A 221,643-nucleotide genomic window follows, 5' to 3' on the forward strand; every position below is an offset into this window, starting at 1 on the left:
ATTTTAAATCTGGGAGTTGTTCTTTGACCATCTGAATGATAATCCATCACGTGCAAAAACTACATGAAAAAGCTAAGTGGGAGATTAGATGGTAGGTGCTTTTCTAAGCAGGCAAGGTGCTGAAAACAGATGGGGAAAGCAGACAAAGTGGAATACTTGCTAATTTAATATTAGAAATGGACCAGAACCAAAATTCCAGATCCCAACATGCAAACTGTACAGGAAGTTCCCGGGTTACATGGATCCGACTTACATCGGATCCCTACTTACAAACGGGGTGAGGCAACCCCACACTAGCTGCTTCCCCCCAGCAGACCAAGGAGACGCGAAGCTAGCTGGGGCTTCTCCCCCCCCCCCCCCCCAGCAGACCAGGGAGACGTGGAGCGGCTTTTCTCAGCAGACACCTCAGCTTGAGAATAAAGGACTGAGGGAAGTGAGGTGTGGGAGAATAAAACTGAGCTCTGGAGAAATGTTTGGCTAGAGTTTCCCCTATAATATGTACCAGTTCCGACTTACATACAAATTCAACTTAAGAACAAACCTACAGTCCCTATCTTGTACGTAACCCGGGGACTGCCTGTACACCGTATCTTTATTTTGAGAATGCAAACCAAATCCTGGGGTCCAAACATGCTTAAGTTTTGGTGGGGGACTTAAAGCCAATGCCAAATCCCTTTGCAGGTCAGATCCAACTGGGGCCAATGGCAGTACAGGTTGAACCTCTCCGGTCCAGGACTCTCTGGTCCAGCAACATACTGGTTTGGCAGGACCGTGAAAGTTACTGAACCAGAGAGCACCTGGATCAGAGAGCCCCGGCTTGGGGCAGCAGAGTCCTGGTACCCCAGCGAAGCCCTGGAGTAGCTGAGTCTGGCAGTGTTGGGGCAGCAGAATCCTAGCAGCCCTGGGGCTGGCTGAGGAGCTGGGAGCCCGGTGGCCCAGGGGTAAGAGAGCCTGGCAATTTGTTGACAGATCCCAGAAGAGGCCAGAGTCTGTCGGCAGAGGAGGTGACCTCCCTTAGTCCAACAACCTCTCCCCTTCCTGGACCTGTCGGGTCCCAAGGGTGCCGGACCAGGTTGGTCCAACCTGTAATTAGATCACTGAAGTCTTTGCTTGTAATTTAAAGATTTGTTTGTTTCATTCTTACACTATTACACATCTATAGAACTGACAGTTCCTTGTAATTTTCATTAGTTGTTAATGGACACACAATAAATCTGCTCTGTAAAGACTGGGGTGGGGGAGATAGCCTATTCCAGTTTGAAAGGGCAGTTTGTCATTGCTATGGCTGCAAGTTCTCCTTTCTGGTGTTTTAGTAGGAAACCAAGGCTTTCCTTCAAGTCAAATACAGTAATACCAAAAATTTGCTCAGAGTTTACAGCAGCTGCTCTATTTTGTATACAACTTGGTTTTCCCGTGTCCCTGAAAGTTGGTACATAAAGTAATGTGCCTAAATTCTTTAAGATAAACTTCCCGTGATAATCTTGAGTCAAGACTTCCCTCCTTGCCAAAGAATGACCTCCCCAGCTGTATGCTATTTTAATGTTGACTTTTGGCATTTACCAGCGCAGAGTAGCTAATACCTACACTGAACAATGTGTTTATATGAGTGAAAGGAAAAGAAAAGAAGTGCTAATGAGAATTTAGTTCATTGTTATCTGAGTTTTTCATGTATTCAATTATTTGTCTTTTGCTTATATTTTCTGATTGACAACATTCATGCCAGCTGCTAGCTGAATGAGAACTTTCCAGCTACACTTAAATAGACTGTTTGTCTTCATTAGATCTTTGTACAAATTTATTCTGGGAAGACTTACAGACTGTCAATAACCAGGCCCTGTCTTTCAGCTCTACTACCACAGACCCAAAAGGCTTAGCTATTTGCTCTAGATTGAAGACTTTTCCCATGTTTGTTCATTTAAAATAAAAGAAAGCTTTTTATCTACCTCAGGGTTTTATACTGCCATTCATTGTTTTAGTATCTAAGCACTTTTTCACCTACTTAAAAAAAGACTCAGGCTTTTCAATAATATTTTCTTTTTTTTTTCTTTTTTTTTTTACTTTTTATTTCTGGCTGTAGACAATACAAAAATGTATTTAATAACTATTTTATGTCATGCCATCTGAGACAGCATCAAAGAAAGAAAATCAGCTCTCCCCTCTCAAAATGAGTTTTATAAATGCATAAAAGAAATGGCAGCAAATGAACAGTAAACAACCTTGTGATGAAAATTAAGATGAAATTACTAAAAGTTATGTGCAAAACTTGTTGAAAGACCATACTCAACAAATAGTTGTCAATAATTTGCCATCAGATTTGGGTAATGTATCTCGCAGGATCCCACCAGGGTTTGTCCTGGGTCCGATACTATTTAATATTTTTAATGACTTGGACATAACTGGACTGTAAAATATGCTAATAAAATTTGTGGGTGACATCAAACTGGGAGATATTGATAACAATTTGGAGGACTAGATTGGAATTCAAAATGATTGACAAACTGGAGAACTGGTCTGAAATCAACAAGATGAAATTCATCAAAATGCTATCCTTGAGAAGAAAAAATATCAAATGCACAGCTACAGTGACAATAACTGACTAGCTGGTAGTACTGTTGAAAAGAATCTGGGGGTTATAGTGAATCACAAATGAGTCAACAATAGGTTGCAATTGTGACAAAGGCTAATATTTTGGGAGATACTGGTTGGACCTCCCAAAACTGGGACTCTCTGGTTCAGCAACATCCATGGTTTGATAAAACCACAAATGTTCCTAGAGCAGGGAAACCTGGCTCGGAGACCAGTGGCAGGAGGGCTGGCAGCAGTGGGGTCGGGGCTGGGGCCAGAGACACAGTACCACAGCTGGGGCCACAGCATTCCCAGTAGTGGAGCTGGGGATGCGGCAGCCATGGCAGCCCAAGTAGCAGGGCTGGAGCTGGGACATAGCAACATGGCAGCCTGGTGTGGGGGATGGGTGGGGCCAGCATTGGAGAGGGGTGGTGGGATGAGAGGCCGGTAGCAAGGGATCTCCCCTGGTCCAGCGAATTCCCTCGTTCGGGACTGGTCAGATTCCGAGGATGCCAGACCAGAGAGGTCCAACCTGTACTAACAAGACCATTGTATATAAGGCATGGGAGCTAATTCTCCCACTCAACTTAGCACTGAAGCCACAGCTGGAGGTTGTCCAGTTTTGGGTCTGACTCTTCAAGACCAATGTGGGTAAATTAGAGTCCAGAAGGTAGCAACAAAAGGAAAGGTTAAAAAATCATTAACATGTTTAGTCTTGAGAAAAGAAGACTGATGGGGACCTGAGAACAGTCTTCAGATATGTTTATTTAGAAGTCTGATCAATTGTTCTTGGTGTTGGCTGAAAGTAGGAGAAGAAGGCTATGTCTACAGAGCCACATTATTTCAGAATAACTGACGTTATTCCAAAATAACAAAGTCCACATCCCCAATACAAGCAATTATTTTGACATAATGTCAAAATAGTATCAAGCTGGAGAATTTCTTATTCTGATTCCTGTAGCCCTCATTTTACGAGGTGTAAGGGAAGTCAAAAGCCAAAATAAGCGATTTCGACTTAAGCTACACAATTGACGTAGCTCAAGTTATGTAGCTTATTTCAGCCTCACCTCTGCTGTGTAGACATGCCCAAAGTAATTGACTTAATCTGCAGCAAGGGGGATTTAGGTAGATGCATTTATAAGGGTAGTGAAACACTGGAATAGGCTTCTAAAGGGAAGTTGTAAAATCTCCCTCTCATGCTTAGGCCCAATTTGGGAAAGAAAGGGAAGGCAGAACTGGAAAGCTAGATCCCAAACACCACAAGGCTTGTGAATGTTCAAATCCATTTTCCTGGTTTTCAGTATACAGGCAGTCCCCGGGTTACGCAGATCCGACTTATGTCGGACCCTTACTTACGAACGGGGCTTTTCTCGCCCCGGAGGACGTGGGTGGCTGGACTGCCCAGACGCACCACGGTCCCACCGCCGACGTCCTTCGGGGCGAGAAAAGCAGCAGACCAGGGAGACGCGGAGCAAAGCCGCAGAGGAACTGGGCAGCGGGACCGCGGCGTGTCTGGGTGGTCCCGCTGCCCGGGTCCTCCGTGGCTTTGCTCCGCGTCTCCCTGGTCTGCTCCCCCCCGCCCCCCAGCAGACCAGGGAGACGTGAAGGGTCTGGACAGCGGGACTGTGGCGGGACCGCCCAGATGCACCACGGTCCCGCGTCCGGGTCCTCCTCAGCTTTGCTCTGCATCTCTCTGGTCTGCTGCGGGGGGCCCCAGCAGACCAGGGAGACGCGGAGGACCCAGGCAGAGGGACCGCGGCGCGTCTCGGTCCCACCGCCCGCGTCTCCCTGGTCTGCTGGGGGGGGCGCAGCTAGTGTGCCCCCCCCCCCAGCAGACCAGGTTTTTCTCGGGACACCTGTGGTAGAGCAGCTGGGGCGCTGCCAGTTGGTCCCGCAGCGCCGCTCTCGGCGCTACTGGACCAAACCGGCAGCACCCCAGCTGCTCTGCCCCAGGCGTCCCCAAGTCAGCCGCTGCTGAAACTGACCAGTGGCTGACTACAGGAAGTCCGAGGCAGAGTTGCTCTGCCCCGGGCTTCCTGGAATCAGCCGCTGATCAGTTTCAGCAGCAGCTGACTTGGGGACGCCTGGGGTTCTTAAGTTGAATTTCTATGTAAGTCAGAACTGGCGTCCAGATTCAGCCGCTGTTGAAACTGATCAGCGGCTGATTCCAGGAAGCCCAGGGCAGAGCAACTCTGCCTCGGGCTTCCTGTAGTCAGCCTCTGGTCAGTTTCAGCAGCGGCTGAATCTGGACGCCAGTTCCGACTTACATACAAATTCAACTTAAGAACAAACCTACAGTCCCTATCTTGTACGTAACCCGGGGACTGCCTGTAGTTCCAAAACACAGAAAATGTCAGTTTCAATCTCTGGCATTTAAAAGCATGAGACTTTGGTCCTGCTACTGTGCTTTTCCTCCTGCCACATACCCCATCTACTGTTCCCATCTTCTGGAAGGATGGCCTAGAGAGCTATAATTCACCATCTTCTTGGGCTCTTTAGAGAGGAGAGAGAAAAGGCTGGCCACTCCCCCTTATTGACTCTTCAGATCAGCCTGTCCCTGCCATAATTCCAATGCAGTTTTTCAATGGACAGGGTAGTCACTCTAATCCTATTCCCATTCCCATTCCTTCAGGGAAGTGGCAGTCCACTTCTTGCTACTAGGCCATGTGCTGAGCCTTTTCACACTTGCTAGGAAACCCACAGAGGCCCCAGTGCCACTGGAAGAATAACTAAAGATACGTCTTTGATACAGAAACTGTGTCCGCATAGCTATGACAGCATAGCCCAGGAGTGTAGATACAGTCTCTATGCTCATCGAAGGGGTTTTTCTAGTGCAGGCACACTCTGCAGTGACTGAACGGATCTTTGTAGCAAACTAGCTTCCCCGAGGAGCAGTAACTAGTCAAGAGAAGAATTCTTTAGTTGACACCTGGGCTTAGATCAGCTTAATTTTGTTTCTCGGGCAATGTCTACATTACCAGGTTATTTCAAAATAATAACTCCCAAAATAACTATTTCAAAATAAACTCATTCCTCTTTACAAGCAAGAGTTATTATTTCAAAATAACAAGCCCATAATTTCAAAATAACAGGCTTTTTTTGTAATTTCAAAATAACTCCCCAGTGTACATATGCCCTTAGTGTCTACGTGACATGGCTAAGCTAAATGATGTAATTAAGTCAATTTAAGTTTAGGTGAAGAACAGGTCTCTGTTTAGGAATACCACTTCACCAAGCTATGTTAGTTATGTCCACAGAAACACTGTTCCGTCAACACAGCTCTGTCTATGTAGACATAGATGTTTCAATCAGAGGTAAGAGTCTTTTCAGACCTTTGGCAGACATGCATATGCTGAGCATGTTCAAGTGTAGACCAAGAAAAAGTATTGCCAACTCATTATTGTTCTTAAAGCCCCAGCTGCTGGAGTCATGTGATTTTCTTCTCAACTTTTGTTTACATTAAAAAAATGTCCACCTCTCACCATTGTTGAGAAAAGCTTTGAAACAAGTATCAAAAGCAAAGGGAAAATGTAAAAGAATCTAGTGTTTTGGGTTGGTTTTTAGAATCTCATTACTTTTAATCCACTCACAGTCTGGAGACCTTTGTTTATGATTTTTGAATGATTGGGGTTGATAATATGCATAGACACCAGATTCCTTCAGGTTTGGATGGTGCTTAACCCCTGCCCTGCTTACCACTGTCATAGTTGGAAGAAATTGAGTGTGTGATTTTTCTTCTGCGAAACTGACAGTGAGATCACTAGCAGAGGACATTGGAAATTGGAGAAACAAATCTCAGTGTAAATTTTCCTGAGGGGAAAAAAATCACTCACAGATTTTTTTTTTTTTCCTGGAGAAGTAAAAAGCCTTTTCTGGGAGTTTGAGGAATGTGATGCATCTCTTTATTCTAAATGAAGCCAAGGTAATCAGTTTTTCAACAATAAACTCTTTTGACAAGTGAAAGACTCTTAGCAAGTTTAAACAGGAAAAGCTGGGTATGTCTTTATAAATAACAGCATCTGTATCCAAAAAACTAAGGCTGGTTATTTCCAATGCTGAGTATAATTACTGGTTTGCATTTTCTTTCGATTCATTTTGCTTCATGTCATCATTTTTCTACATTTTATTTACTGCAAATCAAATACATTGTTGCCTTGTGAAAGGCCAATTGTAACTTTCTGTCAGTAAGGGAAATAAGTTGCACGAGCATGAGATGGCATGGAGAGCTTTAGAAAACAATATCAGTGACGGGTTAACATATTTGAGGGTTAAAACTGTTGTTTTGATTTCTACATGATGTTGGACTGGTGAAAGGTGCTGGATTGAGAGCCATGCAAAATAACCACAAGACAAGTATGGGCTGTGGCAACCATTGAAACAACAAAGATTGTGGTGGATTCTCATCAGTAGAAAATTTTAAATCAAGATTGGGTTTTATTTCTAGAAGAGAGATTCTCTAATTCACAACCAGAAGGAATTCAGGGAAATCCAAGAGTTCAGACTAGATGATCACAATGGTCCTTTCTAGTTTTGTAATCTGTGAATCTATGAACATGAACTTCCCCACATTATGCTGTAGCCCAGTTCTGCAGCAGTAGGTCCAGTCCTCAGGCTCAGAAATTCATGTTTGCTTTTCTTTACATCTCTGCTAAACCAATATAAACAAGTCTATTTTCAGAACTAAGTGTCAGATTGGATCCAATAGGTTTGCATGTAATTGAAGATGCAAACAATGTCTCCAGCTCTATAAAAACGTAAGCACGAGCATAACTTTGGATATTAGTCCCATTTAAATTAGTGGGCGTGTTTGCATGGCTAATAGTATGCATGCATGTATGTCTTTGCATGAGTGGGGCCAATATCCATTTAGCTCCCAAAGAATATTATGGGGCTATACAGATGCAAATGTAAAACAGAACACAGCCCAGAGTCACAAACTCAGAAGTACAATTCTGATGGGGGAAGTATTATGGTGCTCTATTTACATGTTAAATTTTGTGTTGGTGTAAGGACCAAGCTAGACAGATTGCAGCTCTACTGTTAAATTTTAACTTGAATCATTTCCAAAAATTGTACTTGTTTTTCAACAAGTGCTAAATTGAGAAGGATGTAAGAGCTGGACTATGCCCTTTGACACTTCTTTTAAGGCTAATAAAAATATGCCCTCAGTCAGGACAGCATAAAAAAACAGGCAAACCTTTTAACAATACCACAATAATATATTTGGACAGGGGATGATTTTAAGTCATCCATCCACAAGAAATTATAGGTCTTTTGTTGCAGAAGAAGTCTCCAAAAATATCAGTTAAATTCTCAAAGACAATTTCCAGAGGCTAGACAGAAATGAGTGAACGATTTATCAACCAGTTTATCAGATTACACGTTCTTGTAGAGGCAAGATATCTGCATTTGTGCTCTGGGGACTCTTTAGAAGCAGAGATTAGTTATCAAATAGAGTTAGAAAATTCCAATGAAATACCATAAGATTACCAGTAGAATTTGGAAATTAAGAGAAAAATTGATAGGCCCCCAGAAGGTCAAAAGGATAAAAATATGTCAAGAAAAAACTGTTTCCTTTAGCACTGAGAAGTCTGACAGAAATGATCATGTCAAAAGTGAAAGAGGCTAAGCTTGCTCTCAATGTGGTAGAATATGGTTTATTCCTACACATATAGCTCTACACCTTCAGAATATTGGGCATGAATATATCTGCATATGGCTAAAATACCATGTGATACTCTTTCCCACCATGGGTTTTAGAGCAAACTTATGGAAAAGTGGTGGCAGTGTCTTCATGGAGACTTGCCTATGCTCTAAAGAAAAATAAAACAACAAAAAACATGCAATGGACTGGGTACGCATGTCTTGTATGAAGGACTAGGAGCTGAAAATCAAATCTTGGCATAGAGCAGCATTTCAGAAAGGGTTTTGTCATTAAAACATTAAAAAATAGCCACAAACAACCTGTGTACATATTATTGAAGACCTGTGTTCTGAAACATTGGGAGGGGATTAGATGTGTGCTTGTCTCAGAAGAGGTAGGGAGGTCTCTAGGTAAATCTACACTACAGAGGAAAATCGAAGCTGCCTCTATCAATCTTCTGGGTTTAAATTAGAGGTCTAGTTAAGACAGCTAATTTTAACTAAGAGGGGCATTTCGGTTGATGCCAGTAAACCTGCTTTCACAAGGAGTAAGGGAAGTCGAAGGAAGAGTGTTCTTCCTTTGACTTCCTGCAGTGTAGACAGCGCCAAAAACTGAGTTAAGCTACTTCGACTTCAGCTATGCAATTAATGTAGCTGAAGTTGCGTATCTTAATTTAACTTTGTCTTGTAGTGTAGACTTACCCTAAGGGTGTGTCTAGACTACTGAGATTTGTCGACAAAGGTGGACTTCTGTCGACAAAACTATACCAGCGTCTACACTACCGCTGAGTTCTGTCGACATAACATTGACAGAACTCAGCAGTTTTGTCGACGCTGGTATACCTCATTTTACGAGGCATAACCCCTTCTGTCGACAGAAGGTGTTATTGTATCTTGGGTTGCGTCTAGACTACAGGGTTCTGTCAACAAAGCAGCTTGCTTTGTCGACAGAACTCAATGTGTCTGGACGCTCTTTGTCGACAGATACTGTCGACAAAACTTCTGTCGACAAAACCCGGTAGTCTAGACGTACCCTAAATGTATTCTTCAAGACAGAGAGGCTGCGTCTAGACTGGCAAGTTTTTCCGCAAAAGCAGCTGCTTTTGCAGAAAAACTTGCCAGCTGTCTACACTGGCCGCTTGAATTTCCGCAAGAACACTGACAATCTCATGTAAGATTGTCAGTGTTCTTGCGGAAATACTGTGCTGCTCCCGTTCAGGCAAAAGCCCTCTTGCACAAATGCTTTTGCGCAAGAGGGCCAGTGTAGAAATCGGGGATTTCTTGCGTAAAACCCTGTCTAGATTGGCACGGACACTTTTCCTCAAAAAGTGCTTTTACGGAAAAGCGTCCGTGCCAATCTAGATGCTCTTTTCTGCAAATGCTTTTAACGGAAAAACTTTTCTGTTAAAAGCATTTGCGGAAAATCATGCCAGTCTAGACATAGCCAGAGTGTCTAACCCCGTTGTCTCAGCTTTACAAGCTATTTAGGCACCTAACTGACAGATTTAGATGCCTAAGTCCCATTTTTAGTCAACCCTGCAATCCATAAACCCTCTGACTTGGTTGCCACCTAACCTTGTTGATGCCCAAACTCACTTGACAGTTTTTTCAGTAAAAGTTCTGGCTGTACCTATGTAGTTGCCTTTGAGCATGCATGCTACTGCCTCCCTCTCTAGATCAGTGGTCCTCAAAGTGCGGTCCACAGACTATTAGTGGTCCACAACCATCTTGCAGGTGGGCCGAGGGCTCAGGGCTTGCCTTCCCCTGCCACAGCAGGGAACACAAGCTGGCACTCCAGCCCTGCATGCCCCTACCCTGCAAGTTTGGAGAACCAGTGGAAGGGCAGTCCCAAGCCTTGCAGGGTAAATCTGGCTTGCAGGGAAATGAAGCAACTCATGTGCTTCCTTTTCCCCTCTCCATACCCCTCCCCCCCACCAGCTGGGAGGAATGGCAACACAGGAAACCTCTCACTTGGGGCTTTTCCCACTGCTCCCATTGGCTGAGATCCTGGAAAATGGGAACAGTGGGGGTGGTGCCTGGAAGCGGCAGGGGTCTCAAAGCCAGATAAACACTCCCCTATCTTCTTCATGCCCAGACCCCTACCTCCATCCCCCTCACATATACCCCTTCTGCACAGATCTCCACTCCCATCCTTTTCTTGTACCCTCCCTCCCATCCAGACCTTGCACTCCCACACCACCCTGCACCCATTTTGTCATCATGTGCAGTTAGTTGGTGGTCCATGGAAAAGTTTTCACTGAGTGGGGTGGGCCGTGGGCTGAAAAGTTTGAGAACCACTGCTCTAGGTATTCAGACATGAACTTCCCACCCAGGGATGACAGAATGGGGCAGGAGAGTCAAAGGGCAGTGGCTTTCCCACTTTTGAACAGGCCTAGATTCTGCAATATTAGATTTTCAGCTCCGCTATTTACCATAGGCCCCACCCCTCCAACCAGACTGGAAGCTGGAGGAAGAACCAGGGAGCCTGGACAGCTATGGAGAGCTGCAGGCCCTAACCTCCTAAGATGTTCTAAACCCGTGTTCCTTAAACTTTTCAAGACTGAGGAACACCAAACAATTTTTTTTTTTTATGGGGAACACCAAGGATTTTTTTGTTGAAAAAAAAAAAAAAAAAAAAAGCCCACAGAGAAAAGCTGCTGAAAAGCAAAACAAAAAAAAGAGGGTGGGGGGACTTTTGTCCCTTTAAGGGCAGCCATTTTGAATTCTGTTCTCTCTTTGGTACATCTCCGACACAATGGTATGCCACAGAAAACACTTTAAGAAATGCTGTTCTAGACCTTTGTAAAATCTTGGGTTACATTCCAGATTTTCTGAGAACTACATTTTCTTACTTCAGTTTTGATCTGAGGAAGTGGGTCTGGCCCACGAAAGCTCATCATCTAATAAACCATCTTGTTAGTCTTTAAAGTGCTACATTGTCCTGCATTTTGCTTCTACATTTTCTTGGACTCTCCTAGAATGTTGCCAGGGATGCCTTCATAGGTACATCAGGGACAGGGCATCACCACCCATTCAGTGAGATGTAAGAACAAAGTGAGAGTGCAGCTGTGATATTGTAAGCCTTGTTTTATTGTGTAATTGTAAAAGTGAACTTGTGTTTTAAGACTTGAAGAGAGTGTAAGTAATAATTGGTAAAGAACATATTTAATGAGATGCCAAACATACGATCTAACCCATATCTATGCCACAGTATAAAATATATATTGTTACCCATTTTGCTATGCTTAACATGGCAAATGTTTGATGACTTTCTAAGACTGCAGAACATCAACATGTGCTCTCCCTAATATTGTCTGTTTTCCAATGTAGACAATAAAAAGGGCCTCCCAAAGAATCCTTTCGATGCTTAGTATAGTTTGTAGCAATCTAGTTTGTAGCAAGGGAAAATTTTGATAGGAAAATATCTGAAACAGAACAGCATAGACCAAGCTTTAGGCAGGAATGATCATCCCCATGCAGAAGAAATTGAAGAGTGAAGCATAAATGATAGAAGTCCTATTATTAAGGAATTGACAGATTCACCTGAAGATACAGAATAGAAATGTAAGGCAAGTGATAATCATTCTCTGTTCCTGGCAGCATAAAGGAGAGCAATGATAAAGAAGAAAGGGGTTCACCATGAAAAGGAGTGTAACGGCGAAGAAAAATCTGTTTTTACATGAAAAGGAGAGGAAACAATAAAGAATAATTACTCTTGCATGATGACAGAAACAGCAGTGAGAAAGACTGCACACCAAAAATCAATGTCAGATTCTGCTTTATAGATGGCAATCCTAAACGCCACCAGTACTGATTGTACAATTTTGAATGGGCCAGGCAAAGTTGAGACAATAATGTTTTCAGTAAATGAGCAGAAGTGATACTTCTCAAAGTCATATATGGCATGAATAAATACAAATTTACAGATATATGTGTGCAAATACATACACTTACATGACAAGGATAATTCATGCAGTCACATTTTGCATCCAAGTCATTAAATGGGCTACAAACACAATCAAAACTAAAGGGAGTCAACATTTTAACACAGGGAAAGGGTGGGTACTGAAGATGCTCCTTTCCTGGGGTGCCTGGTGGTCTAAGGCTGGCCCTGGTGGGAGACCTCTGGAATATACTCTGCATCACAACAACTAAGTGCCTGGTGCTTATAATTCCCATAGCAATCAGTGGGGGTGCTGCACGCTACCTGGCTAGGGGCCATAGCCAGGGGAAGTTGTAGCTGCTTGCTGAGAGTCAACAGAGCAGAATTCACACCCCTAAAAAGGTGAATCCTTTTCTAGCCCTACACTAGCCCAGGCTTAAAAAATAATCATGGGACTAACAAGATGGAAAACCTCCAGGAAGAATAAGAGGGAGAAAAAAATAACTCCTTTCTTTCTCTGGTCGTTGTGACAGGGTGCTGAGTGAACTGCACGTTTTCAGCCCTTGTCCCTCCCGTCCCAATCCAGAGAATCCTTGTGCCTTCCTGGTAATTGGCAGCCCCTGCCAGCACCATTAGCCAGGGGCAATAAAGGCTGGGAGGAAGCCAGACAGAAGGAAAGGGGGGCACAGAGGGAATGCAGGCCTCAGCCTCTGGTCTGTTACTGGCCAGGTCCATGCTTGGCAAAGTTGGCTGCAAGCTTTTGCATAAATGCAAAGTGGTGGTGGGAAAAACAACTAAATAAAGGGCCTTGGTGTTGCATTAGCTGGGTGTCCCTGAGTGATTGGTGAGGGCAACAGGGGCCAAAACCAGAGGGGCCCAGCATGTGCTTCACTGCAGTCATACATTACTTTGGTTACTTGTAAACAAATAAAAGAAGTCTGAGAACCTTCTAGTGTTGAAACAAAATACAGGACTATGTAGCACTTCAAAGACTAACAAGATGGTTTATTAGATTATCTTGTTAGTCTTTAAAGTGCTACATAGTCCTGTATTTTGTTTCAGCTACACCAGACTAACACGGCTACATTTCTATCACTATTCTTCTAGTGTTGTTATGTCATGCTCCCAGGGACAAAAGTATAACTAATACTGAGACTACACTTGGATGAGGTACCATGAATCAACTGAACCTCATAAGCTGGAAATGACAAAGAACTGGAAGAAACACTATTCCTTTGAAACAATAGAGTGATTAGGTCAATAGAAGCAGGGAGAAGATAAATGAGAAGGACTTTCCATTTATTTAATGTGTACCGTTCAATGTCTGCTTTGAAATTTTAGTTTCTTATAACAACAGAAATTTTTAAAAAACTACTTAGTTTCCCTTAACTAATTCATTTTGTTATTGTAGTTTCTAGGTATCTTAACAAACACTGGAGTCCCATTGTGAGAGGCACTGTTCAAATACACAGTGAAACACAATCTCTCTCCCAATCAGTTTACAAGCTAAAACACACATGGCAGACAAAGGAAGTATCATCACCTCCACTTTACAGAGGGGAAACTAAGATACAGAGATAAACTGATATTTTCAAAGTCCCACAAGATGTCTGTGGTGGAGCCAATAACTGAACACAATCCAGCACATAATACAAAAGAAAGCATGCTTCTTGTTAATTGGCACAGTTTAAAATCAGCATTGCACTAGTACAGAAATTAAAATACAAAAGGGCAGAGACAGGGTGCTTCCACTTCTTCCTGATTTTCTAGTGTCTGCTGCTAGTGAAAAGACTGGCTAAACATGCAGATTGTTTCTTGCTTTGAATATGCTAAGGTGGAATTCAGATGTTTTTCCAGTAGCTTAAAGTACAGCTTAAAGTACAGGTACTAAGGGATTGTCTATCAGACAAGTTAGTGCGTAGCTAGCTGGGGTGTAAATCTAGTGTTCCCATGTGCCACACACTGTCTGTGTAAGCCCTGTTTCTGAGCACTAACAGTTCCATACCATGCTGTAGCCTACTATTGTTTCAATGGAACTTTTAGAGTGTGTCTAGACTACAGGGTTTTTTCGAAAAAAGTAGCCTTTTTTCGAAAAAACTTCACCTGCATCTAGACTGCAGCCATGTTCTTTCGAAAGTAAATCAAAAGAATGCAGCAGTTTTTTCAATCATGGTAAACTTCATTTTACAAGGAATAACACCTTTTTTCAAAAGTACTCTTTTGAAAAAATGCGCTATTGAATGCAAACTGTGCTTTTTCGAAAGAGCGCGTCTAGACTCTTTCGAAAAATCTGCTTGTAGTCTAGATGCTGTCTTTTGAAAAAGCCTCTTTTGAAAGAGGCTTGTAGTCTAGACGTACCCTTAGTGTGCCACTGCGGGGTCTACACAGATGGTGAGGGTGAGTCACACTGGAGCACTATAGATTTATCCTCAAGGTTAGCAGGCACCCATTAGCCATATAAGTCATGTGTACCAAAGCTGTGATCCAGCTCCCGCAGGCTATATGACCAGCCAGAAAGTTCCTTCCAAATGTAATACTGGGGGCAGAGAAGTCATGTCGGAGACAGCTGCTGTCGAGATCATGACCAGCAACCATGGCAGCAGGTGACATGGGCCCCCTAGGAGGTTAGCCCCCCGCCTCTCCCTTTGTGCCCAAAGCCCTGCCCCTCCCTTTCTGGTCCCCCTCTCCTGCAGGAGCCCAGAGCATTCCCGCCACAGCACTGGGTGTCCAGGGGGCAAGGCCCCAGCCCCAGTGCATCAGGCAACCTGGAGGTTTAGCCTCAGCACTCCTAACCCTCTGCTCTAGGCAGCCAGCCCCAGAGCACCAGGCAGTGCAGTCTGAGCACTGAGTAGGCAGCATGGCCCCAGCACCGGTCACCCCAAGTCCTTCCCTCCTCTATCTGGGGTGCCATTTTGCCTCATGTGATTCCAGTCCCTGCTCCCCGCTAGAAGCAGCTGTACATGCTGCTCTAACCCCACCGCTAAAGGACAGCAGTTACCAATGCTGTGATATTGCTCTGTCCTAGCCATCTGCTGAATCCTATTTGCTACAAAACAGAAGCATCATCTTTAGAAAGCCCCAAGCTCCCGACAGCCTGTAGCATGAAGCGTTCTGATAAGTCTACAGTCTGAAATGTGATCTCCCGCCCCACAGCATGTTGTGCTACCAGCTGAGCCTTCAGGCAAGGTCTGTGCATCCATATTTTAATGTAATTAAGCCGCGCACTGTTATCTAATGTCCAACACATAATGAAAAGCCTAACGATTAGTGTGAAGAATTGATTCAATTAAAAACAAACAAGCAGTCAGAGGTGCCAGCAAAGATGTGGGGATGTGCTAGGAAATTGTCCTGTAGAGGAATCTCCTGAGGCAACCCCTGTCTTTACACATTAAATTCCCCAGTGAACATAGGAGTCATTTCTCAGGCCCGCTGCGTATTTCAGGGCATTGAGAGTGTTTCCCTGGCTTCTCTGCTTTATGTGAAATCCATCACGCCACTTAAGAGTGCAGCCAATGCGGCTGTCTGGCAGAAGCTCTGCACAAGGCGCTCCATCTGCCCTTTCTTTCAGTGTGCAAATCACTTCTATTCAGGCAGGCAGGACTATTTAGCTGTTCTGTGTAATAAGATGATTGAAAGGCTTGGAGACCTGCTTTTAGCAGGTCAGGCCCAGTGCTGCTAGGGGAACCCAGGGGGATTCACATGCAAATGGCTTTAGAATGGACTGAAGGGGAAGAAGGGTAGGGGGTGGAATTACTGTTGACACGGCAAGGTCCCACATGTCTGCATATCCGTGAGAATAAAAAGAGTAGGATTTACACCCAGTAGAGATATTAGCATTATTCATATCCATCACCTCTCACTATTGTACCGCGGCAAACCACAATCGGTGATTCAGCAGCATCAGAGCTCTTCAGGCACAGGCACTCCCGCCGAATGCAAATGCAACAAGCCATGAGTAATTTCACTTCAGCTTTGTGTTTGTTCTCTTGATGAGGGAGACTTGCTGCTTTGGTCCCAGCGCATAAATAGAATATGTGCAGCTCAAGCACTGAGCCCCAGCAAAACAACTACAGATTATTCAGCTCTACACACAGCCTATGATTCAGCGCTACTCCAGTGAGATGGGTGCTAAAGAAGCAGAGGATACAATTTAAGAAGACTCCAACATAAATAATGTCATTTCTGTCCATTCTTTCATTCTCAGTAGGCAGGGTAAGAAAACTATTCCATGGATTGCCAGCAAGTGTTAAGACCTTGAAACAATGGAAATCCTTCTGACAAAACCTGCCCCCAGGAGAATTCTAAGCCCGGGGCTTGATTTAACAAAAAGCCAACTGAGAGGGAAAAGATGCTTATTTCCATTTGTGGCTGGCCAGAAGATTGCACCCTTTCCTATCAGACAGACAATCTGACCACAGGGATCTATTCCCCCTTCCACTCATATTTAGGAAGAAGCCACACATTCCCACAAATACGTTACCCTGGTACCTTCCACTTTGTACAGATTTCCCCTGAATACAGAGTCCACCTCATGCCCTGGTGTTTAAGGTCTTCCATGGGATTGGCCCAAGATACCTGACTGACCACCTCTCCCTCTGCCACCATGATCTGCTACAACAGATGTGTTGCGGCGTCTGCTGTCAGTCAGTGAGGACTGGCTTGGGAGCAAAGAAGACAAAACTTTGACAGCAGCTGGTCCTAGACTATGGAATTAACTTTTCAGTGTGATGAAGATGACACAGTGAGGAGCACTAAAAGGTGAACATCACTTCATCTTCATTTTCTCTCATTACGTTCTTCAAACTCACACACAACAAACAAACCAAACCATTTCTCACACACAATGAGGGTATGTCTACACTACCCCGCTAGTTCGAACTAGCGGGGTAATGTAGGCATACCACACTTGCAAATGAAGCCCGGGATTTGAATTTCCCGGGCTTCATTTGCATAAGCGGGGAGCCGCCATTTTTAAATCCCCGCTGGTTCGAACCCCGTGCAGCGCGGCTACACGGGGCTCAAACTAGGTAGTTCGGACTAGGGTGCCTATTCCGAACTACTGGTACACCTCATTTCATGAGGAGTAATGGTAGTTCGGAATAGGAACCTAGTCCGAACTACCTAGTTCGAGCCCCGTATAGCCGCGCTGCACGGGGTTCGAACCAGCGGGGATTTAAAAATGGCGGCTCCCCACTTATGCAAATGAAGCCCGGGAAATTCAAATCCCGGGCTTCATTTGCAAGTGCGGTATGCATACATTACCCTCCTAGTTCGAACTAGGAGGGTAGTGTAGACATACCCTGAAGGAGTTCAAAGGGAGAGATACCCTTCTTTCTAGTACAGCTGGGTGATGCTCTTATGGGTCTTATAAATCCATAGACAAACAGACAATTGTGTGTGACCTTCTCTACACTACAAAATTAGGTTGGTTTAATTACACTGGGCAGTACTCTGAAAAAGTCCATACTCCTGAGCACCATAATTAAGCCAACACAAGATCCTACCTAGATAGTGTTAGGGTGACATAAGAATTCTTCTGTCTACTTAGCTACTGGCTGATGGAGAGGTGGGTTATCTATGCCTATAGGAGATTCCTTCCTGTTGGCATACGTAGTGTCTACACTGAAGAGCTGCCACTGTAGAATTTTAAGTATAAACAAACCCCATGAAACACAAAAACTGTTGGCCCAGTCAACCATTTAAATACTTCACTGTGAAATATATTCAAGGGCACTCCTGACGGTTTCCTCTCAATTTCTGTCAGCTTTCTGCCTCTAAGACACATAGGATGTGTCTAGACTACACCTCTCTGTCGACAGAGATATGTCGATTAGGCATGTCGAAATTGCTAATGAAGAGGGATTTAAATATCTCGTGCTTCATTAGCATAAACCTGGCTTCCACTTTTTTCCAAAATGGAGCTTTTTTGAGGGAATAACAGCAGTCTAGACATGGATCTTTCGAAAAATAAAGCCTTTTTCGAAAGATCCTGTAAACCTCATTTTATGAGGGATTAGCGATCTTTCAAAAAGGCTTTATTTTTCAACAGATCCATGTCTAGACTGCCGGGGGGGGGGGGGGGTTAAAAAAAGCTCCATTTTGAAAAAAAGTGGCAGCCATGTTTATGCTAATAAAGCGCAGGATATTTAAATCCCCACTTCATTAGCAATTTCGATGTGCCTAATCTACAGCTCTCTGTCGACAGAGAGGTGTAGTCTAGACACACATATAGCTGTAGCCACTCACTGCCATAACCTTTCTATTTGCAGTCAGTCCTCAGGGAACTGCCATCATCCTCCCCAGGCTGGACTAAGTCTTGGGCAATGGTGTCTATTGTTTCAGTTATCACTGCACACAGGAGCATTTAATTGCTCACTTGTTTAGCCTCCATGAAGGGCGCTTAGTATAACTATCAACTTCATCCAGGTTCTATCGTTGATAGCTGTCATTAAAACTCAGCTTAAGAATGCCTTATAGTGACGCTACAGTAGTGACTATGATGCTTAAAGACCTTGGGGGAATTCACTGGAGGATCTGTTAATATCAGATTCTATTGTCAATATTCCTTGAACACCAATATGTTCTGTTGCTATTTAAGAGTCTAGGAAGAGTTTTAGCAAATACAAAGTTATTTCTAGAGCTAAATATACCTCTGCTTTACATGTTCAACACTAGGCTGCTGATTTCTGTAGGTTTATAGCGTCTTGTTCTTAAGCAATACAGTTATTTCTTCTTTTACTCTCCATAACATTTTTGAAAGGGTGCTATACAATGTAGCTCTTTTGATCAACCAGTAACAAGGAAACAAGCAGGAAATTAGTTGCAAAGTGGAATCTGTTTGAATATACTGTCAGGGCATATAGTCCCACCGTTATTTTTACTCACAGAAATTGAGTTATTTATCCTCCTAGTATGTTAGGAGTGAGGTTATATGTTTGCACTAGGCCTCTCTCACTACAGCTAGACTCATTTTCTCTTCCTAAAATAGTTTGAGTCAAATCTTGAAGTCTCTTGCAAGGATTAGCTCTTACTCAAGCAAAATTCTCACTGAAGTCAGGTGGGAGTAGGTGGATCTTCATCCATGCCTCATTCATTCATAACATGCTGCAAAAGCTGAGTAAGGACTCCGGTAGGAGGTGCCACTTGAAGTGCAAAAAAAAGAGGGAGGGGTTAGTGATTAGCTCAAGCTTATATTTTCACGGAGGGTACGTCTAGACTGCAGAGGGATTCTGGGATACCAGAGGTATCCCGGAAAAACTCCACCATGTCCAGGGAATACAATTACTGTTTTGCTTTTTTTTTTGTGTAGCTTTTTCTGGAAAAAAGGCTACTGTGTAGACCCCAGCCAAAGACTCTACAATCAGTTTGCTTGGACACAAGGAGAAGGAGTTTGACCTCCCCTCTCCCTCCTTCCCTTCGCAATAATACCAGTTATAGTGACTGTATCCAATATTCAAGATGAGGAGCACAGGCAGGTGGCAGAAAGAACTACTTGAGCTGTGACAGACTGATAATATCCAGAATAAGCTTCATATAAAATGAGGTATAAAGCCTTTGGGAATTATTTATTTAAATGCAATTGTGATTGTGTTGTTGTAGAATTGTGTGTATGTAATGCCCGTACAAGACTGATTAATACAATCACTGGGAAATATTAAGAACTTCAAAAGGCTTTTGGGGAACAGAACACTTGAAGAGGATTTTCTAGAAGTACCTAGACATGAGGGGAATGCAAAGTCTCCCCTCCAAAGACAAATTTTTGAAGCTGCACTGAGGGGAGCTACTTCTAGTAACACCAGATCAAAGACTCCCCTGAGCTGTATAAAGGGTGGAGTAAATGTTTTATGACTGTTCTGAGCTGAAACAGTGATGAATTTTTCAGAGGGGTAGCCGGTTAGTCTGGATCTGCAAAAGCGACAAGGAGTCCTGTGGCTCCTTATAAACTAACAGATGTATTGGAGCATATGCTTTCGTGGGCAAAGACCCACTTTGTCAGATGCATGTAGTGGAAATTTCCAGAGGCAGGTATAAATATGCAGGCCAGAATAAGGCTAGAGATAACAAGGGTCAAGGAGGGTGATCCCACTTCTAGCAGCTGATGTGGAGGTGTGAACACCAAGAGAGAACTGGCTTTTCTACTTGGCTAACCATTCACATTTTGTTTAATCCTAAACTGATGGTGTCAAATTTGCAGATGAATTGTAGCTCAGCAGTTTCTCTTTGAAGTCTGGTCTTGAAGTTTTTTTGCTGCAGGATGGCTACCTTTAAATCTGCTACTGTGTGTCCAGGGAGATTGAAGTGTTCTGCTACAGGTTTTTGTATATTGCCACTCCTAATATCTGATTTGTATCCATTTATTCTTTTACGTAGGGACTGTCCAGTTTGGCCGATGTATATAGCAGAGGGGCATTGCTGGCACATGATGGCATAAATTATATTGGTAGATGTGCAGGTGAATGAACCAGTGATGGTGTGGCTGATCTGGTTAGGTCCTGTGATGGTGTCACTGGTAAAGATATGAGGGCAGAGTTGGCACTGAGGTTTGTGGCATGGATTGGTTCCTGAGTTAGAGTTATTGTGGTGCTGTGTTTAGTTGCTGGTGAGAATATGCTTCAGGTTGGCAGGTTGTCTGTGGGCAAGGACTGGCCTGCCTCCCAAGGCCTGTGAAAGTGAGGGATCATTGTCCAGGATGGGTTGTAGATCACTGATGATGCGTTGGAGAGGTTTTAGCTGAAGACTGTAGGTGATGGCCAGTGGTGTTCTGTTGGTTTCTTTCTTGGGCTTGTCTTGTAGTAGGAGGCTTCTGAGTACATGTCTGGCTCTGTTAATCTGTTTCCTCACTTCCTCGTGTGGGTATCGTAGTTTCAAGAATGCTTGGTGGAGATCTTGTAGGTGTTGGTCTCTGTCTGAGGGGTTGGAGCAGATGCGGTTGTACCTTAGTGCTTGGCTGTAGACAATGGTGTGTCCGGGATGGAAGCTGGAGGCATGAAGATAGGCATAGCGGTCGGTAGGTTTCTGGTACAGGGTGGTGTTTAGGTGATCGTCACTTATTTGCACCATGGTGTCCTGGAAGTGGATCTCTTATGCAGACTGGTCTAGGCTGAGGTTGATGGTGGGGTGGAAGTTGTTGAAATCATGGTGGAATTCTTCCAAAGTCTCCTTCCCAGAGTCCATATGATGAAGATGTCATCAATGTAGCGTAGGTAGAGAAGGGGTGTTAGTGAATTTGTGGTCATACAGGAAAACCCTACGGTGGTATCACCGCTGGCAAATTTATTGTCATGTGTGACAGTGTCAGTTCTTTTCATTGTTTTTTTTTTGTTTTGTTTTTCTGAAGTGATTTTTACATTAAGAATAAGCTTAGAAAGAGTTGTGTCTTAACTTCTAGCTGTTGACAATCAGTCTTGGAGAGAGAGCAAGCAGGTACACTTGGATGGTCTTCCTCTGCTAGGAATAAATACAGTGAAGGCAGGTATCTGTACAGACTAGAAATACTGAAGTTAGAAGGGAATGAAATGTCCAAAAAGGAAAAAGCGGGGGGACTGAAAGCTCAGCCAGTGATGGGAAATTCAGGTGCAGTTGCTTTCGACAGTGTGAGCTACCTACTATCCCCTTTGAATTAACTAACAGCAGGTATTTTTTCCCTAAAGTTCCCTCCTGTAGACAAATCCATAGTGAGGAGAATACTGTCAAAATCTCTCAGTTTAGAATTTCAAACAGGTTTGTTTCAGATGTTTCTATTTTCACATTCTACAAATAGGATCCATAGCCAGTGTGACAGTGGTTAAAGGGATCAAAAGGGAGTATTGTAGCCCAGCCTTGGAAAGCAACTTCTGAAAGGAGATACTTAGAATTACCCCTCTTTTGTTTCTCTATTCAAGGAATAGTGAACACAGCATGTGACTAGGGATGATTGGTCAGGAAAGGAAATATTCTTCCAAAAAAATTAAAAACTGAAATATTTTGATCAGCTTTATAAATAAGTTATCTGTTCCATACGGATTTGGGGCAAATCTGTCAGGCATGGTACTTGGTCCTGCCATGAGGGCAGGGGACTGGACTCAATGACCTCTCAAGGTCCCTTCCAGCTCAAATTGCAAATCTACTATATAGTTGACTTGTTCAAGAACTCCTCTTAAACGGTAAGAGACAGGAGCACCAAATTCAACATGCAGCTTCCTCTTATCAAAACTTAAAGCAACGTAAAGGTTTGGCTGTCCCAGGAAGAGAGGATGGGATTGTGTCTCATAAAAACCAAACAGAAATGAGACACACTCACTAAAGCAAGTACAGTCCTGAAAACTGACATAAATGAGCTAATGTTGATTGTGAACCAAGATGAGCTAGAAAAATAGGATGAACCTGGAATAGGATTGCTTCTCAATAAATCATATAGACAAGAGATAAAATGGAAAACCTTGAAGTAGTACTCTGATCACAGCCAATCAATGCTGAAGGTTTGAAAACTCATAATCAATGTTATTGGAAACCAAACTGACTACAGGCAGCCCGCGAGTTACGTCGGATCCGCAGTTATGAACAGGGTTTGCTGCCCGTCTCCCTGGTCTGCTGGAGACCAGCAGACCAGGGAGACGGGAAGCAAAGCCTCTGAGGACGCCGGCAGCGGGACAGCCGCGGCACGTCTGGGCTGTCAGCTGCCGGCGTGCTCCATGGCTTTGCTCTGCTTTGCTCCCCGTCTCCCTGGTCTGCTGGTCTCCAGCAGACCAGGGAGACGCTGAGCAAAGCCACGGAGGACCCGGGCGTCGGGACCGCGGTGCGTCTCGGTCCCCCGCCCACGTCTCCCTGGTCTGCTGGGGGGGGGGGGGCGCAGCTAGCACGCCCCCCCTCGGCAGTCCAGGCTTTTCTCCGGACGCCTGTGGTAGAGCAGCTGGGGCGCTGCCGGTTGGTCTCGCAGCGCCGCTCTGGGTGCTACTGGACCAACCTGGCAGCATCCCAGCTGCTCTGCCCCAGGCGTCCTGATTCAGCCGCTGCTGGTCAGTTTCAGCAGCGGCTGAATCAGGATGCCTGGGGCAGAGCAGCTGGGGTGCCGGTGGATTGGTCCAGTAGCGCCGAGGAGCGGCGCTACTGGAGCAACCCAGCAGCACCCCAGCTGCTCTGCCCCAGTCGTCCCCAAGTCAGCCGCTGCTGAAACTGACCAGCGCTGACTACAGGAAGCCCGAGGCAGAGTTGCTCTGCCCCGGGCTTCCTGGAATCAGCCGCTGATCAGTTTCAGCAGCAGCTGTCTTGGGGACGCCTGGGGTTCTTAAGTTGAATCTGTATGTAAGTCGGAACTGGCGTCCAGATTCAGCCTGTTGAAACTGATCAGAGGCTGATTCCAGGAAGCCCGGGGCAGAGCAACTCTGCCTCCGGCTTCCTGTAGTCAGCCACTGGTCAGTTTCAGCAGCGGCTGAATCTGGACGCCAGTTCCGACTTACATACAGATTCAACTTAAGAACAAACCTACAGTCCCTATCTTGTACGTAACCCGGGGACTGCCTGTATAGATCTTTTTGTTAAAACATAGAGAATGATAAGAATGTATATGGGTGAAGAAAAAAATACACTTGATGGAATTCCTATTTTTTTTAAATTACTAACAAATTAAATGGGAAAATTTTAACAACCCCTTTTTTTAAGAAATCCAAAATAAAAATTAACTTAATAAAGTAACGCTGTATTTTTGAAAAAACAAATACAATCACTTAAATAAAGCATATACATTTTCCTTTTATTTTCCCCCAGAATAACCCCAAAACATTAACTGAGTTAAGGACTCAAGCAACATTTGGTAAATCTGCTAGTAGTAAATGCTTGCCCATCCATCCTTGTGAAGAAGAGCAGGCCAAGATCTATACACAGAAATTAGTACTGAAAAAGTCTAATCAAATACCTCTGAGGAAAATGGCATTTGTTTGCAAATAAGTTGCTACACAGGGTTTTGGAATGATGAGACCATGTTCTCAAAATTTGTTTTTTGCTTATTATTATATTTATATGCTAGAAACATATTTAAAAACACTTAACTTGAGAAGGCATAGTTCCAGACTGGACCATAAGAAGTGCTGTTTTTTGTAGCTTATGACTGGAGACCCGCATGGCCATGTAGAGAAGTAGAGGTAGGTTATTCTCTACATTTGGAGCTAAAAATGTGATTTCCAGCTCACAGACATGCTCATATGTTCTCCCGTCTGCCTAGCATGCTAAAAATAGCAGTGCAGCTGTGATAGCACAGGCAGAAGCAAGTGGCAGCAAAGGTTTGCTACTCTAAGTATATAGCCACAGGATCCAGGTTGGTTTGTATTTATTCAAGGTGGCTAGCATGTACTGTGGCTGCACATGCTACAGAGGCTCTGCCATTAGGTTTAGCATTGTAGCAAGATGAGAGGTAGTATGAGTATGTTTATGAGAGTTGGGAGTCATGCTTCCAGCACCAAGGGTAGATAGAATAACATCTCTTGATGCCTTTTGCCCCTAAGTGCCTGTCTCAGTCTAATTGTAGGAAAGCTCTATTTGGCTTCCCCAGTAGATCTGAGATAGGTTAAGGCACTGACTATTAGGGCACTGTACAGAAGCTTGCATTGCCACTTCCTCCGCTGTACACAAACCACTTTGCAGACGAGCATTTTTCTCTAGCACTAAATTCATTACTAAGATATTGGCTCAAAACTGAATTCACTTTACCTTCTCCAAGGTTCTAAGAGGGGTCATTAATGTGATTGAGCAGGTTTGAAAGTAGCTCCCTGAATTTTAAACAGTTTATCAGCCAAATCCTGAGGGGCTCTCTCAGTCCTTCCTCAGACTAACTTCCCACTGACGTTGGCTATGTCAAGATTGAATAAGGCCCACAGGATCTGGCTCTGTGAATAGTTTTGGATAGGTTTTTTTTCCCCATATCAGTACATTAGTCAAATTCAAATGGAGCTTCTAAGGTAAGGGCTGTTCTGAGAAACTCACTTCTTTATCAGTGGGAAACAGTGTGCAGGCACACCCAGAGCAACTACCGCATTAAACAGAAAAATTATTAAAAAGTGAACCCAACTTTGCAGCAAGAGAAAGGGAACAGGTGTGTGAATAGTTATTACTTCCAAAATATCCACAGCTTCTAGAAATTGTAACTGGTTAAGAATATCATTTGGCCTCTCGAGCTTTCCCAGTTCTGGGAAACTGCTGAAGCTATGCAAAACACTTTAGAATTGCCCTAGGTATAAAGTTAGTCTTGTTATAATATTGCAACGCTCCCACTTCTAATTCCACTAACAACTCCCTACAGAGATTTTGACTCCTATTACAGATTCACCAAAGGGTACAAAGTATTCATCTTTGGCTGAAATTAATACGTACTGCCGCCTGTAGTTAGATGCAATAATGCATTGTGCTGAAGCTCTGCAATGAGCAGCCAGAAATATGAATGAGGAAGATGTAAAAGTAACTCTGCAGTTCTATGTTGCTGCCTGTTTAAGACATACACTGAAAGGCAATATATGTAATACAAACCCCTTTTGCAGATCACTCACAGATAGATCAATGGGAAGATAAAAATGAACTATCATTTTGGAAATTAGGTATACTTGTTCACTAGGGGCTACTGAATTTAAAAAAAAAATCCTAAATCTGATTTTTTCAGAGGTAACCAAAAAATCATTTTTCCATTTACAAATATACAAAACTGACATGTTGGTTCCGAAGCCCTCAATTTTGAAGAAATCAATATAATCCGAGATCGCTGTTTCTATTTATCACTGTTTCTAACATACTGTATCGCCTAAGGCTAAGTCTACACTGGTGCTTTACTGTGCTGTAACTTTCTGGCCCAGGAGTATGAAAAAACAGCAACCAAGTTACAGCACCCCTACCCCACCCCAGCGCAGAACGTTACAGTACTGTAAAGCACTCCTGTGAACCAGACTACAGCCCTGGGAGTACTCAACACTTTAGCTGCTCCCCTGGTAGAGGTGGTTTATGCCCTCCCACTGCTCCTGCCGTGGCCACACTTTTCATGTAAAGCCCTGCTGCAGCTGCACTTTAACCTTTTAAGAGTAGAAAAAGGCTAAGAACATTGACTCTGGTACTCAGACCCTAAAACATTTATATGCCATCCCAGATTCTCATTTTTTCATATCTCATTACAAACAATGCTATGTAAAAAAAATTGGTAAGGATGTCTACACTCAAATACTATTAATAGTACAGAAATCCAATTATTTCCACTTTTCCTTATTACCCCTTTGTAGCTGTGATCCCATTTAAGTAGATAGGATTAGGAAAGGGGCCAGTTTACAGAGACCCTTCCAGAACTAGATCAGAGGACAATGGCCAGCTAGAAACTTGCTCAATGGAATCCCATCTCATTAGCAAGGAGTTAACAAAACAAATACTGAAAGAGTTTAATGGCAACAATGGGCTGAAATATTTCTTTTGATCATCCAATATTGTCTTTAGCTTCAGGCAGGCAATATGGCACAAACCATTGTTTTTCCTTTTAAAAATTGCTTTTATTGAAAATTATCTCTAATCCTTTTCTGAAAGAAGAGGAAGATAAAACCACATGTAAATTAGGAGCAAAGTTTTCTGAATGGGGTAGTAAATTCTGAGTGCCCAGCATGAGATTCCTTAAAAAGCCTAATTTCCAAAGTGATGAGCATGCAGCTTTTGAAATATCAAGCTCTTTAAGCTCTTTAAAAATTGGACACTCAAAAAAATGCATCTCAAATCAGTGAAAAATTCTGGCCTACAGCATTACAGTTTTATATTACAAGAGCAAGTGATGTTGTAGCCATGTTAGTCCCAGGATATTAGAAAGACAAGATGGGTGAAGTAATAGCTTTTAAAGGATCAGCTTCTGTAGAAGAGAGACAAGCTTTAAGCTTACACAGAAGAGCTTGTCTCTCTCTCCAACAGAAGTTGATCCATTAAAAGATATTACCTCACACCGCCCATCCCCCCCTTGTTGTCGAAGAGTTAATGATGTAACCATAAAATATCAGTTCCTTTGGAGGTCATATATTCACCCTTCCCCAATAACTTTCTCCAGACACATGCAAACTTTAACACTGTGGGTAATATTTTGCTACTGTGGTCCCAGCCGATATTTGTAATCCATATCCACACACATTATTGTATTTTAATACCAACTTAATTCAAATACTTTTTTAAAGTTAACTTCTCCCATCAGTGCAAACAAGGGCAGTGAGAGTTTCATTGTTCAAAGTCATGTAAGTACAAAATTATTCACAAAGTAGCACTGATCATTAAACTCTCCATTTAGCTGGCAGCATTGATCAGCAACACTACATTAGGTAACACTGTTGCTGATTGTGTAATAATTGCTTTAGGCCAAGGGAAGTCCGTGGAAGTATACATGCACTACCTCTTGCTGTCTAAGGGAACCTTGTTCATGCTTTAGAGTGCAGGCACTGGCTCTTTATTTCTGTTAGTGCTAATCCATTCAGAGTTTTCCTGATGGACTTAAGGAAGAGTCTTTGAAGGTCGTTTTCACCTCAGTGATGGACAGCCCACCCCCAATCCAATTGAAAGATTATCTGCAAATACCCTCACAGAAGGCATCCCCAACTTCTGGAGTTTGACTATATGAAAGGCAGGATTGGCAGTCCTAAACATTCAAAAGTTATGAGTCAACCCACTGTGCCCACTCCCCAAAATTATATGATTTGTATTTTTTAAATTCACTAATTTACATTTTATATTGCTTTTAATTTGCCTTCAGGGTTCAGATCTTCAAGCTTTCATGAAGGGTTAGGAACTTTCATTAAAAAAAGAAGCAAAGGTAGATTCAGATTTATTCAAATGACTGCATAAGCAGACTCTTTCAGAGGAGAGTCATCAAATATGAGATGTGTGATAAAATCCAGAAAATTGGCAACATGACTAGGGTGACCAGATAGCAAGATTGAAAAGTTGGGACAGGGCTAAAAAGCTCCAAATATCAATTCTCTGGACATCTGGTCATCCTATTCACTGGATGAAACTCTAGAGAAGCGGTACAATACATTTCTTTCCTCAGTGGTGAATCTCCTCCTCTTGCTCATATCACTCCGCTTGTGATACAGTTGACCTTCTGCATGAAGGAAGGCAATGGCCCCTGCCCAAGGCTCAGGGCCATCCCAAACCCCACCCCCACCCAAGGCCCTGCCCTCACCTCTTCTCCTCTCCTCCCCCCTCCCGACCTATATTCCATTCCACACTTTCCTCCGAATCCCACCTCTGCTCCATCCCCTTTGCACCCTTCCCCAAAGCCTTCTCTCCCAAGCTACATGACTTGGGGAATTACATGCAGGGTGACAGCAGGAGAAGCTGTGGGAAGCAGTCTGTGCCATTCCACCGCTCATCTCCCAGCCAGATTGCTCTGTGTCACTCCACCACTTCTCCTGAGCCCATTCCTCCCATGCAGGTGCACACTGGGCATAACTCCCATTGAATTTATGGAGTCTTATACTGTTGTAAAATCAAGTTTTAAAACTGAAAATTGCAGAGGACAGCTTTAATTTACAAGCAGGGATCTAGAGATGCTTTCCAAACAGAGGCTGCTCAGGAGGAACTGAATCAGCGTACATTCTGCCCCTCCCCAGCTGTATGCTTTTCTTGGTCAACCCAAGTACTTTCTAGGCCATAGGGTGGGGGTGGGGGGATCATCAATTCTTTTTTTCAGGGTCCAAATTTCTTGGCCAAGGTATTGTCAAGTTTCAGTCTTCAGAGCAAAATAATACAAAGTAACAATACTGACCATAATAAATCCATGCAAAGATGCTGCGGTCCATTCAAAAAAGCACATGGCAGTCTGGATTTCACTCACCATATGCCTAATGACTATCCCAGTTCTAGGCTGCACTGGCCAGCTCTGCCCATCAATTCAGCTGATACAGAGCTTGGCTTGGGTTGTTTTTGAGCCATCTACTTGTTGCTGGACAAGATATTGTGTCACAATGTTGGAACGTCCCTCTGGATATTTTTTGTCTTCCAGGAGCCTGCAGCCCTTTGTCAGAGCATAGTCCTTTCCCAACATTGGTAGGGTTCAAATTTTACCCACTCTTCCACTTATTAGTTCATTCTTTGTAAGTAATTATTTTAAAAAAAGAAAAAGAAAAAAAAAAGAAAGAAGCACATAATTGTCAGCAGCTCAGACAACCCCACAACAAAAATACATACATCTTTAATTTAAAACTATATAACTAATTTCTACCTTCAGATACTCACTATCTGCCTGATTATCCCCTCCGTTGTCTCTCCACTCTTGCCAATTTGATAATGATGGTACAATTATTTTAGAAAGTAGGGTTGCCAGGTGTCCGGTATTGACCCGGACAGTCTGGTATTTTCTCCTCCTGTCCGGTAAAAAAATTCAGAAAATATCGGACACCCTCAATCCCCCGGGCTCGGACCCCATGCTTACCTGATTCCACAGGGAAGCTAAGTTCTGGCTTGAACAAGAACACAAAATGGCCACCAGCAAAAAGCCTAAAGACCAAGGGGAAGCAATACCTTCCTTGGGTCTTAGTGCTCAACCACTCCCCTGTTCCTATCCCTATCCTAACTCTGCATTCACTCTGAAAGGGGCCATGCTGTTTTATTATTTATTTATGTCTTCCCCCACCCCTTTTTTTCCCTCAACAGAATTTTTCCCCCCCCTTTTTTTTGTGGAGGGAGGGGTTCGGTATTTTTGGTTCAACCATCTGGCAACCCTATTTAGAAGGGATGGGGGGTCCAGTATTGTAGGATCTGAACTCCAAATCTTTCCTTTATTTCCTGTAGGTATTGATTTGGGACCCAGGGTAGAAGTTCCATGCACTTTAACAGTTTGCAGGACTGGGATCAACTGTGGCATAAATACATACCAAACCAGAAACTTGTAAGTATTCCTTTTCTCCATCCTGTGGTCCTTCTATCCCACCACATGCCAAACCTACCAATACTGATTGATATCAAAATGAAAGGAAGATACTGGTCAAATATTCACCTAATGGAAATTAATGTAGTTCAGAGAATCTAATGCTGATTCCTAATTGTCACTGTCGAGATAAAACCTATTTTGTTTTACTGAAACTACAGTAAGATTGGGGCCTGATTCACCTCCCATTAAAGTCAGAGAAAAGCTCTGTTTTTAAGGTACTAAGGAGATTAACTTATATACAATCAGTTTTAAATATATGATCTAAGTTCAACAGACCTTTGAACACAGATTTAAACTGGCTGTCATAGACATTTCAGATCAAACCAGCTGTAAAAGAATAGTCTGCTCAGATCTCCAGCTTCAAGATGTCAGTCTTGCCTTTGACCCCTGCAGCAGAGGAGACATCACAATGTGGACCCTCCAACAATAAACTCACAGCAAGGTTTTCCACGCCACTTAGCGCCCATTGTCTTGCATAACGTAATCCTGGAACAAAGCCAAGGCTGCAGCCTGACTTGGATTTTTATTAAACACATAAATCTCAGATGGGAAATGAGAATGAATCAGACACTGGCTTTATTTTCATTGCAAATTAGAAAACAGGAAAAGTGTGAGGAGATGAGGCTAGTTTTTGGTGATTGAAAAAAAAATCAAATCCTATACAGCAGGGGATTTGGGGGAGGGGGTTGGGAGGAAATGCCTTTGAACTCGAGATACTGATGGGCAAGGCAAAGAATTAAAAGGATCAGATTTAATACTGAAAATGAACAAAGGGAAAAGTGGCTTTTGAACTTGGAAATATTTTACTTTAGTTAGAGAAAGTAAATTTTTGCTTGGTACAGCAGAAGAATGTTTAGAAAGATTTGTATTTGACACACTGAAAGTTCAACATCTGTCTCTTCCCCACAATAAAACCATCACTGTAGAAACAAGTTTAAGATGTTTTATCTTAACTAGAGATGCCTCAAGCAGGAGGGCAGGCAGAACTGACTATGGTATTGTTTACAATAAGGTTTTTCAAACCCTCAGTTCCTAATAGCACCACCCCTTGTTAATGACAGTAGACGCTGCCATATAGACAAGTGTTATTTTCCTGTTTCAAAAGCTTTACCCCATTGTGTCTATACCAAAGATCACTATTGCTGCCACAGAAGGAGTTCCACCTGTTGGGAAACAGAACCCTCAGATGAAATGAAGTAGAACTGTGCAAAATACTTAGATTACTTAGCACTACTTTTTTATAATGGATCTCTCTAAAACTGGGTCATGTCAGTTGTCTCTTAAAATGAATTCCATTTTTTCACAGTTGCCTTAGCTCTGTTTCAAGGGAGGCATATATCTGGCTTCCAGACTACATTTCAAGCCTTGGCATGTACTGGAAGCCGACGAACACAGAGCAACTACGTAGTGCAGACTGGAGCACTAATGATGAGTTTGTATCACAGCTTAGACAGCCTGATTTCACTCCCTTTGCTGCTAGAACTAGCCTGGAAGCTGGGATTTGTGAAGGAACAGCAGAAATCGTGGGCCAAGTATTGCAACAATTCAGCTGCTCATGTAACTGTGTGACTGTACAAACCTGAACCTGCTCTAAACATCGTGCCAGTGTAGTTACTCACTGTCTTCTCCAACTGACTCAACATTAACTGCGGTTTAGGCTTCTCTAATCTTGTGGAACATGAAATGTGAGCTGGAAAGTAAGTGAAAGTGAAAGAAAGTGAAAGTCCTAAGAGCCCTGCAGGCTTGTTTGCAAAGGGTTTCACAACTCAGTCTTGCAGCTTAATTTGCTCAGGCTGGGAGATTTGCCCTCACATCTCTATGGGAAAACCCCTACATAGGCAGTTTGTTGTAACTTTCTCTAAACTACCCCTAGTTGTCCTGTTCCTTGCAACCAGCCCCCTAAATCCCTCCCTCGCCTTACTTTAGATATCCTCTAGAAAGCCCAGATGCCTGTTCATTCCTCCTGGAAGCAACAGGCCTCATTCCCTAACCTCCTTGTCAAACTCAAGGCAATACTTCTCTCACCTGGCTTTCAGGGGGCTAATTTTGGGTCACCGCTGTTTGCAAACTATTCATGTTTCACTTTAATCCACTATCTCCCTCTTCTGAAACACAACCAGATAGAAAAAAATGGGATCACTAACCACTGTGAACAGATGGAAAGGATAAACTCCTACACTTTATACAAATATAGTATGTTTCACCCAGAGATATCAAAGGTACCTTGCAAAACAAGTAAGCATTGGCCTCATTTTAGAACTACAGAAACTGAGGAGCAGAGTAGTCAAATAATGTGCCTAAAGGTCACACACTGGTTCTGGGGAAGAACCTGGTTTTCATCCTAAAATCACTAGTGGATTAAACTGAAATCAGTGGGAATATTTTATTAATATTGGTGATGCCTAGATTTCCCCTTAGATCTCCCCACTTTCAGACCCAGCTATTCAAAATCTATCTCCAAAGCCACAAGTAGAAGAGCCGTCCTTACCCATACACAGAATATGCAGCTGCATAGAGTACCTGAAAATTTGGAGCACCATTGGATCACAGTGTTTGCCCAATTATGCTGCTTCTTATCCCTGTTCTGTAGCTGCTGCAGCCTGAACTTAAGAATGGCTATACTGGGTCAGACCAAAGGTCCATCTAGCCCAGGATCCTGTCTGCCAACAGTGGCCAATGCCAGATGCTCTAGAGGAAGTGAACAGAGGCAAAAAGAAAAGGGGGGGGGGGGACAGGAGGTGGTACTGGGGGGAGCTGGCTTAAAAGCCAGTTCCCCCCAGCACTGGTTCTGCTGAGCCACCTTTTTCCCCACACCCACACCCATATCAGAGGCAGCAGGGGGTGGATAGGGGAGGCTGCTCAAGCAGCAGCCCTGGAACCTGGGCCCCCCCATGGACAGGGACTGCTGCCGCCAAGCAGCGGGCTTGCCATGCACAGGGGCTGGTGCTGGAGCAGCCCCATTTGTGGCAGACAGGGCTGGCAACCACAAACAGGGGTTGCTGGACTCAGCATGAGCTGGGACCAAGCAGTCCCGGCTCACACTGGTCTCGGATGCTATGCCTCTACATTTTAAATGTAATAAAAGCCTGGTGGCTCTCAGTACATTTAAAATGCAGAACCTCAGCACAGGTGGCTCCAGAGGCAGCAGGAGCCAGGACTGCTCAGTTATAGCTGAGCTGGCTGCTGGAGCTACCTCCACTGCAGCTCTGCAGAGCAGCCCTTTATCAACTACATGATTAGTCAGATAATTGCAATTTAACATCCCTACCTCGAGTGATCCCTCTTCTGTTACCCATTTCCAGCCTCTGACAAACAGAGGCTAGGGACACCATTCCTACCCAAGGGAATCTTCCTCCAGAGATGAGCTAGTTAACTTATAAGTGTTCCTCACAAGCCCATTAGCAGAACAGCGAAACCATGAAAGAGTCATTCAAGTGGTGATGAAACCGATTAACAGGTATACACTGTCAATTTCTGAATTTACTAAGTGAGTCTACAGGAACTCAGTATAACATTTGCTTCAAAATGTCAGTGTGTTGCTGAAGATGATAAAATCTTATCTTTAAAAATCATCCTTCCCCTGCTGTGCTGCCATTGGACATAAGGGCACCAATTCACTATTATTGCACAGGGCCCCATAAATGCCAGGGAAGGGCCTGACTAGTAGCTATATCAAAAGTCACTTTAGTTTCTCACTCCCCATATGACAAAGTTCTAAAATTATTTAACTGACTCATGCCAAAAATGTAAAACCCACTCAGAATTCTGAGCCCTGAACAAGCTGATTTGACTAAATATACTGAACTCCAAGGCAACAGCTTTCAAGACACACTACTAGATTATTATCATCAGGGGAGGTTACAGTGCTGCTAAGCAGAAATTCCACCACATTACCAAAAATAAAATAAAATAAAATTTATCGTGTTTTATAAAATACCAGTTTTCTAAAAATAAGGGATGAAGATCAGTTCTTGGGGAGTAATGACTATTTCTCCTGCTCTCTGGAATAAATGCCACTTCCTAACCACACAAACATGCCTACTTCCAGAAAAAGAGACACTCCCATGAATTGGTGAAGTTTCTATCCAGTACGATTGAAATTGAGAATATATTTCATTGTCCCCACCCTCTTCATGCTTTTATTTTAAATTTTCATTTAAAAAGTCCCTTAGAGTTTTGCTACTACTCTTTGTAGGAAATTAAAAAAACCCATTAACAGCACAACACCTGCCCATGAGTCCTCCTCCCTCCACTCCCCAGTTTTAGTGTCACATTTTTCTATTTTTACTATAACTTTCTCTGGTGCTTCCCCTCTCACTTGGGAGAAATTTCCCATAAACATCTGCAAAGTTACCTCAAGATCCTCCTTCAAATCTCTCCTTAGAGCTCTCCTTTGCTGTGATGCTACAGAAAGCTGAAAATGGTCAGGCTGCAGGTGACCCCTGTCTACCATGCTAAGCAATATTGTCTCCTTGTTCCCTTGAACACCTCTGTCTTGCTGTCTGTTTCCATCTGTTATCTTGTAACTTTGATTGTAAAGGCCTTGGGTATATAGGCCTTCCGGTTCTGTTTGTACAGTGTCTAGCACAACAAGCTCCCAGTCCGTGACTACGGCTTATAAAGTACGAAAATAATAATAATAAAATGTGCTTTCTTACCCGGTGCTGTGCAAAAGACCCATAAAAACTAAAAGTGAGATTAATTTCTTATACAGCTGAAAATTAAACATATCGAACTATCAAATCCCTAAGCAAACAAATTGAAAATAATTCCCTCTAATCTTTCCCATGCAATAACCTTAGCTACAAAGTCCAGTGATTAAATGGACTGTATCTCTTTAAGAGCCCAATCTTCTCCCCAAAAATCAAAAGTTTTATCAATCAGATCTATCGTGATAGAATGGCATGAATGTGTCTGTTACTGTGAAGACAGGAATCAGTCTGCAGCACCAGGAACTCGCTTGCCATATCTTTCATCCAGTGAGTCAGCTAGAGATTATAATCCATACTAGGGGACTGTATGACATGCTCACTATGCTCGCCAATCCCTTTCCCTGACTGCTTTCATGGCCAGAGTGCCTGTTAATCTTGCACTGATTATATAGAAAAGTGAACAAAGCTGTATAGAAAAAAAACCTGTTAATTGGTCTTTTGCTCACGTACTACGTTACAGATGGATCTATAGACAGATATCAGTTTTGCAGTTGGTTCTGGTTGAAGCACAAGTAAGTGAGATTCTGAGTCTCCATTTTCAAGTAGGCTGATGATGTTGTTCTGTCATGCATCAGGAAAAACTTTTAAATATATATAGAGAGAGAAAATGCAAAGACAGCACACATGACTACTGTCCTGGATCCTTGTCAATTACAGTAGACTTCCGATAATCCAGCACATTTGGGACCTAGGTGGTGCTGGATTATCGGATATGCTGGAGTATCAGGAAGTACTGCATACTCCCAACCCAATCCCCTCCCTCCCCAACCTTATGCATGGGTCCCCGGAACTGCCGGTAAGCCCCGCGTCTCCCTCCAGGCACTGGAGCACTTGCGCTGAGCGGCCGTCTTTTCAAGCAGCTGGCCGGGACGCCGTGCATAACCCAATCCCCTGCCCCTGCCCCTGCCCCTGCCCCTCCCCCTTCCCCTTCCCCTGAGCCAAACACCTCTCCTCCCTGCTGTAACCAATCCCCTTCCCCGCCCCCCCCCCTCCCACCTTATGCTCAGGTCCTGGAGCAGCCGCATGTCTCCTGCCAGGTGCTGGGACACATGTGCTGAGAGGCCGGATTTTCAATCAGCTGGCCTGGACACCGTGCATAACTCAATCCCCCTCACCCATCCCCTTTCCCAGAGCCAAATACCTCCCCTCCCTGCTGTAACCCACATGAGAGCAGCTGACCTGAACAGTGCTAGGTTCCATCCCAGTTCCGTCAGGAGTGCTTGTCATTTTGATGCCGGACTATTGGGAGTGCTGAACAATTGGGTGCTGGACTATTGGAGTTTTACTGTAGTATATTTGTGATTCAGGAATACCTTTACTGTAGAATATTTGTGATTCAGAGGGTGAATACTTTTGTATTTGAACACTGCATGAATCAGAAAATAATTTCAGAACACGTCAGAAATGTGATGGTGGGCCATGTCACCATGGGTTACCTTGACATTTTGCAGGATATGAATCACTGGAGGACAGCCTCGGGGCCATAAACTTTCTTTACGGGAAGTTATTTATGATAATGGCTTTTACATTCCCAGTGCATAGTCCTAACACCTCCTTCTCCTATATACTTACAAACCAAAATACTGTTGCTATTGTTTCAGTCAGTATATTAGACTGGGGAGCTACACACGTCCGACCCACAGGAAGTCATAGGTTGGGTCCCATGTCCAGTCCCTCACTTTGTAGGCCAGCAAAGGATGTGAACCCTGACCAGGCACTGATAACCATCATCATCTGATCATAAAGTTCTACTGATATATTAGTTATTTCCATTCAGTAGATTAAGGTTATGAGTTAGAGACATCAAGACTTTGGATGAGTTGTCACTTGCATTGATTAACCCTATGGTGAAGATAGCTACATTAACATTAGTCAGCTTCTGCGGGGTGAAAGCAGTCCTGGCTCTAGTTTCAATTTACAGCATCCAGCCAAACAAGGAGCAGTGTTAATAGAGCCTATACTAGGGGTGGGCAATAATTTTTGATGGGGGACCACTCTAAGATTTTGGAAAGTGGTCAAGGGCTACACTCTTCCAGTATATTAATGGAGGAGATGCAGAGTCTGGGATGGAGGTTGGGTGCAGAAGGGAGCTTGGGGTAAGGGACTGGGGTGCAGGAGGGAAAATGGGGTCTGGGAGGGCGTTTGGGTGAAGGAGGTGGTTGTGACCTACGGCAGGGGACTGGGATGCAGGGTTTTGGGATGTGACCTAGGATAGGTGGGGATTGTGATCTGGGACAGGAGATTGAGGTGCCATATCTGAGAAGCATGTGGGGGCAGAGGGTTTAGGTATGTGGAGGGGGGACAGAGGGTTGGGGAAGGGTGGGGTTGGGGTGCCAGAGGCAGGCTTTGGCTGGGAGGTGCTTACCAGCAGAAATCTGAGACAGACTGTCTACTGCGGGCTGCTCTCTGCTCCATGTGTCTCCGCCCCAGGCATGAGGGGGAGGAAGAAGGCTTCCCACAGTGCCCCTGCTCCCAGCAAAAATTCTCAGCTCCTATTAGCCAGAAACTGAGAGATTGGCCAATGGGAGCTAAGAGATTTTACTGGGGGGCAGGAACAGCATAAGAAATCTCCCTTCTCTCTCCCCAGCAGTCCAGAATGGAGAGCATCTGGCTTTTTAAAGAGTGCACTGTTCTCTGCCTAAGGGTTATAGCGAGGTGGCCACAGATCAGATGTTGTAGCTTCGCAGGCCAGATGTGGCCCGCTGGCAACCTCTTGTCCACCCCTGTAGCTGAACTGGTACAACTACACAGCAAGCAACAGTGCATGGTAGCAAGCCTCAGAACTCAGGTCTACAGGCTCTGGCTCTCATCATGGCACTAAAAAGAGCTGTGTAGACCCTGGGACTCTGGCTGGCAAGCCTTCCTTCCCCCAAGCTTCACAGCCCAAACCCAAATGTCTACACAGCTCTTTTTAGCACCATAGTGGAAGCATCTATCTGAGACTTTCTGCCACATAGATGCACACTGATGCCCCCTTCAGGACCACTGCAAGACCTGGACTGAGTGGACTCAACAGGAGAAATCCCACCAAAAAGAAAATCACCTATGTTTTGTTGAGGTTATCAAGCAACAAATGGGGCAGAAACTCTCAGCTCTAGAATTGTCGTATTCTTAGTGGCTACAGAAAATGCTCCCCCGTCTCTTTACTGTGTCATGAGCAACAATCCCTTCTTCACTCAAAATCCTTCAAGCATCTGTCTAAAGTGATCTGTGCCATCAGAATCTTTCCTAGATTTTAATCTCCTGAGCTATTGGCTGTGAGAATCCAGACCTCTGGACTCTTACACAGTTTGCATGTCAAAGGACTGAAATGACAAGAATAGTACCACTTTGAAAATGCTGCATCCTGGCCAAAGTACAGAATTCATAAGCAGACAAAGTGTTCTGTTTATTTTACGCCAGGGTGTGGCCTGTGTGTGTTATAAAGCTCCAGATACAAAGGCCGTTCACTTCCGTCAGAAACACTCCTGCACTGCACTGACTCAGCGGAAAGCGGTGGGAAAGGAAACGTGTTCTTAGATTTCAAAACCCCACCAAAGCAACACCCACCCTAGTCCATGTTGTCATAATGCAAGAGGAAAGGGGCTCCACCAGTTGAAAAAGAAAAGGTTAGGAAGAGATTAAAGAGAGGGAAATAAGTCCATGGGAAAAAAATAGACTGCAAGTGTTAAGAGTTTTCATTTTGACCTCTGGTTCCCACTTTAGCCGATTCTGTGTAGTTCCATTGACTAATGCTGTTCCACTGTCTTCTACTGAGTTAAGTGACAATCATCCTCAGGCCTTATCTCTATGGGAAAGTTTTCATTCCCCATACCACCATGGTAATAATACAGCTTTAACTAATCGGAGTGTCCACACACTACCCCCCCCCCCCCTGCATCCACCTCCTGTTCTGCAATGTGATTTGTCCTTTTCATATTTGTTCATTTTTTTTTAATTGTATCCTTTGGTATATATGGTTGTGACTACTTTCTTCCACTATTTTATCTGAGGAAGTGGGTCTGGCCCACGAAAGCTCATCATCTAATAAACCATCTTGTTAGTCTTTAAAGTGCTACATTGTCCTGCATTTTGCTTCAGCTACCCCAGACTAACACGGCTACATCTCTATCACACACTGCTTGTCTGAAAGAGCAATAGATGTTATTCTTGAGAATCATAGCATCCACACAAAACAGTGCTTTTAGAAAATAAGCATACAGCATTCTGGGCAGGTATCCCAGGATGCAATGTTTTACCACTAGGCTCAGTGTGTTGTAGACTATTTATCATCATGGATTTCAGAATACCTTCCAAAATTTTAGGACTTCTGGTCAAACTTCCCTGAGATCTTCCATGCTATCCCAGAATGTGTCTGCTTTTTTGCTAGCCAGTGCCATTTCACTCTGTTTAGCACAAATTTACAAACTACAGTCAGGCAGCATGGAGAAAGCACTGCTGGGCACCATTAGTAGTATGAGCAGGGTGCTCCAGCCATATTCCCTCTAAGCTCTGCAGCACAGCTTCACAGGTGATTAATCAGTCTCGCCCAGTCAGTCAGCTCCATGCATAGAGCCCTGAGCCTCTGACTCGGTGGGGCCGATTAGTCACCTGTGAAGTTTAGTGGGACGGCTGTGCTCCAGATGTATTGACAATTAGGCAAGAGAAGAGGTAAGACCACTGTCAATAGGCACCATGCAGATGCTTCTAGAAGAGAAGAATGAATCCAGACGGTGCATGATGTTTTCCTGGACCTGCTTCACTCTGTAGCCCCACTTATGGGTCTGGCCAATCAGTGTAGTCTGGTAGGACAGGTTGGTGCTGCTGACCTGAGGTGACTAGTAGTAGCTGTGGAACTTTATGCAGCCCTTCATCTAGGAAACAATAGCGAGCTTACCCCAACTGCACCTACGCCAAAGCACCAACATGAGAGCTCCCCTCAGAATATGCCTATCATTATCTGGAAGCACATCACTGTCCCTATGGCTGCTAGTCAGTAGCTAACCAGTTTGGTGTTGGTAGCTCTCAGGGCTGTTGTTAGGAGATGTGCCTGGCTCCTGAGAGCAAGTTGCTGACCCAGGTTGTACAAATTTGCAATGTGCATCAGGAGACCGACAGCTTTGAACTCCTGGGGTTCCCAAATTGTAGAGGGGCCATTGATGGGCCACAGGTTGATTTGTTCCTCTCTGTTGTCCCCTCCAGCCCCTAAGTTTAATCATCTAAAAGGGGCTTGTCTCCACAGTCATGCAAGGATCAGTTAATCGCTGTGGCATGTTAACTAACATTAGCGCAGCCTTAATCCTCAGATCTATAGGGACTTTTATGCAATGAAAAAATTGCACTTTTACTCTCAAAACCAGAGTGGACATGAATAGTGTTGCAATTCCAGCTGTTATTCTGGAAGATCCAGATTGCCCTCTGCTTCCCTAGTTCGTGAAACTTTTCACTGGACACTTGGATGAGACCGAGGAGCCATATAACTGAATGCCTGCGGAGTGCGTATTTGGCAGACCAGTCTCCTCTTTCACAAGCCTCTTGCCCTGTCGCATTTTTATTTTGTTACGGGTCATGGGTGTTTGCTGTGTCACGGGACAAAGTCTCACCGCTGGATGAGAGGCAGCAGAGAAGAGACTTTTGGAACAGCATGGAGTGTGGGTGAGTAACAAAATGTAAATACAGGCCTGAGAAGCCTTGTATTTATACCTTGGAAGAAGGGTGTATGGGAGGGAAACAAACCCAATTTTGGCTATGTGGAGGAATTTCCTCACAGAAAGATTCATTGTTGACTGTTTGGTTTCCCAATATATGGGGGGAAAAACCTCAGAGGGGTAACCCTGTTAGTCTGTAACTTTAAAAACAACTACTTGTCCTGTGGTACCTGAGAGACTAGCCAAAAAAAAAAAGGATCCTGTGTATATAGTTTGTTAGTCTCTAACGTGCCACAGGACTACTTGTTGCAGTATACGAAATTAACACACTAATGCATATGCTTTGTGAATGGTGCCCATTGAGAATGTGTATTATGTGGGACTGCTATAGCTTTTTTTCAAAACAATTGCAGCTAACAATAAAGTCACTTTATTGATGTGATAGATAATACAGTGAAAGCTAGAAAACAACTAAAACTATCCAGAGCTCAGAACACACTGTTTATGCAGATGGGGTCACAAGGATTTAAGGGGAGAGTAGCTGTCCTCTTCTGCAGGAGAGGGGAAATAATATGAGGATAGTCTGTCCCTTGTAGTTGGGGGAATAAAACTAAAAGGGGACCCCCAGCTTCCTGTGTTCTTAAAAGGCTTCCTGACTCTGTGTCATTCTCTTGCCAACTTCAGCACATTCCCTGTCCTCTTCCATTCTCATTCTTGTCCTGCAGCATGAATCTTTCCCTCTGTTCCTGTTAGGGCTTTTGTTAATCTTTCTTTGCCAGGCTTTCAGCTAATGAGAACACCCTTCTCCCTCCATGTGGGCTGTGCCGTGCCAGTTGGTAGGTGAATAGAAATAACCTACACAAGGAGTTACTGTACCAATATTAGAGCCATCACACCAAGGATGATATGTAGTTCAGCTCTCCAAAGTCTTGGTTTTGGAATTTCAGTCCTGTGTGATTTCCCTTCTAATGGGGTCCTTGTCCCATGGTACCCTTTCAGGCCTGTGCACAGGAATTTCTGTGGGGAGGTGCTTTTTTTTGTAAATGTGGACTGCAAGGGTACAAATGCACCCCCCCATGCTTCCCCAAGTAAGCGTGCTCCAGGTGGCATGGGGAACTCTGGGACTGATTCCCCCCCAGGAGCGAAGCCAAGCCCCATCCCTGCCTCACTCCTGGAGAAAGGGGGAGGGGGAATCAGCCCCAGCCTTCCCCCGGGCAGCTAGAGCATGGGGGAGAGAGGTTTGAGCAGTGCACTTCTCCTGCCTTCCCCTGGCTGGCCAGAGAATGCTTACTTGGGGGATCATAGCAAGGTGCATTCACACACACACACACACCCTCCCGCATACAGGCCTGCCTTTACAAGGACAAGATGTGGAGAGTCAAGGGACAGGCTACGACTTGCATGTTCCTCCAGCAGGTTGGGGGACATTATCCAGAGATCTGTCCAGCTGAGAAAGGTCCTGTTCAAAAAGACAAAGGGACAACCAGGAAGACATGCAGTGTATTGCTACTTGCCAGTTTAGCATCTCCCAGCCCCCAGAACACTAGCTGCATGGGCAGCCCTAGAACAGCAATCTAGCTTTGGATGTGTGCACTAAACTAGGCCACCTGCTTTGCTTACCATTCTTGTTTAACATACTGGCTGATGAGTGCAAAATGCACTGAAATAGAATTCTGCAGCTTTGATATATGGCTCGTAACAGGTTTAACAATGTGTGTACTACCACAAGTGAAGTCCTGGTGCAAAGCAAGATTCAAGGGTTGTAACAGCCATCAGAAAGGCCTTGCAGTGTCTCCACAATAATCACCTGGCTAAAAGGACCTTTGAAACCTCAAGTGGCCCACTACCTTTACATCTATGAAAATGTTTTAAGTCTAGTAAAGCTCAGGGCAATCAGTTCAAGTGTTGTGTAGATGTTCTATTGGTATAGTTTTTGCTTTTGTGGGGAGGGTCAGTATAGTGGATGTCTCCCACAGTCAGCATGGGGAAGGAGATGGGTGGGGAAAAAGCACAGATTGTGATGCATTTTAGTTTATTAGCATGGGATTCTATTTTGGGAATGGGAAGAAAGCCTCTCATTATTATAATTTTCTGGGTTGGGTGCCCTTTTGGACAGGGTGGAGAATATACAAGCAGGTGGAGGACGACTAAGGTCACTGCACAGGACTACACATCTTCCCTCTGCTGCAGCAATATCCAATAGGCTAGCATGTAGTCAGCATCTGGAGGAAAGATTCCTATAATCGTCTCCCTCCACCCCCGGCACTAACAGAGCAGAGCGTTCATTGTATTACAGCACTTAACACTTACTGGATGAAGGCCCATCTGCAGCATTGTTACTCTGGCTTTCAGAATATCTCTCCAACTAAGTTTCCATTGGCATCTTCAGCTGGCTGCAGAGTGTGCCAGAGAGATTTTGGCTGTGTGGAATTTCCTCACAGAAAGATGCATTGTTGACTCTTTGGTTTCTGAGGCACTGTTTGGTTTCATTGCAGGCTGTGGTCTTGTAACCATTCAAAGACAATTGGTGTGAGGTGGTGGCCATTAGATACAAATATGGTCTCAACTCCTCATAGTTTGCACACATAATGAGATCATGCCTGCAGGGCTTGTTTTTGTAATTTTGCCACAGCAGGTGTCTCCAGAATGCCCCTTTGCCTGCATGTGTTCCACCCTTACATCTTGGCTTGCCTATAATTAATGAAGGCTCTCTAAAGGCCAAGAGTCCAGATCCACAACATGCCTGGGCAGAAACACAAGGTGTGGTATCTGAAATAGACTCAGGGTCTGAGAACTCGCCATGAGCTTTGTACAACCAGATGTGCTAAGGGTATGTGACATTTAAATTTGGGGCAGGGAGGGTTATTTCTGGTGAAGAGGGGATCAGAAAGTGAACACACACCTAGCCCCTCCCTCACCAGCCACCCAACAACACTAACAGATCAGAGCTGGGCCAGAAGGAAGAGACTTAGTAGGGAGCAGAGGCAATAGCCCCAGCAGACCACAGGCTCTGCCCCTTGAAAGATCTTGTGACCAAATCTGCTGTCTCTACACCCCCTGCCTTAGACATACCCTGCTATTACTCCATCCACTCCTAGACTTTCTTCACCTCCATTGTCACTTCTCCCCATCATCTCAGCCCCCTCCACACAGTTATTTTGCTCCAAAGCCATCTCTTAACTCCACTGAATCTCACTGCACCCCAGCCTTCTATTCCCAGAAACCTCCTCAATCCCAGTGAATCCGCAGGCTCCATTCTTACACTCACAGGATCTATTTCAAAAACCTGCATGAGGCCTCTTGCTTCATTTTAAAAGTATTAACTGGCTTAATGAGCTAGCCGTTGGAGGGGGAATACATTCTGTAACAGGTGTATACAAATTGTGAGTTGTTTGTGTCCAATGCATGACAATGTAACCTAGGATTATGATAGCCCCCACCCACTTTTTTCAGGCCACTGTAAGCACTGGGTGAAGGACAAGAGCAGGAAGGTACTGATGGTGGTGGTAACTTCAAGTAGGATATGTCCACATGATCGGTATGACACTATAGCTTAGTCCAAAGCTGGAATCACTTTGCAAATGGATTAATTACCACAATATAAGACATAGGATAAAGCAAAAAAGATGTGAGTGCACGGCAGTTTGTCCCTGTGCCTCACGGGTTATTTTCATTAGTATTAGGTGTCAAAATACCTTTGTCAATCACATGCAAGCATCACATGCCATTCAAGTGTACCCCCAAAAAGCCCTGTGCAGACGAGAGGTCTCAGCTGAAGTGAATGGAGTTATGCCAGGTTACACCAAGGCTGTGTCTACATTGGCACCCCTTTCCGGAAAAGGGATGCTAATGAGACACTTCGGAATTGCAAATCCACGGGGGATTTAAATATCCCCCATGGCATTTGCATTTACATGGCTGCCTACTTTCAAGTAGGAATAAGGGATCTCCCGGAAAAGGGCTTATTTTCCGGAAAATCGCGTCTACACTGGCGCTTTTCTCCGGCAAAAACCCCGAGCCGGAAAAAAGCAGCAGCCATGTAAATGCAAACGCCGCGGGGGATATTTAAATCCCCGTGGATTTGCAATTCCGAAGTGTCTCATCAGCATCCCTTTTTCGGAAAGGGGTGCCAATGTAGACACAGCCCAACTGTCTGGCTCACTGCGTTTAGTTCAGGCCCATTTTAGAGCCAGACTAACACCCTTAATAGTAACCACATGTGCCATTGGCTCTGAAACAAGAAGCAAATTCTTCCATCCCTGGGTAGCTCCTTGGTACGATTGCCTTCATGAAACATTCATTGCAGGAGGGTATTTCAGAGACTATAAAACATATTGCAAGCAGAATATTTTCCACATTTCAGATGTTTGCAAAGCTGCCGTGGCATGGAAAGCTCAACAGAATATGTTCCTTCTGGCTTTAGCAGCCTTCAATTTAGATGCTACAGCAGCAGTCATACCTGTACTTGCATGCAAATTCTGCAATTACAAAGTAGCCTGCACCTCAACGTTAAATACAGCAAAAGATCAGATACAGAGGCTGAGCTCTTCTCACTCTCAATCATACCTTACAAAGGAGCTTCTAGCAGCGTGTGATCCTGGCCCTAGCTGGGAACTGTTTCTTACAACTATAGTCTCTTGTGGTGGACAGCACTTCCATTTAGCATTCAAGTTACTGCTTTTAAAACAAGCTCCGTGTAGATGGACTCACGAACCCCAAGAGCCCAAAATAAATGCCCCTCATGGTGATCCAGTGACAAGAAAGCATGGGTCTGGAGATTTTTAAGAACTGGAGTCTGATGAGACAGTATCATGCCTGACCCACTTGAGGCCTTGTCTAGAATACAGCTACATTGTATTAACTACATTGGTTCAGAGACCTAGTGTAGGCCTGCGGGACTGATGTAAATTGATTTGTTACCAGTGCAAGATCACAAGGAGAGGCCATGACTATTCTATGGGGACCAGGGGAGCTGACCGCCTCCACGGGCCCCTGGGCAAGGTGGGTGGGAGCCTGGCTCTGTGCTCCCAAAAGGGGAGGGGCCTCAGGCAGAAGGGGTGAGGCTGAGGTAACCAGCCTTCCATGCCTCATGGTGTGCACCATGTAGCTCCCCATCAGCCCTCATAGCCGCACTGAGTGTGCCACGCAGTGCTCCAGCGGCAATTTTAAGACCCCAGTGCTCTGGCTACCACAGCTGCCACAGTAACAGCAGCCAGGAGCCCCAAGGCCCTTTGAATTGACAGGCCCTGGGGCAACTACCTCTTTCCCTACTGGCAGCCCCATGGGGACTAAAGCTACATAGCTATGCCATCATTGTGATGCTAGCATTACCCTGTTTTGTGGGGATAGATGCAGCTTACAGTGATGGAAAGGGCTTTTCCCATGGCTATAGAAATACCACCGCCCTGAGCAATGGTAGCTAAGTCGACAGAAACATTCTTCTGTTGACCTAGCTGTGTCTATGCTGAAAGTTAGGTCAGCAAAGCTACGGTGTTCAGGATTTTTACTGAGTGCCATAGTTAATGTTGACCTAAGGTTTAAGGCAGCTAGGACAGAGATTCTATGCTGTGTCTCTTGTAGGGCAGTTAAAATGCGATTACTTTCCTAATCTCTGGAATTTTCTGTCCATTAGTTGACAAACTTTCTGTCGATTAGTCGATAAGGGTAGGCAGTCCCAGCACTCAGTCTGGCTAGCGCCAGTCCCAGCTGCCACTCTGCATAGCACAGTCTAGGGAAGCCATGTGCAAAGGCATTGAGTTGGTCCCTGCTCCATGATTTTCTTTTCATTCATCGCCCTCTCATCCCCCCCGTGGAGCAACGACCAACTCAGCGCCTTTGTGCGCCGGCTTCTCTCAGCTGTACAGTGCCGAGTGGCAGCTGGGAGTATGTGACTAATCCATACTGCTAATCGATAAGCTCCTGCTTATTGGTTAGTCGACTAGTAGATTAGTCACCAACATCCCTAGTCTCTTGTACACAGGAGTACTTTGTTACAGGTCATGCACACTTGTGGGTGGGCTTCTGCCACCTTTCTTCACGGTGAGTGGTACCTTTTGTATGAGAAGTTCCTTCAACTTCAGACTGCCTGGGAGGTAAGGCAAAATGCTGAGCAAAAGGGCCGGTAGGACAGGCTCTCACAGGGACTGGCAAAGAGCAGACCTCAGGCTGGACTCAGTTCACCAGGATTAACCTCTGGCGGGCAATGAGAAATTTATTTATCTGCATGTCCGCAGACATGGACTCTCACAGGTCCTGTTGGTCGCAGATCGCTGTTCCCAGCCACTGAGAGCTGCGGGAAGTGCTATCATGGTCCCTGTTGCTTCCTGCAGTTCACGTTGGCTGAGAACAGTGATCCGTGGCCAACTGGGGCTGCAAGCAGCTGTACTCGCAGATACACAGATAAATAAAGCGTCAGCCAACCCTGGCAAACTGTGCCCCACTTGCAGGCTGCTTTTTGCCCACCCCTGGGCTAAGAGAAAGAAAAGTTTACTACACTGAAAAAAGGACTTTCCTCCTGGCTAAACACTTCTCAGTTCTGTCAATGGCAGGTCCTAATGTGGCTGGGAGGGCACAAGGAGGAAGCTACTGCCATGTCTATCTGTCTCTACTTATCTAGACAGAAGACTTAAGCCTCCATCTCTGCAAGTCACCTGAACTGAGGCAGTACAAACAGGCTAGTTTAAGGTATGTCTACATTCGAGACTATCCCAGCAAAACTCATGTTGCTCTGGCGCAGGGGTCACCAACCTTTTTCAGCCTGAGAGAACTTTTTGAATATAAGTGCAATCCAGGATCTACCTCAAACCCAAACACCCTTGCCTCCTTCCCACCCCTTCTTCAAGACGCCACCCCTGCTCACTCCATCCTCCCTCCCTACAGGAGGGATTCAGGACTGAGGCTGCAGTTTAGAATGCAGGCTCCAGCTGGGCACCACTTACCACAGGTGGCTTCTGGGTGGTTGTGCAGAAGCAGGGAGCTAAGGCAAGCTCACCCCTACCCTGGCCCTGCACCACTCTCAAAAGAAGCCAGCAAATTCTCTATACCCCTACCCCCTCTGCTCTGTAGAAATGGGGTACAGGGTGGAGAGAGTGGCACCCTGACATCAGCAACCACCCCCCTTCTTCCATACACTGCACAGCAAGCAAGAGGCTCCCAGGGGTGAGGGTCACCTCCAAGATAGAGGGCAGGAGCCACATGACAGTGCTGAGAGGGGCAAATTAAGTGCCAGGACTTGATAGCCTCCCAGCAAAATCTGTCAGAATCACCTGTCAAAGGTTCCAAGATCTACCAGTAGATCCCGATCTACTGGTTGGTGACCACTGCTCTGGCAGATGAATATTCTACCAGAGTGACATAGTTAAACTGCCATAAGCACTTGTGTGCACAGTACTTTGTCACCATGAGAACCCTCTCCCATCAGTGTAGTGTGTATAGACCTGCACAAAAATTAACACTTTGCCTGAACAAAACCTCCCAGTTAGTCAGAGTTATGTCAGGGAACAATCCTGAACATGTTGGTGCATGAGCTCCTGAGGCATGCATCTTGCAGATCAGCCCAGGGAGAAAGCAGGCTATGGCCTCAACAGCTAACAATGGAAAATGTTTCTTTGCCTTGAGTGTAAGACTAAAGGTAGGGGAGTTTTATCTGGGGTTTTCAGAAGCACACAACTTCCTTCCACTCCTTGTCAAATCAAATATAATAAGTAAACAAGCAGATGAAAGATTAGGAGGGGGGTTTTTTTGTGTGTGTGCAGATTTTGTTTAGCATTTCTTTTAATGAGCAGATGAACTTTTTCTAGTCTTTTTGCATTACCAATTTAGTCCTGGCTATAAGGGAAGTGATTATCAACTTATTGACAAAGCTTTACAAAAAGCATGGACACAGCTAATCAAACAGTGAGCAGCAGGAAAGGTGTGAACTCCCTTTCCCCATTCTTAATAGGGCCACTTCAAAGCCTTCAAGGGATCTTTTAAATGCAAACAAGTCCATCAAGAAACACATACTTAAAAAACAATCCTCACTTGTTTTTATTCCCACCTTGTCCCCTGATTTTCCAGGGTGGTCCTCCCTTTGATCACCTGTTCTCTGAGTAGTCCTTTCCTGTTTAGGCCAGAAAGAGACTACACATCTCCCATTCTACTATCTCTTAGTTATAGCATCCATAACTCAGTAACTTTATTACCTCCAGCCTAGGCTAAGACAAGTGTCTACTCATTTAACCACTGCTCAGATCACCTCCCACGGGATATTGTGGAGCAATGACAGCTGCAGGCACCCTCCAAAGACTCCACACATGCCTTTGCAGAGCTCAGGTATTCTAGCATAAAGCTAACTGAGCTGAGAATGATTTCCCTAGTTTACTTCCAATATCTACTTAGTACATGTCCATGCCACTCCTCAGGAAGCTGTTTCAGCACATTGACAGTGCCCAGAGGGGTAGTAAGCTAGAGCTATGAGTAACCAGCTCAGCCAGGGTTGAGCAGGGGTTTGTAATGTGCTTCTAGCATGTGGCTTAACATTTGTACAACATGAGGAGGGAAATGAATTCCAGAGAACACCCTGCCTCCAGGCAGATTTATTTCCAACTCAACAGGCATACAACTGGTGTCTACACCTGTATCAACCATAATGTTGACAAGGACAGAGAAATTTTCAGTCATGTAGAGCTGGATAAAAGAAAGCCAACACCTAGGAAGCCTACTGACAGCCAATACTGATCCCTGAGTTCCCCTAGAACTATAATATGTTGCAAACATTAAGAGAAGTCTCACACAAGGCCACTCAGACAGCTCACTTGCCTCAAGTTACCTACATGCTACCTCACAGCCTGACCAATCATTTTTTTTGCCAGTGTAGAGGCAGTTGACTGGAGAAGTATGATCTGGTATCCTTCCCTTCCTTGTGCTTTCTGCTGGGGTAGGGGGTGTAACCCAGTTCCCACCGAAGTCAGTGGAAAGCCTCCTGCTGACTTTGGCCTGGGGGAAGGGTGTAGGGAGGTTGATTAATTCTGGTTTGGATCCAGCTGAATACAGGGCAGGTGTAGAGATTCACTTTGTTGCACTTGTCAAGTTTATACTCCAATAGGGTCCAACTTAGAGATTTTCACTTCTGTAGGTTTCCTCAGCTCATTGACAAAGAAACCAGTCAGTACAACATGGAGACAGAGGTCTCTATACTTCAGGCCTGCTCTCTAGCTCTTTTTTTTTTTAAATTCACTTCCTTGCCAGAGAATGACTTGTTTTAAATTAATTGCAAGAGAGAATCCTCTGATGTACTCTGAAAGACTACATTAAAAGAAAAACCTTTAGGCTGTTTCCTAAGGGAATTAATTAAGATGAAATCACCCAGGAAAAGAAATACAGGGCAAGGTAGTATATATCTTTACTAGGGTAATTAGAACATTTAATTATCGTGTAACTGCAGTGAAAGCATTATATAATATTTGTACAACATCATGGCTAAAGAAAAAGGAGCTGCTTGTCAGTTATGATCCAACACCAGTGTGCTTCCCCCTCTCCAAAAAAACAATGGCATATTAACAGATAGAGCAGAGAACAGGCATTGGATAATAAGGCTTTTAAAGATTTGCCATGGCTTTCATTAAGCAAAAAAGGACTGTTGATTCATGCAATGCAAACATCAGACTGCCTGCTGAGCATTTGCAGTACCTTTTCATTCTCTTGACTGTTTGATGAATGGGCCAGTCAGTGGGTCTGACTCTGAAAACAAATGCTGGACCCCTGTACAAACCCCCATACAATCATGGAGTCTCAAGCTGTAGGACTGATATATGGTTGGCAGGCTGAAGCCACACACACACACACACACACACACACACACACTGTGAATCTGAATGCTAGAAGACTGTTTCTAAGAGGCTCAGGTGGGAGCTGCAGTAGCAATGCATTGCATCAGGTGTCCAAATTTGCAAGACAGGAGGGTGACACAGCCCCTCATGTCAAAACCAACCCCCCTCCCCACCAGCTTGTACTCATCATGGTTAGACTTGGTGCTGTGATGGGACACCACTCCAAATCTGAAGTGTCAATAAGAATTTTGTAAGGGCATGTGTCGGAATAACGTTAGTGAGTTGAGACTGATTTCCATTGTACTGTGAGAGTGTGTCTAATGGTGGATCTGGATTTCTTCAGCAGCTTCTGCTGGTGTGGCCTTGTTGGATGATCCCTTCAAGACTGCTGAATGGCCCTACTGTAATCAGGAGATGAGAAAGTACTACAAAGCTCATTCTTCAAGGTTCTCTGAACCACAATTGCCTTGGACCACAAACAGAGGGCTTTAGAGGGATTTCAGAATGTGAACTGAGGTAGTTGCTCAGAGACATGCAGGAGGACACAATGAGTTTGCTCAGGCTAATACACCAGTGTAACCAAGCATGGTTGACTTAGAGGGACAAAGATTCCCAACTCAGAATGGTTGCTCCCCACACCCCACCACGTACTACTTGGTCACCAGTCAGGATGGGTAGGAACGGTGTCCTTCGCCACCGGTTGACAGAGGCTAGGAATGGGGGACTGGAGAGGGATCACTTGATGATTACCTGCTCTGTTCACTCCCTCTGGAGCATCTGGTATGGGCCACTGTTGAGCTAGATGGACCTTTTATCTGACTCAGTATGACCATTTTTATATAAAATGTACCCCCTCACTCCATACCAGGGAACAAGAAGAACCATAGTTATATGTAGTACAGGCTACATATACATTCATCCAACTACTGTTTACATACATGGACATGAGTTTATTTCACTTGGATTGTTGTACAAACTCCACCCACCCCCAAGATTTAAAATAACTGACCTTTATTATAGTTAAAATTGAAATTCTATTTTCAGAAAGCCAGAGTATTAGATCACACCAACCAATGCCAAATTCATACGAATAGATAAAATCTACACCAATATATAATGTAAAGTATCAAAGACAAATAACATGAAAACAGAACTCTAAAAGAGCATTTTACCAGTTTAGCAGCATTTTATCACAAGAAAGCCTCCCTTAGCCGCATAGCTCCAAAGTTGACTCTAATAATCCTGATCTGATGTTCAAACCTTGTACGCAGCCAGTCACCCTCACAGTAGCTTTTCCTACAATCCAGTAAGTAAATACTGCCAGAGTCTCTTCAATCTGCCATAAGTTGGTTGCATAGTCATTTGGATCAACTGATGGTTCTTACAACACTTTACGATCACCGCCATCTGCCTATATGATCAGGGTCAGCAAGGGTTCATAACATCAGTCCAGAAGGAAAAACTATAATAAATCCAGGTCTACATGATAGAAGATAGTTGATAGTCTAGCTATTATACTGATAAATCTTCCTAAAAGAAATACAGTTTATAATACCCCACAAACCATACATTTTTGCCAATATGCTGGTTCAGCAAGTGTTAGGAGCTATACCAACAGGAGACTGCTTTTGACAGGATAAGGGTCTTTCACTAGTGTAGAAATGTTGGGGGGGGGGAGGGAGGAGAAACGTCACATTCCCAACATCAAAGCTGTGCCAACAAGAACAGCTAGTGTCGAACTGACTTAGGTTCAGCTATGTGTATTGTCTACTCCTATTTGGTCTGGGTTACGTTTTTTTCTAAAGGATAGCAGTTGCAATCCAAGTCCAGAAGCTGCACTGGAGTGGGAGAATATTTCCAGGGGCAGACATAGTAATCCCTTAAAGCTGACCTTGCTCCCAGATTGTAATCTGCTTGTTGCCTTGTTTCGAGGAAGTTCTGCTTCAGTTAAATGAGTATAAATATTTATTCTCAGGACAGTTCTGCATGGGCATGGGAGGTCAATGTATATGTACATTGTTTAAGTACATAAAGCTTCACTGAAACACCTATTTATGCTCAGCTAAGCAATGTAACCATGCAAGCAGATAGCAACAACCTTTGATCTTTCTGCTGCCCATCCCTACCGCTCCTCATTGTATTTTAGACATGACACAAGGAAAGGAAAGGCAATCTATCTCTCTGGAGCAGAGGTCATCTTTCTTTGCCCCCAGTAAAGAACCAGCAGTTCTTTGGGCATTATAAAGTAATCATAATAAACTTGACAATAAGGCTGCTGGCAACTGACGTGTTTCCTGAAATACATAACTTTTAGATCAATCTTAGAGCGTCTGAGTAGTATTGAAACATTTTAAATGAGAAGATCCGAGTAAAATGGAGAAGATGGCTATAGAGGTTTCTCTATGAAGGGTTACAAAATTATTAACCATTTACTAACACGTTAAAATGTTCTGAGTTGTTACAGAGTTCAAAAGGAGCCATGACTATATGCACAACACTGGAAATCTAACTATAAGACATCTGTTTGTATCTAAAGTGCTTATAGCATCTATTAATCATTTATATTAGGGGTACACTTCTAATCTTAAAGTATGCCTGAGAAAACAGTTAGATAATACACTAGACTAAGAATACAACTCAAGTGAGTTGCAAGATATCTGCTAGCCACAGCACAGCATGAACCATTGGGATAATAGAAAAGAGCCTACAAATCTGGGTCATTTATTTTTCATCTAAGTCACAGGAAGTTTGTTTTCATTTGTTGCAGGATTTCTGTTCACTATCTAAAGAAAAAAAAGCAAAAAATAAAGACCCACAAAACAGGCTGAGTCAAAAGTAAATTACATTCCTCAAATGATAGTTTTTTTCTTCAAATTACATAATGTAATTGAATTTCATGCCCTATTGACTTCCATTATTATGCAACAGGCAGAATAGATTGAACAGAAAATCATATAAACTTTCATAACTTATTTAATATATCGAAATCCCAGTGTGCTTCAGATACAAGCTCAGCTTTCCGGGGGGAAAGATGCTGGTTTACAATAGAGAGCCCCATCAGTAAATTATTCCCATTTGTATTGTCACTAGAGTTTGAAAGCTGATTTCAGTGTTGTCAATGGATTCCAATGCACAGATTGTAATTAGCATTAGAGGTGACCTGCAAAATAAAGACAGCTGGGCTTGTGCATTTTGCTTCCTTATTATTCATGAAGAGGCCTGAAAGGGTTTGGGTTTTAAGTTGGCTTCTGCCTTGTGTATGTTTTTAATTTTAGAAATTCAAGTCCTGTCTAGCCTAAGAGTCCATAATGGTGGATAAGTAGTGATGTGACATCAACAAAACCAAGACTAAAAATTGAGTGGAAGGTGTTTTCAGTCAGAATTTAAAGCTTGATTTTGTTTGATAGGCAAGTTACAGAGTAGGATCTACAAATGTACTTGGGTGCCTTCTAAGTCACATTGAGGCACCTCTGTGATCCATAAAATTGCCCAGGCATTGCTTAATCTTGCAGGCCCCTGAAGTCACTCAGCACCTACATTTCTACAGTAAAAAGTTCCCTGGGCACCCATGCTTTTGCCTCTGGGCATGTACGCTGACACACACTCACTTCTAGGGTTTTGGCTGGACATGTTCTTGGAAGTTTAGTCTTAAATTAAAAACTAATCTTTAATTCCTAGAGACTCCAGGGCAATCCTGGAGGATTTTGCAACCCTACTTAGCTGACACCAAAGCCCCAAAGTGCTTTTCAAACCACAGGCAAAACAGGTGCAGTGCTGTCTAAATCAGGTGTTGGGCCCAATCTGGTAAGCAAGCTGAGAGTTCACCTGACTCCATCAAAAATGGCCACGTAAGTAGATTTCCCTTTTAACGGTTAGCACAATGCCTAGGGCACTCTCCTAGCATGGGGGAGAGCGCTAGTTCAAGGTTCGTCTCTGCCTGATGAGAAAGGAGTTGAATGAGGACTCCCTCCCCTTTGGTGAGTGCTTTGACTGCTAGGCTATGAAATACTCTGATGTCCATCTCCCTCAGACTGTCCAATTGAAGTGGTTCAGTTTTAATTAAATAAATGGTTAAATATTAATTGGGTCAGCAAGTATAAAAATGACTGTCGCCGACTGGCTAGAACAGTCGCTTAAGTGGTGGTGGATCCCTGTTCAAATCAAGGGTGCTAGAACCTTTTGGGGAAGGGGGAAAATCAAGGCCAAAGTGGCAGGAGAATTAAACTACTAGGCTGTGTCTACACTGGCATGAATTTCCGGAAATGCTTAAAACAGAATACTATTCCGTTTTCAGTTTTTCCGGAAAAGGAGCGTCTACATTGGCAGGCTGCTTTTCCGGAAAAGAGCCAATGTGGCCAATGTAGACGCGCTTTTCCGGAAAAGAGCCCCGATCGCCATTTTCGCGATCGGGGCTTTTTTCCGGAAAAGACTACTGGGCTGTCTACACTGGCCCTTTTCCGGAACAGTGTTCCGGAATAAGGACTTATGCCCGAGCGGGAATAGTTTTTCCAGAATAGCGGCTGATTTTGTACAGTAGAGCATCGTTGCTTTTCCGGAAATTCAAGGGCCAGTGTAGACAGCTCGCAGCTTATTCCGGAAAAGTGGCTTGTTTTCTGGAATAAGTGGCCCAGTGTAGACACAGCCCTACTTAATATCCTGTGGATGTAACTAACAAACCAGAATACAAAATATAGACATGTTATAAGGCATATAATTATAGTTTGAACAAAATAAGGCAATCTTAATTCTAAACAACTGAGACTGCCAATTATTTTTGCACTTCATGTATTGTATCTCGCTGTTATTTATCATTTGACTGTGTGTTCTTTACTATTAATAGTGCACTGTTATTTTTAAACAGCAACTTGCAGTTCTGTAACATTACAATCCAATCATCCTTGTTTATATACAATGCATATTTTTAAAATTGCAGCCCTAAATTGTAAATCTTTTTGGAAAAAGTCCTCAGCAAAACAAATAATAAGCAAGCAAGGAAGTAAACATGTCCCCATGTAAGATCTGCCGTGTACAATTATTTTTTCTAATGTTTTATAAAACAATTTGTTATAAAAACAATTTTTGTATTTATAGAAAACCAGACAAACACCATCACCAGGCTGTAGCAGGTAGGTGCAATATATCTATTAATTAAAAAAATATAAACAATGCAGTTTTTAAGCAAGTTATTGCTTAGGCTTGCAGTGGCTATCTAGGATGCATCCACTCTGATCTGGTAGTGGATCTTGACTGTTAGCAGTATGATCATGTTTTCCCTACAGCACATACCTTCCTTTTGTTAAAAAGTTGAGGACATTGCCTTATGCCAACCCTCCCCTGTTTGTGCCAGTGATTCAAACCCTTTTTCATTATGTATGAAGGGGGAGGGGTATTGAGGGACTTAAACCAGGGATCTCCCACATCTTGGGCAAGTGTTTTAAGCACTAGGCTAAAGGATTATAAGAGAATTGCTCATCCTCCTTTATGTTGTTAGGTGGTCCAAACTTGCCCATCAGATCAGTCCCAAACCACAGTTTTGTCAGCCAGCCACCTATCTTTCCTCAGCTCACAAATAAGATGAGATAGGTGCCTCTTGCAGCTCTAAATTTCAAGGTGGATGAATGCTTAGCACACCCTTCTGATCAGCATCTCCCATTGACTAGCTTGGGCAGCTCACCACCTCGCCTGCAGCTTTGTGGGTTGACTTCTGAGGCCCCTGTCTCTCCCCATTCATTGTATATGGAGTCTAAGCACTATGCTTTTTTAGGTGCCTAAACATTGGGTGTTATGACATTGAAGGAATCTGGGCCTTAATATTTAAATCAATGACTAATTCTTATTTGAAGCGAGGAAACAGAAAAATCTAAAAATATACATCTGAGATACTGCAAGCACTCCAGCAAATGCAAAAAAAACATTGACTTTCCTGATATGTCTAAGGTAAATAACTTGAAAACTTTGCCTCCCTTACAGGAGAGGCGAAAGGAGAGGAAGGGAAACAAAAATATCACATGCTTGCAGATCATAAATACTGTGGCATGAAGCTTCCCAGAATTTAGACATTCCTCCAGCTAAATCATCTCTGGAAAGGAAATGAAGCACTGGAACAAATTATCTAGGAAGGTTGTGGAATCTATCACTGGAAGTTCTCAAGAACAGGACAAATACTCGTCAGAGATGGTTTAGCTCAGAGGAGAGGAAACTAAAGCCCATGAGCTGCAACCGGCCCACCAGCTGTTTGATCTATTCCTCAGGTGCCAGTTGGGGAGTAGAATCAGGGGCTTACCCTGCTTCACACGGCTCCAAGATGTCACAGCACATACCCCTTTGAGCCAGCTCTTATGTGTAGGGATAAACAGAGGGTCCAAGCACCATCTGTGCAGTTCCTATTGGCTGGGAACCACAGTCAATGGGAACTGCAGGGGCATACCTGGACATACCACTTCATAGGAAGAAGCCAGTAGAGGTTACATGCCACTGCTTCTGAGAACTACTTGAGGAGGTAGAGCACAGCCTGGAACCTGCACCCAAGCACCTCCTGCACTCCTACTCCCCACCCAAGCCCAGAACCCCCTCCTGTCTTCTGAATCCCTCAGTCCCAGTGCAGAGCCCTCTCCCACATCCTGAGCTCCTTCCTTCTGGCCCCACCTCAGAGTCCACATCTCAACCCCAATTCTAAGAGCATTCATGGCCTTCCATGTCATTTCCATACTTTGAAGTCACCTTCAAACCAAAAAGTTTGCCTTCTCTGGTCTATATAATACCTAGTTCTGTCTCATCGCAGGGGGCTGGACTAGATCTATCAAGGTCCCATCCAGTCCTACATTTCTATTATTGCAAGATCATAGTAGGGAGAGTAATTTTCTGTTCTGTGGCTGGGCCAACAGCTCCTGTGTTCTCCATGGAAAAAATAATTAGTGGGTGCTCAGCACCCACCAGCAGCCTACTCCCTCCTTCTCACCTACCAGCAGTTCTACCAATCAACCCCTCTCCTTCCCTCCAAACTCCTCCAACCCATTGCAAATAGTTGTTCTGTGCCATGTAATAAGAAACTCCAGGAGGAAGGTGAAAGAGCACTAACAGTATGCACTCAGGGAAAGAGGTAGGAAAGAGGTGGCAGATGAGGCCTTTGGGGGGGGAAGGGGAGATCAGGAACCCCACTCCCAGCTACTGGGGAAATCAACACCTGTTCTTCTTTAGATTTCCCTACTAATCCTAGGGGAACTAGCCATGGTTACCTCCAGAGCTAAATCTGCAAAGATTCTCTGATGACCCCATGCTTGCAAAAAATGAAGGTTTTGCGAGAAGTGAAGTCCTCTACTTTCAAGCCAGAAAAATTTAATCAATACAGTCTGGCTCAGGGTTGATAGGAGCTTTGTTTTGTGGAATAAAGTATATTCCTCAACTTGATGTGAATTAAATATCCCTTTATAAGAATTAGGACTCTTTTTGGACCTTTCAGCCACTGAGAGGACAGAAGTCAAGTCATTGTTAAAATATTTTCCTGTGTGTTGCTTCTTTGGTTCCCTGTGGCTCCAGCAACCCTACAAGACTGACTGGCAAAGCCCTTACCCACACTAACTCACATCAGGTCTGGTACTCATTGCCCCAACATGCTTATCATAATAGGTTATGTGCTGGAAATGTGTCATTTTTTGTTGGAGACATCATGCTTGGCAGCCAATAAACCCTCAGCGTTGCAATACGCATTGAGTTGGTCCAATGACACTGAGGTCACTGGGCTGCATGCACATTAGGGTTGATGGTGATGACAGTGCTAGGATTCATTGAGCTAGTGCTCATGGAATTCAGCATGCTAGTGGGATCATTAGCTTCCCTGACTGCTGTCGGGTATGGGGGGGGCAGGGTGGTGGCAGAAAGAATGCAGCTCCATTGCCTCCCCCCTTTTTTTTGGAAGACAGAGCATAAAAGTCAGCCTCCCTTCTCGCCCTTTGACTGGTTCACCTACAGACAGAGGGCAATGAAAGTACATTTACATCTAAAGTAAACAAAGCCATCAAGCTAAACAAGCAGGGGTGATGACACCAGGGGACAGAATCAATGAAGCCTTCTCAGTTCTTGAGACAGAAGCCATGGACTTTGAGTAACATGGGGGGAGGGGAAGGAGGAAGTCTTTCGAATTACCCATCACTTAGGCTTCTCCCAACAATATAGCTTCTGCCACTGGCAGCGTGCTCTCCCTTTGGCATAGAGCAACATCACCAGAAGTATTCACACCAAACTGGTGGATACACAGGTCTGTGCCACCGTGCACATCGTCTCCACTCCCACAGCTCCCAGTTCTGAAGAACATTGCTCCTTCTCATATCAGATGAGAGGTTGCCACTGGCAAGCAACAGGAAAAAGTATGCACCAACCCCAGCCTACTGCTGCACAATGTCCTTTTTTAACCACCAGTTGCATGCTTCCCATCATATTGCCCATTATAATCTCATCTGCCATACCAGGATATTAGGGCAGAAATAATCTGGTGAGAGCAATGGATCTCTGTTAAAATTCCCAACCAGTCCCTTGTCGCCAACCCCACAAACTTCCTGTCTGGTTTTGACTTGCCTCGTTGTTAGTGGTCCCTGTTGAACAGGTTCTGGACTAGGCAAAGTCTTCATGCAGCCAACCAGTATCTCTGGGGTCCATGTGATAGCTAAACACAGAACATGATGCACACTGTTAATGAATACCTGCTGATTAGGTTCAGCGATAACCTAGGAGAACTGCATCATACCAATGAAGATGCCATTGCTTGGCTAGATGACTATGTCCACACTAAGTAAACAAACCAGAAGCCCTGCAATGGCACAGCTGCATCAGTATAGCTGCAGCACTGTTCATACAGGCATGACAGTCATCAGTGTCTAGCCAGAAGTTCAGGCTTTGCCTAGTCCTCACATTTCCAACCCTCATGGTGGAGGGAGGAAGTCACTTCCTATTGGCCCTGGGAAAATATGGAGGGTGAACAATTACTGAAAATTCTACCTGTCACATTACCGAATTGGAGGGAAGCAGCCAGATCACTGCTGCACCCCTAGGTGGGGGTGTTGGCCCCAGAAATTGGTATAAAGGGGAGCTATGTGGGGTATTGAATGGGAGCTTATTGTTTGCTGATCTTATGTACACTATTTATGTGAGTGTATAATGTATGTGTGTGTAGGTAGGAATCTGTAATCTGTGTGGAAGCTGAATATTTCTCTGAATGTGGTTAAGCATTGCTATGGACAGGCTGATTAGCCAGGCCCTGTGGGACAATGGCACTTGATGGGCCAAAGACACACCCAAAGAATGGGGGCTGTCACCTGAGAGCAGCCAGCAGGAAACACAGAGATTGGCCTCTGACCAGGTGACCTGCTGCATACAAGAAGAGGAGGCCAGGAAGGAGGTATAAAGAGGCCATGTGGTCTATGCCATCTTGTCTTCAGCTCAGCACTTCATCCCAGAGGCAGCATTGCAGGGATTGAAGGGCCCGAAAGACCTGTGGACCCATCCTGATCTTAGGATGTGCAATAAGAATTTTTAAACCAGCAGCTTCAACATCTGTGCTAGAGCCTGCATCGAGAACTGGGAGATTTGGTGCATATAACGTACTGTACTTTAATAACCTTACTCTCAAGCTTTTCTTTCTTATAATAATAAACCTTTAGATATAGATTCTAAAGGATTGGCCCAGCGTTATTTGTGGGTAAGATCCAGAGGGTAAATTGACCAGGGATCTGTGGCTGGTTTCTTGGAGCTGGACAGAACTTGTTCGGGGTAGGTGGGATTGGGTGCTAGGACCCCCCACCTGTGTATGAGGCCCGGGGCCATCTGGGGCATGGATATTGCTGGGGTGTCGGAGGGGTTTTGCTCATGAGGCTTCAGGCAGGCAGCTGAAGCGCTCTGTGGGACTGGTTTGTGGCCTGTTTGGAAAGGTCACCAGTCTGGGGGCTGTAAGGAGCCCCGGATTTGAGCAATTCGCCCTGAGCGGATGCCCTCAGCTGTGCCCAGACACGACCCGGTCTGTCACACTACCACAAGTCATATTGACTTCTCCAGTACAGAGGAGGTTGTGGGAATAAGTAGTATACAAGTTTCTCTGGAATTATAGAGGAATATTATGTTCAAATAGAGGACAATTTCCTTCACAGCAGTTGTTCAGATGCCCATTAATTTAACTGCCAAACTTTCCACCTCACTCACAATATTCATTGCATAACATTGACATAGACCTAAAGAGAAGCAGCATACTGAGCAAGAAAGTCAAGCATCAGCTTTTAGTATAAACAGCAGCGACCCTGCACTAGCTCATCAGTAGAAAGTGAAATCAATTTCCCTCCTCTCTGACCCCCACTGTCATGCAGCGGTCTATGTCCAAGGCACTTTAATCGTTTTCCCTGGGAATAGCAATTCTACAAACACAAAATGCTTCACATGCGAGTTCTCAGAGGTCAGACCTAGCCTGCAGCCAGTCAAAAGGAGGAAGATGATGAAGATGACATTTTGCCACAGGCAAATCCAGAGACAGCAACACTGATGATTTCTGAACCCCCCAGGACTTCACTATAGAGCTGCCTGATAACAGACCAATGAGACATAAATGACTCTTCAGACACCATTAACTGAGTATTTACTTGTTCTACTGTCAAGATATTTTAAACTTCCTTTTATGAGTTTCTTCCTAGTTTAGATTATCATTTAACATAATATTTCAAAATAGAAAAAAGCATATATGGTAGACATATTTACACACCTATCTCTTCTGTTCAAGATTCAGGTGAAACTGCATGGCAGAGTTCGAGTGTGAGAATGCTATAGAATCTGTAGCTTCAGGGAGGTAGCCAAGTTAGTTTGTAACAGGAAAAACTTAAACAACAAATAGTCTAGTAGCACCTTAAAGACAAAACAAAATCTGTAGATGATACATTATAGAATCTGTAGCTAGGGATAAGACAGGGAGTCTTAAAAGCCCCACCAGTGCCAATGCAGATTCAGTGGTGAAAGCCTTAACATAGAAAAGGTTCTGTCGGTTTCTGGTTTTTTGCCAGTGTACAGGTTGAACCTCTCTTCTCCAGCACCCTTGGGACCTGACTGGTGGTGAACCAGAGAATGTGCCAAGCCACAGGAGGTAAATACTGTCTAGCCACATTACCAACACTTCTACTGCTTACTGAGCTATTCAAAGACATTTAAGGGTAAATTAGAGGTAAACAGCATCACAGAATACTGAGAACCCAAACTCTATGGGAGCATGGGAAACTTAGCCATACTTATAAGTGAACATCCAGCTAACTAAAAATCATACTAGACCATGGATATTTCCAGATCAGAGAGATTCAACATGTATCGGATAAACATGGGCACCGGAGACAAGGCAGGGCAAACATTTTCTACACATATGCATGCTTTTGAGAGCTTAGATTCCTTGCTCTGGTCAGGGACCTAGGTGGTATAACAGCAGAGACCTTTCTATTGGCCTGGCCACCCCTCTATCAAATTAGCCCTACCTTCACCTCCATTATGATTAGTGTTGTTTTGACCTTGCAGACCAGGTCACAACCTCACTCACCCTGCCCTCAGTGACAGGAGAGAGGCTGGGCCATATTTGAACAGCATTTCAAATCCATAAACTTAGTCACAGCACCACTCACATCTTACTGCATTTGGGTCCCATCTGCCCCCTCATTGTGACAGAGGGGCAGCTGGGTCCTCTGTCACTTTTGCAGACTTCCTAACAGCACTGTAGCTAAATCAACTTAACAGTAAAAGTGACAGTAGTGGCCAGTACCTATTCACAGTAAGGTTCTCACCAATACATTTGAACCCACGGCATTACCAGTAGGAATTTTTTCCTAGTAAGCATGGCTTGCATGTGCCCAGTACCTTAAATAATCCCCTCTGTACTCACAACCAAGTTTCATCTCTTACTGCAGACCTAAGCATTGCTGGAAGGCACTAGATACAAGCAGCTTGTGCAGTAGCTAGTGTCAGATGCTAGAAGTTATTCCCCAACTGTGAAAAATAATGCAGCACTATTTCCTGCCTAATAGCTAAATGACCTTTGATTTTAACACTCTGGCTTATTTGACCTGAATTCCTAGGACAGAAGCAACTTGTTTAAGTACTTAGCTTATTTTAACTTGCCAGCTATCATTTTTAAAAATCAGTGTTCAAGAGCCATTTAAAAATGAAATGAGTTCATTTTCATTAGAATTATTTTTAGTCTCCACTATTATGACCGTAGTACACCAGATTCTGGAGTACTCTTTTAGAAGTGTGTTCACGCTATTCTGCAATATTTTAGTTTATAACTACCATAACATGTATAACATCATGGCAGAGAAATGTGATTTCCAACACAGCAAAAAGAGTTAGAACATTTTAATAGACTGATGCTTACAAGAAGCCTGTTAGAACAATTCTAATGCCCATAGCCTCTCTCAGATGAGAAGCAGATGAACAAATGGGCTAATCTTTGGGTCCAAAGCAAAGACATTTTTTCCCAAAGGCATGTGCCATACTGACATGTACCTATTTATTAAGCTGGGTGCTACACATACACCTAGCCTTAGTTTCCACAGTTAAAAGTTATGTACTTTTTTAAAAAAAATGTTCCTCTCCTGTGTATTATCTAACAGTTCCACACAAACACAAATAATACCTTCACCTAGGGTTCTTAACCAGGAACAAGTACAATCTTAGTTTCAATCCTACATCCATCCTTTACCCCCAATGCACTCTCAAACTAGAATCCTTCCTTGAAAGCAGGGCTTTTTACCCACTAAAGTTTTTCAGCAGAATACAGATCCTCACTAGCTAGGATTCCTACAGTTACCTGGAAGGTCCCTCCCTAAATACCCTTTACTATAAGCCTGCATTGCTCTCCCTAAAAGCACCCTCCTCCACAACCACCAGGTGCTTTTTATCAGGTCCAGGTGTTCATTAGTCAATTAGCTGTTATCAAGCCACCTAGAAGGTTAATTACATGCTAGTGTGGCCCAAGTCAGACTCACTCTCCTTAGAGAAACTAATTATAGATAGATAGGGCCCAGACTTCCCTTAAAGATCCCAGTGACATGTCTCTGTACCACCACTGCACTTCCCCAATCTCACAGGGTTGCAAAAGGCAGTTTAGCCTCTGGTGAATGTTTGAGCAGTCTTGGGATTGTTCTATGCTTCATTAATAATGCCTTGCATCAGAGGCTGTGGATCACCAATTGCTCACCAATGTCTAACATGTCCCTATGCTTAGGAAGGGAATGAGGCAAAATGATAGAGGTAACTGACAGCCAAGGTGTCTCTGCACCAACTATGAATTTCTTCAGTCCAAGCAATTAGTCAGTTACCCATCTGGGAGAGCTTAGGTGCACCTTTGTACCACTAGAGTGTCGCAAAGGGACTATAAAGTATGGCCCAGTCTGGTCCATGCAATAGATCCAGCTATTTTCACAGAATCAGATAGCATGCATTTTGTAGGAACCTGTTCTAAGCTGTATATAAAAATATTTCCTTACTAAAGCCAACTGACATCCCTTAACACACGGAAAATGATCTTCACCAAGCACCTCAGGCTAGTAAGTAAGGCTGTATTCTCAAACTTCATTGGCTTTAGCTGACTTAGTCACTACCCAGACCTGCAGAACTGTCCTTTTCTAGAGATAAGCAAAAGTGAACAGTCCCCCTTTCCCAAGACCCAACTGGTCATCATCCTGCCAATGCAGGATCTAAAGAGGCTTTCTTGATTGTCCACTATAAGCCCAGACATAGGCCCCTACAAACAATGAGCACCAAAACCAGGCTTACAGCCCTATATTGTGTAAGCAGCCTCCTCCTTCATCTCTAATCCTCCCCTCATCCTCTAAGTCCTGCCTTCTCTCAGACCACTTCTACAGACTCATTGGAATGTCTTCCATCTGCTTTTCACAAGTCTTTCTCTGTGTTAAGCTCATGCTGTTCTTATGTATCTCATCCACCATCACCTGTTCTTATGTATCTCATCCACCATCACCCTGTTGCTCACAAGATCTTTGGACTCTAAACCTATGGACTGGATGGGAAGAAAACCAGGCACAGATGTAGCTGGACCATCCAGCTGGACTCAATGAGGCTACGTCTACACTGGCACCCTTTTCCGGAAATGCTTAAAACGGAACAGTTTTCCGTTATAAGTATTTCCGGAAAAAGCGTGTCTACATTGGCAGGATGCTTTTCCGGAAAAGCACTTTTTCTGGAAAAGCGTCCGTGGCCAATGTAGACACGCTTTTCCGGAAAAAAGCCCCGATCGTCATTTTCACGATCGGGGCTTTTTTGCGGAAAAGACTACTGTGCTGTCTACACTGGCCCTTTTCCGGAATAGTTTTTCCAGAAAAGGACTTTTGCCCGAACGGAGCAGCATAGTTTTTCTGGAAAAACACTGACAATTTTACAGTAGATCATCATTGCTTTTCTGGAAAAGCAAGCGGCCAGTGTAGACAGCTGGCAAGTTATTCCGGAAAAGCGTCTGCTTTTCCGGAATAAGTGGCCCAGTGTAGACACAGCCTGACAGTATGCAAACAGGATTTAGATATTGATTTTTTTTTTCAAAGGGGAACAAACCCTATTAATTTCAGTGGAACCAGATCCATTTACACCAGCTGAGAGAACTTGTCCTATGGTCACTACCCTAGATTTCTTACACTCTAAATTGAGACACAGTGTGATAAATTAGGCTATTAGCAGTGAGGGAAGTATGGGATGACAAGGAATAATGCAATAACAGAGACTCAGTTTAGGCATCTTCGTGATTCAGTTGCTTTATAAAAATAATATAAAATGGTGGCTATTGATTTATTTCTTGTGGGCATTGAAGAGGTGATAGTTTTGATTAGGCACTGTGGTGTCCAACCAGTTCTGAAGCAGTAATCACTATAGAGACTACTGCTATGGCAAACTAGCCACACTCAACTGGCCAAATAGCTACATTGTTTAAGCCAACTAGTCACATATGGCTAGGGACTAATGTGTTGGACACCATGGGATTAGGGATTTCAAGAAATAAAGAATGATTTGGTAGAACAGAATTCAGAGTCAAGGTGGGGGAAGTAATATCTTTTCTGGACCAATTTATTGGTGAAAGAGACAAGCTTTGGAAATTACAAATAGTTCTGCAGGCAAGATCTGAGGAAAAGTGTAATGTCAGCTCAAAAGTTTGTCTCCTTCACCAACAGAAGATGGTCCCATGAGTAAGGACCCTTCCCAACCTTCTCTCTCTAATATCCTGGAACCATCATGGCTACAACAACATGGCAAACAGAACTCAGAGGCTATGTCTACATTGGTGGGTTCTTGCGCAAAAACGGCCGTTCTTGCGCAAGAATCCTCAGAGCGTCCACACTGCCCACCCTCTCTTGTGGAAGAAGATTTACAGTACGGTGTGGTAAGAGAGGGCTTCTTGCGCAAGAGCTATGCTCTTTTTAAAGAAGTGTAAGCCCTCTTGTGTAGGGTCTCTTGCGCAAGAGGGCAGTGTGGATGCTCAGTAGGGGTTTCTTGCGCAAGAAAGCCCTATGGCTAAAACGGCCATTGGAGCTTTCTTGCACAAGAGAGCATCCACACTGCCTTGGGCACTCCTGTGCAAAAGCACAGCTCGCACATGGCAGTGTGGACGTTTTCTTGCGCAAGACTTCTTGCACAAGAACCCTTGCACAAGATGTTCTTGCGCAAGAATCTGCCAGTGTAGACATAGCCAGAAAGTACTCTGGGCTGGATGGAAAGCCCAAAGAATTCAATGGGCATGTCGGTTGGCAAGGGATGGCATAGAAAATATAACTACACTAATCCCACAGGAAATGAGAGTAGGCTGTTTTAAGGTAGGAGAAAAGAGATAATGTGGAATGTTTGCTGTGTAGTCCACGTGCTAAGTATACAATGGGGTGGGTTATCTGAGTGTGGAAGAGAAGCCGTACACAACATATCCCTTCTTCTATAGTCTCCTCCCACACAAAAAATTACAATGGCTTCCTTGTATAGCTGTGTATGCATGGTTAAAGTGTGCAGAAATAGGGGTGAAATGCTAGCAATTCCATTAGGGGTGAAATGCTGGAGTTTCAATTCCCTGTGCACAGGTGTAAATGAGTACAAGGGGCAAGGCAGAATGAAATCAGGCGCATGATAGTAAATCATTCATGTAGATTTCCATGTCACATGCATCGTTAAAGAAAACTTTTTTTGTGCATGGGGAACACACATTAACTGCAAAATATTTTAATACAATCTCAAAGTTATGTTGAGCAAACCTCAAAAGGTTGTATGTTTCTACTTGTCTATGATTCTTCTTCAAATTTCTTAGGTTTAAAAATCAGACGGGGAATGGCAACAGCAGCAGTTTTCTCACACAGTAGACAAACCATTTACATTTGTTTTATCGGTATATTTTGCACGATTAGCTCTAGTAAAAAGCAAAACAAAACAATAGCAAGTTAGTGAGCAATAGTCCTGCTGAAATATATGAGGTATGTGTATAGTTACAATGCTACAACAGCATAGCTGCAGCTGCACCACTATAGCATTTCAGTGTAGACACTTACTACAGCAACAGGGTTCTCCCATGACTGCAGTTAACCCGCCTCCCCAAGAGGTAATAGCTGGGTAGAGAGAAGAATTTTTCCTTCAATCTAACACTGTTTTAACTGGTGATTAGGCCAGTATGGCTAAATCTCTCAGGAGTGTGAAAAATCCACACCCCTGAGCAATGGCAATTGCTGGGGAGGGATACACGGAGGCACCAATCACATGACTGCCCCCCCACGTGACTCCTCCCCACACCACCCCTCATCCAAGAAAGGGCCCTGCCTCGTCCCATTCTCACCTTGCCCTACCTCATCCCTACTCCACTCTTGCTGTGTCCCCATTCCAACCCTTCCCCGCAGCTCCCTCCCCTGAGTGATACAGCCTGGGGCACTAATGGTAGCCTGGCCACAGCAGCAAAGTACCCCTCCCCCCTGCACTCATCAGTGGAGGAGGCGGGAAGTTAAATGACTTAACCCCAACCTGCTCCACTCCCTTGGCTCCCAACCCTGCCACTCCTCTTCCCAATTGCCAGTGAGAGAGAGCAATTCCACCCCTTTCCCCAAGCCTCCTCCCCCAAGCTATGTGGCTGGGAGCCAGGGGAGCAGAGCACACTAGAGCTTGGTTGCTCCAATTCCTGGTGCTGCTGGTGAATGGGGGGAAGCAGGTTTGGAGGGGTACATGACCCTTGGGGCTCCCCCCGAACACCATGCATCACATGCACATATACATTTGCAGAGGAGATCTGCCCTGAAAGTACCTTCAGGAAATGCTTCAAGCTGACCCAACCTGAAAATGACTGATTTGAAAACATTAGCTGCTGCTATTTCAAATTTACGAAAACATTTCACAAGGGTTTCCACTAGGAACCGTGGTACATATGTTTTCATTTTAATAAACAAAGCTATCATTAAACTTTTAGGAGTATAAGTATTAAAGACCAGTTAGCTTCTTTTTTCTTTTATCTACATTCCTATCAAATGCATTTAATTAAAAGAAATTGTGGAAAAGCTCAAACTAACCCACAAGCACTGAACCTCTGTGCCAAGTGTGAAATTCTGTGGCTTATTAAGTTATTAAGCTTCTGGAACATACATTTGTATTTATAAGAGAAGTGCTGATACAACGCTAATTCTGAACAATGGCAACACCACCATCACAATTTAGAGTGAAACTAGAACTGCTTGGTTCACGTGTAGTGTGAACAAGGTAAATACCAAATCAGGATAAACTTTGTCCTATTCAGATTAAAGAGAAGATAATCTAAAACAAAACATGTTATTTAATTTTTGTTTGTTTGTTAGACATTTGCCATTCACATCTGGAATTAACTGGTTTAAAATATGAATATATTTTTAAATACATTAGCAACAATAAAATATACAAATAATATTTTAGTACAAGAACGATTCTTGAAGGAATCCTATTATGATATATATGTGGGCGTATGTCTCAGAGAGGTAGCTGTGTTAGTCTGTAACTTTAAAAACAATGAATTGTCCTGAGGCACCGTAGAGATTAATAAATATATATATATATGGTTTCATGAGCTTTCATGGGCAAAATCCACTTCTGTGGATGATCTGGAAACATATGTACACATATGATATGTTTACATGTATATAAATACAAATGTGTAAGGCTGCATGTGTCTGAATACAATACACTACTTGTGAATGTTTAGCAGTCACAAGTGCATTTATGGGGATTATCTGCCCTAGTTCCCACTCTTATTTTTGGAAAGCAATCAGCTCTTCTTGAGAATTTAGCACCATGCTGAGCCACCCTGGGGCTTTGCATGGCCCAGCCCTTCACTTTTCATTATCATCTGTTAACAGCCATATCCTGTGCAGCCTGTTTCATTATAGACAAAAGAGAGCGAACAGGGGACCTCTGAATCCTCAGGTTTGAAAGTACTGCACAACACTACACTCTCCCGTACTGTACGAAATGAGTCACCTATTTTAAACAGTGAATAACATTTGTCATTAGTTTCTTCAAATAAAAACTTGGAGTGTATGTTGTTCTAATACAAGAACTTTGCTGATTACTAGTACCCAGAAATATTCATGTTCTAGGGCTAGAAAATCTTATATTCATTCCAATTTGCTTTATATCCAAAACTATGCATAATGACAAGCATATTTTAAATGCTATCAATGAACATATGTGGCCTAATTCTAAATGGAATTAGCAACATTCTGAGTAGCTGATTATTATTCAGTGACAAAATTAAAATATATCAGTGCTGCCAACTCTCATGATATTTGGTGTATTTCTTAAAGCCCCAGTTCCTGGAGGCAGGTGATTATATGACAAATTCAGCTTTCATTTAAAAAATAAAACAGAATAAGTTACTAGTTTTCTTGATTGTGGAGAAAAACATGAGCATACGAGGCCTAAAAGATTTTTTAAAAAGAAGGCAAATAAAAAGAACCCAAAATGTACTATTTTAAAAATCTCTTGCTTTTTAAGCTAATCACATGATAGTGGGGGATTGACTCATGTGTTTTGATTTTGAATGTTTGCAGTTGGCAATATAGAAATAAACTAAAACTTCAAACCAGCTAGTAACTAGAATTATTACTAAATACTTTTTACTATTTTGGATTTCTATATAATCTTTCATGTAGGGCTCCCAAAGCATTTTTCAAACATGAGTTTAAGCTTAACAGTATGCTTTGAGTAAAGTATTGCAGTGAGATTCATTTCACAGGTGTGGCAAGTGTGGCAGGGAGATTGAATGGCTTGCCCAGGGTGATATAATAACAGGTCAGTGAGTCACAGAGGGTACGTCTACACTACAGCGCTAGTTCGAACTAACTTAGTTCGAATTAGTTAATTCGAACTAAGCTAGTTCGAACTAACGCATCTAGAACTAAAAACTAGTTCGAACTAGCGTTTTGCTAGTTCGAACTAGTAAGTCCACATTGAGTGGACTCTGAACAGGGCTTAAGGATGGCCGGAAGCAGTGCCGGCAGGGCATAAAAGGAGGACTTAGAGCATGGAGATACTGTCTCAGGCTAGCCGAGGGCTGCGCTTAAAGGGTCCCGACCCCCACCCCGGACACACAGTTCTAAGGGGTGCCCCGCTTGCAAAGAAGTTCTGGCTTGGAGTGCCCTGAGTGCCCACACTGGGCACATCACACCACTCGGCCATCAGCCCGGCTGCACTTGCCGCAGGCTGCCATCTGGGGAGAGGGGGTAATTGGGGGGCTGCAGGAGAGCTTCCACCCCCAGAAGCCCGCAGAGCCAGCCCAGTCCTCCCCATCGGGGGCTCGTACCCCATTCCTCCCTCACCTCCTTCCACTTGCCCTTCCCTAGCCCCCCTTCTTCTTGATGTACAAAATAAAGATAACGTTTCTTCCAACATTGACTCTGTCTTTATTGAAAAAAACTGGGGGAGACTGGGAAAAGGAGGTGGGAGAGGGGAAGAGAAAGGCTGGGAGAGGGGAGGGCAACTAACATGATCAGGGGTTGGGAACAGGTCCCATATGAAGAGAGGCTACAGAGACTGGGACTGTTCAGCTTAGAAAAGAGGAGACGGAGGGGGGACAGGATAGAGGTCTGTAAAAGCAGGGGTTGGGTGGAGAGGGTGCATTCAGAAAAGTTCTTCCTGAGTTCCCATAAAGAAGGACTAGAGGACACCAAAGGAAAGGAATGGGTAGCAGGCTTGAAACTAGTAAGAGAAAGTTGTTGTTCTTGACAAAGCAAATAGTTAACCTGTGGAACTCCTTGCTGCAGGAGGCTGTGAAGGCTAGAACTAGAACAGAGTTTAAAGGGAAGTGAGATCAAGTCATGGAGGTTGGGTCCATGGAGTCCTATTAGCCAGAGGGTAGGAGTGGTGTCCCTGCCCAAAGTTTGTGGAAGGCTGGAGAGGGATGGCACGAGACAAATGGCTTGGTCATTGTCTTCGGTCCATCCCCTCCAGGGTCCCTAGGGTTGGCCGCTGTCGGCAGACAGGCTACTGGGCTAGATGGACCTTTGGTCTGACCCAGTACGGCCATTGTAAGCTCAGGGCTCAGGGTCGGGGGTCTCAGTGGACCCCCTTGATTTTCATGCACACCTGGTCCTGGGTGGCCAGGCTGGCAGCTCTCCTGCCCTAGACGGCCACTTTCCTGTGCCTAGTGCGGAGATCGTGGACGAGGTCCACGATGTCCGCACTAGCCCAGGAAGGTGCCCGCCTCTTGCGGTCCAGGGCAAGCTCCCGGGAGCCGCCAGCCTGGTCCCGGCAAGAGGGGGTGGGCTGGGGGGCATCGGGTGGGTGGCTCTGTGCCGTGCCAGGTGCAGGGTCTGCTAGCTGGGTGCTGGCAGGCTTGCACCTGGCACGGGCACCGTAGCCAGCCCGTGCCCCTTTAAGGGGTCCGGGGCCGGGAGGGGGGCATAGAGTTTCCCTGGTGTTGGCCAGAGTGGCCACCAGGGAAACCTGGGGAGGGCTAGCCTCCCACTAGTTCGAACTAAAGGGCTACACAGCCCTTAGTTCGAACTAGCTAGTTCGAACTAGGCGTTAGTCCTCGTAAAATGAGGTTTACCTAGTTCGAACTAAGCGCTCCGCTAGTTCGATTCAAATTCGAACTAGCGGAGCGCTAGTGTAGCGCATAGGAAAGTTAGTTCGAACTAACGTCCGTTAGTTCGAACTAACTTTCTAGTGTAGACATACCCAGACAAAGAATAAAATTCAAGTCGACTTCTAGCTCTCTGCTCTGTGGAGAAGGAAGAGAAGATTGCTTTTTTGTTTGTTTGTTTGTTTGTTTAATTACTACAGCACAGTAGGAACCTGGTCTATACAGAGCCTTCTCTTCAAATCTCTTATCATTGCACTAGTAACAACGGAAGCTCTATTGTGCTTAAAAAGCCTAATGTGATTCTGAGGTGCATAAACAAGGGAACCTTTAGTAGAACTAAAGAGGTTATTTTACTCTATATTTAGCATTGGAATGACCACTGCTGGAATACCGGGCTCAGTTCTGGGATCCACAATTCAAGAAGGATGTGAAAAAACTGGAGTGGGTTGAAAGAAGAATCACAACAGTGACTAAAGGATTAGAATATCAGAGAGGTAGCCGTGTTAGTCTGGATCTGCAAAAGCGACAAGGAGTCCTGTGGCACCTTATAGACTAACAGATGTATGGGAGCATAAGCTTTCATGCATCTGACGAAGTGGGTCTTTGCCCACGAAAGCTTATGCTCCCGTACATCTGTTAGTCTATAAGGTGCCACCGGACTCCTTGTCGCTTTTAAAGGATTAGAGAATATGATTTCTAGTGATGAATTTAAGAAGCTCAATCCATTTATCTTAACAAAGAAAGGTTAAGTGTGACTTGATTATAGTCTTTAAATACTGGAGTAGATCAATTATAGAAAATAATGTATACCTTTTAAACATAACTAAATGTGCAAAGGACTATTACTACCCTGGAGGGCTTACAATTAACATAGACAAGACAACTGAGGGTGAGAGGAAAATTGGTAGTTATTTTATCTTAGGAGTGTGTGCAGTGAGGTAGATAGGAGCTCAGAGAAAAGCAAGAGGGGAGGAAGAGGTAGAGGTGTGGTGGGAAAGTAGGGGGAAGGGGCAATAGAGAGGGAATTTGGTGAAGAGTAGCATGGAGCCAAGGAAAGAAGATGAAGAGTCCCTCTTACAGATTTAGTTTTGTCTTATCTGTATCAAGTCCTGAAGTGTGCTTTTCTGTAGAGGTGTGTACACGCTTGTTTTGATTAAGTTCCTTGTAGGAACCTTTTATCTGTCACTGTAGTTCTACAGGACAGTGAAAACAGTGTTTGCACCAGGAGCAATTTATCCTGAAAAGCAAGTGGCCCAACGATTAACAATTTTAAAATCGAGGTTCTGTTAAACGTAGTACCCAGAATGCAAGCACAGATTGCACAAACCCCATTTCTGAGTCTCTCTGGAGCACACTAAGCCCAAAACTCTTGAGTTAGCGCCTTTTTCACCAGAAGTCTGACCTGGAGTGTCCACAGGCACAGTCGCCCAAAGTTCCAAGTGGTAACGTTTCACCATTCCAGGCCAAAGGGAGCTGCAGGAAGCAGCATCCAACACATCCTCATGGCTTGCACCACTTCTCACAGCTCCCATTGGCTGGGAACAACAAAATACAGACAATCAATGTAAACAAACTCTCACAGCCCACCAGGGGATTACCCTCATGGACCACATGTAGCCCATGGACTGCATATAATTGTAATGTCACTGGATTCAGCAGGCCGGTCAAAATGTATCAAGGAACCAGATGTGGCCCACAAGCCATAGTTTTAGGACCATGGAGTGAGAGTAATTAACCCGCAGAGCAATTTAGGAAGAACGGTCATGGATTCTCCATCACTGACTATTATTCATTCAAAATGGATGTTTTACTAAGAGGTCTGTTATAGGAATTATTATACAAAGGTATAAATGCTGGTGAGTGGGCTACATTACACCATTGCTACTAAACAAGGCGCTACACTGGTGCTGTGGTAATCAAGGGAGAATTTCACAGTTCTCTATAGGCCCAATGTAGTTTCGCGGATTTCAGTGAGGCTACATCAGATGATTTGGCCCAATAAATCTAAGTTCTATAACAATTAAAAGGTGAAGTAGGTCAATACTTCTACTGTGGGTAGATGCCAGCTCTTTCATAAAAATACAGTGTATTTAATATAGTGAGTGATATGATTTATAAGACAGTCACAATGCAGCTTTTGAGCAATATCATGTATTATGTAATATTATACAGCTGTGACTAAACTGGCCAATTTTTCCGGAAAATCAGCCACTTTTCCGGAAAAACTTGCCAGCTGTCTACACTGGCCGCTTGAATTTCCGCAAAAGCACTGACTTCCTACTGTAAGAAATCAGTGCTTCTTGCGGAAATACTATTCTGCTCCCATTCAGGCAAAAGTCCCTTTTGCGCAAAGCTTTTGTGCAAAAGGGCCAGTGTAGACAGCTCAGATTTGTTTTCTGCAAAAAAGCCCAGACCGCGAAAATGGTGATCGGGGCTTTTTTGTGGAAAAGTGCGTCTAGATTGGCATAAGTGCTTTTGCAGAAGAGCATCCGTGCCAATCTAGTTGCTCTGTTCCGAAAATGCTTTTAACGGAAAACTTTTCCATTAAAAGCATTTCTGGAAAATCATGCCAATCTAGACGCAATCTACATATTTACATGATTAGATATGAAATTCTTATAAAATAATCCTATTAATCTCCTGCTTTGAAACTATAACATTTCAGTACTTAATGTAGCAACAGAAGACTATTAACTTATGACAGTTTCATACTCCATGATGACCTTTATTAATTATACCTGGAATGTTGATTTCAAGTTTTAAAAATGTTTCCTGGAAATATGTCAATGTTTTACATTTCAAATCAGGAAAAGATTCAATATAAAATACTAAAAACAAAACAACTGGTTAAAATCTGTGCCTATTGGCATTTCATTCACAGGAGAGGAAACACTGTATTTGCTGAGACATTCATTATAGTCCCCAATGTTTTCTACAGAATCAAAGATTTCATTAAGTAACTGTCCTGCGTTAAAAACATTTCCCATCATTGTTAATACAAATTGACAGCGCTTAAAATGATCTCCAAAAAGCATGTGTATGTGGAGGATGTCTGTCTACCATAATCTAGCAGTGGCAGCTTTACAAAAATCTGTTTTTTTTTCCCCCAGCCATTTCTGTGATATCCCTCCACATTAAGAACAGCAAATTCGGTATGTCATTAACACATTGGGAGACCTCACAATCAATGTGCTATCAGCTGTTGCAGATATTTTAAACACCAATGTTATAAATGTCGGCAGCCTCTGTAGATTAGGGCTCCCCATGTTGTTACCACTGGTAGAGTTCAGCTGATGCTAGTAACAGTGGGATATTTTTAGAAAATGTCCCTATTGTAGACAAAGCAAAAGTGCTTGGGCTCTCCCCTTCTCTCATATTAAACCAGCTTTTCAAAAGACTGTCTCCAGCAAAATAGTAACAGCACTAAAGGTGGAAACTGTCCTCTGCCTAACCCTATTATTTTGTGAATTCACATCACCTCAGCTCCATTCACCAGTGTCAAAGCCTATGAAGTTTGGCAGCCAGAGGGGAAATGTGGGAAAAGAGATGAGAATGATATGGCACTACAAGAAAAAAGCTACCAGAGCACATGAATATGATTCAAAAAATAAGTGATCAAAATTAATTCTATTGTTACTATAACCTAAATTTAGCACTCTGATGGCAAATCATTTGACAAAAGCCACCACAGCTGGGCTGGCACATCCATTTTCTGTGTGTCAGGAATGTGTCAGCTACATTTTAGTAGGTAATCCAAAAGTTTAAAACACAGAACTCAGCAAAAGAGAGGGAGGCAAATGTTCTGTGGGTTCTAGAGGTCCCAAGAATTTGGGGCATCCTTATATCAGGCCCTTAAGACTGATCATATTAAGGCACTGGTTCCATAGGTCAGCAAAATGACGACAAATGCATGGCATCTGCACATGCTGCTTTCTCGTGCTTGAAAAATCACATTAACCAGACTGTTAAGCCACCATTTGCCCAGAACAAGGGAAGGTGTTGTAATGCTGTTGTCTACTTCATTGGCTGATGGTGAAGAGCTAGAAAATGCTCCTTTCTCAGTGGCTATTCTATGACAATGACAATGGATAAATCAGAAAACTACTGAGGGGCACAGTTGCATGGATTTCTTCCCTCCCATGCCAAAATGTTTGCTGCAGGACAGTAGCACATCAATAGTTCCAGCTATATATAGTTTCTATTCCTCTTTACTAGAACTCTGGGTGTAGAATGGCATCACAGGATTTAAATGGACAAAAGTTCAAACTGTATTGCTCCTAGAATTTTGAAAAGACAAGGAATGCCATTTTAGAACAGTTTTCTACACAACATGCTGTATTCTATTGTAAAGAATAGTCTATCTTGCCAATCCACACTCAATACAATATTTAAAGGTAAGATAAAATATTTATACCTGTTGCAGAGTAATTAACTGTGTTTTTGTTTAATCTCCGACATCTGGGTTCTTCCTGACTAAACCTGTCTTTAGCTAGTAAGGGCCCATTTTATTTTTTATGTATAAAATATGAATTTTTGTTTGATCAGAATGATGGGGTATTTTTATATGTGATGCATAGATTTTAAGGACTCTGCTTTCAGTATCTATATCTATATATATTTAGAGATTTGTGTATCTGTCTGTGAGTCCATTTGTTCAAGAACTCCTCCTAAACAGTAAGGCTACGTCTACACTGGCCCCTAATTCCGGAAAAGTCATGCAAAGAAGGTAAGTCAGAATAGGGAAATCCGCGGGGAATTTAAATATCCCCCGCGGATTTAAATAAACATGTCTGCCGCTTTTTTCCCGGCTTGGGGAAAAGCCGGAAAAAAGCGTCTAGACTGGCGTGATCCTCCGGAATAAAGCCCTTATCTTAAGGATCTCTTATCTCCGTTCACCCTACCTCCATTCTACCAAGTCCCTGCAATGCCTTTTCCCCTGCATGTGCCCCATCCCCATTCCTCCCCCAGTCTCCTGCAACATCCAGAATGCCCTGGAACAGCTGCTGTTTAGGAAACTCTGGAAGGGAGGGAAAGGAGTTGGTCAGCCGGCTCACTGGAGGGCATGAAGTGCTGGGGGAAGGGAGAACTTGGTTGCTAATGAATCTAAAACATGCTAATTTTTCCCTATGGGTGTTCCAGCCCCAGAGCTCCCATAGAGTCGGTACCTATGGTAGAGGAGATGCTTGCTACAGTGCCAAAAGGGATTTTTTCATCACTGTAGTTAATCCATCTGCTCTGCCACCATCTAATCTGTCTACATATGAATTATTAAGGCATGGAGAGGGTCCTATTTTCCTTATATTTTTACTTCCTCCCACACTCAGAGGTAAAGCTGAAGGACGGGATCCACCAAGGGACTGACCAACAGTGCCATGCTGAGAAGTATGGCACCTAACTGGTAGGTGATTAAAATATCACAGGAATAACACCAGTATCCACAAAACAGAATTAGGTGCTTAGGTTCCTGTACAATTAACCTGATCTACAAAAGCCAGGTAATGGGAGGAGCCACTTAAACTAGCCAATGGAAGATGCCGACCAGACGGGTGTGCAGTAAGTCTCACCTCCCCTTTCAAATATAGACACCTAAATCGGGGCTGCAGGGAGGTAGCAAATTCTGTTTAGCAATCCACAAGTAAGATCCCCTCTCCTGGAGTCAGGCAGCTTAAGTGTGTCAAACATTTGCCTTGCCCTGACCATATAAAATAGCCAGAGAAGGTATTGGTAATGACTCCACTGCCACCTTTTAACATTTAGCCCAGTGGTTAGTTAGAGTACTCATGGAGGATGTGGGAAACCAAGGTTCAATTCTCCCCTCTATATCAGTAGAAGCAAAAGAATTTGAACAAGAGTCTCCACCAAACTTTAACCACTGAGGAGCTCTAGCCACTGAAGTGTTGAATCTTCTGGTGAAGCTGTGCCATTTGTAATGAACAATGAGATGAACTGAAGCATGGGAACTGCGCTAGGGTCTCTTACCTCCCAGGTGGATACCTTAACCATTGCCCCACACAAACAACACTTACCTATCTTTCATAACTGTTGTGCTTCAAGATGTGTTGCTCATGTCCATTCCATTTAGATATGCACCTGCCACATGCACGATTGTCAGAAGGTTCTACCTTTAGAGGTACCTGTTGGGCCAGCAGGAGAGTCCCCTGGAGTGGCACCTCTATGGCAGCGCTTATATGCCCTTGCTGGCTCTCTGCCCCCTCAGTTCCTTCTTTCTGGAACACTCTTTTGAAGGGGAGATGGGAGGGATTTGGAATGGACATGAGCAGCACATCTCAAAGAACAACAGTTACTAAAGGCAGTTAACCATTTTTTTGTCTTCGAGTGATCACTCATGTCTATTCCATTTAGTTGAGTCCCAAGACAAATTTAAGGAGGTGGAGGTCAGAGACTAATCGGAAATGGACTGCAACACAGCTCTGCCTAAGGCTGCATCATCCCCACCCTATTGTGAGATGACATAATGGTTGGTAAATATGGAGGATCAGGTGGCCACCCTGCAAATATCCAGGATGGGCACATGTATCATGAAAGCCGCTGAAGAGACCTGGGCTCTAAAGGAATGAGATGTAAGTGCCACAGCCTGCACTTTAACCAAGTCATAACAGGTCCTAATGCAGGCCATGATCCACAATGATATATGCTGGGCAGACATGGGCAGACCCTTCACCTTTTCTGCTATGGCGATGAAGACCTGGGAAGTCCTGCAGAATGGTTTCAGTCCACCAAATAAAAGGCTAAAGCACATCTCACATCCAAAGAGTGTGGGGTGCTCGTTTTTTGTTATTGGCATGTGGCTTGGGAAAGGAAACCGGGAAGAAAATATCCTGGTTTACATGAAAACACGACACCACCTTAAGTAAAAATGCCAGATGTAGGCACCGTTTCACTTTGTCCTTAAAGAAAACCATGTAAGGGGGCTCTGAGGTAAATACTCAGAGCTCTGACACCCATCGAGCTGATGTGATGGCCACCAGGAAAGCCACTTTCCAGGACAGGCGCAACAAGAGAGCAAGTCACTCAAAAGGTGACCCCCATGAGCTGTGTGAGGATTAGGTTCAAGTCCCAGGCGGGAAAAGGCTGTCGCACATGTGGGTACAACCTATCCAGGCCCTTAAAGAAACAATGTACTATTGGGTTGGCAAAGACCCCCTTTCCTTGGTTTCCCAGATGGAAGGCCAAGATGGACCCTGCCAGGTGGACCCTGACTGATGATATGGCTAACCCTTGCCTTCATGGTTCTAGTATGAAGGGGCTGGAGCTATGCCCTGCTGAAGGGACCAAATTGAGAAATGCTTCCAGATAAGTGTCTCTGGTGGAAGGTTTCCTACTGTTCAATAGCATCGCCTGCATCAATTCTGAGCATAGTTGTTCGGTCCCTATTAACCATGGAGCTTCCAGGCCATTAGGTGGAGGGACTGTAGGTTGGGGTGATATAATTGGCCATGGTCCTGGCTAATGAGGTCTGGGAACATGGGAAAGGCTATAGGGTCTTACACTGAAAGCTCCAGGAGAGTAGTGAACCAATGCTGGCGGGGCCAGGCTGGTGCCACCAGGATCAGAGAAGCCCTGTATTGTTGCACCCTGAGGAGGACTCTGTGTCTGAGAAGGAAACGTGTATAGTAGGTGGGATGTCCAGGAAACCTGAAACACATTCCCTATGGAGCATGGGATGTGTTTTAGGAAGAAGCAAAACAGCTGACACTCCCTGTTGCTTTTCATTGTGAAGAGGTCTGTGGGGGGATACCTCCACTTGCAGAAAATACCTAGGGCTACATCTGCTCTGGAAGACCACTTGTGAGTTTGAAAGGAATGTCTGAACCAATACATTGAGTTCCTGGGAGTTTGTGGCTTCTAACTGGATGGAATATTGGACAAAAACCTCCCACAGTAGCAGGGCTTCCTGGTATAGAGGAGAGGAACAAGTATCACCTCTCTATTTTATTTAAAATATCTCTGCTGTGTTGTTTGTTAGAACTGAGACACACCTGCCTTGTATATTGGCTAGGAACATCTGGCATGCAAGACAGACTGCTCTTAGTTCCTTGACAGTGATGTGCAGTGATAACGCCTCCTCGGACAACATACCTTCTGTTCTCAAGTTGCCAATGTGTGCTCGCACCAAGGCATCCATTACCAGCTGAACCAATGTCTGCAGTTTCGTGAACGACACACCACTGCACCTGACCCCCTCTGGCAGTCATCAGGTCATGGAGTCCATACTGGGGGAGGAATGATGACCACCATGTGGGCTTGTGAGTATGAACAAGCCATGGCCTGAAGAGGGTGCTGCCTACGTCTGGCGTGTTGCATGATCTATGTGCATGCCACCATTGTGATAGGGCTAGGGTCAGCAACCTTTTCAAACCTAAGAGCCAAACTACACCAAATTCAGAACAAGTGGTCAACAACGAGCCAAATAAGAATGCTCGTTTGCATGATGGAAAAAATACAACTTAATATTATTGATAATTGACATGATGATTAATAATCAAATAAAAGAAACATTGTACTCATAGGGTGTGTCTAGACTACATGCCTCCGTCGACGGAGGCATGTAGATTAGCCAGATCGGCAGAGGGAAATGAAGCCGCGATTAAAATAATCGCGGCTTCATTTAAATTTAAATGGCTGCCCCGCTCTGCCGATCAGCTGTTTGTCGGCAGATCGGGGCAGTCTGGACGCGACGCGCCGACAAAGAAGCCTTTCTTGATCGGCCCAGGTATGCCTCGTGAAACCAGGTTTACCTGTGCCAATCAAGAAAGGCTTCTTTGTCGGAGCGGCGCGTCCAGACTGCCCCGATCTGCCGACAAACAGCTGATCGGCAGAGCGGGGCAGCCATTTAAATTTAAATGAAGCCGCGATTATTTTAATCGCAGCTTCATTTCCCTCTGCTGATCTGGCTAATCTACATGCCTCCGTCGACGGAGGCATGTAGTTTAGACGTACCCATAGACTTTATTTAATGGGACTTCTACTGCTGCATCTTTTTGCACATTTCTTTGAAGTTTACATCATAACTAGTCAAATCCAGCTTCATGCACACATTCAGGCTGCCCTGTCAAGCTTATGGCAAGGGGCTGGGGATGTGTGGGTTCAGGAGTCTGGGTTGAGATATATGAAGAGCTCAGTGCAGAGGATTTGGCTGTATAATGGACTCAGGGCACAAGGCTGGCGTGTGTGGGGGTGCAGGAGTGTTATGGCAGGAAACTGGGGATATGGAGGTATGAGGGGCTCAGGGCAGGGGGTTAAGGTGTATGAAGAGCTCAGGGCAGGAGGCTGGGGTTTGTGTGGGGGTGTAAGGGTGTTATGGTGGGGGGCTGTAATGTGGAAGTACAGGAGTCTAGGAATGTGGGGGTGCAGGAGTTTGGGGATATGGGGTAAGAGAGGCTGATGGCAGCAGTTCAGGTATATGATGGGCTCAGGGTTGGGTAAATGCAGGAGTGTTATGACAATGTGGCCAGATAGGGACTAAACCCCAACTGGGGGCTTGATGGCCAGGCTTCATTTTTAAATAAAGTAAAATATTATGTCCAGCAGAAAAGGTTTCAACATTGTCTTTATTTATGGCAAAGGTGAGGTGGAGAACCTTTTTGGGTTGGGGGCCACTGACCCACATAAAAATCAGTCAGGGATATGACCAGCAAAAAAACAAACAAAAACCCCCCCCCTCCAACCCTCACTCGTGTGGCCCCCAACTGAAACACCGCACTCCCCTGGTGCTCCAGCCCCATGGTGGGGGAGAGGCAGAGAGGACTGAGGTTCAAGGCTTTAGGCCAGATTTACTCTTCTGGTGGCTCCAGGGTTAGTGGATTTTGTGGGCCCTCCTAGGTTCTGGGGCAGGGCCAAAAATGAAGGGTTAAGTGTGCAGGAAAGGGCTGCCAGTGATGGGATAGGGATGGGGGTACAGGATCTGGGCAGGAGGTGAAGTGTAGGAGGGGGTAAGGAGGTGAGGTCTGGGTGGAAGGTAGGGTGCAGAAGCAGGCTGGGAGTATGGTGTCTGGCTAGGGGGAGGGGGCAGGAGTGGCCAGAGAGCAGGGTATCTAGCCAGGGGGCAGTGGGCAAGAGCAGGTTGGGGGCAGGGTGTCTAGCTAGAGTAGGAGTGTGCCAGAGTGTCAGGCTATCTGTATAAAGGGTAGGCTGTCTGGCCAGTGGGGAGGGGGCAGGAGTGGGCTGGGGACATGGCGTCTGGCCACAGAGGAATGAGCGGGAGGAGTGGATGTGGGTTCTGGGTACGGGGGCGGTGCACACTTGTTTTTGTGCCATGTGTAACACAGCCTTCCACAGCTCCCATTCGCCAGAAGGAAGCCTCCAGGAAGCATGTCCCAGGGGAAGGAAAATGACAGCATGCAGAGCTAAAAATGCTGGAGCTTCTTCCCCGCACACCAGATCTGGCGGGGAGGCTCAGGGCTTTCTCCCCCTGTTCCTCCTTCCACCCCTGCAGGAAGCTAGCGCTGGCTCCAATCTTGCAGGGGGCTGTAAGGCTGTAGCACCAGCGCTGGCTCCCTGTTGAGGGGGGAGCTAAGAGAGGCTGAGTCGGGGCTCCAGAAGAGCCATATCTGGCTTCCTAGTGAGCCATAGGTTACCGACCCCTGTGATAGGGGATAACCATAGCCGTTCTATAATGTCCCTTACTGCTAGGAATCTTTGCCTGGGGAGAGAGACCCTAGCTTGGGGCTATGTCCAACAAGGTACCTACAAACTCTATTTGCTGTGTGGGGAGGAGTGTGGGCTTGGCAGTCTTCAACATAAGCCCCAGTTGGAGGCATGTAGCTTGCATCAGCTCCTTGTGCTCTTACACCTGACTTTCTGATGGGCCCTTGATAAGCCAGTCTTGCAGGTATAGAAACACCTGGACCCAATGTTTTCTGAGAAAGGCAGTTACAACTGCTATGCATTTCATAAACACCCATGGGGCCAAGGAGAGGTCAAAGGAGAGCACCACCAACTGGTAGTGAGAGTGGCCAGCCATAAACCAGAGGAATCATCTGTGAGCAAGAATGATCAATATATGAAAATAAGTGTCTTTTAAACCAAGGTAGTATTCCAGTTCCTGGACCGAGGGAGGGAATAATGGAAGCCAAGGTTATCATTCTGAACCTTTGCCTTGCCCAAAGATCCAGTAAGGACCAAAACCCACCTTTGGCTTCTGAGATTAGGAAAGGAGTAAACCCCGTGCCCCAATCTCTGAAGGAACCTCCTTATATTGCTCCTAGTGCTCATGAGCATGCTCCCCGAAGAGGGATGGGGAAGGGGTGTGGGAGGGAGCAGAGTGGGGTAGAATACTTTGTGCCCAAGCACTGTGGAATCAAGACAGATAACTAACAAAGGGAAGACAATTCAAGGGGAGAACTCTAACCCCGTCCCCGGGCACACATCAATTTGGGGCCTTGGCCTTTATTGGAGGGGTCCGAACACTGATCAGAGGAGGATTATGAGAACCTCCTCCCATTACTATTGTTGCCATTCCTGCCCCTGCACCTAGTGAAATCCTGCCTGGGTCCAGGTTAATATGGCCAGGGGGATGGCTGGGCTTAAAAGGCCTACTCTATGGGGTCCTGAGGGTCACCTTGGAATCCTTCAGGCTATGTAACCTGGTGTTGGTCTGGTCTGAGAAAAGGCATGACCTCTCAAAGGGCAGATCTTGGATTATGTTCTGGACTTCTGGTGGAATCTCTAACACCTGTGGCCACAAGTTCCTATGCATGGCCATGGCTATGGGCATAGTAAGGGCTGCTGAATCAGCCAAATCCTTGCAGAGCTGTATAAGAAACCACCATGCCTTCCTCAGCTACTGCCCCAAACTCCTGTCAGGGATCAGAGGGGAGTTCTTTGAACTTGGGGCCAACCAAGAGTTAAAGGCATATCCTGGGGCTTAGGCCTTTTGGTGGAAAAGGTCTAAATCTTTTGGGGTTGGCCTAGGTTGACCCAGCCTCTTTATGTGGTTTACTGCTTGCACCGTGAGGGTACCTGGAACTGGGTTTGTAAACAAATGTTCATGGTCATGTTAAGGAACAAAATATGGACACTCTACTACCTTGGCTGTTGGGGGTTAAGGGACGGGGTTTACCACAGTACCCTGGTTATGTTGGCCACAGTCTTGATAAATGGAAGAGGCACTATATCTGGACCTTTGGGTGTGAGGATGTCCCCTATCAGATCAGACTTCTCTGATAACTCTTCTTGCACCCCCAGCTTTTGGGCCACTATTTTCAGCAAGTCCTGGTGGGCCATTCCATCTATGGTTGAGAGGAAGGGTAATGTCCCCATAACTACTTCGTCAGGCGGTAAGGACAATGACGCTTCAAGGGTAACTGGGTCCTCAGGTTCCTGTAGTGCCTCTCCTTAAGCCTCAAGTGGCTGCTAGGTGGCCTGGGGCTGCGAAGTCACAGAGGTTTCACCCTCAATTAGTGGCCAAGGACTGGCTCACTGGAGGCTGTACCTAGACTCCAATCGAGGACCCCCTGGAAGTGGCGTGGCAGACAGGGCACCATGAGGGGCCAAATATACTGAAGCCGCCAGAGATGGCAGTGGCCCCTGGACCAGATGATATGCCCACTATGTCCAAAAGGGCCACTGCATAAGAAGCTGCCATTGAGTTGGCCATGTTGTCGAGGGGCAGTGCTGCGGTGCTGAGAATGGTGCCGAGACTGGGATCGATTTCCTGTTGTCTTGGATGCACAGGACTCTGCTTCCAATTCCAAAGAATATTCCGGAGTGGATCAGGGTGATGTCAAAGAAGTCGGTGTGGGTGAACAGCATCAAAAGGAATGCTGCATCATACTGGCTGGCTTACCTCTATGTCTAACTGCTGGCAGACAAGGCATCAGCACCACTGCCAAAACCACAGATTGAGCCAGTGCTTCTCCCCTGGTGCTGTAGACTCTGGTGGTATCATCAGTGCAGAGGCACAAGCAGTGTGCTCAGTGTGCCATCTTCGGTGCCAGACCAGGAGAACTCAATGGGTTCTGACAGCCTCAAACATCTCTGGAATGGACTGATAGTCAATATCTTCTACAACAGTGTCATCCAACTCCACAGAGTCCACCTACACCAGGCTCAGTTGCCCTTTAGCAATGGTATAGGCTGGCATGGGGGCAGATGGCATGGCAGGGTAGTCTTGGAGTTTCCCGACTGTGGACACAGACAGGCTGCATGCTGGGAAGGAGAGCTGCTCCTCTCTGCTTTCTTCTTCTTATGCAGCACTGGGGATTGAGAGCAGTGCCCCACATTGGCACTATGTCTCTGCCAGAACTAGTCACCTTGGTGCCAATGGTTGATGCAGCAAAGTCTGTGCACTGTGCATGGAGGCCATCAGTGCTGATTCCAGGGCTGATTGTGGCTAAGTGCCACCTCCATGAGTTTTAAACATCTGCCTTGTGACCCTCTCCCAAGCAGTTGAGACTAGAGTTGTGTGGGTCACCACAGGGCATAGGCTTCAGGCACTTGTCACAGTTTGAAGCCCTAGGACTGAGGTATACCTCAGTCTGGGGAAAAACCCACTAATTCTAATAACTTACACTATACAACCAAAAACTAATATATTTTATGTAAATGATACACTAAGGAATGCACTTGCAGAAAAGCAAGGACTAGAGCACTCCAACAACTGTGATGGGCAATAAGAAGGAACTGAGGGGGTGGATGGGCAGCAGGGGTATATATGCGCTTCCATGGAAGCATAACTCCAGGGGGTTCCCTAGAGAGCCCAACAGGTATCACTAAGGGAAAATCCTTCCTGCAATCGCGCACACAGCACCCACTGAAATTGAATATGAGAAATCACAAAGAATTGCCCAAATCAGAATTGCTTAGCTCAGTGGCTAAAGTGCTGAGATGTGGGAGAATTAAACCTGAATTTCCTATATTCCAGGTGAGTTTAAGGTAGACAGTGACAATTTCTCCTCCTCTGGCCAGATTTTGAACAGGAGCTAAACTGGTAGGCAGACTCTGAACTCCATCCCCTGGTTTGTGAATTGCTTTGGAGATTAAACAGGAAGACAGGGGGTCAGATATTAGTATGAGGCACTCCATGTAGCCAGAGGCTAAAACACAGGCACCTCTAAAATATAGACAAGTTTATGCACCTAAAGGATCAGCAGCACTTTCGGGGATCACCACAGAGGGAAAAGAAGGAGGAAGGGGGAGATCTGAGACTCAAATAGGGGGTTATGCTCCTAAGTACATCTGTGGACAGCCCTGTGACTCAATTTTTACATCAGTACACATCTAAAACCTGTAAATACCTCAAACAAAAACACCAGCGATATAAGAAGTGTGTAGTCATTTAGTCTACACAGAAATAAAATACATATAGCTATTGTTCAGTTGATACAAAGATTTTATTTTAGTTGTGTGTGGGGGGGGGGGATGATTTAAGTTAGCAAACAGCAACCTCTCAAGTGTTGTTTTGCTGACATGTATAGCGGTTAAAAGTCAGAGTACTGAAAAACTGATTAGCCAATACACGTTCAATGCAATGCTCAGCTTAATGTAAGGCTAGGACCTGCACTGTATCACAGATTAATACTCTTTTCTAGCTAAAACAAATATAAATTCATATACTTCCATGAAAAATAAAGTATGTATGAAGTTATTGAACATATATAAATCAAAGGAAGTAACCCTATATTTTTAAAAGATAAAAGCTAAATAATTTCCTTGACTAGGTCTCAAGTGTTTGTTTTCTCACAGTAGTTGACTTAAGGATGACTATCCTTTCAGATTCAAATAGTGAAGGCAAAGTTATCTAATTCAACACAGCTGCATTAAGCAGTTTCACATTTCTAAGTATTCCCTAAAATGTTTGAATTGTTTTATATGAATATACTACCTTTATTAAACCAGCTTATAAAGTAACCTACATCAACAAGAGATATTTACCAATCCTTTAGTGTCCCTAACAGTGGAGTGACTTGAACACAAGAATTAAAAACCAAGTTTATTTAAAATAAACTAAAGTCAAAGATTTCCTTTCACATCCCAGCTTGTTCCCTGTAGAAACTATAGCTATGGGCTGAATTTTTCTTTTAAGAAGTGATAATGTTGACTGGGAGCCATGTTATGCAATACTATATTATAGCAAGGGAATAGTGAGTCACACATGAACAGAGCTACTTTATGAACTTGCCAGGATCTTTTGCAGAAGATACCTTGTGGACTCATAAGGCTCAAGACAGTTGCACATTCTATGATCACCATACACTGTCCTTGGTAAAAGGTTATCAGAGAGAGGTGAGCCAACAAGAAGTGCATTAATACAAACTGATGTACACTCAATTCTCATTGACAACATAACAGAGGAACCTTCAAACAATATTTATTCAGAACAACTTGCCGTAGGGAGGAAAGAGTATTTACATGGCTTGGATCAAGGAGCGTAATCGGTTCCCACAAAATGTATTTTACCCAACCATTAAGCTCCACAGTATGCAGCCCTCACTCATAAGCCATAAAAAGAGAGACTGGCTGACATTTTAATGCCTTCTTGTACAACTGTAGCATACAACTCACTAGTCAGGACAGAGAGGGGGAGGAGAATTGGAAGGTTGTTGTACAAGCTAAACTGGCCTCACCCCTTTAGGGACAAAAAAGTACTCAAAGATGTAGAATCAATTGTAATAGGTAACCATCCATTATACTTGAGGCATTTTCATCCAAGATAAGGGATTTTCTTTAAAAAAAAAGCTGGTATGTGATCCAATTGTACCAATCTAATTTTGAGGAAAAGGGAGGTAGGAATCCTAAATATTTCTGTGAAAACGGAGTGATCTTGAATCATTATAGTGTACAAGTGTTTGATAGCAATTAAGGGATACTTTGTAAAGATACTGCCATTGAGATCTCCAACTGATTGTAAGGGATTTACTCACATTCTCCATTAAAATCAAGAAGTAGGATGGCTGAATCCTCTGCATTTCTTTGAAGATTTAAGCCTGTTTCTGTTTATAATAAAGGAAGTATTCTTGCTAAGTATAAGAAAGGTAACATTACGTCAGATGGTTAAACTGTCTAGCATAAGTAAATATGTTAGTCTCAGCTGATTAAAGGGTTTAATACTACCATTGTACAGTCTGTTAATACTATATATTATTTCAGAACTTTGAAGATTGCACCAGCAAATGTACGTAACATTAAATCTGTTCATGAGAAGGGAAGGTTTACAATACACACTACCACTTCATGAGAGAAAAAGTGGCTACAGCTAGAAGCAAACAGTGTTTTGATACAAACATATGGAATATGATACAAGTATGTGCCATATATTAAGTCTTTAATGAGATACCTGTGATTATAACATTGTCACATTTATAAGCATTTTAGTTTCATGCACATAGTTCTACTGCTATTGAGAGCAAGATTTGCACATAAAGGCCAACAAGAACACTTCATTGCAACTCAAGGAAGTCAAACACCTTCTCCCTGCAGGCTTGTTTTGATTTGTGTTTATTGAGGTTTAAGTAGTTATCCACGTTTCTATAAATATAGACATTACTGAATAAGTGACTTTCAATGTCACTAGTGCAGATACATATATAACCAACATACAAAAAGCTCCACTAGAAGCTACTTCAATTCTCTCAAAAGGATCAAGGTGTCATTTAAAAAAAAAAAAACAGCTGTCACTTTCAATTATAGAAAACACTAAAGTGCATTTTTGGTTATCCTCTGGACAAACAGCTGCTGCCTATGAAGTGTGATTTCATACAGATGTCAATACCTTACATTGATTTTCAGATTTGTAGCTCTTCTTAATACATAGCAGTGGGAAAGAATGCATTAACTTGGCTGATTAAGAGAAAATGAATCTTCACATTGTTCTTTAAGTCTGACGTTTCCAGTGGAAGTTTCAAGACAAGTCTAACATTCTGTTTTACAGCACCACTAAAGTTCATCTTAAAATTCAGGCTCTAGTTTAGCCCTTTTCAATTGATAATCAAGATTTCTAGACAACTTTTGAAGTTCTGTACCAGTAAGAAAAACTCTTCTCCCTTCTCATTAGACTACTGTCCTGCCCATTTAATACTGTTTGCACACTTGTAAACAAGAACAGCTTAAAGCATAAATTAGAACAGACTACAGGCCATCTTTAAACTTATGTTTTCCCAGTGTCACGTGTTTCAAGTGTATAAAAACTTCTTTACATTCCTAATCACAAGCACTACAAAAACTGTAATAAAAAGGTTATGTTGAAAGTGACCGAGCAATGTAACTAACAAACCAGGACATTTTACAGATACAAAATGTGTGCTCTGTTGACTTTAGCTCTATTTCATTATGATCAAGTTTTATTGCCATCTTAAGAGCCCAGAACGCTAGATGGCTTGGGCAACCTAAAAATTGCTGTATGCATCTCCTTTACTGCAACAAATTTAATTATATTGATGTCACAGTACCTTATTTTTTGAATAGCAAACCAGATTTCTGAAAGACCTCTCCAAGTTACATGAATGTTCTAAATCCAATTAGCACTGCATAACAATGCACAGCTATTTCTAAGAAGACTACACACCAAATCATGCTACATGGGAAAACTGATCCATGCTCTTGCATATTGTGTACTCGTGTAACAAGTCTTACTTATATCAGTTGAAGAATCTATAGCACTGAAGTTTCAAGTGTTAGAACTAAAAGTGATTCAACTTCAAAAAGTGCCAAATTAAAAACATACCATATAGCCAAACTCTCTTGTGGAAATTATTAAACAAGATTAAAAAACCGCAAGGCTCACAGTCTCCTGAAATAATAGATTGCTAACTCCATAAACATTGTTGAAATTGATATTTTTAAAGCTGTATATATTCACCTAAAACACTCCACTTACGAGCATAGAAAGTTTAAAAACACTGAACACCTTCAATGCAAGTTTCTTGCAAAAATGCACCCTCAAATATATGAATACAAACACCAATCATAAAACTCTCATTTTATTTGGCTATTTAGACATCCAGCTCACATTAACCCACCCATCTGTTTCCTGATAACTTTATACTACTTTATAGGGCATCCAAAATAACAGTGCCAGAAACCTTGGGAAAAAACGATTTTCTGTTTTTGCTTTTCAAAAGGTTCTGTGTCTGCACAACTGCCACAGGGCAAGCTTGTGCAACTGATTGTTTAACATAACTAAGCTATAACAGCATCCAAGCAAGCAGGTCAGGCTTCGGAAGCTGTTACTTTGAATTCTGACCATGGAACTACTCTAAGATAGAAATGTAGAAACAAAACTCATCTCTTCTTTTTCTGCTGTCTCAACATTTTTCTTCGCTTAATTATCATATCGTGTAGTTTTTCAAGTCCCTCTTTGAGTCCATCCCCTATGATCGCACAGGTAGGCTGCAAATGCCAGGGAGTAGAAGAGCTCAACTCGCTCATTGCCAACATTTTCTCGATTTCTGAGAGAGAAAGGGAGTTCCTCAGGTCCTGTTTGTTAGCCACTATAAGGACAGGCACGCCTTGATTTTCAGATATCCTAGTAATTTTATGAAGTTCTGTCTTGGCTTCCTCCATCCTTTCGATGTCGACAGAGTCTACCACAAACACGATGCCATCCGTGCACCTGGTGTAGGACTTCCACAGGGGCCTCAGCTTCTCCTGGCCTCCCACGTCCCAGAAGTGGAAGGTGACTGTTTTCGAGCTGCCCAGCGTCACTTTGATTTTCTCCGTGTTAAAGCCCTTGGTGGGCACGGTGTTGACGAACTCGTTGAACTGCAGCCTGTAGAGCACGGTGGTCTTGCCCGCCGAGTCGAGCCCCAGGATGACGATGTGGAAGCACTGGAAGGAGGGCAGGCTGGAGAGGATCGGCGTCTGGTCCGAGAGCCCATTCCCCATCGCCGGCGGCGGGGGGACAGCGAGCCGCCGCCGACACAGGCACCGCCGGCTGCCCTCGGCCGTCAAGCCGCGCTCAGCCCCTGCAACGACAAGCGCCGCGTTAGCCCCGCTGCCTGAACGACCGCCGCGCCCCAGGCTGAGAAGCCGGGGACCCAGGTCCGCGCTCAGCCCCAGCAACCGCCCCCCGGGCCCACATGCACCCGGCTCGCGCAGCCCGCACCTCACGCCGCCGCTGGCGGCCCCATGCCTGCCCAAGCGCCCAGCACCGCAGCAGCCGCTCCCAACCCGTCGCACCGCCGCCGCCTCAGCGTCTGCCGGAGTCTGGGCAGTGCCGCCTCCTCCCAGCAAAGACCGAACCCCGCCCTCGGCCGCAGCACACCCCTCATTGGCCCATGGGAGCTGCGGGATAGGGTGTAACGCGACAGTCGCCTCCCATTGGCCCAGGTTTCCGCCACTCACGCGGGGCTCCGAGTTACCGTTGGGCGGGGGGGGAGGGAGGTTACACACGGGGATATCGGGCGGCGGTTGTACGATAAGCCCTGAAGGCGGTGAGCTCGGCGCACCCTACGCCCCCGCCCATCACGCGGGGCTCCAAGCATTAGCCACGCCCCCAAATTGGAGCGGGTCTTGGAGCAAGGCCGTTACCTGCTGCGTAGACGGCACCTGCCCCTAGGAGGAGCCCCCGCCCCTTCTGTGTCCGCGGCGCCGGCTCGTGACCCTCATCCCGGGCGAAGGCTGCACCTTTAAGCCGTGACGTTGTGCCCCGCCCCCACCATTTGACCCAGGGCGGGGGCAGAGGGTCAACCGCCTTCAAAGCCCCTCACGCGCCGTCTCCGCCACCCTGGCCCAGAAGGAGGGGCGCGGAGACCCACTCCTGCTCCGCCAACTGCCGGGGAGGGGGTGGTTTGAGGCTTCCCGCGCGCCCGCAGACCCGCTTCGTCATCGTTAGCGGTCTCCCCATTGGCCCCGCGCGCATCCGTTTCTTAGCAACGCGCTTCAAACGTGACTGGCGGGCCCGCCTCCACTCGCCGCGCGAGCGCGCGCTGGCCGGGACGCAGTGGTCTGTGGGGCTGGGCCGGGCTGGCTCAGAGGACGCGAGGGAGCCCGCACCGTTTGCAGCCCGCGGCCAGCTGCCGCATCCGCCATAGAAGGGGTAGCGCGCATGGCGGAGGTTGCTACCGGGAGGGGAACTGGCCGGCTGCAGTGGCGATCAGTCCCCAAGAGCAGCATGTGCTGCAACTCGTGGCTCCACCTGCCCCCTCCCCGGCGCAGGTGGGCTCTGCACCCCCCCCCCCCCCGTCCCTAGCAAACCTCTGTAGGTGTCGATCCCAGCCTAGGGTGCAGAGGCAGCTGCATCAAGCCCGGGGGGGGGGGCATGAAATACAGGGGTGGCCTGGGGTGCAGGGGGTATGGTCCAAGCTATGGACACAAGGTGGGCATGGAGGCAGGACACATGGGATTGACAAGGTGGGGTTTGGAATGGAGTGGGAGAAAAATAAGGTTGCTAATTTTGGTTGGATGTATTCCTGGGGATTTCATCTTTCATTACAGATTACTCTTTAATGCTTGGAGAGTCCAGGCTCAAGGTTGGTAACCCTAGAGAGAAATGGGATCCGGAGAATAAAACATAAGAATGGCCATACTGGGTCAGACAAAAGTTCCATCTAGCCCAATATCCTGTCTTGTGGCAGTGGCCAATGCCAGATGCCCCAGAGACCATGAATAGAACAGATAATCATCAAGTGATCCCCCATGCTCATTCCAAACTTTTGACAAACAGAAACTAGGGATGTCATTGCTGCTCTTTTTTGAACCTAGTTATGGTCTTGGCCTTCCTAGCCTCTGGCAGAGAATTCCACAGGTTGACTGTTGTGTGAAAAGTACTTCCTTTTGTTTGTTTTAAACTTGCTACCTATTAATTTCATTTGGTCATCCCTGGTCCTTGTGTTATGGGAAGCAGTAAATAAACTCTTCTATATTCACTTTTTCCATACTAGTCGTGATTTTATAGACCACTATCTCATTCCCCCACCTCCTCTTAGTTGTCTCTTTTCAAAGCTGAAAAGTCCTGGTTGTATTAATCTTCCTTATATGGCAGCCATTCCATATGCTAATCATTTATGTTGCCCTTTTCTGAACTTTCAATGCCAAGATATGTTTTTTGATATGAAGGTGACCACATCTACAGATAGTATTCAAGATGTGGGCATACCAGAGACTACACTCTACCGTTTTCATCTCTGAGGGGCTTGAGGCTCCTGCCAGTAGCACTCTCACGAGTCCAGTTTTGAGGCCATCTCTGGGAAGTCTCTTCCTAGAGGGGATGTTACATTTTGATTAATCAGTTAATCAAGTAGTGGATGGAATTTCCATCGACTACTCGATTAGTCGATAAGGGAGGCGTTCACGATCCCGCTGCGCCTCTCCTTTTGAAATGTATAAGTGCTGCCTGCGGTTCCTGTACATTTCAAAGGAAAAAACCCAGTGTGTTCCCGTTGCCTCTCTCCCTTTAAAATGTACAAGAGCCGCCCGTGGCTCCTGCACATTCCAAAGGGAGAGACCCAGCGGGAGCCTGCACCAACAATGACTTAAGCAGTCCCTGCTGGTGTGGGTTCCCCTCTGTGCTTCTTCCTTTGAAATGTACAAGAGCTGCAGGTGACTCTTGTACATTTCAAAATGGAGAAGAGCAGCAGTTGGGACTGGCACTAGTGGGACTGTTTCAATCCCTGCTCACACTGCTTCCCCACTGCCCTCTGCCCCCCATGGTGACGGTGCTGGGGGGAGCTGGCTTTTAAAGTGGCTCTCCCCAGCACCTGCTCCTGCCCCTTACTGCCTCTCTCTGACAGAGGCAGCAAGGGGGGGGGGGAGGAAGCAACTAGTCGAGTTCCTACTCGACTACCCGATAAGCATATGGTTATCAAGTAGTCAACTAGTTGCTTACATCGCTACTCCCTAGAAAAAAAATAAGGGTGGCATTGATGGAAATGTCTGTCCCAGGACTGGAATCCAGGCACGGGGGAAGCTCTCAGTCAGGCTATAAATCAGGGATCTAATTTCTTCTCCAACAGTCCTACGTGTCTGTTGTAACCTATCCTTTAAATCAGCTTCCATACCTAATGACTGGAAGATAGCTAACGTGACACCAATATTTAAAAGGGGCTCTAGAGGTGATCCTGGTAATTACAGACGGGTAAGTCTAACATCACTACTGGGCAAATTAGTTGAAATCATAGTAAAGAGTAAAATTGTCAGACACATAGATGAAAATAATTTGTTGGGGGAAAGTCAACATGGTTTCTATAAAGCGGAATCATGTTTTATTAATCGGCTAGAATTCTTTGAGGGGGGGTCAATAAACATGTGGACAAGGGGGATCCAGTGGATATAGTATACTTAGATTTCCAGAAGGCTTTTGACAAGGTCCCTCACCAAAGGCTCTTAAGCAATGTAAGTTATCATGGGATAAGAGGGAAGGTCCTTTCATGGATTGATAACTGGTTAAAAGACAGGAAACAAATGGTAGGAATAAATGGTAAGTTTTCCGAATGGAGAGAGGTAAGTACAGGCAGTCCCCGGGTTACGTACGAGATAGGGACTGTAGGTTTGTTCTTAAGTTGAATCTGTAAGTCGGAACTGGCGTCCAGATTCAGACACTGCTGAAACTGACCGCCAGTTCTGACTTACATACAGAATCAACTTAAGAACCCCAGGCGTCCCCAAGTCAGCTGCTGCTGAAACTGATCAGCAGCTGATTCCAGGAAGCCCGGGGCAGAGCAACTCTGCCTGGGGCTTCCTGTAGTCAGCGCTGGTCAGTTTCAGCAGAAGCTGACTTGGGGACGCCTGGGGCAGAGCAGCTGGGGTGCTGCTGGGTTGCTCCAGTAGCGCCGCTCCTCGGTGCTACTGGACCAACCCAGCAGCACCCCATCTGCTCTGCCCCAGGCGTCCTGATTCAGCCACTGCTGAAACTGACCAGCAGCGGCTGAATCAGGACCTGGGGCAGAGCAGCTGGGGTGCTGCCGGGTTGGTCCAGTAGTGCCCAGAGCGGGCGCTGCAGGACCAATCGGCAGCGCCCCAGCTGCTCTGCCCCAGAGTCCAGAACAGAAGCCTGGTCTGCTGGGGGGGGGGAGCACACTAGCTGCGCCCCCCCCCCCCCCAGCAGACCAGGGACACGGGGAGCAGAGCCGCAGCGGCAGCGGGGTGCCGCGCCTCTGAGGCTTTGCTCTGGCAAAGCCTCAGAGGCGAGGGACCCCCCCGCGGCTGCGGCTTCAGTCCGGGAGCCTGTGGTCTTCTGGGGACCGTCCCCAGCAGACCACAGGCATCCAGACTGAAGCGGCAGCAGCGGCGGTTCCCCGCGCCTCTGAGGCTTTGCTCTGGCAAAGCCTCAGAGGCGCGGGAACCCGCCCGGTGCCCCTGGTCTGCTGGAGACGGTCTCCAGCAGACCAGGGGCACCGGAGCAGCTTACGAACGGGGCTTTCTCGCCCCGACCTCCGGGGCGAGAAAGCCCCATTCGTAAGTGCGGATCCGACGTTAGTCAGATCCGCGTAAGTCGGGGACTGCCTGTAGTGGGGTCCCCCAAGGGTCTGTCCAGGGACCAATCCTATTCAACTTATTTATAAATGATCTAGTGAAAGGGGTAAACAGTGAAGTGGCAAAATTTGCAGATGATACCAAACTGCTCAAGATAGTTAAGACCAAAGCAGACTGTGAAGCACTTCAAAAAGACCTCACCAAACTAAATGAGTGGGCAACAAAATGACAAATGCAATTTAATGTTGAGAAATGTAAAGTAATGCACATTGGAAAAAATAATCCCAACTCTACATACAATATAATGGAGACTAATTTAGCTACAACTACTCAAGAGAGAGATCTTGAAGGCATTGTGAATAGTTCTCTGAAAATATCCACTCAGTGTGCAGCAGCAGTCAAAAAAGCAAATAGAATATTAGGAGTCATTAAAAAAGGGATAGAAAATAAGACAGAACATATCTTATTGCCTCTATATAAAACCATGGTACGCCCACATCTTGAATACTGCATACAGATGTGGTCCCCTCATCTCAAAAAAGGTATATTGGAAAGGGTTCAGAAAAAGGCAAAATTATTAGGGGTTTGGAATGTATTCCTAAAAAGACTTGGACTTTTCAGCTTAGAAAAGAGGAGACTAAGGTGGGGATATGATAGAGGTCTATAAAATCATGACGGGTGGAAAACGGGAATAAGGAGAAGTTATTTACATATCCCCACACTATAAGAGCTAGGGGTCACAAAACAAAATGAATAGGAAGTAGGTTTAAAACAAACAGAAGGAAGTTTTTCTTCAGCGCACACTCAAGCTGTGGAATTCCTTGTCAGAGGATGTGAAAGCTAGAACTTTAATAGGGTTAAAAAAAGAGCTAGATAGATTCATGGAGGTTAGGTCCATCAATGGCTATTAGGCAGGGTGGGTAGGAATGGTGTCCGTGGCCTCTTTCTCCAGAGGTGGGTGATAGCGGAGGGATCATGTGAGGATTACCTGTTGTGTCCTCTCCCTCTGGGGCATCTAGTATTGGCAACTGTCAGCAGACAGGATACTGGGGTGGATGGACCATTGGTCTGACCCTGTATGGCTGTTCTTATGTTCTCCCTGCCATTTCTTCACCTCACAGACTTTTTTTTGCTCTGCCAACCCCACTTTTATGTCAGTCCCTGAGGAAGCAGGGGCCAGAGTCCATGCACCTGGGGCAGAGATGGAAGCTGATGATCTTCCTGCACCTGGTGCAGAACAGCACTTGGGACATGGTTGTAGTTCTAGGTCCAGGGCTAGCTTCTGTTTGCTGGCAGGAGACTGTTCATTAGAGTTTGCAGGTTGGAAGATTAGATTGACACTGACATGGGCATGGAAGTTTGAGGAACACGGCAGAGGCAAGGAGAGCAGACACTCAGGAAGCAAGAGCAAAGGATCAAAGGCTTCTGAAGTGGGGAGGGGTCAAGATTATCTCCACTTCAGAGAGGGAGAAAGAGAGGCATGACATGGGAGCGGGCCCTGGCCAATTTGGCTGATGATCTGAATCAATGGTCCCCAACTTTTTGGGGCTGCCGGGCCGGGCAGGGGCGGGACCGTACATACGCCTTGTGCCCGGGGGCAGCACCACGCATGCGCCTGGGGCCCAGGGTGCAAGAATGGCTCGGGCCAGTCCACTAGGTGGGCACACATAAATGCCCCGGCGGGTGCCGTGGCACCCACAGGCACCGTGTTGGGGACCACTGGAAAATACTCACTGCAGTGAAACTAGAAAGGCTATGAAGTGTCAGAAGAACATTCCACAGGGAATTAATTCAGGGCTGGCCAGAAAATGCACAGTGTATGCACCAATATGCACTTTGGCCTTCACTGCCCTTGAAGACAGAGTACTCCTCCATTCTCGATGTCCCTGCACACCTGCAGACATTGCAGCTGGCACATGCAGAGGTGCTTGTGCTGTGACGTGAGCTAGATGAACCATAAAGTCTCCTCTGCATGAGTAATTTTTTGTTATTCATTTTGTCACATATCGTATATCCCACATAGCACCTCAGCAGGCTGAGGTCTGAACATAAGAGGTGCTAGCCATTCCAAAGAGCTAACTTCATTATATATGACCCAGACAGTATTTCACATTAGTGTGACATTCTGTAGTATATATAGAGAGCTACACTGCTGAGCTAATATTATCTTCTCACCAAGATAATATTAAAACTAAACTATACAAGGAAAGTCCTGACCATTTTAATTACAAACCCAGCTGACAATGCTTATTATGCATCTCTTAATTTGGTATGCAATAAAGTACAATAGCGAGGTTATTTATTAAGAGACAGTTACTTCCTTGAGCAAATTATGAGACTCAAAATATTTAATTCCTCTAAATGAAATTATCTTGGGATAATCATATAATTTTCTAGTCTATACAAGCACTCCCTAAAATATTGTAAAAGATGCACTACATATCATTACCCACATCTTTTAAATAATTTTCAATTTCATACAAAGAAATTGAAAAAGTGTCAAAGTCATTTAGAAATTTAAAAGGAAAGGTAAAAGTTATAACCAACTTTTTTTAAAGATTCCAATCTTCCTCTTCTCTTCTGAGAAGCTATAAATTAGCAATTTCTAAGCAAATAATTCTTCCTCGGGCCCCAGTTTAGCAAAGAACTGAAGTATATGTTTACATTTAAATGTGTGTGTCTAAGCTGATGCTTAAGGACACTACATTACTTTGCTGGGGAAAGAGGTGAGGTCCATAGGGAATGGCTAACGCAGTGGTCCCCAACCTTTCGGGGCTGCCTGGCGCCCGGGGGTGGGGCCACTCATGCGCCACATGCCCGGGGCTGCCCATGCGCCGCACGCCTGGGGCAGGGACTGCCAATCCACCGCGTTTCCAGGGCTTGCACCGCGTATGTGCCATGCGCCCGGAGGTGGGGCCGCCCATGCGCCACGTGCCCAGAGCCGACACCGCACGTGCACCGCACACTGGGATGGGGCCAGCCCAGATCATTCGGTGGGTGCACATAAATGCCCCGGCGGGCGCCATGGCGCCCGCAGGCACCACATTGGGGACCACTGGGCTACGGGAATATGCAAAAATTGATTATCTCAGATCACTGTATTTATTATTAAAATCAGCTGTTGTACCAGAAAAATTGAATGAGGGAAGCATTATTCCCAACTTTTAAAAAATATAATGTATATGAATTTAAAATTATATTTTAGTACTAGAAAGCTTAGTTGAAAAATCGCTAAAGATTTACTATAGGAGTCAAGAATCCAGGCTTGCAGAGATCCAGTCCCCAGGCAACCTATCATGTGCAGATAGCCTGTTTGGAGGCTCCCTGATTGGCATCTTGCCTGATTGGCTGGAAGAGTCAGTAGGTTGGCTCTTAAACCCAGCAGCAACATTCATTCAGGCTGTGTCTAGACTGCACTCCTTTTCCGGAAAAGGGATGCAGATTAGACACATTGCAATTGCAAATGAAGCGGGGATTTAAATCTTCCCCGCTTCATTTGCATAAACATGGCTGCCGCTTTTTTCCAGCTCAGGGCTTTGCCAGAGAAAAGCGCCAGTCTAGACGGGGATCTTTCGGAAAATAAAGCCTTTTCCGAAAGGTCCCTTATTCCTGATTTTAAGAGGAATAAGGGATCTTTCGGAAAAGGCTTTATTTTTTGCGGAAAACAAATCTGAGCTGCCTACACTGGCCCTTTTGTGCAAAAGTTTTGTGCAAAAGGGACTTTTGCCCGAATAGGAGCAGCATAGTATTTCCGCAAAAAGCACTGATTTCTTACAGTAGAAAGTCAGTGCTTTTGTGGAAATTCAAGCGGCCAGTATAGACAGCTGTCAAGTTTTTCCGGAAAAGCATCTGATTTTCCGGAAAAACTGGCCAGTCTAGACACAGCCATTGGGACTCAAGAAGTGAAGTAGAAGTTTGGGAATTGGTTTGATGAAAGGATCTCTCTTATGCTGTGGTCTACTGACAGGGAAAGGAAAAAGACTGTGCTTGTTAGATATACTGGTCATTCAGTATTAGATGTAAAAAAGGTGGAATTAATGTACTCTAGCTCAAGCACAGTGGTAATTTTTTTGAATATGCCAATTAATGGACTTATCTTCTTGAAGATCAAACCATAGTAAACACCATATCATATACATTAACTTGTTGCAAGAACAATGCATAGCTAGAAATGATGAAAGCTATCCTCTCTCCCTGCACAAACCTAAGTGATCAGACTTAGCACAGGAAGGCTACGTCTACACTGGCATGATTTTCCAGAAATGCCTTTAACGGAAAAGTTTTCCGTTAAAAGCATTTTCGGAAAAGAGCGTCTAGATTGGATCGGGGCTTTTTTGTGCAAAACAGCACTGTGCTGTCTACACTGGTCTTCTTGCGCAAATGATTTGCGCAAGAGGGCTTTTGCCCGAACGGGAGCAGCACAGTATTTCCGCAAGAACACTGACGATCTTACATGAGACTGTCAGTGTTCTTGCGGAAATTGAAGACAGCTGGCAAGTTTTTCCACAAAAGCAGATGATTTTGCGGAAAAACTTGCCAGTTTAGACACAGCTGAATTGGATAAATAGATTTTTTTCCTTAAGCCATACTCCAAAACTACAATAATGCCCCAAATGTGAATGTAGTAGATTCACACAGTTCCAGATCAACTATATACTTCCTGCCCAACACCTACTGCTCTCTTCACCAAAGCTCCCTATGATGGATTGTCCACCCCTCAGAAGGCAAAGCAAACTAAATTAAGTTTATTAACCTGATAGGCTACCATCTGGGGGAGAGCCAGGGATTGAAAGGTTGATGGATGATGGAGCCCAGATGAGAAGGAACAGGTGGACCTAGTGTAAAGCTAGAAAGATTTCAGGAGAAGAGAGCTGTAATGAGGGATCCTCTCTCCACTTGCTAGATACAGTATTAGGGAAGGAAGGAAAGCTATGGGAGAGTAGAAACTCCAGGGAATCTAGTCCCTGAGTGAAAGGTCAAACCAAAAGGGTGGAGGAGCAAAATCCTGAGAGGAAAAGGCTTGGGAAAATGACAGCAAGGTGGGATGCTGCAAGCCTGGGGCTGCAGATTAGAGGACTCCTGAGCTGGAACCCAGAATAGAGGGTGGGGCTGAGTTCCCTTACCACCTATAGGGGAAGTGGCACAGCAAGAGACTAGACTGCCATCTTGGATAGAGAGCTTTGATAAGCCCTGGAAAGGGGAATCACACACTGCTTTGGCCAGAGGACCAAGCAACAAAGAGAGTACACTGAATCACAGTGAGAGCGGTGGCAGGATGCAAGAACAAGTGACAGGAGGCTGCAGTGGACCTGGAAGGAGCTAATCCCTGGAGTATGCAGGAGGAGCTGATCTGGCAGTGAGTGAACCCCCTGTATTCTCATCCACTATTGTCTGATTTAGGAGCACAGGTCTGATGTACCAGAATGAGCACTCCAGGCCTATTGTCATCTGAAACACAACTGCATCTGTTCCATTGCCTTTTAGACCTTAGGTGCTTACAGAAAATGGGGAGCTTTATTTAGGCCTATGTAAATACACATTGTACTTATGCCAGAAGCTGAGTCTGGATGGCAGGGGATGGATCATTTGATAATTGTCCTGTTCTGTTCATTCTCTCTGGATAATCTGGCACTGTCTACTTTCAGCAGACAGGATCCCAAGCTAGAGGGACCACTGGCCTGACTCAGTATTGCTGTTATTGCCACAAAAATAACAGCAGTGTAAACTGAAACAGAATTACACCACAAAAGGCCCAATTAGTTTCTGTTGAGTCAATAGCAAAATTTCCATTAGCTTCAATGAGTGTAGTATTCAGGCAATTACAGTATGTTTTTTTTTCTTTGAACAGAAGGGTGTTAAGAGCCAACTTAAAAAAAATGCTCTCTTGTTTGATAGTATTAAAAATGCACATCAGTCACTATAAAACATACCCACGCTAATCAGTCTGGGTTGGATTTTCCTCAGGTTTGAACAGTCTTCAGTTACTGCACTGAAACAATGTAGTTCTTGACAGCAGGAGCCAAAGAAGTTTTTCTGTTACCATTGACAGCAGTCCATGAATTTGCTTCAGTTGCTGTGTGAGGAACTTAAGTTTCGTTCTTGGACGCATATGCTACTTGCATGCTCCCTTGACATTTGTCACAATTTCTAGGACTTTAGACAAAATAGATTTGGCATTGTTATGGTCATCATTATCTCTGGCTATGTCTAGACTACAGGTTTTTTTTTTTTAAAAAGTGATCTTTTTTCAAAAAAACTTCACCTGTCTCTAGACTGCCTCTGTGTTCTTTCGAAATTAAATTGAAAGAACGTGGCGTTTTTTTTCGACAGCAGTAAACCTCATTTTATGAGGAAGAATGCCTTTTTTTTTTGAAAGAGCTCTTTCAAAAAAAGGCATTCTTGACCTCAAACAGGGCTTTTTCGAAAGAGAGCATCTAGATTGCGTGGGTGATCTCTTTTGAAAAAGCGAATCGCTGAGTAATTAAGATGAATATCTCTGTGACAGAGCCTTTTAGAAGAAAAGGATTTTATAAACACAAAGCATTAGTAATTATTATTGTCCAGGAAATTAAACTGAGATGTCATGTTTTATCCAGTGTCACACAGTGGGTCAAGAGCTGAAGCTGGACTAGAAAGTAGGAGTCCTGATCCCAGTTTCTGAATTCTATATAGTGTGCCCTAAATAAATTCAGTATGCATCTTGAGATGACACATTACCAGCAAGAGCATGATTACAATATATCTCCTACTATTCCTTGTGTTCTACATATTAGAAACATAAATGTTCAGTTTAACGTTTCAAAAAAAAAAAACCCTCCAAAAAATCTAAATTCAAAATGGGGAGAAAGAGAATCTGTGAATTTCCAAATAGTGTCTTGACACTTTCTTAAAGGGGTACTTGAGAAAAGCATCACCGAGAATTTGCAATCTGAGGAGAGGAAAATTGCAATTTGACGTCCAAATAATGTGGGCAACGTTGTTAGAATATTAAATCTGTGGCTAGGCAAAACATTTTCAAAGATCCCATGCAAATTATTTCAGATTGTAAGTTAAACAGAAAATGAAAGTTAAACTGAATGTTAAAACACTATGTATATCCAATATCTTTATTGCACATAGCATTTTGAATAACAGCATGTAGGCAAGCCCTCTTTTTCATTTTTGATACAATCAGTGTACTACAGGCAGTCCCCGGGTTACGTACAAGATAGGGACTGTAGGTTTGTTCTTAAGTTGAATTTGTATGTAAGTCAGAACTGGCGTCCAGATTCAGCCGCTGTTGAAACTGACCAGCGGCTGACTACAGGAAGCCCAAGGCAGAGCTGCTCTGCCTCGGGCTTCCTAGAATCAGCCGCTGATCAGTTTCAACAGCGACTGAATCTGAACGCCTGGGACAGAGCAGCTGGGGCGCTGCCGGGTAGGTCTCTGCAGTGCCGCACTTCGGCGCTGCGGGGACCAACCCGGCAGCACCCCAGCTGCTCTACCCCAGGTGTTCCCAAGTCAGCCACTGCTGAAACTGATCAGCGGCTGATTCCAGGAAGCCCGAGGCAGAGCAGCTCTGCCTTGGGCTTCCTGTAGTCAGCTGCTGGTCAGTTTCAGCAGCGGCTGACTTGGGGACGCCTGGGGCAGAGCAGTTGGGGTGCTGCCGGGTTGGTCCAGTAGCGCCGAGGAGCAGCACTGCGGGACCAACCCGGCAGCGCCCCACTGCTCTACCCCAGGCGTCGGCGAGAAAAGCCTGGTCTGCTGGGGGGGGGGGCGCACTAGCTGCGTCCCTCCCCCCCCCCAGCAGACCAGGGAGACGCGGCGCAAAGCCGCGGAGGATGCAGGCGGTGAGACCGCGGCGCATCTTGGCGGTCCCGCCGCCTGCGTCCTCCGCGGCTTTGCTCCGCGTCTCCCTGGTCTGCTGGGGTGGCCCCCCCAGCAGACCAGGGAGACGCGGAGCGGCTTTTCTCGCCGCGGAGGATGCGGGCGGCAGGACCGCCTGAGTCCTCTGCGACGAGAAAAGCCTGGTCTGCTGGGTGGGGGGGAGCGCACTAGCTGCGCCCACCCAGCAGACCAGGGAGATGCGGGCGGCGGGACCGCCGAGACGCACCGTGGTCCCACCACTTCCCTGTCTCCCTGGTCTGCTGGGGGGCCCAGGGAGACGTGGAGAGGCTTTTCTCGCGGCGGAGGACGCTGGCAGTGGGACCGCCCGCATGCTCCGTGGCGAGAAAAGCCTGGTCTGCTGGGGGGGCGCACTAGCTGCGCCCTTCGCCCAGCAGACTAGGGAGACGCGGTGCAGCTTTTCTCGCCACGGAGGACATGGGCGGTGGGACCGCGGCACGGCTGGGCGGTCCCGCCGCCCGCGTCCTCCGGGGCGAGAAAAGCCCTGTTCGTATGTAGGGATCCGACTTAAGTCGGATCCATGTAACTCGGGGACTGTCTGTATTTAATAACAACCTTCCCTATTCCCATAGTTTTAATGATGTCACATCCATTATTTCAGCACTGAATTTAGTGTCTTGAACCTTAATGATATGTCTAATAATTCATGTAACATTAAATAATTTTGTTCAGACACAGAAATGTAATGGCTAAAGTATGTTTATCACTAGATTATCAAGCAGTAGTACAAATGCATTTTCCCATGGGTGATGGAAACAGACCTTACATCCCCTCTCCCCTCCCCCCCAACCTCACACCCACACCCACCCACCTCCTAGTCAATTATACCCAGCAGAGCTACATTTTAATAAGGAACTGATGCTGGTCATTCTTAGTCTTCAGCTGCTTTTGACGTCAGCATCAGTGAAAGCAGAGCACAATGTAAATTGCTTACTGAGAAGAAAAAATAGAAAGGCCTTTGATTTGCCTTTTACTGATTGCATTATAGAAGGAAATTGCTAATCAGTCCTTTCATTCTTGTCTTATAGCAAAATGTTAAAAAAGCATGTTAGTGTCTAAAAGGTGACCTCCAACACTTAAATTTTGCAAGCAATTTCCCTCCATGAGGAGGAAATGAGGCCTCCAAATCTGTTTGTTCTGCATATTTTGGGTGCAATTTGAAATATTCTACAACTTGTGCCATCCTGCAATCAAGTCATTGGATTCTAGGTGCTACCAGAATAAAATAGAAAACTAGCTAATCCTCCTGAGAATGATAGCTGGAAACAAGCCAACATGGAACTTAGGGCAGCCCTAATCAGGTAGTAGGACTGGTAGTTAAGAAATAGGCAAGGAGTGTAAAGAAATTAACCAGTGAGGTTGGGAGGAAGTTCACGGGGTTCGTAGAAAGGTACTTTACTTAGAGAGGAAAGCAAAACTGGCCGTGAGATTGACAAGAATACTAATCCTTCATCTTCTAAAAAGAGTTGAGCATGAACCAGGAAGATCAGATCCAGGTCTGGATTCCAGCAAAGTTCAAAGAGATTTAGATCCACTGATCTAATGCAAATCCCTCTTTTAGGCAATAGATCAAAGCTGAGGAGTTTGGATCTGCACTTCTCCAAAATGCAGAGTTCAAGGGATTTTGCAGTTGATGTTCCAATTCAGGTCCATCTCTAGTTCTTCGGATTAAAACTGTGCTTTGAACTGTAGAATCAGGGAGGGGGCTGACATTTTTTCAGTAAGTGAAGACGCAGGGGACGGTGTCTAAGTCAGGGTGACATTAAAATGGTGGTCATGGCGGTGCTGGTGTTAGATAAGGCCTCAAATTCCTGACTCATAGGAGCAGTGGTTTTAGTAGATAGAAATGGAAGAGAAGCCATTCATTGCACCTGCCCGGGGGGGAGAACTGTCAGAGAGTGCTGCTTACCCATGGTAGGCATAGAAAGCATGGAAGGGTGAGGAGGAACAGGTGATAGTTCCAAACTCCACTCAGCACCAAAACTTTGCCTACTAGTATTCTGAGCTAGTATGTTGATGAGCAGGTGCCCAGTATGATGAGCACCAGGTCTGCTTCCTGACTTGGGCAGATAGACATGTGCTAGCTGGAGCTAGTGTGCTAAAAGTAGAAGTGTAGCTAGTGGTAGCATAGGGGCCAACTTGGGTTAGCTGTCCAAGCAGAAATGAACCCAGACTCCAGAGTACGTACTTGTCAGCTAGCCTAAGCCACCTGCTTTGCTCCCCCTAGCTATGCTGCTATTTTTGGTGCACTAGTCCAAGCAGGTCTAGCATATCTGCCCACCTGAGCTGGGACTCACACTCTCAGCTTCAGTGTAAATGTCTCTGTAGACAGAACTGCATAGGTGTGAACTGCACCTATTACAGATTGGAGAAAGAACTAAAATTATCCCTCCTTCTGGGTAGTCCCAGATTCCCCTGTGCTGGGGTCCCTGGGTTCAAATGTTGGGGATGCTACATCATCTACCATAGGATGTGCAGGGGACTCTGTTGCCCTGTGCTGTGGTGTATACTCGTCTCCTTGACTGCTAACCATGCTGTGTTGACTCGGACCTGGAATCTCTCCTTCCCACATCACTCCACCTCCTAACGAGGCTGCAGAGCAAGTGCATTGCTGCTGAGGAGCCTGCAGACAGATGCTTCTCTTATGTCTACACTGCAACACTATTTCAAAATAACTAGCGCTATTCCGAAATAACTTAGTCTGCGTCTTCACAGCAGGCAGTTATTTCGAAATAGTGTCAAAATACTGTCAAGCTTGAGGACTTCTTACTCTGACTCCTGTAACCCTCACTGAAGTCAGAAGAAGAGTGCTCTATTTCAAAATAAGTGCTGTGTAGATGCTCCCTATTTCAAAATAAGCGATTTCAAAATAAGATACGCAATTTGCGTAGCTCAATTTGTGTTGCTTAATTCGAGTAAAACCCTGTAGTGTAGATGCACCCTCAGGGGTGCATCCTTTGGACTGCCTTAGCATTACTGGTCTCTGATCCCATGTTGTGAAGTGCGTTGGCTTCAGCAGGCTAGGAGATGCCGTACACAATATCTTTTTTAGTGCTTCTTAGCCTCTCATAACTGAAGATTTAAATAACAACAACAAAAATTCTAAGCAATTCTAGATTCTGTAGCTTCAGTCTTTTGCTGTTACAAAACAATGTGAAACAAAAAGAGCCACCAGAGCTATATTACACAAGGAAAAATCTGTACAAAGGCAAAAGCAAAAAACATCAAAAGGAATAGGAATCTTATCAATTACACTGTGCGTGAGCACAATACTCCCTTCGCCGCACACATTTCACAGGAAATAGGACCCCCATACTACTTTGGATCAATCTACTGAAACCACACAAACATATGTTTGCTAACCCATGAAATGGAAGAGGTGAGAGAGAGAGAGAGAAGCAAAATTAAAGTCCTGTCTAGATTAGAACCATGACAGCAACAGATACACTTAAACACAATCCTGGTCTACACAAGAAAATTCAGAGCTCATTTTCCAGGAATGGTGTGAGCTCTAGTGTAGAGAGGCAATATGAGAGGGAGGGTTGATGTCCTGAGAGTGAGTATACTGGATCCTTATGCAACCTTGAGACACTGTGACTAGTGAGAAAGGGAAAGAGATGTCTGCTCTACAGCCTTAGCTATAGGAAAACTGGCTTTGGTTCATGCAGTAGAGAGAGACTCGTAGCTTAAGTCCCAGGTTCAATCTCACTTGCAAACAAGCCAGGTCTGTGGGCTTTACACTAAATAGAGATGCGCCAGAAGGTTTTCAAGACTTGGTGGTGGTGTCTACCATGCTATCACAAGTGCAGCTGCTCTGCTGTTGAAGAGGGGAACACATCACTATCTAGCGCAGCTGCACCTATAGTTGTTGCTAGTGAGGTTTCCTAACAAAGTTACCCTGACTAGTATTACCAGGGATTTTTTCATTAGATCTGTCATGTCACTAAATTGTGCCTGAGTCTACCCAGCCAAGTTGGCATTAGCCTTCCCCCCCCCCCCCCCCCATAAAGTTTTCCACTGTTGCTGTCACGGTGAAACTGAACCAGTGTTAGCACAGAGTTGAAAGGGCTCCGTGCAGCTGCATGTGTATTTAAATCCCAAATTGTCTAGCCCCGCTGAGAACAGTTCTACTTGACATGCCGCTAGCAACCTGGCAGCTGTCTGGATAATGATCAGTATTTGTGTGATGGTAGTGCATAGAGGACCCGACTGAGATCAAGGCCTTTTTGTGCAACCACATTATAAGACTGTCCCTAGCTAGAGGAGCTTAGAATCTAAACAGCCAGGCAAAGGGTGGGAGCAATGAATTCTTATCCTCAATGTATAGATGGGGAAACTGAGGCATGGAGAGATCGTGATTTACCTAAGGTCACACAGAGGGACCAGGCAGATCAGCAGAGTCATCACCCACTACTTGAACCACAAGACTTCACCCTCCCCACACACACACCCCGTACGTTACCTGGAACCTTCCATCATTGTTCCTTGTCACGGCATCCATGAGGAGAAATGTTATGGAAGGATATAATTTGCATATAACCATAAACTTCATCTTACAGTTGACGGTGGTATGACATGGAGCTGCACACACCACGACACCCATGAGGCTGGGGCAGAGAAAAAAGGGGGTTGGTGGGAGGGGAGATGTTTAGGGCTTTTATGAGTGAATGATGGAGTGTCTGGGGGTGCTGGGATGTCTGGGTGTTAGGATGTCTGGGATAGGTGGGGGTGTTGGGTGCTATCTGGGGAGATGGGTGGGTACTGGGATGTCTGAGAGAGGTGGGCTACGTGTATGGGTGCTGAATGGGAGGGAAGCTGACATCAGGCTGGGGCTGCCTGGGGAAGTGGGGTCAGTCTGAGGCTCCACTTGTTAGTCGCTCAGCACTACAACTGCCTTCTCTTGATGCTATTGCTGCAATCCTTCCTCCAGCTCAGACATGGTGGGTGGGGAGACAAGGAACATGCCAGACAGGCAGACAAGCCTGCTGGATGCCTGAAGGGAGGCTCCCTAGTGACCTTTAGTATCAGGAAGAACTGCAGCTGGATGCGCCTGGATTGAGAGTTGCTGCAAGACAGGGCTGCCAAGCGTGTCACAAAATGCATGTCACTGGGCGGCTCTGTAAAAATCCATGCCCAGAGGGAAAGGCTGTTAGACACCAACTAGCAATGATCTTCTTTAAATCATCTGAAGAAGTGGGTAGTGCCCACAAAAGCTCATGATCCCACCTACATGTTTTATTAGTCTTTATAGGGTTACCAGATGGGTTTCAAAAAAATACCAGATACACATGATCTCAGAATGGGGGGGGGAGGGGTAGGAGACCAGCTGGGAGGGGGTCGAGGCTGACCGGGGGGGATGGGGGACTAGTTGGCAGGAAGCAGAGCTGGCTGGGAGGGGGTTGGGGGGAATGGGGCTGGCCGGGGGAGATCCAGGGGTGGGGGGAGGAACTGGCCGGCAGGGAGCAGGGCTGGCCAGGAGGGGGTCGGGGGAGATGGGGGAAGGAACAAGCCGGTGGCAAGCAGGGCTGGCCGAGAGGGGGTGGGGGGAGCAGGGCTGGCGGGGCTGTCTGGGGGGAAGAGTGGGGAGGAACTGGCCTGCGGGGAGCGGGGCTGACCTGGGTGCACGCAGATCCCGGGATGCTGCCCGTCCAGCACATGGTCCCGGCAGGGCGCATGAGCGAGTCTGGCCCCAGGGATTCCATCCCGCCGCCCTCCTCTCTACTGTGTAGCTGTGTTCTGCCTCACTGGTAGACACACTCACTCATGATAATAATAAAACTTACTTAATTAAAAAATACAGGAATTTATATGTCCAGTATTTTCTCAATTTGTTTCCCAAACAGAAAACTCAAATACCGGACTGTCCGGTTGAAAACCAGACACCTGGCAACCCTAAGTCTTTAAGGTGCTGCTAGACTATTTGTTGGTTTTTTAAAGTTTTTTCAGTTACAGATTAACTTGGTTACCTGTCTGAAGCTTGTTTAAACAGTTTCGGCTTATCTAGTTCTATTACTAGCATAGAGACGACCTAATAGCACAGACCTGTATTAGGCTGTTTGGTTAAATCAACTCAGTCAGCTGGCCAAATTCAGCCTTGGCATAAACAGCTGCAACTCCTGTGAAATCACGCCTGCTACTTGATAACATTAAGGTTTCACGGAGTAGCCTTCTGCCACTACCCAATAAGGAACTTCATTAGAATAAAGAAACAATATTAGCACTCAGGCTACCATCAGTCTTTCTGCTTCATTCTGCAGTGTCCTCTTCCCGCAGTCTCTTGGCTATCCTCACGGCATCAGTTTACATGGAACTGATCTGGTTCAACTTAAAAAACAACAAATAGTTTTGCAGCACCTTGGCAACTAACAAAACATGTAAATGGTATCATGAGCTTTCGTGGGCACAGCCCACTTCTTCAAATGACTGGAGTGTTGCATGTCCAGAACCAAAAGTAAATGATGGGGGGGGGGGGGGGGGGGAGGAGGGAAGGGAGAAGGGAAGAGAAGGAAAAAACGGGGGAGGAGGAGAGGAAAAAGAGGCAGGGGGTAGATAAAATTCAAAGGGAAAGCTGAGCCAGTATGTAACAGGCAAGTTTGTAATTATAGAAAAGCAATAAATCTGAGAAAAAAATTGGTTGAATGTTTCCTTGTTTTTTGTTTCTATGCCACACTTCACAGTTTATGTGGGACTCTACCCAAATCTGGAATTGGAGAAGAATGAGGACATCCACTTTTTTTTTGGTCCCACTGTCTCCATAGTGTCTTTTCATAGCTGTGATTGATTGATTTAATTGCCAAGTAGCTTTGCTTGGGATAATTCTGTAATCTCAGCTTCTTATCCTGTGAAGTATCACTAAGCTTCTAATTATTTCAGAGGGCGAAAACAATAAATTGGAGAAACGCTAGCCAGCACATTTGTAATGTAGTGCGTGTAGGACGGGGCGGAATACTTTGCTAAAGCAGGCCTGCATGCCTATAGCAGGAGGAATGTGAGGATTGGGAAAGGTTGTGCAAGGCCAAATCAGTCACCTGCTGATCCTGGGGCCTTGTAGCAATGCTACACTGGAAACAGCTTCAGGTGAGTGCAGTTATTTCACTGTCTATTGCAAGATAAACATGTTGATTGTCACAGGAGGGGCCAGCCCAGCACTCAGGAATCTAAAAGGAGTACAGAATGTGGCAGGGCATTTCCTCAGTGACACAGGGTTGTGTAAGCATATCACACCTGGCCACAATTTTAAATCAAGTTTAAAAAAGTCTCAGTCCTTAACCTCAAAGCACTGCATAGGCTTGGCTCAGGACAGCTAAAAATTGCCTAAGGCTCTGGGACAAATGCTGTGGTCAACAAGTCTGTTCCTTTTGGCAAAATGGTTCCTTACAAACCTCAGCTTCCAGAGTTCAGGACCCAGTTCTATGACCTTGTCTTTTCTAGCAAACTCACAGCACCCAGGTATTATTTAAAAGCAAAACAAAAAAAATCTTAATAAAGAAACTTCACTCTGCACACTCTTCTCTCCCTGGAGAGAGGATGAGAACAAATGTGACAGAGGTGCAGTCACTGTTCTTAATGTGCTAAGGTACTTTGGTGATAAGTGTGATTAATGAACTAATAGAGTACAAAATGGGGGGTATGCTGAGATGTTAGGTAATTGGGGAGGGCTAATGGGCTGATCTTGCTCCCACTGTCAGAACCGACACTGATTTTTCATGGCCTAGGGTTTACACCTAAGAATTTGTCTATACTCCCCATGTAACAGCATGGCTGTAGCAGTGCTGTAACATGGACAGTGTAGTCACGCTTTGTCACTGGGGAAAGTTCTCCTGGCAATAAAAAAAACTCACCTTGAATGAATGGTGGTAACTTTATCACCGGGAGCATGGCTCCCAGCAGTAAAGTGCTTCTTATACAGGTGCTTTTTAGCACTACAACTTTTGTGTTTCACACCTCTTGAATGACTAAAGTTTTACCACTGATAGTGGTAGTGTAGCCAGAGCCTAAGAAAGACCAAGGATCACTGAGGGGTTGCGGGGGAGAGAAATATTTTGGGGGAAATTTTCTGAGAGGTAGCTGTGTTAGTCTGTTTCAGCAAAAACAACGAGGCCAGTGGCACTTTAAAGACTAACATTTATTAGCATTTTAGAGAATCCACTTTCATGAGCTACAACTCCCTTCCTTAGATGCTGAAGTAAATTGTAGCTAATGAAAGTTTATGTTCTAATGCCTAGTCTATACTAGACTAGGCAGGTCAGTTTAAGGTACGCAACTCCAGCTACGCAAAGTCAGCGTAAGTCAAGCAGGGGTGGTGTCCCTGTGCTCCTTTCAGCAGTAGGAGTACTGGATGCCCGTTAGAGTGAATGCTGTAAGATTGACCACCAGAGTGTCTATCTTCTCGTAAGTATAGATGTGCTCTAATAAAGTTGTTAGTCTTTAAAGTGCCACTGGACTCCTTGTTATTTAGGGAGGAAGATTGTGGGTTTCAGTCTGAGGCACAATGTGTCAAATGGAGCCTGTTACAGAGCCCTGTAATAGGACTTTTGCAATGTGGTCTGCACAGAAGTGTGATTATTAACATGGTGATGTGTTTTTTCTAGGCTTCTAGTGATTCCCATCATGTATTTACTTACTTAGGTTCAAGCCTGCCTTAAAGACACAGCCCCACACGGTGCATGACAGGAAGCTGCACTGTCATGCAGACTCTCTCTCAGGAATGTAAGAAGAGTACGCCTGCTGCCACTAGCCACAGACTGCAAACCACTCCCCAGCAGGGCCACAATCACACCTCCGCTAGGCTCTTTGATTCTGCAGCTGCAACACTGACAAGTGTGTTGCTATGTGAGAGAGGAGAAGCTAGCTCCACCCAGAGCTGTTTTGGCTATTCAGGACTAAAATGTTTCTTGTCACCCCCACACAATTCTGAAACACCTCCCTTCACAAAGACAATTGTATTAAAACCCAACCCCTGTGGTAATCCTCTTTCAGAGCAGAACTGCAGCTAGATATCACAGAATGTCACAGGGCAACGTTTATATTAAAAATATGCTTGTCTGACAGCAGAGGCAGGCTCCTGGGCCCTATTTAATGTTTGCTGAGGTTCTGAAATTGGCCATGTTGTTAGAGATCTAAATTACTAATGCCATTTATAATCCTAAACTGGTCTGTAGCGTCTACAGATTTCAATTGTTCCCTTTCATTTAAAGTATATGCCGATGAGTCATGATACTATATTCACCACCAGCAGCACATATGATCACTATTTTGATTCACAAGTGATTTAGGTTCGGCTTCAGTAAAGGTAACATGACTAGCCTATTATAAATGGACAGAGTGCCCTCTGCTGTTTGGTAATAATGTGGCTCATCCAGTTTTTCTATACACCCATTTTTCCTTTCTATGCAAAACAGATGTATTTGCATATGGGACCTTCAAGCTAGGTACTTCAACCCAGAAATAAAAGTAGCCTTATTTTCAGAGGTGCTAAGCACTCAGCGCTCTTATTGATCCTACATACTTTGGTTACAGGATTTGCAACATTAGATGACTGTTGATCCATGCAGTCTAGAGACCTGCCTTAATCCACGTGCAATATACCTGATGCTGTAAGAAAACTGAAAAATCCTGCATATACAGCACCTCACCTATCGTGGGCATTATCAGAGACACACTGGCCTCAATTTTCAAATCTGGATACCTAGAGTTAGGCACCTAAATAGAATTGAGCACAGTTTCACTGACCAATGTAGTTAAAGATATTTAAAGGAATTTATAACATTTTTTTAAGCCCTCACCAGTCAGAGAAATGTTGTGGAGCCCTGCTAACAACCATACTGCCATATGGCAAAGATTGCTAAAATTGAGTGTGCGCAATAGGCTGCTGATTGTCACAGGCTGTATAGAACCCCATTAACTAAATGACTCATGGTGTAAGTTATTTCTTTTTAGTATTTCTTCTTTGTAGCCTAATTCCATGCACTTTGCCAGAAAAGTGCAGAGGACATCCTTTAAAAACATGGTTTCTTTTTTCATAAAATGATCCTTATACACATTACCTATAGTTGATCTTGTACAGGGTTGCAGAGGAAACTGATATTAACTTTCTTTAAAGATGAAATATGCTAATAAGCATGCACTTCTTGTTTGTTTTGTCTAACTTTGTAATGTCACTTGAGCTGCTAAGATGAGTCAACTCTGAGTGTGTTAATTTGCACAGCTCCAGTTTACACAAGCATTGGATTAATTACTGGCTGATTAACTTGTCTTAAAAAGGAAGTGAATGTTTGCCATTCTTTTACTATGATCTGTTAAATATCAATGGGAACATAAAATAAACAAGTATGTTTCAGGAGAAAAAAATCAATTTCCAACAAATAGTTACTATATTTTGTAATTTTTTTTTACATGAAATGAGACATCCAAATACAGCTAAGTTCCATTAATACATACTTAAACACTAAAAGCTAACCAACTCCCCAAATTAACCCTCGGCACCCTCCTAATCCTTTAAAAGTTAGACATAGATTCTTAGATTTTAACATTGTGCAGTATTCCCTGATCCATACACCGTCAGTTACACACCCATGCAACTTTGTACAATAATATTGACTATAAAGTTGAAACATTTTTACTTCTTTGGCTTTACTGAGGTTCAAATTAACCATGTAGAAAAAATATAAAAATCAAGTTTAAAATTTCAAACTAATTGAAAAGTACAATTAAAAATCACAATTATAATTCCTTATTTAAAAACCTGTGTTGGCAGAGTCCCTTTGATTTACCATTGTACACATTGACATTAAAACAAGCGATACAGAATAAATGTTCAAAGCATTGCTAAGGGTTGGCAGCTGAATAGCCCCTCCTAAACCACAAATACACACATAGGCTGTGTCTAGACTGGCCAGTTTTTCCAGAAAATCAGATGCTTTTCTGGAAAAACTTGCCAGCTGTCTACACTGGCCTCTTGAATTTCCGCAAAAGCACTGACTTCCTACTGTAAGAAATCAGTGCTTTTCACAGAAATGCTATGCTGCTCCCGTTCGGGCAAAAGTCCCTTTTGCGCAAAAGGGCCAGTGTAGACCACTGAGGTTTGTTTTCCGCAAAAAAGCCCCAATCGCGAAAATGGCAACGGGGGCTTTTTTTGCGGAAAAGCGCATCTAGATTGGCACGGATGCTTTTCTGCAAAGCACTTTTTGCGGAAAAGCATCCGTGCCAATCTAGACGCTCTTTTCTGAAAATGTTTTTAACGGAAAACTTTTCAGTTAAAAGCATTTCCGGAAAATCATGCCAGTCTAGACGTAGCCACAGGGTACATGTACATTGAAGAGATATTTCAGGATATCAGAGGTATCCCAGAAAAACTCTACCGTGTTCAGGGAACGTGTTTGCTCTTCTACTTTTTTTGCGGAAGAGCAAATGCGCTCTTTCGGGGAGCCCTGTATACCTCATTCTATAAGGAATAAGGCTCCTCTGAATGTGGAGGCTTTTCTGCCATTTGACCCCATCTAGACGGTGCCAAATGGTGGAAAAGTCTCTTCTGGAAAAGCATTTGGAAAAAAGCAAGTATCAACCTAACCATACTGTTTGAAAGAGTTTTTCTAAAGTCATCAGAATAAAAATAATCTGCATTCTTTACACCAGAATGACACTGGGGTTCTTTGCAATTTTTGTGAGGGACCCTGGGCCAAATTCTATCATGCCTACTCAGGGCTTCCTCTTCCCAGGTTATGCAATGGTGCTGAAAGAAAGTGGTGTACTCAAAGCATTGGCACAGCACATTTGAAGGTTGCTCAGCCCCTGAAAAATCCCAGTGTTCTGCACATTGAGGAAACAAATGTAACATGTTTGACCATATGAGAAAATCTCTACACCTGTCCAGAATGGAGCACTGATGAGAGAAGGGAGGAAAATGAGACTGGTACAGCCTGTGATTACTTTTGGCTGGGAAATGCAGCATGTGCTTGCAGTCTGGTAAATAAAATGTGTGCTCAGCCCTTTTCAAAGATGTCTGACTCCTGTTGCCATTCGGGAGCAATAGCTCATTTAAAAGCAGTAGTTAGAACAGGGGTGGGGAACCTTTTTTGGGTTGGGGGCAACTGACCAACAGAAAAATCTGTTGGAGTCCACATACCTCCCTGATGTGGCCCCTGACTGAGAAGGCGAAAGACACTCCCCACATTTCCCTCACACACCAGAACCTGGGGAGGGGCAGGCTAGTAGATTGTGTGTTCCAGCCCCACAGGTGGTGCAGCTGGGGGCTGGAGGGGAGACCTGAGCCTTTGAAGCCACATCCAGGCAAGCTGGGGGCTGCATCTGGCCCCTGGGCCTGAGGTTCACCACCCCTGAGTTACAGGAATCTGAACAGGGATAACATGAGGCCAGCAGTGACTGAGGGCTCTCTAGAAACACAACCAACTGTGCCTGGACTCATGATGAGCTATGTTCCTATTGCATTCATTCAAACCTATTGGCTGTGTCTAGACTGGCCAGTTTTTCCGGAAAATCAGCCGCTTTTCTGGAAAAACTTGCCAGCTGTCTACACTGGCCGCTTGAATTTCCGCAAAAGCACTGACGATCTCATGTAAGATTGTCAGTGTTTTTGCGGAAATACTATGCTGCTCCTGTTCAGGCAAAAGTCCTTTTGCGCAAAAGGGCCAGTGTAGACAGCCCAGATTTGTTTTCTGCAAAAAAGCCCTGATCACGAAAATGGCGATCGGGGCTTTTTTGTGGAAAAGCGTGTCTAGATTGGCACGGATGCTTTTCCACAAAAAGTGCTTTTGTGGAAAAGCGTCCGTGCCAATCTAGATGCTCTGTTCCAAAAATGCTTTTAACGGAAAACTTTTCCGTTAAAAGCATTTCCGGAAAATCATGCCAGTCTAGATGTAGCCACAGTGCCTTCTCTGCTCGGAAGCTACCCATTTCAAGGACCATGTGTAACAAAGTATAGTTTTTACGTTGGCCCTCAGCATTCTCATCCGCACTCTGCAGGACAGAGTTCTCCTTCCTCCCTGATTCAGACTGCAATGAAAGTTTTGTACTAGCAAGCAGGGGCAGATGATCATTTTGCGGGGCCCAAAGCAGTCCAATTTCGCAGGGCCCCCCTTTGACACGGCACATGTGTGGTAGTGCCACGGCGCATGCGCGGGGCTTCTTGAAGCGCGGGGCCCGGGGCAGCCGCCCTGCTCTCCCTGCCCTATATCCGCCCCTGCTAGCAAGCACTAGAGGACTGTCACTTTAGGTAAATTAGGGCCCAATCCTGCCACTGGTTCCATAACCAAGTTCAGCGGTTCCTTAGGGGCCAAAGTCTGCTCTCACTTATGCTGGTGTAAAAAAGCAGAATTTGGCCCACTGATATGTTTTAGCTTGAAGATTGTCTGTTAACGTGAAACTGATCTACAGTTTGTTTGAAGAAGGCATTTTTTGAACCAAACCAACTGATCACTTCACACAGTTGTTGTCTAACAACCCAACACGCCATCAAGAAGTTATGTTACTACATTCCCACCGCATTTAACCTTTCCAGTGCTAAGAAATGCTTTGTTACTCAGAAAACATACAAGTGCTGGGGAATGGGTGATGACAGCTGCTCAATATTGTATTACAATGTAATGCTTAAAAATGCTAGAGAATAGTTGTGCCCTGGTTGCTGTTCTGTTTGTAACAGAGGCTTCCACTGATAGATCAGTTTTTCCATTTGTTGGAATCCCAGCCGAGGAACCAGCCTGTGAACGTAGGGGGTTCGTGTCCTTGCTTCACAATAACAAGTGGAGTCCCCTTATCTCTTCCAGAAGGATCTGTCTCAATATAGCGTTTGGCTAAAGACATAATAAAACATGCAAAATATCATTCAATTCACATAGGGGAAAAATTTATCCTCAGCAAAATAAATCAAAATAAATAAAATTTTACACCGATCCAGCTTCATTATATAAAATGATCAAATAGCTGTTGCTTTCTCTCAGCTGCCAGCCAAGATTTTCAGAAATGTCATCTCAGATGTCAGTTGGAAAAACCCCAAGATACAGGCACAGTGGTCTTTGCCCTGGTCACTTGGGTCCTACCATATAATTGCTTTTTAGCTCCAGAATGGGTGAAGGCCTCAGGTAATACTTCTGGAATATAGATCCTTCACTAATGGTTTTCCCAAGGAAGAGTCTTACGGCTGAACCCAATAGTTTTCCTCTGTATCACTAAGACTATGTCTAGACTACAGGCTTCTTTCGGAAGAAGCTTTTCTGAAAGAGATCTTCTGAAAAAACTTCTTCCTAAAGAGAGCGTCTACACAGCAAAAGCGCGTCCACACTGTATGTAAGCTGTGATTACTATGCATGGAGTGGCCACCAGGGCACCTGTGCTCTTTCCTCTTCTTGCGAAAGAACTCCCTCTTCCCCGTCCACACACGCCTTTTTCTGAAAGAGCTCTTTCACAAATAGGCATCTTCCTCATAGAAAGAGGTTTACCAGTGTTGGAAAAACTCCTCTGTTCTTTTGATTTTTTTTTTGAAAGAACGTGATTGCAGTGTGGATGTAAGTGAAGTTTTTTTTTTGGAAAAATGGCTATTTTTCCAAAAAAAATCTCTGCAGTGTAGACATACCGTAGGTGATGATAGTAAAGGTCTGAAAACAAGCTAGGTAACTGTGGCTGCGATAGGTAAGGGTATGCCGGCATTTTCAGTATAAATCTTGGTATGAGAACTCAGATGGGTTAATTCACATCATAGTTGACACGTGTAAATTCTGGGTGCAGAATTTAGCTCATTTTGATACAATTAGAGAAGGGCAACAATGAGCAGACTTGAAAGCTTTTTCTTCTTCTTTTTTTTTCTTTATCTATACATGATTTAGGGCAGGGCAGGGAACCTCCAGCCCACAGGCTCCATGCGCTTCAGAAGGATTAGCCACTGGCATGCTGCAAGATGGTTTGTTTACCGAATGTCCACAGGTATGGAGCTCTGCAGCTCCTGGTGGTGTGATTCGACATTCCTATGGGATCTATGGGAAGTGGTGGTGGTGGCCTGGCCTGCAGGTTCCTCAGCCCTGGTTTAGGGTCACATATAGTAGCACCAGGACGATGAATTTCATTCTTTATAGAAAGTTACATTTGAGAAAATAGAGTTGAGTTTTCTGGTGACCATTGTACTGTTTAAAATGTCATACAAAGATATGGGAATTAGCTAATTATGGAACCTTCACAGTTAATTGCTACCCAAGCTCACTAACTCTCTTAAACACCATTCTTAGTATAATTAAATTGTTGACCATTTAACATCTCCCTTTTCATTCATTTAATCCCCACTCAACCCATTTCAAGCAGCATTTTGTCTAATGCAATTCTTACCAGATTTCACAGATTCATTTCGCTCAGTTTCATTAGCATCTTTACCAATCCAGACAAACACCTGTAAATAAAAGATTTAAAAGTTTATTGTTATGGGGATTGGCCCAGATTTTAATCTTATTTACACCACTGAAATCTGAAGTAATTCCATTGACTTCATTAGGAGAAAAAGCAGGCATTAATATAGTGACTCTGAGGTTACACAGGCATAAATGAGATCAGAATCTGGCCCATCACACTTAAAGATACAAGTTTTCTACAGACCCAGTTCTAGGTTTCAAAATCCCCCCACATCATGGACTATAGCAAATCCAGTGCCAAATCCTGTAATTCTAGGGACATTCATTAGTCTCTCTCTCTTCACAAATTTGTCCTAGTGGCTGGCACTTCAAATGCTGAAATCCCTCCTTGCAACTTGTAGAGATCAAAGGCAGGGCCATGTATTCTGCACGCATTACTAGTAAGCAGGTATTTTTTACTGTGTGATAAAAAATAAGAGAAACATCTTTACTTTTTGTGTTTATTGGGTCAAATTCAGCCATATTCGGCACTTCCTGCACACTGTGAAGCAGTGCTCCATAACAACTCTTTGTATAGGAGTGTGGATGGGGATTAGGGTGTAAGGGCATGATGGATCCAAAAGCCAAACCCATGTGTTTTGTTAGGCACAGCTGGTGTGGATACCACCCATTGGCTGCAGCAATAGCTGAGGAGGAACTGTGCTGGTTTTCCATAAATTGGGAGAAAGGAGCAAACTTCTTTTTCTAAGGAACTTCACAGGGATTGGAGAAAACAGATCAGTTTGCAAGGTGCTCAGCAGAAGCCTGTATTCCAGTCAGGTTTTTTTCTTCCACATTGACATGTTTTTCTGGAGGCGTCTATAGGTTTAGAAAGGTATTTTTTTACTATTATTTTGATGACATTAAGCAGAATTGAATAATAAAGCCCAAAACACTATTGAGCTAATTTGCAGTGCATTGTGGTGGCAGATAGTCAAAGTCAAACAGCTTCCATTAACATTAATGGGAAATACAACTGTAATCTTGCATGATGGCTTGAAAACATAGTGGATATTCATACTTGCATGTCAAGTGGCTGAAGAGAAAACATAGCTCTATTTTCTTCTTCAGTTATAACTTCAAAAAAGCAAAATCCCATCATGCCTCACAACATGATATGTTTTCATTTAATTAGTTTCACCTCTTTACTCTGTAAGATAATTCTCTTACTGTCTTCTCACGGGTTGTCTATCTGTACATTGTTAGTAGTAAATCCTTTTAGTCACCACATAAAGCATTGTAAAGTACATAGTTTACCTGCTCCCAAGTATCTAACAACATGACATCATCTTCAGCTAAATCATCCTGAGTGAATTCTCCTGGGACCTCCTCAATCTAAAATGGAGAATAAAATTGGTAATGTATGTCCATTCAAGATTTTCCATCATGCTTAAGTTTGGACAAATATGAGACTTTTAAAAGGGATGAATCTAAAAACAGTCATGCATTCCTTGTTCCTTTGCAGATGAAGGTTCAAAACTCATTTTGATCAATGAGTGAAATGCAGTAGACAGGTATGAACAAATCAGACCTCTGGCCATCTTTCCATTTCACACAGTTGGGAATTGTGCTCAAGAGAGGCGAAGATTTCAAATAGTAGCAGTGAGTATTGTAAATCGAGACTGAAATACACTGGCAGACAGGGAATTTTGCTTAGTGCCTCCCTGCACTAAATGCCTGCAGAGAGCAAACTTTCAGCTTATATGTTCATGGGCATTAACATTTACCAGGTACCACAAAACAGAGTAAGTGAATGAAGAGAATAGCTTTGATGTGTAGTCCATGGGCTCAGTCCTGAAAGTGGCAAAACACCCACTGACTTAAAAAATGGAATTTTTCACTTGACCAAAGAATTTGGGGTTGAGCCCCAACAGAATCAGGCTATGTCAACATGGTAGGGTTTTTGCACAAGTCGTTTTTTGTAGAAGAGTTCTTGCGTAAAAACTTCTTGCGCAAACGCACGTCCACACCTCAAAGTGCATGCGCTTTGCGCAAGAGGGTGTCCACAATGCATGGACACTCTTGCACAAGAAAGTTCTGATTGCCATTCATAGAATGGCCATCAGATCACGTGTGCTTTTTCTGATAGGCTTTTTTAGTGCAAGAAATCCCTGCAGAGCATCCACACCTGCCTTTTTGTGCAAGAGCTGTAGTGCAAAAAGGAGTTATGCCTCGTAGAAGGAAGTATACCTACACTGCAAAAAGCCCTCTGTTCTGTTGATTGACTGTAGATTTTCTTGTGCAAAAACACGCTTGATGTGTGGACGCTCCATGGGTTTTTGCGCAAAAAAGGCCTTTTTGGTGCAAAACCATTGTAGCGTAGACATAGCCTCAGAGGCTACTTCTTCAGAGACATTACAGGAAAGCTGTATTTCGGTTTGTATCAAGCAGGATAGGTAATAGTTCAGTTCAGCTAGTGGTCAGGCTGCCTTTATTTGATGTGATTGAAGGGCTCTGTCTGTGGTTGGCCCTGAGGTAATGCTGAAGGAAAGAGAAGGCAGAAGGTGCAAAGAACCTCTCCCTTCCCTCTCTTGGGAGCATGTTCAGGAGCTAGGAATGATCAGCTCCTTTTGATTGTGGAAGATGAGCACTGAAGTGAGGCCAGGTCCTATGGAATTTAATGGAAGATGGAAACCTTGGCTATAGTTTTTTTTTTTTTTTTTAAAACACAAGAACAACAAAAACAAACCCATCTTGTAGACCTGTACAGCAAATTCTATTCCTCTCTAGATTTCCATAGGAGAGTCTGAAAAGGCTACAGGAAGGACATACTACTTCACTACATTTCATAAGATTATAGTCCTTTCCCAAGAAACTGATCGGTTTCTTTTTTAAATTGAATGAGCCCTTTTTGCAAGAGGAGAAGCTCCACTGTCTCCCTGCTAGTCAGTAGAATTCACCCAAGAGAGTCATCCTAGCCCAGCGCAGTGCAGTGCTGGTACTCTCAAAACTCAATGTGTCAGTGTGTGTCAGTCACAAAACCGGTTCAGAAAACGCCCGCTGGGAAGGCGCATCTCCTTACCTCAGCATTCAGCACCTCAAAAGGCACAATTACAACCTCTCTAGGGGAAAATTCTGGCTGCCTCCAGCACTCTGGGTTAATTAAGGTTCCCTTTCCCTGCCACTTCTATCACACTTTTGAAAGATCCAGGTATAATACAGACCTCCTATTTGCTTGAAATGCTGTGGCCTAGAGGCTCAGCTAGCATATGTGGCAGTTCTGGGATCCATGAAAACATGGCAAGGGAGGTTTGATCAAACTCTTATTTGTCACTGTACCTTAGCTGCAGGTAGCAGATACCAGCAGGAGAACTGGCTACGTCCTTCAGAAGCAGGGCTCTCCCCAGAACTTCCTAAGGCATCCATGCCTGCGTCTGGCCCTATGTCTTCAAAGCACCACTCCTCCCCGTAGTTTTCCACTGCCACCACCTCTTCAGGGAGCAGCAGTGGAAGTCATGATTTTCAGTTTTTAAATAAACCTACTAGCATGCAAATCTGGTTTTGACACATTCATCTTTTCCGTCAACCATTTCTTGTCCCACCATGCTGAGCTGTATATCACAAAATGAGAAGGAAATAATCTTGAACTGTCACTGGCCTCCAGCTGTCACCGGTTTGTAATGCTACAGGGTTAGCCCAGACACTCTACACCATTTCATCTTGTGCTGCTTAATAAGCAATTGGGATAGTAGATTAGTAATACACAGAGATACCATCAATATCAATAGAAGCTTCAGCAGGTATTCCATTTAGTGTCTATTGCTGCCCAATGTGTCAGAGTAGAGAATGAACAGAGGGGACAGTATCCATCATATACTTACAACAAACCTGCCAGTCTTATTGGAACAGCCATAGAGACGAGGAGGGTGGTCTTCAGATTCAGTTAGCAGCTGTCCTGAAGTCTGGTATTTTTTCTGACCTCCAAGAACTCTCCAGAATTCCTCTGGAATATATAGGATATAATCTACTTGGCATCAAGGTTTATATTTTCTTCTTTAACTTGGTGGATATTGTTTCAAAACTCTCCAAACAATGTAATGTTGGCCCAGCCCATAATGTGTAAGTATTTTCTTTAACAGTACAGTTTTTCACATGGTTTATAAAAGCCCATACAGATATTCCTGTGATTTCACACCTTACTCTCTCTCTCTCTCTGTTTTAATCACTCAGTATATGGAAAGGACTACATTCTGTTGCTCCCACTGCAACTCAATTGACTTCTATTGGGTAGCATCGCTTATAAATCAGCTCAGATTCTGGACAAATACCCTTACTGCAAAATACAGAGCCAGCTTTTAAAGGAAAGAGGAGTGTGACTGCTTTGTCCACAACAGTGTGTATTTGGAAACCCCCCGTTTGTACGCATATTTAGAATCCAATCCTGTGTGGTACTGTGCACCCTCTGTTTCCTTTGAGCTGCCAAATGCCCCAGTATTTACCTGGCTCCTGGCCCTCTACAATCCTAGCTGTCTGACATTTCAGAATGCTGGCAACATACTGAGCTCCTTTTTCCTCTTCTTTGCTTGCTCCTTTTCCTACCCACGTGTAGCCAGAGTTTGTTGGCAGTTTCAAAACAAAAACATCATTGGAGTTCAATGAAGTTGCATCAACATCAACCTAGAGCAAGAGCGAGATTGTTTAATTCTTCTGATTTTTAAATAACCCACATATTCACCTTTCTGAACATTGATGTCAAGCTGTAGTACAGATTGGATCTTCCTGAATGGAATGAACAGGGAGTTTGCCCGACCAGGGGATTTCAGTGTTCCCCTGTTGACTGCTGCCCCACTCATGGGCTCCCCTCCCAGCTCTGGAGCTCCCAAGGCTGGACTCCACGCCCTGCTGCGCACCCCACTGCCACCAGGGGTTCTTTGATTGGGGCCAGCCTTGCTGCCGGGGCCAGGATTGCTGCTGCCAGAGGTTCCCTGGCTGGAGCCAGGGCCACCCAACCACTGCTTCTCATGCTGCCACCAGGAGGTTCTCCCGCCGTTGCTCGGCCCAGCCGCTGCTCACGCAGTCAAGGGTCCTCAGCCCCTGTGGGAACCCTACCTGGCTCCTGCTCCTGGTCTCCAGTGGCTCTTTGGTCCTGCAACATCCATAACCCTGCCAGGCCACATGTTACCGGACCAGAGAGTCCTGGATTTGGGAGCTTCAACCTGTACTGATGCAAACCAGCGTAATTGCACTACGTGCCGTGGTGTTTCTTTAGATTTACACTGCAATAGCTTAAGGTACATCTACACCAGAGCTGAAACTGTAACTTCCCTCACAGGTAGACATAAAAACTCCAGTTTTTATCCAGCCAGCGCACTAAAAATAGCAGTGTAGCCATGGTGGCACCCGACTATGATCCTCTCCAAGACCCTGGGTTTATACTGAGGCAGCTAGCATGCCCTGTTGCAGCAACACTAGTGTTTTCAGTGAAGTTGAATAAAAATTAACATGTATATATGACCCAAGCTGAAAATTACACCTCTACCTCCAGCATAGATGTACCCATAATATTTCATTTGACACTGGTAATTGGCCTGGGAGAGGAATTTTAACTAGCTGCCTAGGGTTAGGAAGTCAAGGTGGATTTGGTAATATTTTTTCCTGGACTGACTTGTATTGATGAGAAAGATGAGCTTTTAAGCTTACACAGAGCTCTTATTCAGGTCTGTGTTCTAGTAGGAAAGAAACTCTCCATATGCTCAGTTTATTCTTTAATTATCCACTATGGGATTTTTGCAACTTCCTCTAGTACTGGCCATTGTCAGAAATCTCATACAGGACTAGACCTGGTATGGCATCTGATCCGGTCCAGAATGGGAGCTCCTATGTTCCTACTCATACTTTAACTATCAAACAGAAATCATTTAAAATCACACTTGCCAGTCTGGTGCTCATTACAACTGTACTATGCAACATGGGAAATATTTTACTGAACAGGTGATTTTTACCTCCACAATCCTGGTGATCAATGCCAGGTTCCGGCGAATCTGAAAGAGACGAGTGGGGGGAGGGGGCTTCTGACCTCCTTTTTTGGATGTTCCATCTTTGTAGACAATGAGTGGTTTGTCTCTGAACAAGCTCAGCAAATGTGCAGGTTCTTTCCCTTGGGAGACCCGAATCTGTAAAGAATATTAGAATGCAGTAAAGGAAAAGAAATTAAAGGATTTCACATTATTTTGGGCATGACTGAAGACCAAGGTGATGATAGTTGAGAGGGAAAGTAAGTTAGGATAAATTACTAAAGGCAAGCTGTCTCAGCTGAGCTAAGCACACACAGTTTCAGAGACATTATGGCTGCAGCATTTGTAAGCAGTTTGTCACTCACGTTAACACTCCGACACACTCAGACTAATATTTCTAACAGAACACTAAGCTTGGGATTTGTACATTCAGTTTCTAAGCGATTAAAACTCTGACAGTTGCCATCTACTTTAATAAGAAAATATTGCTTTTTGAAAAACATCGCCACTTCACAGAGGTTTTACACAGGCATTTAATTCTCCTGGAAGTCTCTGGTTCTGAAGGTTAGGGGATTTGTATTTAAATGAAGTAGGAAAAATGGGTTTTTCTTCATGACCATTATTTCTAGGTCTGTACATCTGCATGAGGATGAAAAAGAGAGCATAAATACTCCAGGTGATGGATTACTAGGCTGTCAATATCAACTTGTGCAGTGTATATGGGAAAAGATGGTATTTAAAACTGCACTGGCAAATCTCTTTGATTTTCAGGGCAATTTAATATAACATTTATTGATTATAGTACAGTAGGATTCTCTGTTTCTTCTCTGTTTTTTCTTCAACAAAAAGATGACAACTAAAGGCTATGAACTCCCCACAGATTTTTTTTGCTGTTTTGCTTCTCTCTTGCAGGATACAAGAGCAGCATATCTTAAGCATGATTTGAAGTATGCCACACACATGCATCAGAGGAATGTATGATAGAGGACAGATGAGAAGGAAGGAGAAAAGAAAAGGGAGGGAAGATAATTGGCTAAAATGTTTCTTTAAACAAAGAACACTACAGAAGAGAAGAGAGTGAAAAAACAGCAAAGGACACCACTTGATACAGATGGGATGGGAAAGAAAAACTCATTATTTCAGATGCCAGAAACACATAGCGCTAGTTGGTGTCATAAATCTGCAGAGCAACCAGTTCAGCCAGCAGAGGGAGATTATATGTCCAGGAGCAGGCCTGATCCATTCTATCACAAACTGCACCATACATAGAATAGAGAACCCTAATCTCTGGTCCTGAGCCTTCTGCTTTGAGCCCTAGTACATCAGCTAACCAGGTGGGTTCTCTGCCTTTGGGGCCAGATGTCAGATGGTCTCCCTTCCCCCTGACAATAGCTTCCCCCCACCCAAGAAAAGGAATAGCGGGAGGTAAAGGAGGAGACCTGAGAAGTAAGTGTTTATCTGAGAGGGAGAGAAGGAAGGAGTCTCAATACCAGCCCAGCACAACACCCAGCACTTCCTCCAGTAGCAGCAAAGAAGCAAACCACCCAGCACTGCCTACTGGAGGAAAAGTGGATGAGGAATTGCTGACTGCTGCTGTGTGCGGCTGAGAATTCTCTAGTGGATAAGGTGTGTGGCTGCAAGTCAGGGCAAAGGAGCAAGAGGCCACCTTATTATCCTGTTTGGGTTAGCCACAGCACCCATACTTGAGCAGGGAAGAGCAGAGCCACTGTCCACCCGCTTCTCTGGTGCAGGTGAGTAGGGAGAGGACAGGCATGGCTGGGGAATGGGAAGAGCCTTGACATATTGGTGTGTGCATCGGCTCAAGTGCAGAGGGGGAAGTAATCAGTGCCAACAAAACAGCGAGCTGCTCAGGGAAGAAGAAACAGATTGTACTAAGTGGAGCAGGGCACCCCTTATTCCGGCTGGATTGGGGGGCTGCAGTCCAACACAAGACAGTCATTTTAAATTAGAAAAACACTGTGATCCCGCCAGAGGTAGGGTGCCAGTCTCAGCCTGCCTTTCCTTTGGCTTCTGTAGTGTTGCAAGTGGCAGAAATGGTGGGCCCTCTCCCACTTTGATGTCTCAGTGCTAGATAGGCAGGTGCAGTCAAGGAGTGAGACAACGGAATGAAATCAATTGCACCTGCTGCTATTTGTGGATTAAAAATCATGGCAATCATCTGCAGGTGCAAAAAGAGAGGCTACGCTTTAAAAATCTGCCCCCAAAGAATCTAACATGGCAAGTAAATACTATGAAATAGAATAATTTCTCATTTAACAATATAGATATGTTTCAGAAAATGATCGTGTTAAGTGAAAACGTGTTATGAGGGGTCAATTTTCCCATTGAAAATAATGGAAAAGGTGGGGGTTGCATTTCAAGTGGTGGTGTCTGTTGGGACGGGGACATAAGGTTGGGGGAGAAAGGGGACTGCGTGGGGAGATGTTTGACTCTGGGAAAGGGAAGGGGAAAAGAGGGGAGGTGGATTGGGTTGGGAGTATGCCCCTGTGACGGGTCTGCCGGGACCTGCATTGCATCCAGCGAGGGGGGGTTGCCAGGGAATGGTGCAGCGAGCGGCGAACCCTCCGCTGCTTTGCAGGGAAGTGGGGGAAGCCCCACGCAGCCGCCACCGACTGGACGGCTTGGGAAATTGTGTTATTCCGGGGACGGTTGTGTAATTAAAAAATGTTCCCTAAAAAAAAAAAATCGTGCTATCGCGAAAACATGTTAAGCGGGCACGTGTTAAATGAGGAATTACTGTACAGGGTTGTAACTGAAGTTTCAGAGTTTAAGTGTCATCTGGACTGTAGTGCCATCTAGTGTCTAAAAAGTTGGTTACACTGGAAAATACTACAAAATATGCTAAATATTTTACATAATCAGATTTGGCATATATATGTTGAAAGTAATTAGCATTTAAATATTACAGCTAATGCAATTATATGGATCTATTTGTGGTTAATTGAAGAAAGTTCAATTAACTATAGAATCACTGATTATTTAAAGTGCATTTAAGAGTGTTTCAACTAACTAATAAATTGACAGATTTTAACCCTCACTTAATATGATGTAAATAATCAATTGCTATTGATTTAACATCTAACACTATCCCCTTCAATCTAAATTAATTATAAACTTGAGAAAAATGAGGGACTTTAACACTTACGGAATGGGAGTCAAGCACGTTCCTTCTCTAATTCCTGATCTAGCAACCTCCATTCTCTCCCCAGTTCTCTTCCCCCTCCTTCATCTCTTTTCCCAAAGGATAGCCCACCCATCTCATAAGCTGCATAGTATTACTGACAAAGGGGAAGGCCTGTCCCAGTGGGCAGTCGTCTAACACTCTCGCCCGCTATGCAATATTCCCTCTAATTTCTTCCATCCATGTACAGAATACATTTTGTTACATGCACCAAGGCATGTTGTGTGTCCCACGGGTTGGTTCTGAGCCAGTTTTGTTCAACATCTTTATTAATGATCTGGATGAGGGAGGGGTTGCACTCTTAGCAAGTTTGCCGAAGACACTAAGCTGGGGGAGACGTAGATACGCTATAGGGTAGGGATAGGGTCCAGAGACCTAGACAAATTGGAGGATCGGGAGAAAAGAAATCTGATGAGGCTCAACAAGGGCAAACAAGTCCTGCACTTGGGATGCAAGAATCCCATGCACTGCTACAGGCTGGGGACTAGTTGGCTAAGCAACAGTTTTGCAGAAAAGGACCTGGGGATTACAGTGGATGAGAAGCTGGATATGAGTCAACAGTGTGCCCTTGTAGCCAAGAAGGCTAACATCATATAGGGGTGCATTTATAGGAGTATTGCCAGCAGATCTAGGGAAGTCATTATTCCCCTTTATTCAGCACTTATGAGGCCACATCTGGAGTATTGAGTGCAGTTCTGGGCCCCTCATTACAAAAAGGATGTGGATACATTTGGGCTGGAGTACTTAATTTATGAGGAGAAACTGAGGGATTTGGGCTTATTTAGTCTACAGAAAAGAAGTGAGGACAGATTTGATAGCAGCCTTCAACTACCTGAAGGGGGGTTCCAAAGAGGGTGGAGAGAGGCTGTTCTCAGTGCTGACAGATGACAGAACAAGGAGCAATGGTCTCAAGTTTCAGTGGGGGAGGTCTAGGTTAGATATTAGGAAAACCTATTTCATTAGGATGGTGGTGAAACATTGGAATGAGTTACCTAGGGAGGTGGTGGAATCTCCATCCCTAGAGGTTTTTAAGCCCTGGCTGTACAAAGCCATGGATGGAATGATTTAGTTGAGATTGGTTCTGCTTTTAACAGAGGGTTGGACTTGATGACCGCCTGAGGTCTCTTCCAACCCAAGGGTCCACGTTAGCCATAGGTATGTCATCTGCTCTGACAAAGACTAGCCCCAATGTGTTAGCTATTCTCCGCAAATTCAAAAATGGCATGAAAGTGGCTGGAGAAAACACTTGTATGCCCTTAGTAAACTGCGAGGGTCGAAGTAGGCAAGGAAAGGTCTAGTATAATGGCAGACGTGTGACAAAAAGGTTTAAAATGGCTCAAACAAATGGACTGGGATGGGCAGGAAGGAGGAATTCTTTGACTTTATGTTGGAAAATTCTGTTTCAAAAGTGATTTGTGCCATTGACAAAGCAGGTGTGAAAAAGAGAATAGAAAACAAGCCTTTTCATTAAGGACTGTGGAGAATCAGGAATCCTTTTTACTTGTGATCTGATCACAGGTTTCGGGAGGAAAAAAAGCCAGTATATGAACAGACTTCAAATGTGCTTCACAGCTTCCACGTGCATGGTAAGACAAATGATAGTGATGATTATGATGAGCAGAAACGAAGAGAAGAAATATATAAAATCGGCCAGTTAAAGTTGTAGATGGATATGGATATGGTGCTTTTTAAATGCAAGTTCCTTGCTTCCAAAGCTCACAGGCCCAATGAAGCCACGTCACAGCAGAAAGGGAGAGGATATGCAATTATTAAGGAAGTAGGGAGGATGCCTGGAAGGTGCCTGGATCAACCACTGTTATTTCTAATTAACTCAAATGACAAGAAATATAATTTCACCTCCAAAGTAAGCTACATAGGCAAGAAAATATGGTTGTGTGAGGACACATTTGTTTATGTTCACTTCACAATACAGATGTAGCTTCCACACACCTGACAAGCTGTCTGCGTGGCCTCGGGTGTTACTAAGGTTGGCTATCCCTTTTAAAGGAAAAGTAGGTCAGATTTATTCCTGAGAGAGACACAAACCTGGACAGCCTGTCCATTTAGTGACCGATCAAGCTGAACAGTCAGGAATGCAGATGCAGTCAGCTCGTCTTTTGTGGCATGTGTTCCTTGCCTGAGAGTGAAGAAGAAAAAAACAATCCAAAGCTGAAACCATTTCAGAATGGTCCAGGACACATGTTTCAAGCAAAGCACACAATTAGTAAGTCTGCTCTTATAGATTTTATGTAGGTGTGGGACTGGATAGAGCCACTTTCTCCCACCCTTCCTTTCTCTCTCTTTTCCCCTCACCAGTTCCCACAATGCTGTGCAGCCCTGTCAGGCTGTGGGCAGCCCCACTCCAAACCATGGACTAAAAATTAAGCTACGGACCACTGGGAGGGTTGGAGCCAGTGAGTGGATGGGGAGGGACCAGGATGGGGAACAAGCCTGGGAAGGTGAGGAGGGACAACAAAAGAAAAGGCAGAGGACAAGCAGTAGCAGGAAGCTGGGGCAGAGACAGACATCCACAGAGTGCAGGGTTGACACCAGGACCATCTTGGAGGGGAGACAGCTGCTTCCAAAAGGAGACTTTTATAGATACACAGCCCAGAGCCTACAGGACAGCTCAGACCATGCTGCAAGTCCCACCTGTCTGAACTCTCTATGTAGGTGCCAGTATCAGAGCACACAGACAGACTAGAGTGACGGGGGGGGGGGGGGGGGGGGGGGGAGGGGACAGGAAAGGGGAGAGGAGATTTTCATTGGCCCAGGCCAGAGTCGACATGTCTCTAGCCAGGCATGCTGTGGATGGGGTGCTGCTTTGCTGTGCCAGGGCAAGGGAGTCTCTCTAATCCTCACTTAGAGCTCCTGACCTGCATCTGCTTGGGGCTCTGCTTAGGTTAGATAAAAGTTAAGTGTGGTGCTTACTCCAGGGGTTAACTCTGACCCCTGGGAAGGAGGGTTGGTGTTTGTGCAGGGACATGTGGCCGGAAGCTGGAACCGCTTCTCCAGCCCTGGGACCGTTGGCCACATCCCCCATCCTCTGACATATGTGAGTCATCCCACTGCTTTCAGAGGGAACACTCACAAACAGTCAGAAGATCTACTAGATATTTGGGAGGGTCTGTCTGTCTGTGCATCCACCATCTGTTTATTCAAGAACTCCTCCTAAATGGTAAGAGCTAGGACCATCACATTTCATATGCAACTTCCTCTTATCACAACATATAGCAAGGTAAGGGTTTGATTGTGCCAGGAAAATGGCATGTGCCTGGAATGGGCTTGCTCCTCATAAAACCATACAGAAAATAAACAATTACCAGGCAGTTGAAAGGGTCTGGCGGGGGGCCCCCTCTCTTCCATCCGGGACTGCCCCACCCCTCAGCTAGGTACCCTTTAGGGAGAGCAAGGGATGGATCTTCATAGGGGGACGTTGCTGACTGCTCCCTTTCACCAGGAGTGAGGGTGAAATGTGCAGTTTGTGGCATTCCTCACTCTGGCTGGGGAGTACAGGAGGCACATGAACCTAGACCTGCCCCAAGCAGAGGACGTGCACCCCTTCCCTTGGCTGTGTCTTCTGGAGGTACAGCAGTCATGGACAGGCACTTCTCACCTGGTCCCAAGCTGCTGCAGTGACTCTTCCCAGAGCAATGATTTAAATGAAGCATGTACATTTTCATTTTATCCCCCCTGCCCTCCCCCAAAAGAATTAGTGAATTGAGTTAGGGACCCAAGCAATGCTGGGTAAATTTTCTAGTAATACAAAATTTATGAACTGAACCAAACATACCATGTGTAAATGATTTGCCCTTTATGATAAGTATAAAGTATAATGTAGCAGTCACCACCAAAAAATTCTCCATATGTCTCAGGCTCCACGGGGACTCTGCCATTACTTTCAACACGCCAGACCTAAGAAATCAAAGACATCACTAGAAAACACTGGAATTCATTAGCATTCAACTTGAAGCTGAATACCAGGGCAGTGGCTAAATGACTTCTAATGTTCCCTTCTTGAGCAACACATGTTTTCTGTTTCCAAATACTAGGTTAACTTTTATGCCATCAGAAAAGATCATGTGATCCTGAATGACAGAGACCGAACCGTTTTGCTGTGAAGTAGCCCCAGCTCTGCCAACTAAATGAATGGTAGTGAGAAGCCAATTAGAAAATATGGTGCTTCCATCTTGATATTTTGAAGTGACATCATGTAACATCACTTAACATTAATCCAGTCACATTCCTATCCTTTACCTCATAGGTTAATGGTACAACATTAATGAAATAGAATGATAAGTAGCAACAGCACTAAAACACCCCAAGGGAAAGGTACAGTGCACTTCACACAAGCATCCACTATCCTGCCCTTGATTCTGTATAGTTCAGTTCTAAGTTGCTGGAGGCTAAGAATACTATTCAACTAGGGCTAAGCCCAGAGAACTGAAACAGCAGGCAGTGTACAAAGTAGTCCAATAAGGAACAAGAGGAATACTCCCCACAAGTTGCAGAGCTGCCCTGTTTGTCCAATGACTAATATAGTTTTCTATTGTCCCCAGTGTATCCTTACCATGGAGGCAAGGACTTGAGGGTTTCCATGTTGCCCTTTCCTAGTCCTGTCCCCACGGTTAGACAATGGAGCCCACTGATACTGCTTCTGTGAGGGAGCTCTCTAGCCATTATTTGAAGACCGCCTTTAGAGAACAGACCTGGTGTCTGAAGGACTCACAGCTGTAGAGTTAATGGGTAAAATTCCAATTGATTTTTTACTTCTGAGATCTCACTCATACTCTTTAGCAAGCAGGCTTTCAAGTAGAGAGAAGGGAGAAGTGTCCCTTCAACCTAAGTGGCAAATTTAAAGTGTTTGTTTCAGACACATTATATATAGGCTTAGAAGGATTAGATTTTCATTGGTAAACGTGATAACCATCCATTCACTGTATATGCACACAATATCAAAAATATTTCTGTCAATAATACTTGATATTTAAAGATATGCAAACTAGAAAACATGCTGCTTGAGAACTTATCAGAGTTTAATTTAAAGCTATTTCTATTACACATTTTGCTATGTGACATTGACAATGTGTTTTATCATCTCAAATCCTCCTATCATTGTCTGACCTCTCACAGTAATTCCTAGCACTGAAAGTAGACAAAAATTGAAAGTGTTTAATACCCATAATTCTATGCAACAATAAAAATTAAATAGATAGAAAAGTTTAAAAATGCTTAAATAGAAGCAGTGATATCTATTACAATCATTAAAAAACAAAAATCAAATTCTTTCACGCCTAAGTGAGAGCAGTAGAGTGTTCTTCCTTTTGGTGCTGTCTACGCCGCAGGAAGTCAAACCCGAATTAAGCAATTTTGATTTCACTGACACAATTAATGTAGCTGAAGTTGTGTACCTTAATTCAACTTTAGCCCTGCTGTGTAGACGTACCCTAAGTAAGAGAGGTGGCAGTCCTACTTTTGTACAGAATGACTGATACAGAATTTTTCATGGGCATCAAAGCACTTGAGTGAAGAACACCTATACAGCACACAGATGACACAGGGATTCATTCCTTCTCCACCAAAAGGCTTTTGAGATGTGAAGCTATAGATTTTGCAACAAAACTACTCTATAATTTAAACCTGCAAAATAAGAATGCACCCAGTAAAAATAACAAGAGAATGTAGTTAGCTGAAATAGATATATTTTAAAATGACAAAATTACCTCCACTTTTCCTGAACCATCATCAACCATATTGTACTGGGCAGCCATTTGTGGAGATTCATGTAACTTGGTAGCGTCAAATTCAATCTGCTCAATTTTAGCCACTCTTTCCGTGACACAGACTTTCCCAAAGCCTTCACTTTGATATTTATCCTTCCAATCTCTGAAGAACTGTTTGAAGATTGGTGTTTCTCCTCCTTCTGGAAGCACTTGAATCTGCAGGTAAACAAGAGAGGGGAGGGGAAAGCCAGATGTTACTAGTAATACTGTCCCTTTTGTGAAGTAAAACAGCCTTGTACCCCCAAGGCTGGGAGGTCTGCAGCCACTACTGTGAGGAGGAAACGTAGAGTTATGGTGGTTGGAAACTCTCTTCTGAGGGGATGGAGGCACCCATCTGTCGCCCTGTCATCTTAAAAGGTATGCTGCCTGGCAGGGGCCCGTATCCGAGATGTTACGTGGGGAACGGTTGAGGATTATCCATCCCTCTGACTACTACCCATTCTACTCATCCATGTGGGCATTAATGATACTGCAAGGTGTGATTTTGAACAGATTAAGAGTGACTACAGGGCTCTGGGAGTACGAGTGAAGGAGTATGAAGCACAGGTGATAGTCTTTTCTGTCCTTCCTATCGAAGGTAGGGGCCCAAGAAGAGACAGGTGCATCCTGGAGTTGAATGCCTGGCTGTGAAGATGGTATCACCAGGAGGGCTTTGGCTTACTTGACCTCGGGATGCTGTTCCAAGAAGAACTGCTAAGTAGAGACGGGGGTTCACCTTTCGAGGAAGGAGAAGCAAGTATTTGGACACAGCCTGGCTAACCTAGTGAGGAGGGTTTTAAACTAGGTTTGACGGGGGCAGGTGACCAAAGTCCAGAGGTAAGCGAAAAACATGGAAACCTGGGACATGGGTCAGAAATGGGAGGGAGCATGGGCTATAATAGCAAAGATAAAGGAGGGACATGGCACAACTGGAAAGCAAAATCAAATCAGTATCTTAGATGCCTGTATACCAGAGGTTCTCAAACTTTGTAATACCACGACCCCCTAAAATGCTAAATGAATTTGTGTGACCCCACTGTCACTGCCATGGGTCGCTTCCTCCCCCCTTGTCACCAGACCCCTTGCCTTCCTTGGGTTTCTTCAAGGTGTTTGTGGTCCTCAAACCCCCTGGTGGTCGCCCTTCCCCCCTGCAGGCTCCTTCCCCCCGTCTCTTTCTCCTCTGTGCCTCTTTTCCACTCCGCATCCCTCCTTCTCCTCCTCTCCTCTCCCGTGTCTCTACTGCCTCCTCCTCTTACCCACACATTCCCATATTTACCTCCGGGTCCTCTGCCCTGACCCAATCCCCCAGCCTGCTGCCTGAGGGACCCCATCCTTTCCCAGCTGGGGAAGCATTTGGTCGCCTGGCAACCGCGCCTCACGCGCCGGCGCCAGTCTCCCGCTCCCGCTGCCTTGCCTTCTGCTGCAGCTGAGCCGCGCTCCTGGAGTCCCGCAGCCCCGGCCATGCTGTGCGGCTTGCCAGCGGCTGCCTTCCACCACCCTGTCGCTCTTTGCAGCCCAGAGGAGAGGGTTCACAAGTGAAAAACCAAATCCAGCTGCGACCCCCCTCTAAGTTGCTTGCGACCCCGACCCACAGTTTGAGAAATGCTGTTGTATACAAATGCAAGGAGTATGGGAAAGAAGCAGAAAGAACTTGAAGTGCTAATAAATAAACACAACTATGACATCGTTGGTATCACAGAGACTTGGTGGGATAATACTCATGATTGGAATATTGGTATAGAAGGGTACAGCTTGCTCTGGAAGGATAAGCAGGGGAAAAAGGGAGGAGCTGTTGCCTTATATATTAAAAATGTTTACACTCGGACTAAGATGGAGATGGACGTAGGAGAGTCTTGTTGAGAGTCTCTGGGTTAGGTTAAAAGGGGTAAAAAAAATAAGGGTGATGTCATGCTAGGGGGCCTAAACAGACCACCTACTCAGGCAGAAGAGGTGGATGAAGCTTTTTTAAACAACTAACCAAATCATCCAAAGCACAGGGTTTAGTAGTGATGGGAGATTTCAACTAGCCAGACATATGTTGGGAAACTAACACAGCAGGGCACAAATTACCCAATAAGTTCTTGGACTGCATTGGAGACCATTTTATTTCAGAAAGTTGAGAAAGTTACTAGAGAGGAAGCTGTTCTAGATTTGATTTTAACAAATAGAAAGGAACTAGTTAAAAATTTGAAAGTGAAAGGCAGCTTGGGTCAAAGTGATCATGAAATCATAGAGTTCATGATTCTAAGGAATGGTAGAAGGGAGAACAGCAAAATAGATACAATGGATTTCAGGAAGGCAGATTTTAGTAAACTCAGAGAGCTGGTAGGTAAGGTCACATGGGAAGCATGATTAAGAGGAAAAACAACTGAAAGAGTTGGCAGTTTTTCAAAGGAACATTATTAAGGGCCCAAAAGCAAACTATTCTATTGTGTAAGAAAAATAGAAAATATTATGAGAGACCATTTTGGCTTATCCAGGAAACCTTACAGGATCTAAAAATCAAAAAGGAGTCGTATAAAAAGTGGAAACTAGGTCAAATTACAAACGATGAATATAAGTAAACACCACAAGTATGCAGGGGCAAGATTAGAAAGGCGAAGGTACAAAAAGAGTTAAATTTAGCTAGCAACATAAAGGATAACAAGAAGATATTCTATAAATATATTAGAAGAATGAGGAAGACCAAGGATAGAGTAGACCCGCTGCTCAGTGAAGAGGGAAAAACAATAAGAGGAAACTTGGAAACGGCAAAAGTGCTTAACGACTTCTTTGGTTCAGTTTTTGTCAAGAAGATTGATGGTGACAGGATGCCTAACACAGTGAATGCTAGTGGAAATGGAGTAGGTTTAGAAGTTAAAATTAATAAAGAACAAGTTAAAAATTACTTAGAAAAGTTAGATGTCTGCAAGTCACCAGGACCTGATGAAATGCATCCTAGAATACTCAAGGAGCTGATAGAGAAGGTATCTGAGCCTTTAGCTATCATCTTTGAAAAGTCATGGAAGTTAGAGGAGATTCCAGAAAACTGAAAAAGGGCAAATATAGTGCCCATCTATAAAAGGGAAGTAACAACAACCTAGGAAACTACAGACCAGTCAGTTTAATTTCTGTGCTAGAGAAGATAATGGAACAAGTAATTAAGGAATCCATCTGCAAACACCTGGAAGATAAGGTGTTAGGTAACTGCCAGCATGGATTTGTAAAGAACAAATCATATCAAACCAATCTGATAGCTTTCTTTGATAGGATAACAAGCTTTGTGGATAAGGGAGAAGTGGTGGATGTGGTTGGTGTATCTAGACTTGATACGGTCACTCATGACCTTCTTATCAATAAACTAGGGAAATACAACCTAGATGGGGCTTCAATAAGGTGGGTGCATAACTGGATGGATAACTGTTCTGAGAGGCTTTGTCTACACTGCAGGGTTTTTGCGCAAGAAGCTTTTTGCAGAAGAAATCTTCTGCAAAAACTTCTTGCGCAAAAGCACGTCCACACCTCGAAAGCGACGTGCTTTTGCACAAGAGAGTATCCACACTGCATGGACGCTCTTGCACAAGAAAGCTCTGATGGCCATTCACAGAATGACCATCGGAGCACCTGTTCTTTTTTGGATGTGCTATTTTTGTACAAGAAACCCCTGCTGCGCATCCACACACCCCTTTGTGCAGTTATTCCATGTAGAAAGAGGTATACCTATACCGCAAAAAGCCCTCTGTTCTGCCATTTTACTGTAAATTTTCTTGTGCAAAAATGCGCTTGAGGTATAGACACTCCACGGGTTTTTGCGTAAAAATAGCTGTTTTTGCACAAAAACCCTGTAGTGTAGACATAGCCAGAGAGCAGTTGTTAACGGTTCACAGTCATGCTGGAAGGGCACAACAAGTGGGGTTCTGCAAGGGTCTGTTTTGGGACCACTTCTGCTCAATAGCTTCTTCAATGATTTAGATCAGTGGTTCTCAAACGTTTTGGGCTCTAGAGCCCTTTTCATGTGTAAAAATGTATGCAGAGCCCCAGTGGTCCACTGATTGTATGTGTTGTACCTATCGACGTTTCCAGTTTGTCAACCTCACAGAGCCCCTGGAGATGTCTCATGGAGCCCCAGCGGCTCCGCGGAGCACAGTTTGAGAAACACTGATTTAGATGATGACAGAGTACATTCATTAAATTTACAGATGACACCAAGCTGGGAGGGGTTGCAAGTGCTTTGGAGGATAGGGTCAGAGGTACACAGGATGAAGTTTAATAAGGACAAATGCAAAGTACTCCCCTTAGGAAGGAACAATCCATTTCACACACACACAGAATGAGGAGCAAGTGTCTAGAAAGGAGTACTACAGAAAGGGATTTAGGGGTCATAGTGGACCACAAGCTAAATATGATTCAACAGTGTGACACTGTTGCAAAAAAAGTAAACATGATTCTGGGATGCATTAACAGGAGTGTTGTGAGCAAGACATGAGAAGTCATTCTTCCGCTCTACTCTGCACTGATTAGGTCTCAGTTGGAGTATTGTGTCCAGTTCTGGGTACCACATTTCAAGAAAGATGTGGAGAAACTGGAGAAAGTCCAGAGAAGAGCAACAAAAATGATTAAAGGTCTATAAAAGATGAGCTATGAGGGATGACTGAAAACTTAAAAGGGTGTTACAAGGAGGGGGGAGAAAAATTGTTCTCTTTGGCCTCTGATGTTAGGACAAGAAGCAATGGGCTGAAATTGCAGCACAGAAGGTTTGGGTTGGACATTAGGAAAAGCTTCCGGTCAGGGTAGTTAAAAACTGGAATAAATTGCCTAGAGAGGTTGTGGAATCACCATCACTGGAGATATTTAAGAGCAGGTTGGATAGACATATCTGTCAGGGATGAATTAGACAGTGCTTGGTCCTGCCATGAGGGCAGGGGACTGGATTTGATGATCTCTTGAGTTCCCTTCCAGTTCTAGTATTCTATGCTTTTGGGTGGCTGATGGTCCATTGACTGCAAATTGAGGGGGGTGGGAAGAGAGGGACTGGTCGGCAGGTTTGAGACCCTTTCAAATAACATGTGGCCATTGTGGTCTATGCCTCTCACCTCCAGTATAGGATCGCTGGTAATGTTATCTATCTGCAGGTATCCAAGGAGACTATCAAGAAATTAAACCTAGTATTTGATGGAGTAATATGCCTGCTAATCATGTCACAGCATTTTGGGAACATATCACACCAGCTGTTTGCACTAAATATTGACTGGCTATCCACTTCCACACCCAATTCAAAGAGCTGCTCCTAATTTACAAAATCATGTATGGACCGAGCCTTGTTGCACAATAACCAATTGGGCACAATGTCTGACCAAACCTAGGGTCCACTTTGCCAGATCTAGGGACAGAGCTTCCTTGGGAGAAATCACACAGCTATGGAGCAAGTTCCTGGTGCAGAATAGGCTGACTTGAATCTGACTGCTTTTAACACACTATGTTCACCTTTTCTTCACAGAGGAGTTTTCTGTAAGTAGGGATAAAGATGTCTGACTCCACTTGTGATCCGATCCTTTAGGCAACAAGTTGAGAAGGGAGAGAGTGTGTGGAGCAAGGATCCCATTATGGGGCAGTCCACCTATGAGATACAATTTCTTGCAGTTGTTGTAGGTAATCTAAAAAATGAGGTGTGGAACTGAAGCCAAACACTGAATGAGTAAGGTGTGTACGAACTACCTTACTTCAAATGAATGAATGAGAAGTTTTCTACATTAGTGATCCCTTTCACTAACTCTCCAGACTTTTGGATACCTGTGTGTGCCAAACATTTGGGTATTTACCCATAACTACTTGTAGGCAATGTTAAGAGATTTATTTTAATCAATTAACACTCCCCCCCAAGCCTTAAAAACATGGTTGGCTACACTGATTAATAGCACCATCTGCAATTTCAACAACTGACCAAATTTTGTCTTGTATTGTTTATCTCACAAACATACTGCACCTGGGTGTTAGCAGGGTAGTTCATTTGCTGTATGAATTCTTCAGCGGTCTTCATGGCTGCCTTTCTCTCATTTGGGTTAGCATCTTTGCCTGATTAAAACAAACAGGACAAGATTACAGCAGGGGAAAGGGAAGACGCTTTCAGAAGGTGTAAAAGAAAACTCACTGGGAGGAGTTGCAGCTGAATGAGATATCCTTTAGCATCATTCATTCTTACACTTTGATCACCTCAAGGCTGTAGAATTACATAACTAATCTGAGGTTGGCAAAAAGATTCCCACTACATCAAACTACAAAAAATTGGATTCTTATGGATTTTGAAAGTGAATACAAATAATTTGTTCACTTTTAAAAAATGTATTTGATTGCATCAATGGCCCAGGGCCAAATGATTAATTATCATGATGTGGGCTGTGTTTAGAAAGGCTCATCCTGTGAAATCTCTGGTTACCAGCATTGTTGGAAGGATGCAGTGGTCAACAAGGCTGCTTTCCACACCTGCCAAAGCCCATTATCTCTGTTCCATTATTTGGTTAAATGAAACATGTTATTGGCCAGATCTGGGATGTCACAAGCCAACACTGTTCCTCACACACTGTTATTTCCTGGCTCCAAAGGTTTTCAACTTACCTGGAACTGTGCTGAATCCTGGCTCTGTTCCCCAAAGTGCCATCAGTAACAATAACTGCATGTTCAGGACCATATCTGAGCCCATGGAGCTGTTCTTTGGAGCCTCAGTATATTTGATTTTGAACTAGACAGTTGCTGAAGCAGCCTGTAGAGAGCATTGCTTTAAAGCGGTCTCCTCTGAATGTGGCTTTTGCAAGAAGGAAGGTGAGAAAAAGAGCATGGGGAAAAGCTTCAGAGGGGTAGCCGATTTAGTCTGTAACTGGAAAAACGTAAAAAACAATAAATAGTCTTGCAGTATCTTGGAGACTAACAAAACATGTAGATGGTATCATGAGCTTTCGTGGGCACAACCCACTTCTTCAGATGAAAGAAGTGGGTTGCGCTCACAAAAGCTCATGATACTATCTACATGTTTTGTTAGTCTCTAAGGGTATGTCTACACTAGCCCCCTAGTTCGAACTAGGGAGGCTAATGTAGGCATTCGAAGTTGCAAATGAAGCCCAGGATTTAAATATCCCAGGCTTCATTTGCATCTTCCCGGGTGCCGCCATTTTTAAATGTCCCTTAGTCCGAACTCCGTGCCCATGGCTACACGCGGCACGGAGTAAGTAGTTCGAATTAGGATCTCCTCGGAGTTCCACGAGGAGTAATGGTAGTTCGAATTAGAGATCCTAATTCGAACTACCTACTCCATGCCGCTTGTAGCCGCGGGCACAGAGTTCAGACTAAGGGACATTTAAAAATGGCGGCGCCCGGGAAGATGCAAATGAAGCCTGGGATATTTAAATCCCAGGCTTCATTTACAACTTCGAATGCCTACATTAGCCTCCCTAGTTCGAACTAGGGGGCTAGTGTAGACATACCCTAAGGTGCTGCAGGACCATTAGTTGGTTTTTAAGTTTTTCGATGGGGAAAAGGGCTCTATCCCTTTAAAGACCAGGCTGGAGCCTATATAAAGGGAGGAATAGAAGCCAGGCAGGCTGCAATGGGTGGCAGTTTCTCCCTGAGGCACCTGAAGACAAGCCTAACCTGATTGAGAGACTTGGGTGTGGACTGTAAGTTTGTGATCTGATAAGATTATTGTAATGATTCGCAGACCGAGAAACTGTTGAAAAGATGCCTGACCTGACAAACTGTTTGCTTGAATGATCCCTGGGTTGAAGCCTTAGTAAAAGGGACACAATTTATATGTATTGACTTCCCTTGCCCCTGGTCTGTTAAAACAGAATCTATTGCTGCTCCACTTTGGGAAATTACAGATGGGACTAAGTGCTAAAACAAGACTGCAAGGGATTGACTGCATCTTCACAGAAGGTGATTGCTGCCCCAGTACAGGAGTGGGGACTGAGACAATTAGACTTGCTGGCTAATAAGGTTTATAACTGATTGTGTTGCTAACATAACTCAACAAAGAGAGGCTGCCCAGGGCAGCACCAGTGCCCCCCAACCATTCTCTATTTAAAACATGCCCAATATCTCCAGGTGAGATTGTATTTGGGTGAAGTGTTTGCAGTACCTTTTGAATTGGCTGCTGCGATGTATTATTATTTCTAATTCAAGTGCAACACATCAATGTTATTAAGAACTGTGGCCAGAGACCAGAACATCAGAACGGGATCTAATGGGAGCTCTAAAATCTGCCCCACTCCAGGCAGTTCATCTATTCTTGATTTTCCAGTAATGTTCTAATACAAGGAAATGTGCTGTTGTAAGCACCTATGTTGGCACAGAGAAATGTGTAAAACAAAGAAGCACAAAGGTAATGATAAACGTGCCTTTAATGATGTGTGACATGCTGCAATTCTGTCCAATGCTGGCCTTACAACCTCCCATTCATATCCACAAATACCGTGTGCCTGAGAGCAAGGTACACCTCTACACTCATTATCAAGCATACAACTTCTGGATTTTGTCCCTGATCATGATGATTTGCTGCCCACAACCAAGGCTCTACATGATTCTTTATGCTTTCTTCATAACCACTGTTCAGATCTTCTGTGCCAACCTAATAAAAGCACAAAATACACAGACTGGGTCTCATCCTTGTAAACCTCCTCACAGTCAGGTGAGAAGTCTTTACCCACTGGCCCAACTGAGAAAGGACTGCGTAGGCAAGAAAGGATTTGTAGGATGCTGAGTTCAAGCCGTATGTAGCCCATATATGTACTCACATGTGCGCCCCCAGGTTTGGCAGCTTATGATCACTGAGAAGCAGTGTGGGTCATCTCTTACCTTTCCACACAAAGATCTTCCTTGCAGCACCATAGTCCAAAATGAAACACTCTTCAGATAAAAGCATAGCCCTCAAGAAGGGATTTTCCTCTGCTACCACCGATACCTTCATGGACCCACTTGCATCTGATACCTGATGAAGTTATAATTTCAGATTTAAATCAAACCAAGCTTTTATAGTCAGATCACTTTGCCCTCCTCAAACTACATTAGTTATTGCTTTACTAACAATCCTGTATAATGATTTCATAGAATCCATATGTTGCTAGAAAGTTGTGACAGTTGTGAGAACTTTAAAAAAAATGGTTTCATTTCACTTTATGTCCAACAGAGGGAGCTATGCTATTAGCTTTGTGATCTCTATCAGCAGCCTTTTCTTACAATCTTATTCATAAGTCACTTTCTACCCCACCCCTGCTCAAATACATATTTTATGATTACCTTATATAATTTAAAAATATGTTGATCCTTCACAATTGATAATTGTGGCTAAAACACCTACACTCATGAGATACTCTTATGCAATGGGAATTAGTCATTTAAAGCTTGATTTAGCTACTGATTCATACACGCACAGCATGCACACGCAATTAAAGACAGGTACAATCACATGCAGGTGCAAAAGGGGAGGCTGGTGTAAAGCCCCTCCTTGGATCAGGGCCAGTTTTGAACAGCATAGTTAAAAACATTCCCTAGACCAAATCCTTGGCTAATGTAAATCATTGAATATAACTGAGCTTAGCTGATTTACAACGACTGCAAACTGCTGGAAATAATAGGTGTCTACAGCCTAAAAACAGAGGTTAGCATCTCAGGGACTTTGCATGTACAAATGTCACTGCTTCTGTTTATCTAGCCACTTAAGAACTAGAAAGATTTGGTGCTTACCATATACAGTTTAGCAATTCTCCTGTTTGTGACATCAGCTGCTTCATCGTCATTATCATCACCCTCACGAAGTGGTGGCTTAGCTCCTAAAACCTGTACACCAGAAGAAAAACAACTTCATTGAAAAGGCAATATGGATATCTCAGTAAAAGCACTCACATGTTTTGAATTAAACTGGATTATCTCTCTCCATTATTATTCACAGATTATAAATCCCATCTGTTGGCTGGCTTGTTTGCAAACATACAGGCATGTGTGAACCACTGTGTCAGATCTGCAGCTGTACGATATGTTGCTATGTGCTGTCTTTCCCACATGCCAGCTCCTTGATTTTGGGCACATTGGGAAAGGGATTCATTATGAGGGTCAGGCAACTAGATTATGTAGAACCAATTTAATGTTTCACCTTCTTGCTTCTTTCTGTTTATTTCCCTACATTCCAGTTTTGGTCATTCATATTTTGGAATCACCAGACACTCAGGATACCATGATGTTTGGATACTAAAGAACAGATATCCACTTATTATTCAAACAAATTCACAACACTTCATTAATAGTCCAGGTACTCAAAGAAAAAAAAGGCAGGTGACATAATGACTTTTATTGTACCAACACTTCCCTTGGCGGAAGAAGCAAGTTTTCAAGCTTCCCAGAACTCTTCTTTGGGTCTGAGATTATTGTAGCCATGCTGGGCTCAAGATATGAGAGAAACGAAGTTGTGAAGTAATATTTTTTACTGGACCAACTTATGTTGGTGGAAGGTACACGCTTTGGAAGGTTCAACAGTCCTCTTGAAGAGTCCTGTGAAGTTCAAAAGCTCGTACCTTCCACCAACATAAGTTGGTCCAGTAAAAGATATTACTTCACCGACTTTGTTTCTCTCATATCCCGAGCCCAGCATGGCTACACTACAGGTTTTAACTGGCTTTTTGACTATTAGGCTCTCTTCCTAATAACTCTCATTTTAATAAGATTTTTCTCTTTTTGATTCACACATGACCACATCCAGTAAGCTTTACTTAGGCAAATAATTGCAATGGGATCCTTGTATGAGTAAGGGCACCAGGATCTGGCTCAATATGTGATAATAAACTATTAAAATCAGATATAAGGTCAGTAAAAACATTTCTGTTGACAGTAGATTTGCATTGAGCCATGCTAAAACATTGTAAATATTTGATTACAGGGATGCAGCACAAAGCGCACAGTTGCAAAGAGTTTGGAGGAAAAATACCATAAATATGTAATAAATATCATGAGCCATCTGTTTGGTTTTCTAGCTCGGCAATATTATGCAAGCTGGACGTGACTGTCCCAGGTTTACCTCTACTTCAATCAAACTGGTTAAACCCCAAGAAATCAAAGTTCTCAGCCTTTGAGAGATGTGTATCCATTAGCATTTCAACAGGTAACAACAGTGTTTACTCTACAAATTTACTACTGCAGATTTAATATTTCAGGTAAACTGGAGTAAATTTTGGTGTACAGGTCACGTAGCTGAACGATACATTATAATCAATGAGAATATACGACAACAACCAGAAGAAATGCTTTGAAAATGCTCCTCATTGTGCACTTTCACTTAAAGTTAGAACCATCCAAAGCCCTATTGGCTTTTTTACAGAAAAGTCAGACAACAACCTGGCAGCAGGCACATTTCTTTTTATAAGTAGATATGGGATATATCACCAGCTATGCAATAGCCTCCTGATATACTAAGAGTTTGCAACAAACACAACCAAGGGGCTGACAGAATTGCCAGGTCCCATGGCAAGGTGTGGGAGGGCAGCTTTGTGCTCCCAGGAAGGGCAGGGCCTTGAGCAGAAGGGGTAGAACTGGGGTAGCCAGCCCTCAGCACTGCCCAGACCGCACCCCTCTGCCCAGTCAGTCCTTCAGTGCTGCCCAGTGTTCTGTCACTGATTTAAAGGGCCCATGACTTATGCCTTCTTGGTCTCTACCTCCACCCTGGTTGGTGGGCCTGAACACAACGATGGTTCGATTAAGATACAAACCCAACTGTACTGAGAGACGTGGCTGCAATGTGGTTGCCTGTAGTATGGTTAAAGCAGATTTTCATCTGGTCACAAAGATGGGAACTATCTGTAGCAGCAGGGGTGGGTAATAAAAAAATGGCAGCCTGCCAGCGTTAAGTTCTTGACAGGCTACCACCACTATGTTTACCTGCACCTCTGCAGGTATCAGATGATCGCAGCTCTCATTGGCTACAGATCACCATTTGCAGCCAATGTGGGCGGTGGGAAGCGACAGGGTGGATAGGGACCCCACATCGTTGCTGCTCACATTGGCCATGAATGGTGATTCATGGCCAATGAGAGCTGCGATCATTCGATACCTGCTGAAGCAAAGATAAACAGAGGTAGGAGCCCACCAGGGGCTAATCCTATGGACTGGATCTAGCCTGTGAGCTGGAATTTGCCCACCCCCATGCTAGCTTTATAACTGTTAGTGACTTAGGAGCTAAAATGGCACCAAGCAGCTGCCCTTAATCTACAGACTGTGCAAAGCGTGTCAGCACCATTGCAAACATCCAATTCAAAGAGGAGCTGTGCATAACAAGTGCTAACCAGGGCCTAACAGCATGTGAGCAGAGTCAGATGAGCTCTCCTCCTACATTAAATAATGAGCTGGGGGGAAAGGCTTTAGGAACCAAATGTGTTTGCATAAATACATGTGTGCAGCATGATGGGAGCTTCTTTCCCAAAATGATGCCTTTTGACTGGCTGGTACAAGTTTGTTTGTTTGTTTTTTTCCAGTTTTTTTCTGTGAAATTATAGAACAACACGAATCATTCTTCAACTGAAACCTTTGAACTTCCTGCAATTTTAACATAAAGAAAAGACAACCACGGTTGTTCAATATGAGAACAGTCTGGAGTTGCATCAATAATAATTGAAAAGTACTTTACATGTCATATCTCTTCAGGAATTGTTGCTTGCACAAATGTCCCACACAGCTCAATAAACTTGTTTTGTATTCTGATAGACAGAAAATAGACTTACATGCATTTTCTGCTTTCTTGTGATTCACAAACATGCTTAACCTGGCCTAATAAAAGTGGGTCATACTTGCCAAGAAGCTCAAGTATACCAAGAAAGTTTCCATTTGTAAGATCACCGATAGTTTGACTGGAACCAAAGAAAGCCAACCCCATTCAGAAAGAAAAAGAATGACATTCAATATGTGCTCAAGGATTTTTTTCCAGTTATCAGTTTTTGTGTTTATTTCACTCAGGAGTATGTTTTCAATTGAACTGTCAGCTAGTGCTGCTCTGTTAGCTTACAGCTGAGCCGGATGTGGTTATTGTACACGAAGACATACAAGAAAAATCAGGAATACAAAAATCTCCTCTGCGTGAGATAACTAATTTAAAGGTCAAACTCACCCTCAGACCAAGCAAAATCACTTTACAGTAACAGAATCAATTATGACTTTCAAAACCTTTAAAGTATGCCAAGGCTGTAAACAGTGTTTCATAATGTAGAATCACTAATCACAGAAGCTACTCCAGTCATGCAGATGAAAACTCAGATGTAACTGAAAAATTGGCAAAGGTCCAAAGTCCCATGATGATTTAAATACTTTTTTTGAAGGTATATATAGCTTCTTTTGTTGTCTTGGTTATAACTGCAAGGTGTATAATAAATGGGAATGACGTGGTAGAAAATGTCAACATTTGAGGCCCCTTGGTCTCCTGAGGCCTGGGCCAAATGGCCTTCCTGGACCCCCTCTGATAGGGCCTGCAGAATAGAAGCCTTTTTTCTCCCAACTACCTCCCCCCCTGTCAGGCAGCATCCCCAAATGCAGCCACTAGTGCTGCTGCCATCCCTTACTGCCCAAAGGATGACTGGATTGAGTGGCTGTAGGGCTGTGCTGCTGCAGTGACTTACAGTGCACAGTCACTCTCACTGTCTGGTTCTCAGGCACTAGCACAAACCCAGCAGGGGAATGGTCAGATACCAGCAAACACCTCTTTTGACACTGGATGGTCAATTCACCAATAGCAGAATAAATATTTGATTGGTTACCCCCTGAGAAATCTACAATGCTCAGGACCGCAAACAGATTCACGCCCTTGGAGAAATAGAGGCAGGTTCAAGGTAAGGAAGCTTAGGATCCCAAGTCCCACTTCAGAGGTGACTTAGCAAAAGATTTTTAAAGGTATTTATATGCTTAAACAGGCATGAAGACACTTGAAAATAGGCAGCTGTGCATCTTGGCACATCTAAAAACCCCAGTGTCTTTAAGCACCTAAATATACCTTTTTAAAAACTGGCCTTGAGACACATTCAAAAAAGCGAAATTACTCACCTTGGTGCAGTAACTGTTGTTCTTCAAGATGGTGTCCCCGCAGGTGCTCCACTGTGGGTGCTGGGCTTGCCCCAGCGCCGCAGAACAGAGACTTGTTGTAAGCAGTCTTCGACCGGGCTATGCATGCGCCCCTGTGCTTGCAGTGTTCGCGCTATTTTCCTGTGCACGGTCCATCCAACCGCTAGTTCCTCGAGACCGACTCAGAGTCTGTAAGACACAAAGAAAAGCGGACTCCGAAGCGGGGAGGAGGGCGGCTAGTAGAGCACCTGCGGGGACACCATCTCGAAGAACGACAGTTACTGCACCAAGGTGAGTAACTTCGCTTTCTTCTTCAAGGATGTCCCCGCGGGTGCTCCATTGTGGATGACTGCGTAGCAGTAGCCGTCAGAATGGAAGGAGGGAAGCATGGAGTCCCTAATTATCTGCTGTGGAGAACACCGCATTCGCCACTTCACTGTCCGAGCGAGTGCCCAGTGATAAAGAATAGTGTCTAGCAAAAGTGTCGTGGGAGGACCACATCCAGGTTCCATGATGGTGGGATTGGGTCTCATGGTGGGCTTAAATTAGTGAGGCCCTTGAGGAATTTCTTTGTGGTGGGATGAGCGAAGATGGAAGCTCCCTCCACCAATGCCATTTGGAGGGATGTTCTTGCTGATGTGTAGCCCTCCTGGATGACCGATTTCAGTATAGACTTTGAGTCAGGTAAGTGGTCTATCAGTGAAGTCAAACGTGAGAAGGTGTAAAAGGTGTAATTGGAGCGGTGCGCCGTATAGTTAGCAATTCTGAGTAATAGGGTTGCAGATGTGTAGACTTTCCTGCCCAAAAGACCCAGTCTCTTCATCTCTTCATCGGAGGTTTGGTGTTTGAATTGCGGAATCTTAGCCCTCTGTTGGGCTGCATCCACAAAAAGGGAGTTAAGTTGAGAATGGGTGAAAAGGAACTCCATCCTCTTCATGGGAACGAAATATTTTCTATCGTCCCTCTTGTTAGTCGGGAGTGCCAATGCCGGGGCATGCCATATTTCGTCAGCAATCTCTAAAATACCCTCGTTCAAAGGAATGGGGAGGCGCGATCTGTGCTGCGGCTGAAGGTTTCTAAAAAGTTTGTGCTGCTTGTCCTTGAGTTCCTGCAGCAGTATCTCCTGAATGATGGCTACTCACTCAAAGGTCATCAGGCATAGAGACCTCGCCAGGGATGACCGCTTCATCCGGTGGAGAGGAGACTGCTGGGGAGACCTCGATCGGCTGTTCAGAGAAAGGCACATGGTCGGGTTCCGACGGAAGTTGACAAGGCGAGGTCACATGTTCCGGAGGAATGGAGGGGGCAGGAGCTGGGGAAGGTCTGGAAGAGGCGTAGTCATACGCAGAACGTGAGCAGTAAGAGTACCTGCTGCGGGAGTAACAGGTGTAATAGTTATTGCGAGGGTATAGCCTGTCCAGCGGTGAGCGTCTCTCTGGACATTAAGAGTGTGAGCGATGCGCATGATGACGTGGAGAATACGCTGAGTGAGAACGGCCGTATGACGCTCTGGAGGAGGCAGGAGAAATAGATGACCCGCGGTAATGATGTCTTTGAGAATGAGGCTGAGCTGCCAGGAATGGTAATGGCAGTCTGGCAGGAGAGCGTGGAGACCTGCGGCAGCTACCATAATAAAATGGAGAGTGTGGTGCCGGAGGAGAGGGTGCCAGTACCAGGGAGAAGACAAGGGAACGAGACCGGCTATGGAGCTGAGGAGTCAAGGGGGCTGGGCTGCCCACTTCTGATCTGGAAGCGCGAGCTATAGATCTGGCGGGAGCCTCATTCCCCGGTGCCGATGACTCAGGCACTGTAACAGTCAGTGCCGAGATGGTATGCTGCACTCGTGCCAGCGCCGCTTGCTCCGGCACTGTGTGTTGCTCTGGAAACGGTGCCACTGCTGGTGTCATTGTGTTCGGCTCTGAGGAGGCTCTCATTGGCAGCTCGGTGGTTGGTGCCGATGCTACCCTCAGTGCTGCGGTGCGTGCTGGCTGTTCCAGCTGCCTGGGCTTCAGTGAAGCTGTTGGTTTGGGACGCAGCTTAGTGGTGCTGGAGGTCCCAGGTCTGTCTCCCTGGCTCACCCTGCCCTGGATGGCAGCAGGCAGGGATCCTGTGGGGGAGAGCCTGTGTCTTTTTGACGCGGCCATGGTGGGAGATGAAGCCCGCCGTTTGGGGGGCTGTTCCTCTGTGGCAGATAACTGACGCTGCGGCTGGAGGGCTTTGTCGAAGAGGAGCATTCTCAGGAGTCCCTCCCTATCTTTTTGAGTCCTAGCCATGAGCTTAGTGCTGTAGGAGCACTTCTGGGGAACGTGGGACTTCAAGACATTTTATGCAGTCCGCATGTCCATCGGAGGCTGGCATTGCCTCCCAGCAAGTGTCACATTTCTTAAAACCCGGGGATGATGGCATGCCGGCGTTTTTACTGGGGTGTCAATAGGGAGCAAGAGTCATTCCATTTCCCTTTCTCTTTGTTTATTTCTTTTCTCTCTTTTTTTTTTTTTTTTTAAGGGGGAATGAATGAACGAAGGAGGAAGGGAAACCAAGTTAGGGCAATTTACAAAGTGATTCGAGGACATATAGTCTCACAAAAGAGGTTGAGGCGAAGAGCACGGTTTCTATCCATCTGCAGCCTGAGGCGGTCTGGAGAAACTGGCGGTTGGCTGGACCGCGTGCAGGAAAAGAGCACGAACGCTGCAAGCACAGTGGTTCATGCGCAGCCCGGCCGAAGACTGCTAACAACAGGTCTCCGTTCTGCAGCGCCGGGGCAAGCCCGGCACCCACAGTGGCGAACCCTCAGGGACATCCTCAAAGAAAAATGGAATATAGGTACTTTTGAAAAAATTTCCTCTAGCCACTTAAAAATAGCTTGATCTTGCACAGATAATAAACCAAAAGCCCTTGTGCAGGGGAGGAGGGGAAACACCTCTGACATTTTCGTATGTGTATCTAGTTTCCTTTGTTTCTCTCTGCTATGCAAATAGCCATACCTAGGAACTCCTTTGGCATGCCTGAATTCTATTTAAATTCTCACGGAAGAAAGTTTTCTTCTGGCACTCAGATTTTACAGCATACACTGTCCCAGCTAATCTACACTGCAAAAGCAAATATTTATGTTCAGCATTAATGTCAACATGAGATGCTACAGTGGGCAATAGCTCATAGTCGGGGTGGTACATTAGAGTTGCTAAGAGGAGAAAGCTGAACAGCACAAGAAATAAATGAAGGTTTCAGATTGTAAAACATTTTCCCCACCCTCTTTGTGATTATTTGCTCAGAACTGCAAGGAAAGTTCAAAAAATTGTATACAAGAGAACAGAGCTCATGGTAATTTTCAGTGGAGCAGGAAATTGCCCTTCCCCACCAATGGTCACAGCACTATCTTCCAGACCTCCACAGGCTATGATCTCACTGTACTGGTTACTAACAGGCTCACATCAAACCTTCTAAACCTCCCTTTGCAGTATCCAGCCCATTATCCATTCCCTGACATGAGTATGAAGATCACCTTCTGGTGACCTGCCTTAACTCACAGACCTGAATATTATACTTTTCAGTACATGTGTATATAAAACACTCCTTCCTTATTGTATATACACATCTCACAATGATTATAATGACCTCTGTGACACAGGCTTCCATTAAAGACCTTACATGACACTCTGGTGAACAGATCAAGGGAATCCCAGTAACCCTTGTAGAATAGTGATAGAGATGTAGCCGTGTTAGTCTGGGGTAGCTGAAGCAAAATGCAGGACAATGTAGCACTTTAGAGACTAACAAGATGGTTTATTAGATGATGAGCTTTCGTGGGCCAGACCCACTTCCTCGTCTGGCCAACGAAAGCTCATCATCTAATAAACCATCTTGTTAGTCTCTAAAGTGCTACATTGTCCTGCATTTTGCTCCAGTAACCCTTATGCATCTTTGTGACCTCTGTTACTGGTCCCAAGAGGTCTCTGACTTACAAGAAGCAAGCCACACTATACGAAATGCAGCCTTCTCTCAACCCCTTTAGTGTGGTTACTATCTCATTGTTGTGTATTTTCTATGCATTTTAGCACCGTGGCTCTTCCAGCATTACATCAGTAAGACAAAATACCTTAGTCCATAGATGAGCATGAGGCATGATAGACTCCTGCCAACTTCTTTTACAACCTTTCTTAGACTGCATCTGTTATGGTGTTATGGGAAGTATTGCTGTAGCTATATCGGTCCTGGAATATTAGGGACCTAGTGGGTTATGGATGCAGTTTTGCTCCTCATACACTAGAGCACAAGCGTGGATCATTGCAGCTGAACAGCCCACTGAGGGTACTTCTAGACAGAGGGGCTATTTCGGGATGCCTCTGGTATCCCGAAATAGCTACCCCTCACATCTTTTAAACGCGCCTGTTATTTCAAAATAACAGGCGCAGTATTTTGGCATCCCTGTAACCCTCATTCCACAAGGGTTAAGGGATGTGTCGCAATAGCACATTATTTTAAAATTTGGCACTGTGTAGACATGCCAAATTCTGAAATAAGCTATTCTGAAATATAATCAAAATAAGATATGTAATTTGCATAGCGCAAATTGTGTATCTTATTTCGAATTTAGGGTGCTGTGTAGATGCACGCTGAGTCCCTAGTTTAGTGATACTCAGACCTCAATGATTCAGGAGCAAAATTAGCAATTAACATTACCTAAAAGTAGAGCTGCATGCGCCTCCCCTTTGAAACGCTGAAATGCAGTGTTGCCCCTTGGAAGCACCATCGCAGCATTTCGGAGGGGCAGCGCATCAGGAGCCTGGGATCAGCTAGTCACTCCAGCTGATCCCCAGCTCCATGTTGCAAACTCCCTTTGAAGTGCCACTCTGGTGCTTCAAAGGGACTTTGGAACAGTGGAGCCAGGGACTTCAGCTGATCCCTGGCTCCACTAGCACTGCCCCTTTGAAGCACCGGAGCGGCACTTCAAAGGAGCAACGCAGCATTAACGCCTGCGATTAACTTGTTAAAAAATAATGCGTTAATCCTGTCCTGCATTAATCACAGGCATTAACACAGGTCAATTGACAGCCCTACCCAAAAGAGCTACAGCAGTGTGAATTCATGGTTTCATTTACTATAGTGCTACATGTCCCGGCTCTTTCAGTTGTCCTGGCAAAACCAAATCCCGACCTTGCTTTAAATTAGGAGAAGAGGAAGCTGCATACCAAATTTAGTAGTCCTAGCTCTTTCCATTTAGGAAGAGTTCTTGAACAAATGGACTTGCAGACAGACAGACAGATGCACACATCTCTGAAATGACAGACCAAGTATTGTTATTTGATTACTATAATAATTATTTTCCCATTACTATTGATTTAGAACAGAATAAAAGCATCCTGGTTGATTAATAATTAAATTGCATAGTGTTATAAAATCATGTGCTACAAAGAGCTGCAGGAGACACATTAAAGAGCAATTTGGAGCTCATGCACCTCAGTCTAAATATTCATCTGAAGAAGTGGGCTGTGCCCACGAAAGCTCATGATACCATCTACATGTTTTGTTAGTCTTTAAGGTGCTATTAGCCTATTGTTTTTTTTTTTTTTTTAAATTCCTGTTACAGACTAACTCAGCTATGCCTCTGAAGTCTAAATATTGCTGACCTAGCTAAAATTCCTGGTGCAGTTCTCTGAAGCAGTGGCTTCTGGAAGATTTTGAATGTCCTTCTAATAGTTTTTTTTTTTCTTTTAAAAAAAAAGCCTCTGGAGGCCACCTACCTCTTGCAACCTTTTCAGCTTCTTTATGGAGCATGAAAGAGGTCAGAAAGGGATTTTTTAAAAAGATTTTTTGGAAGTAGGGTCTCCTTTTTATATTGAAATTCATGCTGTATCTCGCATGAAAGACATGCATTTGCTCCTAAGAAGCTCTGTATGTCTTTATGGTGGTCAAGGCTTATGCTTCTAACAATACAGTCAAGTCTAGCAGAGGTGGGGAATCTTTTTTGGGCCAGGGGCCACTAACCCACAGAAAAAAAATCAGTCGGGGGCTGCAAACACAAAAAACCCCAATCCTGACTGACTTGGCCCCCAACTGAGAAGGACAAAGACACTCCCAGCATTTCCCCGCACACCAGAGCCTAGTGGAGACCCAGCAAGTAAATTTTGTGTACTCCAGCCCCATGAAGGCAGTGGGGAGGGGGGGGGAAGGGAGAGGGGGAAGAGGAGGCTGCAGCACCAGTGCAGGCTCCCTAGTATGGGATGGGGGAGCCCTGAATCTCAGGGGCTGGATCCAGCTCCTGGGCATTAGGTTCCCCACCCTTGATTCAAAAATGGCTGCGTATTTCAGAATGGTTTGTTAAATCCTTCAAAGCAAGACCCTGGGGCCTGGTCATGTGATTCTTCTTCATAGCATATGCACAACATGCCCCAGGAGGCACATGGTTGGGATTCATCACCAGATTTCATCTGTGGTTTGGATCGTTAGCTTCCTTGGCCTGAGGACTACAATATGAACCTGATTCATGTGCAGATTAAAGGCAACAGTTTTGCCATTGATGTCAATGGGACCAGAACTAGGCCTCAAAACAGTGAAACATTACACAATATAGGGGAAATTCCCAGCTCTATAAGCATTTACAAACTGTATTTTACAACAGCAATACAGGTAGGATTTTTCCAAGGCTTTGTGTTAGCCACTGTCGATGGCGCGTAGCCCGGGGAAGGCTGCGCCTGGCCGTGCAGGGCCCTGCAGCCGTGGGGGGAAGGGTGCTGCTGGCCGGTGCTGCAGGGGTTAACACAGCCCCCGCCCCGAGTGGTCACTACAGCCCAGTGGGAGCTGGGCGCCTCCCACAGGTTGGTGCCCTGGACAGCTGCCCAGCTAGCCCACCCTTTAGTCCGGCCCTGATACTCAGGCTAGCTCTCATCAGGCTACTGAACTAAAAATAGTAGTTGAGCTGCAGTAGCACAAGGAGCAGTGGGTGATAGTATGGAATAGCTGCTCTAAGCACAGAGTTCAAGTGGGTGTATACTCAGGATAGCTAGCCTGTGCCACTTCTTGCTGCTGTCTGTCTAGCATGTGTATGTCTATTTGAACACCCCCAGCACCATATGTAGTTGTAGTACGTATCTTTATTACCATAACTCCTAGCCTTCACCCCGCCCTACTCTCATTGTTACCTTTTTCTTTTATGCCATGCTTGAATGTAGGGCTGGATCATGCATAGACTCACAAAAGCTGCTTACCTGTATGTACAGAGTAGCCCCACTGCCTTCAGGGGATCTATTTCCAGTGTGTGAAGTTAGGCACATGTATAAGTATCTGCAGGACTGGGGCTTAAGTTTGAAAGGTTAGCAGGGTGAAGTCCTGGCATTTAGGGCTACAGATATTAAAGTCGATTGAGTTATACAGCAGGGAATCTGCTCCTTGATGTTCTGCTGGTTTACAATGATTGTATTTACATATTTCTGTACCTTTATGGGTTCATGAGTCAGGCTCCTGATAAATTATATGAGAGCATATGAAGAGGCCTTTATACTGATCTCCTTTTCCATTTCTGCAGAAGTGAAAGGTTATATGTCACCATGGAACTGACACCCTTCTGAGGATCTCACGGAGGACTCTTTTGTGGGGACACAGGTTGGGTTGTTAGGATTTGGGCAATGTACGAGCGGGGAGAGAGCGGAAGTGGGGAAGGCAGTGGTATGGACTACTTGAGCATGGACAATATGGAGATAGGACGACTACTAGGGAAAGTTAATACAGCTGCAGGATAAATAAGCTTTTCCAGTGACCCCTCTATAGCAGAGTACGTCCATGTAAGGGGGGGTCCTCAAAGCAGTATTGGTCAGGGGAAGCCCCAATGGTATGGCTCCAATTGGAAGCATGTCATCAGGAGATTAGAGGGAAAGCTGGGGGGTCTGGGCTAGCGCAAAAAATGAAAGGTCTCCATGTGAGGCATTGCATGGATCTTCGGGATTCTTTGGGTTCTGGTGGGGGTAGGCTGAACTGCATGAGGGAGGAAACCGCATCCATTCCTCTCCTAGGTTCCCCCCCATGAAAATATCAACAGGATGAGATACCCAAGGAAATGACAGCAAACAGCACTATTTCTGTAGCCCTTCCTTATTTATCTGTGAATTATAATAGCTTTTCTTAATCAACAGAGCTGTAATATTGTAGAGGAAAAACATTACCATTTCCATTAGTTTTCTAATCTGTAATTATACGGTTTGGGGAAGTACTTATAACTAACAGGACAGCCTTGTGAGCATTCTGGTTGCTGCCTAGGAAACCTCATAGCAAAGATGAGTGGTTTTCTTACCTGCATGAATGTGAGCAAGGCACACTCTAAGAAGTACTTCCAGAAATGTATAATTACTTCAGAAAGCAGCTACCTTAGCTCTTCTGGCATATGCAATTACAGGTTTTGCAACCATGTATCTTAGGGTGCACCCTACACAGCACAGTTATCTCAAAATAACTGATGTTATTTTGAAATAACACTGTGAGCCTCTTCACAGCAATTTGGATGTGTAAACAGTTTATCTTGAAATCTATAAACCTCATTCCATGAGGAATAATGCTTATTCCGAAATAGCTATTTCAGAATAGCAGTAGTGTGGATGCTCCACTGCTGCTATTTTGAAATAGCTCCTCCTCAGGACCATTCAAAGTAATTACTTTCCAGTGCCTCTTGGGGCTCTAAATCAAGGTAGTACGTCCACATTAGGGGAGCCTGCCTTGACCTAATTTTGTGGCTTGCCTGTGGTGTAGACGTGCTATTTTGAAATAAGTTATTCTTGAAGAAATACTCTGAAATAGCTTATTTCAAAATAAGCATGCAGTGTAGATGTACTCTTAGAGCTCTTCATAAAGTACAGCATGAATATCACGTACTGTAATGATATCCTGTGCCTAAAGATTTTCAGAGGGAATGCCTAAAGTTAAGCACCCAAATTCATATGCAGGCACTAGCATTAAGAGCTTTGGGCTATTTTTCAGATGTAATCGGCACCCACAGCTCCCACTGAGTTCACTTATGTTTACGTGTGTAACCTTATGGACCCAAGTGTGAATAATCTGGCCTAACGTTATGCATAATAATACATCATTACAAAAGACATTGTACTTGTCATCTAATCTAATCTTCCCTACTCAGGCAAATCTCCCCCTGACTTTGTATATCAGTATAGCTCCATTGGTTTCAATGGAGCAATGTTAATTTATACCACCTGGTCAATGTGTTTGGTTTGAATGAGGACTTCAGAGGAGAGATTTTTAAGCAGAAAATTTTCAACTTTGACATATAGGAGACTTTAGTCATGATTTCTTTTAGTGAATGAATCTAAGTGGTTAGAATAAGAGTCTGAGAGACCTTGGGCAAATCATTTGATCAATGTAGGTATCTGTTTACACATTAGTAAAGTGCAGCTAGGGCCTTGGACAGAAACATGTTATGTTACTGGAAAAATAAAAGGGTGTATTATTGTAAGTGTACTTCCCCAGGGCATGGAGAGACTTTAGCAGTTCATGTTTGGAGAATGCCCTGACTCACTGACATTTGCAGCCAACATGTTCATATTTTAGCTGGCTAACTTTAGGGTTCTAATCAGAGTGGCCTAATGCTCCCCATTACGCCAAACAAGACATGGGCACCTCACACCTCTGAAAACCAAGCTATGTCTGTAGGCCCCTAGCTTTAGGCTCTACCTTTTGAAACCCTGGGCTTGTGCTAGGCTTCACACTTCATAAACTATGAGACATCTTTGGAGCAGGGACTCTTTTTTCCCCCTCTCCATTTGAACAGCACCCAGCACAATGGGATCAATGTCCATGACTGGGGCCCTAAATGTTACCACAATAAAAATAACAATCATGCTGCCAGCAAAGCTCCTGGATTGGGGCAGGAAAGCTATGGCCCATAGGCTACGTCTAGCCATCAGACCTTTATCTGACCCTCCAGCTCTGACCGTGGAAGGGAGTTGGAGGTCTGCCCCACTTCACGCATGCCATGGTTCTGTGTGGCTCCTGGAAGCAGCGCTGGTTCTGCAGCTCCAACTGGCTGGGAACTGCAGCCAACGTGCTGTGCGGGGGTGACATCTGCAGATGGGGCAGTGCACAGGAGCTGGACAGAGGAGGTGCTGCTGCTTCTGGGAGCTGCTTGAGATAAAGCTTCACCCAGAGCCTGCACCCCGGTCCTCCCTGAATCCTTACACCACTAGAACACTAGAACTGGAAGGGACCTCGAGAGGGCATTGAGTCCAGTCCCCTGCCCTCATGGCAGCACCAAGCACTGTCTAAATCACCCCGGATAGGTGCCTAACCTGCTCTTAAATATCTCCAGTGATGGAGATCTACAACTTCCCTAGGCATGCCCCAGTCCTTATCCTGCTCCCTCCTCTGAACCCAGCCCAGAGCACCCTCCTGCACCCTAAACTCTTCATCCCAGCCCAATCCCAGAGCCCACATCTCCATCTAGAGCTCTCCCCCCACCCTCATATTCAAACCCTTTTGCCCCAGCCTGATCCCAATCACACCCACTGAGCTCTTTGATTCCAGCCTGGAGCATCCTCCCACATCCCAATCCCGTATTCTGTGAGCATTCATGGCCTGCCATACAATTTCCTTAACAAAGTGTAGCCCTTAGGCCAAAAAGTTTGCCCAATCCAGGTATGGACATTTGCCTGCCACTACTGTTGTGAGGAAGAGTTCCCAGGAGCAACCTTCTCCATGAGAAAGGGGAAGCACAATAAACAGAGGATGGAGATGGCTGAATCAGTAGATTGACTGAAGGATTTGGCAAGGAAGCACTAGAGCATTCTACCCAGGAATGTCACTTGTATCCTCAACTGAGGAGAAAACTGCTTGAGGGACCTATCATTAAAGTGTTTGCAGCACAGCACCAGTAAGACACAGACAGTTTTTAAAGCTGTGCATCACAGACCACCAGCACCCACATACTAAGCTCAACAAGCAACAATCGGCATTAGATCAAATTATAACAGGATTACACACCTCAGGAAGACTCAACTATTGTGTGCCACAGGCACAGAACAGGAGGGACTGAGGTACACCAGTGTCCAAGGCTCATGCAGTACCAGGGAAATTATTAAGTGAGATATATGTAAATGATCTCAGCACACCCTTCACTGCAGAGGAAAGTAAGCCCTCCATCAAGGACAAGGCTTATCTGACCTGGAGGAAAAATCCTTCCTAATTTCCCTCATGAGGCACAATCCCTCCCAGAAGTTCAGCTCTGCACAGCCCACAATGCTAAAAACCAGTCTGATTCATATTGGACAATATTCCTGAAAGATTACTGTTGGGCTGAAGGCAATACACTCTACATAAGCACCCTATCAATTATTTTTTTAAAGTACATGGATTCCCACTATGAATGTTACTTTGGCCTGAGGCCTCTGCTAGTATGTACCCTAAAGTCCCTGTTTTCCAGAAAGTTAATTTGGGCAACCAAGGATATAATGCAACAACCTTTTCTACTTCCTTATTTATCAATCATTCAGGCATCCAAAGCTGTGTTCAGTTAGCATTACAGATCTGCCTTTAAACACACAGAATACAGGAAAATTCTGAGTAACCAGCGGTTGAAATGTTGGGCCAGGTTCTCAGCATGTGTAAACAGACAATTTTCCAGTGAAACCAAAGGGGCTGTGCCTATTTGCATCAAACAAGGAATTGCCCTGGTATTTTTTTCATCTCATCAGTGTTTAAGAAAAACTTGATACCTCAATGGTATATTACATTGCTACAGGTATCTGAAAATCTGAGGTGATTTTTCACATTCAGAATTTCCTGGTTCTTTTAAACTGAAATTCATTCTACAATATTGGTTGAATGCATTTTAAGGATTTCATTTTCATTTGATTTTTGTTGTTTTTAATCATAACTTTTTAACAAGACAGCATTCATCTAATTCACCATAACCTTCCTATGGATTATTTTATTTTCCAAGGTCGTTTCATTACATTTAGGGTGCATCTAAACTACAGGGTTTTTTTGGAAAAATTGTCATTTTTCCAAAAAAACTTCAACTTTGTCCACACTGCAATCACGTTCTTTCGAAAGAAAATCGAAAGAACGCAGGAGATTTTCCGACATTGGTAAACCTCATTCTATGAGGAAGAACACCTTTTCTGAAAGAGCTCTTTTGGAAAAAGGCATGTGTGGATTCAGAAGAGTGAGTTCTTTCGAAAGAGGCGACCTCCACCCACAGTAATCACAACTTACATGTGAGAGAGAGTCCAATGAATGTGGATGCTCTCTTTCGAAAAAAGCAGATTGCTTTTTCGATGCACTTCTGAAAAAACTTCTTCCCAAAAGAAAGCATCCACACTTCAAAAGACATCTTCCGGAAAAGCTTCTTTTGAAAGAAGCCTGCAGTCTAGATGTACCCTTGGATCTTTTGGATCACTTAAATTTCTGCATGTAAGACATTTACAAAACTGTACTGATGGCTAATAAACACAGCATCTATGTGACATCATTCTGGGGCTCTATTCCTATGACACGCTATACCAGGGATGGAGAACCTATGGCCTGCAGGCCAGCCCACGGGGCTTGGGCTCCCCCACTCTGAAGCAAGGCAAGCCAGCGCTGGCACTCCAGCCAAGACTTTGGCTTTCATGCATGCTAAGGTGACTTATCCTTTAAAGTCTTTATATTCCTGTGAAAGTTTAAGTTCCCTTTCATCCCTGTTTGTTTACATTTGGGTGCACACGAGTGGTCTCAAAAGGAACTGGTGTGATTTCCATTGTTTTCATAGGTCCTATCTCTTGGTTGCTTAATGAGATCTCAACTAAGTTGTTTCCCACAGTTACGTAATCCTAGGTCATAATTTAATTGGATCAAATGATTTCTCTCAAGTATCTGTATAGCAAGATTGGCTCCTGGCTAACAGGAGCGGTGGAGCCAGTGCTCAGAGCCCCGCTGGCTGCCCCTTCATCTAGGAACCAGAGATAAAAGCAGGTTCCTGGGAGCTGCGCAGAGCCAGGTAGGGAGCCTGCCAGTCCTGTGCCATATGATCTTCTAACAGCCTGATCAGTGGTGCTGACTGGAGCTGCCAGGGTCCCTTTTCAACCAAGTGTCTGGTTGAAAACGGGACACCTGGCAAACCTAGCACTATCGTGTTCTTAGATTCTGAATGGGATCGAATCCAGTGCTTTCGAGCAACCTATCCGATCAGGCCCTGTATATGAGGAAGGAGTTCATTCACCCGTCTTCACTTGGTTAGTGGACTACACTGAGGCGTAGCCAGGCGATAGGCACTGGGTCGCCTACGGTGAGGCAGCAGTGCACATGCCCTAAGGCAAGACATTTTACTGCAAAACATAGGTGCTGAAGGAGTAGAAACACCTACAGGTTTAGGCGGTAGTCGAGCAGTTTTGAGAGTCACAGTGGTCCCCAAGAGAGTACAGTCCATGCTCGTGCAGCAGGTGTTCATGCCAACTATTTGTAATATTGCTACACTTGTCCACAGGCTGCCATTACTCTGGCTGACCTATCCCTGCTGACTGTTCGCAGGCAAGCCTGGGCTCAGCTTCTGGATGCAAGCAGGGGGGCTCCCCACTCCTTTTGCAGCCAAACTCTGTGCCATTTGGTTCTGGCAGCATAGTCTGAGGAATGGTTTGGGAGAGCGTCATACCATGGTGGCAGGGAAATGGCAGCCCTGCCATGGAATCTCCATGAGAAAATTAATAAGCTCATCAGGAAAAGCTTCAACGCCATCTCCCAGCAAGATTCTATCGATAGCTCTGTGTACATCAATGCTCTGTTTGGACATAATGCAGATCTAGGCAGGGCTTAGCCAGCCTGCTCACAGAATACAGCCTCCAGTCACCCCGCGCTGCTATCCCCCATCCCGGCTGCAAGAGCTACTTCCTGCTCCACCGCCTGCCCCACCCCACTTCACCCCAATATACAGCAATGTACTTCATTGCATCCCCATGGCTTCCCCCGCTCTCCCCAGCTGCACCAGAACAACTTACCACCCCACATGGCTGCCACCCACAGTGCTCCCCTCTGTTCCGGCACAGCAACATCTCTTCCTTTCCTTCATGTTCCACGTACAACTGCTGAAAGTCCTTACAAACACTGGGACTTGGAAACAATTCCTCTCTGCCTGGCGTACATGTTAGCACTGGAATGAGCCCCACATTGTTGTCTACTTCCATCTGTTCATCAGTAACTTCTCTCTCTGGGTCAACTCCTGTTTCTGACTCTGTGCTCTGGGAAGTATCCACATTCTCTTTGGATATGGACATGCAGCAACATAGCGAGGGGGGTTATACTCCCGGCGCGGGGGGGAGGAGGGCAATGGCAAAACCGTGCCGAACTGTGGAGCTGGGGCAGCAGCAGCTCCTGAGCCAGGGGTGCTGGGCTCCCAGGCAGGCCTTTGAAGTGCCCGCTCTTGCCACCTGGCCCTGCCTCAGTGGCTTGTCTGCAGGGAGCAAGTGGCCCAGCAGCTAAATTGGCGCCCCCGTAGCGTGGCACCCAGGGGCAACTGTCTCCCATGCCCCTCTCGCTATTCCACTGTGGACATCGGGTCCCCAACCAGCATCGCATCATTTTTTATAAAAATGGCATGTTTTGGATGCAGCACCAGACCGGCTGTTTGCCTCCTTCACCTTCTGGTATGGCTGCTGGAGGTCCTTTATCTCAGCTCTGCATTGTTGGGTGTCTCGCTCATACCCCTTCTCACACAGGACTCAAGAAATGGGACCTAACGTGACCCAGTTCCTATGGGACACTGACAGCTGCGACTGCATCAATTCTTCATTCCATGCACTTATAAGATCCAAAAGCTCTGCATTGCTCCAAGCAGGCGAGCATCTTGAGTGACAGCCACCCCTGTTTCCCTAAGAAGACACCATAAAGACAACTACACAATGAGCCAGGCAGCAGAAAATGGAATTTAAAGTTCTGGGAGTTTGCAGGTGGGAGAGGCACATCTGTCACCTGCTTATGTGGCTGCAGAGCAACAGAGGTCAAAGTGCTGGCCAGGATGGCTAATCAGGCATTGTAGGAAACATGCTGAGGTCAATAAACTCAACAAAAAAATTATTATATTACACACTACATGACTGTCAACAGTAAAGGGAGGGAGAGACACAAGTCCCTTGCGGAGATGGAAGTTTTTTGTCACCAAAACTAGGCGTTTGTCACTACTTTTGTCGAGTCACAATGTGAATGTTCTCTGGGTTTTGTCGTCAAAAAGGGGTTTTTGGCAACAAAACTTGCCAGCGTAGACAAAGCCCCAGTGTGGCTTTTACTTGGCAAGTACCTTGAGCTGCATCACAACACTAGTATCTCTCCAGTTAAAAAGGTTCAGCTATATATGGCTGTGGAGAATAATCCAAGCATTCCACACTTTTATTTCTAGTATTTATTCACAGGTCAGACTTTCCTAAGGTTAACGATACACAATGACGCTTCATAAACAAAGCTTATTTTAGAAAGTCTGGAAAAAAGGGAAAAAACACCATTAACCCTTATGGGCAAGGGATTAACAAAAATGTTGCCCATGTTCCTTTTCTGAAAGCAGCAAAAAAAGCTACTTGCTAAATAATTTACATATGCCCTTTCACAGTAATTGTATTCATACACATTGGAAAACGGAATGTCAGTGCCAGAGTTTGCTGGGATGTTACTGTACTAACTTTCTAATGAAACAAATAATACTGACACCAATCACTCAAACCCTGAGTAGGGCCTCTAAAGATTGTGAGATTAGCCTATTAAAACAATAATACATTTGGGCTCTTTTTATTTGCCTTCTGGGTTTTGAGCCTCACTCAGAAATAACAAAAGTTGTCATGCATTTAGATGTGGATGGTTTGCATCCTTCCCCACAGAGCTCTGCTGAGACATGACTTAGCCTATATGCATATTACCTACACTACAGTGAATAATTTCAGCCACTCTACTGAGTAGAGACTGCATGAAAAACAGGTCAACTAGATGACTAATTTATCTACATTTGCAGTTTACAGTGTAGCCAGAATGCTATGAAGAGATAAAGTGACAACATATACTTTCCGCTGCCATAAATTGAGCAATAAAATAACTTCAGTGAAGGCAGAAACTATTGCACTTCAACCAGTCAATATCTCATATGCTCATCAGTTAGACAGTTTGAATAGACAAAAGATCAAAATACCTCTGAATAGAAACAGATAATTGTGCAATTTCTAACAATGTATTTATTTTGCCAGATATTCCCATACTTTTTCCTTGAGAAATTACACGTGATACTCAACCCATGATTTTCAGAAAATGCTGTATCTTAAGTATCTGACAGTGGCTAATAAGCAGGTCCAATGTGATGCAATATATATCACAAATGGATGGAATTAATGTATAGGACTATAGTAGCATCATTTTAAAGATCATAACTAAGATCAGTGGCCTGTAATGTGAAGTGTCATGTAAATACAACATGCAAGAAGCTGTTTCTGCCCTGAAACCTTAACAATCTAAGGCTAAGTCTACACTGGTACTTTTTAGTGCTGTAACTTTCTGGCTCACGGGTGTGAAAAACAACACACACACACATCCACGTGCAGCAAGATACAGCATTGTAAAATGCCAGTGTGAACCAGGCTACAGTGCTGGGAGCTAGGGATGTGAAGTTTTAACCACTTACCCAGTGGGGACTGGAGCAGCTCCCCACCAGCTGCAGGCAGCCATGGAAAGCCAATTAAATGGGATTTTACATCCTTACTGGGAACCATGCTCCCAGCACTTCTAGTTACTCCCCTGGTGGACATGGTTTACACAGAGAGCTGCAAGAGCTCTCTCCCTGCATTCATGCCATGGCTACAAACTGTTAAGCGTAGATAAAGCCTGAGTCACTAAAGGGTAGGAGTTCTAGCCAGTCAAAGTTGTTGAATACTTTGCACAAAGTCTCACAGCAAGACAGCAGCAGTGCTGTGAATTAAATGCAGATCTCTTAAGCTCTAGTCCCCTAGTCCAGTCCCCTAGTCTAACCCCTAGTCCAGTTTAACCCCTTCTGCCAACCACCTGACTAGCCCTATTGTGACTGCATAGGAGCAAAGTTTGACCCTTAATAAGAAGTTTTTTGTAATTTTCTTTGGAGTTCAGCTAAAGATTCCTGCAAATATTCCAAACCCTGCAAATACAGGGGCCCTGGAATTTAGCCCAGTAAAGAAGGTCAGGAAGAATCCTATTCATATGCAAGTGCTCAAGTACATTGCTAATCAGTGTCTCTCTCTAAGGCAGGGGTGTCCAAACTTTTTTCAAAGAGGGCCAGCTTTGATGAAGTGAACATGCGTGAGGGCCGACCATTTTGCCTGACATTCTTTGAACCATTAAAATTAAATGCAAATTAACTATTTTATGCAAAGTTTATTGCAAACAGCATACTTTTCATTTCGTCACATGGATGACAAATCTAAACAGGTGTTAAATCACTCTGCCTTTCATATCTGAAGGCCAGATGAAAAAAAAAAATCCAAGAAGCTGAAATATATGTCAGGAACATTGTAAAGTACATTACATATTATTGGTAATAAAGGTTGTCTGTCAACTTTTAAGTTCAAAAAATATGAACAGGAACATAACACCAAGTATACATGTTGTGTCCAAATATATTTATAACTGATTTAGACCAACTGACATTAACTGAGATTTTACAATGTATTCATCTCAATACATATGGATTCGTTGGGGGCCATAAAAGATAGATATTGCCAAATTACCTGTGGGGCCGTATTAAACCGGAACACGGGCCGCAATTGGCCCGCGGGCCGGACTTTCGACATGCCTGCTCTAAGGGCATGTATACACTTGCCATTTCAAGTGGAAAAGGTCCCTTTTTTTTGCCCAGAATCTATAAGGGCATCTACCCTTGTCAATGACTTTGTGGTGAAATTCTGCAAGTGTAGACATAGTCTCAAAAATGCTTAACAGGCTCAAAGAAGAGTCAATACAGTTATTTAGGCATGATCAACCCACCTAACACTTAGGCTGACCTAGCTACATTGCTCAGGGATGTAAAAAATTCACTCCCATGAAGGACATGGTTAAGCTGGCCTAAGCCCCTGGGTAGACACTCCTAGGTCCATGACTCTATTAACCTATCTGCTATCTCTTAGAGGGGTGAATTTACTACAATAGATAAATCCATCCCATCATTGTAGCAAGCATCTAATACAGCAGGGTAGTTGCAGCTCTTATACTGTAGGCACACTTTAATCTGTTTTACAAGAAACCTTAGGCCTTGTCTACACAGGGACATTTTTCAGGACAATTGTAGTGAAGTGGAAATTCTATTCCAGAATAAAATCACTATTATTACAGAGTAGTGTGTCCACATACCAGAACAGCCATAGCAATGCCAGAAAATTTTCCCCAGGTAGATAACATTTCCAGGCATGTCTACACTGGGGAGTTATTTCCAAATAACAAGGCGAGCGTCCACACTACCAAGCCTGTTATTTCAAAATGATGGGCTTGTTATTTCAAAATAATAACGCCTGCTTGTGAAGAGGAATAAGTTTACTTTGAAATAATTATTTTGGGAGTTTCTATTTTGAAATAGTTATATTGACAGAAACTGATATAAGTCATGAACATTTAAAGCTTTAACTGAAACGCTGTACTCTGAAGTATAAAAATGGATGACAGTAAAAGCGATCAAGTGAGTGTCTAGGGATACTCGACCCTGCCCAGATGTCTGTAATAGATGGCTCAAGTTATAGCTATACACTACAATTAGACACTGCACCTTGCCTGTGCCAGCTGACTTTGGCTGAAGGGGCTCAGGGTAAGAGACTGTTTAACTGCAATGCAGCCATTTGGGACCAGGCTGTAGCCCAGGCCCTGGGACCCTCCCACCTTGGAGGTATCTAAAGCCCAGGTGCTAGCTGGAGAACAAGTATCTACATCACAATTAAACAGCTTTAGCCCTGTGTCACTAGGCAGAGGAGCTGAAGGTTTTAAGTACAGTGTAGATATACCCTCATGGTCCCTTTTCCAGCCATACATTTCTATAATTCTATGAATTGTGTTACACGAATCAAGGGAGCATATTCTCCAATTCCCCACAGAGCCAAAATCATCAAAGCTCAAAAACGGTGTGAGCTTTTTTAAACACTAGGGTAAAGCAGAGAAACACTACCAGGTAATGGCTAAAGTTTCTCTCTTGATATTTCCTAATGGGATAGGAAAAGATATTGAAGGTGCATGGGACCATAAAAGAACATCTGTTGTAACTGCTCTCCATTTGAGCTATGGCTTGTAACTGCAGGGAACTGCACTATCACCACACTGGTGAACAACAGATGGGATCAGTATCAGCCTACAGTATTTACTACAGATATTTACACATGAATTTTCTAACACTAACGACTTGTTCAGCAAATTAACTGACCAGGCAATCAATTTTCCTGACATTTACAGCTGGATGGAATCTACAGGGATGTTCCGCTGACTTGGAAAAGATGCCAACCAGCAAAATAAAGCTGTTCATTTGAAAAACAAAACTCTCCTTCCAAAGGTGGAAGAGTGAGGAAATAACCCATATCTATGGAAGTTTGGCTGTCTAAATCAGATTCACATTATTGCCAGCCCAAAGTTACTAAGAGGCTGCGTCCCCTGCTCACTACACTCACCAACTCCCCCCCCCCCCCATGTCATCGCTTTCACAGCCAGAGAGCCTGTTAATCTTGCACTGATTATACAGAAAAGAGAACAAATGAAATTGTATAGAAAAAAAACCTGTTAACTGGTCTGCTGCTCAAGTACTACTATTAACAGTACTTCCTTAAACACTATGTTTGTGATTTCTCAACTGCCATTAGTGAACATTTTGATGGCCTGTCGGCTTGTACACCGAGACAGAACTATGTGGAACAACCATGGTGAACTATTAGAAAAAAGTGCAGTGTAGACTACCCATCTCTTTCTCCATGTAGTCATCCACACACACACACACACACACACACACACACACACACACACACACACACACACAATGATATGATCATCATGCAGCAAGGCAAACTGTAATTATGTGCCAAACAAGCAACTGAAAGAAAAACAGATTGACTTTAGCAGGCAGAAAATTATTTAGAAAATGTTAAAACTTAAATGATTATTAAAGTCTCTCTTCTTTCTAAGTAATTCTTTCAGGTCTCAGGCACTGCCCATAAATTACATAACTGTTGTTTGGGAGGAGGAAATTTTCAAGGTTCACACTCATCTTTGCAACAGAGCATAACACTGAATATCTCTCTCTCTCTCCCCCCCAAGCTTTTGAAGTTGAGGAGAAGTTTCCCTGACCCACGACTGAAACTTAGATTGAAGATATTTCTGCAAAGTAAAAAAAATTACTCTTGTGCATTAAGTCAAAATATATACGACAGCATGCAGGGCAGGGCTTTCCCCAAGAGGCAAACAAGTAATTCCTACAACCCAGATAGTATTTCTGTTGTAAATTCATCATCTATATTTGCACTGCAAACATGTCCATAGATAGCAGAAACCTGGCATCTCATCAGCAAGAAATCTGCCTACCTGAACAGGATCTATTTGTGAGTGTTCATCAGCAACAGGAAGAGTCATGTGCCCACCTCCAAGCAGGGCTGGATTAAAACTTGCTGAGGCCCTAATCTATGTCAAGTTTAAGAGACACACAGCATTACCCCCCAAAAAGTGTATTATTCTAACAAAAGGACAATTATAATAGAAATAATAATGTTTTATATTTGAATATATGATGGTTCATAGGAAAGGATGAAAGTAAAAAACAAGCATTTTTTTTGTATTTAGAGGCCCCTCATAATCAGAGACCCTAATATGTAGCTTACTTAGTTTGTGCATAAATCTGGCACTGCCTCCAAGGGAGAAAACACCATCAGGAGTTTCATTCTGGTAAGGGGTCAGGAGGAAAAAAGTGGTAACTTACCTTCCTAACTGTTGTTCCTCAAGATGTGTTGCTCATATCCATTCCATGTAGGCGTGCATGCGTCATCAGAAGTTTTCCTCTTACCAGTACCTGTTGGGTCAGCAGGGGAGCCCGCTGGAGTGGCACCGCTATTTTGGCCAGTACATACCCCTGCTTGCTCTCCACCTCTCACCGGGAGAAATCCGGCTGTGCGCCCTATTGGGCACATGTAGGAACAGTCCTACAGAAGAGGGAGCACCTCTGGAGAGCTGGGGTATGGATCCTGGAGCTCAGGTAGCCCAGGAGTCTTTCAGGCCATGCAGACTTTGGCCAGTCTGCTCAGAGAAGAGGGACAGCCCCTCGAACGGGAGGTCCTGGATAGTGGCCTGGGCTTAGGAGGCACTCCAGACATCTGCAGCCAAGAGCTGCAGCACAAGACAAACCCCGTGGCCCTGGTGTGGGTCACCACATCAGTGGCATCAAAGGCAACCTGGAGGGAATCTCGGGAAACCACTCTGCCCTCTTCAGAGAGACCGGAACTCGGGCCAAGATTTTCTAGGAACCAGCGCTGCAAATTTGTCCATAGCAGCCCATGTGTTATATGCACAGTGACTCAGCAGGACCTGCTAGTTTTCTACACGGAGCAGTAGGCCCCCAGAGGCCTACTTTCTGCCCAGGAGGTCCATCTTTTTAGCGCCCCGCTCTTTGGTGTGGCACCCGGTTGACCATGCCTCTCTCTCTGGTTCACCGCCTAGACGCCCAGGGACCCCAGAGGCTAGTGGGAGAATAGATGCTTGTTCCTCTCCTGCAGTACGAAGTACCTCTGCTTGACCTTTTTAATCAGTCGGTGGGATGGAAGCCGGGGTTTGCAGGAGGGCCTTCATGATCTTTGTTAAGTTCTTGTTAATAGGCAAGGCCACTCTGGTGGGGTTGTCTGACTGCAGGATGTCAACCTTGAGGTCCGAGCCTTCCAACACTCTCTGCCTGTACCCTCTGCCTGTACTCTCCAGGCCAGGTGACGGAGGTCCTGATGGGACCTCGAGTCCATGGAGGGTCCAGAGGGGAGGGCCCCACCAAGGGTCTCGTCAGGTGAAGAGGAGGTCAACCTTTTCATACCTACCACCTCCAGGTTGTGGACCTGTGAGGGTACCTGGGAGGCCACAGAGGAGGCCACTGTAGAGGGCCGAGCAATGGATGGCGCTCTCTGCAGCAGATCTTGGCTAGGCCTGCCCTGGGGGTGCGCCTGCCCTGACATTGGGGAACAAGTCAATGGGGTTGCCGAAGTGGGAGCCCTGGGTCCTGAATAGGCCAACTCCGCCTAGAGGAGCCCACACACTGGCTCTGGTGGTAGGCTGAGGGGGTCTAAAATGGCCACTGAGCCAGGGCCTGCATTTGTAGCAGCCAGGACTGCTGCACTGCTGGTACCGGGGTAGGCTGAGGCCAGGGCTGTTGTTCCTGGTGTGGCTGTGGCTGCGCCAATGTACTGTAGTGCCGGGACGGTGGCGGGAATAAGAGCGGGGTTGCTACTTTGACCTGGCGCCCTGTGATAACCAGGCAGATTCCACCTCTGAATCGGTCAAATACTCAGAAGTCGACCACAGCAGTGCGGTAGCAGTGGCGGCTGGTGACCTTGGACTCGGGGCATGCCAGGCCATGGACTCCGGTTCCCTCAGTGCCCAGGGGGAGGAGGCGGCATGGCGGTGTTGGTCTGCTTGATGTTGAGGAGCCAGTGGCTGGAGGACCAGCCAACCGTGTCGGTGCCACACAGGGCCCCTGCGTCGGTGCCGGTGCATGGGGCGGGGTGGGAGCTGAGGCTGGCTCATCGGGTACTGTTAAGGGAAAAAACTTCCGATGACATATGCACACAGCACATGCACACCTACATGCAATGGACATGAGCAATCACTCAAAGAAGAATCTTACTTTCTCCCATCCATTCATTTTATAATTTATCTTTTAGGGAAATGGATGTCACCTTCCTCTGCCATAGGGAAAGATGCTTAAAGAAGGAAAGAGGAGTGATGGCCCAGTGGCTATATAGTAGAGTTCCCTAAAGCTTGCAATGCCTGGGAATACAATGGAGGCCCTGCAGCCCCATATTTCTTTAGAGACACAACACCTCCAGCCCTGGCACCTGAAGTACTCCCCATGCAACTTCCCTGTTATTACGGATCACAGGAGAAAACTCACCACTGTGGTGAGCAATCAGAGCCATAATCACTGTTCACTGGACTGACCAATGGTCTCCTCCCCCCCGCCCTTTATATTTATCTTAATAAGAAAGAAAAACTGAAATTTCCCCTCCATTGTTGCTGGGCAAATAATAAAAATCATTATTACTAATATATTCCAAGACAAGGAAATCAAAATATAATGTTGGCATTTTCCCTGTCCTTTTAATTCAAGAACTTTACATGAGTTAAAAGCACTGCACAGCTGAACAAGGGCCTTGTGAAGAGAGCCAGGTCCTAGCCTGTAACATCTCTGCCACCCACACAACCTGTGGGTTTCATCTGCTTCCTTTTGGAGTCGAGATTTAAAACAAAACCAAAACATGCCCCTAAAATAATTCACTTTGATATCAGATGTGGGATATCGCTTAGGAATGGAACACCGGTGGCTACTTAGGGCAGGTCTATGTTTAAAATGCTGCATCAGCACAGCTGCACGGATGCAGCTCCACTGGTATAGCTCTTTAGTGAAGATGCTCTATGCCAATGGAAGACAGCTAGCCCCTCAGGATAGTTAATCCACATTTGCAAGTGGGGCTACATCTAGACAGAGGAGCTATTTTGGGATACCGGAAGTATCCCAAAATATCTATACTGTGTCTTTAAACACGCCAATTATTTCAAAATATATTCCAAAATAACAGGTGCACTATTCCGGCATCCCTGTGGCGCACGTTCTGCAAGGGTTAAGGGACTTGTCGGAATAGCGCTTTATTTAGAAATTTGGCACTGTGTAGACAGCGCCAAATTTCAAAATTACCTTGAAATAAGCTACGCAATTTGAGTAGCTTATTTCGAGGTAAAGGTACAGGGTAGATGAACTCTGGGAGAAGCTTTCCCACCAAGATAGCACTTCTCTACCCCAGCACTCAGGCTGGTATAACTATGTTGCTGTCCACAACCCTGAAAGACATTGTTATACCAAAGTGATTCTGTAGCGAAAAGCTGGCCTTAAATACAAAAGGCTTTCACTTTGTAAAAAGTGCAGAGGCAAACAAACACAGAGTTAATCAAGGATAAGAATTTTACTACAGCACTAATGAATCATGCAAAGGAGTCAGTATGCCTAATTTGCCTCAGGGGTGAAAGGCATAGAACCTGTCTGCACTGTGGCAGCTGTTACTTACAATAAGAATGACAAAACAGTGATGCAACAAAAACAGTGTCTTCAGGCACACTCTATTAGTATTGCTTCATGCAGATGACCCTGGGGAGAACACAATCTGAACCAGAAATTAAATGTGCCGGTTCCAGTTTGCTGAAGAATTATTTTATGTTAAACTTTTTGCTCCTTTCCCATTAAAAAAAAAAAAAGACCAAATGGGAAAATTGGTTTAGAAACATTAATAAATATGAAGTACGTTAGGTTAGGATATGAACTGTAACCAGATCACATTTTTTAACTACTAATGATTCAGAATACAGAGAGACACAAGGGGGTGGGGGACTACTTTTCAGAAGGAAAAATTACAAGTCTATTTTCACCCTATTTTTAAATCTACTTTAGACATCGTTGAAATTGACTACATTTATTTTAAAGGGTTCCCACCTTCTAAGCAGTTCCCTCACTCCCCACCCTAATCACACACCCCATTTTCAGCTACCTTAGGTCTCAATACGTAGTTTGTATTATAAATGAAAAATTACATTCATTCATCATTAAGGCTTTGGAGGACCCTGATGAAGTGCCACATACCCATCCTGTTGTGATGCTCAGGAATGCATAATTCTGTGAAAACTCTGCTGGAATATGGATCCAGCCTATAATGGCAAGCACTTTCGGTGCTTAAATGGAAAAGACTTAGGAGCAATGTAGTTAATCCAACCTACCTCCCCCGTCTCCCAGTATAGACCATGCTAGATCAAGTTCTTCCATTGACTGCGCTACCATCTACACTAATTAGAGAGCCCCTTCCACTGACAACAGTATTCCCTGTAAGCTGAGCACTTGGGCAGCTGCCCAGGAGAGATTCAGGTGCTGCCCAGCTGATTAGCAGAGTACCCAGAGTGCCCACAGCCAGCAGCATGTTTCCCCACTGGTGGTACACATCTGCACATGCCTCAGTGCATGTAATACAATGTATTCCATATTGAGGCCTGAGGCCTGGCTTATACTTAAAAAATTAAGAAGTATGAAAAATCTAAACTCCAGAGTCCCATAACTATGCTGACCTAATTCTCAGTGTAAACCCAGCTTGGTCAACAAAATAATGCATCCATTAAGCAAGCTAGTGTCATTCAGGGAGGTGTTCCTACACTGACAGGCCAACCACTGGTGTATTCTTCATTTATTATGGTCCATGCTAGAATGGCATACTGTAGCTATGCCAGTACAGTTCACATAATGTAGACAAGGCCTGATTCAGCTGACATTCTTTGTTCATATGACGGTATCCAAAGTCTGTGTTATTTTAAATATCTCTGTATAGGAAGAAAAATGTTGCCATATATAATAGAAGTGAATGTGCTCAAATCCCCATGGGCTAGCTCTATAGTACAAAGCTGTTTCTAGTAGCTGTAATGTCCCAAAACAATGACCAAGGACCTTTGTCTTCCTCCCAGCTCCTTCAATTTGTTACGTTGCCTTCACAAGCTCACTCCCCAGTTTTCAGGGCACTTCCATCATCCACCTCTCCCCTCCATCCACTTCCTCACAACTCTACGTAGCTCTGATCCAGCATCATTGAGGGAGACTTCTATTGACTTGAAAGAACAAAGGACCAATACCTGTAGAATTATTGTTTATTTAGGAGAGGAAACGAACAGGCTTGCTAGGAAAACTGCTGGGTGAATTTGTGCTTGTAGAATGTAATTGCTCACCTGGGATTTGTTCAGGGCACAAGCGCCAACATTCTCACTTTGCCCAAAAGGCCCATGAAAGACAGCGCTTAAAAGAAGTAATCATCTCACAGCACTGTACAGGAGCACTAGCTCAGTCCTGACTCAGGGGGAAGAGCAGCTAGCAGCTGTTGTGTATACAGCACTCTTACGGCAGAACAATGAAGTCGCTCTATGTAAAGACTGGGTCCGGAACTACTTAGATTATTAGGAGAGCTGATGACATATCCTGCGCCATAGTAGCATGGTGGCAGGACATGCCCAGGAGTCTGGCGAACAGTATATTTGAACAAGCAATGCATTTACCATACCTTTGTAAGTTGTCTTGGTTCACTTCCTTCATCTATAACAAATAGCTGAGATCTTCCATTCCTCTCATTGTCTCGAATGCCAATAGCAACCTGAGTAGCCTTGAGACGCTCATATTTATTGCATGTTGAGCCACACCACTGGTAAATTTCCTAGAATAAACAAGAATGGAAGCTTCAGCCATCAAAATCAACATAGGGAAGAATCATGAAATACTTGAGAGCTGCTACTAAAACACAAAGCGCTGGACTGACAGGTTGTGTAAATCAGCACAGCACTATTGAATTTAATCGAGTCACCACAAATTCCACCAGCTGAGGATCTGGATCAACAACTGTTTGCATGTCATATAGACTAGCATTGTAGCTGAAGAATTCATATAACCTCACTCACTACAGTCTATGTCAGTGGTCTCCAACCTTTTTACACCCAAGATCACTTTTTAAGTCTCAGAACAGGCGAAGATCTACCGCCCCGCCCCTTCCTTGAAGCCCCGCCCCCCCATTCTCCTATCCATCACTTGCTATCCCCAGCCCTTATACACTCTATTAAACAGTTTATTTTTAAATTATGCATTATATAAAATTAACATCACATGTTTATAGTTATGAAATAAATGGTCTGTTTTTAATTCATGCTATTTAAATGTCAAATGAAGCATTTACAATTATACATTTTGTTCTCTGCTACTTTGTAAATCTAATATCAGGTATTGATAATTATATATTTTTTCTTCCAATAACAAAGTCTCGGGGTGTGTCTAGACTACAGAGTTTTGTCGACAAAAGTGGACTTTTGTCGACAAAACTATACCTGCGTCTACACTACCTCTGAGTTCTGTCGACATAACATCGACAGAACTCAGCAGTTTTGTCGACGCTGGTAAACCTCATTTTACGAGGCATAACACCTTTTGTCGACAGAGTTCTGTCGACCGAAGGTGTTATTGCATGTAGGGTTGTGTCTAGACTACAGGGTTTTGTCAACAAAGCAGCTTGCTTTGTCGACAGAACTGAATGTAGTCTAGATGCTCTTTGTTGACAGAAGTTTTGTTGACAGATACTGTCGACAAAACTTCTGTCGACAAAAGCCTGTAGTCTAGACGTACCCTCAGTGTGACAAAATACAGGACTATGTAGCACTTTAAAGACTAACAAGATGGTTTATTAGATGATGAGCTTTCGTGGGCCAGCCCCACTTCCTCAGATCAAATAGTGGAAGAAAATAGTCACAACCATATATACCAAAGGATACAATTAAAAAAAAAAAAAAAAGAGAGAACACATATGAAAAGGACAAATCAAATTTCAGAACAGAAGGGGGATGGGGGGGGGGGAAGGTAAATGTCTGTGAGCTAATGGTATTAGAGGTGATAATTAGGGAAGCTATCTTTGTAATGGGTAAGATAACAGGGGTCTTTCAGGGATAACACGGCATTTCTATCACTATTCTTCAGTGTGACAACTGTGACTGAACAGTATCTGCCAGCGTCTTGAAGTCTGGGTTGTAGTCTGAGATTGCTAGTTGTATACAGTCCATCAGATGGGCATCTGTGATCCTGCGCTCAGCCTGGGAAGCTTGCTCCAGCACAGCTGGAGCTAGACACAGCCTCCCTGGGCTGAGCGCAGGGCAGCCGGGCTGGAGGGAAGAGAAGTGGCTGCCCAGCCAGTTGGCCATGGCGCTCAGCCAGGGTGCACCAAGCTCCACGTGGGCAGGCGCAGAGGAGAATCCGCCGATCAGCTGGAGCATGGGGCAGCCTCTTTCAGCTGAAAGCCACAGTCAACTTGCTGAGGTGTTTCAGCCCTCCCGACCTCTCAGCTCCCACCATTCCTCGCAGCTACTCACCTGTGTTGTTGCTCGGTGAGTAGCTGCTCCTCAAATGAGGAAATCTAATGTAAATGTACTGCGCAGGCGCGCAGTTCAGAGAGGGCTCAAGAGCTACTCTTAGAGCCTCTGAGATCTACCGGTAGATCGCGATCTACTGGTTGGTGACCACGGCTCTATGTGCTACAGCTTGGGGTTTAGTTTAGAAGTGCTGTTTATCTGAAGCTTTATCTAAACAAGCTGTATCTCTTGAGGTTTTTTCCATGAGAAATTTCTTGCTCAATATCAGTAATGAAATTTCTTGTGCTTCCTCTTCTAATGAGGAACACTCAGCACCCGGCCCCTCTTATGGGATTTTGACAGTTCCAGTTCTGATTCCAGCCAGAAACCAGAGCCAAAGAAATCTAACGCAAACATTTCAGAATTGTGAATCTGGTTCTCAAAAACATACAAAGGTCCTTCAAATTGGTCTTCTAATTCCTATTTTGGGGTCCCTTCATTTTAGATTGCTATTTTCATGTAGGCCCACTCCCGCTTTATCACTAAAATCAGGGTCACTCAAAGGTACTTTCAAGACCACAAATACGTATTCACTTTCAATGCAGCTCTTCTAAACTGAAGAGTTTGCTCACAAAGAGTCTGATCCAAACTGAGACAAAGTGGATGCAAAGACTCTCACTGAGTCTGGGTCAGGCCTTTCCAAGCTCTAATCATCACCATGGGCATCCTTCAGTTGACCACATCACAATGACTAGTTGGTCAAATAATCCATCCTTAGAGGCACACTATGTGTTGAGGTAAAGACGACAGAGTTCAGTCTTTGCAGTATTTGCTGAAAACATAGAGGGTACATCTACACAGCAGAGCTAAAGTCAAATTAAGCTACACAACTTTAACTACAGCAGTTGCGTAGCTGAAGTCCAAATAACTTAGTCTTTTGGCACTGTCTACACAGCAGGAAGTCAAAGAACACTCTTCCTCCAACTTCCCTTAATCCTCATGAAATGAGGGTTACCATAAGTCAGAGTAAGAAGTCCTCCACCTCGACATTATTTCAAAATAAAGGCTTTTAGCGTCGACATGCATTTTGTTTTTTCAGAATAACGACAGGTATTCCGAAATAACACTGCTGTGTAGAAGTATCCAGACAGAATAGAAGAGGGTGAAGAAATTCTGGAGAGTTAACTGGAAGAAGATAGTCAAAAGGGAATTAGTCAGCTAGTATTTCTAATTACTTTTTTCATTTCTTTTTGGAAAGTATTAATTTTATTTATGTATATTTAAATTGTATAATTCTGCAGGAATAAATACGGTACCAATGGAAAAAGCAACATAATATACACATCATCCTTGTTATTAAAAATGTGATAACTAAATAAATGTATTGGCTGAGCAGGCTGGTGTGTCTGGATATGGTACAAATAGTAGAAGATGCACTATTTGTCAGTATTTTCAATGGTAAATAATGGATGTGTAAAGTTTAGGTCAATATAATAAAAATAACATGACCCTAATTTATCATCACAATTTTAAACTCTTCCTTGCAGACTGTCTCCATAACTCCTGTGCAAGAGTTTTATTCACAAAGGTGGCAGTTTCAGGCAAGTGGATTATGAAATATTGCTTCTTTGTGCAAGTTAGTACAAGTACCTTCATGTAAATGCCAACTTGTGCATAGAACAGGCAGTATATAACCTAGTCACAGCTTATTCCAAACGTCTGATTTCAACTGACTAAAGGGGAATAAAACATATGGGTACATCTACATTGAATGCTTATTTCCGAAAAAGCCATTTCCGAAAAAAAACCTCCCAAATAGCTTATTTCAAAATAGCACATACACAGCAAATGCCAATCAAAGTAGCGCTATTTCAAAATAGTGTGTCTACACAGATTGGCGCCTCAATCGCATTTAAAGCCACCTGAAATCACTTTGGGCAGGACATGAGGACAGCGGTCACTTCCTGTAGCTGCTTCCTGAGGCTAGCTAAGACTGGTGCTTAAAGGGGTCCCCCCACTACAGCCATGTCTCAGGCTCCTATCTTTTGCCTATCTCCTTGAGGGATAGAAAACCTATTCTACTGCCTGCTCTGGTTGCCCTTGCGGACACCACAGCACTTCTGCCATGGAGCTGGACTTGCTGCAAAGTAGTCGCCAGCTCCTGGACCTCATACTGCACCTCCTACTGCAGTTTTTGCAAGCTGCTCTCATGGCTCTTCAGAATCTGGACCCACAGCTCTCTGCGGGGCACATCCCTCACCTCTCTCCATGTGCTGCTCATGCAGCACAGCCCCTTCTGCCCTCCCCTGCACACTGTACACCGCCACTTCTGGCAACTGGACACCAGTTCCAACTGGTGAGTATTATCATAGAGTGGTGGAATGACCAGCAGTAGCTCCAGAACTTCTGCATGCAAAAGGACATCTTTATGGAGCTATGTGAGTGGCTCGCCCCTGCCCTCAGGCAACGGGACACCCACATGCAACCCGCCATCCCCCTCCAGAAGTGGGTCACCATTGCCCTGTGAAAGCTCACCACGCTGGACAGCTACCTCTGTCGGGAACCAATTCGGCATGGGGAGATTGACTGTTGGGGTTGTGGTCATGCAGGTATGGCTCTCTTACTATGTTCTTGGGAGGGAGATTAACTGCTGGAATGGGGTTCCCTGGGGAAGGAGGGAAGGTGGTGGAAGCCCCCTTCCTGGGAGGTTTTTCAGTCCCACCTTCACAAAGCCCTGGTGGGAGATGAGGCAAGCTGGGGGTTGGTACTGGTGTAAAGGGGGGGGGGGGGGGGCTGGGAATAATATGGTAAATTTCAGTAAGTGTCAATATCACTATACACAAAGAAACCAATATAAAGACAATATGGACAAAAAGAAAAAAAATGTGGAAAAAAGTTATTAAAATTTAATGATATTTACTTCTTATATTTTGATACATGACATTTACAGTTTGTGCTTGAGCAATTATAAAGCTTTAACTTTTTGAAATCAATATCTACTGTCATTAAACATTGACCCATTTTGTTGCTTGACCATCATATTTTCCTGCTACTGCGCATAATTTTAAAAAAATGATAAAAAAGGAAAAATGCTTAAACAAAACATTGATATCACCTATCAAAATTAATCAAAAATTGAATTCTGCCAAACCTTAGTGTGTGTGTAAAAATTATTAATTAATAGTAAAAATTATTGCAAATCCAGCCTCGCTTGTATTTTTTTTTTAATTTAGAAAACAATCAAGTATGTCCACAAGACTAAAGGTGAGGCTAGGAAATCAGGGATGTCTTACAAAGACCATGTGATCACCTTAATTAACCCACTAAATAGGCAGGCAAAACATTTACCAAAGCCAAGAATATTAGAAGGATATAATGAAAACAAATACTGAACAAATGAAGTATACATAATGAATTATAGAGAAAAGCCATTGAGACTTAATAAAGCATAAGGTAATAAACCAATACTGAGAAACAAATATTTTTCCTTGGTAATCATACTGCATAAAATTAACACTCATTGTAAACAAATATGACAATCCAGATCAAGACAGCAGGAGATCTACATGGAGTGTTTAGTGCTGTTTTAATGGTCATTTGTTGAGAGAGAGAAAGAGAGAGGCAAAACCAAGAAGTCTCTTCTCAGAAATCCTTCTCACACTAATAACTCCATTCATCTTTTTATTTTCTTCCTAAAATCTCATTTATTTTAGGTCATGCCTACACAGAGGAAACTGAACAGCACAGCTATTCCTGTTAGTTGTTTCATGTGTAAATAATTGTTATCTAGTGGGAAGTAACCACAGTGCAGCTCTCTCATTGATAAAGAGGGCTGACCTTATGAACTTTCCCCGATGTAAAATTTTCACTCAGAGAAAGATGGATTTGCAGGTTTGATCCCCTTGGGGGATTGGTTTCCTGGTTGCTGAGCCCTCTTGGAGCTGAACTGGTTCAGTATCTGTGCTGCTCTGCAGGAGGGAGGGCAGCAACCCTAACTCTGTGCCTTATCTGGAGGAGACCAGAGGATCTGGCCCAGCAAGACAATGTGATGGGGAGGCCCAGAGAGCAGGAAGGTGGGGGTCAGTGGCATGATCAGCACATCAGGGGGATAACCCAAGGGGACTTCTGTGATCGCACCCCATCACTTATACACATTTAAATTTTTTTTTGCAAAGGCTTCCTAACTTCTCGAAGACTTTGTGTGCATATTTATATTTTGTTCATACACGTCTACAGAAATGAAACATTCAAACACCTGTTTTCTTTTCACTTTCCTCTTGGCTCTTTTCTTTGTTGCCCCCAGTTTAGCAGATTTCAAACATCAATAACACATGCTGGGACAACCACTGAAGGTGGATCAGCAATAAACAAGTGTGTTATTTCTCATGAGCTATAGAAGCAATAATGATAAGCAAAACAGGTTTCTACAAAATTAACTGGAGAGATTAAGGAAATCTCACCTTATCACTGTGTGCTTTGCAGGTTGAAAGAATCTCTCTTTCTAGCACTTTCATTAAGGTTAAAAGTTCAGCCAGGGTTTCTACTACAGCACACATGAGTAATATTTTTGCACCTTGACTTTCTCTTCCTTAAATAAATATTACCCAGCTGTGTGAAGTCTAGTCTCAGAGGATGACTGCAGCTCTATAAATTTATACTGACACTGAGCTCTCATTTGTATATAAAAAATAAGGCCAAGACTATCAAAAGTGAATAATGATTTGGGGTACCATTTTAATTCATCTTAAGGGGGTCTGATATTCAGCATTTTCTGAAAACCAAGCCCCTTTAAAGCTCAAATTAGACACCCAAAAATTGAGGTACCTTAAAACACTCTTGAAAAAAATCTTGGTGCCAGTTTCCTTCACTTGGATTAACATGCCTAAATACAGGATGAACTTCTCTTGTCCAAGATTACCTTAGCGGAGAACCAGGAGACTTTTAGCCCATGCAGTTGAGCAGGAGTGGGCAATCATTTTTGACTGGGGGCCACTTCAGAAATTTCTGATGTGGCCCCAGGCTGCCCACAGAATGGGACAGGGCTCCTAGACAAGGTCTCCTTCTTACGGCCTGGAAGGCCTTAGTCCAGCCCTTCTGAATGCATTAAGGTTGGATGCCTCTGAGGCGAGTGAGGGCTTCTTTACAGAGTTTTGCCAGGACATCATGGGCCTAGGCTCGCTGCTCCAGGGGCAGCCGGAGGGAGTGAGGGGAGGGAGAGAAAGAGAGATTATTATTTTCCACAAGAGGGGAATGGAGGATGGATGACCCAGGACTACTGCTGAAGTGGTTCATCCATAAGGGGGGAGATGTACAAGGGTGCCCCACAACATTAATTTAAATTGAGTCAGTTACAATATCTTTTCAGACGTATACAAAAACATGTAAGTGGGTTTTACAACAGTCCAGTTTTACAAAAAATAAAGATTCAATTTGAAATTTGTGGAAGAAAACAATAGCACCATTAAAAAAAAAAAGTTCTCTAGATTATTAATGTTCAAGTTTTAAAATGTTCTTCGTCAAGTGGGACCCCAGGAAGAGATTTCTACAGGAAATGGTTGCATTAGGGACTAACCAGACTATATAGCTAATGCAGTATATAGTCAGGGTTCCTGGTCTTATTTTTGGCCATTCAGTGGTTAGCTATGCAACCTCAAGAAAGTTTGAAAAAACAGATGACTAATAAATAGTCACATAAGTACAGTATCATCCATTTGATAGTGACTATTTATCACCCAGAAATGTTGTGAAAATTAAATGTGCGTGTCAGCCATTGAGGCACTTGGTTCTCAGTGCTTTATAGTCAAAGTATTATTCTTTACTGTCATCATTTGAGCAGCAGAATTACAATATATATTTAATATTCATGAAAAATTAAGTATTGTTCATAGGAAAAATGTTACATGCTGAACTTTAGGTACAGGATTTATAATTCAATAGAAGGCAGACATGACAAGGCCTTCCCACATCAGTTTGAGTGTGAACAGCCTAACAGTGAAAATGTCACAGTAAAGAAGAAAATGTTTTATTACATTCGACACAAGGCTTTTAATAAAAGAGCAAAGTAATGGATGCCATAAGCTTTCAGAAGCCTTGCCAAAATCATTTTATTCTAGATTTAAAAAAATCTGAACATATTAAAAAATAAAATGTCATTAATTTTAAATATACATAAAGAGATTGCCAGGTAAAAAAGCTTTGGGGGAAATTTACCTCTATAAATTCTACACTGTCTAATGTAATTGACCCAATCTCTATTCAGCTATTGGTTTTTAAAAGTTTAAAAAGGGAGAAACATACATATAATTTAAAAATCTTTTCTGGTCACTTTGTCCTACCTAGCATAAATACCAAGATGCAGAAAGATATTAAGCATGTGCTTTAACTTTTGAGTGTTTAAGCACATGAATAAAGCCATTCATATTTAAAGTATCTTGCTAAACAGGGGGTTGAAATACATCACATTTAACTTGAATTCACTTAGTTCTGTCACAATTTTATAACTGCACTATATTTTACTTTAATTTTAAGTTTAAAATAGTTTTTCTGAACTGGAAGACTGACAAATCTATTACTGAAAATAGCCTTCAAATGCTCACTCTTCTCACAACAGCAGCTTCATTGATGAAGCATTCCTGTGCTACACTCTGTTTATTTTTCCCCTCACTGAAATTATATTAACAGTCAGCTTGAGAGGATACGAGGTGTCTACAAACGGTACAACGCTGTGTTTTGTTACGGTATGTATGGTGCTTTATATCCATATAATTTTAGACTTTCAAAGTCACTGTAGGACAAATTATCTCCTTCCTCACATTGGTAAGCAGCTATTCTTGGTCTGGAAAGCATTGTTCACCCATGCAATAAGCCTTTGTTTATCTGATAGTCGACTAGTCGCTTACATCCCTAGTCCTGATCAGTACTCCTCACCATATCAGAAGGGAGATTCCTCTTCCTAGTAGGATCTGGACGTGGCTCAGCATCACTTGCCAGTTGCACCAGCAACTACCAGTCTCATAAGGGCCTCCATGCTGAAGCAGGCCTCATTACCTGCTTTGGAAGGTGCTATTTCAGCTGTAAGTCTCTTACCTGTGTCTTCTTGAACATAAATATGGGGCACTGTTCCTTATGTGCCACTCACTGAGACACAACAAGCACCTCTTGTGGGGATCACTGTTGGGAATGGCTCCTCCACATAATGAACTATGCTTGAACTCTTGTGAGCACAGACAAGACAGCCACCTTACTTCAACCCTATACTAGTGTAACCACCACCAGGCACATTTGAACCTGGCACCTCTGAAGCTTAAGTATAGGAACCTCCACTCTCTGAGCTAAAAGCCAGCTGGCTCCCCGCCCCTGCTGTAGAGGTCTCTTGGTCTTAACTGTTGCTGTGGTCTAGGTGCCACTGCATGGGACAGTGAACCACACTAGGGCTATGTCTACACTCGCGGCTTCTTGCATGAGTAATATGCAAATGAGGCTAAGCGTGGAATATCGCCGAGCCTCATTTGCATACCTAATGGGCCACCATTTTTTTCAGAAGAGGCTCTTGTGCAAGAAGGAGCGTCTATACTGCTCCTTCTTGCGCAAGAAAAACCCTCGTGTGCAATGCCATTCTTCCTGAAAAGTAATAGGTGTAACGGCATTGCGCAAGAGGGTTTTTCTTGTGCAAGAAGGGGCAGTGTAGACGCTCCTTCTTGCACAAGAGCCTCTTCTGAAAAAAAAATGGTGGCTCATTAGATATGCAAATGAGGCTTGGCGATATTCCACGCTTAGCCTCATTTGCATATTACTTGCACAAGAAGCCGCGAGTGTAGACATAGCCCGAATGTGTGGGTTACACTAGCACTAACCTAGACCTCAGGTTCTAATCACCATTGTCTAGAGGGGAAAAACATTGAGGAAAAAAAGACTGAAAACTTGAGGTGAACACAGCACACCAAGCTTGGACTCTAGCCATGGGCAGTGAGAACTAAGTGAGGCAGGGACTGGGGCAGCACTGCTGTTATATAGTCAAAGAAGGGCAAGGCCACATGGCATGATCATGCCAAGAGTATGCTAGGCAAAGATCCCTAACTTTGGTGAGCTGGGTGCATGTACATTACACACACTGTTACATCAACTCAAAGAAGAAGTCTCCCTTTTCAACATATTAGTGCAGAAAGATCATATAGTTTGGGCAATTAGGAAGCAGTAGTCCTGGACTCTTCAGACTGCTTGCAGTACACAGTGAAGTAAGCTCTGCGCCATTTTGAAAGAATACTATAGCACCAATACATGCCTGCTAACCAAGTGTTCAGAGACTTGAAGACTTACTGTTTGCAAAGAACTCTGCTCGTAAAATGAACAGTGCAAGGAACTGTTAGCGAGATTATGAAAAAACATCCCAATTCATTCATTTCTGACATTGAACTGGATGTGGAGCTATTAATAGCTGTGCAGGCAAAAAACACTTGCTCCATTCAGAGGAGGTTTGGTATGAAGAGTCTTCCCTCCCTCCACCACATATAGTGCTCCCTGTATTCAACTGGCATCCTGTCTTAAAGGAAATGAAAATATTTGCCCTTTCCATAGACCAGTGATTCTCAAAGTGGTCTGTGAAACCACTCTGTGAAACCCACTAACTGGCTGCTCTGGTGTGTTTATTTACCAGCTCTACAGCCAGTAAATAAACACTGACAGACTATAAACCAGGGCCAGGCTAGAGAGAAAAGCCACAAAAACGAGTACCATAAAAATTCTAAAAACTAATAATTTCACAGTAAGGGCACCTATGGGCTGGTGCACAATGATTTTGTTCCATAATCAGTTTCTCCAAGTTTCTAGAATCTATTGATCTTCTATTTCCCCCTCAATATCATGCTGATCCCATGCAAGTTCACAAATCAGTACTTCTCCCGTATAAATGACAGGCCGCTGAGCGTACTATACTCCACAGTTCAGTAGTTTCAGCTGCTGCATGACAATTTGTAGCAAAAACAAACACTATACTGTATAGAAAAAAGCCACACTGGGCAGTATCTTTCATGACTTTTGTCATGAAAATGGGTGACAGGGGAGGAGTCACTTGAGGAGTACCTGTTATGTTCCCTCCCTCTAGGGCAGTGGTCCCCGCCATGGTGCCCGCCAGGGCATTTGTGCGCACCCGCCGACAACCTGGGCCGGCCCCGCCCCCGGCGCACGGGAGGTGCCGGCCCCAGGCGCGCAACATGCACCGGTGCTGGGTGTGCGGCGCTCGGGCGGCCCCAGCCCCGGGGCACATGCGGGCGCGTGGCGCTCGAGCGGCGCCGGCCCCAGGTGCGCGGCTCGGGCAGCGCCGGCCCACGGCACAAGGCGCTTGGACGGCCCCAGCCCCGGCCCTGAGGCACATGCCGACACCGGCACCGGGTGCAAGGGCATCCCCGTCCCCTGGCGTGCCCCCGGACGCGCGGCCCTGCCCCCCGGGCGCCCGGGAGCCTTTAAAGGTTGGGGACCACTGCTCTAGGGTATCTGGTATTGGCCATTGTCAGCAGAGAGTATACTACGTTAGATGGACTGTTGGTCTGACCCAGTATGGCTGTTCTTATTAGGATGACTTCTTTAAAATGCACCTTTTTAAAGACTTTGAAATTAGAGTTTAAATAACAAAAGCTGTGAAGAATATGGAATAAAAAACTGATCATGAAGCGAACAGAATTAAATACTGTGAGAAGTTGGTAAGGAAGAACTGAATACATTGAACAGTTTTCCCTAGCTACCTTTCCATGTATACTACACTTGTGGTAAGTACTATTACCAGAATTACTTGTTCCTTAAAACTATATGTTGTTCAATGACCATATATTCTAACTCAGAATTCACATGTTCTGAGCATTTAAACAGGAAACAGAACATTACTGTCTGGTCCCTCCTCTTTGAAGTCAGATACAGTAGTAGAAACAGGCCTAAACCAAAGCCTCAGATACAGTAATCCTCTGACTTTGGGGAAGTTTGAATCCAGATACCAACTTAGCCTCTCTGTACGCGCACACACACACACACACACACACAATTTGTTTTAAATTTTGTTTTGTTGCACAAGTGAAATCTCCATTGACTTTAAAGCCCAGGTAATAAAACAAATCACATAAGATTAAGCTAAGTGTTAGTGTAAGGGGATATTAATTGCAGTGTATACATTACTCTCAATTACATGAAGGTTACTGAGGTAGAATATGTTGCCTTTAGTTTGGGCAAAAGTGAAAGCAAATACATAGATGCAGCTTCAGCCTATGTATTTTAAAAACAAGGTTGAAGGAAAATGCAGTACCTGGATTAGATTATACTGGTATGCAGGCAAGAATAACTACAATGAGTTCTGTAATTGAAGCTCACATAAAAGCGGACGTTTACACTATGGCTACGTCTACACTGGCCCCTTTTCCGGAAGGGGCATGTAAATTTCATGAGTCGTAGTAGGGAAATGCGCAGGGGATTTAAATATCCCCGGCGGCATTTAAATAAAAATGTCCGCCGCTTTTTTCCGGCTTTTAAAAAAGCCGGAAAAGAGCATCTACACTGGCCCTGATCCTCCGGAAAAAGCGCCCTTTTCCGGAGGCTCTTATTCCTACTTCAAAGTATCTGAGGCTTTGGTTTAGGCCTGTTTCTACTACTGTATTCCTACTTCAAAGTAGGAATAAGAGCCTCCGGAAAAGGGCGCTTTTTCCGGAGGATCGGGGCCAGTGTAGACGCTCTTTTCCGGCTTTTTTAAAAGCCGGAAAAAAGCGGCGGACATTTTTATTTAAATGCCGCGGGGGATATTTAAATCCCCCGCGCATTTCCCTACTACGACTCATGAAATTTACATGCCCCTTCCGGAAAAGGGGCCAGTGTAGACGAGCCCTATCTGATTTTTGATTATCAAATACAATGACACACAGTAGCTCATCTGCTGCCTGACAAAGCAAGGTGACAAATACTGGACAGTTTCAAATATTTACATTACTGTCTCATTAATTTTGTAATGTGTTCCACTCCTTCCACCTCATCTCACTGCTTTTCAATAGGAAAAGCGCCTACATGTTCCCACCACGTGTTGGCTAGTTCCAGTTAACTAACATGAGGTAAAATTCCAGTGAAGAGAGAAGTTTACAGTCCTCATTTGGGAGATCAAGGCTATGGGCGGCAGGTATGCTAGGCAGGGGAAGACATTGCCTTCCCAATCCGCCAGCCTGGCCCCTCTCATCCTCTACTCTCAGAACACCGAGTGGGGGTGGAGAGGCTGGGGCCGTGTACCACCCACCCTTGCTATACTCCAGGGTCAAGGCGGCTAGGGATGCATGCTGGCACACCTCTCCATGATGCTGGGGGTGAGGCCTTGACAGAATGGGTAGAGCTGGGGGCTCGCCTCTTCCAGCCATACCTTCACCCACTGCCCATGGTTAAGGTAAACCCCAGACTCTTCCATGGTAACTTGTGTGAAGTCTACAAACTGCCTTGTCTTTACTATGATTTTACCTCATGTTAACTGCAACTAACATGGACATGAGGTTTTGTTCCCCCTCCCCCCCCCCCCAAGTAAAACATACCCTTTTAGTGTGCCTCGCTTTCCTCTATTTTCTCCTGTGTTGTTCCCATTTTCTGGGACTGAGGCAGACCTCCCCTTCAAGCTGTTTTACCTAAAGCTACTGGTTTAGTTCCCCAATCCCTTCTCTTCTCCTCTTAGTATTTTCTACATTGTTAAATTTAAATAGGTCAAAATCCAGGGACAAGATAGCCACATGCAAGGTTGTTGACAGGGAATGGGCAAAAGGGGGCAGTTGCCCCAGGGCCTAGTGATTTAAAAGGACTTGGGGTTGCAGGTGGCAACAGCAGCTGGAGACCCAGGCCCTTTAAAATCACCACTGTAGCCCTGTAGGATATGGTCCAGGCAGCACTGAGGACAGCTAGCCTCTAGCCCTGCCTCCTCTGCTTGAGTCCCTGCTTCTTCTGGGTGCCCAGAGCCAAGATTCTGTGCACATGACCAGGTCCCTTAGAAGTCTATCAATAGCCCTGACCATATCCTAAAAAATATATCTTTGCAATGAAGGGGGTGGGGGAAGAGACTGTATAGGCATGAAACAGGGAGCTGGCAGGGGGCCTGTAGACAACCAAACTTATCATCAAGAAGGTCAGACAGAAGTCAAAGACCCCCTGGAGTGAAATCCTGACCCTTAAACAATGGGAACTGTGCCATTAACTTCACTGGGTTCAAATTACACTATGAGAGGACTGGAAAGAACTATTGATGTTATAGCCATTTGGAGTTACATGAAGGCTCTGCAGATCTCCATGCAGGACTCACTATCTGATAAAACACATCCCCCTACTTGGGACTCCTTATATTCTCTTCTTGTTCATGTAGGCTATGATTTATTTTAAAAAAGCGGAGAGTTCCTTTTGTGTGAAAAAGATTCCTGATTTTTAAAGTTTATTCTTTTAAAGGCAATGGGAAAGGAAAGTATAGAGTTAAGGGAATGTCAATACAAACTGGCAGTAGGTTTTATAAAAGCTTGTTTTTAAAAACAGCAGAGTTCAATAGAAACGTCCCCCCCCCCTTTTTTAAAAAAAAGTTAAGTTTCAATAGAACTAGTTTTAAAACAAAATCCATTACCTCACTAAGCATCCAGTCCAAGCACTGTGACCTCTGGCAGTGGAAAATGAAGAGGAATAAATACAAAAGCATGAATAATTGCACTGTTTTTCATTGTCCCAAAGGAGAAAGTACAAAACCAACCAAAAAAGAAGCATAAGCAGTGAAGAGTAATTTGGACTTCACCATTTAGTTATGTCATATGTTGACCCCATGTTTCCACTAGCTCATCTACATTCTGCTTAGCAATGGTTACTGTACATAAGGATATTGATACAGCAGAATGCTGATTCAGCATGCCTAATGTGGATTGTTTAGTAAAATGCTTTTACTCATTTAAATTACTTAATTATTCAGTTAATCAATGCTTATTTGTCTAAATAGTTTGATTCTGGGCACTGAGAATGAGAGAAAAATCCTGTCACAAAATATTTAATCTACCTTTAGCTACTTTAAGTCTATCTTACAATGAACCTTTGATTTATCAAAACTCTGCAAGTTTCAAAGAAAACTCTGTATTCAGTCAGAATGATGTCTGACCACTTGAAAATTGCCCTGTTCTGTTCATTCCCTCAGAAGCATCTGGCCCTGGACATTGTTGGAAGACAGGATATTGGGCTAGACAGACCATAGTTATTACAAGAATGACCATACTGGCCCTCAGAGTGGCCCCAGCAACACGAGAAGCAAGGCATTCTGGGATGTCTGACTGCATACAGCATGGCAGAATAGGACAACCTAACTGTGGATTCTAGCACAGCTAGCAACACTACCCAGTCATCAGCTCTGACTATTTTATTGCAATTCTCACAATATTTGATTTATTTTCTTAAATTTCTACCTCCAGGAATCAGGCATGTACATAAGAATCACAGTTTTCATTTTAAACAACAACAACCAGCAGGATTCTAGATCTCCTGGTATGGAGAGAAGCTTGAAAGCTGGAGTCCCAAAGTGTCAAAAAACTGGAATGCAAATAAAACACTAAAAATGTATTAGTTTTAATCTAATGATTTTGTAAACCTGACTCAATTTGTGAATGTTGCAGTACGGATATTGCTAGTCCCAAACAACGAAGTTCAAGGAAACTCAGCCTAGGGGACTGACAAGGGCAAAAGACTATTTGCTGTCACACTTGCTTATCAAGTAGATGTTATCTATCATATGCAGCTACCAACCACATCTATGTCAGTTGGTTAAAATTACATCGAACCCAATTTCTTCCACTTGCAAACTCATAAGAGCTTGTTTGACAACTCACTACTAAAACTTGATCAAACATGCATGTGTTTTTTCGTTGATGGCTTGGATAGCTACGTGTGAATTTTTAACACAAGCATTGCTCTAGCAATATCATCTGGATAAATAGAGTTGGTGACAAATTGTGGTGAAAAAGGCATGTGATGAAGGAAAGGAGGAGGCAGAGCAGGCTTACATTTGTTGATTAAGGTATGGTAAAGAACAGAATCAGGGAAGCTCATGCCATTTCCCTCTGCCTCTCCCTCCCCTACCCTCCACAGAGGAGGGAGGGAGGGAAACCTGTAGTTTGTTTAGTGTACTTTCACGGTTCCAGGAGCCTCCTGCACAAGGCATCCTATAGTCAGCCAGTAGTTGGCTGGCAATAGAGCTCCTCCCCCAGCTCCAGAGGATGTAGCCCACTCTTAGGAAAACTTCTGCAAACCCTACACAAACATTTTCCAACAGTTCTGAGCCAGATGTACATATTTTTTAAATATTCCAAAGGTCAACATATTTTGTTTTCTCATCTCCTATCCTCACCTCCCAAAAAGTAAGTTTCGCAAAAGCAACAGAAAACAAGCTAGGAAGCCATCATTGGGGATTTTTGAGGGGAAAGGGGGGAATAAATGGGCTGCTGGAAATAGTTTTTCTAGCCCTATAATGTTCCTGAAGCATCTGTAGGCCAGATGTCATTAGGAGTTGAAATGGGCAAGTGCCTCATGGAGAATCAGACTGAGAGGATACAGCTATAGATACAGCATTTTTTAATTGAGGTTTATTTGCTCCAGTATTCTAATTTGTTAATGGATTATTTTTTGAGGGGAGATTTAGCTCCTCCTCGTGTCTTTTGTTCAATTTCAAGTTTGTCTTTACCGAAAATAGCACGGGCACTTAACTCTTTTTCTTCCATGATTTGGAGGCACTATCTATATCTATGGAAGCTATGGAGGCCCTGGACACTTTCAAATACAAGGCATGTTGTGGGCATGTTGCCCTCTTTATATCTTCCCTCAATAAGAAATGGAGGAAACCATTCAAAGAATAAACCAAACCAAACACCCCAGATCAGGGCCTTTGCTAGTCTTCCCAAATGGGACAGGTCTATATTGCATAACCCAAGTTGCATGCTAGGCAGAGGTATAGGATTTTTTCAGAGCAAAGAAGTCAAGTGTATAAAGTGAGTTTATAGTGGATCTTTTTCACGTGCTTAAAGAACTCTTATCTCTCAAACTTTGTTTCAGTTGCTGGCCACTTCCCTTTAAGATGTTAACATTAGGACTCTAGATCAGCTGCAAAGAGGAGACTTCAATTATTTTCTTTCATGTGTTCTCCAACTTTAACTGTCAGCATCAGCTATGCAAATTAAATTTAGGCTGATGCAGTGTTTATATCCCAATAATTTGTTTTAATATAAAAAGCATGTTACAATTCAGACTTTAATTCCATTAAGACAACGCTGTACTAGTGTTTCCATATCTCATCTGTACCAGCAGACTTGTATACGGTTATGCAATTAAAGAGGAAAACATCTGCTACAAATCAGTCTATGTATTTTCACTTGCAAGTCTCACAGTAGAGGACTGCTTTTCATAACCCCCTCTGTCTCTTCGAAGGACCCTGTTTAAAAGTTTAAATATTCTCAACCTTTAATGAGAATTGTTTATTCATCTGATGAAGTGGCTCCCATGAAAGCTTATGCACAAATAAATCGGTTAGTCTTCAAGGTGTCACAGGACTCCTCCTTGTTCTTGTTCACATAGCATCTTCTGAATTATAATTGGTCTCTAACAATTAGAGCGTAAGCCTATCATTGTTTAATATATACTGTAAACTTATTATGACAACAATTAATTTCAGTTATTTTTCCAGTGCATTGTTTGTAGAGAATAAAAGTAAGAGATGATAAATATTAAGAATTACATTTAAAGTGAAATTTTACCATCCCACAGTAGATTTCAACCCCCAAATCTCTCCCATGATATCAACAGGCAACTTGAACACATGAAGAGCACAACACTGGAGAACAAATCCAAAACAGTGTGGAGCAGAGATGGACAGTTTTTGATGTGGACTACTCCAAGAATTTGATAGGTGGTCAAGCACCACATTCTTGCATGATATGAATGGAGGAGATGTAGGTCTGGGATGGAGGTGAAGTACAGAAGGGAGCTTAGGGTGTAGGAGGGAGTGTAGGATCTGAGAGGGAGTTTGGATAAAGGAGGGAATGTCTACACTGCCTCCCTAGTTCGAACTAGGGTGGCTAATGTAGGCATTCGAAGTTACAAATGAAGCCCGGGATTTAAATATCCCAGGCTTCATTTGCATCTTGCCGGGCGCCGCCATTTTTAAATCCCCCTTAGTGCGGACTCTGTGCCCGCATCTACACGTGGCACGGAGTATGTAGTTTGTATTAGGCTCTCCAATTCAAACTACCAGTACACCTCGTTCCGCGAGGAGTAACGGTAGGCTCTCTAATTTGAACTACCATTACTCCTTGTGGAACGAGGTGTACCGGTAGTTCGAATTGGAGAGCCTAATTCGAAATACCTACTCCGTGCCGTGTGTAGCCATGGGCATGGAGTCCGCACTAAGGGGGATTTTAAAATGGCGGTGCCAGGCAAGATGCAAATGAAGCCTGGGATATTTAAATCCCGGACTTCATTTGCAACTTCGAATGCCTACATTAGCCACCCTAGTTTGAACTAGGGTGGCAGTGTAGACATACCAGGAGGGGGTTGTGACCTGGGGCAGGTGACTGGTGTGCATGAGGGGGTAGGAGTGTTAGATATTATGTAATTGAATAATTGTGTAACCACATAGAATATGATTGGTTACACAACTATTTGATAGTCCCTGGGGCAGGGCTGGCAGCCAGTGTGTTCTAGCCCCATTCCCACAGGGCCACCTGCTACCTCACGCTGTTGCCTCTATCAGAAGCAGCAGTGTGGGGTGGCAGGAAGGAGTGGTGTGAGGGGAGCCAGTTTAAAAGCTGCCTGCCACTCTGTGCTGCTGCCTCTGATACAGAGGCAGCAGTGCAGGGTGGAAGCAGCCCCTGTCCATGGCAAGCTTGGGTCCCGCCCCATGGACAGAGGAAGTTTCACAGCAGCTTCTCCTGCCCCTCTCCGCGTGCGGTGGGGGGAGGGATCGCAGGCAGCATCACAGAGCTAGTGTTGCAGGTAACCAACTTGTAAGCCAGATCCCCCAGCACCAGCTCCTACCTGCCCCCCCTCACTGCCTCTATAGGAAGCAGCATAGGGAGGAGGGGGAAGAGGAGAGAGAGGGTGAGGAAGGCCCGCAGGAGCAGATACGCACAAAGAGCTGGCTGCCCCCTTCACTCTCCTCGCTGCTCTGAAGCAGCAATGCAGGGTTGGGGGGGGGGGGGGGAGGGAAGAGAGAGGGAGAAACAGGTGGATCCAGTGCTTGTGGGTATCCTGCTTAAAGCCAGTTCCTCACAAGCACCAGTTCCCACTCTCCCCACTTGCTGCCTCTGATACAGAGGCAGCAAGGGCAGGGAGAAAGTGTGTAGTCAATAGGATTAATCAATAAGCCCAGGCTTATCGTTTACTCGACTATACACTAACATCCCTAGAAGGGGTTCAGGGCCCAGGAGGGGGTTTGGGGACAGGAGATGATCGTGACCTGCAGGAGGGAGTGAAGTGTATGAAAAGGGGATGTGATCTGGACAAGCATGCAGGAGGGAGTTCAGGGATTTAGGCTGTGACTAGGGGTAGGGGATTGGGCTGCAAGGCTTGGGATGGGGTTGTGACGTAGAGGAGGAATATAGAAGTGCAGGGGCTTTGTGTGATGTAGGGATGCAAGAGGGGAGGCAGAGGGTTGGGAGAGAGAAGGGCTGAGATGCCAGAGGCAGGCTCTGTCCAGGAGGCACTCATATAGATGGATCCTGGCCAGCAGCCCAACAGGTTCTTGAGCCAAGTTCCCTGCCTGCCCTGTCCCTGCACTTGCTCAGAGCAGCCCACTGCCATGAGCTGCTCTGAATACCGCGAGCCCAGGGGAAAGGAGGGAGGGGTAATTCACATGTGGCCTGTCCTGCAAATAGGCAGCTTCCATTGGCTGGTTGTGCAGGGGCCAGGAGTAGTATGAGACACCTCTATCTCCTTTACCTTGGGCTCGCAGTGTTCACTTTAAGTAAAAACCTGCTCAGATAGACTACTTTCCCATAATTCAGTATGTAGGAAGACTGAATCCTTAAATCGGAATTTGCTTATTGCAAGACTGATATTGGTAAAGAAAATAAAAATGTTCTAAAGTTAGCCTTTGTGAGTAATTTATCATAGGACCTTCAAATCCTCATGTGATATGATGTCAGCTTGGGTCTTTGATTTTGTCACTGTACCATGGACTGATTAAGTTATACATAGGGCCCTACCAAATTCATGGTCATGAAGAGTATATCATGGACTGTGTCATCTTGTTTGCCCCATCCCCTCCCCTACCTCCCCCCCCCCCCATGAAATCTGGACTTGTGTGCCCTACAGATTTCACAGGAGAGACTAGTGTTTCTCAGATTGGGGGTCTTGACCCAAGAAGGAGTCACAGGATGTTACAAGGTTCCTTTCTGGGGTGGGCGGAGAAGGGAGGAACACAGTATTGCTACACTCTCAGGGTATGTCTACACTAGCCCCCTAGTTCGAACTAGGGAGGCTAATGTAGGCCTTTGAAGTTGCAAATGAAGCCCGGGATTTAAATATCCTGGGCTTTATTTGCATGTTCCCGTCCGGTCGCCATTTTTAAATTCCACTAGTCCAAAGTAACTGCCCGCGGCTACACGCGGCAGTGAAACGGTAATTCGAACTAAGTCCTTCGGATATTTAAAACCCGGGCTTCATTTGCAACTTCGAAGGCCTACATTAGTCTCCCTAGTTCGAACTAGGGGGCTAGTGTAGACATACCCTCTGGCTGCCCAGCTCTGAAGACCATACAGAAGTGAGTCACAGCTGTTGGCCAGGCACCCAGCTCTGAAGGCAGGGCCCTGCCAGCAGCAGGACAGAAGTAATGGTGACAGCACCATGCCATTACACCCTTTGCTGCCTTCAGGCCTGGGTGGCCAGGGATTCATGGTTGCTGACTGAAGACCCAGCTCTGCAGGCAGCTGCAAAGTAGTAAGGGTGGCAATATTATACCAGGCCATGCTTACTTCTGTGTTGCTGCTGGTAGTGGCTCTTGCCAGCTCTGACTCTGAAGGCAGCACCACTGCCAGCAGCAAGGTAGGACCGCAAAGCTCCCCCGCCGTTGACAATAACCTTGTGACTCCCTCCACAACCACTTTTTGGGACAGGACCTCAACAATTACAAGAATGAAATTTCACATTTTACTATCTTAAATCATAAAATGTACTCATTTTAAAATCCTCTCTTTGTGAAACTGACTAAATTGGACTGTGAATTTGGAAGGGCCCTCATTATACAGGCTGTTGCCTCATTCACACCTTAGCAGGGATGTTACTGTTTTTTGAAATCTTAGTTCTATAAAGACTTACAGTTCCGAGGTCCACAATGAAACAGTCTCCTGTGTTGAAACTGTCCCAGCTAAGAGGAACTTCTGTAGCTCTCACTACCCTCCGGCCCTTAATATGCAGAAGTCTCTGCGCACTCATGTCATTTGTGACTACATGTTTAAATCCAGACGCAACACCTCCTGTCTGAACAAACAAAAACAAATATAGAAACTTTGGTTAAGTTTGGTTTCCTTTCAAAAGAGGCATTGACGAACCCACCCTCAGACACGTACAAGATGAGAGATATGTGGTATCCACATTCTGACCACAGTACAGAACAGAAACAATGGGATCAGATCAACCCTTGTACACTTTTGCAAACAGAGAGGATGCAGTTGTAATTCAGATACACCAGCTGGGCCCTACCATTGAAGGGATGGGTGTCAGGAACAGGGGGAAAGGATGCAATGATACTATGGGGAACATTTGAGTGAGGGAAGGACAGAATGGAACTAGATGCTCCCTTCATCACCATTCCCCACAACTACATGAAGAAACCCAGCATAAGGTAATGCCACTTCAGACGGTTTGGGCAGACCCCAGTAGAGAAGCCAATAGGAGTAGAAGGGGGTTTTCTGGGATTTTTTTTTTTTTTTTTTTGCAGAAGAGCAAACACACTTTTGGGGAACCCTGTATTCCTCGTTCCATGAGGGATAAGACCTCTGCCGAAAGAGGAGATTTTTCCACCATTTGGCCCGGTCTAGACTAATCTTCTGTGATTAGAGTCATGGTTATAATCCTATGTAGTTATTACATCAGAAAAAGAAACCAAACTTTTTTTTAATACCAGTAAAAGTGTGTTTGATTTTTCAAAAATTCTAGTAATCAACTATGTTAATATGATTACTTTGTATGAAAGTTGGGTAGAAAGCAGAACATTTTTCAGAATCAAAAGATATATTTCAACATTTGGGGGGGGGGGGAAATATTTTTGTTTTGGAGAAACATTTTCATAGCTGACTTTACCTTGTATTTAATCCCGCCTTTGAAATAACCAACAAAGTCAGTAGACTCATATCCTTGAATTTCTCTACTCTGAACAGGCTTCCCACCTAGATAGTCATCCATCTGAACAGTGAAGATTGCCGCAGCTGTGCTTTCATCCTGACTGCATTCTTTTCCTAAAAGAAGATAAAATATTACACTTACTGAGCAAGTTATGGGTAGTTCGGATTTTTGTTTTGCAAATAGGATTACTGGGTCATGGAAAATTGAGAGAGATATCTTGAAGTTATGTTCAGCAGAGTAACAGTGTTTTGAGAACATGAAAAGTTCCCAGCCTAGCCTCCTTTTGATATATTCAGCAAACACATGGACTTACTTCAGGACTATTTCAAGCCACTTGAAATACTGGCTTTCTACACAAAGGGAGTCAGAAGTATCTGAACAGAACCTCTCATTCTTCGAGAAACATTCTAGTTATTGAGAAACGGAAGCCTGAAAAATGGCTCTGAAAGTTACTGCTGGATTTCCAAAACGACTTGTTTTAACATGAGCATGCAAAACTCTAGGAACTTACCCAGGCAAAATTTGAGAGGGGAAGCAGTTTGCTAAGCATGCTGATTCAATTTACACGGAGTTTGGTCTGTTATCTTTCCAGAGAATCACACACAATTCTTACCAGAGATGTGTGATCACTCTGGGTGTGCCTACACCACACAGATATTTTGAAATAACGGACATTTCAAAATAAGAATGCAAGCATCCACACAGCAATTCCATTATTTCAAAACAGACAACTTAGTCCGACTTCTGTAAACCTCATTCCACGAGAAATAATGCTTATTCCAAAAGCGCTATTTCAGAATAGCTGTAGTGTGGATGCGCCACTGCTGCCACTTTGAAATAGCTCCTCCTCAGGCACATTCAAACTAATTATTCCCAGTGCCTCCTGGGGCTCTAAATCGAGGTAGCACGTCCACATTAGGGAAACCTGCCTCAGACTAATTTTGAGGCTTCTCTGTAGTGTAGACGTGCTATTTCAAAATAAGCTATTTCGGATATTTTTCTGGAATAGCTTATTTTGAAATAAGTGTACAGTGCAGACATACCCTTTAGGATCAAGGTTCATCTTAGTCTACTATAGCATGCTTTGTAAAAGCAAACAAAACCAAAAACCTTCTTTCTAACATGTTTAGACTCTCTCCATCAATTCCAGGAAACCCACGTTGCATATGTTTAGTAAAAGATATATTTAAGTTTCTCTCTGGAAGGACTCCAGTAGTTCCTGGTCTCAGAGAGTTCTCTTATTCCATCATCTGCAGTGCCTGTCTGGTTTCTGGCACTGAGGTGAAGCAGTGTTAAGAAATTCTGAAGCAACCTTGTAAGAGGCAAGTTTGTTGTTGTTTTAAACGGGAAAAGAATGGTGTGCTTTCAGCAGAGTCACCAATAGGAGAGAACCACTGAACTGGGCGGTCATTGTGCTGCTAAATGATGGAGGAAAGCACAGTTGAAAAGGGACAGCTGGCTCTGATCAGAACTGCGGATTGGGCTGCTAAAAGTCCAGTTGGCCTCAGCAGTCAGCTCCACACAGCTCCTGGAACTGGCCTGCACATCCTACCAACTCCTAAATGGAGCCAGGAGGGCTCCACATGCTTCCCCTGCCCATAGTGCAGATGCCACACCAGGCACCGGCTCCTGAGTTCCTACTAGCTGGGTACTACAGTCAGAGGGAGCTTCAGGGGCAGCACCTGCAAATAGGAGCAGAACATGCAGAGCCCCTGGCCAAAACAGACATGTAACTGCTTCTCAGGAGCCACTGAAAGTCAGCATCATCAGGAGCATCCTTCACCCTCTCTCCCTTAGCCCCGTCTGTACTCTAAACCCCTTGGCCTAATCCCAGAACCCGTTCCTGAAATCCAAATCTCTCATCACTGGCGCCACCCCAGAGTCTGCCCCTCCAACCTGGTGAAAACAAGCAAGTGAGCAAGGGTGGAGGACAGCAAGCAATGGAAAGAAGGGTGATGGGGGTGAGCGGGGCAAAGCCTTGGAAAAGGGATGAGGTAGGGTAAGGATGTTCAGTTTCCTGCAGTCAGAAAGTTGTCAGTCTTAAGTGTTCCCTGTAAGGTTTGTGCTTGTGTGGCCACTCAGGGGAAATACAAATGCCACCCAGCTGATTAGCAGAGCACCCACAGCTAGTTTTGTGTTTCTATTGGTGGTGTACATTTACACATACAATTATTCCACACAGATGGAAAAAAATCCACACATGGGTGGAAAAGTTTAGAAGGAATACCAGTCTTCGGTATGTGAGGCGTGACAAAACTAAAAAATCGTTTCCGGTATCAGGTTCCAGGCAGTCTATGCCAAGACACCTTTCATGGGTTGCAGAGAGGGAAAAAGGATGAAGGAAGAGATGAAGCTCAGCCAAGTATCATATCATAGGAAGCAAGAAATTGTCCTCCCAAATTGCATGTACTGCAAGAGGGTAAGGAGAGGAGTACATTCACCACTTAAACTGGCCCCTCACATTAATACGCACCTGTGTTGTTTTGAAGAGTTAAAGAATTCTTGTACAACTCAAGTGGGAGAGAAGAATTACTGGAGTGGCTTTTAAAATGGAGGAAACCCTGGGTCTCTGGGAAACAAAGGGAGGAGTAATAATATATCCAGAATCCTTCAGCGAGTGGAATCACACAGGTGCCAGAGGTTATAGAAGCAGCTTTAGTCCAGCGAAAGCTAGTAATCAGACAGCTAAAAACCTTGAAGGAACTATGCCAGTCCAGAGGAAGGAGATAATTCTTCAGTGGGGTGAACTTGCTTTTGGACAGTAGAACAGACCACTAGAAATCTAGAATCCTGACAGCTGGATCCCAAAGAGCAGAGCTCCATTAATTTTAGGTACTAGATCAGCAAGTGTAACGTTGTAATCTGGGTATCCCAGCACAAGAGCCAAGGCCAGGACTGTTAACTCCATAAGCAATAAAGAAAGTCCCCAATTCACAAATGGGTTGTGCTCCAAAAGATAGCTTGTAAGTCAGCTGGTGGGAACTTGGAACACATTTTTCCATAGAAACAATGTTATAAATAGTAGTTAGGCTCCCAGGCTAGCCCAAAAAAGCCTATTTAATCCATAATGCAGCTGAAATACTCTATATTAGCAATGAAAAATAATAGTTTTTTATTTAACCTTAATGTTGGTGCTTGAGGAGAGGTGGGTTTAAATAGAGAAGAATGAGGAATTAGGAGACTCTGAAAGGGGACTTCTGGGCATCCCCCAGCTACCCTCCCATCCCTACTGGCTCCTGCAGACATCCCCATTCCCCACTTACCTCCCCCATAGGCTGCACCCAGCCCCAGCTCACCAGGAGGCAGCAAGCAGCACAAATGCAGGCCAGAGGACTCTGGAGGACAGGGGGTGGCCAAGGAGCAGCCAGGGAGCTGCTGGCTGGGAGACCACCTCCTGCTCCTCTGGAGTTCTCTGGCCAGCACTTGCACCACCCACCACCGCCTGTGCCTTTTGTCTGCTCCCTCAACGGCAGGTGAGCTTTTGTTTGTACATGCAGATGTTGGTAAGTCAGATGTTTAACCTGAGGAGTGCCTGTTCAGGCTCGGACTGGCTGGTGGTGAAATACTTTCACAGAAGTCACTGAGCACCTGTTTAAAATTGCTTTCAAAGATTTATTTATGGGTGTTCATTTTCATAAGGAACACACTTTAAGTTTATAGCATGTAATACCATCATAGGGTCCAGGCTCCAACTACAGAAGTCCTGAAATATTGTTATAGATAAGAACCCATTTCAATACCAACTCTCACAATACATTTGTTATAGTGAATGTAAGATATCAGATAAAATCAGCCTGGTGTACATAGTTCAAACTCCATTGAAGCTAATGGGCCTGATTCTATACACATATGTGCATTAGGGGTGCCAACTTTCTAATAGCACAGAATCAAACACTAGCCCCACCCCTTCTTTACACAAGAACAGCAATACAGTATTATGTCTGCCAACAGTGGCCAATGCCAGATGCCCCAGAGGGAGTGAACAGAACAGATAAACAAGGGCACAGCTACACTGCATGGCAAAAGTCAAATTAAGATACACAACATGAGCTATGTCAATTGCAAAGATGAAGTCAAAATACAGTAAACTTCCGATAATCCGGCACCTTTAGGACTCAGGGGGTGCCGGATTATCAAATATGACGGACTATCAGAAGGGGGGGGCTATGAGGGGTCTGGGGTGGGGTGGGGGGAAGCTACCCCAGACCCCCTCATAGCCCTCCCTTCTGATAGTCCGGCTCTGCCCCAGGAATCCCCGATTCAGCCGCTGCTGGTCAGTTTCAGCAGCAGCTGAATCAGGGATGCCTGCAGCAGAGCAGCTGGGGTGCTGCTGGGTTGGTCTGGTAGAGCCGACCCTTGGCGCCGCGAGACCAACCCGTCAGCACCCCAGCTGCTCTTGGGGACACCTGGGGCAGAGCAGCTGTGGTGCTGACGCGTTGGTCCCGCAGTGCCGCTCCTCGGCGCTACTGGACCAACCCAGCAGCACCCCAGCTGCTCTGTCCCAGGTGTACCCAAGTCAGCTGCTGCTGAAACTGACCAGGGCTGACTCCAGGAAGCTGGGGCAGAGCAGCTCTGTCTCGGGCTTCCTGTAGTCAGCCGCTGGTCAATTTCAGCAGCGGCTGAATCTGAGACAGCTAGGGTGCTGCTGGGTTGGTCCTGCAGCCCCGAGGGGCAGCGCTACTGGACCTACCCGGCAGCACTCCAGCTGTTCTGCCCCCTGCTTCCTGGATTCAGCGCTGGTCAGTTTTAGCAGCGGCTGAATCGGGGAAGCTGGGGGCAGAGCAGCTCCAATGGTCCGGCTGCCCGGAGCACTTCCGGGTTCCTGATGGTGCCGGACCATCAGGCGTGCCGGACCGTCAGAGTTTTACTCTACCTTAATTCAGCTTTTGGCGCTGTCTATACAACAGGAAGTCGAAGGAAGAACATTCTTCCTTTGACTTCCCTTACTCCTCCTGAAATGCGGGTTACAGGAGTCAGTGTAAGCAGTCCTCCATTTTGACATTACTTCAAAATAACTGCTTTCTGTGTAGACACGCACAAGACGGGTAAGGAATGGTGTCCCTAGCCTCTGTTTGTCAGAGGGTAGAGATGGATGGCAGGAGAGAGATCGCTTGATCATTACCTGTTTGGTTCACTCTCTTTGGGCACCTAGCATTGGCCATTGTCAGCAGTCAGGATATTGGGCTGGATAGACCTTTGGTCTGACCCAGTATGGCCATTCTTATGTTCTTTAGAAATAGTGTCAGTTAATCCAAAATAACAGTGCTGGGTAGACATAAACCAAGTGATCCCTCTCTTCTTATTCATTTCCAACCTCTGATAAACAGAGGCTAGGGACAGGGACATCATTCCTACCTATTCTGGCTAATAGCCATCAATGGCTCTCACCTCCATTAATGTATCTAGTTCTTTTTTTAACCCCGTTAAAGTACTGGTTATCCCAACCACCTCTGGCAAGGAGTTCCACAGACAGAGAGCTGTGTGAAGAACTTCCTTTTGTTTGTTTTAATCTGCTACCTATTAATTTCATTTGGTGACCCCTAGTTCTTATGTTAATGAAAACAAGTAAATAACTTACACATGCATCTGACGAAGTGGGTCTTTGCCCACGAAAGCTTATGCTCCTACACTTCAGTTAGTCTATAAGGTGCCACAGGACTCCTCGCCGCTCTAACTTTTCCTTATTCACTTTTTCCACACTAGTCATGATTTTATAGACCTCTATCATAATCCCCCTTAGTCCTCTCTTTTCTAAGCTGAAAAGTCCAAGCCTTTTTAATCTCTCCATTTTTGTTGCCCTTTTCTGACCCTTTTCCAATGCCAATATATCTTTTTTTGAGATGAGGCAACCTCATGTTTACGCAGTATTCAAGATGTGGGCCTACCATGGTTATATACAGAGGCAATAAGATATTTTCACTCTTATCCTCTATCTTTTTTTTTTAATGGATTCCTAACATTGTTTGCTTTTTTGACTACTACTCTATACTGAGTGGATATTTTCAGAGAACCATCCACTCTGGCTACATCTAGACTGCAAGCCTCTTTCGAAAGAGGCTTTTTCGAAAGATACTTTAGAAAAAGCCTCTTTCAAAAAAAGACCGTCTAGACTACAATCAGTACTTCTGAAAAAGCAAGCCGCTTTTTCAAAAGAGCACCCAGGAAGTCTAGATGCTCTTTCGAAAAAGCAGTTTGCATTACATAGCACCTTTTTTCGAAAGTGCTCTTTCGAAAAAAGGCATTATTCCTCGTAAAATGAGGTTTTCCGCAGTTGAAAAAAAAGGATTTACTTTTGAAAGAACGCAGCAGCAGTCTAGACGCAGGGAAAAAATTTTTAGAAAAAAAGGCCGAGTTTTTCGAAAAAACACTGTAGTCTAGACACACCCTATGACTCCAAGATCTCTCTCTTGAGTAGTTGTAGCTAAATTAGCCCCCATCATAATGTATGTATAGTTGGGATTATTTCTTCCAATGTGCATTACTTCATAGTTATCCACATTAAATTTCATTTGCCATTTTGTTGCTCAATCATTTAGTTTGAGATTTTTTTGAAGCTCTTCAAAGTCTGCTTTTGTCTTTACTATCTTGAGCAGTTTATATAATCTACAAGTTTTGCCACCTCACTGTTTACCCCTTTCTCCAGATCATTTATAAATAGGGTGAATAGGATGGGTCCCAGTATGGACTCTTGAGGGACACCACTAGTTATCTCTCTCCATTCTGAAAACTTACCATTTATTCCTATCCTTTGTTTACTGCCTTTTAACCAGTTCTCAATCCACGAGAGGATCTTCACTCTTATCCCATGACAGTTTACTTTACTTAAGAGCCTTTGGTGAGGGACCTGTCAAAGGCTTTCTGGAAATCTAAGTACACTATATCCACTGGATTCCCCCTGTCAACATGTTTGTTGATCCTCCTCAAAAAACTGTGGTAGATTAGTAAGGCATGATTTCTCTTTACAGAAACCATGTTGACTTTCCTCAAACAAGTTATATTCATCTATGTGCCTGACAATTTTATTCTTTACTAAAGTTTCAACTAATTTGCCTTGTACTAACGTTAGATTTACAGGATCACCTCTAGAGCCCTTTAAGTATTGGCATCACATTAGCTATCTTTCAGTCATTAGGTACAAAAGCTGATTTAAAGGATAGGTTACAAACCACAGTTAATAGTTCTGCAATTTCACATTTAAGTTCTTTCAGAATTCTTGGGTGAATGCCATCTGGTCCAAGTGACTTGTTATTATTAAGTTCATCAATTTGTTCCAAAACCTCCCCTAATGACACCTCAATCTGGGACAATTCCTCAGATTTCTCACCTAAAAAGAATGGCTCCGGTTTGGGAATCTTTCTAACATCCTCAGCCATGAAGACCAAAGCAAAGGTTTAATTTAGTTTCTCCTCAATTACCTTATCTTGGAGTGCTCCTTTAGCATCTCGATCACCCAAGAGCCCCACTAGTTGTTTAGCAGGCTTCCTGCTTCTGATGTACTTAAACATTTTGCTATTACTTTCGAGTTTTTGGCTAGTTGTTCTTCAAACTCCTTTTAGCTTTTTATTATATTTTTACACTTAGTTTATGTTGCTTTCTATTTTCCTCATTAGGATTTAACTTCCACTTTTTAAATGATTCCTCTCGATCTCTCACCGCTTTTAGTTAGTTAAGCCATGGTTGCACTTTCTGACTCTGTTTTTTAATTTGGGGTATACATTTAAAATGGGCCTCTATGATGATGTTTTTGAAAAGTTTCCATGCAGCTTGCAAAGATTTTACTTTTGTCACCGTGCCTTTTTAATTTCTGTTTAAATAACTTCCTCATTTTTGTATAGTTCTCCTTTCTGAAATTAAATGCCACAGTGTTGGGCTGCTGAGGGGTTTTTCCCCACCATATGGATATTAAAAATTTATTACATGATGGTCACTATTTCCAAGCAGTCCTGTTATATTTACCTCTTGGACCAGATCCTGCACACCGCTTAGTACTAAATCAAGAATTGCCTCTACTCTTGTAGCCTCCAGAACCAGCTGCTCCGAGAAGCAGTCATTTAAGGAATCAATAAATTTTATCTCTGCATCCCATCCTGAGCTGATGTGTTCCCAGTTAATATGGGGATAGCTGAAATCCCCTACGATTATTTAGTTTATTTAAATAACATCTCTAATCTCCCTTCACTTTTCATAGTCACTATCACGATCCTGGTCAGGTTGCTAAGTATATAGCAGTAGGGATATATCATCATGAGAATCTCTATGGGTAGTAATTCCATGCTCTATGGAACATTTTGGTTCATAAGATTTTTTACTTCATTTGATTCTACATTTTTTCACATATAGTGCCACTCCCCCACCAGCATGACCTGTTCTGTCCTTCCAACATATTTTGTACCCTGGTATGACTGTCCCATTGATTGTCCTCATTCCACCAAGTTTCTGTGATGCCTATTATATCAATATCCTCCTTCAATGAGGCACTCTAGATCACCTATCTTATTATGTAGATTTCTAGTGTTTGTGTACAAGCACTTTAAATATTTGCCACTATTTATCTCTGCCATTTTTGGCATGTTAGACTTTTTCATTTAATTGTTTCTCATCTGATCTTACCCATACTTTATCATCATTTTCCATCCTTTCCTCTTTACTAAAGTAGATAATCTCTATTTATAGACCCTCCCCTAAGAAATGTCTTGGTCAGATCCAGGCAATCCTCCACACCCATCGGTTTTCCTTCAGGTTTTAGTTTTAAAACTGTTCTACAACCTTTTTAATATTTCGACAACCTTTTTAATATTAAGTGCCAGCAATCTGGTTCCATTTCAGTGTAGATGGAGCTCATCCTTTCTATATATGCCCTCCCTTCCCCCAAAAGTTTCCCCAGTTCCTAATAAATCTAACCCCCCCCTCTACACCATTGTCTCATCCATGCATTGAGATTCTGAAGCTCAGCCTGCCTACCTAGCCCTGCATGTGGAACTAGAAGCATTTCAAAGAATGCTACCAGAGAGGCCCTGGATTTTAATCTCTTTCCTAGCAGCCTAGATTTGGCCTCCAGACCTCTCTCTTAACCTTCCCTATGTCATTGGTACCTAAATGTACCACAACCACCAGCTCCTCCCCAGATATCTAAGTTCCAGATAACTAAGAACCAGAATATTAAAAAGATAATTCATTAAATCCAACAGGGGAAAGAATTTAATGAAGGTCACAAAAACCACTTGCTAGTGGCAAGACACATGACGTCAGCAACTGGTAGAGATTTTCAATAAGATAAATGGGTAAACTAATAGTATGCCTGGCTAGCTCGCAAGGGCTTTAACTATGTCTTAATAGGACATGGCTTGGTTTGATGGCTAATCCCTAACATAGGACACTGCCTACACTGCCCACAATAGGAAGAACAAGCTGTAAGTAATTATGACTGCAAGCCAACTGGTACAGGCAGTCCCCGGGTTACGTACAAGATAGGGACTGTAGGTTTGTTCTTAAGTTGAATCTGTATGTAAGTCGGAACTGGCGTCCAGATTCAGCCGCTGCTGAAACTGACCGCCAGTTCTGACTTACATACAGAATCAACTTAAGAACCCCAAGCGTCCCCAAGTCAGCTGCTGCTGAAACTGATCAGCAGCTGATTCCAGGAAGCCCGGGGCAGAGCAACTCTGCCTCGGGCTTCCTGTAATCAGCGCTGGTCAGTTTCAGCAGCGGCTAAATCAGGACGCCTGGGGCAGAGCAGCTGGGGTGCTCCAGTAGCGCCCAGAGTGGCGCTGCGGGACCAACCGGCAGCACCACAGCTGCTCTGCCACAGGCGTTCGGAGAAAAGCCTAGTCTGCTGGGGGGGAGGGGTACTAGCTGCACCCCCCTCCCACCCCAGCAGACCAGGAAGACGCGGGCGGCGGACCGAGATGCACCGCGGTCCCGCCGCCTGGGTCCTCCGCGGCTTTGCTCCCCGTCTCCCTGGTCCGCTGGAGACCAGCAGACCAGGGAGACGAGGAGCAAAGCCTCTGAGGACGCCGGCAGCGGGACAGCCGCGGCACGCCTGGGCTGCCTCGCTGCCCGAGCCCCCCCGTGGCTTTGCAAAGCCTTTGCAAAGCCTCGGGGAACCCGGCAGCGAGGCAGCCCAGGCGCGCCCCCCCGCGGCTTTGCAAGGTTCCCCGAGGCTTTGCAAAGCCGCGGGGGGGCTCGGGCAGCGGGGCAGCCCAGGCCCCTCCGCGGCTTTGCTCCGCGTCTTCCTGGTCTGCAGACCAGGGAGACGTGGAGCAGCTTTTCTTGCCCGGAGTATACGGGCGGCGGGACCGCGAGGTCCCGCAGTTCGTGTACTCCTGGGCAGCCCCGTTTGTAACTGCAGATCCGACGTAAGTCGGATCCGCGTAAGTCGGGGACTGCCTGTACTTGCTGAAAGCAGCAGTGAGCTGGGCAACAGTGACATCCTACCCAGAGCCCCAAATATGGACACACTGTCAGGCATCTTTGCTCCATTTTTCCATTGCTTTGCAGGCTATTGGATGAACAGACTGGAATTGATCTTTTACTGCTACTGTGGCTTGAAACCTTCACAATGGCAGAGCAAAGACAGCTAGGAAAAAAGTGAGGAAAAAAATGCTAAAAGCAAAACTAGAAGTTCATGGTGTTCTGTAGCAATGTAAAGAGTTAACTGATAGGCATCACCCTTGTTGAGTGATAGGTAGGCATCACCATTGTTAACTGGTGGCCTGTCCAAGCTTGAGGCAAAACCCTGGCTGGCCAGAGCAGCCCTGCCACCCGTGAAGGATTGACTGGGCTGGAAGAGCCCCCCACCCAGTCTGTGGGCTATCCGGACCCCCAGTTAACTAGTTTATTTATTAAAATTATATCATTTAACATTGAAGGGGTATTTACATCCCTTATGGTCAGTTAAGACTTACAGGGAACCAAGAATAAACACGTTAACATGATCTGCAAATAGTCATATTTTTAGAATGCACACGGGCTTAAGTCTGTCCAAGGCAAAAGTGTAAGGTAAGGTCAGGTTCGTTACATAATGCTGGAAGTCTCCTCTCCTAGAATTATGTACTGACAGCAATTTCACATGTTTCTAAATTGGATTACACAGTGTTCAGGTGGAGTATCTGAATGGTGGAAAGAAGATCCTTTCAGAACATCCTAGTCAAACCAAAACCTAACTGATGCTAGAATTAGGATTGATCTTGTGGATTCCAAGATATCAAATCCTAAGGGGGACCTCTGTGGCCAGAGACATTCATCATGTTCACTGAGTAGAGCCTATATGCTAGAAAAGCTTTAGTAGAAACCACAAAGTGACTGTTTAGTTCCTTATTACTGAAAGCCCACTCTTGTGTAAGAGTAGATGGGACACTGATGCAGAGAGAACAAAGCATGATCTTGTTGTTAGCCTGAGGGATGGAAAAGTTATGAACAAAACGCCATGCTTCATCATAAAAACCCCCCAAACCACCAAACAACTTGGCTTATTTGTATTAAAGTAGGAACTAGAGCCTCCAGCTGAGATTAAGACACTTTGTGAATTGTGCAAAGAGACAGTTCCTGCCCTAACACATTTATCATCTTGAGACAGACAAAATAGACAAAAGAAGCATTCCCCCATTTTACAGATAGGGAAATGAGCTGCAGCAATAAAAACTGTCATCCTGTGAACATCTCACCTGTGTGCTTAACTTTAAGCATGTAAGTAGTCTCATTAACTAGTATTTGATGGCTTAGGACTGGGGCTATGTGGCAGAGGGCCTCTCAGCCTGAGCAAGACTCAGCTGAAGCTGTAAGTAACGGTGTAGATATTGTAGCTTGGGCTGGAACTGCAGCTCTGAAACCTAGGGCGGAAGGTATGCTCAAGAACTGTGGCTCCAGCCTGAGCTCCTGCCCTCCCTTCCCCATAAAAGCACTCTGTATGCAAGTATTTTCTGTGAAGTAGCATGAGACAGAGTTGGTCAACTCAAGTTGGGATGCTCACTGCCTTAGTTATGCTCTAAGGCTGTGTCTAGACTGCAAGCCTCTTTCGAAAGAGGCGCTTTCGAAAGATACTTTTGAAAGAGCCTCTTTCGAAAGAGCGTCTAGACTGCACGTTGAACTTTCGAAAAAGCGGCTTGCTTTTTCGAAAGAAAGCATCCAGTGAGTCTGGATGCTCTCTTTTGAAGAAGCCCTATTTACATTGAAGAACGCCTTCTTTCGAAAGAGGAACTTTCGAAAGAAGGCGTTCTTCCTCGTGAAATGAGGTTTACCGGCATCGAAAGAAAAGCCGCGTTCTTTCGATTTAATTTCGAAAGAACGCGGCTTGAGTCTGGACGCAGGGGAAGTTTTTTCGGAAAAAGGCTACTTTTCCCGAAAAAACCCCTGAGTCTGGACACAGCCTTAGTGACTTGATCGTGGTCACACAGAAAGTCTGTGACACAGCCAGGAATGGAACCAAAATCTCTTGAGGAATCCCAGTCCAATATCTCCCACATAAAACCATCCTTCAGTTGCTACTATATTTTCTCATTCAGAGCTTTAAACACAGGGGTACGTTCCAATATATTTGGCCAGGACATTATCACAGCTGTAATCCTACCAATAAGCCCCAGTGTTCCATGTTACATCAACACTAAAAAGGAAGAACATTTCTGTAAATGAAAAAAGTTTGCCTATAGGTCAGGTCTACGAGCTCATAATATGATGGTGCATTTAGCTGAAACCCACAACCCTCCATTGGTTGGCAGATATAGATTTGCCTTCTGTTAGTCCTTAAACCACTATCATTTTGTTGAGACACAACATTGTGATTATGAAAAAGTTACCAGAAACAGTAGTATTAAAACTAGAGACAGGTTTAGGGTTGCCAGATGATTTCAACAAAAATACCAGACACACTTGACAATCATATTTAGAAAATACCGGATATTTATATTTTCTCAATTTGTTCCCAAACAGAAAACCTCAAATACTGGACTGTCTGGTTCAAAACTGGACACCTGTCAATCCTAGACAGGTTTATTAATTTCTTCATTAATTAACCCATCTAGCTGTAATCAAAGCCAAGTGGCTGCACATATAGATCTCAATTTGAGCACATTGATATTTGATCAGATAAGATTACATTTAGAATAAATCCTGAAATACACCAGGTTAAGAAATAATCAAGCCCTGTTACTCAAGCATATGAAGCTAATACAGCTCAAACTTTCAGTAAGTGAAATGAGGAAAATATTTTGCCTTGGAGCTTTGAAAACTGTATTATGTTGTAGTCAGAAGATAAAACAAAGAAAATATTCTGGAACGACAAAGTACCTGGGATCTGAGTTTTCATGGACAGCCAAAATGCAAAAGTGCAATAAAAAAACCCAAGCTCATTTAAATCCTTATGGAAAGAAGCATTTAACCATTTCAGAGATTTATGGTTAGGAAAAGTTTAAAAAATTCCCCAAAGAAAGTTAATGAACATCAGATCTATCTGCATCACAGTTATGTAACTAAAGACAAACCCTGAAACAAAGATGGGTATGGCTTAAGAAAAAAAAATTTTTTTAAAGGAGTTAGGCACCTACATAAGTTTGAGGAACTGTGTCTTTGTGACTAAGGGTGGGATACATAAGAGTGCCTATGTAACTGAGACTAGTAAGTCTTATTTTCTTTAAGCACTTTTCAAAAATCTCCTCCCCTCTCCCAAGTTAAAGACAAGCTGGTACTTCATTCTGATTAATCAAAAATGTCAATTTGGGGACTATAATGATTACAGGACTAAGCCAACATTGGCTGCAAGATTTAGCAATTCTTTGCTTTCTGTGCATATAGTGACATTCATTGACCAGATGTAATGAACACAATAGTGCAGGAATCCAATGCACCATAATTACGACCAACACATTGATCATGTTTGGCTGGAAGGATGAAAATATCCAGTTATTTCTGGGTTTGGAGGGCCTGGAGGAGAGGGAGTTTTCATTTTTTTCCATCATTTGGGAATGTATTCTAAATCCTTAATTATCTGGGCCTCTTATAATATAACCAGGTTGGCTTTTAATCAAACTACAGATCAAGGGAGCCAATTTGCTCACTATGTGAGACCACAATTTTAAGATAAGTTAGTGTCAGCTTAGTCAGGTTATTTTTATTGCGCTATTCCATTCACAGATAAATTCTATTAGATCTAACAGATAAGTCTCTTGTGCATATGTACTACCCGGGCAGCATATTATTTAAAGAGGGAATATGAATCTAATCAGTGATATCTTACTGAACACCACCATCCCTACCAACACAAATTGAAAGATGCAGCTCAAGTTACTCAGATATAGTTATTTATGCCCTCTTCCTCCATACGCACCCATTCTTTTGTACACCAGTAGCCTTTTCTACTTGTAATATTCCATTAATGTGCTTATAATAAGGGAGGATTCTCAAAGGCAAACATGGCATTAAGTGCCAAACTCCCATTGAAAGTCAAGGAATTTAAGCACATAACTACTGTTTGGGCCTTTGAAGATCTCCCCAAGGTCTTCTGTTGCTATTAACATGGATTCTGTTTAGCTATACCTCAAGAGAACATTTCCTGTTGTCAAGAAACTCAAAAAGATTGGGGGGGGAGGGTAGGGAGGCTGCTAAAACCTAACTACACAATGCTGTCCAACGTTCAAATAGCATAGGTCTAGCTCATGGGTTCCCAAACGGGGGTGTGTGGGGGGGTTTGAAGAAATTCCAGGGGGGGCATGAGGCGACCCAGGCCTTCCCCCATCAATTGCACCCCCAAGTTTTGCTACTATTTTTGTTTTTGGGCCCGATCAGTTCCTTCCTTTTTTTTTTTTTTTTTGCTCAACAAGTTTTGCTGCTATTTTTTTGGGAGGGGGGGATGAGGGTTTCTCAAAAATCAAAAAGGGGACGTGATGCCGAAAAGTTTGGGAATCACTGGTCTAGCTCCTTTTTTGCAAATGAGGTTGTCTTGAGCATATGGGTGTCAGCACATTTGTCAGTAGGGTGACAAGCTTTTACAAGAAAAGCTGAAAAAGGATTTACACGTTCATCTGTTTTCCATTTTAATAGAAAATAATTTCTCTACTCTTCCACAGCATCATCTCAATGCAAACAGTACTGATTTCCTACACTTGTTGATGTGTGACATTCAGAACACAAATGGTTAGTTGTGAATTAGTTCTAAACAGAATTTAGAATGTCAATTCTTATTGAAATTTTAAGCCATAAAGATGCAGAAAAAGTTTTCTACCTTTAACAGTAAAGGTCTCAGAGGTGGAGCCTTATAAGTTATTGTTGCTGAAACAGTCAAGGAGTCCGGTTACACTGTAAAGACTAACAAATTAATTAGGGCACAAGCTTTAAGGGGTCACCTTGTTGTTTTTGCTTTGACAGGGAAGTGTCTACTACACTTTGGCCACCCTATCACACCTATCTCATCTGAAGTGAGGTTTACCCACAAAAGCTCATGATTTTATATACATCTATTAGTTGGTTTCTAAGGTGCCATGGGACTATTGTTGTTTTTAAAGATAAAGATTAGCACAGCTACCCCTGAGACTTTTAATGATAGATGAAGTAATACAAAAACAGAGTTAGCTGTTAAAGGTGTTAATTCCATACTTACAACATCTGGACTTGAAGCATAGAGGAATATCTGCCAAAATGCCCTCCCATCTAACTAGAGTAGGGCAAAAACTGTGGCAAATAGTATGTTTGCCAAAAATGCATTTGGGGGGACACCAAAACTACTTGTAAATTTGGATTAAATTCAGAAAATAATTACATCCCCAAAAATGGATTTTTTATTTGATATGTTGAAACTTCTTGTTTGACCCAAATAACTTAAATAAGTTTTTCATCTTGGTGTGAAACAATATAAACAAACATGGCATGCTTGGTTCAGAACACGCCAGGTTTTTTACTTCAAAAGTCAATTATTCATTGAGCTCTTAGGATACTTCTAGTACAGATTTCTGTGGTCCAATGCCTTATGCAGACACCACATCTCATTTTCGATTGGATAACATTTAACCTGCGTGGGTCCAATATGATTTCCACAAACATCTGAATGTGGAACAGAAACTCCACTCCTTTGCTCTGGAATTTCCTCCAAAAGGAGTCAGAGATCCAGCATATCCCCCAAACCAGGTGGATAATGGTATTTTTAAATGATGATGATGAAGTTATGGTATTTTTGCCTTATATGCAGTCATTGCAAATGAAGCTGCAAAAACATCAACTTTCTATTAATTCTGGGGAACAGTATTAAAACTGATTTTATCAGTCTATGTTTAGCTGTGTCTGAATTTGAGATTGTGGAAAACACAGCAAATGTGTTCATACCGATGCACAAATAAATGGAAAACACAAATGACCCTGTGGTGGCCAAAATGGAAAAGTTTCAATACACTAGACATACATGGACACATACATGCCAGGTTTCATTCCAGCCTAGTCATGTTAGGCTCCTATTTTCCTTCTAAACACTTTGCTGGAAGTCAATGGAAATGGAGTTGACAGACATGAATCCCAGCAGTTCCAGTTGCTGGAAGAAGAAATGGTGCTTGAATTGCAGACTTGCTAACATGGAGAGGGGAGAATCTGGGTAAGAGACATCTAGCTACATCCCGTTCCTTCTAAATGTTTTCCAGCCATGTGCAGAATAAATTTTTATGTGCACCACCCATAGAAACACATGCTGCCTGCTGTGGGCACTGTGGATGCTCTGCTACTCAGATAGGTGGCATTTGAATCTCTGGTAGGTGGCCACCAAGCACTCAGTTTACAGAAACACTCTCCACATCCTGTTGAGTTTTGCACCCAAGCTCCTCCAAATTGTACCATTAAAATAGAAACCAACTCTACAGACTATTCCAGTCCTTCACACATCCCAGTGCAGCAGCTTTGCAAATCTCACCTTCACCTCCCACCCATAGAGTCCAACATGCTAGCCACATGTGGCTATTTGGCTGGTTGAGTGTGCCTAGACCACTACAGAACTAACCACTATAGTGGCTACTGCTTCAGCACCGACTAGACCCCACAGCCCTATATCCTGCATTTTGGATGAAAGCCTGCCCACACTGACATCAGGGGCGTAGCAAGAGAGTGGATGGGGGGCAGTTGCCCCCGAGCGCCAAGTTAGGGAGGGTGCCAGGCTGGGGTGGGACCGGAGCACATGCCACACAGGCTTACATGACACACAGAGCAGCAAGCCAAGAGCTGGATCACATGTTGCCTCCCTGTACATACTGGGAGCTGAGGCAGCTGGGCCAGGAGACAGGAGTGGCCACTTTAAAGGCAGGATTACCTTACCCGGCCCACACCTCCAGTGCCTGGCTCTGCAGGAGGGGGATTTGGTTGTGGGGGGGCACTGGGGTTGCCTGCTCTGGGGGAGAGGTGGTTGCACTGGGATTGGGGGGGCGGGGGTTGGGTGCTTGGCTCTGGAGGAGAGGTGGAAGCATTGGGATGGGGGGGGTGGGGTGCCTGGCTCTGGGGGAGGGGTGGGAGCATTGTGGTACTTTTTTTTTAAAATGGTACTTTTTAAACAAAAAGGAAAAAACTTAAAAACCAATAGTCTAGTAGCACTTTAAAGACTAACAAAATACAATTGGTCCCCAACTTACAAATGAGTTACGTTCCAAACACTTGGTTGTAACTCGATCTGTTCGTAAGTCGGACCCCATTCATTTAAATGTGACCACGCTGTTCGTAAGTGCAGATCATGTTCATAACTCGGGGACTGGCTGTAATGCGCTTAATGGGAGGTTGTTCATAAGGACGAACGGTTATAAGTCAATGCGTTTGTAACTTGGGAACCACATGTATGTAGACTGTATCAATGTTTTGTGGGCAAAACCCACTTCCACCCACAAAAGCTCATTAACACAACATATACATGGTATCATCTTTAAAGTGCTACCAGACTATTTGTTGTTTTTTAAGTTTATCCTGTTACAGACTAACTCAGCAACCCCTCTGAAGCTAAAAAAAAAAAAAAGGTTGAGAAACACTGCTCTGTACCATTCCTTTTGGCCTCTCTGTTTCCTTTCTCCTTTGGCCAGTTGGGCAGGCAGGAGTTTTGGTAAATATATATCAGACGTGCACACAGTGCCCACTCTACCTCAGCTGGTGCTTGATAATCAGGGACTTAATTCTAAAGGAGTTGACATTACTGAGGTGACAGATTCCATTCCCCTCCCCCCACGTTTTGTTGTGGATTTTCCAAAGAAAATGCTGGTGTTTCTATAGGTCACCTACATCTTCCAGTCCTAGCAGAGACTTGGGATTAACATGGCTTTCTCAATTAAAAGTCTTATACATGTTTGAATGTTTTGTTTGTGAACACCTGGCAAGGCAGTCTGCTCAAGGCAAGGCTGGCCTTGAATCTTGACATCTATGGCTTCAGTTGAGTGGCTTGTGTGAAATTTGGACGAGCAGCTCAGAGAGACACCTTTCTCCTTTACTTAAGGATAGGATATCATAGCAGCCTGAAGGAAAAAGTCCTCATGGCAGACAGAAAGCCACACTTGGTGTAACTTCAGCATTAGGCTACTTATTGCTTCAAGTGCCTTCAAGAAAGTCAGCGTAATTCTCATGTTGTGTGTTAGTTTTATTTAAAAGTTTATCTGAGTGTTATTTTAACAGGTAAATTAACCTCTCACATTCATAACACAAGGGCTGTGTCTACACTGCACCCCTTTTCCGAAAAAGGGATGCAGATTAGACACATCGTTATTGCAAATGAAGCGGGGATTTAAATATCCCCTGCTTCATTTGTATAAACATGGCTGCCGCTTTTTTCCGGCTCGGGGCTTTGCCGGAAAAAAGCGCCAGTCTAGACGGGGATCTTTCGGAAAATAAAGACTTTTCCGAAAGATCCCTTATTCCCAGGAATCTTTTGGAAAAGTCTTTATTTTCCGAAGATCCCCGTCTAGACTGGCGCTTTTTTCCGGCAAAGCCCCAAGCCGGAAAAAAGTGGCAGCAATGTTTATACAAATGAAGTGGGGGATATTTAAATCCCCGCTTCATTTGCAATAACGATGTGTCTAATCTGCATCCCTTTTCTGGAAAAGGGGTTCAGTGTATACACAGCCAAGTAGTTTATCGCTGTGTGATAATATGAAAAACAATTAGGTTAACTAGGTAAGTAACTAGGCAGTTAGGAAGCATTACAGATTGCTTACAATAAATTTGATATGCTCAAAATCTTTTTTACCTTTTATTCATTAAGCAATGAGTTACTCATTTGCTATAACAGTGGTTTTAAATGTTTGATTGAAACAGTGATGAAATTCAAGCTTAGGCTATATAACATTTATTTATCTTGTGTTTTATAAAACACATTTTTAAAATGACTTTTTTTATATAAAAGACATGAACCTAATGATAACAGGATAGGGAACAAATTAAAGAGAAAAATGATTTAACAATGTAAACCACAACAACTTTATAATTTATATTTGTTTGTTGTTAGTCAAATAAGTAATTCATTAAACAATAAATATCCTAAGAGGTAGATTATTTACAGTGGTGTAGTCAGGAGAACACAAGGGGGAGGGGGAAGTTGCCCCCAGGGTGCTATGCTAGTGGGGCACCAATTTAATTCCCCTCCACTCCCCCTGTCATCCCTCTGCTCGCCTGCCCCTCTCCTGCCTGCCACCGCCGGCTGGAGCTGCCTCTTCCCGGAATCTGAGCCCCCAGCCTGAACCTCCTCCACTTCTGCCAGAGGGTTAGTGCAGGCGGGGCCCAACCCCAAACTGGAGGGGGTGGAGTAAGATGCAGCACAAGTTTCCCCCTCCTCCAGGGTTGGGCTCAGCCATGTACCAGATTCGGGGCCCTTCCACATGCAAGCAGTGGCGTGGGGGGGGGGCACAAATTTTGCATTCACCCCCGGGGTGCATAACACCCTCACTATGTCTCCGATTGACATTGAGGGCAAAACTCTGGTTGACTTCCAGGAAGCCAAGATTTCACTTTTAGATTCTGCTAGATCCAACCAACCTTTCATCTTTCCCCCTCTCCCACTTCCCAGGTTATACTCCAGAAATAGCAAATTCAAAGCAATCTGGGTCCCAAGATATGCTAGCCCAACTGCATCACAACCAGCCAGACCTGGCACAAGCTGGATCCTGCTTGGTGTTTGTCCAGGTCCCATTACTTAAGAAGAACATATGTTTAGCTTCTCCAGCTCCACCTTATTTACACTTTGTTGCGCCCCAAACACAACAACCTTAGATCAGCTGGCATATGGCGACTGCCAAGTTCTGGTCACAAATCTAGAAAGTATATTATCGAACTAGCCAGCAACAAGTGTTACTTTTGCTGCTTCCCCAAAGCCAGATCTGCATCCCGATTAGCCGGGCACAAGCCAGCTGCCCAGCCCGTTCTCTGGCACCTGGCTGCTGCTGGAGCCAGTTAGCGCTGGGCAGCACACACCTGAGTTCCAGCATCTATGCCACGCACAAATGCCCCTTCCCCTCATCCAATTCTCGCAAGCGTCTGCTAGGAGACTTCACAGCTGAGCGCGCGCGGGGCATTTAAGTGCCCTGCAGCTGAGAGCCAGGGCGAGGCTGATCGAAAGGGCGATCTCTGTCACAAGGAAGAGTCCGCTCCACACCCGCTTACCTAGCCAGTAGTGCAGCTTGTAGAAGGTGCCACTGCGCAGCTTCAGGGTGTGGAGCACCAGGTAGGCATCCCCCACGTAGAAATTGCCGTGCAAGTTCTCGGGCACCGGCACCAGGTCCAGCTGCTCGATCCTCCAGATCTGCAGGCCACTCTTCTGGCCGGCGCTGGCGAACTCCTTGTGGTACAGCTCGGGGGCCATGCTGCGGCAGGCGGCGCCACGCGGGGAGAGAGGCAGCAGGGGCCACGGCGCGCGGGACTCCGAGGGCCACAGAAGTTTCGCTCCCACTCAGCGCCGGAGCCACAGCTGGCGGGCAGGTAGCGCCCCAGCCTTTATAACGCGAAGCCGATTGGCTCACAGCCTCTCAAGGGGCGGGGCCTGGAGCTGCGGGTGCAGCGCTTCACAGCGCGCCTGGGCCAGGGGGCGGTCAAAGGCTGCTTGTGCTGGAGAACGGGCGGGACTCTGAGGAGCGAGCGAGTTTCCAAGGGCTGACCCTGCTCTGCGCGCAGCCTGCCTCAGAGCCTGGCCCGGGCTAGGCTGGGAACCGAGGGGCTTGCGCTTCCTGGGGGTTTTAGGGAGGGGCTGTTGCTACATTTGGTAGGAGAACCAGAAGTCCTGTGGCACCTTAGACTAACACAGTGTTTCTCAACCAGTGGTACCAGTACCCTCAGGCTGTGTCTAGACTGGCCAGTTTTTCCAGAAAATCAGCTGCTTTTCTGGAAAAACTTGCCAGCTATCTACACTGGTGGCTTCAATTTCCGCAAAAGCACTGACTTCCTACTGTAAGAAATCAGTGCTTCTTGCGGAAATACTATGCTGCTCCGGTTCAGCCAAAAGTCCCTTTTGCGCAAAACTTTTGCACAAAAGGACCAGTGTAGACAGCTGAGATTTGTTTTCCGCAACAAAGCCCCGATCGCAAAAATGACGATCCGGGCTTTTTTGCGGAAAAGCGCGTCTAGATTGGCACGGACGCTTTTCCGCAAAAAGTGCTTTTGCCGAAAAGCGTCCATGTCAAGCTAGACGCTCTTTTCCGAAAATGCTTTTAACAGAAAACTTTTCTGTTAAAAGCATTTCTGGAAAATCATGCCAGTCTAGATATAGCCTCAGAGTACCTGGGAGGCACTCAACACAACTGAAATCTGGAGAAAACTGAATTTTTGTTTTAAGTTTTACAGCACTTTATTATTTTTGTACTTTTTACACCCAAAAATGTCATCACCTGCCTTGCTATGATTAAGTTGTTTAAACAAAGTGTGTTGCAAAGGTAGAAAAAAATGTGTGTGTCTGAAAGCTATAGGTACTGGGAGTACTTATAATTTTTTTTAAATGGGTACTTTATAAAAAAAAAGGTTGAAAAACGCTGGACTAACAGATTTATGGGAGCATAAGCTTTCATGGGCAAAGATCCATTTCATCAGATGCATCTGCCCACGAAAGCTTATGCTCCAATAAATCTGTTAGTCCATATGGAGTCATGGGACTTCTCGTTGTTTTTGCGGATTCAGACTAACACGGCTACTCCTCTGATACTTGGTAGGATGTTACTTTGGGGGAGAGGGGAAGTCTGCCCCCTAATCAGCACATACAGAGCCCTTCTGTGACACTGAGCATGCTTTCAGGCCTGCGCTCAATGAGTAATTTTGAGAGACCCGTGAGGGATGCAAAATTTGCATCTGCATCCACAAAAATGAACTGCAGTTATCTGCACCCGTATCCAAGGATGCAGATACCTGTGGCTATGCAGATACCTGTGGCTTTGCAGGGCTCTCATAATTTTACACCTGGTATCTCTGCCAATCCAAATAATGAGCATGAAAAACATTGCGGGTGTCAAATTGCTAAAGAGTCCAGAGAGGAATCTGTCAGGCCTTTTGCTACTGTTACACAGAGCAGTGATTAATTGGTTTAAGAAAATAAAGAAAGATGCCAGGACAGCAAAATACAACTGAGTCATGAATCATGCCTCTGTTTGTGTCTATAATTCTATCATATCGGGTCTGATTTTGTGAGCAACTCTCATCTGGGTTGATAGAATTCTTGTAGCTTTATCTTGTGGCAGGGTTGGTCACCCCTGGAAGGCAGCTCACATCTCTCTTCCCTGCTATTCCATAATTGTATTTTGGTTGTTCTGGGGCAAAGGGTTCTCAAAGAAACGCAAGAAAAAAATAGACTGCTCCCCATCCTGGACAGTTCCTATACTCAACCTCTTCCTCCTTGAAAGGTTTAAGAGTGTTGTATTTGTGTGATGAAGAACACACATAATCACACTAGTCAGTGTTAACAATTCTTTTCCTGTTTGGGGAGGGAGTGAGGAGAGAACAGGAAAACATGGATGAGGAGCCACAGAAAGTAACTGGAGTGAATGTTTTTTTCTCCAGAAAACAGGTACTAATAGCAGCATTCGTGGTGAGCACAGACACCCACATGAAAATCTACAGCACTCCATAACACTGCTCCCTCCTCAAGCAACATAATCACTCAGGATATGGCTACACTGTCTTTTTTTTTTTCCAGCAGAAGTATGCAAATAGCACTCGCATTTGCATACCTTCTTCCGTTTTTTTCCCCCCGAAAGAGGCTTTTCCACCATTTGGCCTCTTCTACACAGGGCCAAATGTAAGAAAACCCCACTTCTGAAAGCCCCCTGTAAACCTTGCTTTACGAGGAAGAAGGGGGCTTTTGAAAGAGGGTTTTTTCCCCCAACATTTGGCCTCATGTAGATGGGGCTAAATGGCAGAAAAGCCTCTTCCAGAGAGGGATAAGGATCTTGCGCTAAAAGGGGTTTTTGCGCAGAAAAGAAACGTCCACACTGCTTGTTTTTATGCAAAAACGGCTAAGAATGGATTATGCAAATGAAGTGTGACAATATGCTAATCAGCGCTTCATTTGCATTGCCTCTTCTGGCAAAAACTGATAGTGTAAACATAGCCCAAATGAGGCCTAAACAGAGCAGAGTGGAAGAATGACTTCTCGGCTGTGTCTACACTGGCCACTTGCTTTTCCAGAAAAGCAATGACGATCTACTGTAAAATTGTCAGTGTTTTTCCGGAAAAACTATGCTGCTCCCGTTCGGGCAAATGTCCTTTTCTGGAAACACTATTCCGGAAAAGGGCCAGTGTAGACAGCACAGTAGTCTTTTCTGCAAAAAAGCCCCGATCGCGAAAATGACAATCGGGGCTTTTTTCCGGAAAAGCGCGTCTACATTGGCCACGGACGCTTTTCCGGAAAAAGTGCTTTTCCGGAAAAGCATCCTGCCCATGTAGACGCGCTTTTTCCGGAAATACTTATAACGGAAAACTGTTCTGTTTTAAGCATCTTCGGAAAAGGGTGCCAGTGTAGACGTAGCCCTCATGTCTTGCTCATAACACTCTTGTTAAGGCATCCCAGATTCATGTTTGCTTTTTTTGGAAGTGTCACACTGTTGACTCATATTTAGCTTGTGGTCCATACTCCTTCCTAGACAGTCACTTCCCATTCTGTATTTGTGAAACTGATTGTTCCTTACAAAGTGGAATACTTTGCATTTGTCCTTATTAAACTTCATCCTATTTACCTTAGACCATTTTTCCAGTTTGTCCAGATCATTTTGCATTATGACCCTATCGTCCAAAGCAGTTGCAACCCCTTCCAGCTTACTATCATCTGCAAACTAAATAAGCATAACATGAACCCCTGTTGAGACAGAAGCAATGTCCCCTCCAAGGACCAATTTCAGCCACGGGATGTCAGAGACTAGGGTTATGTCTATACTGCACCTCTCTTATGCAAAAGCTTATGCAAATGAAGCATGGATTAGCATATTACCACACTATATTTGCATAATTAATTAGGGGCCGCTTTTGTGCAAGTGGCTTTTGCGCAAAAAGGAGCTGTGAAGGTGGCTCCTTTTTGCGCAAAACCCCACTCTTGCACAAGAGCCATTCTTCCTCATTTTTTCAGGAAGAACGGCTCTTGCGCAAGAGGGGGTTTTTGCGCAAAAAAGAGCAGTCTACACAGCTCCTTTTTGGTCAAAAGCATTTTGCACAAAAGCAGCTGCTAATTAATTATGCAAATGAAGCATGGCAATATGCTAATCCATGCTTCATTTGCATAAGCTTTTGTGCAAGAGAGGTGCAGTATAGACATAGTCCAAGGGTAGCCATCCCCATGGAGGTCAGGAAAGTACCTTTTTCCATACATCCAAAGACTGATATAGACTAGAGCCATGGTGTCCAGTCAGTTCTGGACCACTATACTATAGTGGCTACTGCTATAGCAAACCAGCCACACTCAACCAGCCAAATAGCCACATGTGGCTAGTGGCTAGCGTGTTGGACACCACGGGACTAAAGCATCTCATTGCACAGGAAATCCTTGAGTGAATTATACTTATGAATGAGCTATACCAATTGTACCCGTACTCAAGCCAAACAGCAGAGTTTGACTGTAGTCAAGGCACTCACTCACATAGCACTCTTATGCTGTGTCTGCTGTTAACCAGCTGTTCACTTGTTTGGAGGAAAAGACTTTACAAACTCAACCTTGAGCAAGTGAATTAACTACTAATTAATACAGGTGCACAGATGATTATTAGTTATCGAGGAGCATTTTGAGTCAAGTATCTCCAATTTGGAATTTGTGTTACACCAGGAAATTTCCTATCCTTCATGGAAACTGTAGTTACCAGAATTCCAGACACCATATGATATTTTGACCATTTCCTGATTATGAGATCATCCAAGGTTGAACTGGTTGAGCACCTTCAAGAAGTCTTGCTCCAATTTGAGAAGTCAGGGATTCGAGTCAAAAAGGAAAAATGTAAAATTGGATCTATAAGTGTTACTTTCTTGGCCTGTCAATGAGCATAGTGCAGAGTTGTGTGGCCTCCATGGTTCTGTCAAAGAGGGTAGACTGACACCAAAAAGTGCCATGTGGATTTATGGGATTTTTTAAAAAAGGCACAAAATTGTGAAATATGAATGGGATTATGAGATGGAAAAAGTTGCATGCTGGAAACTTGACAGCTAATTCCCGGAGATACATAGACAAGTGATTTCTCTCCCACAACACATTGCAAAACTTTCCCAAAAAGCATTGTGCTGGACAGTGGCAAATAACACACTGGAAATACCTACTCACAGTGCATCACATTTTGCATCAACCCAAGGACTCTGAGTGAGTACCTGTAACCCACACATCTTCTGGGTGTGCTGTACTGTCTCATTTCATGGAACTGAGACCACTTACAGAGAGATTAATGAGTCTTCTCTATAGTCTTAGCCTATGGGCGTCCAGTAGCATAGGCAGGGGGAAGGCACAGCCTTCCCAAACCGCCTGGCCCTGCCCACACTCTGCCCCCAGAACACCTGCTGTAGGTGTTCTGGGGATGGAGTGTTGCTGCCCCCAAGTGTTTGTCCTCCCTGTGCTTTGGGGCGGAGAGGCTAGAGCCACACGTCCTCTTCTCTCCCCATTGCTCTGGAACTGGGGAGGCTCGGGCTGTGTGCCCTCCTCCCTCCCTGGTGCTCTGGGGCTGGGGGGGAGGGGCTAGAGCTGCGTGGCCACCTCCCTCCCCATTGCTCTGGGGCCTTGAAGGTTTGGGCCGCATGCCCTCTTCCCTTCCTGGTGCTCCAGGGGCTGGAGAGGCTGGGGCATACACGCATGCGCACCTTCTTCCTTCTCTTCCTCTGCTCATGGGGGGGGGGGCACATTCAACACGCTGCCCCACCTCCTCCCCATGGTGGGTGGTGGGGCCTCAGCAGAGGTTGTAGGTGTGGCTAGGGGC

General features: G+C 44.4%; 2 protein-coding genes and 1 long non-coding RNA gene across 3 annotated transcripts; 1 reads left to right on the forward strand and 2 right to left on the reverse strand.

Moving 5' to 3' along the window:
- The first annotated feature begins 40,135 nt into the window (after positions 1-40,135).
- LOC142827332 (uncharacterized) lies at positions 40,136-56,578 on the forward strand. Its single transcript, XR_012902027.1, has 3 exons — positions 40,136-40,342; positions 55,236-55,270; positions 56,115-56,578. It is a non-coding gene; the product is annotated as an uncharacterized LOC142827332 (long non-coding RNA).
- Positions 56,579-86,549: 29,971 nt separating this feature from the next.
- On the reverse strand, positions 86,550-90,454 carry ARL4A (ARF like GTPase 4A). Its single transcript, XM_075922296.1, has 2 exons — positions 90,299-90,454; positions 86,550-90,158 (listed from the first exon to the last, which is right to left on the reverse strand). The coding sequence occupies exon 2, from the start codon at positions 90,076-90,078 to the stop codon at positions 89,476-89,478; it is 603 nt and encodes a 200-aa protein (XP_075778411.1). The 5' UTR covers positions 90,079-90,158; positions 90,299-90,454; the 3' UTR covers positions 86,550-89,475.
- A 22,365-nt stretch (positions 90,455-112,819) lies between these two features.
- On the reverse strand, positions 112,820-216,223 carry SCIN (scinderin). The gene is made up of 16 exons (XM_006114524.4): positions 215,885-216,223; positions 195,254-195,408; positions 194,270-194,431; positions 173,122-173,271; positions 142,508-142,600; positions 141,620-141,752; positions 138,759-138,847; positions 132,758-132,973; positions 130,828-130,949; positions 129,081-129,171; positions 123,821-123,991; positions 122,318-122,495; positions 121,700-121,821; positions 119,136-119,213; positions 117,820-117,880; positions 112,820-116,297 (listed from the first exon to the last, which is right to left on the reverse strand). Exons 1-16 carry the CDS (start codon positions 216,081-216,083, stop codon positions 116,164-116,166), a joined length of 2,154 nt encoding a protein of 717 aa, XP_006114586.2. The 5' UTR covers positions 216,084-216,223; the 3' UTR covers positions 112,820-116,163.
- Positions 216,224-221,643: the final 5,420 nt, after the last annotated feature.

Source organism: Pelodiscus sinensis, chromosome 2 (genome assembly GCF_049634645.1).
Source record: "Pelodiscus sinensis isolate JC-2024 chromosome 2, ASM4963464v1, whole genome shotgun sequence".
NCBI lineage: Eukaryota > Metazoa > Chordata > Testudines > Trionychidae > Pelodiscus > Pelodiscus sinensis.

Coding starts and splice junctions, on each gene's coding strand:
- ARL4A (XM_075922296.1), bottom strand. CDS start 90,078: ATGGGGAATGGGCTCTCGGACCAGACGCCGATCCTCTCCAGCCTGCCC.
- SCIN (XM_006114524.4), bottom strand. CDS start 216,083: ATGGCCCCCGAGCTGTACCACAAGGAGTTCGCCAGCGCCGGCCAGAAG. Junction 195,409..215,884: donor CAAGCTGCACTACTGGCTAG/GTAAGCGGGTGT, acceptor ATCTTCTTTTAG/GAAAAGAATGCAGTCAGGAT. Junction 116,298..117,819: donor AAATGAATCTGTGAAATCTG/GTAAGAATTGCA, acceptor TTATGTCTTTAG/CCAAACGCTATATTGAGACA.